Here is a 258,583-nt window from a genome sequence, read left to right as displayed (position 1 = left end):
CTCGAAGAGCGACAGGGCTGGTGACCCGAGGGACAAGTGCGCGGTCATTAGCGTATGATTTGTACGGCCTCCATCCCCCCAATTCGCACGCAGACGGGTCTCTCCTCCGCGATGCCGCTGGGGCTCGTCCGCCACCCGCAGTCCTCCCAGAACCCGCCCGGGCAGCTGTGGCTGCCGGCCGGCGGCCGAAGAGGGGCCGGCGGGCCCACCCTGGCGCTCGCCGGGGCGTCGGAGAGGTGCGCCCAGCGCTGCAAAGCCGCCCGCCCCCCGCCCCCAGCCCCGAACGCTCGCCCGCTCCCCTGGCGCGGCGTGGCGTCGCTGTCAGCCCAGCCGGATTCTCCCCGCTTCGCTGGAGTGGAAAATAACGGCTTCAAACTTTGCAGAGAGGAGCTGGTGCCAGCACTTTAATTAACAGCCATCTTGGCCTGCGAGCCGGGGCTACCGGCTCCGCGCCTCCCCGGGGCTCGCCAGCCCCCGCCCCGGCCCGGCCCGGGTCCGGAGGGAGCCGGACTCCCGCTGCGGCGCTCGGCGCCCCTTTTCCTGGCGAGGTGAGGGCCTGGCTGATTGGGAGGTGGGAGCTGCCTTGGAGGGGGGCTTTCCCCAGTTTAATACTTGAGGACTCCCAGGCCTCCCACCCCAAATTCTCTAAAGCCTGGAGGTCGAAGATTCTGGAATTAGAGACCTGCGTGCCAATCCCAGCTGGTGATTTTTGGCCAGTCGCCTAACCTGCTGCACCTCAAGTGTCCCCGTCTGGAGAAAAGTGTTGTGAGCGTTAAATGAGATACAATGAATGTAAAGCGTTGGGCTCCGTGTCTGACCCTTATAATGCACCCAGTAAATAGTGGCTGATATAATTATTCACCTCAATGCTGAGAAGGCCCTTCCACCAACCCAGGCCTTGAGTTTGCTGTCCTGCCTTCTTCCCTGTGCTGCGCTTGGCACTAGGAGGGGAAAACAATAGCCTATGCCTGCAGGTTCAGAGACAAGGCTAGATGAGTGAGGAAGGAACCTGGAAGGAAACTCTTCCTCCATCACCTGTCAAAATCAGGGCCCCAGGTTTTCAGAAAGGGAAAGAGGTGAGCCCTGGGATACGAAAGGCAGCGCCGACTGTAGCTGGGATGCTGCCAGGGCTGGGGCAGACGGTGCAGCGTTGCTTTCCCTCCTGTGAGTGGAGCTCACTCCCTTCTCAGCCCCCATCATTCCGGGGGTGGGGAGGGGGTGCTGGGCATTGGGGCATTGTGTGGAGGGTGCAAGAAAGTGGGTGAGGCTCTTCATTATGCACGGCTGACTTTAGGAAACTGGGTGGCTGTTCCATGGCATTTTGGGGTTCTTTGAATGAATGTGAGTGGGTGTGAATGTGTAAGAGACTGTGTTTGTGTTAGTGAGAAAAGGGGTGCAGTGCCCTGACTCATCGCTGGCAAATCTGCATTCATTTGTTCATTCAGTGAACATTTACTGAAAACATCGAGCTCGGCATTGCCAGGTGGCAGTGGTGGTGTGTCCAAAAATGCAAGAAGACCTGAGCAGTCCCCCTGAGGAGCTCACTCTTTGGCAGGGACACAGGCAGGAAGAAATGATAAATGCTATGATAATGGTCGTAGCTAACATTTTTGGAGCACTTACTAAGTGCAAGGTCTTGTTCTATGCACTTTACTTGGATTATCTCATTTAAATTTAACCACCAATGAGTGTGGATTTAGAACTATTACATGGCTTATGTCATTTGATATCAATAACCTCAAAAGGAGGATACTATCATTTTCCCGTCTTATAGCTGAGGAAACAGGCTTTGGCAGAGGTTGTACTAGGTGTCATGAAGCACAGCTGAAAAACTCCTGGCTCAGAGGGAAGACTTTACAGGGAAGGTGTCCTCTTTTCCACCTATCTATCCCTTCATTCATCCATCCTCCATCCATTCTGCAGACCCATGGTAAATGGCTGTCACCACATCTCATGTTATCACAGGACACAGTGATGAGCATAAAGAGGGTTCCAACCTCAGGTAGTTTACGTGGTATGTCAGGAATCTGGACAATGAAACTAGCAATTGCTATCTAACTTGACAAGTAAACTGCCTGGGAATGTGTGGGGTGCTACAGGAGCACACAGCAGTGTCGCCTACATTCATCTGGAGGTAGGGAGTCAAGGGGAGCTTTCTGGAGGAGGTGATATTTAAGTTAAGCCCTAATGAAAGAATGGTAAGGTAAAGAGGATGGCCGCCAGAGGTGGAGGAGAGAGGGAGGGAAGATTAGTCCAGGCAGGGGGAAGAGCATGTTCTAAGGACAAGCTTGCAGTGCCCTGTGGGCTGTGACAAGGAGTGCATCATTTATCCTAAGGGCAATTAGAGAATGCTGAAGGGTGTTGAGTGAGCACTCTACTCAGATTTTTCAAATTAGAAGGATCTCTCTGGCTACTGTGGGGAGGAGGAATTAAAGTAGACTAAGGATGTCATAGGGAATTAGGGAGGAGGCAGTTACAATGGTTCAGGTAAGAGCTGAGAGTGGCCTGATCTGGATGGGGTGGGGTAAGGTGGGGGCCAGGAGACTTCCAGGTTCCTGAAATGTTTATGAAATGAATTAAGGATGGATGAATGTTGTTGCTTTTACCTGGGAACTGATACATGCCAGGCACTTTACATACTTTATTTCATGTAATCCTCACTGGAAGTCTAAGGAATAAGCATTATCATCTGCACGCTGGAGATGAGGATGCTGAGGCTGAGAGAGGTTAAGTAACTTGCCCAGGATCACACAGCTGGTAAGAGGGAGAGTTGAGATTAAACATCAGGTCAGTTTGACCCCTGCTGGGGGCTCTTCATCACTCACTCAGCAGGTAGAGACCTGGTGGGGAATGCAAGAAAAGGCATTTTAGGGAGAAAGAACAGCTTGGGTCAAAGCCTAAGAGTCTAAAAGGCATAGTTTTGGGTTTTGATTGAAGCCACTGGTCTACGGTCTTGGCGGGTAGGATGGGGAGCTGGGCGCCAAGAGGCAGAGATCAGCTCTCAAGGCCCAGTTAGGCCACCATCTGGCCATCTGGGTTTGGGGAAGCCTCACATTTTAGGGCTCTGCTTCTTTCTCTGGGCTGGAGAATTGTCCAGGGCAGCTCTGAGAGGCTCTGATTCTCACGTTAAAGACAACTACCCGTTGGCATCTATTAAAATACTTTAAATCCCTTCATGACATTTTAACTCAGACACTTCCAGATCCTCCATTGGAAAAGCCTCCGTAACTTCAGCCTCCCTTTGGGGAGGGGGCTTTTGGTCAGAAAGTAGGGGAGAAGGGAAGTTAAGGTATGATTTGGGGTGGGGAGCCAGGACGCACCTCAGTGGGCTGAACCAGGCTGGGACTCCGAACTCCTGAGTCTCGCCGGGTCTCAGAGGTTGAGGAGGAACCTTCTTCAGGAGCCCCTGAAGGAGAGTGGGATTAAGTGGGCAGAGCCGCCTTATCCAGGTCATAGGTATCCAGGTCACAGGCAGGGTTTCTCATGCTCCCTCACCAGAGAACTCCGGGCCTCGGGCCTGGGGGTTCTGGGGAGCTGCCCAGCCCTGGGCCTCCTCCTCCTCCTGAGCACGGCAGCCGCCTGTGGCCCATCCCAACCCAGTTCCAGAGAGGCAGCTCCTAAAGGCCCCTGCTGTGGGAGGGAAGACCTCATCAGAGGGCCGTCCCCCCTCAGCCCAGCCTGCATCTCCCAGCTGCATGTATAAGTAATAAGGCTCCGCAGGCCCAACAGGAACCAATATAATGGCGGGTGCGCGGGGTCAGCCTGAGAGACAGATAGCAGGACGCAGGAGTGACAGGCAGTGCAATTATGCTGAGCCGCCTGCAAAGACAGCAGAGAAAAGGCCCCGCCTGGCCGGCACAGTCACGTGCTCCCCACCCCCTCGCATAGTCCCTGATGCTTCCAGACCCCCTAGCCCCCAGCCCCAGCTCCCAGGCAAGGTCGGGGAAGATGGAAGGCAGGGAGGAGGAGAAACAGTGCAGAAGGAACTGGGCTGGTGGGCGGCAGCTGGTTTTCCTGGGTTTTGGAGAAGACAACCCCTGGGTCTGAGGATGGGGGCTTAAGGGAAAAAGCCTCCTGCTCCCCAGGATGACTGTGGGGGGGCGGCTTTTTCTTTGGAAGCCCCATCCCTTCTAGAAATAACCTTCCCTTGCATTCACATCCCAGGAGACCTAGAACTTAGGATCTGGAAAGGTCTTATAGACCCCTCCTTTGACAGACAGGGAAACTGAGGCTCAGAGAGGGGACATGGCTTACCCAAGGTCATAGAGCCAATCTGAGGCAGAGCCAGATGGGAGCCCCCATGGCTGTTTTCAGGATCCTACTGGCAGGGGTCAGGGGGCAAGGGGAGGAGCAGCTGATTGCTCGCCCCTGTATGAGGTGGTCCCCACAGACCCTCCAAGGGTGGTGGAGAGGGTGGGGCTCAGAGAAGTCTGACAGCTGGGTGCAGGGGTTGGAACTCTGTCTGCAGCAGTATCCCTGGAGATCCCCAATCAGCCAGGGGTGCGGTGGCCTGGCCCCAGATCCATGTTCAGAGAGGGGTCATTGAGCACCTCAGCTCCATACATTTGAGGACAGGAGTGACTGAGGGGATCGCTGAGGTGGCAGAGCCATTCCAGCAGTGGAGCAGAGCAGTGGGTACTTAGTAAGTGTCCATAAACTGACCCTCGAAGAGGGCCAGCTTCACAAGATGCAGCCTGTGCAGTGAAAGGTCTCGCCCTCAGAAGGGACCTGCACTTGGCTTAATGCTCTGCTGTCACCGCCTTGAAATTCTTAACAATTTTTGAACAAGGGACTCCACATTTTCATTTCACACTGGGCCCCATAAATTATGTAGCTGGTCCTGCCCCTGAAACAGAGATGTGGTTTGTTCTTAGAGGGGTTCCCTGGACCCCTCCCTGGCCCATCCATACCCCAAGATGCCCCAAGTGGAGGAGACCACAGAGCTAGGAAAAGCTGGTGGCCTTCCTGGGGGTCCCCAACCTACAATGGCCGATCTTGCTTGTGCGGGGTTGGGAGAACTTGGCCATTCCATCCCGTCAATCTCGATTTCATCCACAGGCCTGCTCTTTGTCTGTCTGTCCATCTGTGTGCCTATCACTGACCCAGGCATCACTGCTGTGTATGGAGGGGGGTTCCAGGGCACAGGTGTGTATGGAGGGGGGTTCCAGGGCACAGGTGTGTATGGAGGGGGGTGCCAGGGCACAGGTGTGTATGGAGGGGGGGTGCCAGGGCACAGGTGTGTATGGAGGGGTGTTCCAGGGCACAGGTATGTATGGAGGGGGGCTGCCAGGGCACAGGTGTGTATGGAGGGGGGTGCCAGGGCACAGGTGTGTATGGAGGGGGGTTCCAGGGCACAGGTGTGTATGGAGGGGGCTGCCAGGGCACAGGTGTGTATGGAGGGGGGTGCAGGGCACAGGTGTGTATGGAGGGGTGTTCCAGGGCACAGGTGTGTATGGAGGGGGGTGCAAGGGCACAGGTGTGTATGGAGCAGGGTGCTGTGACACAAGACTCATGATCCCAGCTGGAGTTCCCTGTCGCTTGGGGAGACATGGCCCCTCTGCTTACTCTCACCCCTGCCCCAACTAGGGCAGGAGGGGCTGGTGGAGAGGTGGGGTGGAGGGGGAGACTTAATTAGCAGCCCGAGCCAGGCAGCAGGCGGTGGGCACAGAGCAGGCTGACTCTTCCCGCTATAGATCTGCTCTCCGGGAGAGGCACTAGTCGGCTGGCTTAGGCTCTGGCTGGGCTATTTTAGGAATATTCTTAACTCTTCCCATGCCACTGCCATCACCGGACCTCTGCTCCAGAGCACATGCCAGCTCCAGTCTCCTCCTCGTGATCCCTCCTCCTCAGTCCCTGCTCTCCCTCTGGCAGCTGAGAAGGTCAGAGTTTTCTTGCGGGTGAAGCCAGTTACCTTTCGCCAATGAAAGCTCTCATCTCTGGCCCCTGAGCCCCTGTTTTGCCCTGCCCTGTGACTTCTCCCTCTCCCCCTCATCACAGCTCTGGCCTGCAGAGATTGGCAGATTTCAGCACTGCCCAGCCTTCTTCTCATCTTTTTGCAATTTGGATTGTTAGACTCTGCAACCCTAGTGAAAACAGCTGGCCTGGGCCCCACGAGAGGAAGCTGGGAAGCCACAATCCCGGCCTCTATTCTCTGGCAGAGCAGCAGCCCGTGTCTGCCTGACTTTGGTGTCCCATTAGGGCCGAGTTTCCAGCTGGCAGTCCCACACAAGCAGCCAGAGCCCCACAATGTCATGGGGTTCCCTCTCCCTATTTTTTTCTCCCATGCCAGTATCTGACTTCTTGGACAAACCTAAGCCAGGATACAGGGATTACCTGGGCAAAGCCAAGGCGAGTTCCACTGGGGACTGGGAGGGTCCAGCATTAATAAATCTGAAATTCTAGCCAAGACAGGGGAAGAGAACTCAGCTCACTCAGGGTCAGGGGTTCCTGTGTCTGTGCTGGGCCTGCCTGAACTGGGAGACTGAGGACACCTAGAATTTTGGTGCTATTCCTCAGGCACGTGCCTTATAGGACTAGGAGTTGGGAGTTGCCACCAAGTGCTGTTGGGAAAGTTTGAGTTGGAGATGCAGGCACATGCCGATGACGTGACACAGATGCTCAAAGGTGTGCCTGACTCTGTGCTGGGCCCCGGGTATAGAGGATCAATAGTCAATAATCAATCTCTGCCTGAGAGAGGATGGTCTCTTAGGCTGGTTCACCGGGCTGTCTTGATCACCAGCCTGGGCCACGGTGTTGATGGACTGAGGCAAGTGAGCCCTCTCCACAGGTCCCTCCTAACTCCCCTTCCTTCAGGTTCCCACAACCAGCCCAGCTCCAGAAGTGACAGGGCTGTCTGGGAGCAGAGAATGAAGCCAAATGAAAGTGCTTTAGCTCCCCTCAGGGGCTACAGAGGGGACTCCTGCAATGGTGGTCACTGAGCTGCAAGTCCTTCAGCCTCCAATTTAGAAAGATCCAGATGGATTTATCAAGATGTCCTGGGGAAGATTTTGAGTTCAGAGAGACAGTGCCCTCCAGGGACTCAGGGAGAATTCTCAGTGTCTTTTAAAAAGTAAGAAGACCCCTGCCTTTACCCCTAACTGGGAGGCCTGAACGGGAGGCAGGGGGGTGGCTGTACAGGGGTCCCCATCTCCATCAGTTAGGGGTGGGGCAGGCTTCCTGAGACAGAGGTGGGGAGGGGGAGATTTGGGGCTGCGCAGTTCCTGGTGAGGACACACTGGGGCACACAGGCTAGACTTTGGCAAAGTTAGGGGCTGAACCCAGGAGTCCTGGCCACCTGCCTCTCCGGTGAAGCCCCGCCTTTCTGTCCCCATGTTCCCTTCCCACCAGCTTCTAGGCTGGGAGCCCCAGCTGGCAGAGGATGCCTTGCTCCTCAGCAGCTGGGATTTGTAAATATTTATAGGAACATGGAACAGATCAGTGGCTGACAGGCCCAAGGAGCGGGTGGGGGCCCTGCCTGGAGCTCAGCAGCTTCGTTCCCCCTTCCACAACCTGACCTGATTTGAGGGAGCCCAGGATGACAGAGAAGGGAGGAACCAAGCAGGGCATGGGGCCTGCAGCCTCTGCATTCAGAAACACGAGTTCGGAGGATGCCTCTGTCTATTTGCCCCTGGCTCTGCTTCCACACTCAGAGTCACTCACCTCCTTCCACCCTCACTCCAGCTCACTCACGTGCTCACAGACCCATTGCCACACTGACCCCACACTCACACACCTGCTTTCAACACTCATGTACATTCACTGTCACACTCGTGCATGTACACACATGCTTTCTAACTTCCACATCCATGTTGATGCTCACTCTCATGCACACGTGCTCGTCTTTGCACACATGCTAGCTTACACTGGCAAACCCATTGGATTCCCAGATCCCAGCCACTCCCCACAGGTCTTAATCACGGTCCTGGGAGGGAACCTTCTGTTTTCTGTCTGAGGTGGAGTATACGTGTGTGTGTGTGTGTGTGTGTGTGTGTGTGTGTTCAGGGAGCAGGAGGGAGTCAGCCCTGAGGTCAGGGGTGAGGAAGAGGGAGGGGTGGAGAGAGGTGTGGACCAAGAGCCATTCAGAGCTGATATCAGCCCAAACAGAAGCAAGACAGAGACAAAGGCCAGCCGAGGAAATGGAGACTGACAAGGGTTGAGGCAGAGGGGGAAGGATCTGGGGACAGAGGGCCCCCCCGGATGAGAAGCTGTCACATTGCTGCTCCAGTGGCTTGTGAGACCAGCAGCACCCCCAGCTGGAGCCTCTCCCCTCTGGATCTTGTCACTGTGGCTTTGCTTTGCTGCTTGGGCAGCCGGGAGTGGTGACAAGCAGGGAAGACAGTGCCCAGGGCAGCTGGCTGTGCCACTCCGGCCCAGCTGCCAACTCACCCATCAGTGCCCATCTCATCCCCCAGGGGCCCGGATGAGACCAGGGACCGACCCAGCTGCCCTTACCTCGCAGAGCCACGGCAGGGGGAGGAAGGCAACTGGACCCCCCTCCCTGAAAGGTGGGCATGCTGGGCTTAGGAACCACGGACCAACTCTGCTCCCAGACACCCAGCACCCCTAGACAGACAGGAACTGGTGCATGAGGCAGGGGCTTGAGGAGGGCGTTGGGGAAGTTACCAAACATGTTTTTGGCATAAACTTTTGATTTCATCTGCTTCACCACGCACAAGAATGATGTCCCCACACCCGGTGCCCCTGGGTGCTATGTTAAATAATCATCCTTCTCGCCTCTGGTCTGTCTCAGGGTATTAGTTCTGGGGCATCAATCAGTCAGTTTGTGCTCTGCAATCTGGGAACAACCATTTCTATAAAATCAGAAAGGCAAACAAATAATAATAATAAAAAGCAGGAAAGTTGTATTGACTGCTGCTTTCCTGTTTTTTTAATCATCAGTGCGGCTTTCCACCAGCTTTTGACGTCCTGATTGATTCATGCTTTCACGGGTTCATTCATGTATTTACTCAACAACCATTACTCATCCAGGTGCCGGGCCCCGTGCTTCGTCCTGGGAGCCAGTGCAAGAGCCAGACAAGGTTCTTGCCTGCATGGAGTATAGAGTTGATCAAAGAAGACAAACAAATGCACAACAAAGCATGATACCTCCAGGAGGCCACGGAGCAGTATCCGGTGTCCTGCCTGAGGACCAGGATGTCCTGCTCTTCCAGCTGAATGCTTGAAAATGATGCAGAATCCCTCTCTGATCCCAGGATCAACATCGCCTTCTCACCCCTCCCCTGCCTCTGTAGGTCTGCCCTCTTGGGAAGCCAGGCCATCTTAAAATGCTGGAAAGAGTATGAATGTGAGACTGAATGTCAGCTTGGACACTCACTGGGTGACCTCAGGCAAATCACTTCATCTCTTCAAGACGCAGTTTCCTTCTCTGTTAAAACACAGTGACTAATATCCATCACAGTGGTACCATCAGCATCAAATGAGATTAACGATATAACACACCAAAGATGGTGTCTGGCTCATGCTGGCCATTCCCTTGCCCCTTTGCCAGTGGTATATACTGCATCTCTCCTCACTGGCATGGGGAGGAAGCTTGGGCAGGGGACTGGGAGTGCAGGAGGACCCAGCAGTCCAAGCACCAGGAATCTGTGCTTCATGCCGTCCTACAAGGAAGTTGGGTTCTTCTCTGGAGGGAGCCTCTATTCGGAGGAAGGAAGGTGCAAAGGCCTGGCATTGCCTCCTGGACCACCTGAACGTTCCAGAGAAACAGCACCGTTCTTCACCCTGTTTTCCTTCTCTCTGGGTCTCAAGTTGAAAAAAGCATTATTTTGTGTGTGGTGGTTGTGGGATAGTGGTAATGGTAGTGGTGGTGATGAGGTAGTTGAGGTGACAACGGTATTGGTGGTGGTGGAGGTGGTGGTGGTGAAGGCAGGGATAATGGTGTTGGTGATAGTGATGATGGTGATGGTGGGGGTGATGGAGGTTGTGATGGTGAGGGAGGTGATGGTGGAGGTGGTGATCGTATTGGTGGTGTTATTGGTGGTGATGGTGGCGAGGATGGAGGTGGTGACTGTATTGGGGGTGGTGGAGGTGGTAATGGTGGTGGTATTGGCTCATTTCAGAATCCTATGCTCAACTTTTGAGAGCTAGAAGAGAGCTCAGTTCCAGCTAGTCCATGGAGGGCCTACCAGGTTCCAGGCTGTGTAATGCTCACTTCATTTCCATAGCAATGCACGGAGATTACTGTCTTCTTTTGCAGATAAGGACACTGAGGCCAGAGATAACAAGTGACCTGACTACCAGCTCACAGCTAGTAAGACATGGAGAGGTATTTAAGCCCTGGATCCTTTGACTCCTAGCCCCATGCTCCTTCTCTATGCCATCCTGAAGCCGCCCACGTTTCACAGCAGGGGAAATAGAGCTCCAGGGAGGTTCATTGATTGCCCAAGGTCATGCAGCAGTTAGAAGCAGAGCCCGGCTGTTTTCTCTGCACTTCTAGCTAGGTCTCAGCAGCCTTCCCAATCCCAGGACCACCAGCACGTTCCCCCTCACAGCCCTGACAGAGGCCCAGAGCCCAGACCTCCTCAGGCCCCGGGGCAGGCTCTGTATTGCTGTCCTCCTGACCCTGTACCCTGTCAACTCCAGTCTCCTCCTCCAGCCTCAGAGTGAGAGTGACAGATGCCCAGCTGCTGCCTGACCCTTTATACTTGACACCTCCTCCCCTAGATCTGACTGTGGGCCTCCTCAGGACTGCACACCATGCCGCAGCAGCTCTGACTGGCAGTGAGGCAGAGTGGCAGGGGCTGGCACCCCTCGAGCCCTGAGGTGGTGAGCTTGGGGTCCAGTTGTCTTGCTGTCCTCATCCTTTTTGGGTCCTGGATCTTAGTCTCCTGCTCAAAAAAAAAAAAAAAAATGGGTATCTCCACCTTGACCCCCCAGGAGTTAGTGAAAAAGGGAAAAGAAGAGAAAGGACTATGCCCAGGCTGCACATTGTCCACAGGCTTCCTCTCCCAGGAAGCCTTCTGGGACTCATCCCATATAATTCTATTCTCTCCCATCCCTCTGATCATCCCTTCAATCTCAAAGCTATGTATCTGACTCTAAGTCTGAATCATAGTAATGATGGTTGTGGAGGTGGTGGAGGCAGTGGTGATGGTGCTGGAGGTGGTGGAGTCAGTGGTGATGGTTGTGGAGGTGGTGGAGGCATTGGTGATGGTTGTGGAGGTGGTGGAGTCAGTGGTGATGGTGGTGGAGGTGGTGGAGACATTGGTGATGGTGGTGGAGGTGGTGGAGGCAGTGGTGATGGTGGTGGAGGTGGTGGAGGCAGTGGTGATGGTGGTGGAGGTGGTGGAGGCAGTGGTGATGGTGGTGGAGGTGGTGGAGGCAGTGGTGATGGTGGTGGAGGTGGTGGAGGCAGTGGTGATGGTGGTGGAGGTGGTGGAGGCATTGGTGATGGTGGTGGAGGTGGTGGAGGCATTGGTGATGGTTGTGGAGGTGGTGGAGGCAGTGGTGATGGTGCTGGAGGTGGTGGTAATGTTGGTGATGGCAGTGGAGGCAATGCTGATGGTGGTGGAGGCGTTGGTGATGGTGGTCATGTTGGTGATGGCGGTGGAGGTAGTGGTGATGGTGGTGGTAATGATAGCTCTTGGATGGTCAGAATACAGTATGGCCTCCTGGAGGGAAGAAGTTTGACTGGTCACTACCTTCCTATACATGTTTCCCCACCTCCTTGATAGTAGTTACTATTTATTGAGTGTCACTCATAAAATAGGTGCATGCTCTGTACTTTATATGTAATAATTCATTTAATCCTCCCAACAACCTTATGAAGCAGGTACTAATATTTTAGAGATGAGACAGCTGAGGCACAGAGAGGCTAAGTAACTTGCCCAAGGTCATACAGCTAGCAAATAGCAAAGCCAGGACTCAACCACAGCCCCACAGCAGAGTCTTGACACCTGCCCTCTACTTCTGCCTCCAGAGCAGAGCTCTATACATAGGAGGAGAAGTACGTATATATATGTGTGTGTGTGTGTGTGTGTGGGACTTCAGGAGCCTCCACTATATTGGGGTTTTCAGAGCCAAGCAGTACCATTCTATCTTCCTGCCTCCACCTCTCTCAGGAGCACTAACAAGGGAGGTGGAGATTGTGGATGTGTGGGAGGGGGTAGGTTCCATCAGGTGGTGGTAACAGAATTGGGGGATGCAGTTCTGCCTGGCCAGTGCCAGGCAGCTCACCCCAGCTCCTGGCTAGGGCTTCCGCCCGCCCTTGGGAGCTCCATCCTGCCGGCCTCCCTCCCTCCCAGGATCTCATTATATCCCTAAGAGAAACTGACAGCCTCAATATCTTACTTTGCAAATATAGTTTATTCCTTCAATAAAGCCGCCTGCGCAGGGGAATGTTTAAGCCCCGCTCTCCCCCGAGAGCCTCATTTGAATTTCTAAAGTCTTTAGCCGGCTCCTCCAATGGGGTAGCTGGGTAATGAAAACGCAGCCGCTTATAGCGGATTCATTTCCTGTCCGGTCTGGTCTGTGCCGCCACAGCCTATGGAGGAGCTGGACTGACCGAAAGAAGAACCGCTGGCTACCTGGAAGCTGATGGGAGGGAGCAAGGAGGCCTTGGCATGGGCCCGAGCACCCAGGGACCCCTCCGCCACGTCTCTATGCCCAGGGTCCCTAGACAGGGTGCTCCCCACAGGCCCAGCCCACCAGCCCCTGTGGGTGAAGCTTCCTGCCTGGCTGGATCCCCTCACTCCAGGGCAGCCCCTAGCCCAGGCCCCCATGGGAGTCTCTAATTAAAGGATTGGCACGCCCCTCGGGGACTCATTAGGCCCGCTGTGCAGAGAACATTTAATCATTGCTCAGAGCATCGATTGGAAAATCAATTTCTTTGTCTCTCCGCACGCGGCACTGGAGAAGTGGGGGGAGCGCTGACCTCCTTCTGCTGCCATGTAAAGTGCTGCACATTTAATCAGGGAACAGAAATCAATTAGCCACTTACGAGGCTGGCTTTAGTTACCGAGCCAGCAGGGCCCGCGACACTGCTCAGCCGCTGACAGGAGCGAATCTCCTCACACCCCACCCGCTCTCCGGGGTCCCCTCCCCACACTGGGCACCTGTCATCCAGACAGAACCCCAAAGGAGTCCGGGGAGGTCTCCCCAAACCTCAAGCTCACAGTCGCAGCCTCCCTGCCAACCCCCTTTGCACTAACCCTGACCCCCTGCGCTCAACTCTCCAACCCTGAGAAGCCACAGACTCAGCGGAGGCCCACTCAATCTCAGCTTCGCTTCCTGCTGGCTTCTGTGATGTCAGGGGAGTTTCTTAACCTCTCTGAGCCTCAGTTACCTCCTGAGCGCTTTACTCGTGAAATGGGAATCATGCTAGTCCCTGCCGCACCAGGCTGGGCTGGGAATTCAGTGAGATGGTGGAAGTGCAGACCTTGGAGCGGAAGCTCCAGAAAGAGGTCTTTGCACTCCCACCAGCGCACCAGCAGGGTGTGTCCTTCCAGCCCCACGGTCAGCAGGTCAGACAAGGGACAGTAGGGGTGTGAGCTGAGGGGCTCTGGCCACTGTTCCTCTTCCCTTCAGGACAAGGCAGGTGGGCCCACTGCCCGCCTCACCCCTCCAGTTTCCCTGTCACTTTCTGGGTGCTTGACTCAGAACCAGCTCTGTACCCATTCTCCCCGCTCCTATCCGTGCACCCCCACACGCCACACCTCTGTCTGCTCCCTCACCTGTGATGACGGCCCCCCTCACCCCCGTGCCCACCCTGCACAGCTCCAGAGGTACAAGCTTTCCAGCAATGTCTCACGCACCCAGAGTTATACACACCCAATTACACAGAGTTGTACACAGTCTGCATGCCCCATTACACACAGTTTTGCAGAGTTTCACCCACAGTTATAGTCGCACGGCTCCCAGTCCCCTCACACAGCCGCACACATTGCCTTCTTCATACACACACAGCTGCCCCCATGGCTGCTTGCTCACACAAGCCCCTTTACCCAGTGTCACACACACATGGGCTCACCCGCGGGTCCCCCACCCTGCAGTTGCATGCTGGAGACTCACGTGCTCACACGCACTCACACGCGCACGCACACTCATTCCGTAATAATATTAGACATGCCATTTCTTTTGCATGACAGTTCCAGTGGAGATGCTCAGAGCTGTCACTTGGATGAAAAATAATGCATAATCCTCGTCTTCCTTCCTTCCCTTCCCTTTCTTTCTTCCCTGTTTAATGAGCTCCTAAAAATATTCCTTGCTGTCTCGCTGAGGCTGTGGGCTAAGTGTGAGTCAAGCCTCTCTCCCCTTCCCCTCCTCCTCCCTCGTTCTCTCCCTCGGCCTCCTGAGTGGGCTGCAGGCTGAAGGGTCACGGTCAGTCTCGGTGCTTCGCCAAGCCGGGGTCAGGCGGAAGGGCTCTCGCTCAGGCCTCTGCATATCTCTGACTCGCCATCTTCCCCTCCCCTGGCTAGCCCAGCAGAGCTGGAGATGAGAGGCAGGTGAGACACGCGTGGGAACAGGAAGAAAGGCAACAGCCCTCGTCTGGTTCCTGACCACCCCTTGGTGACTCCCTCCGCAGCTCCTGACCAATTTCACACCAACTGCCCCATCCATCATCCCTCCGCACTGAGGAGGGAGAGGCCTGCGTTAGCCGTTAGCCAAGGTCCCTTCGCCACCTCCCGGGCACACCTGCTGCACTCTCCCTCCCAGAGCCCAGAGGAGAAAGGAGGAAGGGCCTCCCTCAACCCCAGCTTCTACCAGCGCCTGAGCCTGGCTCTGCCAGGACGGCTGCAACTGCGGCCTCTTACCACACTCCCTTACACTCCTTACGCAGTTATCAATACGTTTAGTTACAGCTGTCCTCACGGCTTCCTCCGATTCATCCTTCAAGCCCCAGATCAAGGTCACCTCCTCCCTGGAGTCTCCCTGATTCCCATAGAGGAGATATTTGTTCACTGTACATATCAACGCACTTTAATAACATTACATTTACAGAGGAGAGGCAATGGCATGTCGTGCCCAGTGGGAACTTTGTCTCTCTGTAGAACGCTCTCCACCCTGTGTTTTAGTTCCTGTTTTACGTGTGTCACTCTCACTATGTCTGAGCTCCTTCAGGCTGGGAACCCAGCTTGCCCACTTGGATGGGTGGATGGGAGGATGGGAGGTGATGTAGAGGGAACAGTCTGAGTCCTGAATGTTCACCCACTTTCTGGGAACACACTGTGCATTTGGGAAAGGCAAAAGCCCTGTCTGGGCCTTGGTTTCCCTCTCTGCAAAATGGGAGAGCTGGGCCAGGTGGCATCTGAGCTCTCCTGCAGCTCCAGCAATCCTCATTCTGTGATTCTCCCTAGTGTCAGATGGAGTAAACTGGTCGACAGCCTCTAAGGTCCCGTCCTCCTGTGCAAGGGGCTGGGGTCCTGTGATGAACGTGGCAGGGAGCTCTCAGCACAGCCACCTGCGGCTTTCTTTTCCCAGCCTTTCCTCTGCCTCCTGCCTCTTCCACACCCATTTCCTTGCTCCAGTCTCTTTAATCTACTTCCATGTCTTCCTTTCCTTCTCTGTCCCTTTTCTTGTTTTTCCTGGGCCTGCATTCTACCCATTAGTAGCTCAGAGCAAGTGTCCCCCGCTTTCCTCCCCCAGCCCCACCTGCTTCAGGACCCCCCTCCCCACGAGCCTCCCCATCTCGTCCCAGCTGCTCCAGTCCCGAAAGGTTAAGCTAATAGCAACTCCTTTCCCATCAGCTGCTCTTGTTTGCTCTATATAATTGCAAGAGAGTGGGGCTGGCAGGGGGGCCCTCTGAGTGGGAGAAGGTGTGTAGGGAGGGGGCTGTGCAGCCTTGTCCCTGGGAAGGGGGCTGGGGAAAGGTGGCACTGACAGAGAAAGCATGGCAGGCTGTGTGGGAGCTGACCACATGGGACAAGAACTAGGCAGAGGGCCCAGCTGTGGCAAAGCTGCCCGGAGAAGGGGTAATGGGGTCGAGAGAGGGGCTATCAGAGACATTACTACTCTGGGGAGGGAAAGAAGAATGACAGCAACAATAGCCACGAGTAAAGTTTACAAGTGTGTACCGCGTACCAGGCCCTGTACCCAGCACTTTACTGCCTTTGTCTCATTGGTCTTCACAACAACTCCAGGAAACAGCTGCAGCTCTTGGGCCCATTTTTTTTTTCTTTTGCCCATTTTACAAGAGACTGAGACTCCAGGTTAAATCATTGCCCGAGGTCACCTGTTGCTAAATGGTAGCGCCTCAAGCAGAGACTGCTCTTAATCGCTCCTGATTAAGAGATGGAGAGAGGGGCCGGGCCTGTGGCCGAGTGGTTAAGTTTGCCTGCTCGGCTTCGGCGGAGCTCTCTTTTGTGGAGAATGACCTGCTTTCTGGAAAAACCGTCCTCACTGGAAGCCAAAATCCATCTCCTTGTGACTGCCCTATGTAGACATGATGCTCTCTGCACATCTGCCTACAAATATGCAGTTTGCCCAGAGCTAGGGTGCTCCATTCCAGAGCCTGCCTACCATGGGTTCCCCAACGCCCACACCTGCAGCTCATTGCATGCCTGGGTGCATGACCTTATGTCACATCAGCACCACAGGGGGCAGCTGTAAGGGGCCAGGTGAGCAGATGGTCTCATTTGTATTCTGAGCAGCCAGGCGGTACCATGGCTTTTTCTGTGAGAACCCCTTCCTCTCCTCCAGCTCCATCTTTCTAAACTTCTCCACACAGCATCAATAGTGGGGATCGATTCATCAATGAGCTTCCTGGCCTTGAGGACCACAGCCCCTGTGGAGTTTTGCTGCATCCCTAAGCACTTCAGCTCCTGCCCATTCCATCCCCTATGCCCATGCATAATTTCTAGGGACCTGACCTTGATTTCTAATCTGCCACAGTCCCAAGAGACCAAGCCCCTACCTCAGCCCCAGACAGCTTTGTTGTGACTGAGCAAGGAATGTAGCTTGGGACTGGAAAAAGCCCTGGGGCAGGAACCAGGGGCTGAGCTCAGCGTTGCTTGAGCCCTATCAGGCACCGTGCAGAGTGGGAGAGGGGTTGCGATGCCTTAGGGGTATGGGAACTGACCACTGTATCCCAGCCTCCAAATGCTGACTATCCAACAGCTACCTCTTCACATCGACTAGCCAAGTGACCATCCTCAGCAGTACTGACCACCCAGCCCCAACTTCCCAACACCGATGGCCCGTGCCCAACCAACTATCCAAAGTCAACCACCCATTACTGGCCAGCCACCCCTGATGGCCCAACATCAATATGCTAATACATCCTCTGAACACTGACCACCCATCACCAACATCTCTACCTCAACATCCAGTTATGACCTTCCATACAGATCTCCCCAAACTAACCACCCTAAATTAACCACCCAAAACCACTTCTCATTGGCCATCTAAGATTCTACCCAACAAGGACCCCCAATCATTGACTATCACCTGATGCTTTCTGCTGGGCCCTGTGCTTGATCTGCAGCTCCTCAGATGTCTGCTGGTCACAGCTGGACTGCTCTGACCCTGACTGGGCACTAATCTGAACTTCCTCCACCTCCTGGGACCTGTCTGGTCAGCCAGTGATGGAGCTGTGGTGTCTCCAGTCCTGTTCCTCTCCATCTGACCAGGCCCTAACGACTCCTCCCAGCTGTCACTGACCCACAGCATAGAGTTTGGTTGGGGAGGGTTTTCCTCACTGTCCCTGCGCTGTCCTTAGAGACGTGTGCTGCTGCTTGCTGGATGCCTCCACCCCACCCCCACCCCCAAGCAAGGATGTTAGTTTGTAGGAATGACAGTGTGTGGAGGATCATGGCTCTTGGCTGGGCTTCACAGGGAAAACCCCAAGACTTTTTTTCCCCCCAAATCCCCCCGGCACACAGTTGTATATTTTGGTTGTGGGTCCTTCCAGTTGTGGCATGTGGGATGCCGCCTCAGCATGGCCTGATGAGCAGTGCCATGTCCGCACCCAGGATTCGAAGCTGTGAAACCCTGGGATGCCGAAGCGGAGCGCGCAAACTTAATCACTTGGCCATGGGGCTGGCCCCAGCCCCAAGACTTTTGATGTGATCTGTAGGTGAAGGAGGTGCTTCTCCCTGCCCACACCTCTCCCAGAGCCAGGCGAGGGGTGGGGTCGGGGGGTTCAAGGTGAAGGGGTCAGGGGAAGGCTCTGAAAGGGGGCAGAGAGTAGGATGGACTGCAGGTGAGAGGGGATGCAGAGGAGCCCTGTATGGGCAGGGAATGGGTGGTGGCCTGGGGCAAGTTGCTAAGAAATGGTGAGGGCAGAAAGGAGGACCAGACGGGGAAGTGGGTGCTGGGTACCATTCTCAGCATGTCAGCCCTATGCGCTGCCACAGCCGTTCCGGATCCTTCCTGCCTGCCCCTGCTTAATGGAAAGCTCCACAGAGGCTTGAACAGAGCGACTGCTCACGATCCCCCTTCCTCAAGGACTCAGAACCAGCGCCATTAATTAGACGAGAGAGCAGCTGCTCTGGGCCTAGGGACTGAGTGACAGGAAATCACTCTGTCCCTGGAAGCTCTCGCCCAGCCCTGGTCTCAGGGTCAGGAGGCTGTCTGTCTACCCTCATCCTCTGCGGGGCCCATTTAGGGACTTGCACGTGCCAAGGGTGATCCCCTGCGTGGTGCCAACCTGGGAGTCAGGGCCCAGCAGAGCCCATACCCCAGGTGGGAAACTGGCTCCTGGATTTGACTCCGACATGTGTGTCCATGATCAAGTCACGTCCCTTCCCCAGGCCTCAGTTTCCCTATCATTCCAATGAGGAGGCTCAGTTCCTCCTTTGAGGAATGCTGCTGCCCCAGCTGTGCTGAGGGGGGATCTCTGGGCTCCTCCCTCCCGCTCCTGGGCACTGCCACACATTCTCTGTAACTTGTCTGGAGCTGAAACAAGGCTGAGCCTGATGGCAATGACTTCTCCTGGATCCTGGACCCTTTTTTTGCTCTCTAGCCCCACCTTGGGGATCCAGGGAGAGTCACCGTCTGCCCAGGTGGTGGACAGGAGGACGCTCACACCATGGCATGAAGGACGGGTGGGTTTAGGAACTGGACGGCTGGCTCAGGACAGAGGACAATCGGGGGAAACACAGGGGGCTTTCGGAGCTGAAGGAATTGGAGATGGAGGAGATGGAAGGAAGACCAGAAGTCAAGACACCTGTCATCCTCAGATGATAGGGCAGAAACTCCTAGAGTAATGCAAGGACTGCCCTCCATCACTAGAACTTTCTGAGCTGATGGGAAGGAGACAAAATGCTGCTATGGTTCCTTCCAGCTGCAGGAGTCTCCGAGGTTGTGAGTTTAAGGCTGACCAGGCAGCAACTGCAGGCAGTGCTGTCTGCTGTCTGGGTGGGGATGAGGGGGATGGTTAAGACATGGCTCCTGATGGCCAGGTCCTTACTGTCCAGTGGAGGAGATGGGAGTCTTGCTCAAGAAATGACAGGAGTGTGGCTTTCACTGAGCCTCCACATGTAGACATTCTCACACACACACACACACACACACACACACTCAAAGGAGATGGCAGGAGTGAGGTTGCTGTGTGGGACAGATCAGAGGAAGTCAAGCAAGGAGGAACTGCAGGAGGCTGCCAACAGCTAGGAAGGTTTCAGCGGAAGGCAGGAGTTAGTCTGGGTCTTCAGGATTGCACAGGATGTGGACTCGTGGAGAGCTGATGGAGAAGGCATTGCAGACAGAGGAACAGCCTGTGCAGACATGGAGGGGGATGGTGGGGGCGTGGGAAACATATACCCAATGCCAAGGAGCCTGGAGTGCAGGGAGGATGTGGAGGAAGCTGAAGGGGGGTGGTTAGGGGCCCTCTAAAATGCTCTTTCAAGGCATGAAGACTATTTTCTGATCCCCAAATCTGAGCATTTGGTGTGACTGGTTGTGTGTGCTTAAGGGCCTGATGGGGCAGGATGTTTGAAACATGGGTCATCTTGGAAAAGCAGGTATTTGGGGCAGTGGAGCCTTTTCCTCTTGTGTTTTTTCTAGCCCTTCCCCAGCTGCAGGTCGTACCAGTTGGATTCCGGGGCCATCTTCCAGGAACCTGATCCCCGGGGGCAGATGGAGGTGGGATCCCCCTTCCGCAGGACCACAGGCAAGGCCCTGGTACCTCGAGGCCCAGGGGCCCTGGGTGTCCTGCCTCCTGACTTGGCCTGCCTGCCCTAGGCTGAGCTGCCCTTTCCATTTCTCCAGTTAAAACCCAATCCCACTCCTGCTGCTCCCAGGGCTCCCCCCATCAACAGGACAGAAATCAATGAGCAATTTGCTGCTATTTGTAGACCTCCTCTCCCTGCCGGCCCCCAACCCCACCCGATCCTGACCAAGTTCGGCCGTGCCTCCCTCCTCAGTCAGCTGGACTGACACTGCCCTCAGCCACGTGGAGCCTGGTACTCAGTACCTGGGAGGTTTAAGGGGGAAGTCATAGCATGCCTTGCAGGGGACAGGGCTGACCCTGTACCTGGGTAAACGCCTGAGAATCTAGAGGAAATAAGGACAAAGCAAAGCATCTGCCCAGGAATCTGTATTTCTATAAACCTTCCAAGGGATTCAAATGGGGTTGGTGCAGGTATTGCTGGGAAATCAACAGCTTTGGCAGCTCTCAGCCTTCCTTCCACCTGTGTGATGTGTGGCCTAACTCACCTTTTCTATGCCTCAGTGTCCTCATCTGTAAAATGAGGGCAGAAATAGCTCCGGCCTCCTGGTATTGTCCAGAGGATTAACAGAGAAAACGCAGGTGTGGGCTTTAACTCAAAGCCTAGCACTTCACAGGCTTTCAATAAATGATTGATGACAACAGCAAGTGACACAGGGCTCTGAGCACCAGCACACTGGCCTTCCCCGGGGGTCGCTGGGTGGATAAGCCGCGTAGCTGCCCCAGAGCAGAGTGCCCCCGCCCCCTCCCACTGACCTGGAGGCCCATCCCCAGTCCCCTGGGTGGTGAGAGAAGAGAGGCCTCTCATGGGATGTGCAGAGGTGGAGTTGATCTCTAGGCATGGAAGGAAACAAAACTTTGGCTTCCTGGGGATTTCTGACCTGCCCATCAGGATGCTGCTTGAGAAAGCTGTAAGATGCTTCCTGTTGGAGGGGTCAGGGAGGGGGCCCCAGTGAGAGACTAGACACTCCCAGATGGTCAGTTCCTTGGGTTACAGGGAAAGCCATAGAATGCCGGGGTGGGGGGCAGTAAGGCAGAGGAAAGCTCGCTGCTTCCTTCTGGTGGGGGCCATTGATCAATTCTAGAACCAAAGCCCTTGCTCTTTTTCAGAGGGGCCCGAGGTGCCCACTACTCACCTGCCGCTACCTCGAGAGACACAGGGCATAATAGTTACAGGTGGGGATTTCAACTCAGCTTGCTTGGGTTTCTTTTTTCACCTTTATTGAAATATAACTTACATACAATAAGATGCACACATTTTAATTGTTCGATTGGATGTGTTTTGACAAATTTCTATGCACATACAGCCGCCACTACAATCAGAATAAGAACATTTTTATCATCCCAAAAAGCTCCCTCGTGCCCCTTCCCGGTGGACCCCACCCTTCCCCCAGCCCCAGGCAACCACTGTCTGCTTTCTGTCACTATAGATCAGATTTGTCTTTTCTAGAGTTTCATATAAATGGGATTATGTAATGTGTACTCTTGGCATCTGGTTGCTTTTTGCTTTTCACAGTATTTATGAGATTCATCCACCTTGTTGTTTTGTCAATAGTTTACACCTTTTTATTGCTGAGTGGGATCCCATTGTATGAAATAGGACAATTTGGCCACGTGTTGATGGACATTTTGCTGTTTCCAGGATTGGACTGCTGTGAGTAAAGCTGCCATGAACACGTGTGTATGACTCTTTGTGTGAATATATGTTTTTTTTATTGGGTAAATACCTAAGAGTGGAATGACTGGGCCCCAGGGTCACTGTATGTTTGACTGGCAGGCTGTTTTCTGAAGTAGCTGTATCATCGTGCATTTCTACACTCAGTGACAAGAGTTCCAGTTGCTCCACAACTTGACCAACACTCAGCTTGTCAGACTTCTGATGGGTGTGTAGCGGTACGTCATTGTGGTTTTAATTCGCATTTACCTGATAACAAATGATGTCAAATGTCTTTTTCACGTGCATGTTGGCCATCGATAGCTTCTTTTCACTGTTTTAAAATTAGATTGTCTTCTTATTTTTGAGTTGTAAGAGTTTGCTTTGTCAGATGTATCTATTGGAAATAGTTTCCCGGGCTGTGGTTTGCCTTATTATTTCCATAGCTGTCTGAATTTTGATTCTGCTTGTTCCACATGTGTGATCTTGAGCAAGTTTCTTAGTCTTTCTGACCCTTAGTTTCCTCATCAGTAAAATGGGAATAATAGTACGTACCGTATAGAAGTGCTGTGACATTTAATTCAGTTCATGTATGCAAAGCGCCTGAACTCAGAGAAAGTTCTCAACCCATAGTGGCCATCACAGCTCTTATTGTCAGGCAGTGGATGCCTCTCCTTCACCGCTCCTGGATCTGCCCTGATGGGGTGATATCTCTTTTCTGTCCATGTGGCTCCAGGGGCAGGGTAGGGGGAGGATGACTTGTGTCATCGTCCCACATGAAGGTGGGCCTCCATTCATACTGGCTGTTGGCCAGATACACAGATTTTGGGACCACAAGGTGCTGGGCCCAGGGGTCTATGCTTTTAGAGCTTCAGAGGGTGGGAAAGGTCTCTGGGAAGCTGTGGTCCCATAACTGTTCATGCACACCCACAACCTTTCAGTCACAAAATCTTCACAAACAAATGCATGCAACCCCATCGCACTCTACCTGGCACCTGGCAACTGAAATGAATTTGCCAAAAGTGGAAGACAGTGGTCTCCTATTCCGAACCACCATTGCCACCAATCAGGACAGGCGGGCTCTGGCCAGACCTTGCATAATTCAGAGGCTTGGCCCAAAATAGTTCTATTCAGGCCCAGCTTCTCAGATTGGGGAGGAGGAGCAGCAGGAGCAGCAAAGGGAGGGGGGACAGTGGCCTCAACCCTGATGAAGACCCTGGGCCTGGGCAGAGCTGGGGAGAGAGAGGAGCTTCAAGAGCAGCCTGTAGGGCTCCCTTCTCAAGTTGAGGGGCCCCTGTTTCTCCCTTCCCCACTCACATCCCAAGTCCTCTAACCTGGGAAGACGGGGTCTCCTGAGGGCAGCTGGGAGAGCAGTCTGGAGTGCTGCTCTGCCCACACTGCTGCTGGGGCCTGGAGTCCCCGCCTGTGTGTCTCTGGCTCCCTGACACTCCCCAGGGCCCAGGGTGACAGGGACACTGCTCAGTTCTCAGGCGTCTTTGTCCTAGGCCTCTTGTCTTCACTTCACCAATCAATCAGTTGATAAGTCCACAAATATTTACTGAGCACTTGCCCAGGCAAGGCTGAGTCCTAGGATGTTGGAGGGCACCCAGGCTGTGCACAGGGGCTCACAACTTGCTGAGGAGGAAGGTCATTCACAGAAAGGGCCAGGACCCAGCCAGGGAGGGACAGGGGCTACCAGAAAGCTTCCAGCTGAAGGCCTGACTTGAACTGGGCCTGCCTGGATGAAGGGTTGGATTTGGGAGATTGAAAGGCAGGAGGGAGCAGTATGAGCTGGACGAGGGCTGGAAGTATGAGGCTATCTGGATGTTAACAAGAAGACTAGCTGATGGAAGTGGGGTCACATGAGGAAGTCATGGGGCTGGCCTGGCATGTCCTTCATCCTTCTATGGTTCAACAAGAACAGGGACTGCACCATATACAACCCCCTGGGGGTTCCCCCAACGTTCTGTCACAGGGTTTAACCACTTTGCTTTGGAGTCAGCCTGCTCGGGTTCAAATCCTGACACCACTACTTCATTGCCCCATGACCTTGGGCAAGTGACCTAACTGTGCCTGTTTCCTCATCTGTTAAGCGAGGGTAATAATAGTCCCGACCTCACGGCCTTGTTGAAGAGATCAATAGGAAACGCCTGTCTGGTGCCTAGCCCAGCAGCCTTCCCCGCCCCCAATGGTCTCATCGCCCATGCTCTCCCCACCTGTGCAGAGAAGCAGCGGTGCAATGTCTCCAGGACCCAGGGAGCTGAGCAGGAGAGGGTGCTACCGCCCAAGGGGAAAGGGATGGAAAGCAAGAGAGCTTCCTGGCAGAGGAGACCTTTGAGCTATGATTGGATTCGAGGTACCTGACTCCAGGACACCAAGGTGTTCTAGTGGGCCCAGGGTTATGGGGGCCATGTTCTCCGTGGGGCACAAAACTCCCCAAGATGCCTGGGAGTCCCCTGGTGCTTTGGTTTTGCTTTGCTGTGTTTTCTCCCTGAACAAAGACAGTGTGCGGGTTGCTCTGACCCTAGGTTCTGGAGGGCTCCCTTCCTCCTCTCCATCTCAGTCTCCATCCATCTCTTTGGGCCTCTGATTCAGTCTCCATCACTCTCTGCTTCCACCTCTCCTGGTCTCGCTAATTTTGTCTTTCCCTGGGTCTCACCCTCCCTCCCTTGTTCCACGTCTCTGTCAGGTTCTGATTATGTCTTCCCTCTTCTTTGTTCTCCTGTCTCTCCAGGGACCTCCCTAAAGTTCCACAATTTCTTCCTGGGACTGGAGGCAGCTGGGGAGTGAGGAGGGGGTCCCTGCCTCTGAGAGGCCCACCCCAGGCCCAGCCCTATCGATTAGGCTTTCTTCAGAGGGAGGGAGACATCAATGACTCTGCTACAAGCCTCGCCAGTGCTGCTAATATTAGCCCAGGAAGGCAGCTCACTGATGGATTAGGAGAAATTAAGAATTCAAATTCTGTAATTTGAATTGGAGGGCCGCTGCTTGCTGACAGCTAATACTTCCTCAGAAATTAATGAGTGAAGGAGGGATGGCAGTGCTGGTTTTCCTCTTTGACAATTTAATTTTCTCCCCGTGATCTGTGCCTTTGAAATCCCCATCCCCAAGCGGGCACTCACCTGTAGGGCTGGGGTCCTGTTTGTCTCAGATCTTATTCCCTGATCCTCATGGATCCCAAAAATCCCCCAGGAACCGGCCTCCTAATTCCCAATGGAGTCCTGGGCTTCTGCCTGCTGGTGCTCCCAGCATGAGGCCAGCCTGCTCAGGGAGAGGCGAGGTGGCCCCCGGAAAGGACAGGCTGTGGGGCACGGGCAGATCTTGCTTTCTGTCCCTCGTGGCTGTGTGTGGCCCTGGCAAGTGTCTGAACCTGTCTTGATTTCAGGACCCCCATCTGTAAAATGGAGATGACTGTTGCCCCCTCTAGGGGGTGTTGTGAGGCACAAGATGCAAACACGAGGGTTACCTTCTCTCTCCCTCCCTGCCTCTTCTCCCTGAGCATCTCGGCTGTGGGGTCCTTTGGAATGCCCACTGATCTTCCCATGGCCAAACCACGCCCCAGCCTCCTTCCTGCAGGAAGTCTATCTGGGCTTCGTCCTTTTGAGACTAATGGCTGCTGAGGCCTAGGGACTCATTTCTTTACGATCTTTTCTGCCAAGTCTCAAAGTTCCAGGTTATTCCGGGAAGGAGGTGTCCTGTCTCCCAGGCCAGTTTGTCAGCTTCCCCATGGTGGCACTGGCTCCATACCTGGCACCCAGTAGGTACTCATTAACTGGTGAATGAATTTAACCAACACCTTTTATTCCTTTGCCCCTGCCTCGCTGTCCCTCCACCCGTGCCCACCAAGTGCCCGGTAAATGTTTGCTGATGACTGGTGGATGCTGGAGTCTGCCAGGGCCTGGCCAGTCTTCTCCGCAGTCTCAGTGCCTATGTCTTGGTGGGGATGTGCGGGGGGTGCACATTCTTTCCTGCTCTGGGGAGCTCCCCAGAGCACATTCTCCACAATGGCAGCTTTCAAGCAATTTTAAAAATTGACATGGTGTTTGTTAAGGTGATGGGTGGAAGTAGGCAGAGAGAGAGCTCGAGACACATGGAATCAAAGGTGGGCCTTACATTGTGTCCTTCCTGGCGACCCCATCACCTGTGGGACACACCCCACCCCTGCCCTCCTGCCCCAATCCGAGGCTCACTTTCTCTACCTGGCACCTGGCTGAGCTCTGGCTCAGGGATGGGGAGGGACAAGCTTAGCCGCCGGAGCAGGCGGGCCCTGCAAGGCTGGGAGCCCACAAGTGTCCCCACGGAATTGGCCACCAAGGAGCTGTGGTTGGACTTCTCCAGCCTCATGGAGGACACACAGGGAATCAGCTAAAATAGCTTCCTTCAGAACTCGGAAGGGCCTTAGGGGTCACCTAGGACCAACCCTCTCTTTCACAGTTGAGGAAACTGAGGCTTAGAAAGATTAGTATGTAGTCAAATCCCAATCATCTGTCTAGGAGGGAGAAAGCTGGCAGGGTGATCCCTGGAGCAGATAATCCCAAATCGCTCTAGAAGGCTCTGCTGGATTCTGGAAAATCAGATGTTCTTTCCAATTCTGCTTCCTTGGGCTAGTGTTTGAGCAAAAATTTGCTCCCAGGTGGGCTGAGCTGGAAGCAGAGAAGGGAGATAGGCAGAAAAGCAGTTTTCTAAGTGGCTGAGGGCTGCTTTGGGCAGGAAACACGGCTGCTGGACTCCTGTCCCCCTCGCAAGCTCCCCTCCCCAACCTGCTTGCCCGGGAAGCGCCCCCACCCCTCAAATTTCCTCTTTCCTGCTGAGGCTCACCCAGATCTGGGATGAATATCAGGGCAAGGCTGGGGGTCTGGGGGGTGGCTCAGAAGCATTCACTGCCTTTTACGGCTCAGGAGCTAGCAGGCCTCTGCCTGACATTCCCATGCTGCTCCGCCCCCGCAGGGGCCCTCTGATGCCCAAATCGCCTTTTCCCAGATCCAATTAAAACAGTGTTTGGAGCAAGGTTGAAATAATCACATAATCATTTTCTCCGGTAAAGTTACTGGCTGGAGCTCGATGTGAAAGCTGAGCTGGAAATTGAATCTGAGGGGCAGCAACCGCAGAGGGGCTGAGGGCAGTGGTGGGGCTCTTCGTGGGGACCAGAGGCTCCTGGCTGTGATCACCCCTCCCACTGCAGGAGCGAGGGTGTCACAACCCCCCGCCCCTACTGTCCATCACCATCTCACTCACTTCCTCTGGTCACAGATATCTCTTGGGGACTGCAGGGCTCCCAGGCCACAGGAGGACAACAAGTCCAGAGCCCATGTCATCAGACTTTCTCAAGTCACAGGCCAAATTGGAGAGGCCACATGCCCGAAGCCACCCAGAGGGGTCAAGCAAAGCCAGGACTCCAGGCAGGTCTCTGACTCTCCAGCCAGTGCTCTGTCTCCACTCAGGCTTCCTGTCTCCCCTGAAGGAAGTCCTAACACCCCAGAGCTACACCTTCCCCACTCTCTCCTGTCTGCCCCCCACCATCTCCCATGATTTCCTGGGTCGGTCCCACACGTTCTCTGCAGAGGGGAGAGGGAGGGCTTACCTGCTTGCTCTTGGGTCAGTACACCAGGCATGCATTGGGTCCCTGTGCACCGACAGCTGAAATGTCCGCACTGGGCGGCTTTGCCCTGTCCTTTGCAGTGTCCTTCCTGCCAGCACTAGACTGGCGATCAGAAAATCTGCCACTTTGGTGGCTCATTCATTTCTTCCGTCCTTCCTTCAGCAAATCTTCCTTATGTCCTTCCTGCATGTGAGGCCCTGAGCAGAGTGCCAGGGATGAGGAGGGACAGACAGAGCAGCAGCTGGCCTGACCGCCCAGTGGCAGATGTGAGCAAGTTATCAACTCTAGCACAACAGGAGAGCCCTTACCTGCAGCTGGGGAGACCGGGGACCTCCTGGCTGAAGTGACCTTGAAGCCAAGGCCTCAAAGCTGAAGAGGAATGTGTTTTCCCAAGATAAATGCAAAGGCTGAGATTCAAGAAAAAAACAGGTGTGAGTTTGGGTATGTTGTGGTCTCAGTTTCCTCATCTCTTGAATGGACTTTCTGCTCTCTGCCTAGCTGGGTCCTGGAGGCAAATGGATGTGGATGTACTTTGTGAGAGGAAAATTTCCATTCAACTTATTATTGTTGTTAATGGAGGGCATTTGTGCCCCACCCCAGATGGGGGCACAGATTCTAGGGGACGGGGGAGGCAGTGGTCAGGGTTGTGGGAGAGGCCAGCGGTGGGGGGCACTGGAATTCAGGCCTCGTTCCGCAGAGCCCTTGTGGGTATTTGGGATTGGGAGCCAGCAGTCAGGCAGGGGAAGCGTCCTGACCACATGATGGGAGCTGGGCTGCTGGCAGGGCTAAGCCTGGCCCCTATGGTTGGTATCCAGCTTCCACACGGCCAGTACCTTCTGGGCCTCGGGCACACCAGACTCTGGGAGTCCAGGTGAGACTCTAAGGGGATCTAGACCCTCCCTGCCTTCAGCAGGGTTGGCACTAGTTGTGCCAATCTGGAACTGACTGGCTGGCCAAGAGCAACCCCTCCCTCCCACCCTCCCCCAGGGGGGCTCTGGAGGAGACCCAGCCATGGGCAAGCTTCATGCCTCCCCTACCAGTGGCACCAACCACTGAGCATCCTGCCCCCTGGGCTCTCCTAAGCCCATGCCTGTGGCCCCGTGCCCTTCCTGGCACAGCTGGCCTCCTGGTCAGCAGCTGCAAGGGTGAGTCACAGCTCTCATTAGAGCTTAATTAATCAATTGAGTTAATCAGACAGCTGGGATGTGCTGTGGTTGCAGATGGGGTTAGGAGAGAGAAAGAGCCAGAGCATGAAGGGCCAGGTCGAGTAAGCTGGGGCTGGCAGGGCCAGGGTTGGCAATGGAGCCTGGCAGGTTGGCAAGGGAGGAGGGCACTAGCCAAGTCCGCACCTGAGGTCCCTGGAAAAGAGGATGAATGGGCTCAGCAAAGGCCCATGATGGGCTGCTCTGAAAGGTGTCCTTTGCTGGGTGCCAGAGACAGAGCCTGGGGCAAGAGAAAGCAGGACCTCCTCTACCCCAGCTGCCTCTCTCATTTTTTATCTTGTCACATGTGTCTCTGAAAGCTGTTTGAATCCTTATTTGAATGGAGTGGGGAAAGGAAAGAAAGAAAAAAGACAAAAAAAATGTAGGTCCTCACATTCCTGGTGATCCCAGTCTGATGGGGGAGACTGGACCAGATGTCTACGGGACACAGACAGAGATCCAGACCCAGAGACGGAGAGACACACGTCTCTCCAGTTGAGCCACTCAGGCTCCGGACATCTGGGCTGGGGGGATGGGGAGGGGCCAGGGGGACCAGAGCCAAGGGCGGGCAGGAGTCCAGGAAGAACAGGGGAGGAGGGAGCACTTGAGCGGAGCTTACACCATGATTTGCAAAATGTTGTTTCATCTATTTTTCTCACATCTGACCTTGGGATTACTTTGGTGATGGGGGGGCAGGGTGAGCAGGACAGGGAGTGTGATGATGGGAGACAGATTCAGAGAGGACTCACGGACTCCCCCAGCAGACCCTGCCTTCCAGGGGCTTACAGTTTCCACAGGGGGACAAGCTAAGTGCAGTCTCCAGTGACCCAGAGTCTGAGGCTGAGAGAGATAAGGGTCCAGGGCCTGGGACCTGCAAGGGACTCTGGGAGATGGATTCGAGGAGGGCAGGCATTTCTGATGAGGCTGTGAAAGGCTTCACAGAGGAGGGGCATGTGAGCCAGGCCGTGCCGGCCTTAGGACTTCAATAAGCGGGCGTGGAGAAGGATGTTGCAGGAGGAGAAGACCACCGGGGCCCAGGCAGGCAGGGTGGACTGCATACGGCAGGGTTACGAGTCCCACCCGTTGGGCTGGAAACAAGGTTCCTGTTTGTATCAGGAAGAAAGGGCTTTACGGTGGCGGGCTCTCCGGATGCCAAACGGAAGAGTCTGAAGCTGAATTTGGTAGGCACTGGGAATTGCTGAAAGTCTCTAATTGGGAAAAAGGGGCGTAAAGCGGTTCTGGAGAGAGGATGTCTGCGGAGGCAGTTCTGGGCAGGATGGAACCAAGACAGAAGAGACTTGAAAAAGGAAGAAAGAGAGTGTCTTTGTGTGTGTGTTGGGGGTGGGTATTTGTATATGTATTTGTGTGTCTATGTGAGTGTGTTGGGGCTGGAGCAGTGGCTCTTACTCTTTCAGGAGTCGTAGATCCCTGTAAGCCTTGACACATACTCACAAGGTTTTGTCTTCAATGATGGGGGACAGGAGGCGTGTTCACAGATCTCCCAAAGCCCATCTGCTGGACCTTCTAGGGTTTAAATCTCCTAAAATCCCAGCTCTCCCCCTTAGTTGCAGCATCTGCAAAAGCTGTAACTGAGGACTCCCCGTGGCCGTTGGAACCTGGCGGGTGTGTTTGCAGGACTTGGTCCTGGGCAGCCTGGCATGTCTCCCCACACCTTCCCCTGGCAGGACAATTCTGCAGCCAGGACGGTGGGTCATAGGGGCTGGGGCCATTTAGGGCATAGGACCAGCTGGCATGAGAGCTCCAAGCTGCCAGGCCCCCTTTCCTGGCTCCCAGCATCAGGAGAAAATGTCAGGCGAGACCCGGGAGGGCTGCCTCCCTGCCAGCACCAAGTGCCCTTTGCAATGCCCTGAAACAGCCCTATTCACTCCTTCCTACAAATCCTAGTGCTGAGAGCAGCTGAGAAGTGGGACTCAGGTGTCCTGGCCTCAAACCAGGGAGCTCCAGCTAAGCCGTTTCTGGGTTTGTTGTGTGGCTCCTGGAGAATTGCACCCTTCCCAGGCCTCCGCTCCTACCCTCTTCCTCCGGCTGGAGCCTGCCTCCCCCAGGAGGAGGGTGGCCCCTGAGAACAGGCCCAGCAATAACCACCAAAGAAGGGGCGGCCTTGGAAGAGGCTCCCCTGCCTTTCCTCCTCAATTTCTCTTTTCCTGGAACGTGCTTACAGCTTCCAAAGCATACATTCTTTGTAATTCTCGCTGCACCTGCTGAAGTGGGGGTGACAATGACCATCCCCCTTTGACAGACAGTGCAGCTCAGAGAGGGGCCTTGCCTCAGATGCCACAGCTGGAAAGCAGAGGCATCGGGAATGAAAAGTTTCCAAGTCTGGCTGGCAGCTTCTTCCCTCCACATAAGGCTGCACCAAGGGCTGAGGGATTCCGGAAAGTTCAGAAGAACTGGGGACCTACTGAGGGAAGACCACTGTCCTCCGTCTGCCTCCCCCAGAGAGCCTCCTGCCGGGGCCTTATGGCCCCTTTACAGCCATAACGTGTCCCTCACACACACACAAAGGGGTGCTCTGCCTTGCAGTTCACAGGCACACACTCCAGAGACCCCTCCCCACTGTCACGGAGGCAGAAGCCCCTATCGGTGGGCTTCTCGTTCCAGATCGGTGCTGGGCCAATGTGGTAGCCGCTTGCCACAGGTGGTGACTGAGCACAAGGTGGTTAGTGCCACACGTTGAAATGATGATATTTTAGACACATTGATTTAAGTAAAAAAATAGGATTTGAATTCATTTCACCGGTTTCTTTGTGCTTTTTAAATGTGGCTACCAGAGCATTTAAAAGCACCCATGTGGCTTGCATTATATTTCTATTGGACGGCGCTGCTCTAGGTAGCAATAGCCCTGCAGCCCTGTACAGTGTTTTGTATAATCTCATTGAAAACTCTGGAGATGGAGCCAGCCCCGTGGCTGAGTGGTTAAGTTCACACACTCTGCTTTGGCGGCCCAGGGTTTCGCTGGTTGGAATCCTAGGTGCAGACATGGCACTGCTCATCAAGCCACGTTGAGGTGGCATCCCACATGCCACAACTAGAAGGACCCACAGCTAAAAATACACAACTATGTACCGGGGGGCTTTGGGAGAAAAAGGAAAAATAAAATCTTTAAAAGACAAAAACAAAAACTCTAGAAATGAGAGGAAGGGGAGTGCCCTGCCTCCATTTTACAGATAAGGAAGGTGAGATTGTGAGGTCAAACGACACGGCCAATCAAGGGCATATATGCAGGAAGGGGTGGGGGCTGGATATGAACCCAGGTTTTCCTGACTGTAGAACTGAGACCCACTTTCCAAGACAATCCAGAGAGATGCCCCTTTCTCCACATTGAGGCTGACCTGCCCTGGGCCACTCACTGCCCCCAGCCCCTGCTGAAGCCACTCTCCCCTCCTCACGCCCGGGAAACTCCCACTAGAAACATCCCCTTGACAACCCCATTAAGACCAAACCCCCTCGGCCCTCCACTGAAGGCAGGGTCTGACCTCACATTAGATTCTGTGGCCTATGATTCCCCCCATCAAAGCTGGTGCCTTTGCCCTGTCATTAAAGCCATGTTCATTTGTACCTGCTGCCACTCACATAACTGCCCCCGGGCAAAAGAGGCAATGGCCACTGCTCCCTGGGACACACCCACTTTCCCTCCCATTCCTGGTCCTCTGCTCACCCCCTGCACCTGGGTTCCACCCCATCTGTCTGCCTCTTCCACGGAGATGAGCATATTCAATGAGGCCAGGGGACTATTTCTTTAATTTCCCCCTCGTCCGTCCCTGGAACGTGATAAAAATATCCAGCATTGATCTTTTTTCTTCCCCTTCTGCTGGGATAATGTTTACCCAGGTGTCAATCAGGAGAAGAATTTGGCTTCCTAATTTCTCTTCTCCTCCCTGGGGGCCTCGCATCTCCCTGCCTCACATGGACACTGAGCTGGAATCAAGGTTACTAATAATCCCCCAGCACACACAGACACCGAGAGCACATATATTAAAGTCACATATTGATTTATATTTTCGGGTCCCTCTGCCTTTCTGCCCAGCCTCAGCCTTTCTCTCTGCCAAGGAGAAAAAAGAATTACACAGCTATATTTATCGCCAAGATGTTTAGTGTAAAGAGCATTGTGTCCGAAGGTAATTCCCAATCCCCACCTTCTTTGGGGGTATTTTTAAAAAATAGTGTGGCATCGCCTATCCATAAGCATTTATCTTTTGTTGTTTGTTCTTTAACTTTTCCCTGAAGGAAGCTATGAGAGATTTAAGGTAGACTGTCAGAAGGACTTACTGACTTGACAAACGGTGACTGCCATCTCCAAGGAGGCTGGTGGAGTTGTCTTACTAGCAGAGATAATCCTGTTGCAGGTGTGGGTAGGGGTGAGTAGGATTCTAGAGGTCACCCACCAGTGCAACGAGCACCTCACAATTAGTAGCTCACCACCTATGGTCCCATCTCACAGTTGGGAAAACCAAGAGGCTGAGGAGTGAGTTTGCTTCCCACTGGGGATCCAGATTCCACACCAGCCTGGGCTTCCCATCTAGACTCTGAGCTTTTTTTTTAAGGAAGATTATCCTTGAGCTAACATCTGCTGCCAATCCTCCTCTTTTTGCTGAGGAAGACTGGCCCTGAGCTAACATCTGTGCCCATCTTCCTCTACTTTATACGTGGGACGCCTGCCACAGCACATCTTGACAAGCGGTGCATAGGTCCACACCTGGGATCTGAACCCATGAACCCTGAGCTGCCAAAGTGGAATGTGCGAACTTAACTGCTGCACCACCAGGCCGGCCCCTAGACTCTGAGCTTGATGGGAAAAACCTTTCCTCCAGCACGGGTGACTCTGGCCCTGAGAAGTCAGCCAAGGTGGGAGCAGAGGTCTCTATCGGGGAGAGTTGGTGGTGGTGGAAGCTGAGAGAAGGATAGTCTGGAGGTTCTCTTTGTTTAAGGTGAGATGGGGAAGGAAGGGCCCTCAGAGCACCAAGCCTGGGACCCACAGCCTTCCTGAACAACTCTCCTCCCACCCAGAATGCCTGTCACTCTGTCTGGTGTGGCAGCCATTTAAAATTGCCCAACTATTTGACTCCAGTTCCTGCGAGGGAGTGGAAGCAGCATGAGCATGGGAACTCACACAGACTCAGCACCGTCTCTTTAATGCTGTTGGTGAGTTTCCAACCCTCTCACATTCATCACCTCCTTTATTCTTCACAAATGCTCTGGGAGGGGAGGGTGTCAGCCCCATTTTACACATGGGAAAACTGAGGTCAAATAACTTGCCCGGGAAAGGCATGCCTCAACTACCGCCCAGCTTCCTGACGTCTCTGCAGGGCTCACCGCCTCACCCGGGCCACAGGTGCAGCCTCTGGGTCCTCAGGCTTGGGTGACCTTCAGAACTCTCCAGCCTCCTTCCCTGGCCCAGCCTTGGGGTCATGGCTCTCTCGGCTCATCTACAGGCCCAGCTAACTTTCCATCCTTGGTACTGGAGAAGCAGTTCCTCTTCTGGTTTTGCCCAGACACACCTGGCCTGCGGGTGCGAACTCTCCCTGATGGAGCCTGACCGGACCCGCTGCCTGCCAAGCCTCTGCCAGGGACTCGGGGTGGGGGTGGGGGGGTCTGGCTGCCCCCTGCTTTCCCTTTGGTATTTTCCAGTAGCTTGACTGAGTCACTTGCAACCAGCGTCCCTCATTTCATTCTGGAATCTATTTTACCCCGTAGCAGGGCTGAGAATGATCTATGGAGAGCCACCGTGTGCCAGCCCAGTGCAGAGCACTATCCCTCTGCCTTGTTGACCCCCACACCAGCCCTGCAAGGTGAAGATTGAGCCCCATATTACAGATGGTGAAACTGAGGCTCCAGGAGCACGAGTAACTTTTCCTAGATGACCCAGAGGGTAAGAGGCATTACTGGGATTGAGTTAAAGTCCGTGTGACCCAAAGTCTTTGCTTGGAGCTGGCTCTTTGGCTCACTCCTATTCCTGGGCTGTCCCCACCAGCCAGTCCTGGTGAGGGTCCCGGCCAGACAGCGCAGGGCGCCGCAGGAATCAGCAATGAGGACCCCCCCGGGGGGTCTTTTCCCATTGAAAATCTGTTCCCCTCGCGGCCACGGGTGATGTATGGCTGGAGCTGATGAGAAACGTGCGGCGGAATGGAGGCGAGCCCCGCGACATTGAGATTCCGCGGGGCGGAGGGGGCGGCGCAGGCCCTGACACGGGCCGGGTAATTGATCTGGAGGTGCCAATTTGCAGCAACTAAATATTTGGTTTCTGCCTCTGCCCGCTCCGCACTCTGCTCAAACAAACTTCAATTAAAAGCGAAAAGCGAGGGGTGGGGGGACGGCGCGCCCGGGTCCCCGCGGCCCGATCGATGGCACGGAGCCTGCGGACTGCCGAGCGCGATGCGCCGGGCGGGGGGCACCGCAGACGAGGGCGGGGCGGGCGCCCTCTTCCGGATTGCCGAGCACCGGGCGCCTGGCCCGCGAGAGGAAGCGCCCGAGGGAGGGCCCGCAGAGGCGATGCGGATGCTTCGGGCAGGAGGCCGGCTTAATCTCAGTTCCACGTGCCAAACGGGGACACGAATAAGGCCAGCCTCGAGACTCCCACTCCAGATGCCCAAGCCTGGTACTCGGGCAGGGACCCTGGGGTAGGAGGAGTCCCCGGACGCCGAATCCCCTCTCCCAGTACACACACCACAGGAACTTTTGATGGTGGTCTTGCCATTCAACAGCACCCACTCAGCATCCTCTCTGAGCTCCCCTGGGAGCCAGGTCCATCTCCTCTCCCGTGTCTGCCCATCGGGCCACATTTGGGTTGGCCCAAGTGCTGGGGGTGAATCCAATCCAGGCCCCAACCCTGGAAGGGACTGAAGGAGAGGGTTTGGAAGTGCAGGAAGGAGCAGTGAGATCCTGGGAATTAGGGAGGAGCCTGGGGAAGTGGCTACAGCCTGGAGCAGGGGAAAGGGTCATCGGGTCACAGTTGCCTCTTTTGGGGGTTCAAGACAAACACAGCAACAATAGTCATTCACTGGACAAAGTTAGTCCATAAGGAAGTTTCTGTCCCTCAACGATCTCTCAGTACTTTGGGGGAGAGACCCCAGGGCTGGGAAGGGGAGCTAATCATTGGCGCTGGGAAGCAAGGGCGTCACAGGGTCTGCTGGGTGAGTAGCCTGGGGGTGGTTAAGACAGTTCTGGGAAAGATGTGACAAGGGATGGAGGTGGGGGCGAGGGTGGCAAAGGGGCATCCCGGTCCGTGTGGAAGGTAGGGATAGATTCAGACGGAGGGAATGTGGGGGGCAGTTGGGGTCCTTTCATCTGAATGAAAGTTTCTTGAGGGCCAGAGCAGGGAGGTAAGGGAGAGGGGCTGGGAAGGTAAGTGAGAAGGCCCTCGTACCCTCCCACATTTCTGTGCCCCACCTTCTGAGGTGGCACGATGGCATGAGACTTCTCTCTTCACCAAGTGAGACTGATGCTGGTCCACTCAGCTGCAGGCTGCAGCCCTTTCCTACCCTCCTCCTTTTTGAGCCCCCTCTCCCTGGCCCCCCAGGACTCCTTGGTCCATGGCTGGCTGTGGAAGCACAGGCCCTGTGGCCGTGGGCCCCAGTTTCCAGGTACTCAGATGGCCCTGAAGGGCTCCTCTGGGCCAGGAAGGCCTGGGTGCCACCCCCATTCTCAAACACAGGGTTCTGCAGGAGGTTTGTCTCACCACCCCTCTTCTGTCCCCCTTCTCCTCCAAGCAGATGCCTCACCTCCTGGGCCCTCCTCATTAGCCCTCAGCCTCCAGGCCCCAGTTCTCTCTCTTTGTGGCTCAGGGCATGGGTCTTTCATCACAGGAGAGCTGGATCCAGAGCTCCATGTGAAGCTGAGGAAGAACCCCCAGCTGGACCATCCCCAGAAGCTGCCCTCTCCACCCCTGCTTTCTCACCCCAGCCCGTCCTAGGGGCTGCGGCATTCCCCGGAATGCCTGAAGCTCTGTCCCAGGCTGCAAGCTGGGTGCCTGCTCCCTCAGATTCCCTCCCTCCCCCTCTCCCTCTCCCTGGGCGCTGAGCTGTGGAGCAGAATGATTTCCTGTAATTGGCCAGCAATCCGGCTGCCCGACTTGTTCTATCGACATGCTGGTTAGCTGGAAATTGTATTGGAATCTGAGCAACTGGGAGGGGAGGGGAGTGGGGGAGCAAAGAGAGGAGAGTCTTTGGGTCCCAGCTAGGTGCAGCCTCAGCTGGGTGGTGGGACAGTGGAGCCAACCAACCACATCTCCCTTTTCTGGGAAGAAGCGGGAAAGCAACCCATAACACCTCCTCACCTCCTTCATTGTGCTCCTTCTCTCTTGCCATCTCTGGGGGTCTCCCATGACCACTCGTGTGTGGCCCTGTGGCCTCGGGTCATCACTGCCACCCCATTCCCTCTCCTGCCCCTGAGACTGTTTCCTCCTGACCGAAAGCACCTTTGTGAGAACGAGGGTCACTCAGCAGATGTGGCTATCCTTCTCCCATCCAATTTCCAGCCATGGGGGCTCATTATGGAGTGTCCCTAGCCTTCTCCTGCCCCTGCCTTCACCCTCACCAAGGAAAGAGACAGACTGAACACCTGAAGAAGAGTTGACAGTACCTGTAGAAGAAGAGCCACCAGGGAATGGACCGGGGCTGCGGGGGCAGTGGGAGGAGCACTGTACCGAGAATCCAGAAGCTTTGGGATTATGCCTGTTGGTTACTTGGGCCCCTCAACCTCTGAGCCTCTGTGAAATTCTAGCCTGGGCTCCTCCACTCCTTTACAGAGGTGGGAGATTTCAAGGAGATAACCGAGTGAATGTGCTTTGTAAAGGATGAAGCTCTGCGAATCACCCCAGGGTCAGCTCCGGCCTGGTAACGGGGATGGTTTTAGGGGCCTGTCTGTCCCCTTCATCCCGCACCAAGAGGCCTGCGTGTCTGCAGCCTTCGCTGGTGTCTTCATTGCTCCGCGCCGGGGTGTTCCGGACCCAAGTGGGAGACTGGAGCCCAGGGTCCCGTGCCCGCCGCCCTCGCGGAAGGCTGGCATGGGGACACCTCCCTCCACCCCACGGCGGCATGAGCACGCGGGGCCCGTAGCTCCAGCAAAGAGGACGCGTGAGCAACAGTGCTTTATAATTAGCGCCCGGTGCAAGGCAGCGCTTGGCGGGGATCTGAGGCCGCCCGCGGCCCCGCAGAGGTGGCGGGAACACGGCCCGGAGAAAGCAACCACTCCGTGAGCGCTGCCGCCGAGGCTCGACCCCAACCCCGGGCGGGTGCTGCCACCTGCCGGCCGGAGGGGACGCCGCCCGCTCGGCACGGGGCTGGGGCTCAGGGCGGCCTGGCCCGGCTGCAGGCTGTACAAGGCTTCCACCTGGAGGCGCGGCCTAACCATGAAGTGGCCTGAGGGAAATGAGGCCTCCATCTAAGAGTGGGTCCACCCAGCTCGGGAAAGGGAGGCACGAGGAGCGAGGCATGGGGTGGTGGTGGCGGGGAGCTGTCGTGGAAGAGGGCACCAGGAGGGCTGGATGGTGTTTGCTCACCTTCTCGTCTGGCCATCCTCTCTCATTCCTGCATCAAACTCAGCAGAGATGAAAATATTCTTTGGAACCTTACAGTTTGCAAAGGGTCTTCACTGTCCTCCATTTACCAAGTCCTTTGACGCAAGCATCACGAACCCTACTTGATAGAAGAAACCAGAGCCAGGTTGTCACAGAAGTAGGAGCCTGGGCCTGGACACAAACCCAGGTCTACTCCTCCAGGGGGTGTAGTTCTAAAGCCTGGCTTGTGACCCAGATCAGAGCCCTCCATCTCTCTGGGCCTGGAATCGGAATAACCAATGTTACCTTCTCTCTGGAGTGTGACACACCTAGCACAGTGTCCAGCATGTCACAGGCATGCATGAGGAGTCATTTTCTCAGTGATGAGGGGAATGGCACTGGGAGGGGTCCTATCTTTCCCCCTTTTCTCTGCTTACCAAACTGCGGAAGCAGCCACGTTCCACCATGCTCCCCCTGCCCTGGCCCCCACCCTGCAGCTCGCCACCTCCTTGCCCAGCCCTTGCCCCTTGGGAGTTTGCAGAGAGTTAATGAGCTGGTGTCTGAGGTATGAGCAGCTCTGGGAAAGGGGGCACTAAATATGGCTGCCACAGCATTCACATTTGTCACACTCATTTCTGGCCTTAATAAGCACTGGCCAAAGGATCATCACATCAGCAGGACTGACAGCTCTGGCAAGAGAAAGCTGACGTCTACACTGGTCTAATTGGGTTGGGGGAGAAAGATGGAATAAGTGGGCATGATACTGCCCCAGCCCCTCCACCCGCTTCTCACAAGGGTACACCTGGACCTGGCTCGATCCTCCTGCAGCCCCAGGAGAAATCAGAGGGCTACTATACCTTCTGGGGACTGGGGAAGTGAGGGGCCCAGGCCTCAGTGTGAGAGGAGGCCAAATGTAAGCCCAAATGCTATCTGTCAAGTCTGGGAACCTTGGTCAGTCCACGGTGCTAGGGGAGAAATGGCAGTGCAGAGCATTTCAGATCAACACACTTTATTAAGCACCAAGAGTGAGTCAGGCTCTGCACCAGGAACACAGAGATGAATAAGACGCCTTGCCCTCAAAGGGCTTACAATCTAGTAATAGAGACCAACCAGCTTTTGGCTGATTACTGTGGATTCAGGTAAAATGGGGTGGGGGTGTGGGGGTGGGTGGGTGTGTGTGTGTGTGATCCCAGAGCATCTAACCCAGCCTGGGGCAGTGCCTGAGCTGGGAGTCAACCAGTTACAGAAAAAAAAAAAAAGAGAAAGAAAAAGGGTATTCCAGGCGGGGGAACAGCAGGGCAAAGGCACAGAGGTGAGAAACTACCTGGTGCAAGTGGACGACCAGGAGCTCAGGGCTAGGAGAACACGGAGTGGGAGGCAGATGGTGGGAGGGGTGAGGAGGGAGTAGGGGCACAGAGAAACACCAAGGTGGGACGGCGGGTCATCCCAGAAGAGGCCTGGGCGCTGCCCGGCTATAGCATTACCCACAAGGGAATCCTCACTACATCCTGGCAAGGGCTTCAAGCTAGGGGAGAACCCTGCTTGAAGTTGGCAGGCCTTGGTCCCATGGTCCACAAAGGAGGTTTCAGCCGTGATAAGGCATGTGCTCGGAGAGGGTTCAAGCCCAGGGAACCTCCCAGCTTTAAACACTGGTGAGGGCCACAGAGACAGTGTTCCTCACCCCCACCCACAAGAAATTTGTAAGAGTCTCCCACTGCTGCTTTCATGCCCCATCACAGACACTGTTCTGTAGATGGTTCCAGAGGGAGGGACCCTGGGGAAGGTGGGAAGGAGCATCTACTGACAGAGGGCTGTTTCTCTGCCTCAGACAGGACTCACTCCAAAGAAGGGTCTGCCCAGGGCAGAGCTCCAGCCCAGATCCAGAGAGAGAGAGAGAGAGAGTGTGTGTGTGTGTGTGCGTGTGTGTGTGTGTGTGTGTTGAGGGGGCTGGGAGGAAACAGGATGATTCCTTACCCAGCTTCAGGCTCTGCCTTGGAGGGCCCAGCTAGGGGGACGGCAGGAGGTAGCGGGTGAGCAGGTAGAGGAGGCCAGCAATGCCGGCCAGACCCGTGAGGACCCCAAGCCTCAGCGGCAGGTACTCCAGGGAGCGCTCCAGCTCGGCATGCAGGAGGATGACCTGGCGTTTGGTGACGCTCCACTCGCCTGAGTTGTCAAGAACATGGCGGGCCATACGTGCCTTGTCCTTCAGCGGCAGCTGAGCCTTGATCCGAGCCTCTGCGTCCTCGCGGTTCAGGTTGTTCCGCTGCATCAGCCTTGCCAGCTGCGTGTCCCGGTCACTAAAGACAGGGCAAAAGGGCTGCTCAGGCATCGTAGGCCCCAGCCTCCCTCCCACTAGCAAGTTACGGGGGGGGCAGCCCTGGAAGCTCCCTGCCTCCCCCACCACACCCCACTCTTTGTGAGGACGCTGGGAGCACTGTGGGCGAACTGAGCCCCTTAATATAAACAAGGAGGGAAAGGGCTGCCGCCACTGCTCTCTGCCACCTGGGGTCTCTCTGTTTTGCCACCAGGCCTGAGATTTCCCAGCTATAAAAGAAGGATTTGATCACCGGGAATCAGCTACCTCCTGGATCCCTGGACAGGTGACCTTTACTGAAAGGCCTGTGTCTGCCAGCTAAACACATCCTGCGGTTCCCCTGGGGCTGGGGCTTGCCGCATCAAAAACAGCTTCCTGGGCCACTGCAAAGACCCCTCACTTTGTCGCCCCACCCCCACTCCTGCACATTTACAGCAAAAGGACCGCACTAAGATGGTGGCTGCTGTGCTTGATGCCACTGAAGAAGTGGGACGGACCAGCCCCAAGGTGCTTCCAGTAGGAGCGAGGACTTAAGAACTGGACCTCCTCGGCCCTCGGACAGGACTAAGCACTGGAGACTAACACCCAGTCCCCTAACTCCAGAGGAAACTCCAAGAACACGTCTTGTGCCCATTCTGTTATCCCCATCGGGATCCTTCCTCAGGAAACCCCCTGTCCTGCCTCTGGCTACACAGCTGTCCAGCTGTGCTCTGGAATGGGCTCATCTCTAACATCCCTCTAGCTCTACGACCACCTAAGCCCCTCAACGGGAACAAGGAGGAAAAGGGATGTAGGAGCTGTTTCTCTGCCATCTAGGGCCTCTGCTTCGCCACTAGGCCTGAGTTTATAAGATGGGAAGATTTGACCACTACAATTTGGTCCCTTCTTAGGTGTGACCTCCTGGGATGTGAAGACAGACTTTCTAAGGACAGACATAATCTGAATGCCAGCCAGTTCCGATGCCATTCAGAACAGAATGCTGCAGGTCATTTCTGGCTGGCTGATCGGGAAGACCTGGGAGAAGGGATGACATCTGTAATGGCTTTGAGAAGTAGGTAGGATTTCTGATTTCCTTTGTTATGGGGACAGTGGACTGTCGAGGTCATGGGCCAATCCCTGCCTGGATGAAAACAAGGACTATATCCAACTTTAGTCAGGAATACCCGCGAGTCTGTGGCTGGGAAAATCTGGGTGAGAGAAGGGAGATGGCTTAGGGCCACGTGTGAGTCACATCCTTCAGAAAGTGGGTCCCCTGGGATGTGAAGGCAGAACTCTCCAACAGCCCTTCCTGGGGCTCAGAAAGAGTCCCATATTTACTTGAAGGATTGATGCGATTTGTGGTAATGGGTTTTTACCCAAATACTTATCCCACAATTGGAAAATTCCTCAAAAATGTGAATAATCATGTTTTGGTATAATCACGCTTTGGTAAATGCCCCATATTACTTCAAATGCACCAGAGGGCGTTTGCCAGCTAAAGGAGTCCACGAAGGGACCCTCATTTTTGTAAAGTGTAGATCCCTTTTACGAAAAGCAAATAATCACTCATTCATACCTCTCTGGCATCTCTCGTGAGTTGTACACCCACCTGTGCTGAAAGTGGGGCCTAAATGGCAGCCAGGCTTCTGGCAAAGGCTCCTCTGGCTGTGAGTGGGGCTGCAGGATCTCCTGGTGAGCAGGCAGAATCTACAAAGCCCCACTCATCTGCCAGGAGTCACAGCCATCTCTGCTCTTAGCAAACAGACCAACCTTGAAGGAAAGCCAGGAAGGTGGCAAGGGTAGGCGCAGAGTGATCTGGTGACTGCAGATGCAACCAGCCCCTGTTCTGTTTCCTCATGTATACTAAGGTCCCCCCGCTTGGTATTAAGGCTCCAAGGGAAGGAGAATTCTAAGTCTTCATGGAGTTTGCTTGGCCTCAGCTGATAGTCTTTCACAAACAGGGAAGAAAGAACCCAGAGAGGCTGCGGGTTTACATGGGGAGACATGGGCCAACGGGGGAGCTGTGAGGATGCCCCTACGCCAGGCTCAGCAGATTTAGACTGGGCTTCAAATGCCAGCCCATGGTGGGGAGCTGTCGGGGAGGGCAGGGTGATGCTTAGGGCACTGAGCACCCCAGGCCCCACCTCCAGTGTGCTAGGGGCCTCCCATACATTTGTCTCTTGAGAGCCACTCTGTGCCCAAAATACCCATGGAGCCAAGTGCCCACCTCTGTGTCTGTCGTACTTGTGGGTGGCATCCAGGAAGCTTCTGGGAGGCAGAGACACCCTGCAGCCTTCTCTACTCTCACCCCGCTGGGACTGTGACTCATTTTCTCTGACAGTTTGATCCTCCTCTGTTTGCCAAACCTGGATCCTGGTTTGCTTCATGTCCTGGAGGATTCTGAGAACAAAGCTCCTTCCTTAGCTGGGCTCTGACAGTTTTCTCCCCACAACTTTCTGTTCATAGGTGTTGCTAATGGGTGGTCCTGGACAAATTCTGAAACTCCCCCTGGAGTTCTCCGTAACTCAGAAGTATCAACTCATGCCCTGACCACCTCGTGTTGAAAGGTAAACTGATGAAGTAATAAATGTGGGAGCTGTTTGGAAAGTTGAGAAGTGCTACAGGAGGGAAAAGGGATCCAGCGAATAACAACATGGTAGCCCAGGGCAAGGCCTGGCATCTGAGCTGAAGTGCCTCCAAGAGCCAGAAGGGGGAGCCCTTCCCAAGCACTAGAGAGGCTGGGAGCCATCACTTCCCACAAGAACCTGAGGGTCTGTCTGGGTCAGGCAGAGGCATTGGTTTCTACAGGCTCTGGGCTGTGCCTCCTGGCCGCCTGGTGGGCAAAGGGCAAAGTGATGTGGGCTATTTCTCAGGTACACGCCCTACTCCAGGGGTACTTCCTTCTGGCCTTGGTCAGGCTGGGCCATGTCGCACACTCACCAGTATACCACCACTGTGTGCTTCATGTACTTGAGCAGCTTCTTGGTCTCAAACAACAGGGGGATATCCAGAATCACGTAGCGGTATCCTGGGGAGAAGCCAGGAAACCCACAAGTTCAATTCTGCAAGCACACACTGAGGATTGACTATGGGTTAGGTGAGGGAACAGAGTTGGAGCCACTGGCCCCTACCATGGAGAGCTCCCCAGCAGAGGGGGAGACTTTCCAAGGACCAGCATATCCTGAACCAGCCAGTTCCAACGCCACTCAGAAGAGAATTCTGCAGAAAGCCATTTTTGACCGGATGACTAGGGAAGACCTTATAGAAAGGACGGCATCTGTACTGGCCTTGAAAAGCAGGTAGCACTTCTGACACTTGAAAATGAGTGGGTGGAGGTGGGGCTTCTCGGACTGGAGAACAGCAAAGCACAAGCAGCAGCGAGGTTCTACTGCTCTGGCTGCAGTGCAGGCCTCGAGCGTGTGAGGCAAAGCTACGAGGGAGTCGGGGCAGGCACAAAGGGTTGATCGAGTTCACTTTGATCTTGAACCCAAAGAGTTGTTATTTCTGAGTAAGGTAATGACACAGCCAGAGTTGTAGGAAACTAGGAAGAGTTTCCAGGAGTAACTGGGCCCTTTCTGCCCTACTTCACCCACATTCTTTTTTTTTTTTGAGGAAGATTAGCCCTGAGCTAACTACTGCCAATCCTCCTTTTTTTGCTGAGGAAGACTGGCCCTGAACTAACATCCATGCCCATCTTCCTCTACTTTATACGTGGGATGCCTACGACAGCATGGCTTTTGCCAAGCGGTGCCATGCCTGCACCCGGGATCCAAACCGGTGAACCCCGGGCCGCCGAAGCAGAACGTGCGAACTTAATCACTGTGCCATTGGCTGGCCCCAATACTTCACCCACCTTTGCTCAAAAAACCAAAACTAAACTGATAGGCTATTCCTCAAGAGCCAGGTCCCTGCCTGGCTCCCTGCTGAAGACTCCTGCATGGCCATCTCCACCAACCCTCCATGACAGACTCATATAGGGTGGCAGCAGCAGCCCCGAAAGGAAAGAGGCTGCTTCCTGGCCTTAAAGGCAGACCTCCAGCCAGGGACTGCAGGGACTGCAGGGACTGGTCTGGAGGTGTGGGGTGGCCATGACTAAGACTGTATAACTAACTCCGTGGAGTAAAAGGCACTGGCTGGCCCTTACCCACTGTGAGTGGGCATGTCCCTGGGCTGCTGGCACAGAAACACCATAGGCTACACACTCATCGTTCTCTTTAGGTCAGTGCCCCCTGTGTGTGTGTAAAACATCTGGCAGGGGTCCAGAAGCATGGGGGAAAGGGATGGGCACTGCTTCTGCCCCGACACCCCTGCCTGGCTTGGATGGTGTCCCACTGTAAACACTTCCAACTACAGAACTAGACACACGTCACGCCAATCCCAGGGGTGGCATGGGGAAACTGACACTCGACGTGATGCAGGGAATACAGTGACAACCCGAGCCACTGAGTTTCTTGTTCTCCGGGACCTGCTGCTCAGGAGGCTGAGGAGAAAGCTTCAGTTGAAAGCTGGGTTAAGAGAATGGGGTCTGGGGCCGGCCCCATGGCCGAGTGGTTAAGTTTGTGTGCTTTGCTTCGGTGGCCCAGGGTTTCACCAGTTCAAATCCTGGGCACGGACATGGCACCACTCATCAAGCCATGCTGAGGCGGCGACCCACATGCCACAACTAGAAGGACCCACAACTAAAAATACACAACTATGTACCGGGGGGCTTTGGGAGAAAAAGGAAGAATAAAACCTTAAAAACAAAAAAAAAAGAATGGGCTCTGAGGACCTGCCTGGGTTGGTAGCCCTCACTTTCCCACCAGGTGACTTTGGGCCCCTTAACAAACCGCATCTGTTTAAATGAGTGAAAAGACTACCTTCCTCACAGGAAGGTAAGGATGAAATGAGCAAAGGCAGGTAAGCCACTCAGCGGCCCCTCACCAGACTCTCACTAAGTGCCCCACCGATGATGGTTATTATCTCATGGTTCCCTGGAGCAGGGAGGCCGGCTCCCCCGCTCCCCTCCCAACTCGGAAGAGGAGCCAAGACCAGATCCTCCCTGGGCCTCTTATCTCCCTTCCCTGCTCGCTCCTGTCCTTTCCTCTCCCCTCACTGTCCTTTCTCCTCAGCTCCTCTCGGGAGCTCGTGGCCAGCTCTTTGGTTCACTGGCAGAGGGCTATTCAGCTGTCACCTCCCTCCTGCTTGATAAGCTCTGCAAACTCCTGACTATATGAAGACATCCGTCTGCCTACACGGAGGCCTCCCCAACAGCTGGTGATCTTATCTGACGTCTGATTATACCAACTTTGACAGTTGTATTTGTTATACTCATCAGGGAAAAACTGGGACTGTGGAAGCCACAGCTGTCGTCCCCATTTTTCACTTTATCGAGCTGAAAAGAGCTTTCTGGCTTTTATTTAAGTGGTGGTGGTTGGGGAAAGAGGAGGCTGGGTGGTGACACAGCGGGAGAACCTTGGAGCGGGTGACATTACCCGATGCTTCATTTGAGAAGGGGTGAGCCACTGCCGCCTCAAAGCCCTGCCGAGGTACTTGCAACTGGCCTGGGAGCGAATGGAAAAGGGCAGGAATGAAAGGCAGAAGGCTTCGCTCCCAGTGGGGGACAGGAGGGAGGCCTGGCACAGACACAAGAGGCAGGACAAAGACAGAAAGAGTCCAGAGACTCCTTGAGGGAGGAGGAAGGGAGGGGCGCCTGCAGCAAGGTCCTGAAATGAAGAGCCAGAGCTGGTCCCACAGGGAGGATGCCTGGAGCCAGCTCCCGCCCTGGCAGAGCTGGGGGAGGCGAACAGGGGACAACTCATGGCTGTCTGTCAAGTCATCCCTTCCCTTCTGGAGGAAGGTACTGGCCAGAGCAGGGGGAGGGGGGAGGGGAGGGAGGTTCCCCGCTCTGTGCATGAGAATGTGATGCACGAGAGAATAAGGGGTTTGGCCATGATCACAGTGTAAAAGCCCCCAAAAAACCTAGAAGGCTCCCCCACATCCTCCAGGAGGAAGGTCTCAGCATCATCACTGACAGTAGGGAGACAGGCAGCCAGGACTTCAACTCTGAGGCCCAGGCTGGGGGCTACAGAGGCCAAAGGCCGGAGGCAGATCTGCAGGGGTCCTAAGCCAGCCTCTCGCCTGATCCTAAGCCACTGCTCTCTGGTCTCCCACTTCTGGTGACTGACCGCATCCTGGACATTAAGTATCAGCCCAGCCCTGGCCAACACCGTCCTGAAGAACAGGGCTTGAACAGTGGTCTCTGGCTTGGGAAAGGCTGCAGCAGCTGCAGAAGGTTCTTGCCAGCTGAGCACAGACCCCTGCTTTTCAAACACTCCCCGCTTCCTTCAGTCCTGGCACCGCCAGGCTCACTCTCTCCCCTGAGCCCCAGCTCCGTAGGATTATCCTCCACTTAGAACCCCCCCAACACCTGCCCTGGCCATCCTGGACCCTCCCCAATTTCCAGTCTACAGACTTACTCTCCCAGGTGGCTCAACCGGGACCAAATCTGACTCTGACCGGTTTCCACTTGTGTGGTGATCGATGTCGCTGACGTGGACTGAGCCCCCAACAGCTTTCAGGGTTGCCATTATTAGCTTTACCATGCAAATGAGGAGAAGGCAGAGGGGCTGGCTCGCTCAACAAAGCCACAGAGCTAGACTGTGAGGGCCAGCACTTAAACTCAGGCCTTACAACTCCATTATTCATCAGCTGTCATCACTCCCATCCCTACTAGAAAAATCAACTTACTTCCTGGGGGTCACGGCTCAAAAGCCTCAAGTGTCTCTTCTCATTAAACTGTCAACCTCCTCAAGACTTGAGGGACACTGCTTCATTCCTCTGGGGCTGGTACGGGGTCTGCATGGTGGGTGCCAACGACCAGAGTGAACTCGACAGTCTGGATAACCAGCTCCCCCACCCTGGCCAAACTTTCTGCAGAGATGAAGGGCCCTGGTCCTGGCGGGAGAGGGCTCTGCCCCACCCTGTCCCAGGCCCTGGCCCTGGTGGGAGACGGCTCTGCCCCACCCTGTCCCAGGCCCTGGCCCTGGCGGGAGACGGCTCTGCCCCACCCTGTCCCAGGCCCTGGTCCTGGGGGGAGAGGGCTCTGCCCCACCCCTGTCCCAGGCCCTGGGTCTTACCCCGGAGGAAGTACTTGAAGGTCTCCTTCATCATCTGCTTGCGGATCTCAGGGTGGGTGATGGCGTTGAGCAGAGACCGTCGGTCAGGCTGGTTAAAGATCAAGTCCCCCAGGACCTTGCGATTGATGTCGCCATTCTCCAGCAAGACCTCAGTGCCAAAGGCCTCCACGATGCGCCGGTGGGCTGGGTGTCCTGGCTGGACAACTGAGGCATGAGGAAGAGGCTGGGTCACTCTCCGGAGGCTCCAGGCCAGCCAGAGGACCCAAGTGACTAGAGGCAAAATGACAGGGGAACCCTGGGGTGCTTCTTTCAGTTGGAGCGAAAACAAAACGAGAGGAGGGAAAGCAGTGAAGGAAGAGCGCACAGCCTCCCTCGTGTTGGTCGTGGGTGAGGTGAGGAGAGTGGAAAGTTAGACAGAAAAGGAGAGGGCAGGCAGGGGTGGGGAGCAGGAAAGCAGACCAGGGCTGACAGGAAAGCCTTCCCTCCTGAGGCCTCAGCAAAAGGGGCGCATGATGGAAGAAAGGAAGCACAAGGGAACCGCTGTGGACGAGCCCGCAAGCCAGCCCCTCCGACTCACCCTGCCGCGCTATGACGTCGATGTCGATCACGGCGCAGCCCAGCTGCTGGAACACCTGAATCACGGAGCTCTTGCCTGAGGCGATGCCCCCCGTGAGGCCCACCAGGAACATCTTCCCAGGAAAGAGGTCAGGGAGCTACCCGACCAGGAGCCGCAAATCACTGGAGAAGGGCGAGCTCGGCGGGTCGGGATGGCCCACCGCGGGAATGCCAGGACCTCCTACGGACAGACGAGAGCAGGCCTCATCAGCGCTGGGAGAGGGGGGCAAAGGAGGAAAAGCGAGACTGGCCTGGCAGGGAAAAGTCAAGTCCTGACACAGAAAACTTTCCGGAAAGGCCTCCAGTATTCCTTTAAAAACACTCACAAAGAAGGCAAACTAACAGTCTAAATTTAGCAATCAAAATGCTGGGCAGGCAGAGCAAGGTCAGGTGCTACGAAGCAGAGTGCTTTCTGCAGGTGGCAGTACCCCAGTGCAGGCAAATTTCACATAGAAAGGGGAGACCTGACCCTCTGGTGGACCCAGGGCACTTTCCAGATGCCCACAGGCCACCCCCTACCCCCAACCCCGACCTCCTCTTTCTAGTCTGGGACACCGAGGCTTCAGGGAAGAAAGGGCCTGTCTGCCCAGCCCACCACCAGCACTAGGACTGCCTGGGGGGATAGTGTAAACCAAGATGAATATTCCTTCCCCCTCCACCAAGAACTGGCCCAGATGGGGAGCTCAGTGGCAGGCAGTGGCTCAGTGGCCATTAAGTCTGAGGATTAGAGAAATATGGATCTTGCCAAGGGAAGTGAGGAAAGAATGGCAGGCTGTGGGGCAGGTAACTCTGTGCTGGTGTTGGTATCTGAAGCTCTCTCAGACTGAGCAGCAGTACAGCACAGAGGTTAGGAGCATGGAGCTCTTCAGGCCAGTTCCTGCATGCTGTGCAACCCTGGACAAGTCATTTGCCTCTCGTTGAGCCTCAGTTTTCTCATCCATAAAATGGGGATGACAGAACCTGCCTCATAAGGTTGTTGTGCAGACTGAATGAGAAAGTGCATATAAAGGGCCAGCCCTGGTGGCCTAGTGGTTAAGTTTGGCACGTTCTGCTTCGGCGGCCCAGATTTGGATCCTGGGTGTGGACCTATACCACTGGTCAGTGGCCATGCTGCAGTGGCCACCCACATACAAAAGAGAGGAAGATTTGCCATGGATGTTAGCTCAGGGCAAATCTTCCTCAAGCAAAAAGAGGGGGATTGGTGATGCATGTTAGCTTAGGGTGCATCTTCCTTGGGGGGGAAAAAGTGCATATAAAGCCCTCAGGACACTGCTATTTACATGGCAAATGCCCAGTAAGGGAAGTGAGGATGGTGATGCGGGATGGAAGGTGGAGGTCAAAGTCATATTGCAGGGCACAGAAAGAAAAAAAGTTATGAAGTTATGTCCCCATTCCTGCATCCTCAGACTATCTCACAAAAGATTTTTTAAAAAGTCACGTTGGGGGGCCAGCCCAGTGGTACAGCGGTTAAGTTCTCACGTTCCGTTTCAGTGGCCCAGGGTTCATCGGTTCGGATCCCGGGTGCAGACATGGCACAGCTTGGCAAGCCATGCTGTGGTAGGCACCCCACAAACAAAGTAGAGGAAGATGGGCACGGATGTCAGCTCAGGGCCAGTCTTCCTCAGCAAAAAGAGGAGGACTAGTAGCAGATGTTAGCTCAGGGCTAATCTTCCTCAAAAAGAAAGACAGATAAAAAGTCATGTTGGGCCCAGCCCTGTGGCCAAGCACTTAAAGTTCCATGCACTCCACTTCTGTGGCTTGGGTTCACAGGTTGGGATCCCAGGCGTGGACCTACTCCACTTGCTGGCCATGCTGTGGAGGTGTCCCACATACACACAAAAAAAAGGAGAAGGATTGGCAGCAGATGTCAGCTCAGGGCAAATCTTTCTCAGGGGAAAAAAAAAAGTCACGTTGCATTTTCTGGAGTCAACAGGGTTACCATGTCTTGAATTTTGTTCCCAAATTGGAAGAAATTAAATCAAAGGCCAGGTCCCTCCGATCCTTCCTTCAGCATCAAATCACTTCTCCAGGACCTTGAAATCTGTCGTAGGACTCTTTTTTTGTTAAACAGCAGATTTACTGTCCTAATTACACTTTGTTTGAACTTATCCTGAAAAGACTGCCTCCCCTGAGGACGCATCAAATGATGGGGGAGGCAGCTGCTCGGATGTGGGCTGAGTGGGTGGGTGGCTTGGGGCAGTGGGAGGACCAAACTAGAAGTTTCAATGTGCCCAGGCTCGTTCTCACTCAGGAAAGCCAAGGGCAGAGAGGGGAAAATAGCCACCAGAGTCATCGTCCAAATGGAGCGACCTAGCCAAACTATTAAACCATTGACAACATTTCTCCTCACTCTCTCTGAGACTAGAGTCACCCTCAGGTGGTCTCCATTCCGCTTACAAAAAGAGGAGTTAAGGGTAGGATTCAGTTGTCAAAACTAAAAAAAAAAGTTCATTCACTCAGCTGAAGCTTTGACATGAAAAACCTAGCAACACAGTTTTTAATGCCACCTCTGTCCTGTTGTTCCTAAAACAGTGAGTCTGCTCCTCGGCCAAGGACCAATCCGGAAGAACAGGCCACAGCCAAGGGAAGGGGCGAGGGCTGGTCCTCCACAGGCAGCCTCATCGTTGAAAGCAAGCCACTGTTCACCTGGTCATCCAACATTGCCAGACTTGAAGGGGCCTGGAGACCACGTGGCTGAGAGGACCTCAAGCCCCGCCATACCCAGAACCAGGCTACCCCTGACCCCCGAGACCTCCTGGACCAGACTCTGGCAATGGAGGTATCAGGCAGCTCCGCTCTGTAACACGGCTTGGGATTGACTCTAACTCCTCACTTACAGTGGTAAAGACTGAGGAGAGAGGAAGGGACTTGCCAGGGCCACAGCTATTAGTGGAGCCTGGATGGAATGCAGGGCTCCTAATTCCGAGTCTAGACCCTGCCTTACTGTACTCGGAATGAAAAGTTAATTTATCTTTAGACTAAGTAAGACAAATCAAGGATGGTGAATGTCTCTGTAGGCAAATCAATTCAGAGCCAAAGACAAATGATTGCTTGATGATCATATAGGCATTTTCCCTCTGCAGGATAGGGGGCGGGGTCTCATGGGCAGCAACCAGGGCACAGCCATGAATTCCAGGCTCAGCTCCGTCCCAGGCTCCCCGGGTAACCTAGGGAATATCCTCCCTTCTCAGTGCCTTGGATGACCATCTGTAGAAACAGAGCAACAGCTGCTTGGCCTCCGTCATGAAGGCCAAGGGGGTGGCAGCGCACATGCCTGGGGAGGCTGTGGGCCCCTGGCTTAAAGGGGCTGAACAAACAGCAGCTGTTCCCCTCCAACAAGCCCCTCCATAACTCGTTCCTCCACTAACCACTGACCTAGCTCCTCTGTGCTTTGCAGCTCAGTGCCCAGCTCTCCCGGGCAACCAAAGGAAAATACAGGTCTTGCCCCTCAGGAAAACTGGGGAGACAGACAGTAACGAATGAAACCAGTGCCGACAGGTAAGTAAGAGCAGTCACGTGGGACTCACCTGAGCCTGGTGGCGGGGTACGTGGACCCCTCACAGGTCTGCTCACAGATCTGCCCTGGGAGGGGCTGCAGCGAGCGAGCGTCCACTGTCCCCTCAAGGCTTAGCCAGGAGGAAATGAAGGCTGCCTCTAAGTCCCACCTGGACCAGTCCGGCAGCTCCTCCCAGGCACCCTTGGAGTGACCATCTTTGATAACCTGTGTTCATGACTCTCTTCCTGCTCTGGCTCCAAAGTCATCACTTTCCAGAATCTGCTCATTTCCTCTCATTCCAATGCCTTTACATGGAGGTGGAGGGAACCTCACAGCAACTCCTAAGCCTGGCTCTGATCTGAATCTCCCACAACACTTCAGAAAAGGTACAGAAAGCCAGGCTCCACCCTGCTCGCTGAACCTGAATCTAGCATCCCAGCCAGCCAGGCACCAGAACGGCTGCTAAAGTAGAGCGCTGTAGAGGCGAAGTTGAGAGGCCTGGGTCCTGGGCTCTGAACTCTGCCACGAACCTATCCGTGCGACTGCAGGAAGCCTTCTCACCAGCCTGGCCCAGGGTGGGGAGTGAGAATCTGCGGAGCCCCCAAATGCCTGCCCCTCTCTGAGCCTCAGTCGCCACACCTGTAACCGAGGGGCTGCACAATGCTAACAGCAGCATCAGCTCTGGGGGAGGCTATGAGTCACGATGGTGCTTTCCTCCTCCCTCCCCGTCTGTGGTTCAGCCCTCTTCCCAGAGCAGTCAACAAACGCTCTCTTGGGGAAACCAAAGAATGACATGACTGTTGGTGGCCCACAAATCTTCCTCCTCAACACCAAAAGCTGTTCACAGAGCTGGCTTGGCTGCAGGAGGAAGGACAACACCGAGTCCCACAGGAACAGAAAAGCTGACGCCCAGTGGGGGGAAACGGAAGCTGGATTCCGGAACTCATTCCAGGCCTGGGACTCGTCAGCGAAGGTGGGACAGCAACCCCAGGGGGAGCCACATCCAAATCCTTCCTTCCCCCTCCTCCTCCACGTCACTGGAGAGGCAGCAGAGTGGAAAGAAAAGGGTAAGGACTGGAGTCCGGGAGGTGGTGTCTGCACCTGTGACGTGGGCTCACATGCTAGTGTGCTCCATAAACGTGGGCCCTCTCACTGAGCTTCTCCAAACGGCCTTTCATTTTTATCTCTTGGGCCCCAACAGTCTGGAGAAGACAAAGAAAATACATTCAAGGAAGAACAGCCTCTCCTGGAATCTCCTCTGCCAGTGTTTCCTACAGAAAAATGAGTGGGCTGCTTCCCCGGCCTCCAGAGAAAAAGCCCCACGGCCCCGTGCTGTCTGTCCGAGTTCAAACTCCGCCAGGCCCACCCTGCTAACCCAGGTCGCCAGCACCTTGTTCCTAAACCTCTGTGGCAGCCTCGCGGTCTGACCTGTGAGTCCCTGCCTTGCTTCTCCCAAGGCAGCCAGGGTCACAGCTTAAAGTGGACATCTGATCGTGTCACTCTGCTGCCTTCTTCCCCTTCCTCTTAGGCCCTCACAGAGGTCTCTGGGCTGCATGTGACCTGCCCACTGTCAACTCCTCAGTCACTCCTTGTCCACGCCTATGCCTGTCACACGCTGCCTTCTGTCCCTGGACATGCAGGCTCTTTCCTACCTCAGAGACTCCATGTATGCTGTTCCCCCTGCCCACCACACTCAGCTCCCAGCTCACTCCTCTTGATTGATTCCCCATTCATCCTTCAACCAATCAGGCAGCAGGCACCGTTGGAAATAAGAGTGCCTGCCTCCACCAAGTCTGCAGTCTACCAAGGAGAGCTCACGGTATGTGTGGTGGTGCTGAGTGGGGGAGCGCATCAAGAGCAAGGGGGTCATTGTTCTAAATGAGGGACCAGGGAGCTCTCTCAGAGTGAGGGCCTGAGAGCAGCGAGGGAGCAAGTCCCAGCTCCTCGCAGAGCAGCCTTGCACCCCCCAACTCAATCACGGCCCTGACATCTCTCACCGCTCACTTCCTTCCCTTCCCTGGCACCCAGTGTGCTTTGTACTTTTGTTTGTTTGCGTGCCTATTTTCAACGTGTTAGATAAAATAAGATCCATGGCTACGAGCATCTAGCAGTGTTCGCTGTCTGCCTGTCACCTACCAGGTGAGGGATATTGGTCAAGTCACTTAACCTTTCTTCCCACCCCCACCCCCAATTTATTTTTTTTGCGGAAGATTAGCCCTGAGCTAACATCTGCTGCCAATCCTCCTCTTTTTGCTGAAGAAGATAGGCCCTGAGCTAACATTCGTGCCCATCTTCCTCTACTTTTTATATGTGGGATGCTTACTACAGCATGGCTTGCCAAACGGTGCCATGTCCGCACCCAGGATCTGAACCGGCGAACCCCAGGCCACAGAAGTGGAACATGCGCACTTAACTGCTACGCCACCAGGCAGGCCCGAACCTTTTTTCAACTCAGTTTCTTCATCTGTAAAATGGAGCTAACGGCACCTACTCTGAGTTGCTGTGCAGAGTAAATACACGGGAAGTGCTAAGAACAGCACATGGCACAGCCTAAGCCCACATCCGACATTCCCAATGAGTTGCGCGAGTGTGATAACTATTTACAGAATGAATGACTGGATGACTCCGTGGCCCAGGAAGGGGAGGGGAAATACTTGGGGTCACATTCTCCTGTCAGTGGCCAAGGGGAGGCTGGAACCAATGTCCCGCCTGCTCCTTTTTCCATTAGAACATGGTACTTGCTGCTAGTAAATCCCTCCTGGAAAAAATGGAAACAAACAAAACACCCAATGGGTTGAACAGAATAAGGAACTGCTATTTGAATGGACGCTCTCGCCTTCCTCCCTTGGGAGAGCTCAGGACTTAAGCTGGAAGCCAGTTTTATTGCTTTGCAGCTCCTAGTCACAGCTCAAAACCTGTCCCGGGGCCAGGACCTGGCTCCCTCATGAGCGTGCAGCCTCTCAGGATTTCACACCGGGCATGCCTGACCAGCCAGGCACTTCTCCTCGGAATTGCTTTCCAAAGAGGATACAGCCATTTTGCTCCAATGATCAATATAATCATTCATGAAAATGAGTCATTCCCTGCCTTGGGACCCAATTATTTTCTCATGGAAGCAGTAGTTGCAAAAATATATTGTTTTCCAGTCAAATGGTAAGTGCTATTTTTATCTACAGTTTCCACACTCCTAATCTTTCATTATTGGTGAGAGGCTGCTGTTTAAACCTGAGTCCAAATTCTCTTTGCTTGTTAGGCCTGTTAAGTCACTACCTCCTCCAGGCTGCCAATCACCTAGAGGAGCCACAAGAGAAGGTGTTGGCAGTCAGCCTCGCTCGCCAACACCAAGGAAAAGGAGGGACAAGTCTCTCTTCTAGAGCACTCTCCAAGCACAAACCATCCCTTCAGGGAGCTTGTATGGGGGGCAGGGAGGCTGTCTGGACTGGACTACCACGCTGGCGTTTATGCAGAAAAGGATCACAGGGAATCCCAAATCTCAGGGGCTTTGAAGCCACAGGGGCCTTGGCTGGGATCTCAGCTCTGCCCCTTAACTAGCCGTGTGGCCTTGGGCAATTTACTTCAGCACTGTGGGCTTGTTTCCTTGCGTGTAAAATGGGATTAATAATGGGTACTCACCGGGGTTTCGTCAGGATTAAATGAGATGACATATGCCACCATCACCTCATCTCCCCCAACTCAGTGTGTGACACACCAGTCCCTGCAGTCTACTCCATTTCCCCAAAGGGCACCGACATTGTTTCAGTGGCTCAGGTCAAAAACCTCAGCATCCTCCTGGCTCATCTCTCACAATCTTCATCCAACCCACCAGCACCCCTGCCCCACCTCCCACCTTCACAACCTAGCCTACACGCCTGGTCGCCCACCACACTGACTCACTCCTGGATTACGGCAGTAGAATCTGAGTGATTTCCTCGCTGCCACCTCTGCTCCCCAGCAGTCTATACACAATAGACTAAAAATGCAAGTCCGATCGTGTCACCCCTCTGCTCAAGACCCTCCAACGGCTGCATCTCGCTTAGAGTATAAGCCAAGTCCTTAGAGTCCTACGGGGGCTTCCCGAAAGACACAGGCTGGCCTCTCCAGGCATCCGCTTGACTGGGACTCTCCGCACACACCTTGCTGCGCCTTGACCACGCTGAGCACACTCCCACCTTGGGCATGTGGACACGGAAAGCTCTTCCCCTAGAGGGGGCTGCATGGCTCACTCCCTTCTCTGCCCAACTGGCACCCTATTAAAGACTGTCCTGAATATATAGCACACCCATTTCACTCTCCATCCTCCTTACTGTTCCACTTTTCTTCACAGCACTTGTCAACTTATCACCACCCAACATACTATAAATCTATGTGTTCTTGCAATCTGCCACTCTCCCTAGAATCTGGGCACTACTGTATTCAGGGTGCTTAGAATAGGCCTGACAAGTAGGAGCCCCTCAAAAATTATTTGTTGAATGATAAAGCAAAAGGTCCAGCTCACGGGTAAGCAGGAACTCAACATTAACTATTTTAATATAAGAACATACCTGTTCCAGAAAACCTACTAGGACAATCACAAAGCCTTTTCCACATCGCTCCCCACCCCCACATTCCTGAGCTGATAGTATCTTGGGCTCACAGATGAGGAAACTGAGGCGGAGAGTGCCTAGGAAGATGAGCTGCCCAGCAGGCAGGAACTAGGGCAGAAGAGCTGCCACCCGCCCTTTGAGCACTCCCCACGTGTCAGGGACATCCTTGATGCCATCTGATCAGCACAACAACCCAGTGAAGGGTTCTTTGATTTACTCCCACTCTAGTGGAGAGCAGACGGAAGTTAAAAGAAGTATTTGCCCACAGTAGTTCCGGTAGTTCTGGATGGGCAAATGGAAGTTAAAGGAAGCATCTGCCCATAACACTTCCGGTAGTTCTGGGTGGTCTGTACACGGGGGAATGAGAATCCCTAGGGGATGCAGGAAATTATCCAAGGGGCACAAAGGCACAGTTTAAGAGGAATAAATTTCAACTCAGTTCCCCAGCATCTCCCAATGGGAACAGATCAGCCTTGGAACGTACCTGCAAGGCTATCCTTTCCCAGGTCCCCTTCACACACTCGCCCATCTCCCACATTACAGGAAAGCCATAACTACCCACTCAATGCCAAAACTTACTAAGGTGCGTTGTCCCAGCGTACAAAATACTCACAAAGGGACAATTTAAAATATCGTTACTCATGCTGAGATGTGACTGCCTATAGTGTCTATGTGACAAATCCTCCTGCTGAGTCAAACCCTTGCCTTCAATAAAGTTAAAGGAGGCCCTAAAAGAACTGTCAGCTGACACATCATTGACAATCGAATTCAATGATAGAGCACTGTGATTTTTTTGGCCCATAACTCAGAAGATGCTCAAAGAATTGAGTAATATTGACACAACGAAATGACTTCAAGTCCGGTATATTTATTTGTATTAACCAACTTTTTCTTTTTTTATTAAAGATCGGCACCTGAGCTAACAACTGTTGCCAATCTTCTTCTTTGTTTTTTTTTTTATTCTTCTCCCCAAAGCGCCCCTCCGGACATAGTTGTATATTCTAGTTGTGAGTGCCTCTGGTTGTGCTATGTGGGACGCTGCCTCAACATGGCCTGATTAGAGGGGCCACGTCCATGCCCAGGATGCGAACTGGCGAAACCCTAGGCCGCCGAAGTGGAGTGCGCGAACTTAACCACTCAGCCACGGGGCCGGCCCCTAACCAACTTTTTCAATACTCACAGCCATGAAAGAAAAAAAGCTCTGCTCATTCTAGCAAATATACATGGATGCGTACATGAACTAAAAAAAAAATTCCACTCAGCTTACTAAGAGAAGCATTTCAAACAAAACAATGATCAACTATGTATTTTACAATTGTAAAAACTCAATCCAAAAGAAAATGTTTATTATGAACACAACACAATTTTCAAGTGTTTTAATTTTTGTATGTATTTTTGTTGCAGAGCAGTAGGAGGACAAACCAAAGAGTTTCAAGTATAAAACCTATTATACTAGAAAAAAACGTTGTGGAGGAAATAAAGTGGAAATATGAATTCAAGGAGGACGACAGAACGATGTAAAATTTCAATTGTTAAAAACTGGTTCGTGTATTTTTTCCCAAAGGTGAGGGAAATCAAATCACTATGGTATTTAGATTCTACTGCAGAATTAAATGCCTGATGTAAGTTTTACTTTTAAAAGATCAATATTTACAATTAACCAGAAATCACATCCTTTGCAACTACTGAATCTTGCAGAGAAAAATTTTAGCTATCTAAAATCTGTGAGTGGGTAGTTTACAAAACAAAGATAAACGTACTGCTTGCGTGCCTTCAGCTTCCAGCCCTGACCTTTTCTCCTAAGGCACAGGCACCAAGAGAGGATCTGAACTCTTTAAACGTATTACCCAGGAGGACAGATTCAGACCTTGCTCAAGAGAGAAGAGGATGTGGCAGGAATTTCGGGCCCTGCTAAGAAAAAAACATCCCAATCGGCCTGTCCACTTTCTATTCATCAGCCAGATCTCTAGCATCTCTCTTTCCCCAGGCTTATGTCTGCACCTGGCCAAACCCATCTGATTTGGGTAAAATCAGCCGCCACTGCCCCCGCCCCCCCCCAACATACTCAAAGGCTTCCACGTCTTTAACATTAGGACTTAACATCAAAGTTCATTTGGGTAACAATTTTTCCATAACTAAGGGAGACAGAAAAATCTGTGAAAACTTCATAAGCAAACACAACGTCAGAGGTGCCAACGCCTCCATCTGGGAAGCCGGGGAAGGAAGACGAGCAGGGGGTCTGGCCGCTCTCTTTCCCGGGAGTAGAAACGCCGCCGCCCAGGCCTCGGGGAGTCTTTGCTAAAATTTCACAACCAGTCTAGACTCGGAGGGAGGAGAACAGCGGAAGGGAAAGCTGTCCGAAGAGCGGCAAAACAGCAGCTACCCAGCAAAGTACTTTCCATCCACCCTGTGAGATAGGTTATCATTCCCATTTTGCAGATGAGCAAACTGAGAGTCGGAAAGGTACCCAAGGCCACACAACTGGAAGTGGCAGAGGCTGGATTCAAAAACCTAACTTAGGCCTGACCACAAAGTTCTAAACTGTGATGGCTTCGGACTGAACCTGGGTTTGAATCCATGATTCCCGCCGCTTTCTGGTTGTAAACCCTCCTCCATTCCCATAGCTGTAAAACAGGGGAAATACCACCTCGCTTAGTAATGCTGCTGTCAAGGCAATGAGCCATGGATGCAGAAGCGTTTGACCCGGTGGCTGCTACATAGTACGTGCTCAACAAATTGTAACCAAGCCTTGAAAAAAAAGGCGCGAACTCTACGCAGCACCACGGAGCACGACCGGAGCGCCTCCGGCGGCGGTTCTGTGCGTCCCAAGCCCGGCCGGGCGCAGGGACACCACGCCCCCGGGGTGGATCCAACCCTCCAGGCCGCGTGGTCCGGACGCCGGAGAAAACAAAGGAGCCCCACGGCTGGCCCACCCCCGCTCCCAACCGCCCGCGCCGGGCCCTACGTACCCTGGGCCTCCGACCCGGCCCGGGCCGCCGCCGCTCGCCCAATCTCAGCGGCGCTCACTGGGCGGCTCCCGGCGGGCAGGCGGGGCCTTGGGGGCGCGAGCACGCGGACCGGACGTCCGGCCGGCTGCGGGGGGCGGGCCCGGGGAGTGGGGAGGCGCGCGGCCCTCGAGTGCTGGGCAGGGTGGGGACCGCAGGATTACTCTTCCCTCCGAGCCAGAGCCTTCCCACGTCGCGGGGGGAAAAAACCAGAGTCCCAGTTCAAATTCAGGCCCAGCCATCACTAGCTGTGCAGCCTCTCGCAATGGCAATGATAACTACGGTGGTTAACTCTGCACCTCCTACCTGCCAGGTCCAAACAGCACTCTGTAGGCATTATCTCACTACATCTTCACAGTCCTTGAGGTAGATACTGTCACCACGTCCATTTTACCCAGGAGGAAAGCGATGTTTATAGGTTAATCAGTTTGCCCTCTCTTACCAACTCAGCTGGCTGCACAGCTCACAGTCTGTCCATACAAGCCTAGCAAGTCACTTAGCCTCTCAGCCTGTCTCCGTTATCAAAGTGTGAATAATCGCTACTGTGCTGCTTGTTGATAGGACTGGAAATACATAAAAACATCTAACAATGCCTCACATATCGTAGGTGGCCCTCAACTCCTACTCTGCCTCCTTGCCCTCTCCCTAAACTGCACCTCTGCTCTCTGCTCCCTTTAAGGTAGGAATTTTATCTATCTTCACCACTAGTATCCCCAGTGCCTACAACAGTGTCCAGCATAGTAGAGATCCAGTACATTGAGGAATGAAGTAATTCAACATCTTTCTCTCATCACTTCAGTCCCTGAAACCTTTCTCCTTGACATCAACACCCAATAAAGGATTGCATCTCATGATCAAAAGGGCCATTTGGTCCAAACGCCCTTCCAGCATTTGAATCTCCTCCACATCATCTCTGCTGTCTATACTTGGACATGTCCAGTGTCAAGGAACTCACTGTCTTTCAAGACAGCTTCATGCAGTCCTGGTAGTGAGAAAGTTCTTCCTTAGATAATATCTCTTCTAGTTCTAATCCATGGGGTCAAGCACAATTCTAATACATATTCCATAGAAACAGATCTAATGGCCCTGTCCCCTTCCTGCACCAAACAACTTACGGATAACCTAGGTTTGTAGTTCTCAATCTTTTCCCTACTCCTGACACATCAGAGGGATACCCACGCTCCCATAGGTAACTATGGCTGGCCATGGCAGTGATGGGGATAGGAACATGCCTGTCCCTCCCCGGAAATTATAGGCTCTTCATGGGGCATATTGTTTGGAAACCTCCATCGATGATCTTGTTTTTCCCAGATACTGCCTTACAGTATTGTGAGCTACTGCTGTGCAAGTGGGGGCCTAGCCTTCTAAGTAGGCATCCTTATGGTCCAATTTGCCAACAGCAGCTACATCTCTGCTCTGGGAGGATCCCAGAGGAAAGGCTGCTGCAGGGGCTTCAATCCAGGCACCTCCTGGGAACTAAAGCTCCACCTTTGCAGGTATGAGGTGATGCCATCAAGGGCCTTTTCAACTCAAAAACATATCCTCCGTTATTCAGGCCAGCAAAAAATAAACTTTGAGCTGGCTCTAGCTGCCTACACGATCTCATTTCATTCTAACAATCTGCATCTCAGTCCCCTCTGTGTCCTCAGCATCTAGCATGATGCCTGGAATATGGTGCTGCTTCAAGTTGCGTTTGATGAACAAGCCTCTGAGTCCGATGGAGACGACTCCTTTGACTCCTGGGCCTTTGACTCTGGTTCTTAAAATTAAGCTTACTTTCCATATGTTTGTTTTAAATAAATATTAATATCCAATTAAATTTATACCATACCTCACAAATACCATTAATATTTATCCTTTATTAAACAGCTTCCAAAAATAAAAACCTCCCATGAGTTGTCACCAGCTGGAAAATAAAGTCCAAACTCTTTAGCCTGAAACTTCACGCCTTCTGGGACCTGGCTCCTGATCACCCCTCCAGACATATTTCTCACCATCTGTTCCCCCTTGGGAAAGGCAAAGATCAAAGTAATTTAGTTACTGCACCAGCCTTTGTGTTAAAACACCAGGTTCAAGTCTAAACTCACGCCAAGTAGCAGTAAAACTTTGGACAAATCATTGAACTACTTGTTTTCTCATTGTAAAACAGGAACAACACCTGCCCTGCTCATCGCACAGGATCAAACGAGACAGCTGATGGTAGGGACTAACAAGACCGTGTGAGCACATTCTGTGAGCAATGAAGCACTGCACAAACATAAGGGGTCGCTCTACTGTGTGCTCCTGCCTCTGCCCTTTGCTTATAGTGTTCCACGCCCTGAGGGCTTTATCCCTTCTTTCTCCCCATTCACTCGTATGTTAATTGATTCAACAAATATTAATTGAGGGCCTGCTGTGTGCTGGCCCAAGAGATACAGAGATGAGGAAAATCCAATTTGTTCTTTGTCCTCATAAAAGTAGAGTCTTGTGGGGGAAAATGGTTGGAAACTAAATAACCACACAAATAAAAGTAAACTTGCAGCTGTGACTCTAGCTCAGGAGTGGGTCCATAGGGCTCTCAGAAATTATAATTGGGATCCAGGACTTACGCTGCTTTCAAGGCCAAGTTCAAAGTCTGCTTTCTCCAGGAAGCCTTTTCTAACAATGCTGCCCTGAGAGCTGCACCCCCCTGCCCCACCCTCAACTTCAGTTAACTCATCTATCTAGCTCATTTAATCAGACCCAGTCATGCTTTGCTATTTTGTTTCCAGTTTGCTTGATTTTACTCTAAGCACCTTCTGAGCAGGGAATGCCTGGTACTCTCTTAAATCTCACAGCACCAAGCAGAAGGCTGGGCTGACTGTGCTCCCGGCCAACGTGTCAGGCACTGTCACAGGAAGGGAGGGTATCCTTCCTGAAAGTGAGCTCCAGGGAGACAGGAAGCTGCTGAAGACCTTCTCCCATCCCTGATTTCACGATTGAGCCCACTAGTCCTTCCTTCTTCAGAGGAGAAAAACTCTCTTCCCCTGGTCAGCCAGTCTGCTCCCTAGAGAATGATCTCCAACAAAAATTTGATCATCTCTCTCCCCAGCTAAAAGTCCTTCAGTGGCTCCCAAGTGTCTTCAGGATAAAGCCCAAACTCCTCAGCAGGGCATCCACATCCCTTTGTGGTCCGACTCCTCACTGCCTCTCCAGTCTCAACATCCAAAATGCTCCTCACACTCTAAGCTCCAGTTGCATCATTCCTGTTGCAGTACCACAAAGCACCCTACCCTCAGGCAGCTGGACGTTCATACCTTCTGTCCAGACCTGTTTGTCTGCTTCCCCTGTGAAAACTCAGCTCAGCCACCTTTTCCTCCAGGACCCTTTTCCCCAGGTGCAAGGTTCCTCCTCTAGGCCCCTGCTACACTCTGTGCTCCCCACTCTCTTACGCACTGTGCCGTGTCAGTCTGTGTACCTACCAACTCATGGAGTGAACCCAGGCTGGAGACTGTGTTGTTCTCTCCCTGATTCCCTAGTTCCTGACATGTCATGAGTGCTCCACGGTGTTGAATAAATGAACCACAACATGGCTCATGCCTTCCTAGGCCCATTAGAAGAAAGGGTATCTCTCATATGCTGGGAGTGCAGCAAGGGCTTTGATCTGTGATGCACATCATGAGAAAGTTTTCCTTTGATTATCACAGCAGTAAGCCTGACTTCCTGGGAAGGGAAATAATAATTTATAGGGTATTGACTGTCCCAGACACTTTACTAAGTGTTTTTCCTGCAGTGTCTCATTTTACAGATGAGGACAGTAAGGCTCAGAGAGGTCAAGTGACTTGCCTAAGGTCACTCTTTAGGCAGACGCAGAAGCAGAGGCAGGATTTAGAACCCAGGAAGTCAGACTCTGAAGCCTATTCTCTTAACCACTATGTTCTACTGTCTCCAGTAATAACTGTGAAGGGATAATGGAGGTATGTACACTAGGAGCAAATTCCAGAATCTGCAGAACTTCACAGACACGTCCCTCAGTTACCCTCTGGGCCCTGCTGTACCCCACTACCTTGGTATTATGCTCCTGCCAGAATGGGTGCATAGGCAGAGCCAGCAGAGCTGGACGGGAGAATCCTGCCATTTTAGTGTGATGAGGCACTCAGAAAGCGAGAATGTTTACTTCGGGAAAAAGAAGAATTTTAGGGAATCAGATATTAATTATAAAATATGTAATAACTATCTAGAAAGCCACAGGATTATAGGTTTCTACATGATTCCAAAAGGCAAAACTTGACCAACTTTCCACCAGTGAGAGCTGTCTGAAAGTGGAAGGCTCTCTTGTGGGGGTGTGGGGAGGAACAAATATGAGAACTCTTGGAACCCCAAGAAAGCATCCATAGACCCAACCTAGGAAACTACATTGCATTGCTTTGAGTGACCATTCTGCACCGTGACCGTAAACTCAAAAGTAAACTTAGGCCCCAAAATCACATGTGACAATATTTAGTTATCAAGTGGTCATTTTAAAAAAGTGTCACAGGGCCCGGCCCTGTGGCCAAGTGGTTAAGTTCGGGCGCTCCACTTCGGTGGCCCAGGCTTTCACCTGTTCGAATCCTGGGCGCGGACATGGCACCGTTCATCAGGCCATGCTGAGGCGGCATCCCACATGCCACAACTGGAAGGACCCACAGCTAAGGATACACAACTCTGTACTGGGGAGCTTTGGGAGAAAAAAGGAAAAATAAAATCTTTAAAAAAAAAAGTGTCACATATACCCAATTTCTTTCTAAAAACATAAAACTTACATTTTATTGTAGAGAAATCACGGGTCCTACAAATCTAAGTGCGGATTCTAACTTGAAAAATCCTAAGAGAGAGGGAGTAAGTGCCTCGCAGGTCCCCTCTCACTCAGAAATTCTCAGAGATGCTGGATTCTAGAACTCTGGACTTGTACTTGTATTCTGAGCTTGACAGCCACATTGCCTGCCTACCTCCCCAGAAAGGCTCTCCACTGAGCAAAAACTGCTCAGTTTGCAGTAAAATACAAGGCAGAGTATCTTACTTAAGCTTTGAACTGCAAGAACGGCAGGGTCCACAGAAACCAGCACCTTCATTCCCTATTATCACTCTTCCTCAAGGCTTCTTTAGCCTTCATTCAACCTCTGCGTACCTGTGAGAAAAGAAAATATCAGGATGGGAATTAGAATACCAGATGTGGGTCCTGGTTCTGCAATGAGATATCATTGTGATTTTTTTTTTTTTGCAAGCACGATTTTCTTCAGGTCCCCTTCCCTATCTGCTTCTCAAGGTCACATGTGCTACAACAGGTGAAACACTTAGAAAAGCTAAATCCATCTAACACATGTAAGGCTTTATTATCATTATCTCTGACCTCCTCTTCTTGCCTGCAGATGCATATACTGCATCATGTTGACAGCAGTCTTGGTCCTGGTGAGGAGACTGCGGGAGACAGCTCTCAGCCTGAGCAGGGATCTCTGCCTGCCTTCTAAAGTCAAATATAGGGGCTGGCCCCATGGCCTAGTGGTGAAGTTTGGGGCGCTCAGCTTCTGTAGCCCAGGTTTGGTTCCCTGGTGGCCATGCTGTGGTGGCAACCCACATACAAAATAGAGGAAGACTGGCACAGATATTAGCTCAGGGCGAAAATTCCTCAGCAAAAAATAAATAAATAAAGGTAAAGTAAATATAAATGATCAGGGATTATCAGCTGCTTTGGATCATATTTACTTCTGCTCTTGCCACTGATATAAAAACAAAGAGTTAACTATTATATATATATATATATTCCTTTTCACGTATATGAGCCACCACCATAGCACAGCCACTGACAGATGAGTGATATAGGTCCACGCCCATGAAACAAATGCTGGCAGCCAAAGGGGAGGGTGCTCAACTTAACCACTAGGCCACCTACCCACTAGGTCACTCGGGCTGGCCCAAGAGTTGACTACATTTAGCTCTGTTTTCTTTGTTTTGTTTCCCTGAGTCAGATGGGACCTGTTTCTTCCCACCCTATTCCTCTTCCCACGTTGAGAGCTTCCCAACAAGGCAAAGATCATTTTCCTTTTTGCCCAGTAGAGCTCCCTGATGATAAGAACTTGTCTGTCCCTCACCATCCACCACAACCCAACTTGAAGGGAAATCTCTAGGAATGGGAACTATGTCTTGGGCTCTCTTCTCAAGACTCAGGTGCCATTACTCAATCACAGGGGCGAGACTCAAGGGATTGAAGCATTCAGTCAAGGCTGAAAATAGATTAAGATGTCACAATTACCTTCTAAAAACTGATTTCCCTTATCTGATGTATCAGACAATGGGACCTTGGTAATGGTAAAGAATTCAGACGGCCTAAGGGCAGACAGGTCCAGATTTGTATACGGATTTTGCTACCTATTGGCTATGTGACTGTGCAATTTACCAACCAACCTGGGCCACGTTTCCTCGTCTGTGAAAAATGGGAATAATGGCACCCTCATTCGAGGCTTGTTGCGAGGATTAAAGGAGATGTACGAAAAGCTTTACCACAGAGCCTGGTATATACCTAAGTGCGCATTAAAGAGGAATTGCGGAAGGCTGCTGTGGAGAATGAAAGGGACACTGTGCAGAAGAGCTTCGTGGAGAACAGTACCCGCAGGCCATGAAGCGGCAAGGCCTGACCGAGCCTTCAGGTCTCCTTGCTCAGGATCAGTGCTCCGCGCACCACAATCCACTGCCTCGCATGAGGCCCTGACCAACCAACGACCAGGAGCCGCCCAGGGTCCCGAATGAGGAAAGGCAGCCAGAAGCCACCTCGGCTTCTTGCAAAACAGACTCTCCAAGAAGGCCCGACGCATTCGGGCTCCCGGTGGGTCGTACCCGCGGGTCTCAGACCCTCTTACTTACCCGGGAATGGTAATGGTCCTTAACTGCAGCCAATAACGGCTCACCTGTGACCCAGGAACTAGCAAGGGCAGGCTGAGGTCAAACCTTGGATTTTGGAGCCCACGCCCGAAACCTTAAACCTGATCGAACTACAATTCCCAGCATGCTAGGCGGCCGCTCGGGTCGCAGAGCGTCGGCCCGCCAATCTTGGGGCCCTTCTTTCCTCAAAGCGCGGCTGAACGCCCAGGACTTCCGGGTAGTGCTAGCCCCCAAACCAAGGTAGCCTCCCCTCGTGATTTCTGGGTATTGTAGTCCACCTTTCCGGTTTCCCTGGAAAGAGCGGCTCCTAGTTACGGCTCCCCTCGCCACAAAAACTACAAAACCCAGAATATAGCGCAAGTTCCCCTCGTCCAATAGGAACCCCCCATGTAACGAGGCGCGGAGGCCGGCTCTCGCAACTCAAGATGGCGGACGAGAGTGAGACAGCAGTGAAGCCGCCGGCACCTCCGCTGCCGCAGATGATGGAAGGGAACGGAAACGGTCATGAGCACTGCAGCGATTGCGAGAACGAGGAGGACAACAGCTACAACCGGGGGTAACGAGATCCTCGGAGTCCAATTCTTGTCCAGTCTCCCACAACCTGGGTCTCGGGGGTGCGGGGAAGTCACCGGGAGCTTAGTGTAACCCCACCCCCATATTCTTATTGGCTGAGACATTGGGATCCTGCCTGGCGATTGGTTACTGTCTTTGTCCTTTACCAGAGGTGGGTGCTCGGTATATTAAGGGCCGGAGACATCAGTACTTTTATTATATAAAAGTTCTTCTGTGTACTGTTCCACTCGTGTGCTTCAGGCACATCCGGGGAAAAGAGCACGTTGAACGATGGTTTTCGATGGCACAGCACGGGTCAGTCTAGCGGTACAGTTCAAAGGGAACGTTACTTAAAGAGGTGTTGTTTCAGTGAACAACGTGATTAGCAATAAAGGAGTAATAAAACATTTAGGTGCAGTTCACCTTCAATGAGGAAATTCACCAGGCTATACAAACCATAATTATATTGTAAAATATCACTACCAGAGCATCTCAAAATATAAACTCACCTTATAAATCCTACGTAGTTACTGTATTATAATGTTTTGATGTATACGGTGTCCGTTGCTCCAAATAATCCATAAGTTTCCTGAACAATACGTAATTAGGTCTTCCAGCGTCTTTGCTCTGTTAACTTTGCGAGGTAGCCTCCAGCCTCGAGAAATTGAGTGATGGTGCTTCTTGGACAGTGTTTGGAAGTGCGTTTAATACTGTATCTTCTGTACTTTAGGGTCTTGCCTACTAGTAACTATTTACTCCTCAAGTGGAAGAAATGCATCAGACCTTTGAGTGTTGAGTTCAATTCTGAATCAGTTTTCACTCTTCTAAGCCACACCCTATCATTCCTCTTTCTTCATATTGTTGCAGTGGCCCACGCTGACACTCACTCTCCCTATCTGTCTGTATTTACTTACTATGTGTTTTTTAACGGAAGGTCATGAGAGTCTGTTTTGGATATATAACTTTGGCTGAGTCTGTGTTAGTCTGGTTTTTATAGCCATCATGTCATTGGCCGTATTGGTGGTAGTCCTGGAGGTAAAAGTAGAAGGTTGAGGTCTTTGGATAAACTTTAAAAAAAATTCTACCTTGTAGAGATGGGAGAACAAAGGATTATTTAGATGGTTTATAGTTTGCTTGTGATGAATCCTTAGGTTAAAAGATTTAGCTTTTATGTTCTTCGACTGGCATAAAAATCACAAGAAGAACATAGAGAAAAAGGAAGCTTGTCAAATTTGATTTTAAAAGACTACCTTCTTGTGCACACAGATCTAGTCATAAAGCCTTATTTTGAAATTTGAGATTCCTAAGAATGGAAGAGGTGAGAAAGAGGAAATAGGATGAGGAGGAAGAGGGAGAGTAGCCCTTCTGAGGGGGCATCCCAACCATGATGGGAGTTATTGAATTCGAAAGTCATTTCAGAAGTGAAACTACTGCTTTCTTCTTTGCTTTGTGTGGTTGCTTTTAATTTTCTCTGCTTGGCTGTTGCTCTGACCAATGTCTATGGCTCTTTAATTAGTTTTATTCCCTATAATCTCTGAATCACTTTGCAAACCTGTTTGGCAGAAAGTTCTGTGTTTTATTTACAGTACAACAAAGTGGTAACCTAAAAAAAACTTTGTAGGTGTTTTATTGTTGTTTTTGTACGTGGTTATGGTCTGGGTGAACAAATTATTAGCGTCCTGAATCTAGAGACCTGAATAAATGTATTTGGAGGTGACAGGTGAAAAACAGAGGACCCAGCCTGGAGGACAGAGTCTAGTTCTGGCACTTAGAACCTGAGGTGGAGTCAACGTTTTTCCATTAATTGTCAGAGGAAACAGTTTGGGAAGAAGCTGTGTGGCAGCGTGGGAAAAGCTTAGACTTTGGATTCATTCAAACCTGGGTTCAAAGCCTGGTTCTGACATTTAATAGTCCTGTGACCTTGGGAAAGTTACTTAACCTCCAGTTGTAGAGATTCAGTGAGATAACATCTGGAAGGCTGCCTTCCCCCTCCCTCCGATTCCCTCTTCAAATCTTCCCTGCTCTCCTTCCCTCCTTCTCTTTCCCCTGCTCTTATCACATACTGTACTTTTTGTGGCTTTTATCATAACATTAGTGAAATAGCATGTGGGTCCAGTGCCTCCCTCACCTGACTGTCAGGTGCCTTAGAACAGGGACCGTGTCTTTGAGAAGGCTGGCACTTAGTGCGTGTTAATGAGGACTTAGAATGGCAAGTGTTAAAGGTCGCAGCCCAGCGTTAGTGGAGTTTTATTTCCCCTCAATAAGGGGAAGGATCTCAGATTTCTCTTACATACACGCTTTCTTTCCCCACTTAAGTCTCATTGTAGGCCTCGCTATAGTTTTTGTGAAATACCTACAGAAATCAAGGATCCACCAATTTGTCATGGAAGTTTTCCATTATTTTTTGGCTTGAAATTTTTCTTGTCTTTAGTTAATATCATTCAAAATATTTTCAAAAGCGATCGAAGAATTGAAGGGGAGTATCTTCTTTTGATTCTAGTGATTGTAAAGTACAGTACACGATCAAAGTTAATAATTGTTCGAACTAACCCTTATTTTCTTAGGCCTTTCTTTCAGGATGGGCTCACACAGTGCTTTACACTAGTGAAATGAGCTACGTCCAGGCACTGGCAGAATAGGAAATGCAGTCGTGCAGTAGTTTCTTATGTCCCTTTGTGTGTAAGTTTAGTTTAGTCAAGTGTTTCTTCCATAATTAAGTAAACATTTAGTGAATATAAATTTCATTTATACATAAAAACAGACATATGTGCACATGCATGCATGTAAGTATATGTATATATATGTGTATGTGTATCTGTACGTGTATCCGTCTACAGTTTTTCTATCAGCTTTTTCTTTCTTTAAAAAAAAGGTTGGCACCTGAGCTAACATTTGTTGCCAATCTTTTTTTTTTCCCTTCTTCTTCTCCCTAAAGCCCTCCAGTATGTAGTTGTATATTCTAGTTGTAGGTCCTTTTGGTAGTGTTATGTGGGATGCTGCCTCAGTATGGTCTGACGAGTGGTGCCATGTCAGTGCCCGGGATCTACACTGGTGAAATCCTGGGCTGCAGAAGCAGAACGCATGAACTTAAAGATTAAAGACTTGGCCATGGGGCTGGCCCCTCTCTCAGCTTTTTAAAAAAAAAAAAATCCCCTCAGCAGAGGAAAGGAGGGCAGCATTTTTCCCCCAGTTACTTGCCTGACATAAGTTACCCTGAGCAAGTGGGAGTAGAGTCAGACTATGCTCATTCCCCTGCAGCTCATGATTCAGCTGCATGGTTTAATTTGCTTGCTTTAGTGAAAGGCTTTCCAAGAAATATCGCTAAAGAGTGAACCTTATCAGCTGGCAGATTTTAATTTGGCGGTAACAAGCCACTGAAGTTTATATAGGTGTTCTGGAACAGGAAAGGACTTTTAGACTATTTTGTTCCTGGGATTCTTTTGGAATTTGTTTTGCGCTGTCATCGATACCATGGAGATGCTGGTAAGCCGTGGGTCAGGAAGCCTTTGTTAGGGGATGTCTCTCCCATCCTGCTCCCTTACTCCAGGAGGACAAGTTAAAATGGATTCTTACAGGTTTTCCTCACTTCCTAATCAGGAGATGTTATCCCTTATGGAGAAACTTGAGGGAAAAGGAAGGTCTTCTTGAAAGAACTCCATAAAGCTATCCTCATTCGCTTTTGTTTTCTTCTTCAGATCCTCCGGGAGTGGTCCTTTCCATATTTATTTGATGGCTTATAGCTGCATCTAGCTCTTGGAAAGAAGAAATCTTTTTAGTTCCTTTTTCTTAATTTCTCCCTTCAGCTTTTGGTTTTTCAAAACTAGATCAAAGCAGAAATGAAAAGAGAAACCTCATCACTGATATCAAATAAGTGTTCTAATTTTATTTCCCAATTAAGTGGCAATTAAAAAAGAAACTAATCAAGAGCTGCTTCAAAGAGAAGAGACTGGAAAGCAGAAGAAATGAAGAGTAAATGAGAGCCTATTTCAGGGCGAGTGCTGCTCATGGCAACCCATTTTTGCTGATTTTTCACATTGTTTAACTAATGTGCTCACTCTGAAATTCCCCAGCTTTATGAAGGCTGCAATTAACCCTTTCCCTGCATGGTCCATAGATTTTTGGACCGTAGATTTAGTAACTTTAGGAGGCTGTTTCTTTAGCCCTTCCTCTTTAACCTTTTATCTGAAATCTGCCCGACAAGCCTCTCTTCCAGTCCCTCAAGGAAGGTGCTCTTGTGCTTGCTGCACTTAAGGCACGCAAAACATGGCGTTTTCTAATGAGAGCACCAAAAAAAATAAACGAAAATTCTTGAACAGGGTCCGTACTCGCTTCAGAAATTTTTCTGCTGCTGCTGACTTTGAGAGGCAGCTGAGGGGATTCACTGTTGTTGAGTGTGTTCAATAAATGTCATCTTTTGCTATTATTACTGTGTGCTGGGCCCTGTGCTGAGCCCTTTCTGTGGATTATCTCGTGCAGACTGCACTTACACAGACTGAGCTCGCTTCTGTAATGAAGCTTGGGGTTTGCATCTCCACCTCTTCCTTTGTCCCCACTGAGGATCCGTTCTGAACTTGCTGGATTTCTTTTTCTTTCTTTTTTGAGGAAGATCAGCCCTGAGCTAACATCTGCTGCCAGTCCTCCTCTTTTCACTGAGGAAGCCTGGCCCTGAGCTCACATCCGTGCCCATCTTCCTCCAACTTTATATGTGGGACGCCTACCACAGCATGGCTTGCCAAGCGGTGCCATGTCCACACCTGGGATCCGAACCTGCGAACCCCAGGCCGCCGAGGCGGAACGTGTGCACTTAACCGCTGTGCCACTGGGCCGGCCCCTGGATTTCTTTTCCCTCCTGCATTGGCTTCTACATCCTAACTCTACACCAGTGAGAATCTTCTCTTTGGATCCATTCAGGAACTGATGGACTTTCCCAAACTAGGGAGCCAGTTGGTGATGGAGGCGGCTGGCCTCTTTAAACTCTCCTTGAGGGACTAATATCTTTCTCAGAGGTCATTCTAGTGTGTGAAATTACTGCCAGCATTGAATCATTGCTCAGAAAAATCACCGAAAATGGTTTCTGAGTAGCATTTGATTTGACCTTGGAGTTGCCAGGTTATAGTCTAGCTCACCAAACCAACCCAGAGGGTGTGGAATTTACGTTTCTGTCTCATTCCCATTGTAAATTGTTTAGTATATCAGAGCTTTTGTGACCCCTAAAAAACAAGTTTTCCTCCATGACAGCGATTGGTTTGTTCCCCCTCAAAACTCTGGTTAACTATCCCAGGGAGGGCAGAGAGTGGCAGTAAAAGCAGTCTTGTAATCCCTTCCCACAACCTGCTCCTCTTTTCACAGGCCTCCTAGGGCATCTCAATGGCAGTACTAAAGTGTTTTTATTTCTCCTGTCATTTAGGATTCACAAGCAGTTTTTTTTTTTTTTTTAAAGATTTTATTTTTTCCTTTTTCTCCCCAAAGCCCCCCGGTACATAGTTGTATATTCTTCGTTGTGGGTTCTTCTAGTTGTGGTATGTGGGATGCTGCCTCAGCGTGGTTTGATGAGCAGTGCCACGTCCGCGCCCAGGATTTGAACCAACGAAACACTGGGCCGCCTGCAGCAGAGCGCACGAACTTAACCACTCGGCCACGGGGCCAGCCCCTCACAAGCAGTTTTTTATATAAATTACTAATTGGTGGGAATTTGCCGAATTTGAGTACTGCATTGTGATCCTGCAGTCATGGCAGTGCAGAGGATTGGTGCTGATGTGCATGCCATGTGCTCTCCACCTGGGCACCGTTGTAAATGCCGCTTCCTTCACCTCTCTTTGGGCCTTCTGAGTACTAATGGGGTTGCTGATGAAGGTATATGTCAGGAGTTAAGTGACTTGCAGAAGGATTTCCTGATGTCTAAAAGTGGAATCAAGAGGATATTAGAGGCTAGGATTTATTCAGTAAGTTTCTCCGGAAATTTTGAATTTTAGCCCAAAGAATTAACATATAGTTTTTAGGGGTGGGAAAAAAGTGACCAAAAGTTGTGTGTTTTATTTTCTGAGCTTTTTTCTTTTGATCTCATAATCAAAACTAAGCCTGTGGCTTGTGTTTAGGACATTGGAACCATTTGAAGTAGCTACAGTGGAGCTTTTTTGTTTTAACTCTTATAGGACTAGGACAGGTCCTAAGGAGGGAGAAGACAATGAATAAGAAAGTTGATAATGTAATAAGAAATATGATAATTTAAAGTCTCAACCAGTGTTTCAATGGATCACAGCCTCTCCACCTGCTTTCATAGAATATTAACCCAGCTGTCCTGTGGAAATATTCCGAAGATGTTTTGCTGACCTGTTTTTGGGCTCCAGCTTTTCCAGGTTTTATTTTAGTCCATTATGCCTGGAAAGCATCAGTCAAGCACGTATTTCTTTAACTCTTAACTGCGTATTCAGCACAACTCGAGGTGCTGTGGGAATCAGCTGCGTAAGATGTGGTCTCTGTACTCAGGACATTTTTAATCTCATTGGGAAGCCAGGAAGCAACACGTTATTAATATAAAGAATTAAATTGTTTGGGTGATCCTAATCTTAAAACCGACAGGCCTCCGTGAGCTAGAGGAAGCTTCCTGGAGCAAGCATGGCTCATTCCCCTCATGGCTTGAATACCTGCTCGTCTGACACACAGAAATTTGTGCTAGGGCCCTCCCTCTGTAATGAAACCATGTTCTTTTGGCTTTGGAAGAGTCTCAGGTAAATTCTTACAGGGAATGTTTGCGGAGGAATGGGCCAAGTCTTTAGAGATTAGTGGCTTGTCCCTGGGTACTAGTTGGTTAGTTGAAGACCGGTTTGCCTCACGTCTCTGGCCTTGGTTTCCTCTTCTGTAAATAACAGGTTAAGCCAGATGGCCCTGAATTCCTTCCAGCTCTGGTGGTTTAGCTCGCACAAAAACAGCTCCTCAGTTCCTCAGCCACACACCTTTGAGTGGATTTTGTCACCCAGTAGGAGTGAGAGGATGCCTCTGTTACGAACCCTTACTGCTCATGTTGTCTGGAAGTTCGCTGCTTGTGTCAGCTGGCCCTTCCCTCCCGCCCACTTGCACACCCTGCCGCTGCATTCTGTTTCTGGAAATAAGTACTGCAGTTCATTTTCCATCTCCTCCCCCAGCCCTGACTTTATACCAGAGCAGCCATAGGATTGCTTATATGTTTGAACTTAGAATATTTTGCCTTTCATTAAAAAATGGCGTTTCTTAATTCCTTTTCTTCCCTGTTCCTGGGCCTATCATTCTGCTTATTCACTAGGTTAGTCATTAATGACTTGAGTTGATCAACTTTACTGTACTTTACAATGTAAATTTCAAAATTTTTATGTGAACTCCCATCTCCTTTTCCATTGTAGGCACACACACACCCCCCTGATAAAAGGAGGCAAGTTTGACTAGTTCTCTGCTCGTTATTTTGGAATCATATGAACCAAAGTTGGACTTTGATTTGCTGTATTCCAGGGTTCTGGCCAATCTCTTTGGAGTATGTTAGGTGACTGGCAGGCTTAGAAAGATCTCTGAGAGATTTCCGTTTCAATTTGCAGAATCCCAGCATGCCCTGGGATACCCGCCCAGTGGGTATGGACTTGAGGTCCCTTTGAAAATGATGCTGAATTCTTAGAGAAGGTCTAGCCTGGCTTCTGTGGGGTGCTCTGTTTTGGTTCTCCTCCACTCCGAATTGAGGGTATTCTTTTGTGAAATGGTATTGACTTCCTAGGATGCTTCTTGAGGACCTACTCTCAAGGCCTCTGATCTTGGTTTCTTATGAATAATTAAAATTATTATAATCACCTTGAAAGCTAACCCTAGTGGGCTCCTTGGAAGTCTCTTTGCTGAGTCAGTTTTCTTCCTGTTTGGGGTGTTGACTCCAAGACCAGAGTGAGCTCGTAATGTGTTCTCGTGGACGTGGCTCAATACCTGGTAGCTTAGTAAAAATGACTTTTTTTTTTTTAACTTGTCTTTCCTTTGTTCTTCTGCTGTCTCTGTATGCTTGATGTGCAAGTTGAAACAGGATTGTTGCTCAGTAGCTGCATATGCACATTCAAGCCAATGCAAGGAAAATGAAGTTCACTCTCTGGTTTTTTTAGTTTGGGTCTTGGAGTTTGCCAGGCACTTGTATTAGTAATGCATAAAACAGAGCGAGAGTTCAGCCCAGGATCCTTCCATAAAACTGGGGTCCGTGAGGAGATGGCTGCACAGAAGTGTCTCCACTGAAAAGCAGGAGCAAAGGCAGGAAGGTAGTGTTTTAGTGATTTTGCACATTTATTTATTTATTTATTTTTTAAGATTTTATTTTTTTTTCCTTTTTCTCCCCAAAGCCCCCCAGGTACATAGTTGTATATTCTTCATTGTGGGTCCTTCTAGTTGTGGCATGTGGGACGCTGCCTCAGCGTGGTTTGATGAGCAGTGCCATGTCCGCGCACAGGATTTGAACCAACGAAACATTGGGCTGCCTGCAGTGGAGCACGCGAACTTAACCACTTGGCAACAGGGCCAGCCCCGCACATTTATTTTTTTTTAATTTTTTTTTTTGAGGAAGATTAGCCCTGAGCTAGCTGCTGCCAATCCTCCTCTTTTTGCTGAGGAAGACTGGCCCTGAGCTAACATCGTGCCCATCTTCCTCTGCTTTATATGTGGGAAGCCCACCATGGCATGGCTTGCCAAGCAGTGCCATGTCCGCACCCTGGATCCGAACCGGCAAACCCCGGGCCTCCGAAGCCGGACGTGCGCACTTAACCGCTGCGCCACCGGGCCGCCCCCATTTTGCACATTTATAAAGACGTCTAAATTTGGAGGAATTTCTTCTGTTTTCCTTATGTGAAGTTGTGTTTAGTAAATATCCAAATGGTTAATGTGCAGCAATTCTTCACGTTGGCCTTTTTCATTCTTTTTTCCACAGAATTATAAAAAATGATTCTTATGGTAGTTCATGTACTGGGACCAGAAAATTCGTTCCTTAAGCTGAGGTGAATAAAGACTTCTCTGTTGTGCAATAGGGGGGACGCTGCTCTGTCTCCTAACAGCAGACAGTTTAAACCTTATAATGCTGCATGTAGTCATGAGACTGAAGTCACACTGTCTCTGGAATAAGAAAACTGCATAGAGTTGTTGTCATAGGCTGCAAACGGGCCTGTGTGTGATGGCAAAATTGAGTTATTAAGAGAAAAAAATTATCTTCAGGCGATAAATGACTTTATGGTTCCTGTTCTCTGCCATGGCCTTGGGAGTTTCGCTGAGCATCTGGTTTTTAGGCATTCAGTTTGTTCCCCCTCTGAATGTTGTCTGTCTTCCTTGCATGGTAGGCCTTCTGTGTCATTAGCATAATGCCTAGGAGGTGCACTTGCATCTCCACTTCAGGACCTTACATTTGGACTAGAGTAACCTCTATGGGGCCAGCCCCTTGGCCAAGTGGTTAAAAGTTTGTGCACTCTGCTTCGGTGGCCCAGGGTTTCGCCAGTTCGGATCCTGGGTGTGGACATGGTGCCGCTTGTCAGGCCATGCTGAGGTGGTGTCCCACATGCCACAACCAGAAGGACCCACAACTAAAATTTACAACTATGTACTGGGGGGATTTGGGGAGAAAAAGCAGGAAAGAAAAATTAACCTCTAGGCTTTGCTGGCTCTCCCTGACTTCACAGTCTTTGTGTCAGGGGCCTAATGAAAGGACCTGCAGATGGGTGCAGAGCAGAGGGAGGTGAGGGTGGATGAGCTAGATGGGAACTGAGTGTGATGGGCCTCGGGAAAAGTTGGGCTTGATGCCTTCCAGGTTAAGAAGCTGCTGCCACTGTAGGCTTTCAAGCATGGGAGGGCCACATGGAAAGCCATTTTCACAGAGGCGAGTGCCACAGCTGTATAGAGTTTAGGAGACTCAGAAAGGTTGTGCAGTCAGGGAGCTCCAGTAAAGGCTGGAGGTAACGTTAGTCCAAGTGTAAGGTCATGAAGTCTTAACTGCCAGTGCTCCTCCCAGCACTAGGAAGGGGTGAGTCTGGAGACATTCTACAACAGGAAATGGCAGCTCATAGTTGCAGACTGCCTTCTGCCTACACAGTACCACTTGCTATGAAATGATAATTAATATTCATAATAACCCCAAGGCATTTTAAGATCATGAAGGCTTTCTGAATTGTAAAATAAAGCTTAAATGGTATTTGTCATAAGAGTATGGGAAAATGTATTTTATACTGTTTCAATTATTTCAAAATTATTTATCTAGTATATACAGCTAAAACCTTACCCTGAGTTTAGCTGATCCTGCAGATTATGGTTCACTGTACTCTCAAATTGGATTCCTAATTTTGACTTTTTAAATGGAAGATTTCCATGGAGAATGGCAGAGTGATACTGGGCATCACTCCCAGACTAACAATGCCACAATCAATTTAGACGTGGTAGAAACCAACTACAGCAGTAATTAGGAAAGCAAGCTGCGAGATGAACCTTAAAATTCATCAATAAAATGAAGGAAACCCAGAATCAGAACCATCATCCTGAAATCAACAAGAATTGGGAGAAAACATTAGGGAGTGAATGAATGGAAAATGTCAGAGAAACACAGTATAATCTGTGATTTGTCTTTCAATAAAGATATTGAGAGAGAATACAGAAAATGATAATAGAAGATGATAGGAAGCTGTTAAATGTGCCAAGAAACTGTTTTTGCTGCATTCATTGTGTGTGTCATGCAGAGGGAAAGTGAGATGAGGAAGTCCCTTTTACCATGTTGGCATGCACACGCATGTTTCATGTAATCTCTTCGTGGCAGGAGTGGCTGGGTACTTCATTGTTGTCGTTTTCCCCAGATTCCTAGTGCTGGGTTTTGCCTGTGGTGATCACCCGGTCTGAGCCAACTGACAGTTGTCCTCAATCCTGCAGGCCTGATTTAGGCATTGCTCATGATTATTTGACTCTTTTGGACACAGAGCACAGCAATGGTAAACTGCTTTTTGCCCATTCTGCGCCCCCTTTCCAGTGCCGCGCTGTGCTTTGGATCCAGTTGCGAAACTCATTAAACCTGATGCACTGGGAGGGTGGGAGTGAGGATGAGGAAGGGTTTCCAAAAAGACCACTTTGGGCTGACATTCTTTTAAATTCGGGGCTCTGAGGAAGAGTTGGTGGTGTGAATGCCCTGTTAACAAGTATCATTTGCCTTTGGTGCCAGCAACCTGGCAATCTAAAGAAAATAAACACGCAAAATAAAAGCAAGAAGGGAAAAGGTCCTTTCAAACAAATAGGACATTCCTTGCACAGTGTTCCCTCCCTGGGAGCTGGTGGGAATGGGGAGGAGAGCTGTGTTGACTGGTGGCCTCCAAGTGTCCCTTCTGGGAACCTGGATTCTCGAGTCTGCTTCTGAAGCCAAAGACTTGATGAAGGAGGGTCTGGCTCCACAGAAAGCTCTTTGTCAGTGTAGCTCAAAACAGACGATTTTTTAAAACCCTGCATCAGTATTTGCTTTCTCTTACAGTGGTTTGAGTCCAGCCAATGACACTGGAGCCAAAAAGAAGAAAAAGAAACAAAAAAAGAAGAAAGAGAAAGGCAGTGAAACCGATTCAGCCCAGGATCAGCCTGTGAAGGTAACAAGGAGGCTCTGTTTGCTTGGGACTGAGAGTCGCTGTTTCAGAACAGACAGTTTTGGGCTAGATGTATAGGAACGGTTTAGATTGACAGTCTCCATGGTGTTACTTCAAGATGGAGGACTTGGATGCCTCTGCTGCCCCAGACCTAGGTGATGAAACTGCTCTCGTACCTTAAAAGACACAGCAGGTCAGACGTTGACCTGCAGGCGTGGTGCCCCTCAGATTGTCCAGGTACATAACCGCGTGTGGCGCTGTGCTAGGTGACATGGTGATAGCCCCATTGCCTAGAGCAGCGGTTCTCAGCCTTTTCTCTCTTAAGCCCCCACTGCTATGAGAATGAAAGAGCAGTTCTTTTTAAGGCCGACCTTTATATACTGCCGGCGTCCTCTTACTGCCATGGTCATTGTAATGGAAACCGAGAGTCCCACCGAGTCACTTTCTAAGTTCCACGGTTGAGAACCACTGGCCTAGAGCTTACGACCTGAGACTGACACACTGACATGAAACCCAGAGGTATGGGAAAGGATTGTTTTGCTTCCTAAATAAAACATTAAAAAAAGAAAACCTTTTCTTTCAGGTAAGTGCTCTCCTCTTCAAAGTAGGCCCTGGAGGAAGCTCAAAACATATCCAGAATTCCTCTTTTAGGATTGCCTCCAAAACAGTTTGTAAGCCTCCTAAGAAATCCAGTCTCATTCAGTATGCACACACTTGACTTAATGCCTCAGATGTTGTGCTCCAACTTGAATCTCCTACCTTATTGAGATAATGGCTTCAAGTAATTTTTTACTATTTTCAATATCGAACCCACTATGAAAAAAAATGCCACCATTATTGACCACCATGTTGGCTAGGCTCTTGTCAAGCACTCCGTTTAAATTAACTCAAACCTTCAGCATCCCTACAAGGTTAGGTGGGGCATCTTCGCATTTTCAAGATAAGAGAGCTGGCCTAGCCAAGTCTTTCAGTCAGGAGTTCTAGCCTAAGCCCATGTGTGGCTTTAGGGATGTTTGTCTGTCTGTCTGTCTGGAGGTGGGCGTTCGGATGACTGCAGGGGGATTTGAGAGCAAGTCTATATCAAAATGGTTCACTTTGAAATTAGACAATGTTAGGGCCCAGCCCAGTGGTGTAGTGGTTAAGTTCGCGTGCTCCACTTTGGCTGCCTGGCACTCGTGGGTTTGGATCCCGGGCATGGACCTACACACTGCTTATCAAGCCATGCTGTAGCAGGCATCCTACATATAGAGGAAGGTGGGCACAGATGTTAGCTCAGGGCCAATGTTCCTCAGCAAAAAAGGGGAAGATTGGCGGCAGATGTTAGCTCAGGGCTAATCTTCCTCAAAAAAAGTAAATAAATAAAGTTTTAACAAAACACCATTTATATAGTCCTTCTGTTTTTCTCATTATGAGAGTAATGCAGTTCATTATAGAGGATTTAGGAAAAAAAACTAGTAAGACAAAGAAAATTAAAATCACATATTGTCCCACCTCCCAGGAATAAGCAATATAAACATGTTGGCTTATATTCTTCCTTTCCTTCACAACCTAAATGAAGAAAAAGAAGTCATAAAGTAAAAGTACTAGAAAAAATTAGGTGTTTTTATCATCTTAATTAAGCCTGACATAAGACCCACAAGCCATAAAAGGAAAATTGACTATTTTTTTTTTTAAGATTTTTTATTTTTTCCTTTTTCTCCCCGAAGACCCCCGGTACATAGCTGTGTATTCTTCGTTGTGGGTTCTTCTAGTTGTGGCATGCGGGACGCTGCCTCAGCGTGGTTTGATGAGCAGTGCCATGTCCGTGCCCAGGACTCGAACCAACGAAACACTGGGCCGCCTGCAGCAGAGCACGCGAACCCAACCACTCGGCCACGGGGCCAGCCCCAAAATTGACTATTTTTTTAATTGACAGTTTAAAACTTTTCTGTAAAAGTCAAAATGATAAACAACAAACTGGGAAATACTTACAATACATGAATCAGTCAATTTAAATAATGAAATGAGTAGGTAGTTTACAAAAAAATAAATGTTCAATCATTATATAGAAAGATAGTTAAACTCACAATGAAAGAAATGAAAATTAAAGCAATATTCTTTTTCTCCTAGATTGGCAGAGATTAAGATTTGGTAAATGTAAGGCTGAGGGTCTGGAGAAACACACCCTCACTGACTGTTCATTGGGTTATTAATTGATATTCTCTTTTTAGAGAGCAAGTTGATGATGTATATAATTAATTTCAAATGTGCATGTCCTTTGGCCTAGCAAGCCTCCCTTCTTAGACTTTATCCCATAGAAATACATATCCCAGTGGGCAAAAATAGACGTACAAAAACTTCATTATAGCGTTGTTTGTAAAACGGAAGAGCAATACCACCAAAATGCCAATCGGTAGGGGGTTGGCTGAATATATTGTGGTCCATGCACAAGGTGGACTCAGTTGTTAGAATGGGCAGGTCTCTGTCCACATGGAAAGGTCTCTAAGACATAATTTTTAAAGAAGAGCAGCTTGTAGAATAATAGTATATAATCCAATTTTAGCTTTTGAAAATTTTGTATGTATTTGGAACTTGCATCCAAAAAAATCTGAAATTGTATTTGCCTCCTCTCAACCTACCTCCCAGATTAAGACTGTTGATGACAAGGATTATATTTGAGCGATGAGGTTGTTGGGGTTTTACTTTATGTATGTATTATGCATTTCTGCATTGTTTGAGGTTTTATACTGAGCATGTATTACTTTTTTTTTCTGCTTTTTTTTTGTCTCCCCAAATCCCCCCAGTACGTATTTTAGTTGTGGGTCCTTCTAGTTGTGGCATGTGGGACGCCGCCTCAGCATGGCCTGATGAGCAGTGCCATGTCCGCGCCCAGGATCCAAACCGGCAAAACCCTGGGCCGCCGAAGCAGGGCGCGTGAACTTAACCACTCGGCCACGAGGCTGGTCCCCTCAGCATGTATTACTTTTGCCATCAGACGTCAAAAGACTGAGAAGGAGAGGAACCCTGTAGGAAGCACCCACTCTTTGTCCAGTTGGCGTACAATGTGTGACCTCTGGGATTAGGACAGAGGAACCGCACCCCTTCTTTGAGTTATACCCCTTAACTCTTGAATTACAATTAATCAAAAGTGCTTATTAACATAATGGGCCTTTTCTCTCCACAACTTTGTCTTGTCCAGATGAACTCTTTGCCAGCAGAGAGGATCCAGGAAATACAGAAGGCCATTGAATTGTTTTCAGTGGGTCAGGGACCTGCCAAAACCATGGAGGAAGCTAGCAAGCGAAGCTACCAGTTCTGGGACACACAGCCTGTCCCCAAACTGGGTATGTATGCGCTTTCTTCCCTGGGCGAGGGTGAGGGATATGCCTTAGCCATGCTAAGGGTTCCATGCTAAATTTGTGAGGGAAGACTGTAGACTCCTGGAATTCCTTGGCGGTTATTTTTAGAGGGTAGTCTTCAAAACGCAGTATAGAAAAGACTGTTGTTCGGAGACCATATTGTTTCACAGTAGCACACGTTGAGAATAAATAATGATTGTTTTAGTCCATCATCATCCAGTATAAATCTACAGAGAAAAACAGTACATAGGCACATTATGAGTAGGGTTGTGTGCCCATGGGTCTCTCTTCCCACATAGATTTTATAGAAAGACTATCTTGTCTATCTGGGCAAATGTTTAATCCTGGACTGGGCCCAAGTCCCCAGCTCCTTTCCTTGCTTCTCAGCCAATGCATGCCTGCTAAATGCAAGGTAATGTGACATTTTGTTTAACAGTGATGGTTCAACACCTGGCATACCATATGCAGGTTTGTTCTGCACCCCTTAAAAAAGCTGTGAGGGGCCAGCCCAATGGTGCAGCTGTTAAGTTCATGTGTTCCGCTTCTCGGGAGCCCATGGTTCGCCAGTTCGGATCCCGACTGCGGACATGGCACCGCTTGGCAAAAGCCTTGCTCTGGTAGGCGTGCACGTATAAAGTAGAGGAAGATGGGCATGGATGTTAGCTCAGGGCCAGTCTTCCTCAGCAAAAAGAGGAGGATTGGCAGCAGTTAGCTCAGGGCTAATCTTCCTTAAAAAAAAAGAAAAAGAAAAAGCTGTAATGAACTCTTAAAGGGTGGTAAAGCAGAAAATCTAAAAGGATTCCAGAAAAGACTGGAAAAATGTGTTCCAACACCAAATGTATGTGATCTTCAGGTTGTCCGTGTTACTGCTCCCTTCCAGAAACACAGACTTCACAGTATGTTTGGTGGGGAGGAGTGGGCAGCTGTGACAAGGAGAATCTACTACTGAAGTAGGGAGTATGCAGTACAGAAGCCTGCTACCCAGCGGGTACCCCTCAGCAGCAGGATGGGCTTTGCTTAAGAGCTGGTAGAAAAGCACAGTCTGATTCCAGACTTGCGGAATCAGAACTTACAGGGGAATTGTGTCCACTTTGAACGTTTGAGAGGCTCTGCTCTAGAGCAGATGCAGTTCTAAGACAGCTTAGTCGCAATCCAGAAGGAAGCTGAGATGTGCCTCCACGGGGTGGAAAGCAAAGCACTGCCTGGATGGGTCTGAGTAGTGGATTGGCAGCAGGCACTATTCCAGAACTCTGTCGCGATCCAGGCTTGTCTGTCTGGCTGCCCGGGTCAGTCAGGTCCCAGGCCCACTGGCTAAGCCCTCCCACAAGGCTTTGGGTCACAGTAATGCTGGACTGGAGTCCTGGTGACCACTCTGCCAAGGAGCAGGAAGAATGCAGAGAGCCACACACTCCGCCTCTGAGTGAAATGCATGAAGAGGCATTTTACGGTGGCTGCCAGGTATCTTGGGTCAGTTTGCAGATAGGGTTTTGGGGTTTTGGTTTGATTTGATTTTTCATCAGGAATTTGCAAATGGGTAACTTAGCTCCATTCTTCATAGGCAGTGGGACCTAGTGAAGAGGCAAACTGGCATTAATGGACTTTTGTTCCTCTTCAATCCAGTTACCCTTTGTTGTTTGCCTCAGTTTCTCTCCCTGTAAATGTAGAAAGTGTTCCAGTTTTGTTCTCAGAAAGTTCTTGAGAAAGCCACACAGTTGCTCACAGGGGCCCTGATGCTCTCAGGAAGGTGGAACGAAGCTCAGTTCCGTTCCTTCTGGCTGTGCCTTGTGTGCAGCATGTGGTGTGGGTCTCCGAGAGGGCGGTCGCTCTGAGCTTCTGACCCGTCTCCCTTTCAGATCTGTGGTCGGTCAAGCCCAAATGAAGGATTCCTTTGTGTCTGTGAGTCAGCCTTTAGGAAGTCCCGCATTGCAGGCATCGGTTGGTCCGCGTGGCTGAGGTGTCATCCTAGTTCTCCGGAGTTTCCTTAGGGTAGTGCAATTTAGAGCTTCTTGCCATAAGTTTTTCACTCAAGTAGGGGCTGATGATTGTAAAACTCATGCATGCCAAGTGTACAGTGTTGACAGCACTTCCCACCTTGTTGGGAGAGTTCTAATTAGATTGTATTCCACTAAAGAGACCTAGAATTCTTGAGTAGTTTAAAATCATCCTAAGTTCACCATTGAAAAGCCTTCTAAACAGCAACTGTTTTAGACTGTATAACAGTTCTCTGTGCTCCCAAATAAACTCTCGATCCCTCTTTTCAGATCCTATTGTTCTGCTTTTTAAAAGTCACCCATTTTCCCACTCTAGTAGAGGGGCGCAGAATACCTTTTTTTTGGTCTGACCTCAGTGAGTTGGAATCTGGCCACTCTCAGATGAGCGTACAGAAGGGACCAGCAAAGGGAGAGTGTGGGCTTGCACTTGGTTGCTCTGGGCTCTGAGAGAGAAGCTTCCACACTCTTACCCTTGTCCTCGGCCTGCTCGTGTGGTTTACAGTCTCCCAAATTTCAGGCGGTCTTTTCTCCCAAGTCCTTCACATTTGCACTGTGGTGCTTGGTTTTGGATCTTGGATGTTGGAAGGCAGAGAGAGAATTTTAGGGGAAGACTGTAGAGAAAGAAACCCATTGGAAAGTCCAGGATTTTCTTTTAAAGTTCCCAGTGTCCTCCTCAGTTGGTCACTGTTCTCTGTGGCCTGGAGATAATTGGCTGCATTCCTGCGGTGCTCTGCGGAGCCTCCCGCACCTGCTCCACGGGAAGTGCTTGAGAGCCATTAGGAGGAGGGCAGGCCACTCCTCACAGGCAGAAGCCATGATGCTGGGCACTGGCAGGGGGCCAGTATGGGAGCTTTGAGCCACTTCTCAGTTTCACAGGCACCCCAGACTGTGGGTCTGTTAAAAGTAGCTTCTGCTTTCTCAATGTTTCCTATAACTCTGCTTTGTCTGCATGTCTTACAGGTACCAAACAGCCTTCAGATAACCTATGAGAGCTGGCTTTTCAAAAGATAAAGTCTTACTATTTGAATATTGTGTAAGAGTTCGCTCAGTAATGACACTTGACAAGCACTTATTCATTGTTTGTTGTAAAATGCAAATCGAAAGATGTCAGTCTTTTCCTCCCCTGCCCCTTAAAAACCTCCTCAGGATGTCCTGCGGCTCTGAGGATAAAGTCCAGCCTCTGTGGTAGCTTGCAAGGCCCGCCATGATGGTTCTGAGCTTTCCTCTCCAGCCTCATGTACTTGCACTTCCCCTCCTTCATCTCCAGTCCTTTACATATACTAACCCCTCTGTGCACACACCCTCCCTATCCCACCCAGTCCACCTCCCCCTAATTCCTAATTATCCTTAAGGTCGCACTTTTAGATAATTCCTCTGAGAGGTCTTTCCTGACATGCCCCTCCCTGCCCCTGCAGGTCCTGTGGCACCCTGTACTTCATTGTCATGGGCTCTCATCATGCCGGCTTACTTGTCTGTTTGGTGCCCATGATGATGAGGACCTGTGTCCATTTCATTCACAGCTTCTGCCACAGAACCGGCATATTCTAGGATTCTGTGAACATGTGGTGAAGGCATGAACGGAAATGCTTGTTGTATACAGGATGTAGTAACTGGCCTAAATGGAAAGATTGGACCTTGAGATTATTATAATACAACGGGGAAGACCACCAGTATCTTATCTGTGGAAATCATTTAGGGAAAAAAATTAAGTAAAAATATTCTGAAGTTATAAAGTGTATTTTGGAAAAGGTGTAAATTTAAAACAAGACAAGGAAAATTGCCTAGCACCTAGACAAGACTAGAGTAGGAATCCTTGGTACTTTCCAAAGGTCTGGCCCTCTGCCTTGTAGGCTCAAAAATTATACGTGGCAGTGAACTGGAAGTGGATTGACTTATATTAAACTAATTCAAAAGGGCTACTTTGTGAATAAATCAACAGGCCAATTTCTAAACTGGGGAAGAAAAATATAGCCTCTCCCCAGCAGACCTATTTGGGAGCCAGGTTATAAATAGGAAGTAGCCAAAAGCTTCCCTGCTGTGTGTCCCTGTCACTGCCTGAGCTTTCCAGTTTGTGATCCTGAGCACCTTGATAATGTCTCATTTTTCCCCTGCTATTTCCTAGCCCACAATGTCTGATGCACTGTTGGTGTTCAGTTAAAGGGTTGAGTGAAAGAAAGTTAGATGGTCAATCCTGACAGTGCTGTCTTCAGCTCAGCCTGATGTAGCCATTTCCGCTTCATCTGCCTCACGGATCCGTTACGGGGGCATCTAGAGCCGCCTGTTACACAGTCGAATGATGTATTTGGGCCAGGAGTCTGGAAGTCAGTAAAAGCATGAACTGAGTGCCTAGCGTGTACAGAGTCCTTTGCTAGGAGCAGTCTAGTGAGTGGGTCCCTTTTGAAGACTCCATTTTCAAAATGTAGTAAACATTGTATTCTTCCAAGTGTGAACATGAATGAACTCTGAATTATAGAAACTAAATAATCCAAGGGTCAAAATTAAGTGGTTGATTTGTCCAAGTTTATCAGATGAGTCCAGTTTGGCTGTGGGTGGGAATCAAGGCTGTGTCTTCTGAACACCCCCAGCACTCCCTACACACTCCCCAGAGAGGCGTCTCTCCAGGGTGGGGATGTTGTGTCAGAGGGTGACCTCCCGGCAGCATTATGTAGACTCAGTGATTTGCCTAAAGGCGCTCACAGGCCTCTGTAAACACTGAGAGCCCAAGTTGGCAGCAGCAGTTAACTGGCCCGTGTTGCTGAAAGCTAAGACTGGCAGGGCCAAGATTGAGCATGGCGCCTAGATGCCATCGTTTGGTTCAGGAATGGACCCAGTACATTATTGTTGCTGATGACACAAAAGCAGCCTTGTTTAGCTCCTTAAAAATCCATCCAGGTCGATGGGCCTGGGCCAGGGCCATGACAGCACTCCACAGCAACCAGGAGGCAGGAAGCCAAATTAGTCAAGATAAATGTTTGTCATTCAGTAGCCGAAGGGAGATTTAGAAGGACTTCCAAAAAACCAACCACCTTGGATCCCAGTGATTGTTCTAAAGTTGTGCCAAGAATTGGCCCTCAGTTAGGGGCCAAGGGTAGCTGGAGAGATGGTAAGCAATTGCCAAGCACAGAGTGTTCTTCAGATGGAGAGTGCTCAGGGACAGGAGGTCGATTTTTGAGCGGAGTCCCTTCCCTCCCCCAGGAGGCAGAGGGTGAGGCTCATGGCTTGCTCTTCTTCCAGGAGAAGTGGTGAACACCCACGGTCCCGTGGAGCCTGACAAAGACAACATCCGCCGGGAGCCCTACACCCTGCCCCAGGGCTTCACCTGGGATGCCTTGGACCTGGGCGACCGGGGTGTGGTGAGTAGGCCCAGGCAGGGCACAGGTGTGGATTGGCACCACTTTCATAGTGAGCCCTGCCGTCATACCAAGACAGCTTGTACTTAAGCCTTCCTCGAGGACTCTCTTGAGAGCTGAGCCAAGCAGGTCGGAGCAGACCCCCCATCTGTTGCCTCTGGGGCCTGCCCAAGACTCCCCATAAATAGTACTCAACTTTTCTGGCAAGTTGAAGGTTAACCTCTGTAGCACCCCAAGGTAGATACCCTTTTTTCAGGCTTTCATCTTTCTTGTTCATCCCTTCATTCATTGCCATGTCTTAAAGGTGGAGTTGTTGGTTAGTTGCATGACATTCTTGGTCTGCCGCTTTAGTTAAGTCCATCCCTCCACCCCTTCCTTGGCAGCTCAGTCTCCTCTTACAGCTAGGGTGCTTGTTCCAGAAGAGCCTCTGCCATGCCTGGGCTGCAAAGGGTTTGGGAGAGTCAGTAGAGGTTTTGGTATTTTGCCTTCTCCTTCTGAAAAGCCTGGAGCCCCAGGGTACTGGAGGTGGTCCCCTGTCTGGCAGAATACCTCCAAGGCGGCTCCTTCTTTCTCTACAGCTGAAAGAACTGTATACCCTCCTGAATGAGAATTATGTGGAAGATGATGACAACATGTTCCGATTTGATTATTCCCCAGAATTTCTTTTGTGGTGAGTTGTAAGGGCTTTCTTATGGTTCTGGGGCAAGGCATAGAGCAGAATAACCACAGGGTGCCAGATTTTTCATCCCTGCTAAGAGCCAACCTTTTATGGGAAATTAGTGTGTAATTTTTGAGTTCCTGCATCTGAAGGAGGCTTGCTTCCAGGGGAGCTTAGAATAGAAACCTTATTTAAGGTAGAATGACTGGGTGAGGGAGACCTTTGTGGAATTGGTACCCAGAAGAAAAGAGCATCTGTTGTATGGTGACTTTATGTAAGAAGGGAAGGAGGGATGGGACTCACTAAGATGGAAAGGAAAAGCAGGGTCGTTTTCTATCCAGGTCCTGAGCACACTCAGGTGTATGAAAATGGCCTTGCCTTGCTGAGCCATCCACCCTCCTGGGCCACGTTTAATATCCAAGAAGGTAGAGGCATGAGGCTGAAATGGAGGGGGAAAGGACAAATGGGCAGAAAGCTGAGTGGGAATGATGGTACCCAGAGGGCAGTTGGAGATCAGAGCTCCAGGGGTTCCACAGTCGACTCCCAACCACGAGACCCACTGGACTCGGAGCCAAGGAGGCCAGTCCTCTGGCTGTCAGAGTGAGTGAGCACAGAGAAATTGGATCGGGTGTGAAATCCTCAGTATGCCAGCTTTGAATTGGGTGAGTAAGTAGGCCAAGTGGGCTGAGCAGCAAGAAGGGGCTCTGGCTCGATCCCATTTGTGTCCAGGAGGGCTTGGCTCTGAAGAGAATTTAGCTGTTAACTCCCAGTGAGGTGGTAGCACGGGGTTAGAAACAAGACTCAGCTGTGGAGCCCAAACAGCCTGCCCAGCCCGCTGGCATGCAGCACCGCAGCCACAGCCCCTGTCTCTCCTCTAGGGCTCTCCGGCCGCCTGGCTGGCTCCCCCAGTGGCACTGCGGGGTTCGAGTGGTCTCAAGTCGGAAACTGGTTGGGTTCATTAGTGCCATCCCAGCAAACATCCACATCTATGACACGTAAGCTCCTACACCACCCCCCACCCACCATCCTACTTGGTCTGGGAGGGAGAAGAAAAAAGGTACACCTTCCACAAAAGAAAGAGGGGAGGTCCCATGAAGGGAGGGATCTCAGGTCCTAGGAATAGAAATTCATAATAGGAACCACCTGTTTTGCTGTGAATTGTTGCTGCTTCTCATCTGTGTCCTGGGCTGGAAAGGCTCCACCTGGGGGCCAGTGTGCTACCTGAACAGGAGCTCAGTGTTTGCACTGGCACCAGTCACACGCTGAGACACTTGGGCAGCTTCAGAAATGAGCTGGAGCCAGTGTGACTCACATCCAAATGGTCACAGGGCCTTTGAGCTGTGCTGTTCATTTTCCCTGGAAATATCAGATTCTTCTACCACAGCCGTCTGGGCTTATAGGCCATGGATTCTTGTAGGAGTTAGAACCCCTGAAATCCTAGAATAGCCCTTGACTTGCTCTGTGGGGTTCCCTGCCTGCTGTTGGGAATTCATCAGGGAGATGCTGGTGGTGCCTCCAATAAAGGAGTTTGCTTGAGTCCTACTTAACCTCTGGACGCGGAGTCTGTGTTGAGAGTGGGGTCCCTGCCTGGTACAGCAGAGCAGCGGGAGGGAGTTGAGTACTGACCACGGAGTGCAGGTGATGCCGAATGCATGCCTGTGCTGGAGACCCCGGCCCTACAGGGGTGGCTCCATGTACTTGAAGGGATTACCTTCCGTGTTAAAAGCCTCATCTCTGGATTTTTCTCCCCTCTCTCCAGAGAGAAGAAGATGGTGGAGATCAACTTCCTATGTGTCCACAAGAAGCTGCGCTCTAAGAGGGTGGCTCCCGTCCTGATCCGAGAGATAACCCGGCGGGTTCACCTGGAGGGCATTTTCCAAGCTGTTTACACTGCTGGGGTGGTCTTACCAAAGCCTGTTGGCACTTGCAGGTAAAAATCTCTTGCATGATCCTAGAAATACTGGCATGCCTGCTCTGGTTGAGCCATGTCACTGAGTCACAACTCTGCCCCTCAGCTCAGTATGTGCCCGGGAGCATCTTGCTTCTCTAGCATCTGATAAGATGGGTGGTGGGTGCCCACAGGATCCAGGTAGGGAGCGTGGAGGCGTGAAGAGGGATCTTGTAGGAAGGGCAGACTGGAGAGTGTGTGCCCTGCCCAAGGGGGTTAGCCATTCCCAGTTCCTGCTGATTCCTGCCATTTGGAAATGGGAGGGGTGTCAGTCTGCTGGGGGTTTTTTTTAGTTTTTTAAGGATAAACCCAAGTCTGGATTTTTACAGTAAGTGTCCAAAAGTTTTAAATGGTTGGCTCAATTTTGTTTTGAATATTGTGTGGACCAAAGACAGCATGTCTGATCCCTCTGTGACCCAAGACAGCTGCCTCAGAAAGTTGTTTGAAAATTGAACATTCCCTGCCTCAAGAACTTCAGCAGTCAAAGCATCAGGCAAATGCAGCAGAGGAGGGAGAGGAGGATGAACGTTCAGAGAACTGTGTCTCCCGTTGACTTGATTCCAGGAGTGAGGAGTGCTCTTCCCAGACAACTGCTGTAACAGGGGAGTGGCTTTTGAAACTGAGAAGGAAAAGCAGGGAGAAAGAAAATACAGGAAGAGCTGTGCAGCTCTGCATTCACTGGGGGGAGGTTGGAGAGTGGGGCGACGCCACTGGCTCAAATGGAGCCCGATGTGTCTCTCACGCCACCTGCTGGCCATCTGGAGATCTCCATCCTGTCGTCCTCTTAATGGAACTTGCCAGAATCCTCTGAGGACAGGACATTTGTGTCCCCACAGGTACTGGCATCGGTCCCTAAACCCCCGGAAGCTGATTGAAGTGAAGTTCTCCCACCTGAGCAGAAATATGACTATGCAGCGTACCATGAAGCTCTACCGACTGCCAGAGGCCAGTGGTGCTCTGGGGTGATGGGCAGGGGCCAGAGAGAGGCCGAGGAGAGCCTGGTCCTCAGAGGAAAGGAACAAAGCTTTGGGGTGGGGCTGGGGGGCCAGAAAAGTGACCTGACCTGTGGTTTCCAGATTCCTAGACTTTCCATATCTGTTATCTATAGCAAGAGTTTTGTTTTAGTGTGACTTTCTCAGTTCTCCTGTGCCTGCATCTGGGCTAGCTTCTCTGTCATCTGGTGATAGGCTCGGATCACCTATTCTCTGTGACTTGAGCCTTGGTGAAGCATAAATAGAAAGTTGAATCCACTCACTGGGCTGCAGCACATCCCGGAGCCCAGTGACAATAGGCCATAGAGCGTCTGCCGCTCCCTCTGCGCAGTCAGGTGAAGGAGGCGTGACCTGAGCTGGCGAGGGAAGCCCAGATTTGTAATCCCAGTTCCCCCGTCCAGATTTTGCCATTGAAGGACTGGGCAACCTGGAGTGAGCTGGTTTTCTATTCTGGGTCCCAGTTCGCCTAGCTGCCCAATAAAACAAATGCTCCTTGTTCTCCACTTGTGCCTGGTTCAGGATCCTCACAGGTCTTAGAATCGCTTCTCTTCACTCAGGGCTCTTCTGGTCAGTGTCAGCACAGTTATTGGGTGCCTGCCCATCAGAGGGCTGCCCGCCTAAACTGGATTAATCCTTGGAATTGGGCTAATCCCCCACTGGATTGGAGTCATTAGTGTCCCATTTTGAGAGACCACTGCAGCGTAGTTAGACACTGCCCAAAGAACCAGATTTGGGGGGCCATGATGGGTGTCTTCTCCTTTCTGGTATTATGACAGATTTGCCCTGAGTTCTAGGCAGGCAGAGAGCGTTCTTAAAGTGGTATAGCAGCTAGAAGAGTGTCTCTGGAGCTCTCCTGTGAGCGAGAACCCCAGCCTGGCTGCTTCTCTGTCCAGGATTTGAGGTGTCCTTGTAGGAGCTACCATGTAGAAATGAGGTCAGTAAGTGTTCCCTAGAGATATCACCATCAGCAAGGAAATTTGGTGGCTAGAGATCCTGGAACTCCAGTTTTAAAAGCAGTTCCTACACTGAGAAGCACTTGTATCAGACAGAGACTGTGGTATATAACTCCGCCCTGTTTTCAGACTGGCTGACCCCACCTTTGTGTGTTGAGCCTTTGGGGATGTTCTGTCAGCCCCCCTATTTACTCTAGAGCATCACATGGCTTCATTCCACTGAAGCGTTTTTTAAGAAACAGCAGCTGTGGGGTGGGATTCTGGTTTGAGATTAAATCCCAGCAGTTCATGCTTTCCTTCTGAATTTAACTGGCAGCAGTGTCCTGCTGGGGGCACTCTGGGTGGCACTGCTGTCCAAGTAGACAGACAAAGTGGGCATCTAGTGCAGACTCTGCTGGGCCTAGGGGTTCCCCAGTGCCAGTGGCTGGGAACGTGTCTGTGCAATGCTCTAGGTCTATAGAAGAGACCAGTGTAGAAAGAGGTCAGCTACCTTCAGTGGGAGGAGGTTGTGAGGGCTTGGAGGAGAGGGGCCAAGAAAGGCTTTGCTGAGGCCCAGGAGTAGCACTTGGCTGGACCTAGCCCAACACATCAATGGGGGTAGTCAGGGTTTCTCTCCATTATGGCACCATTAGCATTTTGGGCCAGGTAATTCTTTGTTTTAGGGGTTTGTCCTGTGCGTTATAGGATGTTTAGCAGCATCCCTGGCTTCTACCCACTAGATGCCAGTAGCACCCCTCCTCCTAACTGTGACAATCAAAAATGTCTCCGAATATTGTTAGTTGTCCTCCGGGGGGCAAAATTGCCCCCACTGAGAGCTACTAGGTTAGTAGGACAGAAGGCACAGTCACAAGAGCCAACTGGTCCAGAGGGTAGAAGGTCTTGTGTTCTGTGTCAGAACCTGTGGAACAAGGGAGGAGCATAATGGGTTATGTTTTCTTAGGAAGACAGCCTGGGCCATATGGATAAGAGATTGAAGCAACAGCCTTAGCCAAGGACGACAGACAGCCTTAACTAGGAGGGAAGGGGCCAAAGACACCGAAGAGGCAGGACATGTGCCTGAGTGGATATGGACAGTGGGTGAGAGGGAGTTGCCAAGGGTGACTGAGGATTCTCTCTTGAGGGCCTGGGTGGATAGATCCAGGGTCGAGGTAGGAAGGGAGACAGCGTGAAGTTTTGGGTGTCTGGAGGACTTGAGAGGGAGCCAAGATGCTCACGGTCAGCACATCTGATGCTGTCTCATCTGTCTTCCCTCCAGACTCCCAAGACAGCCGGGCTGCGACCAATGGAAAAAAAAGACATTCCAGTAGTCCACCAGCTTCTCACTAGGTACCTGAAGCAGTTCCACCTCACGCCAGTCATGAGCCAGGAGGAGGTGGAGCACTGGTTCTACCCCCAGGAGAATATCATCGACACTTTTGTGGTGGAGGTGAGTGGGGAGGGGTGTTCTGGTCCTCTGACCCATTTGCAGAGAGGCAGCCTCCTCAAGCGGCCAGGTTCCCTGGGCTTGGTGACTGAAGAACTGACTGGCAGGATTGTTGGCGCCGTGGACTATCTTGAGCATCCACACTTGGTCCTCCCTGGAGACAGGAAGTTGTAGCTTACACTTGCTAAAAGGATGCCCTCTGGACTAGGCATGAGCCCTTCTTCCCCGCTCCTCCCCAGTCCCCGTTGGTGACCCAGAGTAGAGAACTGAGCCCCCCTAGTCAGGTAAGCCTTCGATTCCCTGCCCGTCCCTGCTTGAGGTGGTGCTGGCCAGGCATTGAGGACACGGTTTGGGGGAATGTGAGCTGCAAGAAGTCCCTGGCAGGCAGGGAAGGGGAGCTCGGCAGGTTCAGCCGACAGTCCTGCTTGGATTTTCCTCCTGGCTCTGTCCTCAAGTGCCCTTAGCCAGTGTATCTTCTCCCCGCATTTCACCCATTCATCTAGAGGAGCAGAGCTGCCTGAGGGTATGGGAGCAATTGCAAGCTTTGTTCCCAGGCTGCAGGATGGATCCTCGTGCACATGTGACGTTGCCTCCTTTTGTTGTTTTCCCTTCAGAATGCAAACGGAGAGGTGACGGATTTCCTGAGCTTTTATACACTTCCTTCCACCATCATGAACCATCCAACCCACAAGAGTCTAAAGGCTGCTTATTCTTTCTACAACGTTCACACCCAGACCCCTCTTCTAGACCTCATGAGCGATGCCCTTGTTCTCGCCAAAATGGTGAGGAGAAGCCCGGAGGGTCTGGAGATCTGTGGGCAAGGGGCGGTGGAGCAGTGGTGAGCACTGCTCATGGGAGTAGCTGCCCCGGTGGGGTCTTCGAGCCCTCCTCGCCCTCCTGCTCCCCTTAGGAAGGGGCCCAGCAGTTTTCAGCCAGCAGCTCAAAACTAGGAGAGAGCAAGGGGCATCCACATGAAGGGAAGCATTGAACTCTGATTCATTACGGTGAGTTCCATTCTCTCGGGGCATGCTGCCAGGGAGCCTGAATAGCCTGGCCTGCTCTGGCAGTTGAGGGATTCCCCTTACGACTTCCCGAGCAAGAGAATGGGGAAATTGGTCTCTATTGTGGTGAGTCATTGGCGCGGCCGACTGTAGAGCATGAGGGGCGGGGCCTGGGCTTCTGTTACACCCGGGGAGGTGATCGTCACTCAGTCCTTCATTGTGGGTTCTGCCGGTACTGGGCCCAGCCTCCTGTGGGCTGGCCAAACGATGGACAGTCCAGTCTTTGCCCTGTGAGAGCTTCTGACTGAGTTGGTGAAATTTAGGAAGTGTCTTCGTCACAGTCTCAAAGCAGCATGAGGTCCGTAAAGTCACATGGTGCACACTGAAGGCCTAGGATTTGGGTGTCTGGGGAGCAAGGGAACAATGCACATGCCAAGTAGCTGACAGGAGCCAGCTTCTCAGAGGAAGGGCTTTCGGGCTTGGTCTCCAGAGAGGACTGTGGAAATTTCTGGAGTGTTTCAGAGGCTTAACAAGGAACAGTTGTTAACTGCAGTGGCCTGACACTGAGAACACAAGTGTGTACTTGGAGGGACACTGAGGAGAGGCCGGGTGGAGTGGCGCTCAGAGTGTCGTGAGAACCGCCACTGGAGAGCAGGGCACTGGCTGGAGTTTGGATTTCACATGGAGGCAGCCGGAGCTTCGGAAGGAAGAGTGCTCTCATGGCTGCCTCTGTGATGGTTTTGACGTGATAGAAAAGGGCAGAAAGTGAGGCAGCGTTTACCTGTCTTCATCTATTCGTGTTTCTCCCTGCTGCTGTGCAGAAAGGGTTTGACGTGTTCAATGCACTGGATCTCATGGAGAACAAAACCTTCCTGGAGAAGCTCAAGTTTGGCATAGGGGATGGCAACCTGCAGTATTATCTTTACAATTGGAAGTGCCCCAGCATGGGGGCGGAGAAGGTACGTACGTGCCGTGTGCAGCCTCCACCAAGGTCCCATTCGGCTGCCTGGCTCAGGGAGTTGGTGTCTCCAGCAGAAATAGGGCCACACGTCTGGGATCCAGCATCAGTCTCGGCCCTTGTTAAGTGGTGTTTGGGCCCTTGTAAGGTCCCCTTTCTGTGATGGCCAGACTAGCAGGGTCAGTGTTCCCCTTTCAGCATCTGGCGTGAGGGTGGCAGAGGGGAGGGGCCCCAGAGCCGCACAGAAGCAGGAAGGTGGTCTCCAGCTTCTGTTCCCATCAGGTGAGCCACCTCAGCTGCCTGGGGGCAGGGCATTCGGGACAGTCTCAGGAAACTGCAAGTCAAGTGGCCCCTGGTTAGCCAGGAAGGTTAGAGTCTGCAGATCTGAGGGATTTTTCCTCTGCTGGGCTGCCTGCCTCCTCCCAGTGTGACCCTTCCTCAGCTCTTGCTCCACCAGCTCCGAATGGCAGCCCAGGGCTATGGCTGTTGCCAGCATTTACGAAATAACTGACAGATGAGCTGGAGGGAGCCTTGTGACCAGTGTTCCTCAGGATGCTGGCAGCTGCTTTCCTTGGAGGGCCTGATAGATGTATAAAGCCTCTGTGGAGGTGGGGTGAGAGTCCCGGCTCGCCGTGACCACTCCCACAGCCCAGTGGCCCAGGGGCTCAGTCATCTGGAACTTCAGGACTTGGGGGGAAGTGAGAGAGTCTTCAGACAACTGTCGACTCAACTCTGCCTCTCCCCATTGGCTCTCCTAGGTTGGGCTGGTGTTACAGTAACCAGTTGCCAGTGAGATTCTGGATAAAGCCACTGAGAATTCAAACCAGGAAATGGAACCCCACCACTTGTTGGTCCAATTTTCACAAACGTGAGAGTCCCAGGCAAAGGGAACAGAACTGAACCGGCTTTACCAAACCACCACTGAACTTGACAATTGTATTGCAAGCGTAGGCTGCGTGATGTCACCTCTGGCCATGTCTCTGGTCTCCCTGTTTTCCAATTTATCACATTCTTATGCAGCCGTGATCAAGGGAATGTAACTGCTGAAAGCTAGCTCGTGATTGGCATATTATGGAGTTAACGGGTGAATAATAAAAGTATATATATATATTATATATATAAATATTTTAAATATCTTTCATGTTCCAAATGTACAAGGATGTTCGGTCTCTAATGAAAAACTGAATCCAGATCATTCCTCAAAATTAGAAGCCAAGGACAGTGCCAGACAAACATATTGGTACAGTGAATTTTTTCCTTCTGAAAGCAGGCATTGACTTTTCTTGGTGGAGCAGGAGAAAGAGGATGTGGGGAATCTTAGCCAGTTTCCCTTCTGAATTGGCTGGAATGATTCGCTTCGAGAAGGCAGGGTAAGGTGGAGGGACTGTGCCGAGCTTTGGGGAGCGCTCGGATCTCACAGAACGGCAGGGGGAGTCCTGGGCGGGGCTGACCCCACGCAGAGGCGTCCCTTCAGAGGCCGCAGCAGGCATGATCTGGGGAAGCTGATTTCCTTAGTTGAGTCCCTTCTTCCATCCTCTCGGCCTGCTCCCTGTAGGAAGTCGTCCTGCCAACTGATTTAAAAAGGCTCTTTAGCCAGCTGTTGCCAACCTTATAGGGATGAGTCCGCTGTGAGACTGCATTTTTCCACTGCCTGGGGTGACTGGCAGTTTGAAGGAGACCTCGGACCTCCTTGTAGCATCTGGGACCTTGTGGGGACCATATCAGTGCCAGCCCTGCTTAGCTCATCTTAGAGCAGAGGGCCAGCACCTTGATGCCCCCAGGGTGGTTGGGCAAGGACAGCGTGGGGCCGATACCCAGGCCCCTGCAGCTGCCTGGCCCGTGCCTTCCAGCCCATTAGCCACATCTCGTTGTGCTCCTTTTCAAGACTCTGCCCGCAGGGAGTGGAAGGAGTGCTAGTTAGACGCCGATCTGGACTTGGCAGCAGAAATGACTTTATGTTGCCGTTGTCTGAGTCTCATTTTCTCTGATGATGTTTTGTGGATTTTTGTGGTGGTGGTGATGGTTATTAATGCTGCCAATTTCCCCAAAAGTAATGGAGCCTCCGGTCACGTGGTTGTCCGTGTGGGCATTCCTTAGTTGTGCTCAGCCAAGTGGCTTGGGGAGGACTGGGCTGTGGAATTGTCAGTGACCCACATCCAGGTTTCTGTGTAGCTTTTGCTCTAGGAGAAAGTAATGGGTGGATAGGGCGGCATGTGGTGTGGGGGGTGGTTCCTGGCTGCTTTCGCCTCTCGGCTACTTGTAGGGGAAGGAAGCCTTGGCCAAGAGGCCAGGCTCAGCCGAGTCCCACTAACTGAAGCCATGCTCTGTAGGCCAACAGAGCTGTGTTTCAGGCTCTAAGTTTTGGTGAAGTTTGCCAGAGGCTCATTCTGCAGAGTCCCCAAAACTGGAGGAAATTGTGTGCTTGGGATGGGAGCTGTGCCACCTGCTGGAACGCTGCCCGCTCTGCAGCCTGCTGCTGGAGCCTGCAACTCCACTTATTGGATTTTCATCAGAGGCCTCTAGGGGCCTCCCTTCTCCCCATTTTCCCTGTGCTGCCAGCCCCAGGCACCAGCAGTCGTGGCTGACGTTTGACTCCTTGACTCCAAGATACCCAGACCAAAGAAGCTGCTGTTCTTAGCAAGATGTGCCCTGCATTCCACAGACAGGAGGAGCTGGAGAGGCAGGGGCTTGCCTTCACAGCTCACAGACATCAGACCCCCGGCGCCCCAAGTCCTAGAGCAGCTCACCATGTTTAGGGTGCACAGCAGCCCCTGGAGTAAGCTTTGCCTTGGTTGGCCCAGGTCATGGAATGGAAACTGTGAGGCCCGTGGCTGCTCTGGAAGAAACAGATCTCCTAGGTCTCCCTCCAAAACCATGTGGCCTGCTCCTTGGACTCTGCTGTTGTCTCACGGGACCCCGCCCAGCCCTCCGCACCACTGCCCCCATCTGCAGGAGTCGGTGGCTGCTCTTAGTCTCCTTTTTGTCCAAACAGCCCCTGGGTTCTTCGCTCAACCCCTTCCAGGACTTCAGGCCAGAGAGCTGAGACAGAACCGTTGCTTGGGGTTCAGGGCCTCCCCACAAGGAGACTTGCAGGATGGTGGGGCCATAGTTGGTTTGAACCAAACAAGGGAAGCACCCTGGAGCTTCCAAGCCCATCACCTGGGACCTGCCTCAGGCAGCGCTGTCGGAGGGCCTCCCGGCCTGGCCCTCACTCTGCCGCCAGTACTCCTTGCTGGCATTGGGCTTTTGGATTCTGTGTTTCTAGAGGTTGACCTCTTGCCTTTGGATTGACTCTGCATTTGACCCCTGACCCTGTGGCACATTCCCACGGCTTCCGGTCTCTGGAGGGAGAAAGCTGGGTAGAAAGGAGGCCTCAGCTCTGGAGTGAGGTCTCCACAAGGCTCATTTCCCTCACACGTGCCTCCTTCTGAAGACGCCGACGTCTGATTTGAAGGCCAGCCCACACCAAGCCACTTCAACACCTAGGTTTATGGAAAATTTCAGGCCTTGCCTGCAACTCCCTTGTAACTGCCATCACCCCTTACTTGCTGGCTCATTGAAGCCAAGGAGTAGGTGCCCTTGTGGTCTTGAATTCTTTACCAAAAGATGACCAGCATTTAACCAACCAAAGGGATGGCCCAAAGGCCTGGATAGCTTCACGGAGCTGCAGTCGAGGAGAGGGTAAGGGACTGACTGGCAGGCCAGAGGAGGGGGGCGGGAGCGTATCTCTGGCCAGTGCCTACCCACCAGGGGGCAGCCTTTCTGTGGCCTGGCTCACCTGCCCCAGAACCAGAGGAGACCCAAGGCTTTAGTTTTGCCCTACTTCAAAGTGAAGGCAGGCTTGCAAATAGACTGTTCCTAGGGAGGCTGTGTGGGACAGTTTCACTCAATTAAAAATATTGACCGCAGGCAGGTGCCGCATCTGGGAACAGGGAAGGCAGACGCTTCACCTTTTTGTCTTGGCTTTTCTCTGAACTGCGGGAGGGGCATCCATTTCCAGGGTAGGGGAAGAAAAAACAAATGCATTGTTGTTCTGCTCCATACATCTCACTTGTTTCTAATAAAGGAAGCAGCTGAAGAAAACCCTTCTGCCCTCCTGGTTTTCCTCTGGTCTGCAGGTGGCAGTGGGACAGATGGAGTCCCAGCCTGGGCTTGAGTGGCCTCTCCTTGAGGGTGATAAGCCCTTCAGGAAAGGCCCTCAGGACTACTGCACCAGGCAACTTGTGCATCCTTCCTTTGGCAAGGCTGCCCTTTCAGGGCAAACTTGGCTCTTTTCCCCTAACCTCTCCCACCCACCAGCGAGGAGCCAGTACTGACGCAGCTTCACTCTGTGTGAGAGGAGTGGCTGGGCTCCGGGCCAGCACCAGGGCTCCCACGGCTGGGAACAGAGCAGCCCCCTCGGGCAGCAGTGGCTCTTCTGATGACACTGCCCCTTCCCACTGGTCTAGATGCCACATCTCCCCTTCTGGGCCAGGGGCTGGGTGGTTCTGTGGAGCCACCAGGGATGCCTTTTAACACTGCAGTCGCCAGGCCCCACTGCACTCGCTCTGAGGAGACCTGCACAACTGCGTTTAGATTTCCCATTCCCGGTTCTCTTCCTCCTGGAGCTTTCCATCCATGCCCTGACCCCATGCTCCTTTCAGGACCCCCATGGCTGGTGCCTCTGAGCCCCTTTCCAGGGAACCTGGGCCCTGAGCTGCAGCCAGCGAACCCAGCACCTGCCCCCGGGATCATGTGAGGGCTTTCCCAGAGGACTCCTGACGCGCCTAAACCCACCTCCACCGTTCGCTCTAGCTCCTGAAGGCTCAGGCCTTCACTCCCGCCCTTAGATTTGGCTGGGAGAACACAGCCCTCTGGGTGGTCTGTGCCCAGGAACCTCCAGAGTTGCAGGCGTGATTTCTTTGCTTGCACCTCCCATGTGCAGTTCCCATCGCTTTTCCTGCATTAAAGACTCCTGCCCTGTCAAGGTGGTCTTCCCAGCCTTGGGGCTCTTATCCCAGCAGTAAACCTTCCCCCTGCTACACCAGACCACAGAAGAGGAGCAGAATGCGGGGCTCAGCCCAGGGTCCAGCTCACCGACAGGCCCCCAGCCCAGGCCCTGACCAGAGCTGGCTCTGTAGGGCCAAATTGCTCTTCATGCGCTGAAACTGGCCTCGGCCTCGCCGGGCCTCCCACCCAGGGCTGCAGTTTGGCTGCCTGACCCTCCCGACAGTCCTGAGTACTGCGCACCTAGGCTGCCCACCCATTCCTTCATGGTTCCTGGACAGGGGGCTGCTCGGCTCCTGCAGAGTCTGCTCATCCTCTTTCAGACACACGGATTCATCAGAACCAAATGCTACTTGGCGTGAACTCAGAGCAGGGTGAGGCTGTCACTTCCTGCCCCAGGTCATGGGGTTGCTGGAAGGTGGAGACAGCCCAGCCCTGGGTTCTGTGGGGACTGATTCAAGCCCTAGCTCAGCCCTGCTCCCAGGCCGCCCTCCGGGAGCTGCCATGAAGCTCTGCTCTGTTCAGTGTCAGTGTGGTTGCCTGATGGAACCCCAAATGCCAGGGCTCCACTTTACCCCAGAAAGACACCTTTCTGACAGGTTTTCTCTGGATCCTGTCATCCAGTGTCTCCGCACGCTCCTAGCATCTCTGGAGGCAGCTGGAGCAGCCTGCTGCTTTCCAGGTCTGCGTCTAAAAGGCTGATTGGCTGGTGGAAGGAGAGCCCCAGGTCTCTGGGCTTTGTCTACTGAGCAGACAGGGGCCTTGAACCCAGCTCAGCCTGGAAGGTAGGGGTCTGTCTGAGGTCCCTCAGAGTCCTGTCCCACTCCCTTTAGGGCCATAACAGTTCTGCCATGGCAGAAGCCCACCCACCTGCCCCCTTCCCATTCAAGGCCCGTGTGTGTGTGTGTGTGTGTGTGTGTCTGTGGTGGTGGTGGGGTGTGTGTGTGTGTCTGTGGTGTGCTGGTGGTGGTGGGGTGGCCTTGTGAATTGGTGCCCCCACAGTCCTGATACTGGCAGCAGCTTTAAGTCAGAGCTATCTTGGGCTGTGGCATCTCCTCCGGCACCCGCTGGCTGTCTTAGACAAATTCAAGCCCTGCTGGGTGAAGAGGCCCAAGAGACTCCCTCTGTCCCCATCCCTCCTCGTGGGCCTGTGGGTGTGGCCTGGCTTCACAGGTGCTCTGGGGGTGGCAGTGGTTAAATAAACTTGCTTCTTTATTTTTTAAAACAGATAGTCTTGTTCTCCTGCCCTCTCCACGGCTCTTCTCTGACACAAGTTAAAAACCTCCTCCTAGGTTTCTCAGGGCTCCAAGCCTCAGCTCTCGCTTCTTGCTTTAAGAAGAGCTCAGGTTCAAGAGCGGGAGGGAGGAGGCCAGAAAAGCCTCGGGGGTAGGAGGGCCTTGGGGGATGACTAATGCCTGGGGGGAGAAAAGGGAGATGGACTCCTGTGGGGAAAGAGGCTGGGATGGCCCTGCTGTGAGGGCTCACGTGTCCTGCCCCTCAATTCTCCTGGCAGCAACAGGCCTGGCTCTTCATAAGCCACGATGAGGAGTGGGCCGAGGACCACAGGAGCGGGAGGCAATGGCAGGGAAAAGATCAACCGCCTGTTTTCAGGAGGGGCCGAGGCCACCTTCACCCAGTTGAGACCAGAGTCTGGAGAGCAGGCAAAGTGGGCAGGCTGGAGGGGCTGGCACTCCCACCGCCCCTCCACTCCAGAGGAGGAGAGGGTCTCTGCCCAGAGTGGGTCACTTGGGCCCTCAGGAGCACTGGATGCGGATATGGACGAAGAGCGTGGCTGGGGACAGTGAGGCCCCATCCTTGGAAAGCAGGTGGATGTGGCGGTACCCTGTGGGGAGAGTAGCCATGTGTCAGGTTCTCTGCCCACCGTCCTACAGGACCAGGGCCGAGTGGGGCGCAGAGCACATCCCAACGCTAGGGGCTGGGCCCCCACTCGGGCCTGGCTCAGGGCAGGCTCTCAAAGGAAATTCGCAGCCCAGGTGAACAGGGTCTTGGAGGCCTGGACCCCCATCCCTTTCCATCCCCCCCAACCCACCAACCTTGCTTCAGGCTGTTGAGAGGCAGCGTAAACTGGCCCACAAAATCATTGGGGGAGGTGGTGTCATAATCTTCTACCACGAACCGGACCAGCACCAGCTCCGGAGCCCGCAGCTGGAACTGCAGGGTCTGCCCCCAGCGGGGGTTGAAGCCTAGGACACAGGCATGGCAGTCAGACCAGCTGGCCCCCAGGCCCGCCTGCACCTCCCTCCCTTCTCTGTGTCTGCCCTGCTTCACTCCCACTAGCAGGGCCACCCACCGTTGTTGAGCACGTAGTTGGTCTCCTTTCGAGCACAGTCTGCAGGCACGCCATGGATCTCCACGCGTACCAGGGGGTCCACGATGGAGTTTGGCTTCTCGGCATTCAGCTTGGGCAGCTGCTGTGCAGTCAGCACCTGTTGGGGGACGAAGGGGAGCTTCACTGTGGTCCCTTCCAGGGCCCATGCCTGCCCTGCCCCTCTGCCAGGTAGGCGGCCCCTTGGCCTGGCCACTCCCACTGACCCTCCCTGCACAGGACTCAGAGTACCCTCACACCAAGCCGTCCCCAGGCCTCTGCTGTCTTCCTCCACTTGAGGCTGGCACCCTGCAGATCAGGACCTCTCCAGAACTAGCTCTGACCCCAGGGTAGGGCTCGGTCCAGGCTGCTGACCTGGATGGTGAGCGTAGTTCTGGGGGGTCCAGGACACTCAGGGTCAAAGGTTGTGTCAGGCTGCCGCAGGCAGGCAGGTTTCAGGACGTAGCCACACTGTCCGTTGATGAGGAAGCGCCCAGCATTGAGGTCCATCTCATAACCTGGCGTCTGGAAGTTCAGGGCCACTGTGGACACAGCAGGGTCAGGGCAGAGGCTCTTACTGGCCCTTTCCTCACTGCTTGGTTTCAGGGGCCTCATTGCCTCCCCCACAGACAGACCTGTGGGGACAGGGCTCAGTTCCTCTCTACAGAGGGCCCAGGGTCCTACTGTCTGGGGAGTGCTGCCCCACCCCCACCATGGCTTGAGGGGTGCAGCCAGGGGACCCAGCCCCTACTGTCACCTGTACTTATTCCTGGTATCCCTCCAGGCTAGAGGGTGGGGCTGGGCCTAGGCCTGGGCCAGAGCCGGGGCCCAAGGAAGCCTGGGTTTTCCATACCTACCCCCAAGGGGACCATACTCCCCTCCTTTGGCACAGCTCAACGTCCCTCCAGAATCCACCCTCGTCAGCGTTGACTTAGTGGGACTGCCAGGTGTGTGTGTGTGTACGTGTGTCAGAGGGACACATGGGAGTGGAGGTTTTTAATTTCTGCCTTCATAAAAAGTGTGAGACTTTTACACTCATCACTGCTGGGGCCTCCCATCGCTCCCCAGAGGCCACCCCAGAAAGCGGCACCCTGCCCATCCCTGCTCCTGCTGCACCCCAACTCACCCAGCTGACAGCCCGAGTTCCACATCTCCTGGGGGCTGTAGTTGGCCGAGTTCATCCGCAGCCCCAGCGGGTAGACACGGGTCAGCTGGCGGGCATTGTGCCTGACGAAGCTATTCCCTAGGAAGGGCGGAGTTAGGGCGGGGCTGTGACGGCCAGCGGGTGTGTCCCTCACCCAGCGCCAGCGCCTGTAACCTCCCCACCCCCAACTCCAGGGACAAACTAGGAACATGGGCTGAACTCCCCCATCTCTAGCTCCCCTGGCCCAGCTCCTCTTCTCTCTGACCCAGGGGTGGGGGCTGGCATGGGGGCGGGGGCATGGGGGAGGGGCCAGGGCTGGGATGCCGGGGCGGGACACGGGACCTCACGAGTAGGTTGCCGAAGTCCAGAGAGGGGCAGGGACCCCTTCCCGCAGCCTGGCACTGCATCCCAGCCCCAAATCCCCACATTCCTGACTCAGTGCGTCCAACACCTGGCTGACATCCTCCATCTGCCAGCACTCCTCCCACACCCACTCCTCCAGCCAGGCTGTGGTTCCCGGAAGCCTTCCTGTAGGTCTCGCCTCCAGGCTTTTGTCAGCCTGCTCCTCCTGTCTGGAAATCCCTTCCCCTCTTCCCCTGGCTGCTGTCAGGTGTCTTCCCTGCTCAGGAATCCTTCCCCGATCTCACCCTTCCGTGGGACTTCCCCAGCCCCCATCATAGCCTGATGGCTCACCCCCACACCATAATTATGCCTCTGTCTGGTCCCCCACCAGGCTGTGAGCGTGGTGAAGGCAGACAGTAGCCTGCGCCCTCCCTCCTGCCACGCCTGGCCTGGTGCTGGGCCCGTGCTGGGCACTCAGCCCCTGAGCCCCTCTCTGGGCTCCTGACCTCTTTACTGCTGCTGAAGCCCTCTCATTCTCCTTTCCAGACCAACTTCAGGATGTCCCGCCCACCAGGAGCCTGCAGGCCTGCACTACCCTCCTGCCCCGGGATGTCCGCCCGATGCCCCGGCTCCTACCTGCCTCTCGGATGAGCTTCTTGGCCTTGCGCTCGCTGAGGGAGCTGACCTGGCAGGGCTGGGGCAGGGTGGGGGCAGGGCGCAGGTTCCGCAGGCGGGTGGCACAGCAGTACACAGCCAGGGCCGACAGTTCCGGGGAGATCTGCTTGGCCTGGGAAATGGGCGTCAGCAGGGGTCCGCGGGCTCCAGCCCCTAGGCCTCCTACCTTCCTTCCAGTCCCCACCCGCCCCAAGGTCCACAGTAGTATCAAGCCCCTGCCCAGCCCGGCTGGCCCACCCAGGCCCACTCACCAGCCGCCTCTGTTCTGCAGCCTCTGCCTCCTCCTCTTCCTCCTCCTCTTCTTCCTCCTCCTCCCGGTCAGATAAAATTCGGCCATCCTCACTCCGAACAGCTGGAAGCTTCTTCCCCTTCACCAGGACCCGGCCCTTCAGCTGCTGTAGAGGCCAATATGGAAGGATTAAGCCCTCTTGCCCCTATGTCAGTCGACTGGTCAGTCATTCAACTAGCATTGTGTGCAGGGCTGGCAGGGGTGGGGAGCAGGCAAGGAGACACAAAGACGAGTAATGTTTCTAATAGGCAAAAACGGGAAAGAACTTATGAGGCCACCAACGGGTGACTGGCTAATGACGTCCCTCCAAACATCGGAACACAGCAGCCATTAAAATAATGAAGCAGCTCAGGATCGAAAGAAGAGCCCTCTTCAAAACAGATCTCCCACGAAAGAAGCGAGGGTAGAAGATGTAATCACACGATCTTCTTTGTGTAGCATTTCAAAGAGAAGACAGCCATGTACATAGGTATACATGCATGGGAAAATTCTGGAAGGACACACAAGAAACTATTGAAGATGATTACTTCTTGTGAAATAGGACAGGGGTGAGCCTGAGCAGAGGGAAACCCATTTTTCATTGTATATACTTTTGTACAGCTCGTCGTTTGTTTTTTTTGTTTTTTTTTTACCATATATATGTTATTTTCATGCTAATAAAAAAAAAATCACATCACCCCCCCACACACACACAAAGGTGAACCACCATTCTGTGCATATTTGGGACAGGAATGAGGAAAAAAGTTTTCTCAAGGAGGCAGAAAAAGATAAATGTCCTGAGGGAGCAGATAAAACGCTCTGGGGTTTGGGAGGAAAGAAGAAAGGACCACCTCTAGCCAGAGAGCAGAGGCAGTTTTTAAGGGCGCAGGAAGAGGTCGTTTAAGGGGAGCTACAATTCTAAGAGGTGGCGCCTGGCAAGCGCAGACAGTTGGGAAAGACACTCCCGGTGGAGAAGACAGTGTCAACCAAGGCCTTAGAGCGGGGGATGGCTGAGCCTGTGGGCAGGGAGGTCAGAGCCAAGTCATGGAAGGCCTTGAATGCCAGGTGAAAGGTGGAGGTGGGTCTAGTTGAAAATGGAGGGCAGGAGAATGACAAGACCATGGGTGGCAGATGTCAGATGGACGGACAAGCAGGGGAAGGTTAAGGCAGAGAGAGGTGAGGGGTCCTGAACTAGGGAGGTGGCATGAGCGGGGGTGGATGGAAGACCTCAGTCAGACCCTTCCCCCACCCAGGCAGGGGGTCTGGGAGCATCACCTCTGGGGATGGCAGCTCTTCAGGGCTCTGGGAGTCCAGTGCCTGTGTCACCAGCATGTCCCCCAGGATGGTGCGGAGGTGGCGGGCCATGGCAGCCTGCTGCTCCAGCCCACAGTGGTTCTCAAGGGACAGGATGACAGGGTATGGGGACAGCTGTTGGGGGGAGGGACAGCAGCTCGGAGCCACTCTCCCCTCCCCCCCACCAGGACCCCTGCTCCACCTGGCCCCCAACCCCTTCAGGACAGGCAGGCAAAGGCAGGGCTCTGTAGAACCCACCCTGGGGGGACTGAGTCGATGGGATGTGGGACACACATTGGGGCCAGTGTGTATGTGGAGGGCAGAGGTCAGAACCGGGGCCGCAGGTAAAGGGTGGACTGTCTGGGAGGCTGAGGACGCTGTAGGAATGGTTTTCTTTCATAAATGCTCTTTATATGTTAATGACTTTGACCACGTCTTTTTAAGCTGCAAACTTTTCCGTCCAGCCCATCATTTGTTGGTGGTAAGATTTGTATAGCTTGACAGAAATTGCAAGTTTACGTAGACAGCATGGTGAGCTTCTCTTTAATGGCCTACTCTTTGGGAGTCATGATTAAAATGTCCTTCCCTCCTCCCAAAGTTTTCTTCTGGAAATTTTGTGATTTTAATACAGTTACTAAACATGAGGATGGGAGACAGGAGCATCTCAGCTTTATTCTACCCCATTGGCCAAGTGTCCCTGAAGCACTTGGTGAATGAGAGACTCTCCGGGCAGGGGTTTCTTTTGGGAAGACTAAGGACAGCGGGGTTCACTGGGAAGGCGCTGGGGCTGGGGGTCCCGGAAGCTCACTGTGAAGGCGTGGTCACGCACAGCCTGGACCACATCTCGGAATAGGATCTTGGAGGTGAGCGTGTGGCCGTGATAGATGACAGGCTCCCCTCCAGGCCCCTCCCAGCAGTCCAGCTCCACACAGCGACATCCCTGGGCAAAGGCCCTGTGGACAGACAGAATGATGGGCAAGATGTCGTGTGGGTGACATGGAGCAGGGCAATGGACAGGCTGAGCCAGGTAGGCCCTGGGAAGCCCACAGTGGGAGTTGAACCCCATATCCTTCCAAGCTGGACTCCCAGATGTGTTCACCCCACCCTCCCCCACTACAGTACCTAACATAGGCCTCGGTGCTGCTGGGCCCCCCGATCTGAGAGTCGGTCAGGTAGGTGTTGTGGGAGGAGGAGATGAAGTAGTGGGCAAGGGGCTGGTCCATGTCCTGGAACACACACATGTGGGCTGGGTCCAGGGCAGCCCCGTTGGGTGACAGCAGGTACATCATGAAGCCATCCAGTGTCATCAGTTCATGCTGCTTGGCTGCAGGGATGGGCAGAAGAAAGCATCAGGCCTAACGAGGGACCCCGGTGTCCAGCCCTAAATGCCCCCAAAGCTCACTCAACTGAGTAATAACGAGCACCTGTCTACTGACTGGACTCTGTAAAAGTTATGTCAATTAATCTTCAACCAAACCCTGTGAGGAAGGTATGTTACTATCCCATTCTAGAGATGTGGCAGCTGAGTCTCGAAGAAGAGAGGTAACCTGCCCAAGATGGCACCCGCAGTCAGTAATAGCAGAGCCCAGATGCCAAGACAGGGCATTGACCCCAGCCCCGTCTGTCAGACCGCACCTGTCTCATTGAGCTCATAGGTCTGGATGAGGTGCTGAGCGTGGGCTAGCGTGGCGCCATCCTCGCCCTGGTCCTCCAGGAACTCCCGCAGCTCAGGGGCACTCAGCACATGGTCCTCGCCCGAGTACTTATAGAAGATCTCCTCCAACTCCGGACGTTTCAGCAGCCGCCGCAGAAACTCCTCGATCTCAGTCCCCTCCAGCCGCTCGTTGTTGGAGTGGTCACACTCCTAGAGAGCAGGGGGCAGCAACTCAGAGGAGGGGGATCCTTGGGAAAGCTGGCCTGCACTGACACACTTGTCATCTACCATGGCTGGGAGGGTGGATGTCCCCCATTTCACAGTAGAGAAACCGAGAGCTAGCGAGGCTCCGGGTCTCACTCAAGCTCACACAGCCGGTAAATTGCAGGGCTGGGAGTCTAAGGATGGACTCTAAGGTTCCCTGCCTGTCCTTCTATACTAAGACCTACCCCAAGAATCAAGATGTTGGGGGAAAACAGTAACCCTGGGGCAGGACTGAGCCCCTGTGCCATAATCCCCCTCATGTGTATACATTACCATCTTCACATTCCCACGTCCCCACTCAGGGCCAGTGGGCAGCAGATAACTGAGGATCCATGTGGAGCAGCCCACATGGAGCTGTCGGCTCAGGTGCTCAGGTGCCACGGCTCTCCTGTCTTTCAGTGTCACAGGCTGGCCACACAGTCAACATCCACACAGGCGTCTGCGATGTGCTCCGACTGGGCCACGGCTGCAGAGCCCACCCCCGTGTGCTCCTGTCTGTGCTCCCACACGTGGGGGGTACATGGTCATGTGTGGAGGAGGGTGTGCACCTGTGCCTGTGAGCCGACTCCTGCCTGGGCTCCCATGTGCAAGCCACGCACGGTCACCTGTGCAAAGGGTGCCCTCCAGACTCAGACAAATGAAAACAACAGCTTCACTGCCTACTTTGGAGGGGTGGGGAGGCCCGAGTCCTCCCTACCCTTGGGCTGTGCCTGCAGGTGAGGAGAGAAGTTCTGGGTTGGCACTCCCATCCTGGCCCAGGGGCCTAGCGGAGGGTAAAAGGGTAACTGGGCCCAGATGTCGCCTTTCTGCAGGGAGAGGCCACTCTCTCCACAAAAGCTGGGGGGAGGCAAGCTGATGACTCAGATGGCGGGGGAGGGCAGAGGTCAGAGCGGTGGCCCGCGCCCACCTTGAAGAGGCGGTAGGCATACATGTCATTCATGTCCACGTTGACCATTCTGAGCAGGCTCTTGATCTCCTTGAAGCTCATCTTACTGTCCTGGTCGGAGTCTGCCCGGTGCAGATAGGTGTGGATCCAGGTGTGAGCGCTCAGGAAATACCAGCGACGGGCTGGGCCCCGCCCCCAGCTGACCGGGAACTGACAGGTAACTGACAGGTTCGGCACCACCCCCTGGCTCTGGGGGCTCCCGGGTTAGGGGCTGTACTTTCCCCTCAGCCTGTGGGCACCCCGAGCCCAGCAGCAGCGTGTCCTCCATGGGATCACCACCCTCAGTTCTGATGACAAAAGGCACTGTCTCAGACTATGGACCCCGTAAGGATGGTGTCATGCCTCCCCTTGGCCTGGGGTCCTCCAGGGGCAGGGCCAGCCCTCCCTCCCGCCTGGGGCCCCCTCCGCCCCACCCTGGGCAGGATATTGGTCGAGGCGCTCGCGCTGGGTCATGGCGTCGAGGCGCGCGCGCAGCTTGGCCAGGCCGCGCACCCAGCGCTGCGCCTCCTCGGCCGTGGGCGCCGCCAGGTCCAGGTTCTTGCGGCGGCCTCTGAAGGCGATGGTGAGGCAGCGCGCCGGCGCGAAGGCGCCCCCGAAGCGCCGCAGGCCCTCCGACTGGTGGCCCTCGCGGACGGCCTCGATGTGCTGCAGGAAGACTGCGGGAAGGGACGCGACACGCACGGCCCGGTCAGGGCGGCGGGCCGGGCTCGGGCACTGTCCCCAGCCCGCCCCGCGCCCGGCCGACTCTGACTCACAGATGTGCTGCGACGGCGCGCGCGGGATGCGCCGCTGGAACCACACGCTCAGGCCGTCCTCCTGCAGCCGGTACAGGCGCTCCTTGTGCCACGTGCGCGAGCGGATCTTGCGGAACCGGGAGCCCCGCAGCATGGCGCGCACGTCCTCGTCCTCCGTCAGGCCTGCGGGGGTGGGAAGCCAAGGGACGGCGGGGTCGGCCTCGCCCGGATGCTCCCCCGCCCCGCTCCTCTGAGCTGGGAGCTGCGGCCTCCCTCCCCGAGCTTCTCCAGATCCTCGCAGGCCTCGCTTTCTGTCCTTACTGTAACATGCCCCCAGTACCGAGTCTGACTTGAGGCTTTTCAACCCCACGCCTGTGCTTGGTATGCCTCATGCAGGCCGCCCCCAAAGCAGCCGCCTCTGGTGGCCCTCAGGCAGAGCCTGGACTCAGGCCTTGCTAAAGGTCACCCTGTCTGCCACTCTCTCCGTCACAGACGCCAGCCTTCACGCCCAGAATCTGCCACCAGCAGCCTTTCCTCTTGATGTGAAACCCTGACCATCAAGAACGCAGTCCTGCTATCTAACCTAAATCTCTCTTGCTGCAACCCAAGCTCCTCGCCTCTGCTTTCCCAAAGACAAGGGAGGACAGCCAAGGCCACTCGGGCTCCAGGGTCACAGGCCCAGGACTCCAGGACCAGCCCTGCCTGGCCAGCCTGAGGCTGATCTGCAGGTGCCCTTCTTGTGCCCTGGGGGGGCCCAGCTGAAAGCACAGTCTCCTGTCTCATTTGGCACTCCCCCCTGCCAGCCACTGTCACAGACCCATGCAACCGCCCAGCCTGCGTGTGTGCTCTGGTCACAGTGTTTGCCTTCCTTAGTAAGACACAGTGCTCACGGAGTACGCACTGCACGCCAGCCCCTGCTCGTGAATTAACTCACGAGAACACAGGCACAGAGAAGTTTCAGGAACGTGCCAGAATTCCATGGCTAGGGAGTGGTGGACGCAGGTTTCAGCCCTGGGGGTCAGGCTGCCGCACCATCGCCCTTGGCCACCACACTGAACCCCTCTGTTCCTGCTTCTGTCTTCCTCCCGCTCCCCTCTCTACCACCACCCTGGGTAGGGCGAGGTAGGAAAGAGCAGAATTTATTTATTTATTTTCATTCAATTTATTTAAACTAAAAAACCACAAACCATTCACCCACTTCTCCTACTCCCCACCCCCCGCCTCTTGCAACCACTAATCTGTTCTCTGTATCTATGAGCTTGGTTTTTAACAATGTATTTATGTATTTTTAGATTCCACATATAAGAGAGACCACATGGTATTTATCTTTCTCTGTCTGACTTATTTTCACTCAGCATAATGCCTTCATGCCTTCCAGGTCCATGCATATTGTTCAAATGGCAAGATTGTATCTTTTTGTATGGCTGAGTAGTATTCTACTGTATATTTCTACCGCATCTTCTTTATCCATTCATCCATCGATGGACACTTAAGTTGTTTTCATATCTTCGCTATTGTAAATAATGCTGCAGTGAACATGGAGGTGCATATATCTTTTCAAGTTAGCGTTTTCATTTCTTCAGATAAATACCAGAAGTGGAATTGCTGGATCATATGGTAGTTCTATTTTTAATTTTTTGAGGAGCCTCCATACTGTTTTCCATAGTGACTGCATCAATTTACATTCCCACCAACAGCGCACAAGAGTTCCCTTTTCTCCACATTCTTGCCAACGCTTGCTATTTCTAGTCTTTTTGATAATTGCCATTCTGAGGTATGAGATGATATCTCATTTTGGTTTTGATTTGCATTTCCCTGATGATGAATGATGGAGAGCATCTCTTCATGTACCTGCTGGCCATCTGTATCTCTTCTTTGGAAAAATGTCTATTCAGATCTTCTGCCCATTTTTTAATCAGATTGTGGTTTTTTGCTATTGAATTGTAGGAGTTCTTTATATATTTTGGATATTAGCCCATTATCAGATAGACAGTTTGCAAATATTTGTGGAAACAGCAGAATTTAAATTCTGGGGTCTGGGGAGTCAAGTCCCAACTCTGTCACTTCCCAGTTACGTGGCCTTGGTGGCACTAACCTGTGACTGCTCTAAGCCTCATGTTCTCTATTCATAAAGTGGAGACCACAGTAGTACCTGCTGCAAAAGCTGACATTTGGTCACGACACTGTTCATCCTAGTGATGACACACCCTGCTTGGGTTCCCCTCAGCAGGGGTCAGAACCAAAGGTTTATGAGCCAGGGGACAATAGGAGGGTGGAAACCAGGCAAACTGTAGGGTCCACGCCCTTTGGAAGAAAGGGGGTAGCCAGGGGTGGATGATGGCCCAGAGTTTCCAGAGAACCGGAATTTGGATTTGTATGTGAAGCCTCCAGATTCTTCAATGTTGGCAACAAAATCAAACTGAAACCAAAAAAACCCCAAACACCATTGTGTGGGCCAAAGGAAACAGGACAGTGGGTCCTTCTTCCTCCCTTTATTTAAAAAAGTCCCCAGTACCAGGTTTGGCTTCAGGCTTTGTGGCCCCAAGACCCCTGCTTGACCAATTACAAATGCTGACCTAAGGAATCAAGTCTAAATCCCTAGGCCTTCCTCTCTCACTCTCTCTTGGAGCCTTTGTAACATCTCCCTTCCCTTCCTCACACCAGATTCCTTCAAGAAGCAGCTCAAACACCATCTCCTCCAGGAAGCCTTCCTTGATTTGTCCTCAAATGGGAGTTGTCCCTTCCTGACCACCACCAGCACATTTTACTTGGATTAAAACAAACAAACACCACATCTAAATTGTAATTGCAGGGGTCTTTAGTAAACCTGAAGGCAGGGATGAGGTCTAATATCCTCACCTCAGTGCTCATCCCAGAGCCAGGCTTGCAGCCAGTGTTTTCTGGAAGGAGAGGCAGATGGACAGACATATGGGGGACTAAGTGCATTCTACCCGCAGCCCTGCCCCATCTGGCCCAGGTTCAGGGCAGAGGCCTTGCGGGTCAAGGTTTCTCAGCCCTGGCTGTGCATCAGAATCACCTGGGAGAGGCTGCAAGCCCCACGCCCAGAGACTCTTGTCCAGCAGGCGTAGCTCGGGGCTTGGGTGTCTGCAGGTGTAGAAACCTCCCTTGTGACTTTGAGGGTGACCGCGACTGAGAATCAGGGTCTCAGGGGCAGAAGGAGAAACACAAATCCTTAGGAGGCTATGGTCCCCTTGGGGCCAGCGCGTGGCCCTAAAGGCTCCAAGGGGTCTCTTGGGGTTTAGACTGCGGCCCTCTGGAAGGGCCAGTGCCACTTGGTACCCCCTAGCCAGGAAGGGGAGGCGGACAAAGAGCTGGAATGTGGCACACACTAGGCTGAGAGACTCGCCAGCCCCTCAGCCCCCGTCCCCACATCCAGGCAACCTCTGGATTCTCCCGTCCTAAGAAACAATGGGGTGGGGGGCAGGACAGTCAGGGGATCCTGCAGTGCCACCACGACTGAGCCCACCCCTCCTCCACCTCCTTAGCTGTGGGAAAGGGGACCCCTCGTTCCCATGACAACCAGGCTCTGCAGCTGGGGCCACCTCCCCTAACCCAGCCAGCTGTCTGATGCCAAGCCCACAGTTGAGAGGGTGGGAAGGAGGGGGGCTGGTGAATGACTAAGGCCGGAAATGGAGGTGAGTCACTGAGGGCCTGCTTTGTCCAGAATCTTCTGCAAACAGGACATTGAGACTGGCAGCCTGAACTCCTGACTGGCCCCCCACTGGGGCAGAGTCCCAAGTTGAGAGGATACCTGCACCTGGCCCTCACCCCTAGGAGCCTGTTGGAGTGAAGGGGTGACATTCCAGTATGCCCACTCAACCGACACTGGCCCCTGGGTCACACCGCCCCTTGGACTACGCTGTCCCCCAGCCACACTCCCAGTGGAAAAGCCAAACAGAACGAGGGTGCAGAGCCGGGCTGGGCCAGGGGCTGAGTCCCGGGGCAGGGGTACCTCTATTTCCACATTGCTTGAGCTTCTGAACCCTGGGGTGGTGAGGGGACTGAGATGTCAGACAGGAAAGGCAGGACCAACACAGGTAAGGGGTGAGGTCAAGAGGAGGGCCCAGGCCCTGGGCAGGGATGCCGAGAGGGGCCTGGCTCTCTGCCAGCCCCCAGTGAACACCTATAGGTCCTGCCAGGCCCAAACCCACAGATGTTTCCTTGACCTCATTCCTACCTGCTCAGAGCAGGTGCACAAGCTGCCTGCCTGAGGTTTCCAGGTTCTCGATCTATCCTCTCTGCCTTGAGCCTGGAGCAGGCTGGGCCAGTGCCATGGCCACATCGACTGAGAGGGTGGGGAAGCAATCATGAAGGAATAGCAGTAAAAATGAGGATGAACAACAGCCAAAAGGTGGGAACAACCTAAGTGCCATCAACAAATGAATAGATAAGCAAAACGTGGTATATACACATACAACAGAATATTATTCAGCCATAAAAAGGAGTGAAATCGGATCTATGCCACAACATGGATGCACTCTGACAACATTATGCTAAGTGAAATAAGCCAGACCCCAAATGACAAGTATTGTAGGATTCCATTCATGTTAGGAACCTAGAATAGTCAAATTCTTAGAAACAGATTATATGTCACTTAGATCTCAATTAAAAAAAAATCAGAGACAGGAAGTAGATTAGAGGTTACCAGAGGCTGGAGGAGGGAAGAATGGAGAATTACTGTTTAATGGTTACAGAGTTTCTCTTTAGGGTGATGAAAAGTTCTGGAGACAGATAGCACGACCTTGTGAACGCACAACATTGTGAATGTAATTAATGCCAGTGAATTAGCCACGTAAAAATAGTTGAAATGGCTAATTTTATGTTATACCTATTTTACCACAATTAAAGAAATTTAGTAATGTATGATGCCAGAAACCACTGTACATTTTAAATGGGTGAATTGTATGGTATGTGAATTAATTCTCAATAAAGCTCTTAAAGAGGCACAGAGCAGATGACTTCTCCAGGGTTACCCGGTCGGTAAGTGGCAGAGCTGGGATGCATTGAGAGTTGGGGGACCTGACCCCAAAGGGCTGTGTGTAGCTTGAATGAGCTAAGCACATAGGCACTCAGTTTAGGGCCTGGCCCACAGCAGGCACTAAATAAATGATCATAAAGGGGGAAACCGAGGCAGTGCCCTGGGAGGGAAGAATATTCCACTACATCTGTCCTCCTTGGTCCCCTGGCCTCCAGCTGGGCCTCTCTCCCGGCCAGCTGGGCTCAGACACCTTCCCTGAGCCGACTGCTCATCTCAGCCCCCAGGGAGGGCCAGGAGGTGGTGAGGAACAGGCAGGCCCACAGGTCCCCACCTACCACCTTCAGCCTGGGCGGTTTGGGCTGTGTGGCCTGGGGCCTGAGTAGTTCTGTCTCAGTGGCCAAGGCTGGGGGCAGGAAACTGTCTCAATGGCAAAGCTGTACGGGGCCGTGGGGAAGACCACATCCATCTCTGACCCCAAATCCTACCGTTTTCACAGATGGGCCACTGAAGCTCAGCGAGGGCAAACCGTGTATGCTGAAAGCAGTGTGGATGGCCCAGGGCAGGGATGGACCCACAGCAAGGGCTGCGTAGGGGTGGGCAGAGGCCAGAGCAGGCCGGTGAGGGGGTGAGGGAGGGGTGAGAGGTGCTATGTGGTCACAGGGCGTGTAGATGGAGGGATAATATGCAGAGGGCAGGGTGTGTAAGGAGTGGTAGGTCTCCAGTGAGGGTGTGTGTAGGGTGGTGTGTGCACATAGGATGTGTGTGCTGGTGTGTGCGTGTGTGTGTGTGTGTGTGTGAGAGAGAGAGAGAGAGAGAGAGAGAGAGAGAGAGAGCCAGCACACATCAGGACGGGCACGCGGGGCTCCAGCAGGAATGCGAGACATGCAGGCAACAGCGGCAGCGACAGCTTCATGCCAACGGGGGAGGGGAGGAAGAGCAGCTTTTCCTGGTGGCTGGGGCCATGAGGCTCTGGGAGGGGACACACAACGAACGGCAAGGGGTCTCAAACACCTTCCCACCCGAATCCTCTAGCCAGCAGGCAGCCCCGGCACCTCAGGTACGGAGCGTGTCCCCCTTGCCCCAGCTGGTTGCCACACCCAAGGCTGGAGCCCAGAGGAGCTCAGCGCCAAAGTCCATAACATTCCTTGGAGAATCAACAAAGTCAGGAAAGCAGGCGGTGTTTCCCCTGGCCCGGGGCTGGACACAGTGAGATGAGGTGACAGCCCCCTCCTCGGCAAGGCCAGAATGGGCATGAAACCTGTTTGGGGGCAGAGGTCGCAGCAGGGGTGGTAGGGGGGCTCCCCAGAGCCCTTGAAGGAGGAGAGGTGAGGGGAGGCCCACAAAGCATGACAGAGCCAGCCCCCTAGTCCTGCCTGGCATGCCCCTGCTTAACCAGGAGGGCTACCCAGGCCTCCTCACCCCCTAGGCCAGGCACCTGCCAGGCGGGGGGCTGCTCTGAAGACCCCCACCTGCGAGCTCCACTCACCCTGCAGGAGACATCCTGGGCAGGCCATCCGGGGAGCCCCGAGAGCCCTCTAGGCCTGTGGCACTTGGTGGCGCATGCAGGCCAGGGAGCGGGATTCTGCCTACTCAGTGCTCTGCTCACTGGGAGGCTTAGGGGCAGGGTGGAGCCCCAGGGGCACAGGCAAGGACAGGGGCTCTGGGGAGACAGGAGTGCCTGATAAAATTCAGGATGCCCAGTTAAATTCAAATTTCAGATAAACAACCAATATATTTTAGTATATGAGTATGTCTCAAATTATTCATTGTTTATCTGGAATTCACATTTAACTAGGCATCCTGTATTTTTTTTGGCAACTCTGTGAGGACACCCCTGGAAGCTAGCAGGGCCACCAATGGGGGAGGGGAGTAGCAGGCCCCTCCCAGACATAAATCCCTGGTTCATTCATTGTGTTATGAGCCTGGACTCTGGCCCAGTCGGCCTGGGTGCAAATCCTCTCTCAGCTATTTCCCAGCTTGGAATCCTCAGTGTTACTGAACGTCTTGGAACCTCAGTTTCCTCACTTGCAAAATGAGGCTGATGGTGCCACCCGCCTCATATGACTGTGAGCGTTAAATGGCTAACACATGAATAGCGCTTGCACAGTGTCATAGAGGGGGTCGTAGTGTCCATTAATCCCAGCAATAAAGAGCCATCACTGAAAATGAGGCTCTCAGGGCAGCAGACGCTGCAGCTGGGGACTTCACACCCTCGGCCTGGAGTCTGTCATCTGTAATGTGAGGACAGTGCAGCACCACCCTCAGGGGTGGCCCAGGATTACACAGGATCCCACCTGGCCTACCGCAGATGCCCGCGGTCTCCTCCCCTCACTCAACCATTCCCTGGCCTCCTGGGGGCAGAGGCAGGAGAGGAGCAGGACCCCCGGCTCCACAAATGACTCCACACACGGGGGTGCTGCAGTTTCCCCTGTTCCCCCCAGTATGGCCCTAGAGGCCCTTTCTTTTCCTTGGGCCCCTCTGAGCCTTTGACCTCTGAGCCACTCCCTGCCTTGTCTCTTGATCTGAACTGAAATCAAATCTGTTCTCTGTTAGCCTAAGGGGTGTGGCCATGGCAGTGATAGGACACAGGAGGGGCAGCTACCTGGGTGGTAGGCCTAGGCCTTGGCCTTGATAGCCTGAGGGGCTGGGCCTCAGGACACCTGGGTTGCCTCTCCACCCTGTTTCTGGATGCAGAGCAGCCTGGGGAAGGGGCATTCTTCTCTTGGCAGTCACTCACTCAGCATGATGGTGGCCCAGATGACATTATGACACCCACATAGTTCCCAATAGTGTCACTGTGATGGGATGCGTGGAGCAGCCGTGCGGCCTTACTCAGCCTGGGCTCAGCTGTAATTATTTGTCTACAAGTGTCACCTGCTACTAAACTGTGTGCTCCCCAAGGGCAAAGTGCTGTGTTATTCATTTCCGTAGCCCCAGACCCTGGCACGGCACCCTGGCACACATACGGGGCTCAGCAAACGTGTGCGCAACGACGAGGCGGACAGGTGCGCCGGCGCATCCCCTCAGCCCTCCCAAGGAATGCGTAACCCCTGTGGCGGGTGACTCCCGGGGTGGCTTCTCTGGTCCAACACCAGCCCTTGGCTCTCTCTGGGACACCTCAACTCCCACAGCCTTCCTCCTCTCCCCAAACACCACTGCCCAGAGAATGACACGGCCACCCACCAGAGACGCCTTTTGGATCCCGCCGACCGCAGAGTCCAGCCCAGTCTACCTCCCAGGTGGTTCTGGAATCCATCTTGGCTATACTGCCCCAGTCTGCTCCCATCACAGCCTGCTGAACTGGCTCCTCGGCCTCCCTCCTACACTCTCCCTGTTGCACCCCTGCCTTGGTCCAACCTGCCCCTACTCTGCCCACCTCCTGCCTGCCTCCTGTGCCTGGGGCCTTTGCAGGGTCCCTGCTGCCCTCCAGAGAAAGTCCACAACTTCACCAGGAGGGGCCTGGAGGGTTTGGCCCCACCTGCCTCTCCCCTTTGGCCTCACTCCAGTCTCCTCCCACCCCTGGCTCTGGGGTGCAGCCGGGGTCCTCGCTGGCTCCTGTCATCTCCCTTGCTCTCTCCCTTCACAGTCCAGTTTCTCTGCTTCCTTGTCTGCCCTCCTTGCTGGTGCTTCAGCTCTGTAAGGGCCAGGACTGTGTCCGTCTTGTTCGTTGCTGAATCCCCAGGGCAGAGCATAGGTACTCAAATGTTTGTTGAATGCATGCATGATTGGTGGAGGGTAGGACAGAGATCATGTCTTACATTCCTGTGAGGAGAGTGCCAGGCTAGGTGCTCAGAATATAGTGCTCAGTAATTTCAGGTCAAATGAGTGAGAGGAGGTAGAAGTAAGAACAGGGTGTGGGGGCAGAGGCAAAGAGAAGCGTGGTAATCAAGACCTCTGAATTCTGCCCCAAGATTCACACAGGTCTCCCGGGCAGCCCTGCCTGTCTGTCCCTGAGCCCCACCCCCACGTCTCCATCTTAACTTTCTACCAGCAGCAGCTCCAGTACAGCACTGCAGTCTCACGGCACTTTACATTTCATAAAATATTCTCACAGACACATCCTCTCATTCATTCAAGCCCCTCAACCACCCAGTCAGTCCCACTTGGCCAGGGTCTGAGATGGAGCACAGCCTGCATGCCAACCACACTCTGCCCTTTACTAGCTGTGTGCTCATAGACAAATTCCTTGACTTCTCTGAGTCAGTTTCCTCATCTGTGAAATGGGGATTATCCCACCTGCCTCTCAGGAAGGTGAAGAAGACTGAATGACACCATATGCGGAACCTCCCAGGGCTGGCCTGTCTCTGGGAGATGTCTCAGGGAGATGCTTAATGAGCCACAGCTACATTCCTTCCCCCCAGTGACCTCCCTCAAATCTGAGATGGAAACTCTGGCTTTCTGACTTCAAGGGTAGTGTTCTCACCAGTTAGACCAGTTCTACCAGTGCTTTGTGGCCCTAAAGGGGCTTCAGGGTTGGAGGCCTGGCCTGAGAGGCCAGCCTCTGCCACAACCCTCACACCCAGGCTGTTCTGAGGCATCTACAGACCCTAGAAGGCACATGGTGTTGGGGAGGCGGGTGAGGGGCACCCCCAGCCTGTCTCTTCCCCTCCGCTCTCCGGGTCCTTAGGGACCCTAATTCACACCCCTCGCCCAAACTCCCGCTCTAGCACGCCCCGCGGGCGCCTCCCCCCGGTGGGAAACAACGGCCATCCTGGGCACCTCGCTCGGCCGGGAATCTCTGGTGACCCCAGATGCGACCCTCAGCTGGACCGGTGCTGGCATTCCATCTGTCGCCATACTCCCCACACCCCCATCCAGCCTGGGAAGCCCACGAACAGCTCGCGGGGACACCCCGCCCTACCAGGCTGCGCCTCTGGAGACTGTCCGCACCTCCCCACGCCCCCGGAACGGCCCCTGCCCATCACTGACCCATCTTCTTCAGCGCCCGCAGTCCGGGTCTCTTGGTGCCGCCGTCCGGGGGCGCTGGCGGGGACGGGAGCGCGACCGGCGCTGCGACCTGGGCCGGCACCGGGGGCTCCTCGGGCCGGCGGCGGCTGCTCCTCCAGCGGCCGCACAGCATGGCTCGGTGGGGCCGGGGCCGGGCCCGGGGTCTGCGCGCGGGGACAGGGCAGCGGGGGCGCCGCTCGGGCCCGGCCCCAGCTCTGCGCGCGATCCCGAGCGAAGAAACTTAGCGGCGCCGGGAGGGAGTCGGGAAGAGGAGGTGTCGGGAGGAGGGAGAGAGGGAGGGACAAGGTTCAGGGAAGGAGGGGCGGGGAGGGAGGGGGCGGGGCCGAGGACAGCGCCGTGAGTGCGAGAGCGGTGGAGGGGAGGAGGCCGGTGACCCCAGGCCCGGACCTGTGCCCTCCCTGAGGCGTGGGGAGGGGGCCGGCCGACCCCCGACCCCGAGTCTCGGCATTCGTCCTCTTCTCAGGAGTCCTCCTCCCCCTTCTCCGAGCGATCCTCGGATCCCAGCCCATCGATGTCCGCAGCCCCCATGAGGCGGAAGGATGGGAGCACCGGAGGGGACGAGGGCTGCCCTCTGGCACAGTCACCCTCTTCTTTTCCTGGACCCTGACTCAGTGCGGACGCAGGACCCCTCTCCACCCTCCCCTTCCCCGTGCCTCTGGAAGGCCTCGGAAGGGAGCCAGACAGGGGACTGGGTCTGCGGGGCGGCTCGTCCTAGGCCAAGGGTCTTCGGGCCTGGAAAACCGATCGAACCCCGGGAGCTGAGCGGGGCAGCAGGGCAGCCCGAACTGCAGAGGTAGGGGAGCGGGTAGGGGGATAGGAAGGTAGGAAGGCTCTGGCTGTGACGTCATATGATTAACCCTCTCCGCGCCCGGCCAGTTGCCGTCCCCTCAGTGGTAGAAGTCTTGAAGCTGACTGGTCTGGAGAAGATGGGGTGGTGCTAAGTATAGAGTCCCCAGCAGAACCCCGATTCTAGGGTTCGAGGCTTGGACGGGTTGGCACCCCAGCAGGCGCCCAGTCGTCCCAGGAAGGCCGCTGCACGCTTCGTAGATGTCCATGACATCAACCAGTGGGTGAGCGTCGAGTGCGGGTTCTGATGAGCGTGTCATGTGTTCATGTACTATATATGAAACCACCTGCGTATTTGTGCGTGAAGGGTGGGATGAACGGGAGACCAACGTTTGCGTGTGCCCCCCACCCCCGCACCCCGTCTGCGTTGTTCACAGCAAGTGCCTGGGTCGGGGGCGGAGAGCTGGGCGCACACCGCCACTCGGCGGCAGCCAAGAGCGTGGCATCTCAAAGCTTAGTTTTTCAGGACCTAGGTTTGCCACCTACTTGCCCCAGGCTCTATCCCATTCTCAGATATCCCGACCCAGAGATTTCGCATACTGGTTTGGGTCCCCACCCCTCTCTGGACATTCCTGCTGAGGGTCAAGTCTTCGCCTCTGAACTTTTGATTCTGCGATTCCTTCCTCCAGTAATTACCTTCCTCATTCTTCTCCTAGCTTACACTTAAGTGTCCCAAAACTCAGCTCCAATGCACTTCCTCCAGAGCTCTTAACCCCAGTTATGACTCCCTTTTTCTTTTTTTTTTAATCCCAGAGCCTGGTAAGTGTCTGAAGAACTGCCTTGAGGCGCTCGGATCAGTGGGACCCGGGTTCAGCCGATAGACGCGGGTTTCCACCAGGGGGCGCGAGGACTACGCGTCTTTTTACTACGTCCACCAGGGGGCGCCTCCGCCCGCTCCTGGCGGTCCGGGGTTGGGGGGTCGACCCACGGAATCGCCCCTCCCAACTGGGAAACGCACAGCTAAACTATTTGCATAATCTTGAAAGGGCCGCTCTGAGTGGTTGGGACATATAAACTGAATCTGAAACGGGCTCTCTCATTGGCTTAAATTTTCCCCCTCGCTCCGCGTCCCCATCCCGGCCAGATTGGGCCCGGAGGTCAGTCGGAAGCCTCCGGCTAGTGGCGAAAGAGGACTCAGGTGTCCCAGCAGAGGACTCCGAGGGGTGAGTGCCAGGGGGCCGGGCGGCCGGGCCAGGGTGCGGGGTGCCAGGCTGGGAGACTGTTCGCCCCTCCCTGACTTCTCGGCTTGCCCGTTCGCCTGTCTAGGAGTTGGAGAGGTGCATCTAAGTGGGACTGCGACCCTTGCCACCTGCCACTCCACCCACCCGCCGAGGTCCTCTTCATCCACCCTGGCTCAGCCACACTCGGGTAGGAAGGAGTCTCCTCAGCCGCAGTTTCTGACCTGACTTCCCGAGGTATCTCATTGGGCCTCTAAAGAGCTTAGTTTGCCCCTCTAGAAAATGGATCAGTGGCTTACGGAGGTGTGAGCTGGAGGCCTGCTCACACAAAGACTTGTTCTTGCAGAATCGCTCAAAAGTAGGACCCCAGGGCTCTGTGCAGCTGAGTATGGGTACCGAGAATGAAAGCCCAGAACCGGACTGCCAGAAACAGTTCCAAGCCGCAGTCAGCGTCATTCAGAACCTGCCTAAGAATGGTGAGGGCACAGGGACTCGCGTTTTGGGGGTCAAGACACTGAGGTCTGCTTCCCAGGAGGTGCTGATCTCTGAAGTTTTTGCAGACAAGTCCCTGCCTGGGCTTCCCTGGGAGTCCCCTCTGCCTCCTGCCCCTGTCCAGCTGCCTCGGGTGGACCCCTCAACAACTCTGCCTTCTGCAAGGGTGGTTCTCCCCCCACCTCCATCCTCTTGGAGCTGGGGTTGATGCTCTGCCCTCCACTTCTTAATCCTTTGCCCAGGCTCTTACCGCCCCTCCTACGAAGAGATGCTACGATTCTACAGCTACTACAAGCAGGCTACCATGGGGCCTTGCCTGGTCCCCCGGCCTGGGTTCTGGGACCCCATTGGACGATACAAGTGGTGAGCTCCCACCGGCCGGGCAAACATGCCTCAGCTGTCAACCAGATTCTCACAGCCCTCTGTCCCCCAGGGACGCCTGGAACAGCCTGGGCAAGATGAGCAGAGAGGAGGCCATGTCCGCCTACATCACTGAGATGAAGCTGGTGGCACAGAAGGTAGGGAGAGGCTGTGGGCTCCCCTCTGTCCCCAAACTCCCAGCCAGGTGGCCTGCCCCCACTCTTCCTGTGCTGACCCCCATTATGTTTCCTGCAAGCTGACATCTCCGTGGGAATTACCACCGTCATGCTGTCCCCCCAACCCTGACTGGGTACAAGGTGGAGGGGTATGAAGGCAGGAACAGGGTGGAGGGGGCCCAGCTCAGGGAGGATAGGAGGGCAGAGGTGGGAGGGGCCAGCTGCTCCTCAATAGACCCCCTCCCCTACAGGTGATCGACACAGTGCCTCTGGGTGAGGTGGCAGAGGACATGTTTGGTTACTTCGAGCCCCTGTACGAGGTGATCCCTGACATGCCGAGGCCCCCGGAAACCTTCCTGAGAAGGGTCACAGGTCAGGCCCCCAGGTTGGGAGCTCCTCTGCAATTGCTAAACTGTTTTAGGTCCAAGCTGAGGGGGCTGATCAGTGGGAGGGGGCCTGGGGGCAGAGGGCTCCAGGTGATGTCTCTGTAAGTCCCCCAACCATGGCCCCTGAGGGGTAGGTCTCAGGCAGAGTCCTAGCTAATGGGGAACAGGGGCCTGATCTCACTAGGGGTTGCCAGTTTCTTCCCACCCCACGTCTGCGTGCCATGTCTCCGCAGGCTGGAAAGAGCAGGTACTGAATGGAGACGCTGGGGCTGCCCTAGCGCCTCCCTGCCTCCCCAAGGAACCAGCACCCCCAGGCCCAGGTCAGTGTCTGAGCAGGACGGGCAGAGGGCCAAACCCAGGCAGCCAGGGTTGGGGGTTCCTCCAGGCGGGGTAGCGGGAAGAAGGCTGGATGCCATGCTTTGCCCATCACACCTCATGCCCACAGACACTGAGACCTCCTCTGCTCCCAAAGGCCACAGGGAAGCTTCTGGGACTCCTAGGCTTCTAGGGCCTAACTTCTGGGACCCATCTGCTTCCTGTGGAAATATCTCTAGTGTCCCCTGAATAGGTGCCTCTGCCTAGTTGCACACCCCTCCCTTCCTTCCATAGCCTCCCTCTTGTCACTAACCCTACCTACCTCCTCCCCAGAGTCGCAGCCACCCAGGGACCTGGATTCCGAGGTTTTCTCTGATTCCCTGGAACAGCTGGAGCCTGAGCTGGTGAGACGCCCCCCCCCCATTCCACCCTTCCTGCCTCCCTGAGCCCTGGCTGCTCCAACAGCCCCCCTTGGACCTTGTGGCTTGTCTCAGCAGGTTTGGGAAGAGCAGAGGGGTGCCCTTGGAGGAGAGCCTGACAGCAGAAACAGCCCTGTGCCCCCCCCAGAGAAAGGTGAGCCCCTGCCAGACCCTCACCCCCTTCTGCCTTCCCTGTCTTTCTGGTGCCCCAAGCCTTCCGCTGGCTGCCCACTTGGGGCAGAGGTGAAAGTCCACCACTGGGCACTGGAGAGAGCAGCCTGTGCCCAGGAAGGGTTGCCAGACACCAGCCTGGATGAGCAAAGTCCCTTCCTGGCCTCCTCTCCCTGAGGGCCACCAGGAGTCTGTACCCTTGGCTAGCACTGAGGAGGGGCAGCTGGGGTGGGAACCCTAGCCCAACTCTCTCACCTACAGGCGCATGGCCTTGGGAGTCATCCTTTCTCCAGGCCTCCCATTTGGGACTCTCCAAGAACAACGAGTTCTCTCCTATCCCTTTCTAGAACTTCCACTGTGCCATGTCCCATAAGGGGCACTTTCATAAATATTCTCTCCTTTATTCCTCTGAGCAAGCAGCCCTGTGAGGGAGATGACATCTTCCCCTAGTTTTCAGATGACAAAATGAGAGTTCAGAGAAGTGACTGACTTGCCCAGAGTCACACAGCTAAGTGGCAGTGCTGGGATTCAAACCCCTGGCAGCCCTGTGACTCAGCCCCATGGGTGGAGTTTACAAGAGTCACACTTGGTATTGGGACTATGCTGTCCTCTTACTCTTCCCTGAACCTGCCCCAGCCTGCCACCACCCTGTCCCTAGCTGAATCGCCTCCTGAGTCCCCTTCCCTGTGTATCTGTTGTCTGCAGACGGGTTGGATGGCAACCTGCTGGGGCCCCAGGAATTGGACGCATGGCTGGTGGGGACAGTTCGGGCCCTGCAGGAGAGCATGCGGGATGTCCAAGGGAGACTGCAGAGCCTGGAGAGCGTGTCTGGTCCCCGCAAGCAGGTAAGCCCCGCTGAGGCCCGGGGCAAGATGGGGGCAGAACTCTGAGGGTCTCTATTCTGGGCTCCTCATCCAGCCACTTCTGTCTTTGTCCCTAACTCTCTACCTGCCCACATCTCTGCCTTCTCAAGGATGGTGTCGCTCAGGTTGCAAGCAGAGAGGTCAAGGGTCTGAGGCGCTTCCATCCTGGAAAGGAGAGAGGGAAGGGCCCTCCTTTCCTGCTGTAAACTCCCTCTGCCTCAAGAGAGACTGAGCTTGAGGACTAATTCCAGCAGTTTGGAAGGGCCAGGATGTGTGTGCTCTTTGCACTGAGGCTGGGGGGTCCCTGTTGCCCTGTCCGTCAGGACTTCTGTTCTCAGATTTAGGGCTTGCCCCTAAACAATTCAGCGCTTGCATCCCCCCTCCTTGACTCCTAGATCTGCTCCCCGCTTACACCTCTGCTTCTGCAAAATACATAACAGCTGCCGCTTCTGGAGCCCCAGCTGTGTGCCAAACGTTACTTGGATTATCTCATTTAACCTACACAAGAACCCAATGAAATAGTTCTTTTCATTTCCCTTTTACAGATGAGGAAACTAAGGCTCTGAGAGGTTGAGTAATTTACCTAGGGGCACACAGCCTGGAAGAGTCTCACAGAGCTGCAGTGAGAATTAGATGGGACAGTTCATGTAGGTGCTTGCCCAGTGCCAACACACAGGAAAGCCTTCTCGAATGGGGTTCATTGTTGTTTTTATTATTATTAACAGTAAGTAATAGAGCTGAGAGTGGCCCCAGGTCTTTCTCCCTCGAAAGCTGGCCACCATTAACTCTGGGTGGGTCTGCTCTTGAGGAGCTTGGGGTGGTGGGGGCAGGAGAGGGCTGAGTGCTGGATGTGGGGATCCCCGATCTCCCCTGCACAGCGGGTGTCAGCCAGGGTGGCAGGAATTTCCTCAGCTCCATGGTGGCTAGCCTTTCAACACCCACCCCCCAGGGCTTTATTTATTTTGTTTACCTTTTACTAATTTTATATGCTGAAAATTTTAGATTTCTACCCTGAAACACTTGGGTTTGCATCACTAAAAATAAGAACATTCTACTACCTAGCCCAAACCACAACATTTTATCACACAATAATTCCTTCATATCATCAAATATCCAATCCAAAATCGATTCTCCCCAGTTGTCCTGAAATTGCCTTTTCCAGCCGCTGTCTGCCCAGTCCAGGAGCACCTGCTGCATCTGGTCCCTCTGTCCTTTAAGAGTCTTTTAGTCTAGACTAGTCCCTTTTCCTCGCTACTGACTTGCTGGTGAGACTGGCCAGTGGTCGTGTAAAATGTTCCGCTTTTTGGGTTTCTCTGATTACACCCTCATGGCTAGTTTACATGACCAGATTACATCAGAGGTGATGTTCTTCACATTAGGGGACACATATCTGGAGGTCCCACCATTAATGATTCTAATGTGGACCACTCGCATGGATGAATGAGTAACAGTCTGATGCCCCCATTGGAAAGTCACGTTTTCCTCTCGCAGCCAGGGAATGTCCAGTTCTCCGTCAACCCCATTTGCCACATGGTTTTTTCTAACAGTTGATAGATAATCCATGCCTGGATCAATAATTTATTTGGTGGTTGCAAAAAAAAAAAAAAGGTAACTTTAAATTCTATTATTCCTTTAACATTTATTAGCTGTCATTTTTCTGTCCAGTTTCCCTGATCATGTAGGATCTCCCTGAAATACAGTGCCTTATGGAAAGACAGAACAAATGCTTAATTCTTTTTCTTTATCTATTTTTAAAGCAAGGAGTTGACTTAACAATCACCTCGATAGTGACAAATTTCCAACTTTCTCTTTTTTTGAGTATCATTATGGACTCATGGATTGTAAAGATTCAGTATTTCAATCAACTGCAACCATCATTCTTTTTGATGCTCAGATTGTCACAACTTGGGTCAGTGGACACCCTTTCAAGCTGGGTCCTATGTTCTCATAACATGACCTCATTAATCTTTAAAAGCTTCCTTGCTTTCTGGTACAAGATGTCCCACATTCACCTCTACCTTCCCTTCTCCACACCTGGAATCAATCACTTCTCCAAGGTGCCCTGGCTCCTTTTAACAGAAAATGATATTTAGAAACTAAAATCTGAGCACCGAAGGTCCTCATTTGAAATATGTGGCCCATCATTTACAATATGGGGTCTTCCAACCATACCAACAGGGTCATTGCTTTGTGGCCCAGAGGAGACAGCCTATAAGCCAGTCTGTCCACTAGACAGCCCCTCCAGCCTTCTTGGCACCTGGGATTGCCCTGGGAGGAGGATGTGGGAGGCAGTTGGAGCTCAATCCTCAGGGACACAAGGAGCCCCAGGATCCCTTCCCTTCTAGTGGTGCAGATTTGGGAGGAGGGTCTTCTCTGGCCCAGTCCTCACAATCTGCGGGAGGCGGAAGCTCCCCCCCACCCCCCCGAGTTCCGGAAGCAGGTTACTAAGGAGGGCCCAGTCTGTGCTGGCCTGGGCTGCCCCTGACTCGCTCCCTCTTGGCAGCAGAGGCCCCAGCCCAGTGCCCGGCCTTGGCCCCTCAGGCTCTCGGGTCCCATGCTGCTCTTCTTCCTCCTGTGGCCCTTCATTGTCCAGTGGCTCTTCCGACACTTTCGGACCCAGAAGAGGTGACTCAATGGCGGAGTCTCTGCAGCCAGTTGAGGAGGCTATGAGCCCCTGTCCTGCTGTACCCTGAGCCTTCCTAGGGTTTAGGAGAAGAACAGCATTGACGCGCGCCCTCCTCGCCAATCGGTGTTTACCTTGGCACCCCTCCCCTAATGCAGGGGCCGGAAAAGACCCCACCCTTCCCTGCAGCTTCTCTTGGACGCTTCCTCCCTTCCCCTCAAGCACCCCAGGCTTCCTTGGGAGGTTGCATTGGTGGTGCACGGCCCCGAGTCTGAGTTGGCTGGTGACTCGGGGGCGGGGCTGCTGGGTCTCAGCCTCTGCCCTCCCCACCCTTTGGGTCACCTGACTCTTCTCCCACCCCAGCCTCTCCCCATGGAGGCTCAGCTCTTGGGCAAGTTGGGACTTGGGCCCGGGCCTGGAAGAATGATTGGCTGGGAGGCTGCGGGAGGGAGGCCAGGAGGCCCGGCCGAGTTGGGGGAAGGCGGGGAGAGCAGGCCCCGGGGGAGGGGAGTGAGGTCCGTTTTGCCGGCCTCCCTCTCCAGCCGCCCTCCCCTACACACTCAGGATGCCTTCACCGAAGATTCCCTTACAAATGAATGTTTCACGAAATAAAATAAAATCTTAATCTTCTGCCAACTGGATCCCCACGGAGTGAGGCGGGAAGCGGGTTCCGGGGCGCGCGAGGTCCAAGTCCCTTCCCTGCCCCTCCCCCAGGGTCCCTGCGGACGGCCCCGAGAGGCCAACGGGCGGCGTTCCTACGGGAGGAAGACTTTCCGTCCTCCCGGGGCAGCGAAGGGACACAGGGGTTGGAGGAAACGCAGGCCCGGAGGGACAGCCGGGGTCCGCCGGAGGGGCGGGGCGGGGCGCGGCGCCCGGGGGAGGGGCCAAGGGCACGGCCCCGCCCCCAAACCCGTCGGGGGTCCGGCGAGCGGGGGGTGGCGGGGAGGAGGGGAGCTGGGCGGAGCCGGGGCCTGGGCTCCCTCGTCCCCGGAGAGAGGGCCGCTGCTCCCTGCCCCGCGCGCTGGGCCTAGGGTCGGGGTCCCGAGACCGCGGCCTCAGGAGTGCCCATGGCCCGCTTCCCCCTCCTCTGCTGCTCGCTCCTGGGGCCCCTCCCCGTGACCTCCGCGCTCCGGCTTTCCCAGGGAACTTTCTGGATGGCCAAGACGCGGCGGGAGCCTCGCCGCGCCCCACCCTGAGAAGTGGGGGCGAGGCCCTACGGGAGAGCCCCGGTCCGGGGCGGCAGAGCACCCGCGTGGGCACAGACCCCCGGTGCCGCCGCCTGCTGCAGGCTGCTCGGGCTCCGAACTTACTTCCCTCACTGCCTGGCGGCCTTGGCCTCTCTCTGGTCAATGCCAGTCCGGTCATCGCCCCCTGGGCCGCCCAGGCTCTAGCCCTGGCCAGTATTCGGTGGGGAACCCGCCACTCAGCGCCTCCCAGCGTTGGCGTGGCAGAGGCCCTTGCCAGGGTCCCCACCCGCGGAGGGCTGCAGCAGCCTTGAGGCCTCTGCAGCTGTCACCACCTGGGCCCCAGGCCCTTCCTGCCCCTGGGTGAGGAAGAGGCAGTTCTGAAGGCCCCTCCTTGGAGACCCTTAAACTCATGAGTTCCCTCTGTCAGCCCCTGGCCTTGACCACTGCCTCAGGCTTGGCCATCATTCGTCCCACTGGAAGCCAGCGTCACTCTGTCAGTCCTTTTCTCAAGGCGAGGAGGGCATCCCTCAGAACAAACATACAGGCCCTCTTGCTCCGCCATCTAGCCCAGGGTTATACGCAGAGAGGCTCAATATAAACTCCCGTGTTAAGGGTGGACAACAGCAGGGCAGTGGGAGGGACCAAATTGGTGTTGGGGATGCAGTCGTGGGACAGAAGCCAGCTCCGCCACTTGCACACACTAGCTGTGTGACTTGGCAAGATTCTTAACTGCTCTGAGCCTGGGTTGCCTTGTTTGTGAAATAAGGATGATCTCTTCACCATAAGGGAGTCCTGGAGTTTAAATGACCAGGACTGTAAAGTTCCTGCCAAAGGGTTAAAACTCAGCCAATATCAAGGTGCTGGGCCTCGTTTGATAGAATTCCAGAATTCCACAACCTATGACACCACCTAGAATCCCACCCCTGCCCCAATATGACAAATGAGCCCATACAGCTGAGCCCTGTCCAGCAAACTGAGGCTGGGCTCAGCTGGACCTTCCAAATCTCCTGATTGAGGGTACCCAGGAGTCCTCTTGAGTCTGAAAATGTAACAATTTGGAGGTCTCTGACTCCTAGTGAAATTCACCGCAAAAACCCCTTTCCCCAGGGAGCTCCCAGTGTGAGGGGCAACTCTTGCTCCCAGAGAGCCTCCTGCATGACTGATGGAGGAGGGCAAGCTTTTCAGATAGACCTGAGTTCTTGGAAGCCGAGGGAAAACAGGCTGGGATGGTCAATTTCAAAACACCTGGACTGCCCCAGAGGCACTCTTGCTTGCCTCTCCCTTTGGGCATGCCAGTCACTACCTCCCCACTGAACCACTCCTGAGTTCCCAGACAAGTCCTTTCTTTGGACGCGATGCTTGCTTTTCACAGAATGCCCTTCTTCATGCCACGTTTGCCCGAAAACTCTTCATCCTTCAGAGACAGCGAAAAAGTCACCTCCCCCATGAATCCTGTCCACAATGAACTCCTAAGCAGCTTGGCTCACCAGCTCCTACCGGGATTTTCTGCACTTGCCATTTTGGCTCGCTGTGGTTTGATGCTCTCCACACAGTCCATGAGCAGCAAGGATGACGTTTTATTTATCATTGTGCTCTCCTAAGAAGTGTTTGCTAAACGAAGAAATAAGGGCCTGAGTTAGGCTGGTGCTGTTAGGAATGAACAGGAACTAAATCCAGAGTTCTTGAGAAAAAAGGGAATTTTGTGTTTAGGAGAAAAAGTAAAATGGCACAGGGGTCACAAAGACCTTTGCTCCTGCTGGAATTGTCACTTAGTTGTCCCATGACTTTGGACAAGTCACTTAACTTCTCCGAGTCTTAGAGATTTCTTATCTTTAAAATGGAGACAATAATTCCTACCCTAACTCACTGGGCTGTAGCGGGGGGTCAAATGGTTCTGTGTGTAAAAGAACATTATACAGTGGAGAGTGCTTGGAATGTAACACATTACTGTGAAGGAAGAATTAACCCAAACGGGTCACTGGGGGTGTGGCAAGAGAAAGAAACTGGGATTACTCCGAGATTTTAGGCCTAAGTGATTAGAGTAGAGGGTTTAGGCTACTCCTGGGCCCTGTCCTCTGGGCAAGAGTTTGTAATCTGGAGAATTTTCTCAAGGATAGTATGTGCTCCTTCCCCCCTGCGCGCGCGCGCGCACGCGCACGCACGCACACACACACACACACACACACACACACACACACACAAACACACACTCTCCTGGGCCAGAATCCCCTGCCCCCATTTCTGGGCAAGGCCTCCTCCTTGTGGCTATGCCTCCTTCTCCATGTTGCTCAGCGCCCTCTGATGAGAAAGAGCCTCTGTGGATGATACCCCCTTCTCTCTCGCCTAGCCAGGGTTGATTTTTTAAACCTGTTATTAATTTCGAACCCCTCCCCAACAAAGAGGCTCGTCAGCCTGCCCCGACTCCTGTCTGGGCTCAGAAAATATTCCCGGTCACCTCGGAAGTAAAGAGACCAATTCGGCCCCAGGAGGCCATTTTCTTCGGCAGAAGCTGAGGCCCAGGAGGCAGAGGCCTCCCCGCGGGCGCACATCCCGCGTTTCCCGGATCCCAGCCCAGGGGAGAGTCTCACGGCCCACCATTTTGCACTGGTCCCTGGGGCGGCGGTGGCCCTGAAAGTCTAGGCTGGGGCTGGGATTCGATCACTTTTCGCCCAAGGGTCCTGAAGCCAGTCTGAGAGTGGACGTCACCCGGGACTCGAACCTGCCTTCTCATCTTCCGAGGCCTAGTCCGAGGCTACTGTGCTAACGCGGTCACACTGTCCCTTTAAGGCGGCACTTTTTATTCTTCATTTGTTTACTTCTTCATGCGCTTTTCGTTTTTTAAAAAATGTGTTCACAATTTCCTTCCGCAAATGTCAGTTCCAGGCACTAACCACATACCTTGAAGACATTCCTGTAATATTACGAATCGAGAGTTATTAGCCGTGGGCCAATATCTCTCTTTATAGGATTTAATCCTCTTTTACACTTTAGGGACTACTTTTTAGGAATAAACCATTTTTGCTTTAGTTAACAAATGTTTATGACCTTCAGAACCCTTCCGCTGAGGACACAATACGATAATAGCCTTTAAAACGCACCTTTTCATAAAAATATTCTCTGTGGGCCCTCATAGGCCATGGAATCTTCTCGTATTCCTGAAGCAGAATGGTATGGTCCAGAATCCGCCCCATCTTCTCTGCGATTGGTCTTCCTTCCGCGGGGAGACGCGTGCCTCTTAACCAATGGTCGCTCACGTTTCTCCAGCGAGGGATAAGCGATGGAAGGAGGCGGCCTGGAAGACGCCCCCTACGCGTTTTGGGATTGGCTACGTCGCACGGCGCGCAAGGACGGCGGGCCTGAGCGATGAGAACTACGACTCCCAGCTTCCTGCGATGGGGACTCTGTTACGCATGCGCGTGGGCGGGGCGGACAAGCTTCTATATAAAAGGGGCGCAGAGGGCTAGGAGGCAGCAGTTGGAAGTTGGCAGGTGGAGAGGCAGGTTGGGAGGGGAAGTCGGGGGAGGAGGCGGAAGAAGCGCTGTCGGAAGGGGGAGGAGGGAGGGAGGAAAAGAGGAGGAGGCGGAGGAGAACTGAGCTGAACAGAGCATCGAGCCAAAGGGGAGATGAGTTTGTCTGTCCTCGGCTAAGGCTCCGGCCGGGCCTAGGGAACTGGGAGCTCGGGTTGGAGCGACACCCGTGGAAGTGGGAGGAGGTGGCTTTGGGACTTTAACCCCTTGTGGGCTCTGCGGCAGGGGATTTAACCCTTTGTGGATCCGGCCCCTCGGAGGCAGCGTCATCGGGTAGTTTTAACTCCTTCGGGGCTGGGTTTAACCCGTTGGACGCAACCTTATCTCCTTGCCCACCAACTCCTCGATCGTGGGGGCGCTCTGCGGGGACGCTTGAGGCCCACCCCCTCTCCACATTACGTACTGTTCCTGCTGCTGCACCCCTTTGGACCCGCTAGCTGGCTGCGCTGTGGGCGCTTAACCCTTTACTGACTTGAGCTCCCCAAGTTGCAATTGGAGTTTGCTGACAGAAGGACTGGCTGAAGGCGTCACTGCAGGAATTACAGACCGAAGAAGACTCGGTTGGACATTTTTTAAAACAAAAGAAAAACCTCTTTTTTTAAGGACCTACAGCCAAAATTTTTCAAACTTCTAGAAGAGGACTCTCTTAGCCATGGCCGAACCACTTTTGTCGGAATATCAGCACCAGCCTCAAACTAGCAACTGTACAGGTGCTGCTGCTGTCCATGAAGAGCGGAACCCCGATCGCCCCCCAGGCGCGGAGGAGCGGGTGCCCAAGGAGGACAGTAGGTGGCAATCGAGAGCGTCCCCCAAGTCGGATGGCCGTCCGGGGCTAGAGGGGGAAGGGAGCCTGGAGCCCCAGCCGCCTCCCCTGCAGACCCAGATGTGTCCAGAATCTGGCTGCCTGGAAGCGGGCGAGAAGAGTCATAATGGAGACGACTTGTCCGCTGGCGGCGCCCCCCCGCCGGTGGCAGGAGGGGAACCGAGACCCGGGGCCGAGCCGCTCGCCCAGCCCTGTCCTGACTCTGAGGCTAACAAGTTGGGGGCTCCTGCCGCAGGGGGCGAGGAGGCGTGGGGACAGCAGCAGAGACAGCTGGGCAAGAAAAAACATAGGAGACGTCCCTCCAAGAAGAAGCGGCATTGGAAACCGTACTACAAGTTGACTTGGGAGGAGAAGAAAAAGTTCGACGAGAAACAGAGCCTGCGAGCTTCGAGGATTCGAGCCGAGATGTTCGCCAAGGGCCAGCCGGTCGCGCCCTATAACACCACGCAGTTCCTTATGGATGATCACGACCAGGAGGAGCCGGATCTCAAAACCGGTCTGTACCCCAAGCGAGCCGCCGCCAAACCCGACGACACCAGCGATGAGGACTTTATGGAAGAAGCGGGGGAAGAGGATGGGGGCAGCGACGGGATGGGAGGAGACGGCAGCGAGTTTCTGCAGCGGGACTTCTCGGAGACATACGAGCGATACCACGCGGAGAGCCTGCAGAACATGAGCAAGCAGGAGCTCATCAAGGAGTACCTGGAGCTGGAGAAGTGCCTCTCACGCATGGAGGACGAGAATAACCGGCTGCGGCTGGAAAGCAAGCGGCTAGGCGGCGACGACGCGCGAGTGCGGGAGCTGGAGCTGGAGCTGGACCGGCTGCGCGCCGAGAACCTCCAGCTGCTGACGGAGAACGAACTGCACCGGCAGCAGGAGCGAGCGCCGCTGTCCAAGTTTGGAGACTAGACTGAAACTTTTTGGGGGGAGGGGGTAAAGGGGACTTTTTACAGTGATGGAATGTAACATTATATACATGTGTATATAAGACAATGGACCTTTTTATGACACATAATCAGCAGAGAAAATCCCTCCGGCTTTGGTTGGTTTGGTAAATTTAGCTATGATGTAGCTTGCTGTGCTTTCTCCTGTTCTTCAATTATGTGAAACTCAAGGGTTGCTTTTGTTTTCCTTTTTAGAAGGTCTTTTTTTTAATGTGTAAGTAATTTGACCAAGTTATAATGCATTTTTCTGTTAAAAACCCCCTCCTTAAACGGATCAATAAGGTGGCCAAATTTGAGAACCATTAAATTCATTCTAGTTATAATAAATTTAATATTTGTAAATGTAACATAGTTTGTGTGATTTCTAGAGCTAATTCAAAATAGTACTGATTTAATTTTATGAGATTGCACTTGGGGGGGTAAGGGAATTATTGTCAGTTTGCAAAAAGAATTTTTAATGGGAAAATTTTCAATTTGCCCGAGTTTTCCCTTGAATGGGTTTCAGTGTGCAAAAATATACAGTTCAGGCAAAATATAAAGTTTCATTATCTGCAGTACTTAAGTGTGCTTGCTTTCTAGTGCCTTGGTTTTCTTTCTTGATGCTGGAGAAATAAACCAGCTTTGGGTGTTTGGGGAGTAGAAAGTGGCTACAATCAGAAGCTTAAAATTTAATTCTGCTTTTCAATAGCCTTTCAAAGCTTATTAACAAAAATGTAAACCTAACTTGGAAGTTTGTTAGGTTAGACAATTGACAGCTTCATTTTAGTGACCACCCCCTCCTCCCCCAATAAGGCTGGAATGAGTTCCTTGATGCCTGGAAGAGGCTCTTGGTAAACCTCTTGCTTAGTGCAAGCAATGGCTGGATAAACCTGGGCAGCTCTTTATGATGTTGAGAGGTAGGGAATATTGGATTTATAGAGGAAATGGCTGTTTGGGGCATTCCAAGGACTTACCCTAATTGTCCAATACTTAGGGGCTCCCTATACCAAAAAAAGGAATAGGAGCTGTCCACCTTTCCATGAGGGTCAAACTAAAATTAGAAATGCCCCTCACTGCAAACCAAATGTAAAGCTTCTGGTTACGGAGCTAATTTAAGTCCTTAGGGGCTGAGTGGGAACCCTGTACAGCCGCTATTTTCAATCTCCTGCACTGATAGCTGCTTAGGTTCTTGAGAAGTTCTGCTCTTGAAAATGCAGGGAGGCCCCTAGGAATTAATTTCTGCCTCAAAATTAAAGTAGTAAGAAATTAGATTCTTCCCTCCTGTCACCATCATTAACCCAGCCCATCTTTACCTGCCCTGTGTCAGTGTTTCCCTAGGGCAATGGCATCGCTAGTACAGGGGTTCTGGTCTTTAACTGAGGGCCTTAGAAATGATAGGGGGCCTTGGGGTCCATGAACCCCACGAAATTACACATAGAATTGTGTTACATGTACATTTTTCTGGGGAGAGGGTTCAAGAGAATCATGAGGTTGTCAGACTCCTTGAAGGTTAAGCACCCCTGCAAGGAAAGAAAAAAAACCCTTCCACTGGGAAGCTTGCTTTTGCAGCTAAACGAAATAGTGGAGGTGGTGGGAACTTCAGGAGAGACATGCATCTTACGATGCATAAGAAGCATATACAAATCAATGAATCAAAGGAAATTATGCTGGTCAAGACTGACTCAGGGCCTTCAAAGCTGGACTGAGCTGGCTCTATTCTGGCAGATGGTCCACTGGAGACAATGTATAACCAGTTTTTCCTTTGGCCTAAAAATTATATTAAATGTCTATTTTGAAATAGTTTTCTTCGTGTTTTTAATTTTCCTTCTGCTATGACGTCATGCAGCAGTCCCAGAAACTCGGCTGCCCAGTGGAAAGGCAGCAACACTGCCCTCTGGCTTCACAGTGCAGAGCAGAAGCCTCATTCTGACTGTCCTGTAGGATGCAGCAGTGTTAACCTCTGATTCTAGAACCTCTTCTTAATAAGACGGATTTAAGTATAACGATCTTGTTTCCCCTACTATTAGTCTTAGAAAGACTCTGTAAGTGCATTTATCATCAGAAAAAAAGTGTGTTTTAGGAGAAAAATTCGGTCCAGTCTTTAAAAAATACAAATACTTAGTTTTTAGTAACTCTCATAAATTACTTTGATTTACCCTGAGATATGCAACTTTCTGTCTGAATTTTGCTTTCAAAGGCACTGGCGTCTTACTACATTGCATTTATGTTCTTAGAATGGTGAAGTTTGTGGGAAATTTCAGTTTTACGTCAACACTTTCTACATTGAAACACCTGACTAGCATATTGCTCTCAAAGCAGAGAGAAAAGACTTTTAATTACTATATTAACAGGAGTGTGTGATGACAAATGATCCTCAAGGCCGCTCTAGCCTTAACTAAAGTCCTCTCTGCCAAACATTTTAATTGAGCTGCTCAAAAGACCATGCTTACACACTGGCAATTTCAGTTTGTTCCCTTTCTCATACTGGGACCTGGTTAATCCAGCCAGGGCAAAGCACTTCCCAAACGTTGAGAGCTGGCTGGACAGCTTAATCCTCCTTTGAGTAAGGAAAACTTTTCTTGGGCTAGCCTGTAACATAAAGCGGCCCTCAGGAGACAAGACCCTTTAGATTTCAGTTTGTAGGACAGAAAGCCAGGGAGTTCCAGACTGGTTTAGTTCTGAAAAACAGACTAGGCATCTCTAAAGAGAGGAAACATCATAAAAATTAGACCAGATTAGGAGTCAAAAACTAGAGTCCTAGTCATACCTTTAACATATACTAGCAATGCAACCCTGGACACATCTCTTATGCTCCGAGCCTCATTCATCGTCAGCAAAATGGGGCCGTGGCTACTTTACATAACTGCTATAAGGATTAACCAAGATAGCATGAAAATGTGCTATACAATAGTAAGGTACCATTGGTATGATTATTATTGGTTCTTTTTAAGACCAGAGCAGTTGCCCACTTGATCAATATTTTAATTTTCACTTCATCCAGAATAAAATAAAAATCCTTTGCTTGGGGAAATGTAAATAAATATACTTTACCCTAATGAATTCAAAAGTTAGAGAAACCAAAGAGGAAATCCACAGAGATAAAAAACAAAATCCACATCTGAATAGTTCACCTTCAGAAAATCAAGAGCTGGCTATATTTAGTCACATATTAGGTAAGGCACCACAGGTATCCCCCTGGCCACTTACCAGAACAGCTGGCAACAAATATTCACACAGTGTGATGGAAAAGTTGGCTAGAGTTAAGATAGCACTTATACCTAAGTACATTTAAGTTTGTGGGTTTGGGTTTTTTTTGACATTAATTATTTTTCACATTTGACAAAATCATTGGAGTAAAATTCCACTTTACTATTCTTTCGCCCATAAAGTAGAAATGTTGGATGCTAGAAATGAAAAGTAATTCAAATTCAGGCCCTGAACAGTGGGATCTGCTGACCAAAGGGTAATAGTCATACTTTGCAAGTGGGACAAAATATACAGTCTAGGAGGCAAAGATTCAATGTTTGGCCAATTTTGCCAGTTGTCTTTGAATATTGGAAAGGTTAGAACCTCATTCCACTTCTTGTTGGAAAAACAGAGGCTGCGTTTATACAGATCAATAATTTAGCTCTCACAAATCCTCCTGAATAAACTCTTTCTTGGGTTTACTCAGAGGCGGTTCAATTATGACAAATGATGTAACAACATGGACAAGAGCAGGAATTATCGTAGTAATTTACTAATAAACCTTTGCACACCAACAAAATTCTTTCCAATGGTTGAGCTGCTACACAAAACTGTTGGAAAGTGTTTTGATAGCCAATGTGATCTTTTTCTCAATACAACACCAAGAGCAGTTACATTTAGTTAAAATTTTTTTCAAAGAGCAAAAATTCAGAAGGGAATTGTAAACTCTCATCTGAACTCATATTCTATTTGACACATCCACTGACTTTGTGTGAAGCGTTAATAAGCCCTGGGTCTGCAGTGAGCAAAAAGGATATTCCTGAAGGAAAATGTGAGAGTTTCAGAGTGCTCCAAGCACAAGAATTTGAGAAAATGATAGCATCACTGCTCTTGTAAGCTACTCAGCAGAACTTGTCCCAGCCTCCAGAGGGTCAGAGGAGATTAATCTGAAGTTCCAAAGCCTACTTTAAACACATAATTCTGTATACCTGAATAACTCCAGTACAACTTTCAGGCAAACACAGAAGATGGAGGATGGAAGGGAATGTCTAAGAGGTTAGTTCTACTTTCCTCCTTAGTTATTACTAAAAGTGTACTTAATAAAACAGCAAAACATTTGAACTTAGAAAGGACAGGGCTGGCCTGGTGGCACAGTGGTTAGGGTTCACACGTTGAGCTTTAGCGGCTGGGGGTTCATCAGTTCAGATCCCGGGTGTGGACATGACACCGCTTGGCACGCCATGCTGTGGCAGGCATCCCACATAGAAAGTAGAGGAAAATGGGCACGGATGTTAGCTCAGGGCCAGTCTTCCTCAGCAAAAAGAGGAGGATTGGCAGCAGATGTTAGCTCAGGGCTAATCTTCCTCAAAAAAAAAAAAAGAGAGAAAGGACAGAGGAGGATGGTGAGAGCTAAACACAAGAGAGTAAAAAACTGATTAAGTGTGGAAATCAAATAGTTCAGAAGCAAGCACCTTCATCTTGAAGAGGACTGCTGCAAAGAATCACTCCTACCCGTCAATGAATCCTGCTCACACACAGCCACTAGTCCCCAGGGGATGGCCATCAGGGAAATGTAAAACATCGAGGACTTCACAATGACAACTGCTTGGTACCCCCAAGAGACTGACCCTTGTTAACCCTATTTGGATGGCCACCCTTTGTGCTGCCATGGGCAACCAAGGCCACACTTTGGTAAGGCAGGCCTCCCAAATAGCCTTTGAAGCAAAAGTTCTGAAGTTCCCAAATAACGAAGTTATAGCAAGTAAATGTTTACATAGCTACTAAGGAGTAGTGACTCCTCAAGCTATTTATGAGGGAGGCAGCATTGATACCATTTTTAAATTAGGAAACTGAGGCATATAGGGTTTGTAGAATTTGTCATAAACCACAAAGCAACTCATCTGAAAGGGAAGAGCTAAGGAGGAAGTTGAAGGGCTGTTGAACATTAGGTGGATAGACTCAGCAGCAAAACGACCAGTTTGGCCTCATCTTCAGGATTTGGGCTCTAGTCAAGCCAACCAAGTCAGTGATAGCACACACAGAAATTGAACTTGGAGTTCCTAACTTCCAGTCCTCTGTTTCAGTCAGTAGATAACCAAGGGACCATTAATTTTATTTCCAACTTTTCTTATCAAGGAATGGAAAAACTTATGGGTCAACCTTAAGGATGATAAGCTTTCTTCTTTATAAATGAGTAACAAATTTCTGCACCTGGTACAGAATTCTCCACTTAGGAGCATCCAAAGGTTTAACTAGATTACTTCACAATGGAGGATGAATCAGTCTGGGATCCTCCTTCATTAAATTCTTCACAGAACCACAAAAATAATCTTTAAAGCCTTTTTCAGCTCCTATGACTAGTTAACTTAACTCCTACCAAGTTAGTGTCAGCATTTCCTAACTTGCATTATCTCTTGATCTGGTGAACAGTGTAAAATGAACATGACATAGGTCAAAAGTCAACGTACGGTATGAATCAAGTATACTAACGCTTCACTTAGGAGTAAAGGGCTCAAATTTTGGATTAAGAATTGGAGGTGACCTTGATATTTTTGCAATCCAGTTCTAAGACTTTCTCTGAGAACAGATGGGGTCAGAGGGAGAAAACAGTTAAAGCTATGAACTGTCACTCTTACAACTTACAAAATTACTTTAATAGGAGGGGCAGGACTTCAATTCTGAAGAACCTTTCAAGGTTCTTACTATTAAGGCCAAAGGCTTAGGATGAGCTGACTATCTGTAACTGGCAATGAGATTCATCACAGCGCACCCGCAAATGTAAAGTTCACTGCCCACTCTCCTATTTGAGTCTACCTAGGCATAATTTTTTTTTCCTTGAGGATTAGCCCTGAGCTAACATCTGTGCCAGTCTTTGTTTTATATGTGTGTTGCCACCACAGCATGGCTGAGAAGTGGTGTAGGTGCAGGAACGAGGGAACTGGCTCCCAAAGCTGAGCAAGCCTGGACTTAACCACTAGGCCACAGGGCCCGCCCCTACCTAGGCATAATTTTAACTGACTTTTTGGAAAAAAATTAAGACATCCCTAAGCAATAAATCTCTCTGAATTTAGATTTCAAGTAGTAGGAAACCAGCTGGTTTAATCGGCAATTCAAGAAAAGAATTTCACATCAATCTTCAATCTTTAAGAAGCTGCTACAGCTGTAACATAAGGTTGAGTGTTTATTTTTTTCAAAGCAGGTCTCCCCCACCCCGCAAACGCCACATATATGAAGTAGCTCAAAACTGTAATTTCTATTTTGGCAGCACCTAGGACCTACAGAAGTGATTTTCTATTACTTGGAGTTTCAAAATAGATTCCCTAACAATGCACCAATGGCAAAATACTCCCCCATTTTGTTTAGTTTGTGGCAGAAAAGTTCTTTAAACCGGAAAGAATTGGTCGTCTCATAAAGATTACATTGGAATTAGTTCTTTTTCTCCTCTCGGAGGACAGCCATTTCTCCGAAAGTTTTGGTAAAAAGTTATGGCTCAGATTTCAAAATGCAAACAGATGTTCCTGAAGCACCCAAAATGCGCCGCTCCACTTTTATTCCCAGAGCCATGGTGACTCTAAGTTATTTTGTGTCCCAACCCTGTAAAGGGCAAAAACCCATCCCCCTCTGGTGTAAACTTTCAAGAGAAGTGGAACAGCACACTTTCGGAGTTCCCCAAAGTGGCTGGCGACGTGCGAGGTCAGGTCGTTCGGAGAACGGGGGCTGGAGAAGAGAAATCTTGAGGGCAAGAGCGCTCAGAGATTTCCAAGTACTGGGCTCGTCACGGTCTCCACGTGCCCCTCTCGGGCGGGTCCCAGGGGGGTTCGTGATTGCTACAGGAGGAAGGAGGCTGTGCTTGCCGCAGCCCGAGCCGCGGGACGGCCTGGGGGTACGGGGGAGATGGCGGGGGCACCGGGCTCTCCGCCCTCGGGACCGCGGCCAGTGCTGCGACCTCCGCCCTCCCCCGCGGCGCCAGCCCTTGGGACCTGACGTCGCCCCCACCTCGCCCGTCGAGGTGGGGGTGCCGCCATGCCGGGCCTCAACGCCATGCCCAGGCCGAATGGGGGTGGGGAGGAACTTGGCAGAGCTCGGCCTCAGGATCTGCGCCCCAGGGGGAGGACGGCAGAGGGGAGTCGTTTCACCCGGTCTCTCCCTAACCGGGGTCTCGGGAAACACGCGGTAATTACCCAAGAACCCCGCCCTCCGTGAGAGGCGAGGCTGTGGGGCTGCCGGGACGGTTTGAGGACCGGGCCCGGCCGGGGAGACGCCAACCTTCACCCCCCCGGCCCCCGGTCCCACTCCCCGCCGTCTCCCGGCGCCGCCACTTCAGGCAGCCCACTCGGCCCGGCCTCTCCCCGCGCCCGGACCACCCCCCATGGGGTGCTCTCACTGCGCAGCGAGTCCCTCCGCTGCCTCCTCCCAGCCCAAAATGGCGGCGGCGGCCACCGATCTTCTCGTCGCCTTCCTCTAGGGCCGAGGATCCCTCCGCGCCCACGGCCCCTCCCCTCTCAGCCGGATCTATTTTCTGCCCTGTAAAGATTAACGCCATCAATGAACTCTTTAATTGAGCTTGGAAAGGTGGATCTGGTTGTCCTTCCGCACAGCTAATCGTTGACGAAAGGGGGAATATTGGCAGACGAGTTGGCCAATCAAAGGAGGTATCGGTGAGCGCGGGACGCCGCTCGCGCAAGGATGGATGGGTCTTGGAGTTCTCGGTGTGGCTGTTGACGTGACAGGATGTTGATCCGCCTGCCCAAGCTAGAAGAACTACAATCCCCAGCAGGCATCGCGCTGCCAGGTTGTCCCCTCCCCCCAACCCTAGTGCCTGAGCAGCTTGACCAGAGAGCTGCTGTAACTGCAGCGAGAGTTAGGGCTGAGGCGCTGGGAATTGCACAGACAGGCGGTCGTACAGAAAGACACATAGATGTAGTCGTGTGCATAGCCCCTGACAGCAAATAGGTCAGTTCCGCCTTTGCAAAATTTCCTTCCCGGACCATTTCCCCGTTTCCAAGGAATCCATCCTTTATCCCAGTTGGGTTTCCTTCCCAGCTGCTTGTAGTGCAAAGACTTCTCCTTCCCCTTTTCTGTTTCCCCTCCTGAGAGGAAGGAGGGAGGCAGGCCAGGCACTGCGGATGGAAAGACCTCAGCCCCAGGCTCGGCCCAGGCCCCAGCCGTATTTGTTGAGGCATTGATTTGAACCCAGCCTTGGAGAGGGGGGAAGGAGGAGGGAGGAAGGGGGAGGGGGGAGGAGGAAGGGGAGAGGGGAGACTGCAGTCCAGGTTGGGGCCTCCGGAGGCAGTGGGGAAAGGACGCCTTCTGAGCCTGCTAGTATTTTCTCATTGGAACCACTGACCCACTCCACTCCCAGCCTTTCCCGGTCATCGCTGTATATTCGCCTCTCCGGGCAGGCAGTCTCCTGGTTGTTGGGGGGAACAAAGCTTAGGCCTACTTTCCTAGCTGCCAGCCTGGCCTCAGTGACTTCCAGAAGAACAGTATAGGATGTAAGCTCTGGCCTGGGGCCTGAGGAACAAATCTGGGAAGATAGCCCCTTAATTCCCATTTGGCCCCTTGCTGGCTTGAGGTGTGAAAACCAGGGTGTGGAGGCGGCCATCAGAGGCTTCATATGAAAATGAAGGTCTTGCTACAAAATGGCTGCCACTGCCTTGGTAAAAAATACCGGGGCAGCCAGAGTCTTCCTGAAAATTCTACTTCAGGACTTCACTGTCTGTTATTTAAAGCAGGTGTCACTAGTTAAAGGCATCTGCTGAAAGATTTGGAACTTTCAGAAGAAGGTGGCTACTCCGAAGCAGACTAACTGTAATACAGAGTCACCAGCAGCCCTGGAGGCGGCCAAGGTAAGCCCCACCCTCCCAACCACCCAGGTGCCCTGGACATGGACCTGCCAACTGGGATCCTGGCTTCTTGTCTCAGATGTGTTGGCAGATTTGGAAAAACCAGTGCTTTTAAGTGAGTCTCTACTGTGCTCTGGGCAACATGTCAGATGCTAAATCTGTGGTATCTCATGAAATGGTTTCAAGGTAGGAATGACTTTTCCATTTCGAAGAGGCTAGAGTTCTGAGAGCTGAAATACCTAGAACCATGCAGCCAGCAAGCAAAAGACCGAGGGTTTAAACTTAGGTCCTCTGACTACAGAACCCTGCCTTGTGTTTTGTCCAGGCTGAGAATCAAGTTGGAAGCAGGCAGAAGAGTTTGAACAATTGGTTCATAATTTAGGATGGGGGTGGGTGGTAGTATGTCACCCAGGAGAGAGGGGAGAGACAGATTATATCAGACCTTCAGAGAACGTCACCTGCTCATCAGGAAAGAGGAGCCCAAACCCTCTGGGCCCATGTGTTCTCTCATTGCTCCCACCTAGCCCATTCTTCTCCCCTAGCCCACAGCTCCTATAGGTGAGGAAGGAACTCAGCTCGCTGACCCACCTACTTAGCCACTTCCAGTGTTTTCTGGATTTATTTAATTTGGAGTTCATGGCATGTCAGGGCTAGAAGGTTCAGAGAAGGCAAATAACTCGCCAGATCATACAGCTTATCTGCAAAGTCGTAACTGTGGTAGGGGGACAGGCCTTCAGGAGGGAGGCAGCATGTGGAGCTGAGGGGCAGGGCTGGCTTGGGTGGAGGAAAAGATCACTAGGGGACGTTTGCTGAGAGCTGGGAGCAGGTGAATGATTGTGCACGCACACACAAGCCACCCTGCCTCAGAGTCCCAGCAGCCTTGCCTTTTTCTCAGGGACAGAAGCTCTGTCTCACTTGGCCAAAGACACTGGTGGAGCCAAGGCCTGTCACTTGATTGATGGTCTCCCTGCGGGTGAAGTAACAATACAACACAACAAACACCACACACACCCGCACTCTCCAACATTCCCCATCCCAAATTACGAAGAGAACTTCCGAGAGTCCAGAATGCACAGAATACCCCTCCACTCTTCCAGGGCTGCCATGTCACCTGGTACACACCATGTGTGCATGTGGACCCATGCTTGGATGCCTCTGAACCATGCGTTGTACATTATAAAACAACATGCCAGTGGTAGTGGTTATTATTAGAATTCCCCAAACCACAAACTTCAGGCAATTCATTCTCCGTCCCCCACACGCCCACCCTCACCACGACAGATAAACGGATGCCCTGAACACACACTGTCTTGACAGAATCCTTCCCACCTCTTAGATATATTCTAGAATTCTCTCATCTTCTTCACCCTAGAATGACTGAAAGGAGAGTCTCGTGTTCTAATATCTTTTGGATCCCCCTCTCTTAGGGGTTTATGTCATTTAACATGTATTCATTGAGCACTTACCTTGGCCATGTGTAGGGACACAGTGGTGAACTGCAGAGATGAGGCACATTCTTTTTTTTTTAAATTGAATTATAATTGATGTACAATATCCTATTAGTTTCAGATGTACATCGTAGTGATTCGATATTTATATACATTACAAAATGATCACCACAATAAGTCTAGTTAGCATCTGTCACCATACAAAGTTATTGCAATATTATGGACTATATTCCCTATGCTATCCATTACATCCCTGTGACTTATTTATTTTATTTTATTTTATTTTATTTATTTATTTATTTTTTTTTGAGGAAGATGAGCCCTGAGCTAACTGCTGCCAATCCTCCTCTTTTCGCCAAGAAAGACTGGCCCTGAGCTAACATCCGTGCCCATCTTCCTCTACTTTATATGTGGGATGCCTACCACAGCGTGGTGTGCCAAGCGGTGCCATGTCCGTACCCGGGATCCAAACCGGCACGTGCGCACTTAACTCCTGCGCCCCGGGCTGGGCCCTATTTTATAACTAGAAGTTTGTACCTCTTAATCTCCTTCACCTATTTTGCCCACCCCCAACAACGCCTCCCATCTCTGGTAACCACCAGTTTGTCTCCTGTAATGAGTCTGACAAGACACATTCTTACAGGAGGAAGACAGATGGTAAATGGTAACGTGCTAAATGCTACATGGGACATTAACTGTGTCAGGCGATAGGGAGGCACTGGGAAGGGGAGATGAGGGGACTACTTTAGGTTGGGTGGTCAGGGAGGGCCTCTTTGAAGAAGGGACATTGGAACTAAGCCCTAAAGGATGAAAAAGAGTCAGCCATAGACATAGCTGGAAGCAGGATTTGCTACATAATTTGTGGGGCTCAGTGCAAAGGGCTCTTTATTCAGAAATTATTAAGAAGTACAAGACAGTAACAGCAGAGCATTAAGCAGAGCATGGGGCCTTTATGAACAGGGGCTCTGTGTGACTGCACAGGCCACTTGCCCAAGAAGCCAGCTCTGTCTGAAAGGTACGCGCTGTAGGAAGAGGGAAGAGCAGTGCTCCTTGGGCTTCTGATCCCCGAAATGCATCAGCAGGCACTTTCCATCCCATTTCCTCCTCCTGCTTCGTTCATTCAAACAGTATTTAGTGAGTGCCTACTCTGTGCTAACTACCGTTCTAGGCATTGAAATTACGGAGTGAAATACACAGGCCAAATTCCTGTTTTCAGCCTGAATTTGCGTGGGGAGGGTTGGGGGCAAACAGTAGCAGGTAAGCCCATAAACATACAGATGGGGCTAGAGAGGGACCAAGGTAGCTGGGTGTGGGAAGGTCAGCTTCAGGCTGGGTGGATGGGGAAGGATTCCACCACCAGGGACAGACTGTCTGTGATCCGTCCTCCATTGTCCTCTCTCTTTAGACTTCTGGCACCCCTGGGAGCCCCACAACCCGCCCTGAGCCTCATGACCCTGGTGGTTCCCTGCCCCTGACACCCCAGATGGAAAGCCGCTTGGAGGAGGAAGATCCTCCTGGGACTGGCGGTGGCCTGGGCTGGAAAACTAGGGGTCCCTGGACCCGGAGCCCAGGGAGCTGCTCGGGAGAGGCTGTGCTGGGCCGGAAGAGGCACCGACGGCGGCCGTCAAAGCGCAGGCGGCACTGGCGGCCCTATCTGGAGCTGAGCTGGGCTGAGAAGCGACAGCAGGATGAGAGGCAGGGCCAGAGAGCCTCCCGAGTCCGTGAGGAGATGTTCGCCAAAGGCCAGCCCGTGGCCCCCTACAATACCACCCAGTTCCTGATGAATGACCGAGACCCTGTGGAGCCCAACTTGGATGTGCCCCATGGGGCCTCCCACCCAGGCTCCAGCGGGGACAGTGAGGCAGGGGACAGCGACGGGGGCCAAGTTCATGGTGAGTTCCAGCAGAGGGATTTCTCGGAGGCTTACGAGCGCTACCACACCGAGCGCCTCCAGGGCCTCAGCAAGCAGGAGCTGGTGCAAGACTACCTGGATCTGGAGAGGCGGCTGTCACAGGCCGAGGAGGAGACAAGGAGACTGCAGCAGCTGCAAGGGTGCATCAGCCGGCAGCCCTGTCGCCAGGTGGAGGAGCTGGCTGCTGAGGTAGAGAGGCTCCGCACGGAGAACCAGCGGCTTCGGCAGGAGAACGAGATGTGGAACCGAGAGGGCAGCCGCCACAATGGAGAGCCGGGCACCTAGGGGTACCCCCCAGCCAGGTTGACCCAGGGAGAAGGTCCTGTTTCATACACACTCAGGCCAGCTGGGTCTCAAGGAGGCAGGAGGCAGATGAAAACCACTCTCAGCACCCTTGTGCCCCCTGAGAACAGCTAAAATAGGGTCAGACTTCCACCTTGTCGTTTCCACAATTTATTCTTTTTTAAAAAAATATTTTATTTTTTCTTTTTCTCCCCAAAGCCCCCCAGTACATAGTTGTATATATTTTAGTTGTGGGTCCTTCTAGTTGTGGTACGTGGGACACTACCTCAGCATGCCTTGATGAGCGTTACCATGTCTGCGCCCAGGATTCGAACCAGTGAAACCCTGGTCCATCAAAGTGGAGCGCACAAACTTAACTACTCAGCCATCAGGCCAGCCCCTCTTTTCTTTTTTTTTAAGGAAGATTAGCCCTGAGCTAACATCTGCCGTCAATCCTCCTCTTTTTGCTGAGGAAGACTGGCCCTGAACTAACATCCCTGCCCATCTTCCTCTACTTTATACATGGGATACTTGCCACAGCATGGCTTGTCAAGCGATGCCATGTCCACACCCAGGATCCAAACTGGTGAAACCCTGGGCCACCGTAGCAGAGCGCACGAACTTAACCACTCGGCCATGGGGCTGCCCCCCTCCCCCCTTTTTTTTTTTACTAAGGAAGATTCACCCTGAGTTAACATCTGTGCCAGTCTTCCTCTGTTTTGTATGTGGGTCACTGCCACAGCATGGCTGCTGATGAGTGGTGTAGGTCTGTGCCCAGGAACCAAACCTGGGCTGCTGGAGCAGAGCACACTGAATTTAACCAGTATGCCACGGGGCCAGCCCACCACAATTTATTCTTTGATATCATCTTATTTTTCACAAAGAAATTAAATGGTTTTAATGAGATCAAATGGGAGTGGCTAGGATTGATTTCACTAGGGTTGCTCTGAGAATCAAGCACATTTCATCCCTGAGAGGTTTGGGACTAGGGTCCCAGGTTCTCCTTGCCCCAAGCCTGGGAGGACAGCAGGCTCTGGATTGGGGACCAAGTGTCTGGGAGCAATCAGACTGCTCTGAAGGTTTTGTAGAGGGGGGAGGGGGGAGGGGGGAGGGCTCAGTCAGGAGCCAGCAGGTTCAGCTGCAGCTTGACTTAAGATGCCAGATCGCTGTGAGGAGCTGGGAGCTTTCTGGAGAAGAGAGGGCTGGGATTTTTGGAGAAGGCTCAAGTCCAGGGCTTCCTTCAGGGTTTGTGCCCAGGCTCCCTGTAATCTCCCTGTCTTCCTTGCAGTTTAGAGGGTCAGGCTAGACAGGTCTGGGTGCCTTGTGTCTCCTTGTCCTTGACAGCCCGCCCACTCCCTGCACCTCCCAGCCAGGGTTTGGGCGGGAGGTTAGTGATCACCTTTACCTACTTACCTCCTGGAAGAGAACTTAAAAGTAAGCACTCAAGGGAAGTTTTCTCTTGGTGGAAAATAAGCCCAAGAGGCAGAGAGGGCAGCAAATGGGTCCCTAGCAGAGCTGGTGGCCTGGCTTTCCTGGTGCCCATCATGCATCTGTGCATCTTGCTCCTCTTAGCCTAATCACGTGTGTGGACAGTTCCCTCTGAGGTGTGTGAGTCCCTGACCTGTCTGTGCAGAATGGAGAGCCGAGTCAGCCCGGATAATGCAGTTACCACCAACGTGCCAGCAGTACTGGGCCCTGAAGTGAGCTCGAACTCACACTCAGACCCGCCCTTCCTCAGACACGGGTCTCTCTTCCCTCACCCTCCTGGCCTCCTTCTTTGCCACAGAGTGTTAAGCGTTAGGCTGTGGTGGTGGCAGGGGAAGTTAGTCAACTCACTCTCACTGAGCTCGTGTTGGCTCTGCCACCGTGTACGGGGAGGGGCAGAGGCCTGGCCGGCCCAGCCTAGCTTCCATCTAGGAATGCTCATCTTGACAGGCCACATTGGGCAAGAGAAGGGTTCAGGCCTGGGAGCTGCTGGGATGGAAATGTTGACAAACCTCACGTGTTGCCAGGACAGCTTTCATTTCTGCCCTGCCACACCCAGGCCTCGCCAGCGCCTTCTACAACGAAGCAAGGCAAGAATAGATTCTAGGAAGAGATGGATTTCAAGAGAGCAAAATCTTCCATTCCTGGGGGTCTGACCCTGAAACCCTGGCCAAGGGTTTTAGCCCCCTTCCCTTTGATCCTGGACAGCTCTGTCAGGAAGGGCTGGAGAAATGATGGTCCCCACTTTCCAGATGGGAAACCCAAGGCTCAGAGAGGAAGTGGCTTTCCGGATTCCAAGAAAGCTGACCAGAGTCCTGCCTTCCCCTGTGGAGTGCTAGCCAGGATCCCAAAGGCCCTGGGCTGGTGCAAGCAGCCTCCCAGCTGCTGCATTCCTCAGCATGGAGCCTGCGGGAGGAAGGTTGTTTACCCAGAGACACGTGTGTGTGTGTGTGTGTGTGTGTGTGTGTGTGTGTGTATGTAACTAGGAGGGGTAACTAGCAGGGGAGAGAAGATTCCAGAGGGCTGGGGCTACTGGAGTGTAGGGGGAGGGGGTGTGTCTTGGAGGCAGCTTGGGCCAGCTGAGTCCCTGAATAGGCACAAGCCGCTCACAGGGGAGGAGACAGGTGAGGAGTTCAGCCCTTCTTGGCCCAGGAGCTAAGGAGCCTGGAGACAGGAAAGCTGCCAGCTGGCCCTCCCCACCCCCAACACACACAGACACATACAAATAGCTGAAGGGCTCTTGGCCAGGGCTGATAATTTTCCCAAGGCTGGTGGGGGACAGTAGGGGACAAGAAGAAAACAAAAGAGAAGGGTGTGTGCTGGGAAAGTGTCATGAGGGGCTGAGAAGGATCAGGGCAGAAGGGTCAGTGTCACCCCCCATCTGGTTCCCGGCCCCAGTGCCCCTGAACCCCGGGTGGAGCTGTGGGTCTGGAGGCTCCGTACTGGGGGAGCTGGCTCCATCAGCTACAGCTGGTGAGCAAAGGTGGGGTCATTTTGCCTCCCCACTGTTCCATCTCTGGCTGCCTAGTCCTGGGGCCTGGGCTTCTCCTCACCCCACCACAGTGACAGAAGCTCCAGTTTATAGCCACCGTTGCCCCCGGCTGGGGAAGATGGGCTTGGACACACTCCCCTCTCCTCCTCAGGCCTTTCCAGAGCAAATGCCCAGTGCTTCACTTCCCTCATGCCCATTTGCTTTCCACACCCTTCTTGGTCACCTGGGCCAGAGGGGCAGCTATTTCACAGGAGTGATGGCTGAAGCTTCCCCTACCCTGTCTACCCTGGCCTGGGATGCTCCTTCCTTCCCCATCAAGGACTCCCCCACCCCAGGTGGAAACTCCTCTGTCCAGTGGACAGACCCTGCCTGCAATGGGGTCAGGGAATGAGAGGTGGTGGGTGGGCAGAGGAGCAGAGGGGTCTGGAGGAGTCTGCCGGGAAGTGGGGAAGAGGGTGTGAAGTGAAGTAATTCAGTATGAGGGGAGAGGGTGGCCAGGTCCCATTGCCCCTGTTGGGTGCAGGCAAGGATGGCACTGGCCCTTTAAGTGGGGGTGCCAGTCGGTGCCCTCCCCCAGCCAACCCAATTTGAGGGCACACTGAGCATGTGCACATAGGAGGGGAGGGAAGTGGAGGGATAGATTCCGGAGGGAACTCCTCGCCCCCCTACTTCCTGTAGCTGCCCCCACTCTCCTTCCTGGGTCTGACAAAGGAGCCCATGGTGCAGTCCCTTCCCCCATCCCAGACCCCTCTGGGTAGTGCCCTCTGGGGGCTCGCAACTCCCCTGCAAGGGGTGATGGGCAGGCCCTCCCAGCCCTGAGAAGTCTTGGGCATCCCCTGGAGGTGGCACACACACACTCAGCCCAGTGCTCTCCTCACTTCCCTGGTGTGGGCGGTGGGTGATCTTCCTGCCACTTAACATGTTCAATTTCAGTCCATTGGTGTCAAGGTTTTTAAAGCACCATCTACGTGTGATGACGTTCTGCTCTGAAAATTAAAAACAGCTAAAAACATGAGGTCCCTGTCCCCACCCCCAGCAGCTTCCAGTCTAAAGTCTGAGAGGAAGCAAACAGCTCAGAGGCTGCAAGCGCCTGCCACTCCCTCTCCTGCTTCTCCCTCCTTCCTCCAAAGCGCAGTGGCTCTCAGTCCCCAGGATCAGACTCTGCTTCCTCAACCAGCTGAGGCCTCCAGGCCACCCTCCCTGCAGCCCAGGAGACCCCTTTCTCAAACCTTTCCCGCTCACCTCAAACTTCCCTGTTTCTGCACCCTCTTCCTCCTCCCTCAGCCCCTCCTTCACCTCCCCCATCCCCCCTCCTTTTTCTCCTCCTCCTTCAGCCCCTCCTTCACCTCCCCCATCCCCTCCTCCCTATCCCTTCCTCCTCCCGCATCCCCTCCTCCTCCTCCTCCCTCAGCCCCTCCTTCACCTTCCTCATCCCCTCCTCCTCCCTCCTCCCTCAGCATCTCCTCCTCCTCCCACCCCCCTTGGCACTTACCCACTCTTCTCCCTTTAATCTCTTAACTACAGGTACCCTTATTTTAAATTGGGGTGAAATTCATGTAACAGAAAATTAACCATTTTAAAGTGAAAAATTCAGTGGCATTTAGCACATTAACAATGTGTGAAACTGCCACCTCTATCTAGTTCCAACATTATCACCCCAAAAGGAAACCCCCTTCCCATTAAGCAGTTGCTCCCCATTCCCACCTTTCTCCAGCTCAGGCAACCACCAATCTACCTTCTGTCTCTATGGATTTACTTATTCTGGATATTCTGGTGGTAAAGCCAAGAGGGAAAGGCTGGTCTCCTGGGGCCTGTATCTGAAAAGCACAGATTCCCTGAGGACCTATTGTGGAGGGAGCACTGCAGCAGGAGTCCCGAGACCTATAATCCATCCCAGCTGTGCTTCTAACTCAGGGGCCTCCTCTCCTTTGTTCAAGGGGGTGGGAGACTTCAAGCCAGTTCAGGATCCTGCCCTCCAGGGCCCATCCGTGGCCAGGGGGCTTCTGTCTGTGACTGTCCTGCCTTAATCCTCTTGGCTTCTCTCTGCCAGGTCCTGGCGGTGAAGATGGCCCCAGGGGACAGTGTGATTAATACTGTGGGGTTTTTGGGATCAGACTCAAGGGATGAGGAAACTGGCTCAGAGAGGTTGAGAAACTTGCCCAAGGCCACACAACTCCTCCTGCACTGGAGGAACAGCCGGTTCTGTCCGATTGTATTTGAGCTCTTGACCACTGTCCTCTCCTGTCTTCAAAGAGATAAAGTAAGTTAAGGGTTTAGCAAAGTGCCAGCTGTGTGGGAGGTGCTCTCAGATGGAAGCAGCCATAAATTTTACTACTTGCGGGTGTTGCACAATGCTGAAGTGAATGGCTGCATTCCAAGGTGGCTCCTCCTACCCTCCTTCCCTTATCTTTGGGAGAGGGTTTCGTCTTTGCCCTCTCTACTGGCCTCCCTAGAATGACAGCTTTTGTCTGGGCTGAGAGGGGCTGCCCGGACCCTGAGCCCTTAGGGCCGATGGGAGTGGGAAGCATGGCCCCTCTCTCCCCCAAAGAAGGAGATGTTATTGCTGCCTTCACCTGGGGCTCAGTTCACCCATTTCTGCATGACTGACCGTCCACCCCTGCCCCCAAACAGAAAGGCCTTTGTGGATCCAGGGAAGGGAGGGGACCGCACAGGCCTTGCCTGGCAAGGGGACAGGCTGAGCAGCTGGCTCCCAGTTGGCCATTTTGTGCCGGCTGCCTGTGGGCATGGACATTCCAGAGACCACCTGCCCCAGAGATCTTCCCTGGATCCCACCAAAGATGGATGGCCCAGGTCAGCCCTCAAGGCATCTGCTGTCTCCTGCCTCAGGACAAGCAGGATGGGCCCCCTCCCCTGCTCCATCCTTCCCCAGTGGCTCTGAGAGGAAGTTTCCAAGGAGACTAGGAGGACATTATGAGCCACGTGGGTGTCTAGAGCCTACCTCTGCCACAGCCTGTCATTCCACAGAGAAGAAGGGAGAGGGTCTCCTTGGGCCCATAATCTCTCCTGGCTCTTACTCCTTCCAGCTCCTTCCCTGGGGTTCTCCTCAGGGCCACACCCACAGTCAGCTGTTCAGAGGCCTTTACCACAGGGTGAGGACCAGGCACCAGGAAGCTGCAGGCTCCCTCTCTTACCATTGGGTCCTCAGTCCCACTGTCCTTTCTGGCTAGACCTCCCTTCCTTTCCTTCTCAGTCCCAGCCTCAGCTATTTCCCTCCTGGCTCTTTGAAAAAGAGGATCTTTTTTCTCTGGGTCGCTGGTCCAACTGTCCTCGCTTGTAATTCACATCAGCTGTGTCTGTAGCCACAGGCATGGCCCCTCCCGGCACTCAGCCCACTCCCAGGATCCCCCTGAACAACTCCAGCTTCTGCCTCCCTGGGCAGGGCTCTTCGGCTGCCTCTCCTCCCTGTCCCCTGGGCTCCAGATGCTAAAGGCCTTTTTTTAATTTCTCCAAATGGCTACTCAAGTGTGGTCCTAATACTATTGAAAAATTCTTTTCACCACAATCTGAAATTCCATGTTTATCATAAACTCCCTTCGCATACGCATTTGAATTTTCTATTCCATTGCTTCTCTATCTCATTTATTGATAAACCAATCACATTAAAAAAATTATTATAGCTGCATAATATGCATTATTATCTGATAGCTCTATTCTCTTATTATCCTTATTCTACTAAAAATTCCTGGATATTCTTAGATTTTTAATTTTTCTAGAGTACGTTTAAAAGCAGCTTGTCCAGATGCCCTCCCCAAAGCATATCTTTCTATATCTATATAGAAAGATATAGATAGATATGTGGATATAGACATAGACATAGGTATCTTGGAAGGAAGCATGCAAGAGATGTCTAGACGTTACCTAATTCAGTATCCTATCTTTAGGCTGGATTAAATATCTTTCTAAGTCAGTGACTCTTGTATTCTTTAACCATTTTTAGTGTACAGTTCAGTGGCATTAAGTACATTCCCATTGTTGTGCAACCGTCATCACCATCCATCTCCAGAACTTCTTTCTTTTCATCTTTCCAAACTGAGACTCTGTACCCATTAAACAATAACTCCCCATTCCCCGCTTCCCTTAGCCCCCAGCAACCACCATTCTTCTTTTCTAGAAGCCTTTTGATATGATTGCTTTCCTGCTGCTTTCTATCCAGCTGGAGTCCAGGTTCGTTCTCCTTGTAGAACCCCTTTGTCCAATAAATTACTGCTTCTCAACTTGACTGCCCATCAAAATCAGCTGGGAAAAAGTTTTAAAGTTCCAGTGTCTCAGTGCCACCCACAGAAACTCTAATTTAATTCTTCCGGGATGCAGCCCGGGCGTTGGAGATTTTAAGGCTCCCAGGGGGTGCTCATGTGCAGCCAGGGCTGAGACTAGAGTTCTAAGAGCTCCAAACATTCTCTCTGCTCAACTCACCATGGACGGGGGTCCCACGTGTGGGGTGCTTCTCTCTTGCCTACGTGCCCAGGAGGACTCCAAGATGGCATGATCTCCAGTGTGCAGACCCCAGACAGGGAGTCAGGGGGTTAGGGGAGTCTGGGAAGGCAGATGAGGGCATGGGCAGAGCTCAGGTTAAAGAGGAAGGAGGAATTTCCACCAATGAGCTGGGGGCAAACTGTCTCTGGAGACTCCCAGCCTCCATCACTGAATGTGCCAAGGCTCACGAGGAAAGGCAGGAGGTGGGACCAGATAACATGCTGAGCGGCCCCTGGCAATCAGATTCTGAAATTCTGCCCAGCAAAGAGCTGTTGCTTCATTGCTATAGCAGCACAACCACCGCTGTGTGTGTGTGTGATGATAACTTCTGCCCCATCTGGGTAGGAGGGCCTCCAGATTGAGGGTTGACCCAGGCCTCCTGCTGCTGGCATCCATCTGTGAGCAAGTGCTGAGTGTGAGTTGCCGGCAGTTTCAGAATCAAATACTATCTTTGCTTCTCTTCTCAGTGCCTTCTTGATCCCCTACCTGCACCCTGTTTCTTCTCTCTCACCCAGAGCAGAGGGAGGGAGGAGGCCACCTGGAGGCTGGAGCAGGGAGAGTTCTCTAGAGCCAGCTGGGCTTCTCCGGTGTAGAGCACAAACTGGCATGGGACTACCGGGTTCAAATCCTGCCTTTTCCTGCCCACTGCTCCTCCCCACCCACCTCAGAACAGGACAGGAACCTTCCCCCTTGTCTGCCGGACACACACACCCTCCTCTGCTGGTGAAGAGATGCGTGTCTCACTGGGAGAACCAACAGCACCATTTGTTCATCCAATAGGTATTTACTGGTCTCTTAGTCTCCCGGGGGTGCCATAACAAAGTCCCACGAACGGGTGACTTGGAACAACAGAAACATACTGTCTCACAGTTCTAAAGACTAGAAGTCTGAAATCAAGGTGTGGGCAGGGCTGTGCTCCCTCTGAAACCTGTAGGGGAACGAGCCTTCTTTGCCTCTTCTTGGCTTTTTGTGGTTTGCTGGCAGTCTTTGGCATTTCTTGGCCTATAGAAGCCTCACTTCCCTTTCTGTGTGTCTGTCTCTGTGTCCAAATTTCCCCTTTCTACAAGGACACTAGTCCTATTGGATTAGAGCCCACCCTAATAACCTCATTTTAACTTGATTACCTGTGTAAAGGCCCTATTCCCAAATAAGGTTATATTTTGAGGGGTTTGGGGTTAGGACTTCAACATATCTTTTTTGTAGAAAGTCCAATTCAATCCGTAACACCAGGTGTCCATGCTGTGCCAGGCACTGGGGATATCAGTGGGCTCGATGGACGCAGTCTCTGCCTTCATGGAGTTTACCCTCTCTTGTGGTCTTTTTATGTATAGCTTCTTATTTAATACTCACTCTTGTTTATGAGTCACTCTGGAATGTTCAAAGCACTTGCATTCACACGAGTTTATTCTGGCAGTATGATGAGATCCCCATTTCATGGATGGGAAGACTGAGTTTTGGAGAACTAAAGTGACTTGTTCAGGGTCACGTGACTAGTAAGTCATAACCATAACACAAGTAATAACAATATTCAGCACTTGCTAGATACCAACCAGTGCAAGCTTCACATACTTCATCTCATTTGATCCCCACAAGCCTTTTTCAAGATGAGGAAATTGAAGTAAGTTGCCCAGTGTCATGGGCTAATGAGAGCTTGCACTGGGACTTGAACCCAGATGGTCCAGTTCCAGCTTCCATGCTCTTAGCCACCACCACGTGGCTCACTGCAACAAGACACAGCGCAGGGCCTTTTTCACCGCGCCCCGCTCTACATCAGCAAGTCAAACCTGATTACTCAATGTACCTTCCGTGGCTAGCTGAGAGCCACCTGTGTGCTCGTCCTTATCCAACTTCTCTAAAACTCCTTCTCCTCTCCTTCTTCCTTCCTGCCCCTCTCACTCCGGACAGAGTTGCTTTTCAAACATTTAAGTTACTATATAATATTTTAGGCACAAACACCCATGGATCCATTACCCAGTTTAAGAAATAGCAACATTGGTGGTGAACACATTCTGTATGAACACATGCAGTTCATACAGAAGCCGAAATGTAATGATGTACACCTGAAATTTACACAATGTTATAAACCAAAGTGACCTCAATAAAATAATTTAAAAAAAAGAAATGGCAACATTGCCATTGCCGTTGAAGTCCCAGCATCACATCGCTCTCCAATTTCATTCCACACCCCAGAGGGAACCAGGATCCTGGATGGGTGACAGTCATTTCCAGGCATCTTTAGAAACACAAACTTGATTTTGACTGATGGTAAGGTATTTTTGAGCTTGATTCTTGACAAGAAAACGTAGCAGGAGGTGGGGATCAAGGTGGAGGTGTAGCTTGGACTGAATCTCTCTTTTTTTTTTTTTTTAAAGATTTTACTTTTCCTTTTTCTCCCAAAGCCCCCCAGTACGTAGTCGTGTATTTTTAGTTGTGGGTCCTTCTAGTTGTAGCATGTGGGACGCTGCCTTAGCATGACTTGATGAGTTGTGCCATGTCTGCGCCCAGGATCCGAACCGGCAAAACCCTGGGTCGCCGAAGTGGAGCATGCGAATTTAACCACTCGGCCACGGGGCTGGGCCCCCCCTATTTTTTTTTTTTAAAGATGAATGTCTTTTGAAAGTATATTATGATGAAATATTTCAGACACAGAAAGGCATGTAGAGTAGTAGAATGAGGCTCCTGCTTAGGAAATAAAACATAGAATAATCCCCAGGCTTCTCCTTCCTGGTCGCATTCTGCCGGATGAACTCCTCTCCTGAATTCGGGGCTTGTCATCTGGAGCTGAATCTTGGGGCATTTGGGGTTTGCAGTCAGGTGGGGGTGGGAAAGGGCATCACTAACCGAGAGAACAGCAGGGCAAAGACTCAGAGGAATGAGTTTGGGGAGCAGGTGCTGGGCATGGCTGGCAAGCTGGGCACTGTAGAGGGGAGGGTCTGGGGAGCGAGACGAGCAGCCAGCCTCGCCCTCCTCCGGGGCCTTGCTTCTGTATTTCCCTCTGTCATTGCCCTAAGCACATGGACTCATAATTATGTGTTAGCTTGACACTGAGATCCTAAGGGTGGGGACCCTCTTAGTCATCTTTGTCACCCTACATGTAACACAGTGGCTGGCACAAGTGGGATTTTTTTTAAACACTCATTACTTATTTATTCTTCTTTTTTGTATTAGTATTATTTTATTATTAAGGAATCCAATTCTATGACTATCATGAAGTGGCTGTGTTAACAGTGATGAATTCTAGAGGTAACCACACCCCACTCTGGCTTTCCTGGTTATAACCACTGTCCTCTCTCTACCGAACTGAAAACTCAGATTTATGAGGCCTCAATCCCTGACCTCCTATTCCTGGAAGATGTGAGTTTTTATTAAATATTAAATTGGTGAATGAGTGAATGGATAACTGTTTAACTGATTTCAGCCTGCCTTGGGTTGGGTTGGGGGAGTGCTGGTGGCAAGAGGACAGTCTGAATGGAAAGTGTGAATGAGAGTGTTTCCGAAGAGCATCGTCATTTTATTACCATCAAGTACAGTACACCACTGCCGTCATCGGTGTTGCCAAGTAGAGACCCTGCTTTGATGCATGTCAGTAAGGGTGAGAGATCTGCTGTGCAGACAGGTGAGCGATGATGCGATGGATGACCAGATGGGCTTCTCACAGCTTCAGCCACCACCAGCGTCATTCGCAGCCCTTCAAACTATTAGGTCCCATTGGAGGTAAGCGAATAATCAGCCTCCCGCAGAAATAGGACCTATCTCTCTTCCTTAAAAACAATCCTCAAAGCCTATGAATGCCCTCCTGTGCGTTCGTGATGCAGTTGCCTCTGCTGACTGCTGCAGAGGCAGCCTGTCGTTTGCATTCCTAGAAGCCCCTCTCAGGGCTGGGCATGCTTCGGTGGGTTTTGAGTGGTGAGAAGTGTTTTTCTTAGAGGCTGCATTTCACATGGGGCCCAACAAACAGATAAAACGCGTCTGCAATTAGTGGCATCTCCTTCCATGCAAAGAATTAATGTGCTGAAGGCTGTTTATTCTCTTGCACCAAATATGCCCCCCAATCCTGTTTTGACCAAACCTTAGATTAGAAAGCCCCCTTTTCTGTCCCATGGAGAGGACAAAGGCACTAACAGAAAAGAGACAAATGAATCAAGCTATCATGAAGATAAATCTTAAAAGGTTTTAGATAAAGAGCAAGTTATTAAAGATTTTGGTGGTACAATGTGTAGAAATTTAGGCCACCAGATTCTGACTTTGCAGAGTTCCAATTAATGAAGGTATTTTGTTCCTTCTCTGTGTCCTGTAATTCAGTCATTCTGTAATTCAGTTCAAACACAGAGAGTGCTGAGTGAGGCTGGGGCCTCCGTCATGGCTGCCCCGCCGCGGCTGTGCCCTGGCTTGTGGTGGGGCGGGAAGACTTGACATTAAACCCTGGCTCCAACGCTTTTACTGGCCGAGTGAGTTTTCCTTCACCAAACATTTGTTGAGTACTAGGCACTAGGTTAACGTTGGAAAGGCAAAGATAAACAAGACACAATTTCTCCCCTCTCCTGTTGGTGTTTTTGTTTTTTTAACACTGAGGAGTACTTTAACTATGAAATATGTTAGACAATCAGAAAAGTGTAAAGTATACAGAATAATACAATGAACATTCTTGATAAGAACCACTTAGCTTAAGAAATAAAGGTAGAAAAACATTTGAAGTCCATTGTGCATGCCTCAGTCCCCTCTCTCCCACTAAAATGGAACCTCTGTCCTGCATTTGGTGTCTGTCATCCCCCTGCACGTCTCTTGTTTGTACTGCCTCGGTATGGATGCTTAAACAATACATAGTATTAGGTCTTTTTAAGATTTCTGTGAATCCTATGACCCAAATCTTTTAATTACTTGTTCTGTGTTCAGAAATGTTTTAAGGTTTATGTATGTGATGCAAGTAGCTCTATTCATTTGTCTTTTTTATATCAGTGTAAACTTTTTCTTGAAGTATAACATTTATACAAATAAGTACATAAATCATAAGTGTACAGCTGAATGCGTTTTCAAAAAGTCAGTACACCTGTGTAACCACACCCAATAAAGAAACAGAACAATACCAGCGCCGCAGAACTCCCTGAGCCTCACTTTTAATCACCAAGGCTACCCTATATTCTGACCTCTAACCTAGATTCATTGGCTGTTTGGGAACTTTCCATAAAAACATAAAAATGCTATATGCAGCTCTTTTGTGCTCGGTTGCTTTCCCTCAACATTATGTCTGTGATATTTATCTACGTTGTTATAAGTAACAGTAGTTCATTCTTTTCCATTGCTGTATAGTATTCCACTATATGACTATATTAAAATGCATGAATTCATTCTGCTGCTGCTGGACATTTGGGTTGTTTCCAGTTTTTGGTTATTATGAGTAGTGCTGCTATGAAAATTATCTTATGTATCTTTTGGTGCACATGTGTACACATTCCTCTTGGGTGTATATCTCGGAGTAAAATTGCTGGGTCATACTGTATGCACACATTCAGCTTTACCAGGAACTGCTAAATGCTTTTCCACCTCTACCAACTGAATATGAGAGTTCCTTTGCTCCAGATCCTTGGGCAACACTTGATGTTGTCTGCTTTTTTCATTTTAGCCATTCTGGCGGGGATGGGCTTCCCTTTTTTAAGTTAAATTTACTGTGCTAAGCACTTTCGATGAATCTTCTCATTTTACAATCACATCGACCCCATGAGGAGGGTATTGCTGTTGGCTTTGTTTTACAGATGAAAACTAAACTTGAAGAAGTCGAAGAACTTCCTCAAGGCCACACAGTGAGGGCTAGAGCAGGGCCCCCAGGTGTCACTGTCCCCAGTTTCTGTGGTCTGGAGCCCAGTCTGGTAGGGGTGGGGGACCCACAAAGACAAATCATTGAAGCCGGTGAGACAAATGCAATAACTGAGACATTATGCGAGCTGCAGTGGTGGCCCCGAAGCTGAACAAGATCAAACCCACTGGGTGAGTCAGGAGTCACAGATGAGCACCGGATTGAACTGGATCTTTCCTGTCTCCGATGGTCCTAGTGAGGACTTAAGGTGCTGGCATGAGATAAAGCTCCTGGTACCTTGTACAGAGCTGGTGCTCAGTGAAAGGATGTTAAAGGAATTAGTGCACATATAGGATTGGGAGGCCTTCACACAGTTATGGCCCTTCCTGGAGCCAAGGGGATGGACAAAATTACCTCTATAGGTAGGCCCCTTTCATCCTGAGTCGGGGAGGGCCAGGAGAGACCTGGAGTAAAGGCCCAGCCCCACCATCCCGGGCAGGGAAGACCCCACCCCCGTCCCACCCTATTGCAGAGCGGCTATGGGGACAACTCCTTTCTACACAGAAAGAAAGAACATCACACAGACCGCCCCCCCCACCCCCCCCCACCCCTCCGCACCCTGTCATCCCCTCTCCATCTCCGTCCTGATCCCTGGGCCCAGCAGAAAGAACTGGAGTCTAGGAGCAGCAACTCCTGGAGAAAGGCCCGGGCTGGCTGGGGAGGGGCTGAGGAGGTGTGTGTTTGTTTTGAAAGCCTGGGGCTGCTTGGAGGAGAAGAGGGAGAGAAGGAGCAAGAGGGAGAGGAGGGGGAGGGGAGAGTGAACGAGGGAGGAGGGACGAGGAGGAGAGGGAGATGGGGCAGAGAAAAGGGGAGGATTTATTGACTACTTGGATTCTAGGGCCAAGGACTGAAGCCTCTTCCTGGTTTTCCCCTCCCGTCCTCCACCCGGAGTCATCCAAGGGAGTTGCCTTGGGGCATCCAAGGTGGGGGAGGGGGTGTGGGGAAGCCGAGGATCGGGGAGTGGGAAGCTAGACCCGGGCAAGGATGAGCGAGGCTGCTTACAGACCCTATTGGGCCGGGTGTTGGAAGACAACCCCATGGGCTGACCATCTCCAGGTCCCGGCTCAGGCTCTGCCAGGTTCTGCCAGAGTTGGCTCAACAGCGGCACCTGCTGGCCGGGGTCCTCCCTGCGGGGCGGGGCTCCCCCTCCGCCCAGAGAGCCCAGCGGGTGAGTCACTCCTGGCCTGGGTCTGCCTCCAGCTGCCAGTTCAGAAAATGTCGGGGGCGAGGAATGTCCCCAAGCGGCGGGCCTCGGCCCTTCTGGTCGCCACCTGTGCCCCTAATTCTGCCTAAGGCCAGCGCTGGGGGAAAAGAACAGGATAAAGGTCTCTAGCTTCACGAGGCTCCTGGTTTGGGTAGAGTTTGTTTTTTAAACTTTTTATTTGGAAAAATTTCAAGTTTACGGAAGAGTTGCAAGAACGATACAAAGATGCTCCATGTAGCCCTTACCCAGATTCACCAGTTGTTAAAATTTTGTCTCATTTGTTCCCTCTCTCACTGTCTCTCTCTGTCTCTGTCTCTGTCTCTCTAACTATCTAGATAGATTTTTTCCCCCTGGAACTGAGAGTCAGTGGCATCCATCATGCCCATTTACCAGTAAATACTTCAGTGGGTATTTCCTAAGAAGAAAGACACTGTCTTGCCTAACCACAGTAGACTTTTTAACTTTGGAAATTTAGCATTGGTACAATACTTTTATCTAATCTACTGTCCATATTCCAGTTTAGTCAATTGATTCAATAAGGATCCTTTCCAGTATTTTTTCCCTCTAGTGTGGGATCTAGACCAGGATCACATTGCCTTTAATTGTCCTGTTTCTTTAGGTTTCTTTAATCTGCAGCAATTCTTTATTTTGTTTCGTCTTTCATGATTTTTTTTTCAGAGTAGAACTCCCCTCCCCACCTTTTAATCGAGTGTTTCTCATTTTGGGTTTGTCTGGTGTTTCCTTGTGGACTTAGGCCACACATCCCTGGTGGGAACACTGCACAGTGATATTATTCTTGGGGTGGGATTCTCCACCTTAAGCGGTTCTCTGAACTCCTGAACTTCTAAGGGGTAACCGCGGATGGCTGCAACGACCAACGTCAGATTTCAGCACAGGTTAGGAAGGTACCATTAATTCTGCGTGTGCTTCCTCTCTGCGATGGCGGGCTTCGGCTCTGCCCCTGTTTCGCCCCGTCTCTCCTTCCTGCTACCAAACTTGCCCTTGAAACTCAGCTGCTCCTGGTGAAAACATTCTTCTTTCTGAAGGCCACTAGGGACACCCTGATTGCTCAACTCCATCGTCTTCATAGTCCTTACCCTCTTGACCTCCTTCCAGAGCGTGGGACTCACCCTTTTTCCTGAACCCTCCCAGGGCGGTGCTTCCCCAGGCTCCGCCCACCTCCCCCTCATCAACAAATGACAGAACGCTCTCTGGTGCCTGCAGGAGGCGGTTTCTCCAGGGAAATCTGCAGGTCCTGGTGCTTCTTGTGGCCTCCCCACGCCGCGGGGAGACATCCTCGCAATTCCTGTCCTCAGATGGGCCTGGACTCGTTCGCCTCCCTGGGAGAGCTCAGCCTTGCAGTGGCTTCAACAGCCCTTGCCTTCTTCACCAACTCAGGAGGCCAGCACTCCTGTCCATCTCCACCCTCCTGTCTGGACTGGCCCAATGGATGCCTCTCAGATTCTAGGAATCCCAAGTGGAACTGTTTACTTCTCTCCCAACCCATAACTCCTCCTTTGTCCTTGTCCCTGTTGTGATCCACCATCTCTTTGCCATCTGCACTCCCAACACGAGCTATTTTTCACCCTTACATCAAAGCCATGTTTTCCCTCTGAAAAATCTCTCCCTTCCCTCCCCTCTGCTTCTCTCTTTCCTGCTCTGTTGTTTTGATTGGAAATCCCTAACTGGTCTTCAGATCTTCCTTCTCTTTCTGATGTCCCCAGCTGATCATGTGCGGTCCTGCCCCACCTGACCCCTTCAGCCACCAGGCTCAGGTCTCATATCCTTAGTATGTGCCCCAGGACCTTGAGGATTGGGTCTGTGCGTCCTTCCAGACTCTCACCCTCCCCCCCTAGTCCCATGCACTTCATTCCAGTCATACCTAATCTGTTGTGTGTCTCCCTACAGGTCATTGCCACTGGACCTTTGTACAAGCTATTCTCTCTGAACAGCCATTCACCTCCCTCCCCGTAATTTGATCAATTAATCAAATGTCACCCTCTCTGTGAAGACTTCCTGACATCCTCAGGTAGTTCTGCCTTTACATCTGGGCAAGAGGGGTCTGGCTCTGGCCTCCTCCGGCTCTATCCCTCCCCACAGGGCGAGGAGCCCACTGGAAGCCCTGCCTCACCTTCTAGACCAGCGCTGTCCAATAGAACTTTCTGCCATAACTGAGATGTTCTCTATTTGCACCATCCAATATGGTAGCCACGAGCCACATGTGGCCTTTGTGCACTTGAAGTGTGTCTCAGTGCGACTGAGGAACTGAATTTTTTAATCTTATTTAATTTTTAATAGTTTAAAGCAAAATTTAAATAGCCACATGTGGCTCGTGGCTACCATATTGGACAGCACAGGACTTGACCATGCCTTAGGTACCTGGATGCCCCCCCTGCCCAGAAAGTCCCAAGCCTGCTTCCGGGGCCTGCACAGTCTATGGCCCAGGTTTGTTTTCCCAAGGGTGGATTGTGCGGCTGGTGCGCACAGCCCTAGGTGTACGGTGGGTAAGGATGCTGTTTATGGGTGTGGGGGGCGGGGCTTGAATATGTGTGTGGATTGTGGCTCCTCTTAGGGCAGGACAGAGCCGGGAGCACGAAGGGAAGAGGTCACTCTCTCTGAACTGCTATATTCCAGTGCAGAGCTGTAGTGCTAGAATTTTTTATTTGAACTTGGCTTTCTGGGCCTCTTGAAGGTCTGTTTACCAGGGTAAGAGGATAGAATTTATTTATCTGTGTTGGCTTGATTTATAACTTTTAAATATTTAGATGAGTTGTAAGTGGGCTCCAGTTGACTTCTGGTCCTGGGCCCATAAATGTCAGGGGTGGGGCTGGGGTTAGTTTCTTCTTCCCCTCATGCCCCCCACTCTCCGCTGTGAGTCTTCCTGGGTGGGTGGAGGTCCATTCTCTTCTCTTCCCCGGTGCCTGGTGTGTTGTTGGCCCAGCATAAATTGTTACTGAATAATGAGTGAAGAGGTCCAGCTGCTTGCCCAAGGCCTCACCCCTATCATGGCTTTCATCACGTGGCCTCTGACCTGGCTGGCTAGGAGAGAGACCTTTGAAACCTGGCTGTCTCTCGTCTAGGGGAAACGGCAGGGAGAGCTGGGCCCCCAGGTCTGGGTCTTGTCTCTGCTCTGCCGTTTTCTTGACCTTGGACAAGTCACCTAACCTCTCTGAGCTTCGGTCTCCTCATCTGTAAAAAAGAAAAAAGGGACTAATAACACCAACCTCGGCATGTTGCTGTGAGGATCAAACTAAATGAGACCTTTACACAGGCACAATGCCTGGTATTCAGCAGGTCTTCCGTAAATGCTCCTTCAGTCAGCATTCATTAAACACTTGGTGTATGCCAGGCACAAGGCTCTGCTCATTGCAGGTGGCCCCTGGCCCAGCGGATGGGCCTGGGCACTCTCGGTGGCTCCCTCAGCCCACCCTCTCCTCTCAGCTCACAGCTCTGGGCACCTGTGTACCTCATTCCAATTGGCCGCTAGTTGGATGGGGACTCACCTGCCTTAGTTTGTGAGGGCTTCAGGGCCCTGAAAAGACAGACAACATTTTTCACTTCTGCCTGGCCTAGCAGAGCTGGTTGAGACAGACAGACACACAAACCAACAAAGGTGACAGCTGTGGTTCATGGCTTCTCTGCTCTGCCAGCCACCCCAGAGCTTGAGAGGGGACTAAATGCCTCTTTGGCAGACTGTTTCAGAGATTAACACACTTAATATCTGAGATTAACGAGAAAGCTCGTCCCTACCTCCGTCAGATGCCCCTGGGGGGCACCATGAAAAGTGAGAGGGCCAACTTGAATTTGAATCCTGGCTGTGTCATTTTCTAACCGGATGACTTGAGTTATCTCACCATTAGCAGCCTCAGTGGCCTCATTAGGAAATCGGACCAGAATAATCCCGACTCACAGGGTTGTGGTTTGTAACTCATCCGTTGGGTGCCCCCTTCCCAGACTCATGGTTACCTCAGACTCAATCCTCAGTCTTTACTCCTTTGACCTCAGAACTGACCAGTGCCAAGTTTGTCCTTCAGACACCCCCCCTCACCTCCCCTAGTGATCGCTGCATCTTCATCTCCCTCACTTCCATTTTTAGAGCAGTACGTGCTGAGGACTTTATACATAGTATATTCTGTTCTAGACATTTTCTAATTTCTATTAGGAGTTCTTCAACCCATAGATTATTTAAAAGTGCATTTTGACAATTTCAAATGTGTGGGGTTGCCTTTTCTTTTTATGTTGTCTTTGATTATTGATTTCTAGTGTAATTTTATTGCTGTTAGATAATGAGGTCTGTAAGATTTTTTTGGATTGGTTGCGACTTGCCTTATGGTCTGATATGTGGCCACTTTTGTAAACGTGTGCCTGAAAGTGAAAGTGTGTTTGCCAATTGTTGATTGGAGTATTCAAAAATATTCAATTAGATTAAGCTTGTCAATTGTATTGTTTAAATCTTCTACATCCTTACTGAATTTTTTGTCTGTTTAAACTACCAATTCCAGGGGGAGGTGATTTAAATCTTCTTTTACCTTGGTGGACTTGTCTATTTGTCCCACTATTTCTGCTTTATGATTTTGAGGCTCTGTTGTTAGGTGCATACAACTTTTGGATGGTTATATCTTCTTGATAGATTGAGGCAGGCAAGTATCCTACCATCTCTCTGCAGGGTGGATTTTTTTTTAAGTTTATCCAAGGCACCCTCAACTTTTGCGAGGGGCAGACTGTCTCTGATCCAACCTCCTACCTTAAGAAGTCCCGGGTTTTGTCTTGTTCTTTTCTGGATTTGTGCCTTTGGGACTTGTTCTTTTCTTGCCAGCTCAGCCTTGCATTGAAAATAACACACACACATACACACACACACACACACATTTTATCTTCTATCAAGCATTTCTACCTATTTTGTATCAGAAGAGTTTCTCTGGAAATAGAGTCCACCTTATTGCTGGAAATAAAAGTCTCTGCTAAGCCCTTTACAGGATTTTTTTTTTTTAAATATTCAGAACCATTCTATGAAATCCTATCACCATTTTTTCAGAATGAGAAAACCAAGGCTTGGGGGGTTTACGACAGGGTTTGGATCCTAGCTCTGACATTTACCACCTGTGTGACCTTGGGTAAATCAGCCACTCAAGAGGACACTGAGCTCAGAGGGCACTGTGATGCAGCCTGCCTTGCAAGGCTGCTGTCCAGCTTGGAAAGACATGTGCAAATCTTCTGCCTTCGTGCCTGCTGTGGTGTTGGTGCTTGGGAGACATCGGTGACCACTGCTGTTTACAGGGAAGGGACATGTGCCTGGTCCTAGGAGCTTGTCCTCTCTTCACTGGGAGGTGTTGGCAAGGATAGTTCAGTGTCTGCCTGAGAGCTACGTGGGGGATCACAAAAGGTGCAGATCCCTCACTCCACCTCCCCTGGGATTCTGATTCTGATGCACAGCCAGGCTTGGGCACCTGTGTCACCTAGGGTGTGGCTCACGAGGCATTGTCTGTCTGACTCCGCTGGGCTGTCCTCCGGTGGGTCCCATAGCAAGGAGAGTGTATGGGGCCGGCCCTGTGGCCAAGGGGTTAAGTTTGCGCGCTCTGCTTTGGCGGCCCGGGGTTTCGCTGGTTCAGATCTTGGGCACGGACATGGCACTGCTCATTAGGCCACGCTGAGGTGGCATCCCACATGCCACAACTAGAAGGACCCACAACTAAAATATACAACCATGTACTGGGGGGATTTTGGGAGAAAAAAAATCATTTAAAGAAAAAAAAGGAAAGGAGAGTGTAGTGGGGCTACTTTCCTCACCTGCCACAAGTTGCCCACAAGAGGGACAGAGCAGCCCTCCTTGGGAAACGACGAAAACCTTGCTTTTATTTTATTTTAACTTTTTGAATAAGTAACAAATGCGTGTAGTTCAAAAATCAAATGGTTTAGAAAGAAATGCACTGAGAATGCTCCCACCTCTGCTTTGTCCACCCTGTTTCCCCAGCACCTTGGTAGTGACCACTTTTACTACTTCCCCTATGCAAATTCAAGCAAATACAGACATTTATTCTTGTTTCCACCTCCCTTTCTCATACACAAAATTATGTACTATATATATTGTTCTGCACCATATTTTTGCTTCAAAATATACCCTGGCGATCTTTCCACATCAGTACCTGGCATCCTCATTTTTTTTAACAGCCACATAGTTTTCCATTGTGGGGATATACCATAGTTCATTTAACCCTCCACTGTCCAATATAGTAGCCACATATGGCTATTTACACTGAACTTCATAACAATTAAGTAAAATTTGAAACTCGTTTCCCCAGCTGTACTAGCCACATTTCAAGTGTTCAGTAGCTACAATGTGGCTAGGGGCTACCATATTGGATGGCACAGATGGAGAACATTTCCATTATTGCAGAAAGTTCTATTGGTTGGATTGCTGGTTTAGCCAATCCCTTATAGCTGAACACTCAGTTTATTTCCGGTCTGTATGTAGGCAGTTCAGTGACGATGAGCTCCATCCCTGGGATGCAAGAGAGCTGAGTGAGGGCTGCCCTCAGAATGCTGGCCTTCGACCCCAGATCTCGAAATCCCGGAGGCTCCTGCAAGAGGAGAGCTTTTGGGTTTGGGGCAGAGGCTTGACCAGGGGCTGGAAAGGAAAGTGGCCCTTAAGGACAGACTTCCTACGCAAACCTAACTGTCTATTCCCTCCCTCCAGGCCTGCCACAATGCAGCCCTGTTTACTTTCACTCAATATTTACGTCCTGTGCTGGGGATACAGGGATGGAAAAGACATAGTTTCTGCCTTGGAGAAAGAAAGAGATAGGTCGTCACCTGCCTCATGACAAAGACTTTCAAAGAGGCCTCACCAAAGATCCAAAGGCTTGATAATGCCCTGTTAGTGAGGACGTGGGGGGTTGCAAATCGGTGCAAGCTTTTTGGAGGGCAAATCCATGAAAACCTATCCCAAATTTAAAAGTGCACAGCCTTTGACCCGGCAATGTCATATTTATAAATTTGCCTTACAGATATACACATAAATGCAAGCAAAGATATGTACCAAGATATGTCCTGCGGGCAGCATTGTTTGTAGTAACAAAAGGCTGACACAACCTAAATATCCACTAGGAGGGGAAACTGAAATAAATTGAGATGCACCCATATGATGGAAGACTATGTAGGCTTTGTAGAGGCAGCTGTGTTACTGAGGGAAAATAGCAAGGAGCCAAACAGCGTGGAGCTATCATTTGTGTCAAACACACACACAAAACCACACATACACACACATTGTTTACATATGCCCAAAATATCTCTGTAAAGATACATTAAAACTGTTTTTCTTTTAAACTGTGCACATGTGTTACTTTTTAAAATATTTTAAAAGAGGCACGGGCTGGCCTGGTGGCACAGTGGTTAAGTTCGCACATTCTGCTTTGGTGGCCCGGCGTCCCCGGTTCGAATCCCTGGTGCAGACATGGCACTGCTTATCAAGACATGCTGTGGCAGGCGTCCCACATATAAAATAGAGGAAGATGGGCACGGATGTTAGCTCAGGGCCAGTCTTCCTCAGCAAAAAGAGGAGGATTGGCAGCAGATGTTAGCTCAGGGCTACTCTTCCTCAAAACAAAAAAAAGGCACCAACTGAGTTATGGTGAGCAGGAAGGGGGAGTGAGGAAATTCCTGGGGAAACCTGCTCAGTCACTCAAGCTCTGACTGTCCCCAGTGACGGCACAATCCTTCCATCGAAGATGACAAGGCAACAACAGTCCAAAAATGTCACCCACGCTGTGACTCCATCTCTATCACCACGGGAGGCGTCGCCCTGTCTTGGCTGTCATACCTCCTGTGCCCAGCAGGGGGAAGCACAGACCCACCACAGCATTGGTTCCAAACTTCACCAAGCATCCCTTCTAGGATTTTTTCCTCTGTGGACCGTAATTGGAAAGATACCTCCTCCCATGCCAACTAAATCTATTAGGTAATAATTGATTACTTTTTCTCCCATTTTTGTGTACCTCATAGTTCTGATCAGTACGAGAGAGACAGAATGCTGGCTGAGCTGATCATTTTCCACACAAGAGGTCCTACTCAGCCCAGCCGTATTTCCACGGGTGGTGGTTGGCAATGGCCTGAGCACCCCCAGGTGGCGCAAGCTGGCAGTGACTGTATTAGAGGCTCCCCACCCCGCTCAGATATTCAGGGGTACAGCTCCCACCCTTCTCCTACCTGTTCAAAGGAGTAGTTCTGGGCAAGAGGAAGCAGGAAGCCATGGCTGCACAGGCTGACTGGCAGCAGCCACTCTCCCACATGTGTTCAGAGTCTGCCCCGTGGTAGGCTAGGAGCGGCCCAAGGACAGGGACCTTTTCATCTGCCACAGAATCTCCAGGAATGAGCACAGTGCTGGGCACACAGCTGGTGCTAAGTAAAGGTTTGTTGTTAAATGGAATAAATGGAAAGAGACAGCCGTTGAGGGGATCGGGGACTAAATTCTTTAAAAAGAAAGAAGAGAGAGAGCGGTCCTAGCTAAGCTCAAGGACAAGAACCCAAGGGCAAGACTAGTCTGTCCCAGGTTGGAGAGGAGGATGGCGGGCAGGGAACGGACCACTTCTTAGTGCACCTGAGGAAAATCCTTCTTTGTCTTACCTTATGGGCCCCTGGCTGGGACATGAAATAAATGACTACATCCCTCACCCACCAGTGGTGCTGGTGACCTTGGCAGAAGAAAAGCTTAAATCAGGTCAGTCTAGGGGAAGGGCTGGCTCATCCCAGGGCCTTCCTTAAAATTGGATAAACTTCCCAGCTCCTGCTTAAACTCCTGTTAGTGGTTCTGAATTTGAGAAGAAGGGCGGGAGAAAGAGGAAGCTACGGGGGAAGGGGGCACTTATGGTCCCTGGCCTGGCCTACGGAAAATCCAGGGCTCATTTAGGAGACCCTCCCTCCTTGGTGCCTTGGTAGTGCAGGGAAGGGCAATTGGGGATCCCCACAAATTAAATGGGGGAGAGAGGAGCAATTGAACGAGAAGGGCCTCAAATTCAGGTTAGAGACTGTGCCCAGACCTGGGGTTCTACACGCCGCAATACTCTGTCATCCTTCTGGTCGGCCCTGGATGAGAGGGACCTGGGGGTGGGGGGGAGGCAGGCCAGGACAACAGCTCCAAGGCAGTGTAGATTTTGGAGGTAGACAGAGAGGAGATCTGTTTCTGCCCTTTATTAGCCGTGTGCCCTTGCCCAAGTCACTTAACCACTCTGAGCCTCAGTTTCCCCATCTCTAAAATGAGGATATCAATACCTACCTTTCCTGGTCATTGTCAGGATGAATGAAGGAAGACCTCTGGAAGTATTGCTGTAATTGCCAGGCATCAGCGATTGTTATTCTCCAAGTCGAGAGGCCACCCTAGGTCCCTGGAGGTGACAGCGTCAAGGAGATTTTTTCCCCCTCTGCGGTGCCTGCTCCTTTCCCAGCCTGGATGCTGGCTTTAATCCTCCGTTCCCCAACCCCTGCTTCTTCCCCTCGAGACCGCCCTGGTGGTCCCCAGATTCTCGCAGCCTGCCTTTTTCCATGGGCGTCCCCATTCTAAAACCACTGGGAATGCCAGCACCGGTGCAGAGTTGGTCCAGGGTGGGACGGGGTCTCCGCTTGCCTGGATCTGCGCCCTCCGCACTGCTTTGGGGTTCTCATTTGCAGATGGTTCCCTCCGGTCCTCAGCTCGGCTCTGGGCTAAACAGAGGAGAGAAACAAGGGGTGGGGGGCCTGGAAGGGGGTTCCCACCTTCTCGGTCGGGAACCCAAGAGGCGGACGCAGCCCTTGCGCCCCAACGCTGCACCGTCAGGGGTCTTCAAGCCGCGCTAGCAGTTGTTGATAACCCCCGATTGCTAAGTCTGACCCTCCTGCCCCAAGGCCGTGGCCCCCTTCACCCAGACCCCGCCAGTCCCCCGGCTCCGAGCCAGCGGGAGCATGCGGTTCTAGGACCCGGAGGCGCCGCCGAGCGCGCCGCCGCCTCTGCCTCGCCTCCGTCGCCTCCCGCTCCTGCAGGTGAAGCGGCGCTGGCCGCCCCCTCTGCGGCAGGTGAACCGGCGCAGCAGCCCCCTCCCTGGGGCGCCATGGCCCCGGCGGACCCCGGGCCCGCACCCGGCGCCCGCCCCCTCCCTCCAGCCCGCCCCCCTGGGGCTGGGTGCGTAGCGGCGGCGGCGGCGAACTGCGGTTTGCGCGCACCGGGAGCGACAGCAGAAGTTAGAGAATCACCGAGGGGGGAGCCCGCGCCGCAGCTTCCTGCCCCCGGCCCAGCCCTCTGGCCCCGGCGGCCTGCAGCCTGACTTCCTCCCCCCACCCCGCAGCTCGCCGCCCGGCTCCTCGGACGGGGCCACCCCGATGGGACGCCGCGCCCCGGCCCCTGGGCGCCGCTGAGCCGAGCTCCCGCGTCGCCGACCCGCCGCCGCCGCCAGCCGCTGCCCGCCTGCCCCCCGGGCCGGGAGCCTCGTCCCCCGCCCCCCGGAAAGCTGGATTTCCGAGGCTGGAGGCGCCTGGCCGGCTGGGTGGGGACCACCATGGGCAACGCGGCCGGCAGCGCGGAGCAGCCTGCGAGCCCCGCCGCACTGTCTCCTAAGCAGCCCGCGGCGCCCAAGCAGCCGATGCCCGCGGCCGGAGAGCTGGAGGAGAGGTTTAACCGGGTCCTGGTGAGTGTGACCCGCTGCGCGCAGGGAGCGGGCGGGGGGCGGCGCGCGTCCCCGCCCCCGGGGGCTCAGGTACCGCTTGGAGATCCCGGCCCAGCGGCTGCCCCTCCATGGGTGGGAGTAACAGTGTCTTCTTTCAGAGTGACTTAGCACTCTCCCCCACAAACTTTCTTCTGCAATCTCCCAGTCTCCCTCCCCAAGACACCCACTCCTGGCGCTTCTGGGTCTAAAGGTCTAAACAAAAATGTCCTGTGAGGAAGTTGGGAGCGGACCACGCCAGGGGGGTACCCGCGCCACCTCCTTCCTCACTGCCCGCAGGCCCCACCACCGGGTGTGGATCTGGAGCGTCTGCCTGTGTCTTGGGGTCAAAGATGGAAGGGGTTACACTTTCACCTCCAGGGAGCGGGAGCCGGAGTTGAGGTGTTGGCTCCTGATTTGTTGGTGCCTAGGCTGCTGGGAACTGGGTTGTCAGATCATGCAGACAGGCTGTCTGTTTCTCACCCTCTGTATGTCGGGCGAGGCTGCCTGTGGGTCTTCATCTTGGGCATCCCCTCCTTTCCACCGAAGCTATTAGGTTAGGAAGGGTGGGGTCAGGATGGGTTGGTGACTCTGGCTTGGGGTGGAGCAAAAGTCTGGAAGTCCCCTCTTCCCACTGTCACCTGTTCCAGGAATTGGGGGGCTTGGGGACTAGGCCACTGGGTATGGACCCATCAGCTCAGGCTGAACCTGGAGGTGGTCAGGATGTGTTGGTGGGCCAGGGCTCCAGAGCAAAGTCAGGGATCCCTAAGACCTGATGGGAGGCTGAAGTAGGGAGGCGGAAGGGCCACTCCTTCTCACTTCCCTCTCCCTGCCTCAGCCCTGTCCCAGGCTCCCTTCTCTAACTAATTGCCTGGTGGCCTGTCTGCTGTCAGCTTCCCTGCTGGACACTGGGTGATGAGTGAATGAGGATGTGTTTTTTCCCAGAGGCACTTCCCAGGCTGAGCAGGCTGGCACTGCAGGTCTGAGGGTGGGGACCTGAGGGAGGCGCAGGCAGCAGAGCAGTGCTGGCTGGTGGCAGTGCTCAATTCCCGGTCCCCTCCACCTCCTTGACATAATTTCCCCTCCCATGGCTAGTCATTAGGCCATATTTGCCAGATCCTCTGCATGGCCCCTGCTAATAGTTCCTGGAAATCTTGTCTGCTGCCCCCTCCCAGGAGAAAGGTTTGGAGGGGTTTGGAGGAGCTATGGGGCGGGGTGGGGTCTGGCCTATCCTTGTAAAGGCACCTTTCTTGAGTAGAGGAGAAGGGACTCTGAGGGACACTTCACACTAGGCTAGGCCCAGATTACCCCATCTCTCCACTTGCTCCCCCTTCTCCAAACCCATGGTCTGGCAAAGCTGAGCTGAGCTGAGCAAATGGGGGAGGGGGGAATGAAGAGAGACAGTCTCTGGGGGCCATCTGGGGAGCCTGAGTTGGTGGTGGATCCCTGGAGCCCTGCCAGCCTGATTGAGGGGCCATCGGTCTGTCTTTCCCCCTAAGTGTGTGTCTATGGATGAGGGAGAGACAGGCTCTGGAGGTGCGGTCCAGGCCCCAGTCGGTGATGTGTTAAACACACACCAATGGGGAGGAGCTGTGTGAATAATTCAGACCAGTGGAAAATCCAAAAGTCAAATGGCGAGGTTCTGATGCATGGGTAGCACTTGATTGCCCTGCTTGCGTTTTTTGGTTTGAGCGCTGATTGGCTGAGTCTGACACTAAATGCCACTGGGAGTCCCTAAGTACCAGGGCGTGGAGGGTAGAGGCCTAGAGATGGGTCTTAGAGGATGTCCTGGTGGAGAAGGCGGTAGTGGCTGGGTAGAATCTAGGGCAGCAGCACCCAGTGGGGCTCCCTGTCTCCCCCCCAGTCGCCAGGAACCCCAGTGTGTTTGACACTTCACCTTCTTCCTGGGGAGCGATCAGCCTGTTGCTTGTCCTGTGTGGGCAGAATGCACCCAACCCAAGGTCACTTAGCTAAGAACCTGGCTTCTCTCACTCCCCCCAGCAGGGGTAGGAGCCACGCCCTGGGGTGACAGCCGTGGCCCCTGTCTGAGGCTGCCCAGGGCTAAAGATTTGGCTAAACCCATAGGCCTGGCAACTAGTATTGCAGGGTGCACCTCCGTCTGAGCGTTGCCTCTGTGGCCAGAGCTGCATCCTGTCCTCAGGGAACATCTGAGAGGAGAGACCCTCCACTGCTGAGAGTGATGGGCCCACCCCCCCAGAAGCCCAGCCCTGCCCTTGGGGTCTAGTCACATGGTCCCAGGGAACCTCTTCCTTTGGCCCTTTCATCCCTGGTGTGGAGTAGGATCCTGAAACCCAAAACCACTCCTTGGCTCCTGGCTGTGGGACCCCTCTTGTGGGTGAGGGTGCCTCCACCAAGGCCCATAGCCAGAGAGGAGATGGGGCTTGCTCTCCCTTTCCCCATGGGCAGACTTTCTCCCACGCAAGGGTGAGTGGTGGGGGGCTGCTTTTCTAAGGAGGCTGTGAGAGAGAGGGGTGCCCCTGCTTAAAAGAGGCGGGAGAAAGAGCAGGTTGAGCCAGGGTTTCCGCTGCTGCCTTAGCAATAGGGGAGGAGTGATGGCTGCCCGGCGACTTGGGCCTGCTACACTGGTGGGAAAACCAGCCAGTCAGGCTCCGAGCTCTCGCCTCTCCTCCGTTATGCCCAAGGCTGGTGTCTTCCAGCCCCTTCAGGCCCTCTCCTGCCAGGGTCAGGGATTGTGATAGCAAGGCACCCTTTCTAAACCTACCAGAAGTCCATGCTTATGGCTGGGCATAGGACCCCCCTGATCGTCTATGCAGGGAGGAGCCGGTAACCCTGGGGCAAAGGGATGGAGGGAAGTGCCAGGGATGCTGTGCTTGAGGCCAAGACTGATGCTGGCGTCCAAGAGGAGGCTGAAGCACCTGGAGAGGAATTTGCTGGATGGGGCCTAGCACCCTGGGGTGCCCTTAGCATGTGCCCAGAGACATGGGCTCTTGGCTAGGCTGATGGGGACATCAGGACACCTCCAAGTAGAGTGTGGACCCTGGGAGTCCTGCTTTCAGCTGGACCCCTTTCTCTCTGGGCCTGGTGGTGAAGGGCAGAGGTGGATGTCTCCCTTCTGTCGGCCTGTGACCTAGGCAGTGCCTCCTTGACCAGCTCCCTCCTCTGGGGTGGGGCAGACGAAGTTTGTAGCTGTGGGGTCGCTCAGGCCCTATGACTCTCATCTCTGGGCTGTCTCACATGGAGGATCCCAGTGGGCTTCTGGCCATGTGGTGAGATGTTGGGCTGGGCAGAGGCTGAGGGGTGACATTCCCAGCAGGCAGGGCTGGCACATGCTGACCCTGGAAACCCAGGGATGTGGTAGGCATGATTCACAGTGACATCTGGGGCCATTTGGCAAAGAGCTGGGTGAGATGGGCAGGAGCAGGTGGGGCTGCTCTTGAGGCTACCTCTTCATTTTTCCTGGGAACATGGAGCCCTGGAAAGGCAAGGCAAGGAGGCTTGGGCCTTTGAGAGGGGCAGGGGTTACTCATGGGAAGGGCAGAGTAGCTTCCCGGGCTTTGGGGTCACGAAGTTTGGGGGTTGAATTTTGTCTTTGCCACTTACTACCTGTGTGAACTTGAGCAAGTTACTTAACTGCTCTGAGCTTCCATTTTCCTCCTATGTAAAAAGAGAATGATAATGGTATACGCCAGCCTCCTAGGATTGCTGAGGGGATTAAATAGGGTGCTTCACACAATGCCTGACAGAGCCAGTGCTCAATGAACACTCTGCATTGTGAGGAAGGGCATGACGTTAGAGCTGATCTGGTCCTCCCCATCCAGGAGCCCCTCCAGGTGAGGGAGCCCAGACCCTGCCTCTCCCCTTCCCCGTCTCCATTACCAAGACCAACAAAGGTGACTGTCTTTAGTCATCACTGGCCAGGCTGCCCTCCCTGCCATCAGGCAGGTCAGCGACAGTGGGGCCTAGACTGAAGACTGGCTGGTGGCCGGAAACCGCGAGAGGGAGGGCCCACCTCTCCTGGAGGGTGGGGCGGCAGGGGTGCTAACGGTAGCTGTGCGCACATGGGGAGGCCTCCACTTCCCTCTGAAAGAGGGTGTGCTGGTGGGGGGGGGGTTCCCCAGTGAGTAAGAGCTCAGTGTGGGCAACAACAGGAAGTGCAGGGTGCTGGGTGGCAGGAAATGGGGCTGACTGTTACTGGTTCCTCAGACAGTGGCCAGGGGCCAGGCTGTCTGCAGAAGACCCCCGGGGGCCAGCACCACACTTCTCACTGCCCTCAGTGCTCCTTCCTCCGAGGAAACTGAGTCTTCCTACCAGTTCGCCAACTAGGTCACTTTGGGCAAGCGACTTAATCGCTCCATGCCTCAGTTTCCCATTTGGGAAGTGGGGATTATACTATTATCTACTCTGTAGGCTTGCTGTCGAGGCTTAAATGAGTTAACAGATGGAAAGCACTTAGAAGGGCACCCAGTACAGAGTGAGCATTTTGGGAGTCTTGATTATTATGATTGTTGTGGTGGTTTTTCCTCCTACCAAGCTAGATTATGTGGGCAGTGCCTGCTGCCCTGGCTCCCACTCTGCTTGCCCTTGTCCCTGTCTTGGGGACCCTTGAACCCTGATGGGAGAAGCTGTTAGCTTTTTGGGGTTCTAAGCATCTGATCCTAGGGCTGAGTTATCCCACAGCCCTTCTGTAAGCTTGGGATTGCTTCTCAGAACCCCAGGAAATCTATATACCAGAATTTTTTAAGTGGATAAAATTGTTTTTGGAGATGTGCTGAGAGCTCCAAAGCCAAGGTTGAGACCATAGAGAGGTGGGCAGAGGGGAGATGGATGGGGAAGTGGGGGCTGGGGCCCATCAGGCTGAGGAACCCCTGTGGGGCTGCGCTGAGACTGGGGTTGGTACCCAAGTTCAAGAGCATCCTGGGTTTCGAAGAGCCGGGCCTCATGGGAGAGGGTGGGCTGGTGGGTTGGGACGCAGTCTCAGCTCAAACTGAAAGTGAAACTGAGGGTGTGGCTGTGTCCAAAGGGAGATGGAGCCCTCCACTCTCCGGGGAGGCCTCCCCAGATGTCAGGACTGGGCGGGGGCAGGGGGCATGCGTGGCATAAGCCTGTAAGGGGCTGGTCTTGGGTGAACGAGGCTGGAGGCCCCTCTGGCACCAGAAAGTTAGGGCAGGCAGGGAGGAGAATGATCCCACACATTCCGACAGGAAGACTGGGGAATCAGTCCCTTTTCTTGGCCACACCCCAGAAGATGGATCCTAGCTCCCTCTCTCTCTGACCTGAAGCATTAAGGGCAGCAGGGAAAGGGGGCTGAAGGGTGAGTTCATGTTGGCCAAGCCTTGGAGACAGGTCTGCTTCTCTGATGTTTTCACAAACTTCTGCTCACCACACCATCCCTCACTTTGGGGTCGTCGATGGACGCCCCCTGCCCCAGTCCGTGAACTGCCTCTTCACAGTGGCGCATCACTGAAGAGTGTTATTACATCAAAGCACAGCTTCTCACTGTGAGTCCGAGAGGCAGGAGGGAAGTGTGCCCATTGCACGGAGGAGGAAGCTGAGGCTCAAGGAAGCAAAGAAGCTTTAGAGCTGGTGGGCCCAGAGCTTGGGTCTCCTGAATCCCGCTCAGGATTCTTCACACCACAGTTGCCCCATCCCCCACCCCCGCCTCACAGGAGGTGGGTGTTCCCCCCAACATCTGGACTTCCTATCCTTTTCTGTCCCATTTGAGCCAACCTTTTACTTGTCTCCCAGCCCCCAACCCATGGTGCTACCTCTGTGCTGAGGGCCCTGGGTCTGGGGTCTTTGCTGTTTTCCAGGATGGCCTCACCCCACCCTGAGCGAGTGGCATCCACTGGCCCCTCTCCCGCTCCCTAGGGTGCCTGACTCCTTGGTGGGCACAGCAGAGGAACAGCTGCTAATTAGCGCTCCGTGCTGTCAGAGCTATTTCTGATTTCCGAGCCTAAATTTAGCCCGTCTGGCAGGCTGGCATGTAGGCCCCGGGGGCCTGAGGAGGCCCAGGTGGGGAAGGGGCAAAGGGGCACCCTGCCCTCCACCACTGTCGGGACAGGTGTACCGGCCAGCGGAGGCCTCCCCTCCCCACTAATAACCATGGGCTGTGACGGGGCGTGGACCAGGGCGCGGTTCAGAGTCAGCTTTGGCTCAAAGCCAGCCTGGCTCCCCTCTTACTGGCTTCGTAACCTTGGCCAGGTCACCAAACTAACCCGTGCTTGCACCTGTAAGATGGGGATCATGACAGTGCCAGTCACGGTGGCGAGGGCGGAGGGTTCAGATCAGTGCCCGACGCAGTAAGCCTTCAGGCAAGGCTGGCTCCCACACTTGCTGGGGTCATCATTAGGATTAGTCGCTGCCTCTAGAAGTGCCACTGGGGCCATTCCAGGAAGCAAACAGGTCTCTGGGGTGGGTGAGGCCCAGAAGGACCCATGTCAGGAAGCGGCTGTCCCCTGGAAGGCTAGATGCTGGGGCTCAGCCATCCCCCTCACTCCTCTGCACCCTTTTTCACCCAGTACCACCTCCCTCCTCTGTGCTGGCCCCCCTCCAGTTTCCCTGGCACCGCCTGTCCTCTCTCCAAGCTTCCTCCTTCCCCCTCAGCCTTGCCCCCTCACCACCTCGGCCCTGCCCCACCCTGGGTTTCTGTGGGGTAGGGGGGAGATCAGGAAGGACCAGGGAGAAAGAGAGAGAGAGGCAGACAGACAGGCAGAGAATGGCCCTAGGGCTGCCTCTCTGGCCAAGTAGGGCCCTCCCCTGAGCTCCAAAGCCCCTTGTCAGTCCCTCCCAGGTGGCAGGAGCTGTTCTGGCTCTTGGTGGGTTGGGGGAGGGAGTAGATGACACAGCAGCGGTTTCCTCAATCTGGGCTCACTTTCGCAATGGGGGAGAGGAATGACGTATCCCCATCCCCAGCTGGCCTGGGGGGGCCTGGTGGATGGGTAGTTTCACCTCTCAAGTGGGGCCCCGGCTAGAAACCTTGGACAACGGGGGCAGAGAGCACCCAGCTTCCTGTTGTCTGGGGCTGACCTAAGGCAGTGATTTTTGGGGCAAGGTCTGGCCAGAGCCCCAGAACTAGGCCCAGCGACCCAGAGAGGAAGCTGGCTGAGGAGCCTCTGGTAGGTGTGGCTCTGTCTCTGCTCAAGCTGTGGCCTCCTCTCAGGGCCACGTGACTGTGAGATGTGCAGTCAGAGCCCCCAGAGCTAGTGGCAGCAGCCTCCTCGACTCCAGGCTGAGGCTCCCTGGCCTCTCTCCCATCTCCAGGGATACTTGGAGCTCTCTGAGCACAAGTCTTTCGGGGCCTGATGCATAGTAGACTCTCAATAAACCTGGGGTTTACTGAATTGGGATGAACTGGCATCATCTTCTGGGTCTGTTAGGGAGACACGCCAAGTCCTGGGGGTCCATGGAGCCCCTAGTGCTGGCAACACCTGTGATTCCACAGCCCAGGCAGGACCCCAAACCTGCCCCGGGGGGGAGATGCCTGACAGGCACAGTGCACCCTTGTTGTCTGTGGCCGGGGGAGGAGGACCCAGGCAGAACAGGGCTGACCTTACTTAGCTCCTGAGGGGAGTCCCAGCCTGGGCCACCAGCACCACAGACCCAGTGTGCTGGCTGCTCTCCCCAGTTTCTGTGACGGGGTGACCCTCCTTGGGAATACCCCTGGCCCCTGCAGCCATGATGCAATTGCTTGGAACTCCCTGCCGGTCTGACCTCAGCTCCCTCAGCCTGTCCACATCTCCTTCCTTCCAGAAGTGATGCGGTAGGAGGGGGCTGGAGAGGGATGGGGAAGGAGGGTGCTGTCTGCTGACCTTGCGAGAGGTTTTCTGGTGTTTGCGAGTCAATGGTGCCCTGGGCTGGGACTGCACACAGCCCCAGTGGTGTCTGGTGGCACATGGGAATGGGGCACAGTCCATGCCTGGCCACGCTTGGGCCTGGATGGAGATGTCCCCTGTTAGCTTCCCACCCAAATGGGAGAAGAGATGATGCTCCCTTATCACACCTGGGGAAACGAGTTCAGAGGTGGCTGAGGTCCCACACTCCTGCCTCCATGACAGGTGTGCCACTGAGGTGGTGTGGGGGTGACAGGGCCCAGATGCTGGAGTCAGGCTGACTTGGATTGAAATCCCTGTCACTCTCTAGCTGTTGGGCCCAGGGAAAGGTGCTCCCCCTCTGGGCCTCGGTTTTCTCATTGGCTGACGCTACTTATCTCCTGGGGTGAGAGGGTGACGAGGGTTCATGTGTATGACAGACCTACTGGGGAGCTGGCTCCTAGTAGATTCCCTGAAAATGCCCAGGCTCCCCTCCTCCTCATGTTGGGGCCCCAGGCTCAAGGTCTTTACCTTGTCCTCCTCCCCAGAACTGCATGAACTTGCCCCCGGATAAGGTCCAGCTGCTGAGCCAGTATGACAACGAGAAGAAGTGGGAGCTCATCTGTGACCAGGTGGGTACCAGACCCCTTCCATCATCAGGGTGTCCTGCCCTGGCCAGGCTGGGGCTGGCAGAAGAGGGGGCACTACCACGCTGCCCATAAGGCCAAGGCCGTGCCCAGAGGCCAGTGTAGCATCTGGGGAGGGGGCCGGGGGTGCTTGCAGGACTCTGGAATGCCCGTCTCCTGGACGTGGGTCTCCCCAGGGACCTTATGAGTCATGAGCAAGGCTAGGTCTGCCTTCTGAAGAGCTGGCAGGGCTAGTCCAGGGCACTGGCCAGTGCAGCTGGGGCCGTGTCGCCATCCTCCTGGCTGAGCTTCCTGATGCAGCCTCTGTCAACCCTCTAGCTCTGGGCTGGGGAAGAGACGGGGCAGCCCCAGGGTTGGACATCTCCGTTTGACCCCATGGGAGGTGGGAAGGAAGGGGCGGGAATCCCTGCCCTCTTTTTATCTCAGGTCCAGAGGAGCTGCAGTCAACCCCAAAGTCAACCAGCTCCCCAAAGTCAACCAGTTCCCCCGTGGCAGAGCAGGGCCTGGAAGCCCCGTCTCCTGGCGCTGGGCCGGGCGCCTGGGCTAGCTGCCTCATGGCTCACTTGGCTGCCCCTGCCTCTCCAGCTTCTAGGGCTGCTGTCCGTGGTAGCAGGAGGACCCCTCTGCCACCGCTGGGGCAGGGTGGGGCCTGGCTGCTGTGGGGATTCAGTGAGCGAGGGAGGCAGGCCTGTGGCTCTGGAGGCTGGGAGTAGGGAGTTGGGGAGCAGGGAGCCTCCCATGGGAGCCAGGGCTGGGCCTTCCACTCCGGTTAATGGGCCAGGATGGCATGAGCAGGCAGGGCAGGAGTCTACGGGGTAAGGGCAGGGCTGTGGGGAGACGGCGGGGAGCTGCCTCCAGAGGCTTTGAGGCTGTGGTAGGGGTCCCTGCCGCTTGGCCTGGCATCTCAGGTTTGGGGCTCAAAGGCCTGGGAGAAGTGCGAGGTTGAGGGGGTGGCTGGGCATATCTGAGGGGTCAAGCTGGGTAAGGATGGGAGCTTCCCGGGTAGGGGGCCTCTGATGTGGTCCTGCCTCTTTGTGTGAGTGGCCGCTGGAGCCTGGGTGGAGCTGGGGAGGGAGCAGTTGCTTTTTGGAGCACAGGAGATGAGCACATACACAGGTGCCTACCAACACAGGTGAAGGAGAGGCCAGGCTGGGGGGTGGGTCCCCTGGGGAAGGGGCCCTCTGACTGCCAAGGAACTGGGCGCCTTCACAAGGCCCCTCCAGAGTGTTTTCCCCTGTACTCCCAGCGCTGGGCTGGGGCATGGTCCATGGAGGGCAGGGGGCTGGGAGGGTGCCACCTATTGGCCAGAGTTGCCTCCTGCCCCAGGGTGGGGCATATGGCAGGACTGACCCCTCTGTATTCCACCCCAAGGCTGAGCTAGGGCTGTGGTCTGTGGGGCCCTAGCAGGCAGGGAAGGCTACGCCCGGGCCTGGGGTTTAAAGTGGCCTGGTGGGTTGTTTAGATTGATGCCTTTGGTATCTCACAGGGGTCTTAAGCAGCCTGGGGCCTCGGGCTAGAGATAGAATGGGACACTGGGACAAGGGCTGGTCATTTGCCCGGGCTGGTTCTGCTTACACCCCATTCCATCTCCCCAGGAGCGATTTCAAGTCAAGAACCCCCCCGCAGCCTACATCCAGAAGCTGAGGAGCTACCTGGAAACGGGTGGGGTCAGCCGAAAGGTAGCAGCTGACTGGATGTCCAACCTGGGGGTATATGTTCCCCCTTCTTCTCTGCCCCTTTCCTCTTACACTTGCCAGCTCTGGGCAGCTGGTGTTACTGGGTGTATAAACTTTTCTGTGGGCTTGTGTGGGTACCTGTGTGAGTGTGTGTGTGTGTGTGTGTGTGTGTGTGTGGTTTATAGGGGGCTGAGTGCCCTGGGCATGCACTTTTACAGGTTCCTCTGCATAGCCTGTCCATGCTTACATGGGTATATGGTGTGTACTTGTATAGTGTGCATGTGTGCACCCTGTGTGCCCCTGCATGGATGTGCATGCGTGTACTACATGTGTGCTTTTGTGTCCACATATGGATATGTGTGTGTACCCATGAATCTGTGTATAGGGGCCTGTGTGTGTACCCCATGTGTATGTGTATGGATGCGTGGGTACCTTATATCTGTGTACCCTGAGTGCTTGTGTTTGGATGTGCATGTGTGTGTGTCCCCAGGGGGTTCATGCTTGAATGTGTGTCTACTGTTTCTCCGTGTTTGGATGTGTGTGTGTGTGCTGTATGTCTGCGTGTGGAGGTATGAGTGTGCACCCCGTGCATCTGTGTATGGATATGTGGTATGTACCCTTCGTGTCTGTGCCTGGGTGTGTGTGTTCATTGTGTGTGTCTGTGTATGGGGGAGCGTGCGTAGCCTGAGAATGCTTATTTGGCTGTGCAGGTGTGTGGAGGTGGTGGGGGAGGCCGCGCGTGAAAGGCCAGTTGTCGGGGAGAGCGGGCAATGCTGGCTGCTGCTTCGGGGCTTTGTGGGCCTGGGGCGCGCCTGGGCTCCACCCACTAGACTCTTCTGTTCTTGGCCCCCAGTTTAAGAGGCGAGTTCAGGAGTCCACGCAGGTGCTGCGGGAGCTGGAGATCTCCCTGAGGACAAACCACATTGGGTGAGCGAGGGCTCAGATTTCCCTCTGGGAGGGGGGAGCCTAGGAGAGCTCTGCCTCCAGGCAGCCCCTGGGGCTTCCCCTTCCTACGGCCTCCCTCCCCGGCACAGGCTGTGACTATGGGCCATTTCCGGAGTGAGTGTCAGGACAGTGTCCCTGCCTCCTCCCCTGCCCACGCTCTGCTGGCCCCTTGAGGCGTGGCTGCGCCATGGGTCCTGCCCAAGCCCGCTAGCATCCCCTAGTGTCCGTGGGTCTTCTCGGGCTGGGGCTGGTTACTGTCTTCCGGAGGAAGGGCACCGCAGGGGCCCCTGCCATGGCTGTTAGGTGCCTACTCCAAGCGGGCCCTCCTTCCTGGCTAGAACTGAGGGAGCCCTGTGCCGGCAGGTGGGTGCAGGAGTTCCTCAACGAGGAGAACCGCGGCCTGGACGTGCTCCTCGAGTACCTGGCCTTTGCCCAGTGCTCCGTCACGTAAGCCCCCTGCCCCTGGCCTCCTGCTGCTCCTCAGAGCCTTGCTCCATGCTTCCCTGTACCTCACCCACAACTCTGGCCACTTCCAAGCAGCGCAGCCAGAGCCCACCCTGGAACCTGCACTTGGCCCTGAGGAATGCCCCTTCCTGACGGCCTGCCATGGACAGGGAGGCATGTGGCCTGCCGTGGCGAGCTGGGGCCTGGGTGGCTTACTCTTCTGTTCCACTGTGCCCTCTCCCCCTTCTGTGTCCAGCACAGTGCCAAGAACACAGCGTCCTCCTCCCACCTCTTGGTCGCTCCTGCAGATCTGTCTCCCCTCAGTTTCCCCTGCCCCTCTCTAACATGCCCCTGCAGTGTTGGCCTCCAATCCCACTCTAACCCCCGCAGGTATGACATAGAGAGCACAGACAATGGGGCCCCCGGCTCAGAGAAGAGCAAGCCGCTGGAGCAGTCGGTGGAAGATCTCAGCAAGGGTCCACCCTCAGCCTTGCCACCACAGCCCAAGAGTCGCCACCTGACCATCAAGTATGTGGGCCCCATGGCGGGCTGGTGGGGAGAATGGCAAATTCCCCTCAGACCACTGCACCCAGCCACCCCCCACCTGGGCCCTTGGGGGTGGTGGAAGGGCAGCCTGGCATTGGGGATCAGAGTGAGGGCCTCATACAGGGCCTGGGAGATGCGCGTGTTGAGACGCCTTCAGGGTGGGTTCCTAGAGGCTGGAATCTGGGTGGGTCTGAGATAAAGAGGGGGTTTCTGGGTCAGTGGAACCCCTCTTGTACCCATCTAACCCCCTGTTTTCTCCCATGCGGCCTCCAGGTGCCCCCCTTCTCCCCGGTACGTAGCCACCTGGGGGCAGGTGCATGCCTGGTTGGCTCCTGGGGTGGTGGTGGGGTTGGGTGAGGCGTTCAGCTGACATCCGTGGGTTCAGTTGCTGTGGATAGGTCACCCCACTCTAACTTAGGGCATCCGGGGGCAGGGCGGGGAGAGGGAAGAAGACGATGCTGGAGCCTCATGTGGACCCCCAGCTTCCTCCCTTCCCACTCTGGGTCTAGGGGACCAACTTCATATTAAGCCCCAAACTCTCACAATATGCTTCTTTGTTCGTTCACTCATTCATTCAACAAACATTTTTCAGCATTTACTATGTATCAGGTGTGGTGGCAGGTGCTCAGGAGACAGATTACCCTGCCCTTGGGAACCAATGGTCTAGCAAGGGGCAATGTGTGACAGGCTGCCATGGAGGTGTTAGTGGGAACTCTGAGAAGGGACGTGGCCACTGCCTGGGGCATCGGGAAGGCTTCCCAGAAGAGATGGAACTATGTCTTGTAGATGGATATGGCTTTACTGGCAGTGATGGGGAAGGGGAAGGGCATTCCAGGCAGAAGGAACAGCATGAGCAAAGACTCAGAGGCATATTTGAGCAATGACAGGAGAAAGGAGATGTGGCAGGCAGAGGAAGGGGGTGGGGCCTCTCAGTGTTGTTGGAAATGTGACAGAATTGTCAAGAAGACCTGATGCGGAAGTCATGATTGGCAGATCTGCAACAATGGAAAAAATCATGTATATTTGAGCAAAAATGTATCAAGCTCACTCATAAAGCACTCACTCTGTGCCAGGTACATTCTAAGCTCATTTCATAGTGCCAACAACCCTATTAGGAAGGTACTATTATTACCATTCCTGTTTTACAAATGAGGAAACTGAGGCACAGAGAGGTTAAGTAACTTGCCTAGTAAGTGGTCAGCTGGGATTTGAACCAAGGCCATCTGAATTCAGTCACCTCTCATAATGGAAGATAAGCCCATGTGGCCATGAGCGCCACCTTGTGGAGACAATCTTCCATGGCGGTTTCCAAGCTTTGGCTTTTTTCCTTTTGTAGGCTCTCCATGCACTCAACACAGCACCCCTTTTTAATGCCAACTCGCTGTTAAGGGTCTTTGCTTTCCTGACCTCCCCTCTCACCTCCTCCCTGCCATGCCAGACCGCAGGCCTAGGGACTGAGGAAGGCTTCCTGCCCTCAGCTGGCCTCTGTGACTAGGTAGATGGGAAGCAGTGGCCTAACGTTCCAGGTGTGTCCCCTCTCACTCCAGAGGCCATCTGAGTGGTGGGGGCAGGGGGAAGCTGAGTTTGGGAGTCTGACCCCTGCTGCCTCCTCCTGCTCTGGCCCAGGCTGACCCCGGCCCACAGCAGGAAGGCCCTGCGGAATTCTCGCATTGTCAGCCAGAAGGACGACGTCCACGTCTGCATCATGTGCTTGCGCGCCATCATGAACTACCAGGTTGGCCGGTGGGCATGGGGGGTGGGGGACCGGGGGAGCTGTGCCTGATCTCAGTGGGGGCTGCCTAAGCTGGTAGAGTTCTAGGATCGACTGTCTCCCCATCCTGCCCCCCACTGGGGAACCCTGAGGATCTGGGCTGTTGGCTCAGGGTCTTGAGGCTGACCAGTCTTGAGGGGAAGCCCAGATTTCTGCCCCCTCCTGGTCAGGTCCCCTAGAGTCCCCCAGACATGGCTGGGGGCATGGATGTGCCTCACGTGGGAACTTAGGCACACCGACCGAGAAAGGCAGGATGCCTGGCCCACGGGGAGAGCAGCTCTGGGTTCGTTCGTTTGCGGGAGGGACTGGTGAAGCTGGTCCTCCCTCACTTAGCTAGCCTTTGAGGATTCGCTGTGTCTGAGGCGCTGAGTCCTGACACTGGCTTTTGAACAAAGGCATTTAAAATGAGGATCCAGGCTTGGCTGCTGCGGAAGAGGTTGTGGTTGGATACAAAGACCTTCCTAAGCTTGAGGGCGGTTAGAGAGCAGAGCGGCATGATGCTGACCATGCCGGAGGTGCGGGGCAGGAGGGCGCTGGTATTCCCGGGGGGCTGCTTGGAGGAGCTGACCTCTCCTCTCTCCCTAGTCTGGCTTCAGCCTCGTCATGAACCACCCAGCCTGCGTCAATGAGATCGCTCTGAGCCTCAACAACAAGAACCCCAGGTGAGATCCAGGCCCCTAACCTTTCTCCACATCCAGATTCACCTCCTACTTAACCCACTGCCTGCTCCGTACCCCAGTTCTCAGGACCACTGCCCAGCTCATTCCACCCCCACAGGCTCCCCGGTCTCCCCCAGCCAGGCCCACGCCCACCTTTGCTGTGGGGCAGGCCTGTTCTCAGTGGATAACTCCCCCTTCCCCCCAACGCCAGAACGAAGGCTCTGGTGCTGGAGCTGCTGGCAGCTGTGTGCCTGGTGCGGGGAGGACATGAAATCATCCTTGCAGCCTTTGACAACTTCAAGGAGGTACTGGAGTGCCCCACCCAAACATGTACTTGCCAGCTAGTGTTGCTTGGAACTCTGGCTGGCAGTTGTGACCTCTTGCTGGGGGCAGCTGGGGACATTGGGTGGGGACAATCTGGAATGGGGAAACTCTGAAGGGGAGATGCAGGATCATGCAACAGCATTGCTGGGGCAACAGGACGACTATGGGGATCTGGTGACCCTGTGTCCCTGAGCCTTGCCAGATCCAAACTGGACTTGATCCATGCATCTTAGAGTTGCTGACTCTGGTTAGCAAGCTCGTGAGAAGTAAATGCTTGAGAATATGACACATAAGGCAGGATATGGTCATTCATTCCTTTAATGACTATTCACTGAATGCCTACTATGTGTCAGGCAGAGTGGGCACTGGGATACATCAGTGAGCAAAAGAAACAAAGAAGGCAGGGAAGACAGATGATAAACATGTAATAAACAAGCAAATTACATGGTATGTGAGAAAATGAAAAATGCTATGGGGAAAAACTCAAGGCTGCTACAGGAGTGGGGACTGGTGGCAGGTGGTCAGGGAAGCCTCATAGAGAAGGTGAGATCTGAGGAAGTGAGGGACCGGGTATGGGGGCGATCTCAAGTAGGAGCACACAAGGCAGCTGGAACAGCAGGTGCAAAGGCCCTGAGGTGGGATGTGCCAGGATGCCAGTGTGGCCAGAATGGAGTAAGCGAGAGGGAGGGCTGTGAGAGATGGAGTGGAGATTTTGAGCAGAAGAGTGACATGGTCTGACTTAGACTTAACTTGAGAGGAGCCTGTAGAGGCACAAGGTGGGCAGCTGGAAGGTGGCTTAGGAAGTGTGTCATGCCCTCCGTGCTCTCGGTGACAGCCATTCCCCTCACCCAGGCGTGTGGGGAGCAGCACCGCTTTGAAAAGCTGATGGAATATTTCCGGAACGAGGATAGCAATATCGACTTCATGGTAAGCTCAGGAGCCCAGCCTGGGCTGGGCCACTCTTGGGTGCAAGGAGCAGCTCGAGGCCCAGGTATCTAGGCTCTGGGCTCTGCCCTGCAAAGTATGAGGACTGAATAGTCAGTGGGGGAGGGGTGGGTAGTAGACAGGGGAGGCGGGAGGAAGGGGGCATGGGGGAGAAATATGGATAGGGACAAAGCTGGGTCAGTGGAGTGAGAAATGTGGAGAGGGAGGGAGACTTGGGGGTAAACGGGGGGTGGAAGGCACTGAGCACCCCCATGCAGAGGATCACAGAGCTGTTCACGTCTCCTGCCCCCAGGTGGCCTGCATGCAGTTCATTAACATTGTGGTACACTCAGTGGAGAACATGAACTTCCGCGTCTTCCTGCAATATGAGTTCACCCACCTGGGCCTGGACCTGTACTTGGAGGTGAGCCCTGCACTCTCCCCGGACTTAACCACTCGCCCACTTCAGAGTGTGGCTCAGGGGTTAGTAAGGGTGGTGGGGTCAGACAGACCTGGGTTCACATCCTGGCTCTGTCGCTTCCTAGTCCACATGCCCTTGGATAGATCTCGTCTCTCTGAGTCTGAGTTTTCCCATCTGTAAAATAGGAGAATCACAGAAATCATAATGACTCTCAATGTGTGGAATGGTGCCTGCTGCATAGCGGGCAGCCCAGTGCCAGGAGCTGTTGTTGCTGGAACAGCCGCAAGGTGGTGCTGGCTCTGGCTCTGGAAGCATCAGCCTCAGACGGTGCTCTGACCTGAGCACAAAATGGGGAGTGCAGAGATACTGGGCCAAAGGGGGACCCCGCTCATGCTGGACGGGCCCAGTCATGGAGGAGTTCCTTGCCCTGGGGAAGGTGGGCAGAGGGGCTTGGTGCTTCCTGATCCAGCCTGAGCTGAGAAGTTGCATCTTTCTTCCCTGATTCCTTTGGGAGGCTTCCTGGAGGAGCAAGGCCTTTGTGATTGGATTTTTGAAAGCCAAGATTAACAAAAGGTGAAAAGCAGGCTAGGGTGATATATCCATGCAATGGAATATTATTCAGCCATAAAAAGGAATGAAGTACTGATCCATGCTACCACATGGATGAGTCTTAAAACATTATGCTAAATGAAAGAAGCCAGGCACAAAAGGCCAACTATTGTGTGATTCCTTTATCTGAAATGTCCAGAACAGGTAAATCCATAGAGACAGCCAGTAGGTGGGTGGCTTGCTAGGGGCTGGGGGAGGAGAGAATGGGGAATGACTGCTAACCGCTACAGGGTTTCTTTTTGGGGTGATGAAAATGTTCTGGAATTAGTGGTGATGGTTGTACAACCTTGTGAATATGCTAAAAACTACTGAATATACACTTTAAAATAGTGAATTTTATGGTATGTGAATTATTTCTCAATAAAGGATAAAGAAAAAAAAAGCAGGCTAGGGTTCAGGCCCCTTCCTGGGCTCTGGTGGTGATGGGGGATGGTTTGGAAAGACCTCTCACACCCGGCCTCACCCTGCTCCTTCCATCTGGGGGACAGAAACTTCGACACACGGAGAGTGACAAGCTGCAGGTGCAGATCCAGGCATACTTGGACAATGTGTTTGATGTCGGTGCGCTGCTGGAGGACACGGAGACCAAGAATGCTGTGCTGGAGCACATGGAGGAGCTGCAGGAGCAGGTGACCCTGGTGAGAGCTGCTCTTGAACGTGGCGTCGCACGCGCATAGTAGGCCCACAAGGCCCCACACTGGGGTCAGACACTGGGGTTCTAGGTGTGAAGTGGGGGTGGCTGTTCTGCCTGGCCCATGAGTTTGGCCTGAATCCAAGTCCTGTATCCTCTGGGTGTCACTCTCAATGAGGCTGGCTCCTCCTCTCCCGCTGCTCAGACCCCTGGCCCTGATTTGGGTGGAGCTGGGTGCCTGGGGCCCCTCCGAGCTCAGTTTTCTCTCCCCCTACCTCCCTCATCAGTGGTGCCTTGGTTTCCCCTCCTAAGAGAACTTTAGCGCCCTCAGCGCCTCACCTACTTGAGTTCAAGTGCCAGGCTTCCCCCCCACCCCACCACCCGCGCGGCACCCTGGGCTAAGCACATCCGGAAGCCCCCCGAGCCCACCAGGCAGGCGTGTCTGATGCCGTCCCCTCACCGGCGGTGCCAGTGCCCGGCCGCGGGTGGGAGCTCACCATGTGCGGGTGCCACAGCTGACAGAGCGGCTTCGGGACGCGGAGAACGAATCCATGGCCAAGATCGCAGAGCTGGAAAAGCAGCTAAGCCAGGCCCGAAAGGAGCTGGAGACCCTGCGGGTGAGGCTGGGGCCATAGGCCGGGCCAGGGGCGGGCCGGGCTCCCAAGAACAGATCACTTGGGGCTTCTAGGCTTGACACCTCCCTCCAGCCGGGCAAGAGGATGGGGCTTCTGTGCCAGGCCTGCTGGTGGGCACTGACCCCTCCTCCGGGGCTCACAGGACCGCTTCAGTGAGTCGACCGCCATGGGCGTCTCCAGGCGTCCGCCTGAGCCTGAGAAAGTGCCTGCCCCCGCCCCGGCGCGGCCTTCCGCCCTGGAGCTGAAGGTGGAGGAGCTGGAGGAGAAGGGGTTAATCCGTATACTGCGGGGGCCCGGGGATGCTGTCTCCATCGAGATCCTCCAGGTCGCTGTGGCAACTCCGAGCGGCAGTGATGCCCCGACTCCGGGGGTGCCCACCGGCTCTCCCAGCCCAGGTGCGCAGGAGCTTCAAGTTGGGTGGGATGGAGGCGGGAGAACCAGGGCTAGAGAGGGAGCCTGGGGACGTCTGCGGCCTGGAGAGGTAGGTTTGGGTTGTGGGCGTGGCTCAGGTAGGCGCGGGAGGACAGGGAATGGGCCCAGTGCGCATGCGTAAAGCGGGTAGGCGGAGACGAGACCACCCAAGTCAAGACATTGACACCCCTTTCCCTTCTCCCCGGTCCTTACTGGGCTCAGATCTCCCACCTGCAGCAGAGCCGGTTCCCGGAGCAGCGCCCCCACCGCCCCCGCCCCCGTCCCCGCCCCCACTGCCCAGCCTCCCCTCCCAGCAGGAAGCCCCGCCCTTGGCGCCCCCACCGGCCCCACCTCTCCCAGGCAGCCCGGAGCCCCCGCCCCCGCCGCCTCTGCCGGGAGACTTGCCGCCCCCACCCCCGCCGCCCCCGCCGCCTCCTGGTACAGATGGTCCGGTGCCTCCGCCGCCCCCGCCTCTGGGAGGTCCCTCTGATGCCCTTGGAAGGCCCGGCCCAGAGATGGGCCCAGGTAAGTCCACCACCCAGGGCTGGGGGGAGATGGAGGGAGTAGCTTCGGCTTCAGTATCCTCCCGGACCCTCTGTCTAGGGGGTCTCTTACAGCCTCCTGCCTGCCCTGTCAGGCCTCGCTGGGCCTCAGTTCCCTCAAGCCACCCCACCCCCTAACGCCTCAGTGCTCACCATCTCTCCCCTATCCCAGGAGTGAAGGCCAAGAAACCCATCCAGACCAAGTTCAGAATGCCGCTCTTAAACTGGGTGGCCTTGAAACCCAGCCAGATTACAGGCACCGTCTTCACTGAGCTCAATGATGAAAAGGTGCTGCAGGTGAGTGCGGCCCTGCCTTGCTCCCAGTGTGGGTGTCAGAGGAGAGGGGACTTGCCTGGATCATGCTGGGTACTAGTCTTCGCCACCCCATTTTATAGATGAGGACTTGGAGGCCCAGGGATGGGCATTAAGCCAAACTGGGTTAGTGCCTCTAGTAGCTGTGTATCCGGACTCCTCTGGAGGCCTTCCCTCCATCCCTGCAGAGGGGCACATTCCTCCCCCCAGTGTGGTGCCACTCTCCTTCCAGGCCCCTCTCACAGATAATCAGGGCCTCAGCCCTTCTAATTCCACTTTCAGTTTTCCAAAAGGGATGTGTTCTGTTGCCTCCAGGCCATTGCGAATGCTGTTCCCTCTGCCTGGAATGCCCTTCTCTTTCTCCTTTTTACCCCTGGCCAATTCAGCTCTTCCTTCAGCTTTAATGGCTTGGGGTCTGGGTCCCTGGGTGGGGTGCTGCTCATCTTCCTTCTCCTCAGGGCTCCCTGATGAATCCCCCATCAGGGCCGGTGGCCAAGCTGGGTTACTGGTTTGTTTCCCTGCTGGTGGCCTGGTCGAGGCTGGATAGGTGGCTCCAGCACTGAGCACAGTGCTCAGCCAGGAGTGTACCTGCCCCTGGTCCCACCCAGCCCCACCTCCTCTCCCTGCCCCCTCAGGAGCTGGACATGAGTGACTTTGAAGAGCAGTTCAAGACAAAATCCCAAGGTCCCAGCCTGGACCTCAGTGCTCTGAAGAGTAAGGCAGTGCAGAAGGCCCCCACCCAGGCCACGCTCATCGAGGCCAACCGGGCCAAGAACCTGGCCATCACCCTGCGTAAGGGCAACATGGGGGCTGACCGCATCTGCCAGGCCATTGAGACGTGAGTGCCCCTGCTCCTAGGGGATGTGCTTGTGGGCAGCCTATCCCCTCTGTTAGGCCAGGATCCTCAGGCAGGTCCTAGTAAAAGAGCCCCAGCTGTGGGATAGAGCCAGCCAAGCTTCATACCAACACAGGTCAGGGAGGAGGGCCGGGGACCTTGTTCCCATTTTCAGCCTGAGAAAACAGGTCATTGTGTGAGCCCCTGCCCAGACCCAGACGTGCCCATTCCCTCCCTGCCTCCTTGCCCAGCACTCAGCCCAGGCATTTACAGCTGGGCATCTGCCACTGGCACATGATGGGGACCCCAGACTTCCCAGCTCCCAGTTTTCCTTGATTCTTATCTCTTGTTCCCTGAAGCTGTTGGCAGATAGCAAATACTGAAGTTCATTTATTCACTCAAGGGGGAAGGGTAGTTTTACTCTCAAGAACTGGTGGATGTGGAGTGATACTTACCCGCCCCCCTGTCCCCCCCCAACCCCCAATGCGCGCTCAAGGTACGACCTACAGGCCCTCGGCCTGGACTTCCTTGAGCTGCTGACCCGCTTCTTGCCCACGGAGTATGAGCGAAGCCTCATCGCCCGCTTCGAGCGGGAGCAGCGGCCGATGGAAGAGCTGTCGGAGGAGGACCGCTTCATGCTGCGCTTCAGCCGCATCCCGCGCCTGCAGGAGCGGATGGCCACGCTCACCTTCCTGGGCAACTTCCCGGATACTGCCCAGCTGCTCATGCCGGTGTGGGCGGGGCAGGCAGGGCGATGTGGGCGGGGCAGAGAGGGCGTGGCGCCCGGGTTGGGATGGGGAGGAGGCAGCTAGCTCCAAGAAGGCTTCTGGGAGGGCTTCAGCCTCCTATGTATCGGCTTGTCCCCCACCCCGCCCCAATTTACCTTGTCTCCCCCATCCCACCCCTAGCAACTGAATGCCGTCATTGCAGCCTCAATGTCCATCAAATCTTCTGACAAACTCCGCCAGATCCTGGAGGTGAGAGCCCAGGGCAAGGGTCTGGGAGGAGGGGCCCACCCACGACCCCTTGCCTGATCTGGGTCATGTGAGAGGGAGACACGGGCCCTGCCCTGCACACCTTGGATGCAACAAATGTGGTGTTCCCACCTCTCATATACAGGCTCAGAGGGACATACTGAGGTGGGGGTGGGGGCTATGTCTACAACAGCGCACCTCAGACCCCACCCCAGGGTCAAGCCCCCTCCAGGTACTGCAGTGTGGTTAGAGCAGAGTACGCGCACCTGCTCAGGGAGTCTCAGGGAACCAGCATCAATAGCTGTTAGAAAAGCTGAGACCTCACAGCCTTGGAGGAGATGTCGGCAGCAGAGTTTTGGCTGGGAATCGCAGAGGACAAAATTGGGTGTGCCATGGTGTTAGGTGTGCACATGTCAAATATGTACACACACATGTACATGTGTCACAGACTTGAGGGGTCCACGCAGGAGTGCAGTGGGGACTGAGTGTAGGCTTGCTCTTTGCCACCTTTTCCACTTGTGCAGTTTATTCTTCAGGGGGCTGCTCAGCCTGGCCCCCTGCTGAGCTCTGCCCCCCCCCCCCGCCTCTCCCAGATCGTCCTGGCCTTCGGCAACTACATGAACAGCAGCAAGCGTGGAGCAGCCTATGGCTTCCGGCTCCAGAGTCTGGATGCGGTACGGGGGCGAAAAGGGGTGTGCTGGCCTGGGGGATGGAGGATGCCTGGTGGCCTGTGGCTTACAAGAGGTCCCCATGCAGCTGCTGGAGATGAAGTCGACCGATCGCAAGCAGACGCTGCTGCACTACCTGGTGAAGGTCATTGCTGAGAAGTACCCACAGCTCACAGGCTTCCACAGCGACCTGCACTTCCTGGACAAGGCCGGCTCAGGTATGGAGGGGGAGGGGCTCAGCCCTGGGAACTGATATGTGTTGGGATAAAGGGGCCACAGGATGTAATTGGACAAGAATGCTGCCTCTCTGATTCCCTGCCTCTGTACTGTCCCACCCCCCAGTGTCCCTGGACAGCGTCCTAGGGGATGTGCGCTCCCTGCAGCGAGGCCTGGAGTTGACCCAACGGGAGTTTGTGCGGCAGGATGACTGCGTGGTTCTCAAGGAGTTCCTGAGGGCCAACTCACCCACCATGGATAAGCTACTGGCAGACAGCAAGACGGCTCAGGTGGGCTGTGGCTGGCGCGGCCCTGGAGGTGGGGAGGCTGGGGTGGAGTATAAGGAATTACTTAGTGGCATTGGGTAGCCATGGCCTGGAGGAGCGTGGCCACAGCAGGGACACCTTGGTGGATGGAGCAGGAATGAGGGGCCATGTGCCAGGAGGAGCAGAGATGAAGTGGCTAGTGTGTAAGGGGGTCCATGGTGATGGGGCTGACAGGCTGTGCCCACAGGAGGCCTACGAGTCTGTGGTGGAGTACTTCGGAGAGAACCCCAAGACCACGTCCCCGTCCATGTTCTTTACCCTCTTTAGCCGCTTCATCAAGGCCTACAAGGTATGTGTGTCTGGTGGGCAGGCTGGGAGCCCTGCAGAGCATTACAGCCTCTCCACCTGGGCATTGGGAGGGGCGGGATAGTGGAGGGAGGGCTCCCTCATGGAGACTGCTTCGGCCCCTCAGAAAGCTGAGCAGGAGGTGGAACAGTGGAAGAAAGAAGCAGCTGCCCAGGAGGCAGGCGCCGACACCCTGGGCAGAGGGGAGCCCCCAGCACCCAAGGTAGGCAGCTGCCCCTGAGCTTGGCACCGGGTTGCTGAGAGGCTTGGGATCCTCATCCCAAAGATCGGGCCCTCCTCCACACCCTCATTTTTATGGGCAGACCCTGCCCAAGGCGGAGACAGTGCTCCAGTAGCCTGGGATGGGAATGGGCTCCCCTCTTCCTGCTGTGGGGGACCTGGCAGATGTCTTAGGGTTTGGTGTCATGGAAAGAGGGGGTCCTGGGAGCTGGAGCTGTTTACCTTCCCTCCCCACCACCCCCCCACAGTCCCCACCCAAGATCCGGCGGCAACAGATGGACCTCATCTCTGAGCTGAAACGGAAACAGCAGAAGGAGCCACTTATCTATGAGAGTGACCGTGATGGGGCCATTGAAGATATCATCACAGGTGAGGGCTTGGCCAGGTCTATCCTGCCCTTGGTCTGTCTTTCTATGCTGTCTTCCAGTCCCCTCACCCCCACCCTAGGGGTCTGGCTGCCTCACTGCCTCTTGCTACCTTTTCTGTCTTTTTCCTTTTTCCTTTCTCTCCCCCCTCCTCCCTCCCAACCCTCAGTGCTCAAGACGGTGCCCTTCACGGCCCGCACCGGCAAGCGGACGTCCAGGCTCCTCTGTGAGGCCAGCCTGGGAGAGGAGATCCCCCTCTAGCCCCCCAGGTACCCCGATGGCCTGGCCTCTGATCCGACTGGCTGCCCACAGCCCTGGGGGCCCTTGGGGGGACTGAGTCCTGTGCCCTCTTCTGGGCCATGCATGGCTGGGATGTGTTTGAGGGGTGTCTGGTAAACATAAACAGGCCCCCTCCCACATGTACGGTACGCAACCTGGGTCCCTAGAAGGGTGAGGCCTGTGCCCTAGAGTGGTGCTCCCAGCGCTGGGCAGACTCCTGAAGGGTAAATTTGTCTCCTCTCGGCTGCCAGATTTGCGGAACCAGCCCTACATCCGCGCAGACACAGGCCGCCGCAGTGCTCGCCGGCGCCCCCCGGGACCTCCCCTGCAGGTCACCTCCGACATCTCGCTGTAGCCGCTATTTCCGAAGATGGACTCTGCGGGTTGGGAGGGGACTGGGGGCAGGGGCAGGCCGGGGCTCAAGGAAGGCGGTCCTCAGCTCGGCTGGGCCGGGCAGCCTCCTCCGCCGCTGTCCCCAGCCGTGGGCCCACCTCAAATGGGCCGGCGCACTCTCATCTTGCCACAGGGGGCAGCATCGCCGGCCCCTCCCCCTACATGCTGCTTGCAGCACCCTTTTCCCCCCAATAGCCATACTTAGCCTCAGCGAGAGCCTGGCCTGTAACTTATAAAGTGCAACCTCGTGACCCCCGACCCCAAGTTCCAGGGACTCTCCATGGACCTTATTTTTATACAACATTAATAAAGACGTTTGCAAAAGATCTGCGTCCGCTCTGTGCCCGCCCCGTGCCCGCCCCCACCTCGCGCAGCCTGTTTCGTCCAGCAAACGCTTTACTTGTATAAGTTCTTCATAGCAGGTCTCTGCAAAGAGGCTGGCGAAGGGGAGAAGGGCTGCTTCTGCACTAGAGTTGGGGGGGAGGGAGCCAGCTTCGTGGGTCCCACAGACTCTAGTGGCTGGCCCACGAAGCCTGCGGGAGGGCAGAGGGGGCGTGCGGAGGGTCAAACCTGCAGCTCCAGTTAGAGACGCTGGATTAACTACACCTCAGTCCTCCCTTCCGCGAGCCCTGCCCTATTTCCGCCAGTCGCGTCTCCTACCTAGGTACCCTGCCCCTTTTTCTTACGCCCCGCCCTATCCTTAGCCGCGCCCGTGAGTGATCTCAGATGACATCTCCGCCTCGGTCTCCGCCTTCCTTGCCTCTATTTCTCGGAGTCCTACTCCAGCTCTTCGCCTGCCCACCCCCCTCCCCTCCCCTCCCCTCCCCGCCTGTCACGTCCCATCTGCAGCCCCGCCCCACGCCGTAGCTACGCCCACAGTCTCCCGGTCCCGCCCGTTATCTGCATGGCCCGCCCCGCCCCGCCTCCTTCCCCGGCTTCACCTTGGCTGGGCGGCCGCGGGGTGGGCCCCAGCTTGGGGCGGCTGGGCTGGTAGCACTTGGGAAGTCGGACGAGGGGGCGCGGGGCACAGTTCCGCGTCTTGCGTTCTGGCCGCATCCGCCGGGCCAGGTTCGGTATCTGAGAGTAGGGGCCGTGCGTCCCTGGGGTGGGGAAGCCGGTGGAGGAAAATGTGGGGCTGGTCTTGAGCGCAGGCCCTGAGTGAGAGTTCCACCCCGCCCGCCCCGCGTGGGTCCCCGCCCAGCCCGGGGCACACCCGCTTTGTGCAAGCTGAGCAGCGAGCGCGCCAGCTCGGCGTTGGAGAGGCCGCTGAGGCGCGTGGCCTGGCAGAAGAAGGTGAGGTCCGCGTGAGCGCGCGCGGTGCGGCCGTGGCCGCGGGAGCGGCCGTTCCAGCCTGAGTTCAGCCGCAGAGCCCGCTGCTTCGTGGAGTAGTAGCTTGAAGGAGAGAAGTGGGGCAGCCGCCTCAGACTCTGCCTCCCCCAGCCCTTTCCATCTCACGTGTGAGGAAACCCAAGCAGGACAGGAAGCCACTTGTCTCTGGCCAGGGGCAACTTGGAGCCCAGGAAACTGACCCAGAATTCAGGGCTCCTGTCTGTGGGGCAGGAACTTCAGGGGACCCCCGCATGGGGCAGAGTCTGCTCCCCCCATCCTGGGCCCTGCAGCTGGGTACAATTGTGCCCACCTCATCACCTCCTGCGCCGACTTGGAGGGCACGAAGCCCTGGCTCATGAGCTTGAACAGTATCTCTAAGAACAAGGTCTGCAGGCCCTGGGGGTCACAGACCCGGCTGTTCCTCACCTGGCCTGGGGGCAGAGAACATGGGGAAGGATAAGGAGGAGGCTCCCCCAGGCCAGGCCCACCCCTGCCCCACCAGCAGTCCCCTCACCCAAGCACTGAGCAAGGCGATGGCTGTCGGTGAGGACACCCAGGAAGTCTTTGAAGTTTACAGTTCCATCACCTGGGAAGAGAGCGAGAGGAGTGGGTGCTGTGGGTGCCTGCCCCTGCAGAAGGCCGACCCTGCATATGCAGTAGGGGCTTGCCAGCAGTTCAGGCATTAGAGAATCCACTTCTGCCTCTAGCCAAGGGTGGACGCTGATTTGAGTGGGGGATAAGTAGCCCTTGCCCTGGGGGAGCCCCAAGTCAGGATGAGGATTAACACAGCAGAAATGTTTAGGGGCTATCGGATAGGCGTGTAGATCAGGGCAGGCTTCCTGGAAGAGGGCACTTTAAAATAGGACCAGGCCAGGATTTTGTGGACAAGGGAGGCGTTTTTCAGAGCTAGAGGTGGGAGAGGGCAGGGATGGGGTACCCACGATCCAAGTCTGCCTGCCGCAGAGCCTCACACATCTCCTGTGGGCTCAGCTGGATACCCACGTTGTGCAGGGCAGCTTTCATGCTGCGCATGTCTATAGCGCCTGTCGGGCTGGAGCTGAACAGTTTGAAGATATCCTGGAAGGCTGGTGGTGGGGGGGTGGCGGGCGGAGGGGGAAGGCAGCAAAGTGAACCACACTCACAGGTACACTGAGATCCTCCCAGGCTAGCTCTCAGAGGGGACTGAAGACTTGGGTCACTCCAGACCCTGGGCAATATAACTTCTAATATAAAGAACAACAGCGGCTGCTGCTTGTTGGTGCTTGTTAATTGCCCATTCAGTTCTCATGTCCAGAACTCACATTTGGACATGTTTATGTGAAAAACATTCAAAACTCATGTCCAAGGTCATGTCACAAGTAGGGGCAGTGCCGGGCTGTGGCCTCGGCAGTCTGGCTCTGGAACTACAGTGCTCTGAGGCCCCAGGAGCTCCACTGGCCCCTGGCATGTAGCAGGTACTGAAAATTATTGATGATGAATAAAATGATTCTGCTTTGAGATGCCCATGCCAATATTAGTATATAATATTTGGGAGGGTATTGGAGCCCCAAATGCAGGAGTGGTTCCTTCTAACCCTACCCTCACAGCCCCAGACCCCAGGGGGACAGGGAACTCAGAGTCTTTTTTTCCACCCTTTCTCCAGATTTCCCTACTCCCTTCCTCTTTCCATCCTGTTCATCCATGCACCATCCAAATCCCTTCCTATCCACCAATCCATCCCTCCGTCCTTCACATACACATACACATCCATGAGCCCCAGAACTGTAGAGATAAGCAGACTAGACTGGCATGGAGGGAAGGTTCCAATATAATCACAAGCTTCTTGCAGCTCTAGACTCTGGGCAAGAAACCTCCTGAGCACCCCCCAATTTTCCTCCCTGCTCTCAGCTCTGGTGCCCTTACCTGCTAGCTGCTGGGGTGTCAGGAGTAGCAGGTCCTCGACTGCAAAGCTGCCTCAGGGGGAAGAGGTTGGAAAGGGCTTAGCACTTGCTGCAGAGAGATGCCAGGGCCAGGCATCTCTTACCTAACCCTAAACCCAGCACCGCAGGCCTGGCCTCCAGTCCCTGCCCTCACCTCGGAGACCTGGTGCCTGGGCCTGACTGTACTGAATGGGTAGCCGCAAGGCCCTTGAACTCTCTGGCCCTCCAGGGGGCCTGCTTAGCCCCCGTGGCCATGGCTGCTGCTGGCTCCATCTGGGTCAGCAGGGCAGTGCCCCACTGCAGCCTTCTCTTCTGTGTCCTGCTGGTCTGCTCTGCTCCTGGGTCTTGTGTGAGCAGTCTTTGAGGATTCTGCACAGGCCTTGGAGGCGAGAAGACAAGGCCAAGGGGCCCAGCCCACTTGAGTGCTCAGTCTCCAGGGGACCAAGGACCAGGCCGGGGGTGCACAGCTCCACCTCCTCCCAGGATCCCCCATGCCAGCCTGCACCCACAGTCCTCTATCCAGGGGATTCTGGGGGCAGTAGCTTGGAGTAGTAGTGGCCCTCCCCAGCCCTGGTCACCTGTACATTCTCTGTGCCGACCGAGGTCTCTTGATTTTCTGCCCTCTGCTGCCTGGAAGGCAGAGTCACAGGCTCTGAGGCTGGTCTGCACCCCAGGCTGCAGCCCCCAGGTTGGCTTTGGGGTGGAGTTTAACATCTTTTGGCAGGGGTACACTCTCTCCCCGCGGCTGGCCCGCTCCTCCCTGCTGGAGCACCTGCTGTTTTATTCTTTTGAGTTTCTGCCTCCTTTAAGGCACCTGAATTTGAGATTCCGCTCCGGAAGCTAACACAAGATGGCAGTGCCCGAGGGGAGAAGCAGGCCCCAGACTCCTGAAGTGAGGACGTGGGAGAGCAGGGTCCATCCCAAGGTGGGAATGTGGCCCACCTTACCCAGGTCCCCTGGGAGGGAAGGATTCTCTTCCCCACATTTTAAAAAATACTCCAGGAAGATGAGTCCCAGCAGCCTAACGACACTTCTGGCCCAGCCCCTCCCCAGACACTCACCTCTGCGTCTCCTCCTCATCTCTCCCTCCAGCCTCCTGCCCCCTCTCCTCTGGCCCGACCCATTCTAAACTGCTACCGCTTCCTAATCCCACTCTCCCGGGTCCTCTCAGGCGGGGCAGGCTCTTGAGGAGCTGCAAGGCTTGGCTTTCACCGACAGGGAGCCTTGGCCCGGAGTGGGTCTCAAGGCTGACCAGTGTGCTGCCCCCATCTCTTCCTCCCGGACTTCCCTCTTCATGCCCATGTCCATCCCTGTGCTCCAAATTCCCTTCCCTCCTTTGCTGCCATCTCTCCTCTTCCAGAAGCTTCCCCACATTGTCTGTCCTTCCCTGACGTGGAAAGGCTTGTGTGCATGTTTAGTACAGGTGTCTGGGTCACAGGCGCGTGTGTTGATATGTGTTTGTGCACGTGGCATGTGCTTCCTCTGTGTGTGGATGTGTTATGTGAGTGCCTGTACGTGAGGTATGTTGGTCAGCTGATGGTGTGTGTGTGTGCGCGCATGTGTGTGTGCATGTGTCTGGGCTGCGTGCACCATTACACATGGGCTTCGTCCTACAGTTTGAGGTACCTCCAACTCAAGGCTGTGGGCCCCTGGAGGGCCAGCCCTTTGGCTTCCTTCTTCCCCTCCTTCAAGGACCCCATCCTTTCCCCATGCCAGGCCTTCCCAGTGGAGAGAAGCAGGAAGAACTTCCCTCAGACTTGCCTTCTTTCCCGCCCAGCCCTACCCGCAGGACGTTCTCCCCTCAGATGATCCCAACTTGTCCCTGGCTTCAGGCCAAGAGGAATCCCCATTTCACCAACTAAGAAACGGAAGCCTCAGAGGAGGCACTGAGGCCTCCCCGAGACTGGTGATGAGTCTCTGCTGCTGGCTTAGAGGTCTGGAGAGGTGTGAGTGAAGTGGAACTACCCGGGGGCAGTGAGCAGGGGACAGAACGGGCAGCAGAGCCCTCAGGGGGCAGGTGGGGCAGGTGGGGCTGGGGCAGCTAAAAAATGGGAGTGGCATCCCTGAAAAATCAACACTAGGACGCCGCAGCCAGGTGAGCTCACTGGACCAGGAGCGTTTGCACAAAAGGTCTGAGCCGGGGGCCAGCACTGGAGGTTTTACTGGTTTTGTCTAGTCATTTCTCTGGGGAAGTTGGGGATGACAGCTTAAAATGGATTTTCAGCAATAATGGACTCCCTTTCTTGGTTCCCGGCACCGAGCTGCAACGCAAAAGAGAGAATGTCACTTGGGCCGTCCCCCAGAGGCCTCTCTGAGGAGGGCACGGGGTTAAGGGGGCCTCTTCTTGCTGCACGCTGATGGGCAGCTGCCGTTCTGTATCCATTCATCACCAGGAAGCAAGAGGTGCTGGAGAACCCTGTTCCCTCCTTCTCTGCTCGATGGAGGTGTCCCGGGCCCAGGGATGGGGCCTTCAGGTTCTCAGAGGGCAGACACCAGATTGAGCATTTCCACTGGGGGTGAGACATCTACCCTCTGAATGGGAAGCTTCCTAATGCTACAATGGTTCTTCCCATTTTGAACCCAGGTCCCCACCTGAGCCCTGGAGTGCTCACCCTCCATGGTCCCCTGGCCTCCTCTAGCCCTGGCCTTGGCACTGCACCTCAGTCCACCGGAACCTGGTTTCCAGCAGCCTTTATGAGGTCACTGAGGGTTGAGACGTCACGGCCCATCCCATGCCCTACTCAGCCCCTCATTCCACTGTTCCTCACCCCCACCAGCTGTGTGAAGAACGGCCCACCCACACATCCTAGCACAGCCCCCGCTTGCAGGGAGCTGTAGGCCAGCCTCGCTTACTCGTTCATGGCTCTTTGCAACCTAGGGGACATGGTTGAGGGCTGGAGAAGATTCACTTCCCCTTCGATGGTGGCCCTCTTGACCCCCGGCTTGCTGAAGTCAAAGGAAGGGCACGGGACATTCTCATCTCCCTGCTTCCAAGCTTTTTGCGGCTCCCCGGCTTCAAGTGGTTTCTCCAGCTCCTCAGTGGGCTCCTCCCGCTCTGGCTTCTCCATGGCCGGCTGGGTCTCCTCGGTGGGCTCCTCCCGCTCTGGCTTCTCCATGGCCGGCTGGGTGGTGGGATCCACGGCGGGCTCTGTGGAAGGCTCCATGACCTTCTTGGGTGGATCTTTGATCATGTGCTCCAAGTTGAGCAAGTCTACCTTGCCGGAGGAGGCCATGGCCAGGGAAGTTGCGAAGTTGATCAGCTCTGCCAGGCTAAGGCCTGGTGAGAGATTGGAGGAAGATAGGCAGGGGCTTGGCGGCTGCTGGGAGCCTGTGGCTGGAAGCGCTGGCTGGGGGCTGGGGTTCTGCAGCTGCTTCTCAGAGCACAAGGTGTCCTTGAAGACCAACTCCTGGTCCGAGCAGCTGGTGGTCTCACTCATGCTCTTCTTCCTAGGCTGCATGCTGATCGCCCGTTGCAGGCTGTGTTCTGAGGCCTGGATGAGCTTGTCTGCCCGGAAGAGGTGCTTGGAGGTCTGCACACGGATGGAGCGATGGTCGGGGTACACCTGGTCCTCCTCTGTGGAACTCAGGTAGCTGGAGTTTGACCTCACACTCCACTGGCTCATGTCCTGCTGCATTAGCCTCTCCATGTAGCGGGGGAGGCACTCTATCCTGTACCCCTGTTGCTCAGGGTCTTCACTGCAGGACTCCAAGTCAGCCACCTTCAAGTTGGGCCCCATGTCCAGCTCTTCCTCGGGCTCCAGCGTGAGTGCTGGGCACAGAGCAGACGGCAGCAATGCCTCGGGCTCCGGTTTTGCCTCCAGCTCCGGTTCTGGGTCCAGATCCGGGTCCAGGTCTGCTTTGTGGCTGGGCTCCAGCTCTAGCAATTCTTTCTCCAGCTGTAAAGTTTCAACTGAAAGCTCAGGAGTCCCCTGCCCCTGAGGTCCTCCCTAGTGACAATTCCCTGCCCCGCCCCCTCCTGCCCCCTTGCCCCCACCCCCACCCCTATTTCCCTACTACTCACTTCCTCCACAGCTGCCGCTTCCAAGATATCTGCCTGGGGTAGGGAGGTGGTGTGGGCAGGTGGTGAGGGTGGGTGTGTGTCAGCGTGCCAACATTGGCTGGCACTGGGGTCCCAGAATTGTCAAGGGAAGGGGCTGGTCAGGATTTAGGGAAGACGGGCCTCGAAGAACTCTGCCCCTTGCCTACTACCTCCCCATAAAAGGCGCCCCTGCCCACTGTTACCTCCATCTCATCTTCCTCTTGTGCCGCCTGGAGCTGGTATTGGTTTACATCACCCCTAAGACAGAAGGACAAAGTGGGTGAGAGGGCTCCAAGGGGTGGGGGATGGGGTGGCTTCAGAGGGAAGGGGGTCTCTGTACAGGGTCTGGCAAGATGTCCCCAACTCATCCACTCCCCTGATTGTCCCCACTCCCACCAAGAATCCTGGAGGAGTGTTCTCAAACTTTAGAGAGTTTAGGAAGCCTCTGGAGAGCTTGCCAAGTGGCCCCCCACCCCACAGAGGGATCCAGTTGGTTGGAGGTAAGGCCCAGGACTCCTCATTTTAATCAAGCATTCCCGTGAGCCGATGCAGCTCATTTGGAGACCCAGTGCCCAGAAAGTGGCTCCCAAAGAGGGAGTAGTCCCAAGCGATGCCCTCCCTGACTGGCAGACCCAGCTCGCAGATCTGAAAAGCAGAGGTGTGTATGGAGGGCCCCTCGGTTCTTGTCTGCAGTTTGCTGCCGTCTCGGCCCTTGCCCTTGCTGCTTAGCCACTGTGACCCCCTCTCCTTCCTGAGGCGTCTGCCCACCCCACCTGGGACAGCTCTGTCCTTGCAGCAAGGCAGCTCTAAGGGGTCAGGTCCCTTCCATGTCCCTCGGTGTGCCCCACCACCCCTCAGTCTTCCTCCAGCATCAGGGGCTGGAGGCAGAAGCAGAAGGGGGATGGTAGACACGCCCGCCCTGCCTTTTGGCCTGGATACTGCCCTTGGGGAGATTTTGGCAACAGGCAAGATGGAGGATCCTGCATTGGGAGGTACATGCAAACTTGGCAGCAGTGGCAGGGGGTAGGTTGGTGGTCCTGGAGGGTGGGGAGAAGTCCTGTGATGATGGGGACTGGTTCTCACTGTGTCTCCATAATGTCCACCGACGCCTTGCTACAGCAGGGGAATCCACTGGCACCTGGCAGGGAGAAGGGGGTGAGGGCCGGAGAGCTGCAGGTCGGGACAGTCCCTGAGGAGTTCTGCAGCCCAGGTGGTGGTGCTGCTCCAGCCCCTCCTCCCTCCCTGTCCCTCATCTCAGCCCATTTGCCTTCCCCTCTGCTATCCTGCCCCTCATCTCCCTGCTTTCCCTGGCCAGTGTCACCAGCCCTATCCCCCACATCTGCTCCCCTCCACTTGCCACGTTGGCCTTTCCTCCAGCTCTCCCTGCTCCATCACCATCCTCCACACAGGTGAATGCTAACAGGATTCACTTCCATTTGTTGAGTGCTACTAGCCCAGGCATTGTCTTGAGCACTTTCTGTGCTTTATCTTATTGATTCAACACAAACAAGGAGAAGAGTTTCACTTGCCCAAGGTCCCTCAGCTGATCGTTGCTGAAGTCAGGACTTGAATGCAAGTCTGACTCAAGAAACTCTTAACTCCTCTGCCCTGCATGCTCTCCTACCCAGGAGCCTGTAACTGTATGGGCTCCCCTCTCCTGCCTCAGAGGAACCTTCCTCATCTCCCTCCGTTCCTGCCCCTCTGCCCCCTTTCTCCCTTCTCTCTGGCCGGTCTTCAGCTCTGCCGTTCACCCTCATCCTGGCCTCTCCTACCCTGAAGTCCATCCATTCTTTCCCCAGCTTCTCACCGCACCACACCCTGGGGTCTATCTCCAACTCCAGGCCAGGGTTCTCATCCCGGGGGCTTGTTCTGAGGTGATGCTGACATCTGGTGATTTATGAGCTCAGATCACCTTCTGCAGAGGAGACTGAGTGACTCCTAGGGGGAGGTCCCCTCACCCCAGGCCCCTCCCTGGAGGCTTGTATCTTTTATTACAGAAGCTTTTTTTCCTTCTCTGGGTGTCCTCAGGCTGTCCCATTCTCTGTTTCCCCAGGTAGAGGATGGGGTTGATGGTGGGGCCATCGTGACAATGGGCAAGCTGGGTCCCCACCAGCCTGGAGTGTGGCAGGAAGTGACAGCCTTGGCTCTGGCTGAGAAGAATTGCTCCCAGGATTATCGGAAGGATCAGAATGTGCTGTGGTCTCTTCCCGTAGATGTAGAGGTGAGGAGCATCCCTGCAGGCCTGGTCCCAGGCCTGGGATTTGGGCCCCACCATGTTCAGCCTGGGCCTCGAGGTCTGGGATCAGCTGGATGATAGGCTGGGACGGTAGCGCCATGGACAGGCTCCCAGTGGCCAGCTCAGTGGCCTCTTCAGGACCCTCCACCTTCTTGACCACCATGCTCCCTTGGCTTCCTCCCCATGGCTCTCTTCATCTCCAACTCCACCTGCCCCAAGGGCAGCTCTTCCCCGGGCTTCTGACCTCAGAGTCTTCCCTTGCTTGCTTTCCAAAGTGTCCTGGGCAATTTAATCAAAACCCAGAGCCTTAACCCTTCCATGACCAGCAGCTGGCTGTGGTTAGGAGAAGAAGGTGTTATGGGGTGAACCTCATAGCAGCCCTGGGGGTTGGAAGCAAAAGCCTGAAGTCAACTCAGATTGGGGCCTCTGTGCTCAACTTGGGAATGTTCTATCAGGGATTCAAGTGACATTCTGTAGTATGTGAAATAATTTCCATTCCCAATTGCTGGCTGCTAGTACATAGAAATGTATCAATCTTGTATCCTGCAGCCATCCTAAATTCCTGTTAGCTTCAATTTTTTCTTCTTTTTTGTAGATTCCATAGGGTTGTCTACGTGAAATAATGTTTGCAACTCAAGACAGTTTTACGTCTTCCTTCCCAATCTGGACGTCTCTTATTTCCTTTCCTTGCCTTATTGCACAACAATTGCCAGTAGAATGTTGGATAGAAATGAGAGTGGACATCCTTGCTTTGCTCCTGAGCTTAGGGGGAAGTCATTGATGTTTCCCCATGAAGTACAATGTTAGCTGCAGTTTTTCTCTTCGATGCCCTTCATCAGGTTGAGGAAGTTCCCCCCTATTCCGGGTTTACTTAGTTTTTAAGTAGGAAGGGATGTTGGGTTTTGTCTGAGGCTTTGTCTGCATTTATCAAGATTAGCACATGGTTCTTCCTTTATATTCTGTTATATATTATATATGTTATGTTGTTAACATATGGATAATGTTATATATTATTCTGTTACTAATTCTTTTGTGTTCTGCTTATGGTTAAATAAATGGTTAAATCAATCTTGCATTCTTAGGATAAACACAGTTGGTCATGATGTATTATCTTTTTCTGTATTGTTGAATTTGATTTGCTGGGTTTTTTTTAGAATGTTCACATACCTGTTCATGAGGTATATTAGTGTGTAACTGTGTATAAAATTGCTATTATTTCTTCCTTATGTTTGGTAGAATTCACAAGTGAAGCTTGTGAATCTCGGCCTGGAGTTTCCTTGGGGGAAGACCGTTAATTACAAATTCAACTTTAAAAGATAGACACAGGGATATTTAGCTTGTCTATTTTTCTCTTTTATTGTGGCAAAATACACATAACATAAAATTTCCCATTTTAACTATTTTTAAGTTTACAGCTCAGTGGCATTGAGTATATTCACATTGTTGTGCGACCATCACCACTATCCATCTCCAGAATATTACTTCTTCTTGAGTGAGCTTTTAGAGTTTGTACTTTTTAAGGAATTTGTCTATTTCCTCTAAGTTGTCAAATTTATTGGCATAAGTTATTCATAATATTCCCTATCCTTTTCATATCTGTAGAATCTGTAATGATACCACCTCTTTCATTCCTCATATTGGTGATTTTTTTTCTTCTTTCTTTTTTTCTGTTCAGTTTGGCTAGAGATTTATCAATTTTGGTCATCTTCCCAAATCAACTAGAGATATGTCTGGTACCTGACTGATCATCCTAAAGTGACATCTGCCAGCCAATAAGTCCTGCAACCACAGGCCCCCAGTCAGCTTTTTATGATTTTACTCCTAAATACGGACAACCGAGCAGCACCAGACATTTGAGGAAACTGCCAACATGCCAGTGACAGACCAAGAGAAAAGATGACTTCAGAGCGTCAGGGGTAATTTGGGAAACAGAAGTGAGCTTAAATAAAAACTCTCATCATCTTCAGAGATTCAGAGATGAAGGTATTCAACAATATATATTGCATCCAAAAAACAAGAACAGGATGCTATTAGAAAAGAATTTGAGGAAAGAAAGAGCGCTTTTTTTTCCTGCTTTTTCTCCCCAAATCCCCCCGGTATATAGTTGTGTATTTTTTAATTGTGGGTCCCTCTAGTTGTGGCATGTGGGATGCTGCCTCAGTGTGGCCTGATGAGCGGTGCCATGTCCGTGCCCAGGATCCGAACCGGTGAAACCCTGGGCCGCTGAAGCAGAGTGTGTGAACTTAACCACTTGGCCACAGGGCCAGGCCCAAGAAAGAGCTTTTTGGCAAATAAAATACAAAGAATCTTCCGAGAAAGTGAAACCAAAATATCAAGACAATGTGAGAAAAACAGATCAATTGGAAGTCCAATTCTGAGTTACAGAAAGGAGATCCTAAAAGAATAGAGAATATGGAGAAGAAAAGAGAAATAAAAAATTCCCTGAGCTCAAGGATGTCATTGGCTTAAAAAGGTTCACTGAATACCCAGCACTACAGTTGTCAAAAGATCCTTGCTGTGAAAGGTCATCGCATCAGGCGTAAAAAAATTCCTAAATACTTCTAAAGTGGAAAAACCAGTCACCTACAAAGGGAGGAGAATCATACTGGCAGCAGAGTTAGCAATAATTGCTGCCTTCAAAATTCTGAGGAAACTGGTTTTTAACCTGGAATTTTATATCTATCCAAACTATCATTTCAACAAGGAAGGACACAGAAAATTTACCTCTTCTTTTTTTTCAGAAAGTTATTTGAGGATGTGCTAAAGCAAAATAAAGGTACAAAAGAAGAGAGACAGGAAGGAAATAGTGTGTCTACCCCAGGAAAGAAGCTAAGTCCCAGGATGCTAACTGTACAGAGGCCTAGAACCAGTACACATTGGTGCAAGAAGATGGAGGGTCCTGGGCAGTAGATCTCTGAAATAAAAAAACCTGATAGAATAGTTGACTAGATGTAGAGGCTGAAGAAAACTAAGACTATGATAAAACCAAGAGCACAAGGAAAAGGCAACTACAAACTCCAGGAAAATCAAAAAGCTGTATGAGAAAGAGAAGGTAACTGTGGGTGCCTTTCCTGCCTCTGCAGTGAACAGTAGTTATGTCGTCACAATAATGTAAATCCTGCTGACTAACTTTCAACTTGTAGAATCAACATATAGACAACATTCGGAAAACATAATTGTGGTTGTGGGACAAGGTATATGTTACGAACCTTGATATTTTGAAAAAAAGACAGGTTAGAGTCTTTGGGAGGTGGAGAGCAGGGAGGAGGGAGAGCTGACGGGAAAGGTAAGGGCACTAACAACTTCATCTTACTCTGTGGGGCATCAAAGATGCTATCTAAAGTTGATAAAAAAAATAGGGGCCGGCCCCCATGGCCGAGTGATTAAGTGTACGTGCTCCGCTTCGGCGGCTTGGGGTTTTGCTGGTTCGGATCCTGGGCGCGGACATGGCACCGCTCATTAGGCCATGCTGAGGCGGCGCCCCACATGCCACAACTAGAAGGACCCACAACTAAAATACACACCTATATATTGGGGGGTTTGGGGAGAAAAAAACAGAAAAAAAAAAGAAGATTGGCAACAGTTGTTAGCTCAGGTGTCAATATTCAAAAAAAAAAAATAAAGATGTATGTTAAACTTACAAAGGTATCAGCAGATCTGAAAATGATGTTGGGAGGTGGGTGATATCTAGAACTGATAAACCAAGAAAGAGCCTGTGAGCTCGCAGAGAGATAAGAAGGTAACGAGGCAGAAAAACGGTTCAAGTGAAAACCGGTGGTTTCTCTGAGGAGTGAGACTAGGGGTGTGATGTGGGGGATTCCTGCTTTTCATCACTGAACAATCTCTTCAGGACTATTTAATCATATGCATAAGATTCTTTGATAAAGTTAAGAGAAAATGTTGAGCCCCAGCTATGGGCCAGGCACTGTGCTGGGTGAGGATGCACACAGTCCCTGTTCCCTTGGAGCTTTCCAGCCTGTGACTGTGACCACAGGAGACCCTCCCATCTCTCTGACTCTCACTTCTCTCTAGACTGAAACTGCAGTCATCGATTACACATTTCTCCCTAAAGGGACCTCAGAGGCACCTTGTCCAAAACCCCACGAATGCCTCGTTAGAGCCTGAGCTGTTGCCTCCCTCTGGGATTGCCTTGCTTCCTATCGTGATGGTGCTCAGGCCTCACCTCTTCCTGGAGGCCTTCCGGACTCCACCCGTGGCTCTGGGCTAGGGGCTCCTCCTCCAGTCACCCCGACCCGGCCCCTGCAGACCTCTAGCTGAGCATACGGCCTCTTGCTGACCCTCAATTAGAGGTAGGCAGGGTGTGTGGGCTGCTCACGTTGAATCTCTGATCCCCTGCACAGAGAATCTGGCATGAGGAGATGCTCAGCAAAAGTCTGTGCAAAGAAATGAATTCCTAATCCCTCTCACCTGCCAAACCCTGAGAGTTTTCCTCCATGTCTTACCTCAAGTTCACACCCTGTGTCCCGACTCTAGTGTGGCCCACACGGCTCTGCATGTCTGACGCGTCTTCCTTTCCAGTCTCTCATCTCTCGATAACCCCCTCTTTCTTCTCCCTGACTCATCCTTCACCCTATCACCCAAATTAGAAACCTGGGTCATTGGTGACCCCCTCACTTCCCCAGCTTCTGCCCTTCCTACTGCTGATGCTGACCTTTCTCCACCTCCACTGCCTGCCTCCTCCTCAGATCCCAACACCAAAGTCCACACAAACCTCGGACTTACTACCTGCTGGCGCTCAGTGCTGAGCGCTTTACACACATTCAGTCCTCACAGCCACTTTATGCACAAGTGGGTGTGACTCCCTCACAGACGAGGAAACTGACACAAGGTCATACAGCTATTAAGAGCAGTGCCACCACCTGAACGCAGATCTGATTGGCTCCAAACCCCATGATGCTAACCACTGTGCTGTCTGAAGTCACTTTAGGCCTCTAGCCCGACCACTGCAGCCATATTCCCCTCCAACCTGGACTTCTCAGTGACTCCAAAGTGAGTCTGCTCCATCCCCTACCTGCCTCTAGTCATGTCCAGACTCTAGGATGGCTTTGAAGATCCTGCATGGTCTGATCTCTGCCTTCTCTTTTCATCTCTTGGTACCCAGCTACCCCAGAGCACGGCAGGCTCTTTTGGGCCTCAGGGCCTTTGCACATGCTATTTTCAATATCCAGAAAAATCTCTCTTCTGGCAAAATCCTACTCAGGCGTGACAGTCCAACTCAAATCTCCAGTATCATCTTCTCTGTAACACACCTTGCTGTCCACCCTACATTTTAATTTTTAGTGAACTCCTCAGACTCAGGGCCTAGCACAAGAGTAAGCCCTGAAGAGGGTACAATAAATATTGCAGGACTGATTTAAGGTGTCTGCATAAATTTGTTACCCCACGAATTTGGACAAGGGGAAAATCTATTCTCTGGTGGTTGGTTCCTGGCACATTTTGAATGCTGGCCGGTGTCCTGGGAGAGAAGGCCCTGAGAAGAAAGCCACCATGTCAGTGGGGATCGGAGCCCCCAGTATTAGAACCTGGGAGACCCAAGGCCCGGAGGGGCAGACGTCTTTGCTCATTGGTACAGAGAAGAGTGCAAAGCACAAAGGAGGCGCTCGGTAGTCATCTGTTGAAGCAGATTGCTTCTCCCTGCCAAAGTTCCAAGCATCAAACTGGGACATCTGGACGTGATTTGAGGGGTTATCTGCAGTTTGAGTCCTTTCCTGGGTACAAGGCCACTGCTCTTTCTGCGACTCCATGAACCCGCTGAATCTGCAGCCTTTATCCCAAGGTGTGCAGACGGGCCGTGCACACACACGCTCGCTCGTGCACCGCCCAGGGCGGAGGCTGGGTGTGGCAGTCAGGGTAGCACCCGCCCCTTGCCCCCGCGGGAATGGCGAGGGCTTTGGCTGGGGTAAGCCTGCCTTCTAGGCGCCGGGTTCCGGGAGCAGGAGCAGGAGCAGGGGCCCGGCCGATTCCCTGCCTCCTCTGCGCCCCGACCCCTCACTTTCACTTTCCCCGCCCCGCCCCCGCCCCGGTCCCTTCGCGCGCCCGCCCGCTCCCACCTGTCACCCCCATGCTGACCGAGGCTCTGTCGGGGAGGCGTGCAGCGGGCTGGTGGCTGCTGCCCCTCCGCCTCCAGTGCGCTCTTTGGTGGGGGCTGTTGGGGGCGGTGGAGACGCTGGGGGCGCCGTGCCTGTGATGCCGCCGCCTCTGTGACATCCCCTCCGCGATCCCCGCGAGCAGGGAACAGCAACACAGCGCAGGATTCCCATTGCGTAGATGGGCGGGGCCGTTGGGGGGTGTCCTCCGCAGAAGGCGGCCCCAACCCGCAGCCCGGGGCCCCTCTCTGAAGACCGGGAGGTTCGGCTCCTCCTCGGCAGACCCAGAGGGGTGAGGAGGGCAGCAACCGGTAAGCCTGGAGTCTGCTGGACTGGCTTTTGCGCCTGCTCTGGGCACACTGGCACAAGGCTGCCCCTCCATGTGCCCAGGATCCCTCCAAGAACCCACTGAACCTGCCATCTTCACCCCAAGGTGTGCACGTGTCCTCACACACACTTGTGTAAGCTTCAGGGGGTGTAGAGCCAGATTAGACAAGGCACCCTGTGTACTGGCAGCATCCATCCTCAGATAGGCCCCTACCCCATGACCAAGAAACCCCCTCTCCAAGTCAGCCATGGTCATGGGCGGGCACTCAGGAGGCAGCTGACAGGGCTAGGAGTCCAGGCCACAGGGACGGGAGTAGGGGGGCAGGCTTTGTTCTGGGCATGTGGTATGCTCCCACCTAGCCATGCCGGGTCAGTGCCCAGGCCTTGGCATCCTCCTCCTCCTCCCCTCAGCTTGGTGGTATTTGACCAGGGACTTCCCTGCTGCCACCGGGTGGGGCATCTTGCCTAACTGGTCTGAATGGATAGCCCAGAGGTGGGACTGGAAGTACTCTCTGGGAGGAGTGGTAGAAAAAGCAGCCCCATTCAAAGGCTGAAAACAGTCCGTGCCCCAAACAAGGGGCAGACTTGACAAGATCCCACCAAGAAGGCAAAGGGAGGCAGCTGTTAGCAGCTGAGATTCCGCAGCAGGCAGGCAAGAGTGCAGACAACCACGGCCTAAAAACATGTCACCAAACTTTATTGTTGCAAAGGGTTCTCTACAGCCTGAACTCTGTAACACCAAGGCTGCTTGTAATACAAAGTTCCTCCATCCTGGGGCTGGGGTCTCTCCCTGGGGAGCACTGTGGCTCCATGTGAACAGCTGGACAGACGTGGAGATGAGCTTCTCCCAAGGAGGAATCTCAAGGGACACTCCCCGACCCCCAGGAGCTGAGGCTACCAGGCCCCTCCCTCCCCAATGATTCACAGTTGATTAATGCTACATGAGTCCTGATCAGCTCCCTCCAAAGAGGAGGCTGGGCAGGGGCAATGGGGATGGGGGGGACTCATCTAAGAGAAAACTGGAGATTTGGGAGTCACACGTGTGGAGACAGGTTGAGACAAGTCCCTTCACCCCATCTCCTGACCTGCTTGTGCTCATGCAGAGCCGCGGACCTGCCCTCCTGGAGGGCAGCCATGAAAGTGCTTTGAGGTCATCAGAGTGCAAAGTGCAGCTGGCAGAGCCCCCAAGACCAGGGGCAGGGCAGGCAGGGTCAGTGTGCGGTGATGCCCGAGCTGGCTCTCGGGAAGCTGGTGTGCAAGATGTTGAAGCCGTGGCCTGGGAAGAGTTGTGCCAATGTCTATCACGCCCACCCTCAGACAGTTCCTGTGGGTGGGTCTTGTGTCACCCTTCACTTTTACAGATGAGGGGACTGAGTGCCAGCCAGTCAGCAGCCGTGCTGGGCCTGCGGGTGGGGCTTGGGGCCTGCTGCTCTGGGGAAGAGTGGCCAACAGCAAAGGGGCACATGCTTGGGCACTGAGAACCATTCCACTTAACACCTTCTTTGGTCCTTGACCGAGGCTGAGTTCAGCTCAGGACCTGTGTCGCAACACCCGGAAAAGTATGCTATGTGCTCCTAGGGAGACATCCCAGTGTCAGGAATCCCGCCCACCCTGACTTTGTCTGAAGAGTTCCTAGATCTAAAACGGGGTGTGACGGCCAGACAAGGGGGTCAGAGGGTTCCCATTAGGCCAAGGGTGGGCACACCTGCCACCCCGCTCCTGTACTAGACCGGGTGCGGGTCCTTAGACAGTCGACACCCTCACAGATGCCCGGAGGCCAAGGAGCTCTTCCACCTCTCCCAACGTGGGCCGGGAGCTGCTCTCCCCTGACCGCCAGCAAGCAGTCACCGATCCCAACGGGTCAGGCCAGCTTGTTTGGCCCAGGGCAGAGAAGAGCCCCTCTGCTCCCTCCTGCCTTCCTCTTCCTCCTGTGGGCACCGAGTGTTCTCCTGGCGGGGTCTGGCAGGACTCAGGTAGGACATCCTAGGAGGTGTTTTGCTAGCTCCTACTTTGCTGCTGCCAGCCCCGATCCCACCGCTGCGCCAGGAGGCGGCAGGTCCCTGGGAGCAGACTGAGCACGCGTCTCAGGGGCAGCACTGAGCACCGAGAAGGAAGGCTGCTTCTGGCAGAATGGAGCCAGGAGCAGAAGGGTGGGTTAGGGCCTGTTCTCCAGCTGGCCATGCTTGACCCTCCAGCTCCAGGCGAAGCTGCCATCAGGGGCCAAGGTGCACTGCAGGTCGATGCCCGAGTCTGGCACCTCCATGTCATAGCGTACAGGCTGCCCGTCCTTGGTCACCAAGCTGAAGGCTGCAGCTGGGATCTGGGGGCAGAGCAAACCAGGGGGCCTGAGACAGTGGCATGGGGCTCCGAAGTGTAAGGTGATGGTCTCCTTCTGCGCTGGGAGACACCTCCCTTCTGCCAAGTAGGCCGCCCTGAGGGCCTTATCTGCCTTCCATTCTGGACAACCTGGAGAATCTCACCCGGCCCAAGTGTGGGTCCTGGGGACCCCTCAATCACCACTGCCAGTTTTGCCCTGAGACCCTGGGGGACTTGCAAGGCCAACTACTCCCTAGGGAGCCAATTCTACGTGTTAAAAAGCCTTCCTCCTGTAGGGCTGGGCCAGGCACGCTGGATTTTGGGACTCCACCCCTAAGCGCGTGCCTGCCCCCTTACCTGGCTGCTGATGCCAGTTGCGATGTCTCCCACCTTGACCCGGTGGAACTCCCGGATGTGCAGGTGTTCACCATTGAGAGACTGTATTTGGACTTTCACACCTGGAAGGCAGGCAAGGTGAGTATCAGGAGAGCGCTGCTGGCTCGCCAAGGTGCCCTTTGTGCAGGAAGCAGGTGGGCGGCGGGGAGGCTACAGGCATGGCATCAGGCTGAGGGGCCCTAGCAGTGTACACCTCTCAGCTCCTCCTGCCGTTTCCTGTCAGCACCTGGAGCTTTGCCCGCACAGTGCAGAGCTGCGGCCGATGCCACCCGCACACGAAGCAGGAGAAATCGGAAACAAAGATGGTCACATTAGACTGTGGGCAACTTAGATGGTAACAGGCTCCAAGCTGGCGTGGCCTCTGGCCAGACCATGGCGGCTTGCTGCCATGAGTCACACTACCCTGGGGAGGGCTGGGGACCTGTGAGCTGATGAAGCCCTGGTCTGCCAAAATCACAACATAACCTGTGCAGCCGAGCTTGAAAACTAAGTTCTAAGATGTCTGTCTCTCTCAAATTCTGACTTCAAATCCCAGAGGAGGATCCCAGCAAACCTGTGGCTGAATTCTCGATTAAAATGCTCGTGGGGTCCTGTTCTTCCTTCTCCCTTCAGAACACATTCATCGCTCAGTTTCTCGACTCCAGGCCGGGAGAGACTGCTCTCCACGCCAAGCTGGGGAGGTTCTGGGACTCCATCTGTAGCCCATGAGGGGCAACGTTCCTTCACTGCCCCACCAGGAAAGGCTCCTGGGTGATCAGGGCCTTTGATCTAAACCAATTTACTAGGCCACTGTGCCAGGGAAGGGAGACAGAAACCTCTCAGACTCCTAGTCCCAAGCAGATCCGGTGCTGTGGGGGCTGCTGAGCAGGTGATGCTGGACTGTACCATTGAAATAGCTCGGCGTGTCCGTGGGCCGTCCCCGGGCCAGCACCATGTTCCAGCTGGAGCTGCGAGCTTCTGCCTGGCTGCTCCACGAGTGCACGCCAGAACTCAGGGTGTCCCGCGAGCTCTGAGAGGCCTTTGATGGGTTCTGAAACAACAAGGGTGGGCACAGACTCAGGCCCCCGGGCTCAGGGAACCATCCTGGCCTTGGTCTGCTTTGGAGCAAAGAGGCCCTGGGCCCTCCCCCGGGGCAAGGAACAGCTCACGTCCTAGACAGAGCAGGGCTCTGCTGGGAACTTGTGAGGCTAAGCAGGGGGCTGCGCTCGTGAGGGGCCCCTGTGAGAGTATCTCCATGGAGACCAACGCCTAAGCCTTCTTCCCCACTACCCCTAGGAGCGAAACCATGCCCTGATTCCCGGCGTGTTGAAGATGGACTGTCTTACTCTGAGAAACCAGGACCCCTGCCCTGGTGAGGACGCCTCTCCATCACCCTCTCTCTACCCACTACTTGCCCACAGCCTGTTCACCAGAGAACACAAAGCCACTTGCTCTGTGCCCTGGCTCCTGGTCCACAGCCGACTCACCTTCTCACTGTCATCTGACAGGGAGAGGCTGTCAACGCTGAGGCACGAGAGGATTTGCTCCTGTTCCTCCAGAGAAAACGGCTGAGACAGGCTGTTCAGAAATAATTCTGCAGAGGAAAGCAGAACCCAGCTGTGAGAGACTGGGAGGGTCCAGCTGTGCTGTCAGGGCTCTTCCTGCACAGGCTGCGGGAGCTGACCTCTGGGGAAGGGGCTAGAAGAGAGGCCATGCTGGCTGGAAAGAGGACGAAGCACCGGCTTGGTGGGCCCGAGGCTGCAGCTGTGGCTGCCCGTACCTATTTCCAGCTGCTGCAGTTCCTGCTCGGGCAAGGTTGCCTTCCGCTCTGATGGGCTGGGGCTTTTGGCGGGAGCCGGGTCCAGGGAGGACAGAGGCAAGGGCTCCCATGTCCCCGACTCCTCCTTGCCCCAGTTCAGGCCTGGAGACTTGTTCCGCTCTGGAGGCTTTGGGGGTAGAGGAGGTTGGAGCTTGGGGGCCCCGCCTGTCGTGTCCTCAGCTGGCTGGGGCCCCGGAGCCCCTGGCGAGAGCTCCCTGGGCTGGGCACTCAGGGTCTGGCGAGAGTGGGCCGGGCTTGGCGGCGAGTGGGCGTGGTGTGGCGGTGGATGTCTTGGCTCCTTATACTCTCCCCTCCAAGGGCTCCTCAGACCGCCCACTACAAAACAGAGAGCACAGTGGTCAGATGGAAATGAGTCAGCACAGACTCCAGGCCAGGCCAGGCGGCCTTTCCTGGGCAAGGGAGGGCTGGAAGCAAGCAGTGAGGGAGGACTCTTGCCCCACTAAGGGACTCGGTTCAGGAGGGCAGCTTGCAGTCTCTGGAGGAGGCCTCTTCCATAAGATGGCCTCCTATAACAGGAAAAGATTCTGTCTTTTATTCCACTTTCCTTCCAGGTAACAATTGCAAATTTAAAAATTACAGAATATGGGGCCAGCCCAGTGGCATAATGGTTAAGCTCATGCACTCTGCTTTGGCAGCCTGGGGTTCGCAGCTTCGGATCCTGGGTATGGATTTACACAGCACTCATCAAGCCATTCTGCGGTGGCATCCCACATATAAAAAATAGAGGATTGGCACAGATGTTAGTTCAGAACAGTCTTCCTCACCAAAAAAAAAAAAAGAAGAAAAGAAAGAAAAAAATTACAGAATTTGCTCCAGAGAAGGACTTTGTTAATGTTAATATTAAAGAGAAGATTCAAAAACAGCTCTGGGTTGACACCAACTCTGAGTTCCCAAGTAAACTGGCGTCCCTGACCCTCCATCTCTCCTACTCACCCCTCCTCACAGTCAGCTCCTCCTGACGGCACCATTTCTCTGGAGTAGGGGGCATTCAGCCCCAGGGCCATGATAACTACCATCTATGTCTGGGCGGCTCTGCGAGGCCTCTCTCATTTATTCCTTTTTCGTTCCCAACCACTGCCTTTCCCTGGCCCACCCCCCAGGTGGCTATCGTGTCACTTTGGTTTGATCACGTTCTTGCAAACTGTGTGTTGTTTTCACTTATTGATTTTTAGTTTATAAAAGGCATTGTGTTCCAGGCCTCGCTCTGTTGGGCCTCTTTTCACCCAGCACTATGGTTTTAAGGCTCAGCGATGCTGCTCTGTGAACATCAAGTAGCTTTCACTGCTGCGTGGTGCTCCACGGGCATCCCCGCTGTGGCCTCTCCTCTCTCCCAGGGAGGGACACCCGATGGAAGCCAACTCCCTGCCCACAAATGGCGCTGCAGTGCGTGTCCCCTGAGAGAGCTGCTGAGAATTCGTTTGGCGGAACGCCCCGGAGTGGAGCGCTGGGTCCCAGGTCTGCATGTGCTCCTGCCCTGCACCCCCCCACCACTCGACACTACCAACTTTCCGGTTTTTCCCCCTCAAAGGGCTGAGAAGTGATACGTGGCTCTCTTGCACATTCTCAGATGACTGATGAGTTCCAGCCCCCTTTATGTATGGCAACCCCATCTTTGAGCATTGCCTCTGCACCAAGGCACAGTACTCAGCACTTTACTCACATCACCTCCATCTGCCCAACAAGCCTGAAGTTGGTGTCATCCCCAGGCTCTAGATGGGAAACTGAGGTTCTGAGCGGTCGAGTAGCTCGCTCTTGACTGCCACACTGCCCTGCGGCCTCTCCCTGCCCCACAGCCAGTGCACGGCTCTTACCGTGCTGCAGCGCCAGGCTGACCTTCCCCCCCAGCTCCACCACGGATGCTCGGTGGACAGGCTCTTTCCTCAGCCCCTCCTGGATGGCCTGGGCTGTAAGAGGGGCGCACGAGGGTGGGATCTCCCGCACAGGTGGAGGCTCGCTGGCAATCTGGGCATCAAAAGACAACACGTGAGGCCTGCCTCCCACCTCACTTCCCAGCACCCACCTTCTGTGCTGGCTCCTCCCCACTCCCCCTACCCTGCTGTGTTGGGTTCTCTCACAAGGACTGGAGTGGCCTGGCTAGAGTTGGGGCTTGGACTTCTCCCAGAAACGGGGCCAGGTAGGACAGGCCAGAGCTAGGCAGCAAGGGGCCCATGACCTCCAGGCCCAGGCTGTCAGGAGGCAGGCAGAGGTGGCCCAGGGTAAGCACAGAGGATCCCTCACCTGGGATCTCCCTTTGGAACCCCAGCTTTGGGTGGCAAGTATTTTAGTCAGGATCCCACATTTAGGATGAGGCCTCTCCCTGGCTCCCTGCTCACATCTGCCACTGAGGAACAGCCAAAATGGGAGGCAACCTCAAGTGTGCAGCCCAGGACCGTGGCCCTGCTGGCTTTCCCTCTTGGCCGTCCCAAGTGCTGTCACTGACCTTGAGGCAGAGCGGCCCTCGGAAGTACTGCGTCCAAGGGTGGCAGCCGTTGAGCATGTGCAGCATCATGCAACAGCTGCTCCAGACGTCGACCTTGGCATCGCAGGGCTTGCCCATCACCACCTCTGGAGCCATGTGCGTCTCTGTGCCGGGGATGTAGTCCCCTGGGAGGGCGAGGTGAGCCAGAAAAGTCAGCTGTGAACTCTGATGGGCAAAAGCCTCGGCAACGACCACCCCAGTCAACTCCTGAGACTCCTTGAATTGGTCTCTACTTTAAAGTGTCCAAATCAAACTTGCTGGGGACGAGCTAAGTCGGGGGCTCTGCTGGGGACTGGTACAAAGAGTATAGCATCCAAAATAGGGGGTCTGCCCTGTGGAACAACCCTTCAAGTGCTTTTTAAAAATGGGGAGGGATCCAGACATTGACAATTAGGTTGTAGAAGACTAATTAATGGTATGATCTTCCCGAAATTTTAGTAAGTGAAAAACACAATATTAGAAAACTTATTTGTGGGGCTGGCCCCGTGGCCGAGTGGTTAAGTTCGCGTGCTCCGCTGCAGGCAGCCCAGTGTTTCATTGATTCGAATCCTGGGCGCGGACATGGCACTGCTCATCAAACCACGCTGAGGCAGCGTCCCACATGCCAGAACTAGAAAGACCCACAACGAAGAATATACAGCTATATACCGGGGGACTCTGGGGAGAAAAAGGAAAAAAATTTTTAAAAATTAAAAAAAAAAACCCAAAAAACATTTGCACAGAAGACTGGAAGGATCCACACTAGATGTTAACAGTATTGTTTTCTGGTGATTTGTAATTTTTATCTTTGTTTAGCTCTACTATTGTCTACAAAAGATATTACAAAATAAATTATTTTTGTATAAGAAAAAAACACTAAAGTTATTTTAAAGTAGAAGTCAGGTGTCCATGTTGCATTTACACCATTCGAACTATCAACACAGGCTTCTAGTGACAAAGAATCACTTCTAAAAGACTGTTTTCCCTTTGGTCAAAATGAAATCATTTTATGCTTAATACTCTAAGTGAAAAAAGCAGGGCACAAAATTGTGTTACAATGGCCTTAACTATGTATAGAAAAAAAAAAAGACCTGGAAGGAATTATCTAAAATATTCATGATTATCTCTCTGGGCAAGAGGAATGGTAAGAATTCTTTTTTTCCTCTTTTTCTATACCGCTTAACTCTATAATTGCCAAATATTTTAAAATGGATGTGGATTGTTTTAATAATCAGAAAAACCTAAGAATAGACACTTCTCCAGTTGGAGCCCAGGCCCCTCAGTCAGCCTCCCTGCTGTGCTTCCAGAGACTGTGCTCCCCCAGGCACAGGAGGGCTGAGGTCCCAGGCTGGGAGCACAGCTCCCCAGTAAGGCTGAACCCCAGGGGTGGAGCCATGGGGGCTCTGAGGGAGAAAACCTGGGACTTAGGGCGAAGCATGCAGCCTCTCCGTTCCCTTCTCTGTAATGGGAACGCCAGGAATGAGCACCTGGCATGCATTCTTGGATTTAAGCCTAACGACAAAGCCTTATGATCACGGAGGGTGGTTGTGGGGCTGAAATAGAATGGTGCATAAAGTGCTCCCGTCTCAGCTTGCCATTATGGAAAGTACAGGAGAAGGCACACAGCTAATGCTTAGAAAAGGCTACTGGCTATTATCATCCTGGGAAGGGGCAGTGAGGGGGTTTTACCTGCGAGCAAGGACTTCCCCAGGCCATCGGGTTGAAGGCACACAGCATGGCCAAAGTCGCAGAGGGCAGCACGGCTCCCGTCGCTGGACAGGAGCACGTTGTCAGCTGCCAGGCCATCCCAGGGAAGAAGAAGGAACAGGTGAGTCACGTAGGCCCCAGCCCAATCTGAACCTCCAGTGAGGCAATTTTCTGGCTGACCCTACGTGGCAGCTGCTGCTTCTGATTAGTTTCATTAGTCATGGAGGAAGGGTGGAGGGTATCAGCTCAGGCTAGAGGCAGGCAGCAGGCAGGATCTCTGAGGGTGAGGGGACAGGAGCAGAGTTTACTCCTGGGGACGCTGCTCCCACCCCCGCCACCGGTCACCAGTGTGTGGAAGCTCCATCTGCAGTTCTCTGTGGGCACCACCCACTGGAAACTACAGTGTCAGGCTGAGGGCTTAGAGAACACACTTGCCCTTCCCCTGGCACAGCCCTGTCGGCCTGAACCAGGCAGGCCCAGAAGATCTGGAGGAAATTAGGCAGGATGGGGTGAGAAAGGACTGTGGGGGCCTGAGCCTTACCTTTGACATCTCCGTGCAGAATCCTTCGGGTATGGAGGTATTCCAGCCCTTCCAGAGCTTGCCCCAGGTAGTAAAGGGCCCGGTCCTCTGGCAGACAGCCCTTCTGCTTTATGAGCTGGCCCAGGGAGCCACCTAGGAGACAAATGGCCAGTCTTTACCTGGGGCTTTTGCAGGCCTCCAAGCCAGCCATGAGCAGGGGCCTTGAAGGGCTGGTGGTAGAAAGCAGACCTTTCCTGCCAATGTCAGAGGGTCAAGAGGTTAAAAATGCATTGACTGGGGACCAAGGCCAACCTGGCCAAGACTTGGGGAAACCTCTGGCTCTGAATTTTGAGAGAGAAAGAGTGGTGGCTCGCTCCTTACCTTCCAGCAGTTCCATGAAGATGTTGACCCACGGACCTTCCTTCACAGCTCCATACAAAGGGACGATTCTGGGTGAGGTCAATCCCGCACATGCCATCAACTCCTCTGCCCGAAACACTTCGACTCGCACCTGGAAGGGCCCAGGGGTGGCTGCAAGTCAGGGTGAGGGCTCAGGGCTGGCTCCCTGGCATCCTGTCAGGACCCTTGGTGCTCCCTGCACAGAAACTGAGGTTCCCAGTGATGATTCCGAGGCCTGGCAAGGCCCTCAGACACTAGACTGTGTCCCTCGTGCCCTCGGGGTCAAGGGCACTTCCCAGTACTTGATGAAAGTTCTGCAGTGCTGATGTGTGCAAAAACACTTCTAGTCACACAGAAATGACAGTCCTTATCCAGGGTCCTGGCATGCTGCCCATCCTCAGATCTGCCAAACACAGAACATTTTTTCCCCAGCCCAAATCTCTGGGCAATTTCTAGGACACGGACCTTTTATTTATCAACATGCTCGTCTACTTTTCAGATGCTGTGTTTCTGACTCTTCTGTAGCCAGAGCTGATGTTGCCGAGACTCTGGCTCTGTCAGTGCCTCTGGATCCTGAGCACCCTTCTCAACTCATCGTTATCTGTCTTCTCTCCCGAGGACTAAGATGTCTGTGTAGATGTGGCAGTGATTGTTTATTCTGTTTGCAGCTGTTTCCCCAGCATCTGGGCACAGGAGTGGCTTCTGGGGAGGGGTTTGGCCAAGGCCTCTCCCACCGTGGATTGGCAGCCCTGGGACCACTCACTCCTTTCTGCAGGGAGCAGCATGGCACGGCGGGAAGAAACAAGGCTTGGATACATACATCCTGGGCTGAGACCCTGGCTTGACCACTTCCAAAGGTAGGTCAGTTCCCCTAAGCTGTGTTTCCATATGTGAACAGGGGGGATGGTGGCTTCTGCTCCTGGCTACAGTGAGGATTTGGAGGGATGGTAACCAGCGCCTGACCTGGCAACCAGTGGGTGCTCAGGAAATGCTGGCTCCCCACCTTCTCCCTCCAGCTCAAATAAGAGCCCCTTATTCAGTGCTTAGACTTGCTAATAGAGACAGTCTTCTTTCTGGCTGTTGCTGGTTCTCGTGTTAGCCTTGAGAGGTACCACCAGGGGGCGCCAGTGGTGACAAAAACCAGCCTGGGAGAAATCAGTCGGGATCTGCAAGAGTTTCCCTTGGAGACTGCTGACCTGGCAAATGGGCGCTCTGACGATGTGGGGCTTTTGGACTTTTGCCTATCAGTGGAAAATGTCTTTCTTCTGGTTACTTAAAGAATATTTGGTTTGGTTAATCAACTTGTGTGAACTTTGACTCTTTGTCAGTGTTTCCAGTTCTGAACTTGAGTTGGAACTAATTCACTAACAGGACTTGTATTAGCAAATGTCTTCAACCCTACTGATCCCAAACTGTGAGCTGAAGCACCTCAGGGCACCACAGAGAATTCAGGATATGTTACATTTGAGGGAAACAGCGAGGATCAGGACATCTGTGGGACACCGCGTAAACTGCCTGCTCGAGACAGCTGAGTTTCAACGTTAGATCGTGCTGTATTCCTTTTGATGATCTATCTTTATGAAGCTAGGTTTTTGGAGGCTGCTGGGACAAGAAGTACTTTGGGGGGGAAATGTGGAGCAGGAAATGAAGGTCACGGTGTTCAATGTCATTTCAAAGTTTGAGAAGTTGTGCAATGCCCAACAAGGCACACATCTCATTAGTAATTATGGTTGTTTAAGAATAAAAGAAACATTTTTCTTTCAACTTATGTGCATTGTCATTCAAATGGATATTAAGTTGTTAGAATAAAGACTTATTATTTCACCTAACTATTTAATAAACAGAACTGTTAGGTACTTGTTTTGACCTGGGGTGCCATGAAAAAAATTACTGAGACATCAGGGCATGAACTAAGAAGTTTGAGAACCTCTGCTGTAACTTTTAAGAAATCCGTAAGTCCTCTAGTGTCCCAGCAATGCGAAAACCATTCCCACTCACCAGACCAAAGCGGGTCGGAGGGGATACTTCAAAACACAAGACGCTTTAGAAGTCTGCGCCAGCCCCAGGGGGAACCAGGCGAAAGCTCCCTTGGGACTTCAGGGAGCAAGCACACGGGCCTTCTAGTCCACGCCAGCTGCCCGTCTGGCTCACCTCCCCTCTCTGAACTTCAGTCTTCCATGTCATCCATAAAGTGAGGGGCTGACGATGATGAGATGTTAACGAGGACTAATATTTAATGCCCACTTAACACCTGCCAGGCACTGCTCTAAGCACTTGATAAGCATTCTTTATTTACATCTTACAATAGCCTATCTGGTAGTCTCATTATCCCCATTTTACAGAGAAGTGACTTGCCCAAGGTCACTGGGTATAAAGTATCTGAGCTGGGATTTTGGTTGGGGAAGCCGAACTCCAGAGCTGCCAGCTTCCCTGCCTCACTGAAGACCTCTCCTGGCGTATTAGCTTTTACATCCTTTGCGTTTTTACGTTCATTCAGGAGTGAGCACACCCAGGTGGAAGCGTGGGCAGCAATCACCTAAATGCCAAATCCACAAGCCACTTCCCTCCACTTAATTGCCCGCACGCTTGACACTGGGGGACCACTTTTTCCTTCTTGAAACTCTCCCCTCTTGTTTTCTTTAGTACTCATATCCGTTTTATTTAATCAGTAAAAAAAGAGGATGACAGCAATTCTATAAGTTCTTTTAATGATCCCAGGAACATAACATAGGTGACACTGACGACCACAGTACTGGGCACACAGTGAGCCACTAAAAGAGTTTCCCCCCTATTTTCCTTATCACCATCGAGATATTCTCCCCTCGGTTCTCATTCCACCTCTTGTAAACACCTGTCCAGGCTGACCTCACCTGTGCCCCCAGCTGAGGGCTGCTTCTACCACCTTCATGCCGTGTAAATGTGTTCACCCCGTCACAAACCAAGCTCCTTCAGGTCAGGTGTGTGCATGCCATAGCTCTGTCTCCAGCCCCTGGCAGCACAGCATCTGGCACAGAGCAGGTGCTCAGTGGCTTGACTTGCCCAAGGCCACATTATCCCAGATCAGTGGCAGAGTCAACAGGAGGCTCCCAGAACTCCATGCTCAAGCCAGATGTTCTCAAATGAATGGTTATAACCCTCTTTGGGGCACAGACCCCTTTGAAAATCTGATAAATGACATGGACCCTTCCCCATCAAGGTGAGTGCGCCCATCCATGTAACACACATACACACTTCAGAATCAAGTTCCAGGAGCTCGTGGATCCTACGAATTCATCCACTGACTAGGATAAGAACTTACACACTGGCTGGGAGAAAGCACTAGAGAGACATACATGTACTGAGAAGAAAATCTCCCTGACGTACCAGCACATGAGAAACATGGTGCAGAACAACCTCTGGAGCAGATCTGCTTTTCATAAAAGAAACAACTACAGTTTACATACGCAGAACCAGTCTAGAAAGATTCATGTCAAAGGGCCGGTACCTCTGAGAAGGGGACTGGGAAACAGGGAGACTTTTGCTTGTTTTAGTCTCATTAAATTTTTTTATAATGAGCCTATATTTATTTGTAATTTAAAGGAAGATCAAACAAAACCTGACAAAATAAAAACCCTACATTAAACCCTGGACCCATGGATGTTCTAGAAGAAGGACCAAGGGAGTGCTGGCATCACCATGTGATGCTTCTTGTCCCAGATCCTTTCCAGAGAGCATGGGATGGTGCACAGACTTGCTCTGACCCTACATGCAGCCTGACCTTGGGTCCCTGCCCCTAACACCCCAATCCGCACCCCCTTAGCAGAGGATTGTTTCTCAGATCTTCCAGCTGAAAATCCTGAAGGACACCACTGCCCGCCCTACCCCCACCCCTCGGGAGAAAGGAGGGGCTGTCTGCCCAACCAGGGCAGCTGTGCTGGCTGCCAACAGCCCTCCCCCATGAGACTGGGGATGGGAGGAGGCAGTTCTGACAGGCAGCTCTGGCGCAGGGCAGTCCGTGTGCTGTCCTGGGAGCCTTCCGACAGACTGCTTTGGGAGGTGAGAAATGGGGTGTCTGTCCTCTTCTACTATATTAGGGTTGTTTACCTTGTTGCCTGGGACTCTAAGAACCTCAACAAGGGAACAGCTGAGAAGCCCAGTGACTAAGCTCCCCAGCACTGGGCGTTCATCTCCAGGACACTTCACACTCTCTCACCCTCCTCCCACCCGCCTCTCAGGAGGGACAGCTGAGCCTTCTCTGGTGGCCTGGGGAGGGGACTGCAGCTGAGGAGGTCAGGCACGTGGCCTTGGCATCCCAGTGGAAGATGATGCCCGATGCTGGCAAGAACTCAGCACGTGTTTTGGTCTGTGGGGGGTGGGAGGGCGGAGCTTGCTTATTTGAACAGTATGTCTGAAGTTTGGGGTAATACCTACGGATAGTCCCCTCTCTCATCCCACCACCCTGAGGCCCAAACTCTGAGGCTCCAACACCTCGGCCCACGTACAAACCAGGGAAGCCAGGTTTATTCACATCACAATTTGTATCCTCACCCCTTAAAGCCACAGACACTCAGGACAGCAGTGGTGTCCACCCTGCATGGGGCTGCAGCATGCTAAGCCTGCCTGGTCTGGCTATTCAGTCTCTTTCCTTTTGGGGATCAGTGTGTCCTTGACATAAGCTGCCTGAAAACAAGCTCTATCTTTGAGCTGGCTTATTTCACCCTACCCATGGACCAAGGAAATGGCCCACAGAAATGTTTCTGATTTCTGGCTTCTGAGGTCCTAGGTGCTAGCTCGGAGGCTGAATTGTGCCAGGGACAAGGTGGCTTCCAGTCAAGGGGAGCTGAGAGTCAGGAGTAAGAGAAAAGAGAGCTGAAGGGGAGCAGGGCTGACACTCTTGAGATCTGTGGATCTGCTGCTGCTGGGCCTGGACAGTGTGATTTGACAGGAGGCCTCAGTTCCAGGCCCAGTTCTGTGGCTTTGGGTAAGGCACACTACCCTCTCTGGTCTCCAGTTCTTCCAGGCCCTGGCTGACAGGAGGCAGAGCCTGAACTCAAACCAGATCGTCTGTCTCTCCAGGCCAAGGCCTTCTCCAGAAGGCAGCGGTTAGGTGGGGGCTGTTGCTCTTGTGCCTACCTTCCGGTCTGGGTGTGGGCAGTCCCATTACGTGGTTTACGGATTTTAGCTGAACATGAATTTCATGAGGACCCAGCCATCTTCCAGGTTTTGACTTGCCCCTAAGGGCCCTGGCATCAGGAGTGGCCCAGGCTGCGTGCACACTTTGATTCCCCCTCTCACGTACGCACATACCAAGTGCAGCTCCCAGGCTGGGACATGTGACTGAGACTGCTCCCTTCCAGTTCCAGCTGACCCAGAGGGCCTAGCGATAGCCAGGCTCTGTTAACAAGTCAGACCCATGGCAGTCCTGTGACTATCCTTGAAAGAAAGCAGAGGGAATACAACAGGCCACCGGCCTGGCTTCCCTCTTTAGCCTCTGGACCCCTGGCATACCTTTTTGACAGCACATTGGAAGCCGGTCTGCTTGTCCTCCATCCTGTGTACCTCTCCGAAGGAGCCTCTGCCCAGGCAGGGCTGGCGCGTGGCCCAGTGGACCTCTTCTCGGTACTCATAATCCACCGGCTTGAGTTTCTGGGGTTGGTAGAGAGAGAGGCCAGTTTCAGTGGCCAGGGCAGTGGAGGGACGAAGGGTTACAGTGAGGAAGGCTCTCCAGGTGGTGGTCCTTGCCAGGCTGCTGGGGCTGAGCCCTCACAACCAAAGATACCATGGGCTCTGAGGCAGGGCTCTGAGGGGGCAGGACCAGAGAGGGGGTTTTGGGAATAAGATGAAGGCAAAGAAGGGCCTCACGGGCTGCCCGAGGCAAGCCAATCGTTGTGATGAAGAAACCACCTCCCTGGACTTGTGGTTGCGGGACAGAAGCGGAACTGTCAACAACCTTGACAATGAAAAATACTAACTCAGCAGCTATCAGGTAGAAAGAAGGGAAGGACAGTGGAGAGAGGCAGGGGACAAGAGATACTGTCAAGATGGAGGGAATAAACCCAGAAATGTAAGTCTGGGGAAATCACTGAAAGTCACAAAGTTATCCAGGAAGAGAACTAGAGGAAAGGGCAGGAGGGGCAGGCAGTGAAGACGGGCGAAAGCCTCATCTTCCATATTGGGTCAGGCGGTAACACCTGCAGTTGATATGTGCTCATTCCTTTCTTTCTCACTATATGGATCATTCATAAAGTACACACACAGACACACACAATTCAGCAATAATGAGGTAGCCAACCAGAAAAACGAAAAACAGAAATAGCGAAAAAGACTGAAAAGTGAGCCTGGAGGTGGAGTGGGAGACCACTGCTTTTCATCAGGGATGAGCAATTTTCTACTATTCGATTTGTTGTCACACACACGAGGGACTTGGAGAAAGAGAAAACCATCCCCTCCAAGGGTGGGAACTGGAGAGTGGGCCTGGCAGGTGAGTGAGGCCTCTTCTCCCACAGCAGGTCCCACCCTGACGCCTAGCTGCTGCTCTCGGCCCCGGACTTGGTGGTGGTGGTGGTACATGTACGTGTGTTTGAGGGACTACTTACCTCAGTAAGCAGGACCCCCTCACTGTCCTCAGTTTCGGGGCTGTGCTCCTGGGGCTTGGAGCCCCCTGTCGACCAGGTCTTGGCCAGGCTGGTGAGGCTGTGGGCTTGGCCCGAGCTCACGCTGCCTTGGAGAGCGTGCACCAGGTACTCCTCCACCGAACACTTCTCACGTATGCCACGAGATGGACAGCTGGGCTCCAGGTGTGGGCCAGGCAGGGGCTTCTGACTGTCTACACAGGCCACTTTGCCCAGGTGTGGGCCAGGCAGGGGCTTCTGACTGTCTACACAGGCCAGTTTGCCCAAGAAGAAGGACTCTAGGGGGTGAGGTTTCCAGGGCTGCAGAGGGTGGAAAGGGAACGGATGGGGCAGTCTGCTGTAGGGGAAGGGGTGAGCGAGCTGGGGCAGGGGGCCCACATCCTGGGGGTGGTGGAGCTTCCACACGTGGTTTAGACATTGCAAGGGGCTGATGAGTTTGTGGAGTTCTGATCGAGGCAGTGCTGGCCGGAGGTCCTCCCCGAGTTTCTTAAAACAGAGTTGGCCAAGGCCTGGCTCCTTCAGAGGCTTGGTGAACTGGGGGGCGTTTCTAATATACGGGGTGCCTAGCAGAGACTCATCCTCCTGTGGGGAAAACACAGGTGTTAGGACAGAGGGCCAGGGCCCCGAAACCTGGGCACTGGGGTGTGGCGGGGGGTTGGGGACCGGGCTGTGGTGGCGGGCCTCACCTGCACGGGGACTGTGCAGCTCTCCTGCTCGGGGGTTCTAGGGAGGGGTTTGGCCAAGGCGGCTCCTGCCTGAGCCAGTGGCTTCGAGCTCTTCTTCTTGCGTTTTTTTCGGGCTTTGCTGCGACGCTTCCCCTTCCAACACACACGTGCCATTTTGCCCTCAGTTGCATGGGCCACATTGTTGGGGATTTGATCAAGACTCTCGGACTGGCTGTCAAAAAGGGGACAGAGACACATTTTGGGTGTGAGGAGACAGGAAGATATAATGGCTCAGGGAACTGCCATTAGAGTCATACAGACCTGAGGTCAAATCCCAGCTTAGTTAGTACTTGTGTGAACGTGAGAGAGTTCCTAAAGCCCAAGGGTCCTCAGTTTTCTCATTTATAAAATGAGTGTAGTATTTTCTGCCATGCAGGTGGAGATGAGGTTTAAACGAAACAGCTCATTTGAAAAGCCTGCCTCAGTGCCTGCCCCAAGGCAAGCTTCCAATAAACAGTAGTTATTACCACCGCGATGGGGTGCACACTGCTCTTCTGGAGGGGCTGACACACGGCTCTCTCACTGCTGCCCAAGGTGGGCTGCCCTGGAGAGGCCCCAGATGGGAGCATGCGACTTGGAGGGCCACGCTCCATGGTACGCATTCTCAGCCCTCACTGACAAGCTTGTTTCTGTTGCCTCTGGAAGGAAGGACAGTCGAGGCTCGTCCCCTCAACCCCCACTGGTCCCTGCAGATACCTGGCTGCCATAGGAACGTGAGGAGCCACATAGACACAGACACTCTGCCTGGGCTGGTGCGAGGGGATCAGGGGAGTTGCCTTTCTCTGACAGCCTAGAGGCTCACCACCACCACCAGGATCTAAGTAGGCGCTTACCCCTGCCAGGCACTGAGGCCCTGGCAACAGAAGAGCTTTGGAAGGGGCCGCTGCCAAACAGCTTTGGAGCAGACCGTGGGCCTCAGCCACCCTCCTGTGGCCTCATCTTCTGTCCCCCAAAAAGGAGGCAGACTCATTCCAGTCCTGGGGGAAGCTAGAGGCCTACAGACTTCTCCCAGGCAGCTGAACGAAGTGAGTCCACCACAGACCCCTACCCTGGGCCAAAAGGCATCAGGGCCAGCGGCAGGCATTTGACCAAACCACTGAGCATTTCTTGGCGAAGTGCAGCAGCCGTCCCCACGACCCTTTTATCACTAGCAGTCGCCAAATTCCAATGAAGAAAAAATCCGCCTGGTGGTGGAGGAGGGAATTGTTTCCAGGTTCAACCTGCAGTTGCCAAAAATCATCTTTGGGGATGGGGAGCCTGGGAACAGACTGAACCTCACATCGGCTTCTTTTCTACAGGGCCACCGAGCTGCAAGTCTGTCTGTCCTCGCCTGTTTCCAAACCCTCATCCCGTCTTGGGTGCGTCTCACAGGAGAAAAGACTCAGCAGGTTTCTCCCTTGTTAGAGCAGCCCAGGGGCTGGCATTCACGGTCACGCACCAGCGGGAAAGTGACTCCTGTTCCCAGCACCCTCCCTACTGATGGGAACCAAGGGGGAGCAGTAAGGACTCTGAGGAGAATAAAAATAAAACGTCAAGCTGATATGACCCAGAGGCAGTCATCCACAGGCCGTGAAAAGCTTTTGAAAAGCTTATTTGGCTGAGAGAGCAGCTCAGCCAGGAAAGTCTGGGCAGCTTCCAAGAGCTGAACCACAGGTGCTGAAGGAGGAGCCAGGGGTCACTTGGGAGCGGCCTGGGCAAGCAGCTAGAGGGGAGGACGCTGGTTCAGCTCCCGTGGCCCACTCACGCTCGCCTCCTTACCTGTACTGTTTCGACCCAGCGATGAAAATCCGTTCTGAAAAGGTGGGGCTGAACTCTTGGCTATTCTCGCCTTTTAAGTAAGGGAAAAGGGGTTGGACAAGCAGAAAGGAGGAGAGAAAGAACAGGAGTTCAGCACTGAGGAGAGAGACATTGACAGGTGCCCTCTCGGTCACTCCTCCTCCTCCTGCCCAGACCACCTTGGTGGGCACGCCCCTCCCTGCCCACGCCAGCTCCCCTCACTGACTCTCCCCCACCCTCCCAGCACGCCCATAATATGGCATCCTAATGGTGCTGTGAAGCTCAGGGGAGATGATCTATATAAAACTCTCAGCACAGTGGCTGGAACATAGTAACCGCTCACTAAATATAAACTATCATATTTACAGACGTATGGAAATGTGCCTGTGTATGTGTGTATTATGACCATTATTATGTCACTCACTCCACTTTAGTTTTTATTCTCTCATCTTTCCTCAAAATGCAGCCAGAAGGAAGTGGGAGACAAGGGGAAGGATGTGTGTATGTAAGAAAATGCTATCATGAGCTGTCGGTCTTGCCAGGCTCTACCCCAAGAAACCTGCTGGGTTGGAGGACAGGGGTGCGGGAGAGACTCCTGGTCCTATCCAGCCCTCTTGGGAGTTTCTCAGGCTCTGATGGCAGCCACCATTCCGAGTCATTTTGAGGAATCGTGAGTGGAAGCAGAAACGACTGGACCAGGACTTGCCCTGCGGCCCCTCGACTGACCCAAGAGCAGGTGTTCATTCTTAAGGGCGGGGCCACCTCAAGGTGGAAGTGGTGAAGGGCCTACAGGCCCCAGAGGGGCTTTCCAGGAGACCTGGCCTTTCCTGTCTAGGGCCTCTCCAGAGATGCTCAGGCTGCCCAAAGTAACGGCAGAAGGCTAAGGGCCTGCTTGACGGTACTGCCAAGAGCCTGAGGACCTGTGAAGCCCAAGCACTCCTGCCCCCCGCTCTGGCCATGATGAACAAAAGCCTCTGTCTGCCCCTCTCCCTTCTTGTGTTCCACCCTCCAGCACTGTTCTAGCTCCCACTTCACACTCAGTCTTGGCTTAACCCCCAGTTGTGTCTCGTGAGAATCTCATGGAGTGGTTACCCTGATCCCCCTCTTCCATAGGGCGACCCAGAGCTTCACCTGTGTCCAGCCACCCTTGCACAAGGACTGCACCCACCTGCAGGCCCACCCATCTGCCCTCTCTGTCAACAGCCCCCAACTGAGGCCCCTTACATTCAGCCTGGGCAATGATGGAGATGGCGGCCAGGCCTCCCTCGGAGCCTTCCTTGGCTGTGCCTTTGGTAATCACATCATTCAGGATGTCCCACTTCCCGCAGAACACGGGGCTCTTCTCCACGGCCTCCAGCTTGTTGGCAGAGCTGTGCTTCTTCCCCGTCGCCTGTGTCTTCTCCTTGGCTTTGGCGAGCTCCTTCTGCTGCCCAACCGCCGAGCCAGGGGCGCCCGGGCAGGCCATCTCCATCACTGCCATCTCCCAGGCTCAGCTCACCCTGAGGGAGAGAGACCGAACAGAGCAGGTCACTCCCAGACCCCGAGGGGCCCGGATCAGGCTTAGGTTGGAGGAGAAAAGCGGGGGGCAAAGGACCTCTGCCTCTTTATGCCACACGTATTTATCCTCCAAACATCCCAAACGGCAAAGGAGCCAGCCTCTCGACATCAACCTTGTTCCGTGGGGTATGAGCCCCCAGTCCTACCAGCACACTACCACAAACCCCTGCACCTCGCCCAACACGGAGGACTCCAGCCCTCCTCCTCCAAGATAGCCACAGCACAAACATCTGGGTTGCTTCTTTCTTGCCTTTATAAATAATGGCTGAATCTTTTTCTGTTTGTCTTATGGTGAACTTTGCATCCCCAGAACAGGATGGTGGATCCCATACTCCAAAACCATCAGTCACCTCACTGACTCCACACAAGCCTTGCCTTCTTAGTGGATATGTCTACACCATCCACATGGCTTTTCTCTAAGTGGGGAGAATCAAGTTTTTGTTAGCAGGAGGTAGATATATGTGTGCATATGTGTGTGTATGTACACACACACACGTATGTGTACATACAGATTTGTGTGCATGTGTATATATATTACATATATATGAAATTTTATAAAGGCTAAAAATCAGCATGCCAATGGCAGTGCCAGCACTTGGCTCCTTTCCCAAGATGTATCTGTTTGTGGCTCTCCAGAAGGAAGTGACATGCTTCCTTCTATAATGTCCAAACTCATTCGCTGAAAACCTCTCCTAAGTATTGTTTTCCTTTCAGGCAACATTAGTAGTGGAATTTACATTAGGGCCCCAAACACCAACCCGTACCTCTAGAAATTTGAGGACACAGCACAGGAATTCACCTCTCTGGGTTCCATCTCTACCAGCCTGTGCGTTACCAGGAAGCCACAGGAGAGAGGGAGCCCAGTGTTGAGACAATCTGTGCAAACAGCGTGTAGACTAGAACTGTCACGAAAGAGAACAGCACCGATCTGAGATTGTTACCGTCTGGAAACCTATTTGAAGACTGAGACTGTGAGCTCCCAAAGCAAAGGCCCTTCTGGTCATGCCTTGCTTTAGACAAAGCCTGAGAAGGCACCAAATTCAGACAGGTTTTTAATAAGTGCTCTCTGCTGGCAGGCTGCTCTCAAAGCTGTCACTGACAGATACAGTCTCCCCTGCTGTACCGCCAGGCATCTGGGGTCACACTTCCATTTGTTCTTGGGGCAGAAAGGCAGACCATGTGAGGCCAAACCTCCAACACCTCTGGCCTTTTGGCCTATCAGGTTGGAAGCCTAAATGAGACAGCGGGAAGCTGGGAAACAGTAGGCTGACACGACCTTCCTACTGAATCTGCCTCACAACAGCTACAAAAGGCTGAGTCAGCTCTGCTGTGGGTGGGGTGAGGGTAGGATGGGTTTAGGGGTCACTATTAATTTGAAACTTACACCTCTGCTTCAAGGGCTTGCTAGCTGTGAACTCAGAAAGGCTCTAGCTTTCAGCATGGATGCCTGGGTTTGGTCTTGAAGGCCGGACACTGAGGAGGCTGAACGGGTGGCCTCATTGTTACTTGATGATCTTATAGAAACCTTAGGAGTATTCTAACTTCAATTAGGGGAAAGCCCTCCAAGACAGGCTGTTTTTTTGTAACCAGGCTTTCATCCCACCCCATTCCTGAACCTCTTCCACCTCCAACAAGGAATTGATTTAGGGCCCACAGCAGCGCCTACCCATCTCAGACACTTTATCAGGGGAAATGAGATCTTAAAAACAAACCAAAAACCTCCAAACCTAAGAGTATTGGAGGTACGCTTACAGGGACCGCCATGTTACTTTAACCTCCTCATTTTCTCTTCCAGAAACTAAGGCCTAATTTGGCGGAGACTTCCCCAAGGTCACTCAGTCTGCGTGAGGCAGTGCAGGGCCAGGCTCCAGGCTGTGCTGCACGCTCCCCAAGTCTCCTGGGCTGCAGGCAAATGCAAAGGGGGAAACTCATGGTCTTCCCTGGTCAGAAGGCTCCTGAGGGCAGAGGTGGTGCCCTGGGTGTACAGCACAGTGGGGCACAGACGAGACAATCAGTCTTGGCTGAATGAGGGAATCAAAGGATGGCCTGCAGAGACAGGATGATCCTGAGCACCAAGGATGAAGAGAGTCCCATCTGATGAGTGAGAGAAATGAGGCTGGAGATGAGTGGTTGTTCCGAGGCCACCCAGCTGCTCGAGATCTAGCTGCACTCGGACTCGTACAGCCTGTCTCTGCCTGACACGGCTCCTCCTAAGCTAGAGCTCCTCCAGAGAGGTTGTGAAACCTTCTCACCCCCAGGAGCCATCCTTTCACCTGGGCAGTTAGATAGGCCACTTGCCAGGGGCCCTGACCCGCCCTCCAGGAGCATGCCAGGCTCCTGTCCCCAGAGAGAAGCTGAGGCTGAGGCAGCCGAGCTCAGGCCTCCTCTGCAGTTCCCTGATGACTCATCCAACAGCCTGGCAGGCAGGGAGAGGAACAAGGAGGCCGTTGAGAAGCTAACCCAGCAGCTGGCAGCTGAACCTGTAAAGGGCACGGGAAAACAGGCTGACCCTCACCTCCCAGGGGCACGAAATCATGGCCCTGGCGCTGTACAGCCTCTCCTGTGGCTGGCTTTCCTGGGCCACATGACCATGACTCAGACCCTCACCGACAGCCTCCAAGTTCAAGAGGCTATTCTTGGGACACTGGCCTGACAGCAGCTCTCCTACACATTCATACACGCTTGCTCCCTCCCTCCTTCTCAACTTCTATATGGGTTCTAGTCCACAAAAAACAGGGTTCTGCCTTAAGCCTGGGACTGCTGGCCAGGTGGCCATCCCAGCCCTGGGCTTGGCCCCTGGCTCATCACCCCAGCCCACCGCCCTGCAGCTTGTGGGGACTAAGGACTGTGGGAGCCAGCTGTGCCTCTGCCTTTGAAGACAAGTCAAAATCCTGATCCATTACTCAGTCTGGACACTCTCCCCAGCTCCACTCAGGCCTCAAGTGCATTCTGCCCTCTGCTCTCTGTGTCAGAGCTGAGGACATGAGCACTGGCAGTAGCTAAACCCACCCAACTCACCCACAAATCCAAGAAAATAAAAGGGGAAAGGACAGGGGTAGAATCTGTTCAGTATTCTTTTAGGGCCTGATCCATGCACACTGCCTGTTCTCTCTTCTGTGGTGCCTTGATGACCCCCTGGAGAAGTCTGGGGGTAGGAATGCCTGGGATAGTACCAGACAATCCTTGGGTATATCTGTATGACATGCCTGCTGCGGGCAAGGCTCCTGGGCCCTGAGACTCAAACTCAGCTCCCTCACCAGTTAGTAAAGATCTTCTGTCCAAGTTGAGGAGTTCTTAAGGTGGATTCAAGGATGACTTCAGGAGGGGCTGTGAACCCCAGAAACTATATGCAGCTTGTATTTTCCCAGAGACAGGGTTCAGAGCTTTCATCACATTCTCCAAGGGTCTGACATTCCCCAGAAGGCTGCTCTAGTCTCCCCAGAAGATCAAGGCCAGGGCTAAATGCCTGACTCTGGCTCCACTCCTCCACTCCAAGGGACAGCTTGCTAATGCAGCGCTCTCCTACCAGACTGCAAGTTAGAATAACCAGATGCGTTCTTATAATGCACTTACCCGAGACCGACTGAATCAGTCCCTGGGCGTTAGGCCCAGAATCTGTACTTTTGACAAGTTCTCTGGATGATTCTGATGCTGAGGGGCCAGGGACTGCCACTTGACCCCTTCTCTATACTGTAAGGCTGCACTATGTGATACGGCAGCCACTAGCCACATGTGGCTATTTACATTTAAATCAACTAAAATTAAATAAAATTAAAAATTAGATCTCAGTTACACTAGCTACTATACTGGACAGTGCACATAGAGAATGTTTCCATCACTGCAGAGAACTCCATTGGGCAGTTCCTGTCTAAGGCTACGACAGCGGCAAAATTTCTGTTCCTAGGATTCTGGGACAGGAATGGGGTTTAGGCTAAAGGAATTTTCGATTAACTGGAAGGTACAAAAATAATGTTTTAAACTGTGGTTGTCAGTGATGATAACCTTTCTAAAATGTATCATATTTCAGTTCCCTGTTTTAGTAAGTACAGAAAAAACATGAGACTAGGAAGCAGAGATATGGGTTCTAGCATTGGCAACTTTTTTTAAAAGCAGCAGGACCATTTTTATCAAATGAAATCATACTTCCACCCCCAATATGCAAAAGAGCTAGAAGCATGCAACTGATACGTAACTCACATTAGAAACAGCTGCTCTGCTAAAGAAGGTGGGCAAAGGCCGAACGTACTCAGCTTCCCTTCATCCACCAAGGACCTCTGCGGAATCCTAGGTCTCTGAGGAAAAGAGCTTGAAAACCAGTGGCCTAGGAAATCTTTTGAGGTTCCTTCTAGTTCCCAAAATGCCACGGATTTGTCAGGATGATTTGAGGTCTGGATGACTCCAATTTAGAACGATAATTGCCAGTATTTACTAAGTACCTACCATTATTAGTCTCATTTTCAGATGTGATGACTGAGGCTTAGGGAAGCTCAGTAGCCTGCCACAGCCACACAGGTACAAGTTGCAGAGGTGGGGTTGAACCCACGCTGCTGCCTCCCCAGCCTGCACAGTAAGCCTTGAACAGGCCACTGAGTTTCTTAGCTTCTTCGGAGCTGTTCTGAGGACTGAATGAGGTACAGGACATGAAACGCCAATCAGTTTGCCCGGCCAATAGAAGACGTGAACTGAAAATTCATTCTCTTGCCTTCAGCAGGCTCATACACGCCATCACTGACACAACGGGGCTTCTCTGTTTCAGCACCTTAAAGTCCAGGTGTTGAGCCTTACCTAAGGCATTCAACACTTTGAACCTCGGTTCTCTGTATACAAAGGAAATAAAAATCTCCGTCTTACAGGGTCATCTTGAAAATGTCCACTGAGGGGCCAGGGCAGACCAGGGCAAATCTCCCTCATGACTATTAGATCTGGAAGTAAAAACTCGTCCCTCTCTGAATGCCCAGAGGGGACAAATAGCAGAAGCAGAATGACTCAACTTCCTTAATAAGATATTAGTTCAAAACCAATCTCACTCTGATGCTTCCTCTTTTAAGCCTTCAGCTTGCCCGGCTATGAGGCCACACTGGGCCAGCCTCTGCCTATCAAAAAAGAGAGGCTGTGCAGTAAGGGGAACCAGGGGCAAGCGCCAGGTGGAGCGAGCTCGCCTGGCAAAACAGCCAACTGGCCAGACAGACCCAGAGATCCTCATGCACGCTCAGCTCTGGCTCCCCTTTCTGCCCTGCCTGCCCTCCCCGATCTCCCCTGCCCCCAACCTCTGTTCCAGCCAGACCGCTCCCTTCACTTGCCTGAGCAGGGCAGCAATAGGTGAGCTCCCGATTCTTTTCCTTTGCTCATCCAGTTCCTCCCATAGAGAATGCTCCTTCCTTTGTTAATACCTGTCTAGATCTTGTGCATCTTTTAGAGCCTATCTCCTCAATGAAGCCTTTTACGGTAGGCTCCTGCATTCATTTGATAAGTGTTCAGTGAGTGTCTCCTAAGAGCCAGGGCCTGTAATAACCACTACATTCATTAAATGTTTGCTTTGTGCTGGGCATGCGCTAGGCGCTTTATCTACACTATTGATGAACCTCACAGCAACCCTGCAAGGGTGGGAACATTCTTTCTACTTTGTGGATGAAGAAACTAAGGCTCCAGGGGGTAAGTTAACTGCAGAGACAAAGGAGGCTCAATTTATACAAGAAGAGCATCTAACATAGGATTAGGGCTAAAGCCAGGACACTCCTGGCGCCCAAGGATCCTCAGGTCCTTTCTAGAATAAAAGTTTGTTGGCAGAGGTACCTGGAACATCCAGGAACTGAGCAGTATTACTACCCGTGTGGATATTACTACTCCTATTTTACCCACAGGATCTACCCACTGTTGGTAATAATTTCTTAGCCTGTGTAGGCTGGAAGCACAAGAACTAACTGTGAGGGGGGTCTCATTAGTAAGAGCTGACTCAGCAATAAATTGGTCAGACTTTTGGCTGAGTTATGCTAGGACACGTTCCTGGGGTGTTCTGATTTTTACCTTGATTAGCTTTAACAGGTCATTTCATTTTCTTAAAACAATTTTTAAAAACCCACACACACAAGTTCTAGGAAAGATAAGCATTACCTTCGCCGAAAGAATCACTGAAGGATGTGCTGTGGCAAGCAGAAAAGTAAATCAGAGAAGAAATGGGGTGTAAAAAACAATGCTAGGCACATGAATCTCTACAATATGTTGGTCAATTTAATTAACAATTGAACGTAAAAAAGTTAGTTTCAACCACCTTAAAACATTAAGTTCTAGACAAAATAAATAAGGGAGAAGGCTGGGGTTGGTGGTTCAATGGGTAAAAAATGATAAGAGCTTTGCCTTTTTTGTGAAATTTACATATGAAAGCCGTTTCTACCTCATTAGAAAAAATTATAGTTAAGTATGTATGTAATTTTAAGTATGTTAAAATTTAAGAGTAACTATCTATAAAAACAGAAATACAATTCAGAGTTTCCAAACCAGAAGGGTAGAGAAAGAAAAATAGAAAACTTGACCACACTAACAAAAAGCAAGGAAAGAAGGAAAAAAGAAGCAAAGAAAAAGGACAATAAATATAAAATGAAAACACAAGGTGGAGAAATAAGTTGAAGTATTAATATATCGTTATTATTATATACATGAATTATACCACAATACACATGAATAAATTAAGCCCACCTATTAAAAGACAGACAATCAGACAGGATTTTAAAAGACCCAGCTAGACACTGACTAAAAGAGACAAAACAAAATTACACAGAAAGATTAAAAATAAAGGATGGAGGGGTCAACCCAGTGGCACAGCGGTTAGGTTTGGACGTTCCGCTTCAGCGGCCCAGGGTTTGCTGGTTTGGATCCCGGGTGCGGACTTATGCACTGCTTGTCAAGCCATGCAGTGGCAGGCGTCCCACGTATAAAGTAGAGGAAGATGGGCATGGATGTTAGCTCAGGACCAGTCTTCCTCAGCAAAAGGAGGAGGATTGGCAGCAGACGTTATCTCAGGGCTAATCATCCTCAAAAAATAAATAAATAAATAAATAAAGGATGGAAAGAGGCATGCCAGGCCAATACTAACCAAAAACATGTAATATTAGTATCAGACAAAATACTTAAGACAAACAGATATAATAATCACTTATATGCACCCAATAAAGAGCCTAAAAATCCAAAGGCTGGCGGCAGGTTGAGGCTTTAAGGATGAGTAAGGTCCCCGCTCTGGGGCATCCTATCAAACTGCAGAGAACTGCAGGCTCATATAACATGGCATTCTTTGAACATGTGTGGAGCCTGCTGGGCGCTGGGCCCTGTGCTGAGCACTGGGTGTACACTGGGGAAGACGACGGAGTCCCTTGAGAAGCTTACAGCCTACTGGGGGAAAGAGACAAGTAGTCAGAAATTACAATACAGTAATGCAACGACAGACATAGACACACAGCAGATGCAACAGGTACACAAGAGGGACACCTAGCCTAGCCCGGTGGGTGTCAGAATGGCTTCCTAAAGCAGGTGATGCCAGGGCTGAGTCTCAAGGGGTGAGCAAGAATTACTCAAGAAAAAGGTAGAGGAATGGCAAAAGTTAAGGCACACAGGTGTGTAAGTAGGAGTCACAAACAGCTTGGAGTTGTTGGTGGGCAAAGTTTAGGTCAGGGAGCTGCAGGAGAAAAGGCAGCAAGAAGGAGTTCAGGTACCAGATCAGGGAACTATGCTTGGTCCTGATTACATCCCCAGGAAGCAACTTCTTAGTGAAAGGCATATAATTCAGGGGCAAAGTTCCAGATGGAAACACCTACAGGGTAGGGGCAGATGGTGAATGCTGGGCATTAAATGAAAACCCTGCCTTTGGGACAGAACCCACCCCCCACTGCCCCAGTCTGGGCTGACCGTATCACAAGTTACAAGCTTTTGGAAGGCTTGCTTAATTCTTTCCCTAGATGGAGAGACCGAGTGGGCATTGGGACCTGGAAACAGACATCTGAGGAAGGAGGGAGCCCTCTGAGTGAAACTCAGCTGGAGGAATCTCAAAACCCGCCTTGCTCGCCAGCTTGAGGCCTGCTTCCCAGGAGAGCAATTTCTGCATAAGCATTTCCCATTAAGGAGGATATGAAATATGAATGTACATTAATCCATAAAATCTTACAGATCAATTATAAAACAGAAACCTGATATGTCCACAAAAACTCAGTCTCACTGCCAATTCCATAGGTCCAACTGCGGGGTAAATGAAATGTACGGAATAAAATTTATGACTGTCCTCCAACTCCTGCCACGTGCCTGTCAGCCTTGGCTAGCCCCGTACATGCAGAAAACTGCTGTCTACAGGCCTCTTTAAATGTTTAAGGCAACCACCTCACATCTATCCTATCAGCACAGGCCTCACGCACTTCTGGCTTCTCCTGACCCCTTCCCATCCTACACTGGTGCCAAGCTAATCTGACACATCATGTCCTTAAGATAACCTCAGGCTCAAAGACATCTGTTGGCTCGGCACTGCTTATGGGACCAGCCCCAACCCTGTGGTTCATAATCTGTCTGACCATGGTTTCCCTAAACGCAGAATTTGGCTCTGGCCAGTCTGGTCTTTTCACACCCCATGAGCTACTCAAATCTACAGGTCTCCGTGTGTGCCACATCCTTGCTTGTCCTTCACAGGCAAAGCCCAGTTCTTCCACCTCAAGGAAGCCCCTCCCAACAGCTCCACAGCACTGCTGGCTTCCTTTTCTGACTGCCTCTGGCACACCGGGGGCTCCTCACTCTCACCCTGGCCCTTAATCACACCCTCATTGCCTTTACCCATCAAATGAAATGACACAGATGACAGAACTCTGGAAAGAGTAAAGCATTATACCCAGAGAAGAGAGCCATTTCTTGTGTGCACAACCCACATTTGCAATCTAGGTATGGAGCGTCCTCAAGCAAAAAAGAGGAAGATTGGCAACAGATGTTAGCTCAGGGCTAATCTTCTTCAGCAAAAAAAAAAAAAAAAAAAGTTTATAAATAATTTTTAACTATATGGAAAAATGCTTACGGAATAAAATGTCAACAGAAAAAGGATACTGAATTATATCTAGAGTATGATCCCACCTAGCATGTGTTTGTATATTACATTGACATTTATAAAAATGCAGACACCAAGCATAGACACGCAACAATGGTTCTCTCTTGGTGGTGTTTTAATATTCTTTACACTTTTCTAATTTTTCCACATTATTTTCAGTGAGCATGCATTACTTTTCTCAGTTTTCATTTCTTAACAGATAATGTTTCCAAGTGGTTAAAAAAAAATACAGAAAGGATATACAGTGAAAACCAGTTCCTTGTATATCCCTCCAGAGCTGTTCTGTGTGGAGTATTACTTTCATAATGAAAACAAGTGATAACTATAGAAGATATGGGATGAGACTTTAGGAGGCATCTGGTCCACATTTGTGAGTGGGACCTAGTAAACACATGATGACTGCTTCCCTCACCCCGCACACACACCACCCACACAGGAAACCTTCACCAGAATCTCTGTAGCTAGTAGGCAAGTTCTGGCAGTCGCCAGAAGGCTGGAGATGGGTAAGCTCGTCCCTCCTGGTTTTGGTTTTCATTTCCCTCTCTTTCTTGTTCTCCCCTGGGGACTGTGGGTTTTATCAGTTATGACTCAAGAAGTAGGAAGGTGCTCAAAGATGGCTCTGTCAGCCACGTTCTACTCTGGTTCCCTGCTTTTATGTATAATCATCCAAGACAAGCGTGTACAGCAGTTAAGGTCTGTGTTGGTGCTGGATGTAAGAACCTCTCGTGGGCACAAGTGGCCCCATAAAGAGCGGGAAACACAGCAGCACTGGACCTGAGAGAAAACCACTAGCCCCTCCTTCGCTGCTTATGTCAAGGGGTGGGGTCGAAGGCTGGTCTCAATCCAGGAAACCTGGAAGAACCAAGTTTTTCTGGCTAGTCTCTCTCATCTTCCTTATGGAACATCTGACCTTGGTTAATATTTTCTTAATCCTTATTTTGTTTTCAAATACAAAATTAATACTTGTTCACTGTAAAAATTTCAACCCTACAAAAGTGCATAGAGGGGGAAAAAAAAAGAAATCCTTGCACCATTTCCATCTCTCTGCAACATAGGTAACACTTAAGGTTGGTGTAAGTCCTTCTACTCCATTAGTATCCATATACAAACATAGAGTTTGGGACTATTTTTAAAATAAGCATGGGCTTATACATATATAATATTCTATAAGTTGCTTCTTTTACTTAACAATAGATTATTATGTATGTGGAGCCATCTGTTTTTTAAACGACTCCATAAGATTCTATAATATTACTCTATGGTACAGATATACCACCATTTCTCCATCTATTCCTCTATGGATGGACTCTCAAATTGTTTCCAATTTTTCACTCTTATAAGTAATACTACAAAAAAATACCTTTATTCACTTATTGGTGCACTTGTACAAGAAATTCTAGATGGTTAAGTTTCTGGGACTAGAATTTCTGGGTGACCCTTTTCTTCTCTCCTGTTTCTGTGTGCCAGGGAAGCAGGCAGCAGCCATGAGTCAAGGACAGGTGGTTCCTGAACATTATATTAGTTATTTGCTAGAAAGATGCTCTCCTTGCCCTCAAGGTGCTTAAAATCTAGTCGGGGAGAATGAGTGAATGGATGAATAAATGATAAAGGAATCACAAAATGATCTTGGGATCAGAAGGGCCCTTGGAGGTCATTTATTCCAACACATCACTTAATAATCCTGAGGGACGGCCACCCAGCTACATAAGAGAATGGTCTTGGAGTCAGGAGATCTGAGTTCGAATCACAGTGTCTCAACATTCTAGCGTGTGACCATGGGCAGGTCATGTAACTCAAGACTCAGGTATCTCATCTGTAAAACAGAGACCCTTAAACTGAAGTAACAGGATTTCACAGGACAATTAAATGCAAGAAACAATGTTTAAAGGCCCCGTCAGTGCCTGGCGCACGGTGGGTTCTCTATCAACGTTAGCAGAACCTCCAGTGAGACGGAAGCTGTTACAAGATGAGCAGCTGTTTGAAAGTCCTTGCCTATGCGGAGCTGAAACCCACCTCCCACAGTGTCCAGCCAGCAGCCCCAGCGTCAGAAGGAAGGTCTGGAATAGACACTGTCAAGGAAGTGGCCAGAATCCTGAGAGCAGAGGGGCAGAAGTGGTCAGCAAGAAAAGGACACCCTACGAGGGAGGATGTCCTTTGAAGAGCACCCTGCACACACCATCCAGCTTCTCTCTCTGCTGGCACTGCCTCAGCTCTGCATGGACTGAGGAACGACCCGCTAGCGTGTGACAAACCAGGACCCAGAACTCCTCGGCAGCTAGAGCTCAAATTAGTTGTCCTGTGCACATCTTTGGGTGTTTTCAACAATCTGCTGCTATGTGTACACATATAATTACAGGCTGGTTGTCAATAATAATAAAAATAATAATGGCATCTATTATTGTTTGCTATTTATTAGGTAATGCATGCATTATTTCTCGAATCCTCACAATATGCTTGTGAGCAAGGCACTAATATTACTCCCTTTGCACGGAGGAAGAAGCTGAGGCTCAGCAGGTCAAGTCATTTGCCCAAGGCCACACTGCAAGGAAGTGGCAGAAGCAGGATTTGCAAACAGGACTCTTTTATGTCAAAGCCCATAGTCTTAACAATACTATATCTCTCCACTTTGAAATGATCTAAGCTTTAAAAATTCGGACCCAAATGCAGAAGCTGCCACAAGCCAAAGGTCTGTTAGTGAGAAACCCAGGGACTGACCCAGGAGGAAGCATCTCAATAATTAGCATGAATGCAGACAGCCTATGTTCTGGAAAAGGCAACTTTAAAATGGTGATGGGGAGGGGCTGGCCTGGTGGCATAGTGGTTAAGTTCGCACGCTCTGCTTCAGTGGCCCAGGGTTCGTGGGTTCGGATCTCAGACTTGGACCTAGCATTGCTCATCAAGGGTCCCACATAAAATAGAGGAAGATTGGCACAGATGTTAACTCAGGGCCAATCTTCCTCATCCCCCCCCCCCAAAAAAAAGGTGATGGGGAGCAAAAACTCCAAGCTGGACATGTGGCAGGCCTGTGTGCCTTAGCCCACCCACTCCCAGCATAGCGAGGCCCACCCCAGGGACCAATACTATGACAAAGTTCAAATTTGCCATTCATGTTATAAAGTCTGGCTCCAGGCTTTTTGAGCCTAATTTATATTTTACTGGTTTTGTTTTTTTTAAATAGCAAAGCCTTGAGCATCAGCTACTGTCTTCATAAATATGGTCAGTACTTTATCTCCAGGCCCTTGATTTAGGGCACTGTATAAGCTTTAAAAGAAAAGTGTTACAATAGCATTTGCAATTCAACTTTTGAGTTCTTTGCATGAGGAGAGCCAATAGCACATAGAAAAGATGCCACTAGAACGTCATTGATCCACAGGGACAATTATGGAACTGGTATGCAAGAGAATGGAGGAGGGAGAGTAGTACTGAGAAAAAAAGCCAAATCACGTGCCTCCTTATTTTACACAATAAGCAGCAAGACATTTTTAATGTATGTTATGTAAAAAAATTTCAAGTGTTACTGAAATCTGCAGGTTGGGGTATTTTGTGTAACTGAATATTCTGATTAAGTGAGGGCTGCAGTGTGTACCATACAATAATGACCAATTTCCAAAGATTACAGTGCCATAAACTGCCCTTGATACTAAAATCATGCCAAACACAACCAGCTTTCTTTGATGAGTCAAAATGCACTTCTGGATCTTGCCAAGCCTTGAGGTCATCATTACAAGCAAAACAGTTCTCCTTATTTAACCTTTCTGATTGGATTCTGAGCAAGGAGCAGCTCCCTGGGCTATGGTCAATCGCACTGAAATACAATTGCTCCCCTCCTCAGTTCCTAACTCTGGTTTTTCACAGGTGGAACTGGCTTCAGGCAGGGTCTACCTGTATTCAGAAAAGAGGGAAAAGGATAGGCTCGGCCTCCCTATCAGGGAGGAGGCTTCAAGTTCATTGTTGTCACTGGTGACTGGTTCTGAAATTGAGGAACTAGTTTGAGGAACTTCAGAATAAACAAGAAACCCAAACAACTTGGCTTTCCACAGAAGACTTCCAACGCATGGGGCTAAATGGAAAGAAGCTCGTGGTCCAGCTCTGCCCTCTGGCAGTGGAACCTTAACCATGGCCTCGTTTCAGATGCCGCCTTACGCACCCTTTGACAGATTGGCCTGAGAGACCAGCTTCAGGACATGAGCAGCAGGGGTGCGTTTGACATGTCCCTTTACAATACAGGGTCACATTCTTGTCCTCCCCCAGGAAGGGAAGTAAGGGCTTGGGACCTGTGGTATGACGGAATATTTGCAGAGGGTCTCAGACCAATTTCCTTGGTAAAGGAGGGGGACCCATGAGACAGCCTGTGGCTCTCTCATCCTCTCCCAGGCCAGGAGGGATGAGGAGGAGTGTGGATTTTGGTCTTGTACTTTCACTGAACAACAAATACTTAGCCAGTGGTTACCAGGCTCCAGATGCTGTGCTGGCCAGAGCAGATGTTATGGTGACCAAGGCAGACAAGGTCCTTGCCCTCGCAGAGCTTTCACCCTCGTAACCCCAGAAAGGCCTTCCTGGAATGCTGAACCTAGTTACTAGGAAGCACTGTCATAGCTCAGGCCTCGGACTATCCGCCTACAAATCTGTCTCAGAGTGGCCCCAAGCACGTGGGATTTGCCAGTGTGGTCACTGCCCTCTCTATCCAGCCTGGAAGGCTAGGATAAGTTGGCCATGTCTTTAATGGCAGGCTACTCAGGGTCTACTTCTGCTCTGAACTACACTTGAGCACATTTCTTGACAGTGCTCACACCTCCGCAAATGCACTCCTTGCCCCCATAGTGCTGAGGTTTCCAGATTGCTCTCAAGCTCCTATTCCAAGCTGACAAGCAGGACAAGTCCCCCAAATGAGACAAATGCTGAGGGTGTTCCCCCCTAGACACCTGCAGAATGGGGAGGTGGGGCTCCTCCCATCCGAGGAGCTGTGTGTGTGACTAGGCTGGGTCAAGCTGGAAAAAGAGGGCCACAGGGCCTTGGTGCATTCCCCACTCCTCTCCAGCTCCCACAGTCATGGTTCATGATTCAGTACCTGTAATGTATCTGCTCCCATGTCCATCTCTCCCTCGCCATGGTGAGTCATCGAGGACAGCACCCCAGCTGTCATTTTTATGTTCTAGCACCTAGCAGAGCCTGCCACATTTGATACTCCTGGTAAGCATGCACTGAGTGAAAAAACGACGGACAAGCTACTGAGAAACAGATGAGTGCTGCTGGCTCTGAGAGCGTGGCTGGCCTGGGAGATGGGCATCCAGACTCTCCAATCACCTGGTGAGCTGGAGAGGACGGAGCCAGTTCCCTGCACAAGGGGCTACAGGACAGTGGCTGTATTCTGACTGCATCCCACCAAGAAGGTATCATGCAAGCAGTTACTGAGCCACCTTTGTCATCCCCTTTCCTAAATGCTGACCTAGAGACCCACATTACTTTCAATTCCTTGAGAAGATGACCCTTTTGAACTGGACGATATCAATCTGGGCGCAGGAGTTCATTTCTAATCTTAATTGGCAACAGCATCCTCATTTGAGGCTGGCTAAGCCCCGCTTTCCTCCCAAGCCTCCCACCATCCCTAGTATTGACCAGTAGACTAATTCTGGCCCAGTAAAGGGAAATGTCAACGTCAGCAGAAGGTGGGGGGTGGATCTTGGATACAACAGCTCTTTGCACTGACAGGGGCCACCATCCAGATATGACATCATTGCTTTGCCCACAAGGAAGATTCTCTTCACTGAGAGAAGCCGGATGAATCCAGTCGGAGTGACACCCAACTACTCTGGTTCTTCTGGCCACCTGCATGCCACGGGCAACACGTCTCTTCATGGGAGAGAGATGGAGAAGAGCTTCTTGATGCCCAGCAGGTTTGTACCCTTGCAATCAATCATTAATAGTAACTGAATGCCCATTTTGGATAAGATATTGCTTGGCAAGGTAGGAAAGTGCCCTAAAGGTGCAGGCAACCTTTGAGACTTCCGGGTAACCCTGCCCAGAACTGTATATTCCTATCAACCTTGACCTCCTTATGGTTACACGAACCTCATGGTACAAGACAGAGTCAAATAAAAAGCTTTCTGTTTACTTTTTCTTAGACCCAAAGCAGCTGCTGCTCTGGCTCCGCCCTTCCCAGGTCTGGCAGAGCTTGCAGAAAGGCTGAGAATGGTGGGATGGGGGTGGGGGAATGGAGGAGGAGCTAGCTAAAAAGTACAATTCCTGCTCCAGAGCAGTTCCTTTGTTCAGAGGCAGCAAAGCATAGTGAAAAGAGCCTGGACTGTAGTTCAGATTTTGCTATTAACTAGCCCTGTGACCTTGGGCAACTCACTCAGCTCTCTTGGGCCACCATTTTCTCTTCTGTAAAATAGACGAGGGCACAAACAGTAATGATCATTTCTGGTTTGTAATTCCAGTAGGTCTTTCTTGACAGAGTGGTTAAGGCTTAAGGTCACTTAGCCATGTCCGCCTGAAGTGACTGCTGCTAGTCCAGATTGATGGGGTGTGTAGACAGGGCTGGGGAAGGAGTCTGCGACAGTTACAGGAAACAAGACCACTTGCAAGGTAATACTAGCTTTTCCCCTGCAGCTTCAATAAAGTCAAGTTCACCTTGTGGGTGACCCTGGACATTGCTTACAGATGTCCCTGACCATCAGCAGTCAATTCACCGCCAACTGCACTGGTCTAGAACAGAGAGCTGAACAAACTCTTTGTCTTGATGGACACCTGGTCATGGCTTTAGTGGTAAGAGGCTCTGTAGAGGCCACAGTAACCAGAAACTGAGTGGAAGGGATGGCTCAGGAGTTCCCTCTGCGGCTTCTTTCTGAGTCCAAACACTGGCTCCAGAAGTGTAGACTACAGAGGTGGTACAGGCTTAGGATTTCAAAGCTTCCTGAAATCCAGGGTTTAATCTAGCCTTTCCAATCCCTAGAGCTCTTCAGAGCTCTAACTCAGATGGCAAAAAGGCAGGCAGGTAGAAAAGGGTTCCCCAAAAGGTCTTTCACACCAAAGTACGGCTTCTCTCTCTCTACTCTTTGCAGCGGGGTTTCCCAGCTCCCTAGAGCCAAAGCTCCCTCCTGCTTCTTTGCTGACTGTAACTGGAAGCGGGCCATTTTCCACCCTTAAGGTTGCTGGACTCAGAAGGGCAGTGACACTGCTGATCTGGGCTCGGTGCCCTGGCCACATGACCCCCCTGCCAGGGTGTCCATCTCTCTGTCACTCAGCAAGCGGCGGGAGCCTCCTGTTTGCTTCCTTATCTCTGCCTCTTTGGGCTGAAATGAATGTGATCTTTGGCAGAGGGCTTCTCTACAAGGTCTGCTCAAGACTTCCTCTGCAACGTGCTGGGGAAGAGATCGCCTGTCACCTACCCCCTGCATGGGTGACTCACCTTCCAGAGAAAGTGCTCTGCTCACCTAAGCAAAGTTGCCTGGAAAATGACTAAGGCACCTATCAAATGCAGTCTGTGGGGCCAACCAGCCATCGAGCTGGGTCCAGACACACTCTGCCTCTCACCTCCAGCCTGAAGTCAAGTGTGGAGCTGCCACTCCAGGCCTGCTGGTTTCATTTTCATCTGAACTGAGCTCCACATGAGGCTTGACATCCGGTGATCTATTTTTTCTAAAAACTAGGTTCACTTTAGAAATGACTCTTTGGCCATGAAGACAGCTTCCCCAAGAGAAAACAAAATGTTATTTAAAGGGAACGTCAGCCTATGGGAGCCTGTATTTTTGTTTTGTATTAAGAAGGGGAAAAAAGAATTTAAAATGTAATGTGAAACTTTTTTTTTCTTGTATGATTTAAAGGGAAATCTGCAAGTCCCTGACTGTAGATCCATGGCCCCCAAACATGGTATTGGTGATAGTTGACAAAGACATTTATAAGAGGAAAGGATGGTGAGCCACGCGTGCCACGTGGCGGTGGGAACCTCATCCCACAGAACCAAAATTTCCCCCATAGTCCCCCAAACAAAGAAGAAAAAGTCTTTGATGAGTTATATTCTACAAAGGATTTTCCTTTTTTTCACCTCCAGAGTTAAGGCGGGGACCCACTTCACCACATGGCAGACACAGGGAGCCCTAGAAAGGCCCAGCTCTGCCTCTGGCTCAGAGTCCTGGGAGGGCTGAGAGTGCCCAGGGTTTAGGATCGCCAATTCTGGTCAGGCAGGGCCTCCTGGGCCTTTTTAGGCTCATCTGGAGGGTGGTGAAGACAGTATTTAGTGTAAGACAGGGAGAAGCTGACAGCAAAAACCGCTAGACAGAAGAAACGTCCCCTGGAGGTCTTAATGAGAAAATGACTCTACCCTGTCAGGCAGTCTGACCCTTCCTGACATCATCTTACAGAAAACAGGTCCAGTCAGTGTGGTAAACGGCAACTACCACCACTGCTATTACTCCAACTCCCACCACCACCGCCAGCCTTCGTGTTCTGTGCCTTACCGTGTGCCAGGCACTGTGCTCAGCATTTTCCATATACCCTCTTATTTCCTACTCAGAATAACCCCATGAAGTATTTCTGATCCCATTCACAGATGAGGCGCCCGATGCTTAGAGAAGTGAAGTGATTTGCCTGAGGTCACACAGGCAGACAGTGGCAGACCGGGCCCTGACCCAGGTCTGTCTGACCTGACAGCCTAAACCCCCACATTTGGCCTGGAGACACCAGGGCCTTGCTCTACGGCTCTGAGCAAACCACTTGACCACTCTGCCTTCATTCCTGCATCTGTGAAATGGGGAAAAGCAGACCCACCCAGAGGATATGCCATTGATCTTTCAGCCTTTATTAATAATTATTACAAATAATCAGTATTAATTAATAATCAATTCTAACAATACATATTAATATTAATTAATAAGTAACATAAATAGACTGTTAAATACAGCTACCTTGATTTAGTAACATTCAAAATTGATGTGTTTTTGGGGAAAAATACCCAACTTATCCTCTCATGAGTAAGTTAGTAGAAAAAACAGTGAACTAGATGTCAAGAAACGTGGGTTTAGATTCTGGGCATGACACTGATTTCCTGAGTAACCTCGTCCACTTCATTTCTCCTTACTAGCCTTCACTTTCCTGATCTTTGTCCCTGCCTTTCTTTATACAAACATTGTGAGAAACAGAAAACAATGGCTACAAAGTACCATTACTCTTGATGCCATATAATTTCAAGGGATTTATATCAGGAGGATAAGAGATTAAAGGATGTAAAACAACAAGAAGGGAAGAGCATCTTTTAACCTAGAAATACAAAGAAGGGCACACAGACCACTGAGGAAAATTGACTTTTCTCTGTATTGTCACCCAGGTAGTAAGACAAACCCAGAACTAAAGACCCCACATCTGACATACTTCAATGTCTCGCTCAGCTCAACTGAAGTGTCTTACTACACAGTTTGCCCTATATTTGGCCTTCCATTTCTGATTGACTGCTTTCAACATTTCAGTCAGCATCACCAAGCACACGCGAAGCCTTCACACGTGCATCACTTTAAATGCTCACCCTCCCCTTGCAGATGCTCAACCCCCACTCCTTTCCCTTCCTGGGGATCTCGGTGTGCAGAGGACAGAGGGGCTGGCTTATCCTTAGAGTTTCCCAAATCCACTGACAGGAATTGCCCCCCTTCCCGCCAATTTCACACTGGTGCCATCAAAAGTGCCCATAATGCTCAGATGTTTCCAGTTTAACTGAAATACAAAAATGGGGCAAACAGGAAGCATCAGACACAACTGCGGTAGTGACTTATTAATCATGAAAGCAGAATTTTAGTTGCATTTTAACCTTTTGCCAGGAAAAAAAAAAACAGCTTTGAGATGATAAAAGCCATTGGTACAAATATGCTGCCTATATGTGTATCGAGCTGACTTACACTTTTAATTTAGGACTGAATTCAGTTTTAAGATTTCTTAACTATCCTCCCAGAAAGAACATCTGTCAAGCCAACCACCATGAATCTGTCAGCTCTTCATCAAGGCAGGCAGGCCTGTTAGGAAAGCTCAGGTGCCGTCCATTGAGACAGGAAAAAAAATAGGAAATTAAAAGTGACTTCACGGGCCAAAGTGATAGGACACTCTTAAGAGGGTGCCAACAACGAAGAAAATAACCCTGGGTGAAGCTTTACCTATTTCACATCTCTACAGATCTCTCGCCAGCCCCTGGCCAGGATGGACTGTTGTCACGCACCAAAAAGTCACAACACTTGCCTGGAGTTGGACAACCAACCAATAAGGGGAAGCCTACTTCCGAACATTAAATGATACACAAACACTCCAAGCGGATCACAAAGGAGTCAGTGTTCAACAGGAGAACCAAAATGAGGAACCAGACCTCCATCTGTTGAGGCGAAACGGCCAACCAGACATTTTTGTTTAATAGATGAAGGCTCATTTGGCAGGGTCTCTGTCTGGGGTGCCGCTCCCACAAACTCTAACAGGCAATACCAGGGGCAAAAAAACCCCTTCACAACTGCTTCTTATAATCTGAAAACGGTCAGAAGATGATCTAAAGCTTGGCAGCTTACTGCTGTCCGATTTCACAAAAATGCTGGAACATATACCTGGGTACGTATTTCTAAAATTAAAGTCAGAGACTACTACTTTTATTTTGAGACCTTCTGAGAAGTTCACCACACCCTTCAAAATAAATGAGGATGTCCTAAAGGCGCCTTGAAAAACTTAGAGGTCTGGCATCGCTGCACCGAAAGAACTGACTTTGACATCACTTCAAAAACACCAAGAGTAAACCCGAACACATCGTAAGCAAGACAGCACCTGTCCTCTCACGTTAAGAGCATAAACACCACACCAAACACTTCTCCCTCCTTCCTGCATCTAAGTCCCATAATGTGGTCCTGGTCCAGGGGAAGGAGCCTGGGCAAGACTCCAGTGACCCAGGCTGGAGTCCTCATCCTGAGTCCCAGCTATGAGGCCTTAGGCAAGATAAATACCTCCCCCTCATGTGCCTCAGGTGCCTCACCTATAAAATAGGACACTATTATCTATCTTATCACACAGACAGGTATGAAGACACTAAGTAAAAAACACATCACTAATGTTAAGATGCTATCTCTTTCTAATCTTTCAGAAAGACCACGTTTCTAGTCAAGGGGTTTTCAACATTTTTCCTGGAATAAACTTCAGACTGCTATTTTGTATTAGGCCCCACCTCTCATCTTTTAACTTTACTTGCTTTTAGAGCCCTTAACCAACTCACTGGTGTCCACTGCCTCCAGTTAACAACAATAATTTTGCCATTTACACCACTCATTTCTGGACCTTTTCTCCACTCATCCTCTCCTCCCCACTCTCATTCCCCAGTCCACCCTTCAGGACTGAGAGCAACATTTTAACTTCAGTAAGAAGGAAACGCTTTTTCTGAAGTTACTCAGCATCAAGGAGGCTCCTGAGCAGGTGGGACTCTGCGCTGTACAAGTGGCCTCTTTCTGCCTGGTGCCCCGTAGCGGCAGGCTGCCGGGGTCACGATGGGCTTCCAGGGTGGGAATATTATATCTGAGCAGACATAGAAAGTCCTGAGTGGAGCGGACTGAAGAATTACAGCGGGGTCAGGGGAAGCAAGAGGATGCTGCGAGTGGCCAACAGTGCCCGGCTGGGTGTCAAGGGCAGGATCTGCTCCTTCTCCCTGCCTCGGGGTATGACCCGAGAACTTCCCAGGCAAGGCCAGAGGGTTTCACTGCCAGGGCAGGTGGAAGGGCGCATGGACCGGACGCACTTGAACACTAGACACCTTCCGCCCGGTGCCGAGACAAGCCCCGCTCCTGGGGGCAGCCGGGGAACGGAGCAGCAGGGGCAGGCCTGCCGGTGGGGTTGGGAGCGCCGGGGAATGGGGATGTCGGGGAAGGGGAAGCAGGGCGCCCCTGCGCGCCCTCCTGGCGAGCGTGTGGCCTGCGGGGCTGCGGCGAGCATGGCGTGCGACCGTGGCCCCGGCAGCGCGCGTGAGGGCGCCGCGGCCACCAGCGCCGAGGGCTTGAGCGCGAGTGGGTCCGACCGGCCGCGCCGCCGACCCCCCCCCCCCCCATTCTGGGGCGGCGGGCAAGGCCGCAGCCCGACCCCGGGCTGAGGGGCGACCCATCCCCGCTGCTCCCTGCTCGGGGTCCCGGGGTCCCGCCCAGTCACCTACCGGCCGAGCGCCGATCTCCCTAACCAGCGAGCGTCGCGCTTCCCTCACCCGCGATCTCCCGCCGCCGGTGGCCGACCGCTGCTCTCTGGGCCCACGGTCGTCCCGCCCCACTGCCGCTCCGCCCCGGCCTCGGGCCCCGCCCCTCACCGCCTTCCCGGCCACCCCCGGGGCCACGCCTCCGCCGGCGGCCGCAAATTTGCCTGGCTTCGCGCCTCCTCGCTTTGGCCGCACCTCGACCCTTGGCCCCGCCCACTCCTCCAACGCAACCAATGAGACGGCGCGTCCCGGCTAGTCCCGTCGTACCGCCCCTGGCAACGATTGGTTAACGAGGTCTCGTTTCCAGAAATGGGCACTACTTCCGGACGGTGTTTATAGAGGAGAGATTGCTGGGCGGACGGATTGACAGAAGGCGGAGGCGGCCGGGGTGTCGGTGTAGCCGCACATGCGCCCTCGGCTTCTGGCAGTCTTTTTACGGGTTGCGTTCTTCTGGAGGTTACGGGAAGGAAGGCAGAGTGTGCGCATGCGTGGGCACTCCCCGGCCTCGAACTTCGGTTATCTTGGGGACGACGAGGCGCTCTTTCTTGGGTCTGGTTCTGCTTCCTCTTTGCTTGAGGCTGTGGCGGCTAAAACCGGTGGGGGGCGGTTGGAAACACTTTTATTGAGCACGTACTATGTCCCTAGCGCTGTAGAGCCCCCAAGGACGAGTAAGACAGGTTCTGGTGCCTGCCCTCGAGAAGCTTGGGGAGCCAAGGGCCTACGCAGGTAAGACCTGTGTGTTGAAACCGAGGTCTGATGAGAGCGTGCGGATGGCGTGGTGCAACCCCTTCCCACAGCCGGAGAAGAAGCGTGGTGCGAGTGCTGTGCGAAGCATCTCCTCTCTGGGCGTGCAGGTTACACAGCCAGAAAAACTAGAGCTTTACCTATGAAAACAAAAAGGCCTCGGAGTCTGAATATGCACCAAGGTGTCAACAGTGCTTCTTTCTGAATGGAGGCGGTTAGGGGAGCTATGGACATTTTTTCTTTTCTGACTTCTCTTTATCTGTATTTTCCATTGTTTCTACAGTGAGCTTGTATTTGATTTGTAATAAACAAAAAATTCCAAACTGTAAAAGTTGGCCGAATAAAAGATATGTCCTTACCTGGGCACCCCACCTCCATCAGTGGTCCACGGCATGCAGGTGTGGTGACTGGCTTCAGTGGTGGGGTAGGCAGGTCCCGTCCCAGGCTGTCTTGAGAAATAAGGATCATCCCATCTCTGGAAGTGTTTGAACAAAGGCCAGGCCACCTGCTCAGGACTACTTTTCAGACAGTCCTTGGTAACTCAGGTCCTATTTCTGGAGATCTGCACCCAACAGACATCTCCGTTGTTGGGGGACAGGGAAGAGCATTTATTTAGGCAGAGGTGGAAAACTCACAGCCTAAGGGCCTCACCCACTCACTTAGGTCATAGGTATGTTTTGTTTGGCTGGCTCAAGGTTGTTTTAAATTTGCATTTGAGTGCCTTAGAGCAGAGACTGCAGTCCCTGACAGCCCCTGCCCCTGTTGTCTTACACCCAACGTCTTAACCTTCTGGCCCCTGAAGCATTTGAGGTTGTGGCCCCCATAGAGCCCATGCTTGGAGCTGGACATCTCTGCATAAACTGGCCCTGCCACTGACTGGCTTGGGAGATGGTGGGCAGGAAAGAAGCTGGTGGCCCCTAAAGCTCCTTCCAACCCCAGGGTTTTTCATTTCAGTGACTCAGGGAGAGGTGGAGCTTGGCCCAATGGGCTCCAGGTTGGTATCAGCAGCAAGCCTGCCACCTCTCCCACCACCTGTTTGCCTCAGGGCTCACCACTTCTCAGGAAAGTCGTGGGCACAGGGCCGAGAGTCTGCAGACACTCCCTGGCTTGCTTTTGCCTTCTCTCTGTTTCACCATTCCTTCTTTAGCACGCCCAAGGCCCACATCCTTTACCCAGCTTCCCTTGACACTTCTTTGTCCTGGGTGCCCTCCATGCCCCCACCCACCCCATCAAGATTGTCTTTAAATCTATCCACTAACACTGATGTGTATTAGTGGGAGAGAATGAGCTGTGTTGACCCAAAGCTGTGACTCCCAGGAAGGAATTTCACATCAGTTTGCAGGAGAGGAACAAACCCCCACAGACTACTCAGGAAGGTATTTAGGACAAGCAGGGCCTCGAAGTTTCAGCTACTTTTCTCAGGCCTTTCCAAGCTCCACCACAAGCTCCACCGTGTGTAGGGTGAGGTGTCTCTGAGCCTTAAAATGCTTGCACCTTCTGGAAGGAGACCTTCAGGACAAAATTACTTCCTCCCAACCGAGCCAGTTAAGTCACGACAACCTGGGAAAGCTTCTAGCCCTGAGTCATTTGTGCAGCCTCAGCTCTGTTTTAAATAAAATAAATTGACATTTACCGGGTGACTCACACCTAGAGCAGTGAGCTGGGCTCTTAGCACTCAAGGATTTCCACATCCCACCCCAATGGTTCAAGTCTGGAAGGAGAAGGGTTAGACTGTGCTCTTCTGAAAAGATGGCAGCTTCTGTGTTTTGAGAGCTTACAAAAGTAAACCAGACACTTCTGAGTGCTTCATGTGTGGAACCTCACTGAATATTCCCTTTAGTTCAGGGTTTTTCAACTTGGCATTATTGACATTTTGGGTTGGATAATTTCTTCATTGTGGGGGGGCTGTCATATGCATTGTAGAATGTTTAAGAGCATTCCTGGCCTCTGCTCACTAGGTGCCAGTAACCACTCCCCTGCACCCAGTTGTGACAACAAAAAATGTCTCCAGATATGGCCAAATGTCTCTAAAATTGCCCCCAGTTGAGAACCCTTGCAGCTTAAACGCATAGAGTAGGGTTGTTATTATCCCCATTTCACAGATGAGCAAACTGAGGCTCAGAGAGAAGTAACTTGCTTGAAGTCACTTTTCTGTAACAAAAGACAGCAAACCAGATTCAAAACAGATGTGACCCCAGGGCCCCTGCCCTCCTGCATGCAAGACTCTGCAAAGAGACTTTGGGCTGGGGGCTGGCCCCGTGGCCGAGTGGTTAAGTTCGCGCGCTCTGCTGCAGGTGGCCCAGTGTTTCGTTGGTTCGAATCCTGGGTGCGGACATGGCACTGCTCATCAAACCACGCTGAGGCAGCGTCCCACATGCTACAACTAGAAGGACCCACAACGAAGAATATACAACTATGTACTGGGGGGCTTTGGGGAGAAAAAGGAAAAAAATAAAATCTTTAAAAAAAAAAATAAATAAAAATTAAGAAAAAAAAAAAGAGACTTTGGGCTGTAAGGAGCCAATTGCCCATCAGTTCTGTAGAAGTGTGATGAAGAGTGAATTCTGTGCATCACTGAGAGAATGCTATCCTTGGATCATTTTTTCTTTTCTGTTTGCTTTGGAAGAAAGAAACGTATATTCTGGTTTTTATTGCCTTAGTCAGCCCAGTTCATGATGTCCAGCCGTGTCTAGTGAGAAAATGACTAGTGAATCATCTGAGTGTCTTTGGATCTCAGGCCCAAATTTCTATGAGATCCTGAAGTTACACTTGAGAAGAACTCAGATGTGAGGCTGAGATCAGAGATGACTGGGGGCTGCGCGTGGATGTTCCTGGAGGAGAGGCAGTTTTACTTTCCCTTTCAGGGGCCAACCTGGGGCTGCAGGCGTGATGCTGTTGCTGCCCTCCCCGGCTTGGACCTGCCCCATTGCTGCCACCCAGTCCTGAAGTCGATGGAGGGGCCATGGAGGCAGAGGAGGGAATAGTTGCAGGCAGTGGGGTGCTGGAGCTCTCTTCCTACTCTGCCATTGGTGACCCCATGTTGATAGCTTGAAATTGGATATGATGGGAGTATTTATACCATGGAAATTGGCAAACAGAATGCCCGAGGGCTTCCCAGCCCTGAGCTTGTTGTTAAGCATTTACCAGCACATCACTGCATGCCAATTCTGGACCCTGATTGCCCCCAACCAATTCTGCCCTACATGGGGAGACAGAACGGGGCAGGGGGAACCACGGGGCTCTTGGAGAAGAGGTGGTGCCATGGTGATGTGGGCGAGGAGTAGAAGAGGTGCCGACTTCCACAAAGGATGGAGCTGCCTGGGTGGGGGTCTCTGTTGGGCACTGGGCAAAAATGACCTTACCAAGAGCAGGTTGCAGACATACCTTCTGAACCCCCTCCCAACTTTGGAGCCTTCTTATGGAGCCCTGGGTTAAGGCTTGATTCAAATTCTCACTTCCTGATTGGTGATCCCCTCCTAACTCGCCTCCCTGCCTCCAGTCTCCTCGCCCTACCATCCTCAACCCTTCTGGTGGATGTAATCCTCCCCAGAAACCACTTAGGTCACATGTTCCACCCCTGATGTCCCCGCATCTCCTGCCCTTCACCTCCTCCCCTTTAGCTTCTTCCTTTCAACCTCCAAACGTGATCATCTCCCCAGCCTAAAAACAGACAAATTAAGAAAAAAACCAAAAACCCTTCCCCTGTCCTGGCTTTCCCCTACACTGTTGACCCAACCTTCTTTCTCCTCTCAACTCCTGAACTTGATATTCCTGCTGTCTGCTTCATTTCCCACTTATGTGTACTCCCTGCAGTCTGGTTTCTGCCCATCACCCCTTCTCTCCATGGACACCCACTAATTGCCTCCTACTCAAGTGACTTCATCTCAGCTCTCATCTATGGCCAGGCACAAATGTGATGTTCTGAGCACCTGCTGGGTCAGGTCCTGGGGAGTGAGGACAGAACCTCCAGACCAGTCCCTGCCCTTAGGGAGCTTCCAGTCTAGTGGATGGGCAGACCTTGAACAAATGATTACAGATGAGGACGTATGTCATTCAAAGTGATGAAGGTGATGAGAGGATGGATAGAGTTACTGTATCAGGCAGGGCCCAACCAGGGAAGCAGAACTCACTCTGAGTTTTTAAACCTGGAATTTAATGCAAGGAATTGGTTACATGGAGGATGGAAGAGCTGAGAAGCCCAGTAGGAGAGGGCAAGGTAACCAGGAATCCACTACTACCCCTGGGCTGGAGGGACTTGAGTGGGAAGCAGTGTAGTCAGTGGCTGGGGGCCAGGCTCACTTGGAAGGAGTTGGAACCACAGGAGAGACACAACCACTTTCACAGACACCACTTAAGACCAAGAGGGATGAAGAGTCTCCTTTCCCCCCGCTTCCCCCCCGCTGGTCTCCTGCCAGAGCCTCTCACTGGCCTAGAGGCCTGCAGGGGTCAGTCACCTGCGGTGCAGAGCAGAGAAGATAAGGACCAGATGGGAGGGCACAGAGCCCAGGACCAGCGCAGATATGGGATGGGCGAGGATAATTGGGGACTAACTTAATGGAGGGGACTCAGAGAAGGCTTTCCTGAGAAACTAAGCTGAGACCCGAATAGGGAAGGGGAGTTAGAAGGGAAAATATTCCCAGCAGTCACTGGCATTTTTAAAAAAGACTTTATTTTTTTAGAGCCGTTTTAGGTTCAAAATTGAGCACAAAGCACAGAGATTTCCTATATGCCTCCGGCCCTCAAGCATGCATGGCCTCCTCCATTTTCAACATCCCCCACCAGAGTGGTACCTGTGTTATGACTGATGAACCTACACTGACACATTACAATCACCCGAAGTCCCTAGTTGACATTAGAGCTTGCTCTTGGTGATGTACTTTCTATGGGTTTGGACA

The 258,583-nt window shown here is 52.8% G+C and overlaps 10 protein-coding genes and 7 long non-coding RNA genes across 46 annotated transcripts; 7 read left to right on the top strand and 10 right to left on the bottom strand.

Moving 5' to 3' along the window:
• Nucleotides 1–21,321: 21,321 nt before the first annotated feature.
• On the bottom strand, nucleotides 21,322–38,233 carry LOC139073873 (uncharacterized). The gene is made up of 4 exons (XR_011522976.1): nucleotides 38,095–38,233; nucleotides 27,684–27,782; nucleotides 27,358–27,572; nucleotides 21,322–26,419 (listed from the first exon to the last, which is right to left on the bottom strand). It is a non-coding gene; the product is annotated as an uncharacterized lncRNA (long non-coding RNA).
• Nucleotides 38,234–39,083: 850 nt separating this feature from the next.
• On the bottom strand, nucleotides 39,084–66,430 carry DCAKD (dephospho-CoA kinase domain containing). 3 transcript variants are annotated; one of them, XM_008525832.2, is made up of 6 exons: nucleotides 66,057–66,430; nucleotides 64,219–64,326; nucleotides 48,080–48,298; nucleotides 47,503–47,706; nucleotides 43,325–43,412; nucleotides 39,084–40,388 (listed from the first exon to the last, which is right to left on the bottom strand). In XM_008525832.2, exons 3-6 carry the CDS (start codon nucleotides 48,189–48,191, stop codon nucleotides 40,097–40,099), a joined length of 696 nt encoding a protein of 231 aa, XP_008524054.1. In that variant the 5' UTR covers nucleotides 48,192–48,298; nucleotides 64,219–64,326; nucleotides 66,057–66,430; the 3' UTR covers nucleotides 39,084–40,096. The 3 variants fall into 3 exon arrangements, with proteins under 3 accessions (XP_008524054.1, XP_070416422.1, XP_070416423.1); XM_070560321.1 differs by lacking the exons at nucleotides 64,219–64,326; nucleotides 66,057–66,430 and adding an exon at nucleotides 59,166–59,293; XM_070560322.1 differs by lacking the exons at nucleotides 39,084–40,388; nucleotides 43,325–43,412 and adding an exon at nucleotides 47,059–47,358 and having other exon boundaries at nucleotides 47,446–47,706; nucleotides 66,057–66,280.
• NMT1 (N-myristoyltransferase 1) lies at nucleotides 65,612–98,909 on the top strand. Of its 3 annotated transcripts, XM_070560306.1 has the most exons (13): nucleotides 66,199–66,314; nucleotides 66,453–66,630; nucleotides 78,109–78,217; nucleotides 81,393–81,537; nucleotides 86,778–86,896; nucleotides 87,472–87,563; nucleotides 88,430–88,546; nucleotides 89,311–89,481; nucleotides 90,336–90,444; nucleotides 92,700–92,870; nucleotides 93,482–93,649; nucleotides 94,690–94,827; nucleotides 95,585–98,909. In XM_070560306.1, the coding sequence occupies exons 2-13, from the start codon at nucleotides 66,500–66,502 to the stop codon at nucleotides 95,603–95,605; spliced, it is 1,491 nt and encodes a 496-aa protein (XP_070416407.1). In that variant the 5' UTR covers nucleotides 66,199–66,314; nucleotides 66,453–66,499; the 3' UTR covers nucleotides 95,606–98,909. The 3 variants fall into 3 exon arrangements, 2 of the variants coding, with proteins under 2 accessions (XP_008524052.2, XP_070416407.1); XR_011522972.1 differs by having other exon boundaries at nucleotides 65,612–66,630; nucleotides 93,778–94,827; nucleotides 95,585–95,939; XM_008525830.2 differs by having other exon boundaries at nucleotides 65,612–66,630.
• A 2,097-nt stretch (nucleotides 98,910–101,006) lies between these two features.
• On the bottom strand, nucleotides 101,007–119,748 carry PLCD3 (phospholipase C delta 3). 3 transcript variants are annotated; one of them, XM_070560303.1, is made up of 15 exons: nucleotides 119,387–119,748; nucleotides 109,480–109,641; nucleotides 109,152–109,380; nucleotides 108,686–108,815; nucleotides 107,496–107,724; nucleotides 106,983–107,184; nucleotides 106,669–106,813; nucleotides 105,843–105,995; nucleotides 104,551–104,694; nucleotides 104,261–104,411; nucleotides 103,265–103,381; nucleotides 102,514–102,680; nucleotides 102,124–102,259; nucleotides 101,867–102,016; nucleotides 101,007–101,655 (listed from the first exon to the last, which is right to left on the bottom strand). In XM_070560303.1, exons 1-15 carry the CDS (start codon nucleotides 119,535–119,537, stop codon nucleotides 101,567–101,569), a joined length of 2,355 nt encoding a protein of 784 aa, XP_070416404.1. In that variant the 5' UTR covers nucleotides 119,538–119,748; the 3' UTR covers nucleotides 101,007–101,566. The 3 variants fall into 3 exon arrangements, with proteins under 3 accessions (XP_070416404.1, XP_070416405.1, XP_070416406.1); XM_070560304.1 differs by having other exon boundaries at nucleotides 105,843–105,962; XM_070560305.1 differs by lacking the exon at nucleotides 119,387–119,748 and adding an exon at nucleotides 115,944–116,036.
• On the top strand, nucleotides 108,743–114,425 carry LOC139073872 (uncharacterized). Its single transcript, XR_011522975.1, has 2 exons — nucleotides 108,743–108,881; nucleotides 109,951–114,425. It is a non-coding gene; the product is annotated as an uncharacterized lncRNA (long non-coding RNA).
• On the top strand, nucleotides 119,746–127,890 carry ACBD4 (acyl-CoA binding domain containing 4). 16 transcript variants are annotated; one of them, XM_070560314.1, is made up of 13 exons: nucleotides 120,084–120,218; nucleotides 120,399–120,495; nucleotides 121,356–121,434; nucleotides 121,538–121,686; nucleotides 121,796–121,925; nucleotides 122,184–122,304; nucleotides 122,375–122,459; nucleotides 122,729–122,849; nucleotides 123,097–123,183; nucleotides 123,512–123,582; nucleotides 123,676–123,751; nucleotides 124,474–124,613; nucleotides 127,138–127,890. In XM_070560314.1, the coding sequence occupies exons 5-13, from the start codon at nucleotides 121,838–121,840 to the stop codon at nucleotides 127,258–127,260; spliced, it is 912 nt and encodes a 303-aa protein (XP_070416415.1). In that variant the 5' UTR covers nucleotides 120,084–120,218; nucleotides 120,399–120,495; nucleotides 121,356–121,434; nucleotides 121,538–121,686; nucleotides 121,796–121,837; the 3' UTR covers nucleotides 127,261–127,890. The 16 variants fall into 16 exon arrangements, with proteins under 16 accessions (XP_008524058.1, XP_008524060.1, XP_070416414.1 ...); XM_070560312.1 differs by having other exon boundaries at nucleotides 127,135–127,890; XM_070560310.1 differs by having other exon boundaries at nucleotides 123,673–123,751; nucleotides 127,135–127,890.
• Nucleotides 127,891–129,998: 2,108 nt separating this feature from the next.
• Nucleotides 129,999–131,198, bottom strand: LOC139073871 (uncharacterized). The gene is made up of 2 exons (XR_011522974.1): nucleotides 131,037–131,198; nucleotides 129,999–130,052 (listed from the first exon to the last, which is right to left on the bottom strand). It is a non-coding gene; the product is annotated as an uncharacterized lncRNA (long non-coding RNA).
• Nucleotides 131,199–131,239: 41 nt separating this feature from the next.
• Nucleotides 131,240–134,082, top strand: HEXIM1 (HEXIM P-TEFb complex subunit 1). The gene has a single exon (XM_008525840.2). It carries the CDS (start codon nucleotides 132,621–132,623, stop codon nucleotides 133,698–133,700), a length of 1,080 nt encoding a protein of 359 aa, XP_008524062.1. The 5' UTR covers nucleotides 131,240–132,620; the 3' UTR covers nucleotides 133,701–134,082.
• Nucleotides 134,083–139,979: 5,897 nt separating this feature from the next.
• Nucleotides 139,980–141,389, bottom strand: LOC139073870 (uncharacterized). Its single transcript, XR_011522973.1, has 2 exons — nucleotides 141,285–141,389; nucleotides 139,980–140,727 (listed from the first exon to the last, which is right to left on the bottom strand). It is a non-coding gene; the product is annotated as an uncharacterized lncRNA (long non-coding RNA).
• Nucleotides 141,390–141,631: 242 nt separating this feature from the next.
• Nucleotides 141,632–147,292, top strand: HEXIM2 (HEXIM P-TEFb complex subunit 2). The gene is given in 4 exon segments (XM_070561225.1): nucleotides 141,632–141,692; nucleotides 142,636–142,676; nucleotides 142,678–142,749; nucleotides 145,600–147,292. Coding segments are annotated over 4 exon segments (966 nt in total). The 3' UTR covers nucleotides 146,392–147,292.
• Nucleotides 147,293–166,741: 19,449 nt separating this feature from the next.
• Nucleotides 166,742–170,743, bottom strand: LOC139073868 (uncharacterized). 2 transcript variants are annotated; one of them, XR_011522970.1, is made up of 4 exons: nucleotides 170,531–170,671; nucleotides 170,183–170,291; nucleotides 169,117–169,308; nucleotides 166,742–167,492 (listed from the first exon to the last, which is right to left on the bottom strand). It is a non-coding gene; the product is annotated as an uncharacterized lncRNA (long non-coding RNA). The 2 variants fall into 2 exon arrangements; XR_011522969.1 differs by lacking the exon at nucleotides 166,742–167,492 and adding an exon at nucleotides 168,225–168,387 and having other exon boundaries at nucleotides 170,531–170,743.
• Nucleotides 170,744–170,924: 181 nt separating this feature from the next.
• FMNL1 (formin like 1) lies at nucleotides 170,925–195,770 on the top strand. 6 transcript variants are annotated; one of them, XM_070560292.1, is made up of 28 exons: nucleotides 171,227–171,563; nucleotides 179,917–180,000; nucleotides 181,611–181,724; nucleotides 182,545–182,618; nucleotides 183,000–183,083; nucleotides 183,471–183,608; nucleotides 183,900–183,917; nucleotides 185,253–185,361; nucleotides 185,983–186,059; nucleotides 186,268–186,361; nucleotides 187,233–187,307; nucleotides 187,618–187,728; nucleotides 188,823–188,972; nucleotides 189,481–189,582; nucleotides 189,743–189,995; nucleotides 190,234–190,536; nucleotides 190,726–190,850; nucleotides 191,501–191,703; nucleotides 192,197–192,431; nucleotides 192,609–192,677; nucleotides 193,268–193,348; nucleotides 193,431–193,560; nucleotides 193,685–193,848; nucleotides 194,072–194,173; nucleotides 194,297–194,392; nucleotides 194,658–194,778; nucleotides 194,944–195,043; nucleotides 195,305–195,770. In XM_070560292.1, the coding sequence occupies exons 1-27, from the start codon at nucleotides 171,435–171,437 to the stop codon at nucleotides 195,033–195,035; spliced, it is 3,333 nt and encodes a 1,110-aa protein (XP_070416393.1). In that variant the 5' UTR covers nucleotides 171,227–171,434; the 3' UTR covers nucleotides 195,036–195,043; nucleotides 195,305–195,770. The 6 variants fall into 6 exon arrangements, with proteins under 6 accessions (XP_070416394.1, XP_070416396.1, XP_070416397.1 ...); XM_070560295.1 differs by lacking the exon at nucleotides 183,900–183,917 and having other exon boundaries at nucleotides 171,101–171,563; XM_070560298.1 differs by lacking the exon at nucleotides 194,944–195,043 and having other exon boundaries at nucleotides 171,206–171,563.
• LOC139073869 (uncharacterized) lies at nucleotides 186,681–189,599 on the bottom strand. The gene is made up of 2 exons (XR_011522971.1): nucleotides 189,463–189,599; nucleotides 186,681–187,899 (listed from the first exon to the last, which is right to left on the bottom strand). It is a non-coding gene; the product is annotated as an uncharacterized lncRNA (long non-coding RNA).
• LOC103554696 (EF-hand calcium-binding domain-containing protein 3-like) lies at nucleotides 195,722–201,356 on the bottom strand. Of its 2 annotated transcripts, XM_070560300.1 has the most exons (10): nucleotides 201,287–201,356; nucleotides 199,273–199,324; nucleotides 198,849–199,073; nucleotides 198,678–198,724; nucleotides 197,717–197,860; nucleotides 197,290–197,361; nucleotides 197,086–197,206; nucleotides 196,660–196,838; nucleotides 196,388–196,546; nucleotides 195,722–195,979 (listed from the first exon to the last, which is right to left on the bottom strand). In XM_070560300.1, the coding sequence occupies exons 2-10, from the start codon at nucleotides 199,278–199,280 to the stop codon at nucleotides 195,843–195,845; spliced, it is 1,092 nt and encodes a 363-aa protein (XP_070416401.1). In that variant the 5' UTR covers nucleotides 199,281–199,324; nucleotides 201,287–201,356; the 3' UTR covers nucleotides 195,722–195,842. The 2 variants fall into 2 exon arrangements, with proteins under 2 accessions (XP_070416401.1, XP_070416402.1); XM_070560301.1 differs by lacking the exon at nucleotides 197,717–197,860 and having other exon boundaries at nucleotides 201,287–201,353.
• On the top strand, nucleotides 196,399–206,057 carry LOC139073867 (uncharacterized). Its single transcript, XR_011522968.1, has 4 exons — nucleotides 196,399–196,739; nucleotides 202,146–202,281; nucleotides 204,787–204,954; nucleotides 205,565–206,057. It is a non-coding gene; the product is annotated as an uncharacterized lncRNA (long non-coding RNA).
• Nucleotides 200,838–211,370, bottom strand: SPATA32 (spermatogenesis associated 32). Of its 2 annotated transcripts, XM_008525844.2 has the most exons (5): nucleotides 211,041–211,205; nucleotides 203,817–203,871; nucleotides 202,937–202,991; nucleotides 201,548–202,590; nucleotides 200,838–200,955 (listed from the first exon to the last, which is right to left on the bottom strand). In XM_008525844.2, the coding sequence occupies exons 1-5, from the start codon at nucleotides 211,195–211,197 to the stop codon at nucleotides 200,871–200,873; spliced, it is 1,395 nt and encodes a 464-aa protein (XP_008524066.2). In that variant the 5' UTR covers nucleotides 211,198–211,205; the 3' UTR covers nucleotides 200,838–200,870. The 2 variants fall into 2 exon arrangements, with proteins under 2 accessions (XP_008524066.2, XP_070416400.1); XM_070560299.1 differs by lacking the exon at nucleotides 203,817–203,871 and having other exon boundaries at nucleotides 211,060–211,370.
• A 709-nt stretch (nucleotides 211,371–212,079) lies between these two features.
• Nucleotides 212,080–253,059, bottom strand: MAP3K14 (mitogen-activated protein kinase kinase kinase 14). Its single transcript, XM_008525842.2, has 16 exons — nucleotides 252,909–253,059; nucleotides 231,355–231,629; nucleotides 230,113–230,182; nucleotides 228,316–228,526; nucleotides 227,594–228,211; nucleotides 226,506–226,643; nucleotides 221,001–221,130; nucleotides 220,641–220,772; nucleotides 220,082–220,186; nucleotides 218,375–218,538; nucleotides 217,746–217,896; nucleotides 215,875–216,249; nucleotides 215,582–215,688; nucleotides 215,001–215,145; nucleotides 214,077–214,177; nucleotides 212,080–213,723 (listed from the first exon to the last, which is right to left on the bottom strand). Exons 2-16 carry the CDS (start codon nucleotides 231,608–231,610, stop codon nucleotides 213,559–213,561), a joined length of 2,868 nt encoding a protein of 955 aa, XP_008524064.2. The 5' UTR covers nucleotides 231,611–231,629; nucleotides 252,909–253,059; the 3' UTR covers nucleotides 212,080–213,558.
• Between the last annotated feature and the right edge of the window lie 5,524 nt (nucleotides 253,060–258,583).

The sequence above is a fragment of the Equus przewalskii genome, chromosome 10 (genome assembly GCF_037783145.1).
Source record: "Equus przewalskii isolate Varuska chromosome 10, EquPr2, whole genome shotgun sequence".
Classification (NCBI taxonomy): Eukaryota; Metazoa; Chordata; class Mammalia; order Perissodactyla; family Equidae; genus Equus; species Equus przewalskii.
Note: the sequence above shows the minus strand (reverse complement) of the source record. Positions and strands in the feature narration are given on the sequence as shown.

What these genes read in the sequence shown, in the direction of transcription:
- SPATA32 (XM_008525844.2), bottom strand. Translation starts at nt 211,197, where the DNA reads ATGTCACAGAGGCGGCGGCATCACAGGCACGGCGCCCCCAGCGTCTCC. An exon ending in AAGAGGAAGATGAGATGGAG is followed by an intron (nt 202,591 to 202,936) that starts GTAACAGTGGGC and finishes GAAACTTTACAG; the next exon opens with CTGGAGAAAGAATTGCTAGA. An exon ending in TTGCAAAGAGCCATGAACGA is followed by an intron (nt 200,956 to 201,547) that starts GTAAGCGAGGCT and finishes TTTGCGTTGCAG; the next exon opens with CTCGGTGCCGGGAACCAAGA.
- ACBD4 (XM_070560310.1), top strand. Translation starts at nt 121,838, where the DNA reads ATGGGTACCGAGAATGAAAGCCCAGAACCGGACTGCCAGAAACAGTTC. An exon ending in CCCATTGGACGATACAAGTG is followed by an intron (nt 122,305 to 122,374) that starts GTGAGCTCCCAC and finishes TCTGTCCCCCAG; the next exon opens with GGACGCCTGGAACAGCCTGG. An exon ending in CTTCCTGAGAAGGGTCACAG is followed by an intron (nt 122,850 to 123,096) that starts GTCAGGCCCCCA and finishes ATGTCTCCGCAG; the next exon opens with GCTGGAAAGAGCAGGTACTG.
- HEXIM1 (XM_008525840.2), top strand. Translation starts at nt 132,621, where the DNA reads ATGGCCGAACCACTTTTGTCGGAATATCAGCACCAGCCTCAAACTAGC.
- FMNL1 (XM_070560298.1), top strand. Translation starts at nt 171,435, where the DNA reads ATGGGCAACGCGGCCGGCAGCGCGGAGCAGCCTGCGAGCCCCGCCGCA. An exon ending in TTTGCCCAGTGCTCCGTCAC is followed by an intron (nt 183,084 to 183,470) that starts GTAAGCCCCCTG and finishes TAACCCCCGCAG; the next exon opens with GTATGACATAGAGAGCACAG. An exon ending in GCCTGGACCTGTACTTGGAG is followed by an intron (nt 187,729 to 188,822) that starts GTGAGCCCTGCA and finishes TCTGGGGGACAG; the next exon opens with AAACTTCGACACACGGAGAG.
- LOC103554696 (XM_070560300.1), bottom strand. An exon ending in TCGCCTTGCTCAGTGCTTGG is followed by an intron (nt 197,207 to 197,289) that starts GTGAGGGGACTG and finishes CTCTGCCCCCAG; the next exon opens with GCCAGGTGAGGAACAGCCGG. An exon ending in CCCGCGGCCGCCCAGCCAAG is followed by an intron (nt 195,980 to 196,387) that starts GTGAAGCCGGGG and finishes GCCCTCCCGCAG; the next exon opens with GCTTCGTGGGCCAGCCACTA.
- PLCD3 (XM_070560303.1), bottom strand. Translation starts at nt 119,537, where the DNA reads ATGCTGTGCGGCCGCTGGAGGAGCAGCCGCCGCCGGCCCGAGGAGCCC. An exon ending in CGCGCCGTCGCAGCACATCT is followed by an intron (nt 109,381 to 109,479) that starts GTGAGTCAGAGT and finishes CCCTTCCCGCAG; the next exon opens with TCTTCCTGCAGCACATCGAG. An exon ending in GAAGCTCATCCGAGAGGCAG is followed by an intron (nt 103,382 to 104,260) that starts GTAGGAGCCGGG and finishes CGCCCTTCCTAG; the next exon opens with GGAATAGCTTCGTCAGGCAC.
- NMT1 (XM_008525830.2), top strand. Translation starts at nt 66,500, where the DNA reads ATGGCGGACGAGAGTGAGACAGCAGTGAAGCCGCCGGCACCTCCGCTG. An exon ending in CCCAGGATCAGCCTGTGAAG is followed by an intron (nt 78,218 to 81,392) that starts GTAACAAGGAGG and finishes TGTCTTGTCCAG; the next exon opens with ATGAACTCTTTGCCAGCAGA. An exon ending in ACAGCCTGTCCCCAAACTGG is followed by an intron (nt 81,538 to 86,777) that starts GTATGTATGCGC and finishes CTCTTCTTCCAG; the next exon opens with GAGAAGTGGTGAACACCCAC.
- DCAKD (XM_008525832.2), bottom strand. Translation starts at nt 48,191, where the DNA reads ATGTTCCTGGTGGGCCTCACGGGGGGCATCGCCTCAGGCAAGAGCTCC. An exon ending in CGACGTCATAGCGCGGCAGG is followed by an intron (nt 47,707 to 48,079) that starts GTGAGTCGGAGG and finishes CTCATGCCTCAG; the next exon opens with TTGTCCAGCCAGGACACCCA. An exon ending in CTTCAAGTACTTCCTCCGGG is followed by an intron (nt 43,413 to 47,502) that starts GTAAGACCCAGG and finishes GCTTCTCCCCAG; the next exon opens with GATACCGCTACGTGATTCTG.
- MAP3K14 (XM_008525842.2), bottom strand. Translation starts at nt 231,610, where the DNA reads ATGGCAGTGATGGAGATGGCCTGCCCGGGCGCCCCTGGCTCGGCGGTT. An exon ending in AGGGGGTCCTGCTTACTGAG is followed by an intron (nt 226,644 to 227,593) that starts GTAAGTAGTCCC and finishes TACCAACCCCAG; the next exon opens with AAACTCAAGCCGGTGGATTA. An exon ending in GGGGAAGTCCTTGCTCGCAG is followed by an intron (nt 218,539 to 220,081) that starts GTAAAACCCCCT and finishes TCGCCCTCCCAG; the next exon opens with GGGACTACATCCCCGGCACA.